The sequence below is a fragment of the Rhododendron vialii genome, chromosome 8a (assembly GCF_030253575.1).
Source record: "Rhododendron vialii isolate Sample 1 chromosome 8a, ASM3025357v1".
NCBI classification, from domain to species: Eukaryota; Viridiplantae; Streptophyta; class Magnoliopsida; order Ericales; family Ericaceae; genus Rhododendron; species Rhododendron vialii.
In genome coordinates, this window is record NC_080564.1 from 254,783 (window position 1) to 467,547 (window position 212,765).

Genomic DNA, 212,765 nt, shown 5'->3' on the forward strand with positions numbered 1-212,765 from the left:
CTTTGCTTGCTTTTTTCATCTTCTTCATTCCTTTGTCTTGTGGGGTCTTTTACCTTTTTTTTCAAGTGTCCTTATTTTTTGCTCTGATTTTTAGGTTTACAGCTGACTCATTCAATGACGGAAGTGTATTAATGAAAATCACCATGATAGCAGACATTTTTCATTTTCTTATACTACCAAACTGCTAGTTGTCAATTGGTCCATAGAATAAAGACCTACATGGCAGTGCAAGTAATAAGTGTCATGAATTATGTTCAAAATGGTACAACAAAATTTGTTTGAACTTATGTGAAAATATAGGATGTCATCAGTGGATAAAACCAGGGTAGTAGAAAGACTTTTGCTGGATTGGCTAGAAGAATCTAAACTTGAAGACTAACTCAGCCTAGAACATAGCTTGGAGAACCTCTCTTGGCACTATTGTGTGGAACATTTGGAAATAAAGAAATAGGATTTTGTTTTGCATCGTAATGACATAATTACACAAGTATCTAAAGGTTTTCCATTCCTCCAAAATTTTGTGGCGTAATTACCATCTAGTTGTGAAGCGTATTTGGCCTCCCGCAAGGGAAAAAAAAGCTGAATGCTTGTGAAAGTGTAGCAAGATATCCCGGGTGAATGAGGCTTGTGGGTTTATGGATACTATGGCAAAGAGAAAATGGAACTGTTGATTCAAGCTGAAATTTCGGAACCTATAAGCCCACTGTTATCGTGGAGAAGAATTTCCTGGAAGTTCCAAAAATTTTGCTTTTGATTCTCATTTAGTTGTCGGTTGATCCAAGATGGTGCTGCTTAGAAGTTTTCTCCCAATTTCCCAAAGCGCTAGTGGAGGATGCTAGAGTTCAAGTCCTTATGACCAGGTGCGGGTGCTCTATATGTCAATAGTCAATACAATTGTCCTTTCTTTTGGTTTCTGGGAGATTGTGCTTTCATTTCTTCCGATGTACCGGATACATAAAATGAGACGAGGAAATCAAGAATTTCAGGGATCTCTAAATGCATTTTCATAAAATTCAATCATTACTGATCGTTTAATATCCTAATGTTTTCTTTTTGGTTCCCGTAACTACATGGTGACAAAATATGTGGATGAATTTGGAAAATTACAACTTTTGGCTTAATTTTTTCTTTTCTTCTTTCTAATATGATGTTCAGAATTGCAGTAGGACCATCGGTTTGCTCTGATTAGTTGCAATGAGCTTCCTCTGTTCCTCATAGCTAGTTATATGACAAAGAAAGTTCCTCAGAAAGCATTTTTTTTTTGTTTTGCTGAATGTCCTATGACCCACTACATGTGATAATACAAAACATGCAGGAATTTATATTACAAGCAAGCAGGCTATCTACAATTTATAACAATGTAATTCATGAATACATACGCATACATTTATGTAAATGTTGAGTATATATACATTTGACAATCATGTAATTATGACTTATACATAGCACATTTAAAAAATATGTATATGCAAAATGGAGCATGAAACGTATTTTGGTAAATGTGAAATGAAGCTTACAATGAACTCCGCCAAGATGCGTGGCTGGTTGAGAGGTTTAAGAAGAAACATGAGCAGGCGACAAGTGAGGACGATGAGCACTAATTGGAAGATGAAGATAGGCAATGAAAATGCCATTGGATCCTCATTCACAAATATTCCATTTGTTGTTATCATGGTCCCCGAATAACATACTGTTTCATTTCCAAGCAGGCCCGGAGCTGTCATGACTGGCAGCATTTGGTGTGTGCACATTGTTATGTGTTCTGAAATTCAACCACCACCGCTGCCTCCTCAAAAACAATTTGGTCACCGATTCACCTTATTTGGCGCTGCACCTAGCACATGGATGTTTCTTTTCTCATTTGGCAAAAATCAATTGAAACTGGAAGAAAATAAACAAAGAAGGGAGGAGAAAAAGGAGGAGGAAGAAGACCAGATGGTCAAACTATTTTTCTATTTTTTGACCGTTGGGATCGAAAAATGAAAGTACAGCTCAGTTTTGCTATTTGTGGCCGCATCCAGCCCTATTTTGGCTCCAACTGATCTTTGTCAAAGACATACTAAAAAAGTACAACCTTGTCTTTGAATTTTGTCAACCAATCCCCCTTTGGCTGTTAGAATATATGGCATCTCATTTTGTGGTCTCAAGTTTCCTGAGAAAATCGAGGTATTCTTCTGGAAATGCATTGTTTGCAATATTCCGGTGAGAGCCAAAGTATCTAGTTGAATCAAGGGCTTAGAAATATCTGCAGCATAATTCAACGCAATCCTCAGGGAGGATTCCAACTTGTTACCAAAGAAGCTACTTGGAACATGGATTAATAGAACTTAATTATGGCCTAAAGGTCAGTCTAAGATGCAACAGACAACATGGATCAATAGATTATGGCCTAAAGTGGGCAAAAGACAACATGGATCAATAGATTATGGCCTACAAAAAGGTCGGTCCAAGATGGAAAATTTGAATCAACTCACAAATTTGTTTCATCTGCCTCAACACGTTAGCGATTGTATACTTGATGCCATATTGACAGCAAGTCTCTTGTTTAGATCTTTCGTAGGTCTCACTAATATAAACTGACGAAATGAATCCATTTATTCAAAGCAGGATGGAAGCTGGGCATATTGCAAAAAAGATTAAACACATGTTGGGCGATGGAAACAAAACAAGAAGATAAGCCCTTTTATTGGCCTTTCTATATTTTGGTGTAACTACTTCTTGAGTTGTCAACTATAAATTTGACAAATTTCCATCATCCAACATAACAAAATGCAAATGAACTGAATATTAGCGCGACACATGAGCGATTTGGAAAAGAGTACCTCGAGGGGTCGAACTAGAGACTTGTGTTAATCCTTTAGGTCCTCATAGCCAATTGGCTTATTTTTTTTGTTCTTATTCAAATTTTTTTCCTTGCATTTGTTAGTTTTTCGTCAATTTTTTTTTTTTGTAAATTATTGCTTCGTCATGACAAGAAATCTAAAAAGTAAAAAATTATGATTGAAATCTTTTTTTTTTGAATAGAGACAAAAATAAGCCAATTTTTTCATCTTCATTCAAAAAAATTTAGGTTTGGACCATAATTTTTTATTTTTCCGATTCCTCTCATCGAGTCAAACCAATAATCTACAAAAATGCAAAACTAACAAATGTGAATTTTTTTTGAACAAAGACAACAAAAAAAAAAATGCCAATTGACTTATTTTTGCGAAAAGACCCCAGATTTAGGCTTTAATAACTTTGTTTATTTCACAAATCATGGTCCAAGGTACTAATAATAAGCCTAACTCATACGCCAACAAGAATCCTACTCCCCCATTCAATCTGCCAAGACAAATTCAAGGACTCAATTTACTCAAAGTCGATATCACCATTTTTTCTCAAGAGACTTTGAGATAGACATGACATGACATGCACTTTGTAGAAAACGGGGAAAGTGAACCCATTTTTCCTCGATTTCTAGTCCTCCCATTAAGGACGGCATTGAATTCAAAGTGGTCCTTTAGAAAATCAATTGTAGAAAAACTTTACAATGACCAAGTCTTCCCAAACTACAATGTAGTATAAGTATATTCACCAAAACACCCACTCTCTCCTGAAAGAAAACCCACAACCATCACTCTTGTAGCTTATCCTTCCCTCGAAAAGACCATGCTTGATCTTCAAAAAACACTCCCCACGAAAAACCACCTTCGTTCTTTAACTCCGGTGTATCGATCAAATGGCAATTCTGTTAGCACATGGACAGATTTTGATTTCTGGGGTGATCAAAGGAGTCACGACGTTTACGATAACTACAACTCTGACGACTATGGTGCCTGCTCACCGCGGTTTTGCACGTCTCCTCTACTGCCTCGGAATCACCACTACAGTTATCCTCTGTCCCCCAAGTCGCGATTGCAAGCAATTGTGGATGGTAGAAAGGAACTCATGGAAATTATTCAAGACATGCCAGAGTCTTCATACGAACTCTCCTTCAAAGATATTGTCGATGAGCAACAAGAAGCAGAGCAAAAGGACATTGCGATTGATGAGAGGAGTCTGAAATACAAACCTGATATCAATATGAAGCAAAAGAAGAAGAAGATCATGTCGCGTAGCGAAAGCATGGATAGTGGAGTTTTCCTTCTGAAGATGCCCTTCCCAACTTCTCTTGGTATGAAGGGGAAATCAACTGCGGGTAACCATCGCTCCAAAGTTTCTCTGAAACCACCTTTGGAGGGATCGGACAACACAGGCAACAAAGAATGGTGGAGGGTGAAGTTTCTATCTACAGGGGAGGGTAAGAAAAGAGGAAAAAGTAGAATCAGTACTGGAAGTATTAGTAGTAGCAGCAGCGGTGGCAGCAGCAGGAGCAGGTACATTTTCTTTAGTTATTACTGTTGTAAGAACTAGTGTTAATTAAGGTTGTGTCTGGATGATAGATTTGTGGAGTGATTTACTTACGCTGTGTTTGGATCAAGGATTTGGGTAAAGAAAAAGATGAGGAAATGAAAAAGTTAGGAATCCAACCGGTGCAAGCTAGACTTTTAGATCCTTTACTAACTTTTCAATATATACTTGCCCAAACCCTTGATCTGATAGGAAAGGAAAGGAAATGGCAGGGAATCATGGAAATAAAGTAGCTTATTGATCACTTCATTACTGTTTATCCATTTCCTTTGCCCTATCCTTTTCCGTCTAAATTCATCAACAAATCAATTATCCAAATGCAGCCTAAGATGATTCCATGTCTTCCAAAGTATTTGACAGAAAGAAATCTTCAGAATGGAGTCATCGATCCTAAACTGTGGTCTTGTCTTCCAACCCTCTGAACTGCACACCACACCATGTCACCACCTGATTCTTCAGTACCCTCTCAAGAAAGAAGCTTCCCTCTCCCCAGCCATTTTTTCATAAAAGGCAACGACTCAGTTTTGTATAACGTATTCATGGAAATATAGGCTAGGCAACAAAAATAACAGAAGGGATCTTGTACTCACCGGCGCTTATGTCGTTGTCATGTCATGCAGGGAAGATGATAGTGATTTCACACCAGTTTGCTGGTCCTTCCGCAAGAAATGCAGGTCCAGACAACAAAGAGGTGCCGCCTGCGAATGAGCTCACCATGCACATTCCTAGGGAACTGTCAACAAAATAGTTGTTGGAAGTAAAATCTGAGCAAGATGAACTCTTGTATCTCAATTCAGCAACATATATAATATTACTGATGCATTTTGTAAGTTACCTAGTGGTCTTATGCCACATATGCAATTCAATTCTTTGTCAGTAGGAGAATTAGAGCACGCTGACAGTGAAATCAAGTGCTGCTTCCATTTATTGATCAAAGGGAAATCTAATTACATGAAAAGAATAAAACAAGAAATAGAAAAAAGAGAGCGAGAGAAAGAGAGGGTGAAACGTGAGAAGTGTTTACACGTGCAATTCAGTTTTTGGCAGTGTTAATTAGTTGTTTGGTTTAGTGTGTATCATTGGTACTCAACCCATCTGACAATAATGTGAACTGTAGAGTTCTTGGCGGTTGGCATTCCCAACTCCCGGAAGCATCCTAATTTGAATTGTCATTCCATTTTCAAGTAGACCTGCCAGTATGCTCTGAGCTTTTCTCTGTTCAAATGTTGTGCTGCATAAGTACACAACCTTAGGCTGGAGGAACTGCCTGTGAAAAGCTTTGAGGATGGTCCAAATGTCAAGGTGCACCAACTCAATCAGAATATGGTCGGGAAGAACACACGATACAAGGACTTGAAACCAGGACCTCTTGGATCTAGAGCTTTGATGCTATGTTGGATTACCAGCTGATGAAAACAACGTTAGAAGTTAGAACCTTAACGTTGCCAACTTCCCAAAGCCAAAACCCACCAGAAAAAACAAGTTGTAAAACACATCAGGCCAGGTCTATTAAGTAGTCCTTCATTAGCAAGGGGAGCCTTAAAAAGGCTGCAATAATCAGTATCTTCAACCACCACATAATGATTATCATTATAAAAAAAAACTAGCACATAATTTCTTTGAAGGAAGAAGCAAAAAGTGGCAGAATTTTCACGAGCTGCGCAAATAGTTATCATTCACACATGCAGAATCACATAGTGAGTCCGTCACCTTTGACATTTCATCAACCAGCACATGAAATCTTATTGCAGCAAAGAAACTAACGGCCTGTTTGGATGCCGGAGTTGGAGGCCGGATTTGGAGCCGCCCGGATATGATCTCCTGGTCCCACTCAAATCCGGTGTTTGGGAGTGAAAATGGGAAGGGGGATTTAAATCTCTCCCGGATTCTTCTCCACCTCTTCCCAGATTTGGTAACGACAGGGTGCCCCCTGTCGTTGGTGAAGCGGGGGCGATATAGACTGTTTTGCCCTTGCCTTTTATCTTGTATCACGACTCCATCTGTTCAAACCAGACCGGAGAGAGAGAGAGAGAGAGAGAGAGAGGAGAAGACAAAGAAGATTACCGCTCGTCGCCGGAGCTGCTGATCTTCGGTCGAAATCTGTGGGTCACTGGGTTGTGGTCGTGGTTTTAGATCTGGAATTGGGAATGAATATTGGGTTTTAATCCTATACAATCGTTATCTTTCTTTTTCTTATCAATGGGCTTTGATCCATTGGCTGGGATGCCACCCCTTTGATACACCATACACATAGTAGTTTTCTTTTTCTTCAAATCACATGCTTACAATCAGTTTTATATTTTTTTTCCCGAAAAAATTTAAAAAATCATAAATGAGGTTTAAACATTTTTAAGATTTAATAAATTTATTTTTGTCCCCCAATTAATAATAAATATGTATTTATTTTAATTATAATAAAATTAACATTTTTGTCCATTAAATAACTAAAGGGGGCAATTGAGTCATTCTACACTTTATCCCATCATATCCACCCTCCAAATCCCCCTTTTCAAAAAATCATCCAAACACCTCATTATAAATCCACACTTCTTAAGAGGTGGGTCCACCCTTCTTAACATATCACCCATCATTACATATCCACCTTCAAATCCCCTTCATTACAAATTCACCCAAAACAAATCCTCCATCCAAACGGGCCGTAAAAAGAGTGAAGTGGGGAAGGCTTTGTGTGCCTTCCGTAAGAGCAACTAGTGATGGAGCAATTAAGAAGGCAGATAGATACATATAACGCCAAATAAATGCAAGAATAAAGGGTCAATAACAAAAGAACAATGATGACCTACACAATTGCACACCAACAATGCTACAATCACATACAAACTCTAACATATACACTCACAAAGGAAGTGGGTCCCATACACACTGCTCCAGTGTGTGTGGGGTCCACCTTCTTTGTAAGTGTGTGTAAGTGTTTTTGTGTGGTTGTAAAATTATTGATTGCATACACCCACAAACTACACCATGTGTTGCCTTAGGCCTTAGGCCCTAGGTGTTTGTCTGTGAGTGGGAGTGCGTGCGTCAAAATTGTGTTATTTAGACTTACTTACGATCGAGCAAGGAAGCAGAGAAAGAGGGAAGATGAAATATGGAAGGGAATTGTGAGAGAAATTCACAGGCCAGATTAAACGCTTTTGATGCATTGCTGGTTGAGAATGGAATAAAAAAAGGGAGGAAAAAACAGAGTCTATTTTTAGTTATGGAACGTGCTAAATACCAATCATCACATGCTATTAAACTAAATCATTAACAATTATTATAATGCCCACGAAAATGGTAGAAATTAACCTATCAAATACTTTAGTCGGTTTAATTTATTCCATTATTGATGTAGTCACCTAATTCATATTTTACTTTTACCGCTACATTTTTCAAGTTCATTCGATTCATTTCGTACACGGAAAATTCTAATTGCAAGGAAGATTTGTAGGGAATCATACAAGAAAAAACACGTTTGGACTCATTTCGGATTCCACAAAAATCTAAAAAAATATTCATAAATTTTTAAATATTATTTTATGAGGCCCTGTAAAAATAAGCTCCAACTGACATCGGTAAGTATTACTTTTGGATTTATAGGAGCGAACTACGAATCTAAAAGTAATATTTACCGATGTCCATTGGAGCTGATTTTTTTACGAGGTTCCATAAAATAATATTAAAAAATTTATGAATATTTTTGTGAAATCCGAAATGGATTTAAACGCATTTTTTCTTGCGTAATCTCCTACAAATCTTCCTCACAAATAGCAGGGGCTGGACAATATAATTTTTTAAAGTATGCAAAAGAAGATGTATACTATAATAGTACATTACTTATTTGGTGTGGTCCCACAATGTCCTACTTCATTAATGCCACCAAGTTTTTAAAATTTTATTTTATATTTACACGGTTGGAATTTACTAACAATTAACCGAATTTACGTTTTTATAAAATCTACGCATGACCATGAAAATTGTATTCCCGGGTTTATTGTATGTATAGAGATATAGATATTGTTTGCGTTTAGGAAATCTGGACAATTATTCATTTAATCCGGCCAACAAGAAAACTAATTGAGGACCTTTGAAATTCGACAATATTTTTTCATACTAGAGATTATAGATGGATAATTTTCAAGTGATATTTCATAAGCACTTGACTGTTAAATATTAATTAGGCACCTTTAAAATTCTCTTATTATATGACATCCCTATTCTCTCACCTTGAGTAATTAGATTCGACATTTCTTGTGCACCAAATAGTGCTTTGTGTTCCTAAAAAACTAATGGACACATTAGATCTGAGCTCCTTAAAAAAATTGACTGAATTGAAATCCCTTGCATGATAAAAGTACGGTTAGCAGTTTAAAAGATGTAAGATTCAAATACACTATTTTTCAATTAGTTTTCGTTCTAAGAATATTTTATCTAATTAATAGGAGTATTACTTCTGTGTGAATCTATCTATATAGTAGTTGTATAATATATTTTTGGTTGTTGGTATGTAACGCCCCCAATTTTGGGTACGTTAAATGAGGCATTTATTATATAATAAAGAGAGTCTGGCTCATTATTACATCATAAATACATCATAAGGAAATGGTACATTTATTCAACAAGAAAGGAAACTAGGGTTCCTAACACTACTCTGCTTGCTCTTCCATCCTAGCAAGCTCCTCTGCTCCAAAAGCTTCCACGGTGTACATCTTATCCTGTTCATCTAAGGAGTCTGACACATTATACCCGCGTCGCCACCGATATAATATGTCAGGGTCACCAAAAGGTAACACCGTGAGCTACAACGCTCAATAGAACAAACTCATACCCGCTAACCCATAACTTACAAACAACAGGTTATACAATCATCGATTTCCACATGATACATGTATATACAGCTAACAATGACACATCCACATTCGTTAATCATCTATCGTTGGTGTCCAAGATTTCTGTGTTTCTCCTACGCAACTCATCGTAGACCGTGTCAACATTTCAACCTTTCAAAATCATTTGTATTGGCTCCGTACCGCGGATAACCAAGCTACACACCCAACCTTTCAAAATCATTTGCATTGGCTCCGTACCGCGGATAACCAAGCTACACACCCAACCTCGGTTCCGCCGTTCCGGTCTCCCGAGTATCCTCACAATGGTTCCGCCGCACCGGGTTCCCATTGGCACACAATCGCATTGGCTCCGTAACGCGGATAACCAAGCCACACACCCAACCTCGGTTCCGCCGTTCCGGTCTCCCGAGTATCCTCACAATGGTTCCGCCGCACCGGGTTCCCATTGGCACACAAAACACACACCACACAATGGGCTACCATGTCCGGCCACATTGCGGTTTCCAAAACATTTCACCTTTTCAAAACACGTCTTTTTGTTAACCACACCCTAGGTGTCACGTTTCTAACTTTCTCGATTTCCGTGTCACGTTTTCATGCATAGACTCCGCGGTAGGACTTTTCACAAAAATAAGCATAACTCATTCATTGAAACTATACTAGCAAGATTATTTAACTCAATATTACTAAGCATGCTCGAAAAGATCAAAATATGAATACTTCAAATCAAGCGTTAAACTTTTATCTTTCGAAAATCGTTCTATTTTACTTTTTGAGAAATTCAATACAACATATGTTTATTTAAGACAAAGTCATTTATCCAACATGCTCGTACTTCCATTAGCGAGATAATCATGATAGATAACCTTATCTACTTGAAACCAAACAATAGATAACCTTATCTACTTAAGGAAAACGATAAAGATATTGATACTTTGAATCAAGAACATTCTACTTTCTAACGTACGATTCTATACGTAGAGTTTAGGGAACAAGGGGTTATACTTATACTTAGGGAAGTGAGTAGAGAAAATCTACATGATCGTAATGTCATTTCAAGATTTTGTAAAACGAGCTTGCTAATTATTCCTAATACTTTAACTTGCCTTATCATAAACAAAAATAACTAAAGTTATACTAGGGAAAATGAGTAGAGATTTATCTACCTTGATCCGAAACTTAGTCGGGGCCGAATAAGCTAGTTGGAAGTTTTCTGCGGGCGGTGAAACTCGCAAATCTGGACCGAACTTTGGATGGCAGTAACTTGGTCAATATTTGGCCGAATACGATCGTTCTTGGGTTGAAATTGAAGCTCTCGAAGTGCTCTACAACTTTCGTGAAGGAAGTTGATCCTAGAAACTACTTTAGGCAGGAGAAAAATGGTGAGAAAGGAGAAGACAGTATGCTGTCTGGAAATAGGAATCCGAGATTTTTACTGAACTTCGGATGCCAATATCTTTGTCATTTCTTCACCGATTGGGATGGTTCTTGGGTCTAACTTGAAGGTTTCGAAGTGCTCTACAACTTTCTCGAAGGGAGTTGGTTCTAAAAACTACTTTAAGCAGGAGAAAAATGGAGATTCGTGGAGGGCAGTAAGCTGCCTGGAAAAACAGAAATGGTTTCTAGAGAGAAGTGGGAGCAAGAAGTGAAGGTGTGAGTTGAATGGAAGGCATGGGGTGCTATTTATAGCCAACACTTGAGCTCCTCCTTCCTCCTCTATGGCCGGCCCCCCTCTCTCTCCTTCCTCCCATGGATTTGCTCCATTGTCATGTCCAATCAAGCTTGAAAGCATGCCAAGTCTTCCATGACTTGTCACTTCCATTTGTAGGCCAAATCTTAGGTCATCATGAAGGGTTTTGGACTTGTCAAGTCTATGGGGAGGTTGCTTGCAAGAAAGAATGAAATCATTGGCTAACTTTGTACTTTGAAAGACTAGAAATGGGTTGGCATGTAGTCAAAAAAAATAGGCTTAAGGCTATAAATGTTGCTTGTGTAAGTAATCAATACTCATGCACACACTCCACCCCACTCTCTCCATCCGGCCTCTCTCTCTCTCTCTCTCTCTCTCACTTGTATCTATATACATCCAAGAAAATCTAGGAAAGTGAGTCTAGGATTTTAAGACTAGAACATAGGTGTGCATGCATGACAAAGCTAGCCTTGCTTCCCTTTGAAGCAAAATGATGAGATTCCTTAGCCCATGATTTTGGATTGTCAAATCAAGGCTTCATTGGCAACTTAATTGCTATTAACCAATGGTCAAAAATTCTCCTAGCATTTATTAACCATTGGTTAAAGAAGGTAAGTATGGGCTTGAATGACTAGTCAAATCTAGGTTCTCATTATGGCAAGTCTAAGGTTGCTTCTTTTGGAAGCAAAATGATGGGATTCTTGTATGACTTGTCTTGTCATGCATTTAGGCAAGTCAAAGGTCTAATAACCAAGGGACAAAAATTTCCTTAACAATTATGGACCAAGGGGTAAATGGATATTGGTAATAATTTGATATGACTAGTCATGGAAATCTATTGTCCAAGGGATAATATTTTCCCTAACAATTATGGACCAAAGGTTAAAGTTTTCCCTTGCCTTTATTATCCAATAGGTAGGGTGAGTAATGATGCTAGGTAAAGTGAAATGACTAAACATAGGAATAAAATGATTACTCCTATAGTCTAATGGTTCAATTAGGGTTCGGGGGTTCAAAAGGCTCAAAGACGGTCAAAAAGGTCCATCTAGGATTAGGAAATTGTAACTAGGTGGATTGGTAGTTCGGGTTCTTAAACTAATCGGTTAGAAACTAACCTTACTTGCCAAGTAAGATTTCCAGCCAAGAAATATAATTTAAAGATTTTATCTAACTCGTTAGGAAAATATACAAGTGCTTTTATAAGTATACTTGTTTTTAAAAAATGACTAGATTGCTCGGCGTGAAAGATATAATTTTATAAGTCTCAAATCTAATTATGACGGATTATTAAAATTAAAAAGAAATTTTTAGTAGCAAATCCAAGTAGTTAAAATAAAATTTAAATATTTAACGAAATTTTTATTTACCAAAAATCCGGGTCGTTACATGGTATGTCGGCACAGATCTCCGCACACGAGGATGAGGATATGATTTTGTATTGTGTTTTTTTATGTTTCCTAGAGTCCTAAGGAATTTTTTTTTTTTTGGGGGTAAATAAAAAAAAGGTCCTAAAGGATATTTATGCTTTTCTTGGAACAGCTGCATTTCTTTCTTTCATCCTTTTTACACGGAGCTGAGCTGAGCTGCACTTCCACCGACGTTTTTAGAAAAGCAAAAAACAATTGAACTTTACTTTGGCTACTAGAAGTGGTATACTCTTGTTTCTTTGTTTGATAGACCTAATCTAATGCCACAGCCACTAATTAGGAGCCAGGCTGCTCGGCGGTCGGCCCCGGTGGGTAGTTGAGCAAATTAGCCATCACTATTATTAGATGATCCATCAGCATCGTTCCAATCCTAATTCTAATCTTAATCCTAATTGATACGAGTATTGCACAAACTCTAAAATACATTCTCTCACACTAAGACCCTGTTTGATAGCCCGCTTGGACCATGGGATGGGATAACGAAAGTGGTTTGGACCAGGAATAATGTGTTTGGTTTGATTTTGTTGGATTGGATTAGGTATCGTATGCTAATCCCCCAATTGATGGGATTAGCCAACCCAAGGGGGTGTTATTACCAATCCTATCCCCATGGGATTGGTGATGACAAAACTTAAAATTTCACTTCAATTTCAATCTCAATTCTAATCCTAGCCAAAACAAACATGTTATTTACAATTCCACTTCATTCTCAATCCGAATCCGAATCCTAATCCCATGCAAAACAAACATGAATAAATAATTCATCCTCTCATTAATAATTCCACCTCATTCTTAATTTCAATCATAATTCCATCTCATTACGAATCCTTCCAAAATGAACGAAATCTGGAATCAAACACGCATGAGAGAACACAAGTAAAAGTTACAAAACAGAACTCCCTGGCTTTCCTTTTTCCCTCAACAAAGGAGTGAAAGAAAAACCAGATGACAAATGAGGTGATCCCCCTCCTCCTCCTCCTCCTCCTCACCTCTTGAAGATCCTCTATCAGATCTGTGCTCTGTCTAATACTCCACTACTAACCAAGGTACCTCTCAGCTCCCTCTCTTTATCTCCCTCTAGATCTCTGTCTTCTTATTTCCAATCATTCACGCTCAGCTATTGCTAAAAATCGATGCTTTTCTACTACACTGCTATTTATCTCCTTTACTTGGCGCGCACATGTAGTTTACTTCTGTTGCCATAATTTTGATGCGGATCTAAGGCTCTATCATGTCTTCATTCACTTCCTATTGCAAAAGCCTCCAACTCGTTACAAAATCCTTTCCCAAGCTAACACCACTGGCTAGCTCTCTTTTTATGTTTATTGTTTTGTGTCTTCTACTCGTTTCTTCTACTCCTCGGGGAGATGAGATATCCTCCTGTTTTGCGTTGATTGTTGAGTTTATGATTCTGGTTTGTGCATTGCCTAGTTTTGTTTTGTGTGATGGATGTCGGCGGGGCAGGTTTCAACAACCTAGTTCGACTTCGCCAAGGTATATATGAGCTACTATTACTGTTTTGAGATTCAAAACTCTGTGTATACCTCCTATATCTAAAGCTCACTTTCTTTGTGTTTTGGTATTGCATTGGAACCGTATTTGGCAAGATTAGTCTTCTCAAGTGAAAAAGAAAGTGAATTCCAGTGAGAGATAATCGAAGGTCAAGCGATGAATGCCCAAAACTGAACTCCCATGTTTTCTGATTTTTCCATTTTTTTTTTAAGAGCAAATGTATCTTTAAATAAACTTTCTTTCCTTCTGCTGATTAAAAAAAAAAAAAAAAAAAACTTTCTTTCCTTCTCTTTTTTTCACATGTTTTTCATTTTTTGAATCTATACATAAGAATGATCGTCTCCTCTCATGATGAGGTGAAGAGTATTCGATAACTTACATCTGCCCTCCCTCATATGACTGCAGTTGTGACAATGTATAATTGTTCTCTGTGTATGAGTTTTTAATGCGCCTTATCTAGTTGTTCGGGATCGACACGGTATGAAGATACGTGACTGCTGATATTTCTCTTGTGCAGGTATAAACTGGTTAAGGAATAAGTGGTGTTGAGGAACATGGCATTCGGTAAATACTCTAGAGGGGATGGAAGAAAATCTTCATCAAGTTACTGTTCAACAGTGACTCTAGTTGTTTTTGTGGCCCTTTGCTTATTTGGTGTGTGGATGATGACATCAACATCAGTGGTTCCTGTTGAAAATGTAGAAGCGACTTCTCATGAAAGCAGAAATGACATGAAGGAACATGTGAGTGAAAGCTATGAGCACAGTCCGATCAATGAAAATAACGAGAGCAATCCTAAGCAGTTTGAGGATAGCCCTGGTGATTTACCCGAGGATGCAACAAAAGGGGACATCAACGTGAGTTCGGCTCAGGAGGAAGACAATAATTCCCAAGTAAAAGCAACTGAGACTACCATGGAGGGAAATCAAGAAGAGAAACCTGAGACTAAGCCTGTAAATGAGAATGTAGAGGAGACTGAGTCAGACGATGCACCCAAAACTGAGACACAAAATGGAGAAGGGGATTCCAATATGGAGAACAGCGATTCTGAAGCTGGGGAGACTAAGACAGAGAATAATGATGACAAGTCTGGTAGTGAAGGGGATTCTGAAGAGGGGAGTGAGAAGAAATCTGATGAGAATTCACGTGAGAGTCAAAATGGTGAAGAAGTGGATGGTCAGATAGAAGAGAAGGTGGAGCAAAATGAAGATAAGGAATCAGTTCAAAGCTCTGGCAGTAAAAAGGAGGATGGTCAGGCCAAAGGTCTGGCTTCAAGTGAGGTGTTTCCTTCTGGAGCTCAGTCAGAGCTTTTAAATGAGACTACAACTCAAAGTGGAGCATGGTCAACTCAAGCAACAGAATCGAAGAACGAAAAGGAAGCACAAAATCAACAAGCTGGGTATAATTGGAAACTTTGCAATGTCACTGCTGGGCCAGATTACATCCCTTGCCTCGATAATTGGAAAGCAATTAGGAGCCTTCATAGTACTAAGCATTATGAACATAGAGAGAGGCACTGTCCAGAGGATCCCCCCACCTGCCTTGTTCCTGTTCCTGAAGGATACCAACGTTCGATTGTGTGGCCTACAAGCAGAGAAAAGGTATACTGATTTGACTCCAAATGCATGTTTGATTGTTTGCTCACCCTTGTTTGCCTTCATAGACTGGTTTGTAATGTTTGTTCTTGCAGATATGGTACCACAATGTTCCCCATACCAAACTTGCAGAAGTTAAAGGGCATCAAAATTGGGTCAAAGTTAGTGGCGATTACCTTACTTTTCCTGGTGGTGGGACCCAATTTAAGAATGGGGCTCTTCATTACGTTGATGTTATACAGCAGGTTAATACTTCTTACTGTTTATCTCATTGCCTCAATTTCATTATTTGATATTGGGTGGAACAAAAGAACTTGACCTTGACAAGAAGAAGTGAAGAACAATGTGGTTTTTGGTCTTGGTGTGTTCCCTAAGCGTTTGCAGTCTCTACTGTGCTTGTATTTCGTAGTTGCTTTCTCCTCTGTTCTTTTTTTGGTTCTTTAGTGAGGAAAGGCGGTATTCTACGTTAGGAAGCTGAAATCAATGTGCAGAATGTTACACTTTACCAACTGACTCTGGCCCCTGATTGTTTACTGCTGGTCTAAGATAATAATTGAAACTCCTGTACAAAAATGTGATTATGGATGATTGGGTCATCAAACTACGTATATTTATCACAATTATGTTTTTGCTATGTGGCTTTCTAGCTGTACTGTTTTGTTTATTTCCATTGTTCAGTGATCTCCATTGCTCTTGGCAGCACTAGGAATTGGAATACTTCGCATAAAGAAAATTTGGTGAACCCAATTATGGGAAACTGGGAAATTCTAGGATGGAAATGTTCAGACGCTACATAAGTGAAGAAACCTTGTCCTTAAACATCTAAGTTTAGCCCTATAACTGGCAGGTGAATCTGGACAAGTAGAGAGGATAGAAGAACGAGTTTCAAGTGAAAAACAAACCGGATTGTAGGAAAGAGAAGCTTAATTATTGTGGACTTATTTCGACCATCTCTATTGCTCTTTTGGAGATTTTATACATTTTTGCCTAGTTTTTGGATGTAGTATTCTTGAAGCCTTAAAGAAGTTGGGAGCATTCGTAGTTAGAATATCATTCTCACTTCTTTCATGGTTCTAGTGATGGTTTTTAGTGCTTTCATTGCAACTCTTATGGTCCTGCTTACTAAATCAAACATATTTTGATTAAGTGTTGATTCATGGTCTGTTTCTACAGGCTTTGCCAGATATTGCCTGGGGAAAACGAACCCGTTTGGTGTTGGATGTTGGATGTGGCGTTGCTAGCTTTGGAGGCTTCTTATTTGATAGAGATGTGCTCACCATGTCACTTGCCCCAAAAGATGAACATGAAGCCCAGGTCCAATTTGCACTTGAAAGGGGAATCCCTGCTATATCGGCTGTGATGGGCACACAGAGACTACTGTTCCCAGGAAGAGTGTTTGATGTTGTCCATTGTGCACGGTGTAGAGTCCCCTGGCATATTGAAGGTATGTCATTCATTTACACTTCTCATGGCTTTGTTTTGAGAATGATGCTCAAACAATCTGAAGCTTATCCAAGCTTCAGCCCTACCCATCATTTTGCATCTGAAAGAGTAATTGTTTCACTCTCTTTTTGTTCTAGAGTCCATAGGACTTGTGGATTGGATGACACTTTTCATGTGCAGTGAAAGTACGGTGTTGGCCTATGCAATCAATGTCGTTTGAATAAACATGATGTATTATTTTTTGTGTAAAAAATTAGTTTGCTACAAATGCAGGCGGTAAACTTCTATTGGAGCTAAACCGTGTGCTGCGACCTGGTGGTTTCTTCATCTGGTCTGCTACTCCTGTTTACCGGAAACTTTCTGAAGATGTTGAGATATGGGAAGGTAGTTGATTCTCCACCTATTCTTGTACTCCTGAAGTGAGTGAGTAATTTATTGTGACATATTGTACATTTTGTGGGAATTATTTTCAGCCATGAAGCAACTAACAAAGTCAATATGCTGGGAGATTGTCTCAATAACTAAGGATAGAGTGAATCAAGTGGGAATAGCTATATTTCAGAAGCCATCTTCAAATGAATGCTACGAGAAAAGATCTCAAAATGAGCCTCCTGTCTGCCAAGTGTCTGATGGTCCAAATGCTGCCTGGTACATTTTTTGCTTCTGTAAATATGTGATTTACTTATCCAGTTTCTTAGCGATATGGGTTTCCAAGAAAACCTTCTATTGGTGGAAGATAAAATTGTGCAATTAAAATATATTCATGTTTTACTTATTTCCTTGTATTTATGTTTCTTATGGTTTAGAGTCGTTCGATACCTTTCATTGAACAGAAAATACGTTTTTAAGCGGAACGTGCAAGAACTTTTGGAGAAATCAAAGCAGATTTCTGGGTTTTCATACGCCAATTGCTCTGAGTTTCTGACTGCCCTTAATTAATCTCTGTGATGTACAGGTACGTGCCATTGCAAGCATGTTTGCACAAGGTCCCTGTTGATGCATCAGAAAGGGGGTCTCAATGGCCAGAACAATGGCCATTAAGATTGGAAAAACCACCTTACTGGTTGTTGAGTTCCCAGGTTGGAGTTTATGGCAAGGCAGCTCCAGAGGATTTCTCAGCCGACCATGAGCACTGGAAGCGAGTGGTGAATAAGTCATATCTTAATGGGTTGGGGATAAGCTGGTCCACTGTAAGGAATGTCATGGACATGAAAGCTATCTATGGAGGGTAAGTAAATTTATTTGATTCCAAGTGATCATAGAGACTGTATTGTCTGTATGTAACAATTGAAACACAATTTTCCTCCATTGTTGGCTGCCTGGTCTATATTTTTCACGAACACCTTTGAACTACATCTTCGTATTTGTAGATAGTACTTTGCATCAACAGATTATTAGGTGATTATAATGATTTTTTTTTCTCTTTTTTTCTTTTTGTTTTTTGTGTGTGCGGACATCTTCGTATTTGTAGATAGTACTTTGCATCAACAGATTATTAGGTGATTCTAATGATTTTTTTTCTCTCTTTTTTTTTGTTGTTGTGTGGTTCGGGAGCTAGACCTCGGTATTCTAGAATTCCAGTTTTATGGGGTGAAATGCAACTGATGTTCTGAAATATTTCTGGTTGTGGTTTTCGGAGTGATTTTTGGGGATATCTCTATTGGCAGTATTGAGATACCATAACCTGCATTATGAATTGGTTTTACTTCTACTTCCACTACAGAATGCCTTTATTTATTTTTCCTTCTCCATTCTCTCTTGATCTGATTAAATGACTCTGGTTGCAGATTTGCAGCTGCCCTGAAGGAGTTGAATGTGTGGGTCATGAATGTGGTTCCGATAGACTCTCCTGATACACTACCCATAATTTATGAACGAGGTTTATTTGGAATCTATCACGATTGGTGTGAATCATTTAGCACCTATCCTAGATCTTATGATCTCCTCCATGCAGATCATCTCTTCTCCAAGATTAAAAAGAGGTGGGTTTTGTCAACTCCATAGTTGATTACTCGGGTTATGAATCCCCAGTCATTTGTTTGGATACTAACGACTCAGTTTTTTGGTTCCACAGGTGCAATATAGTGGCTGTGGTTGCAGAGGCCGACCGTATTCTAAGACCGGAAGGAAAGCTTATAGTTCGTGACAACGTTGAAACCATCAACCAGCTGGAGAGCTTACTAAAGGCCATGCACTGGGAGATCCACTTAACGTACTCAAAGGACAACGAAGGATTACTGTGCGTTCAAAAGACAATGTGGCGCCCCACGGAGAGAGAGACTGTCACTTATGCCATTGCTTAAGCGTGTTCTCCTATTGTGCTTGTATTCTTGGAGCCTTGATGCCACGGCGAATATGTATTTTTCTTATTTTGGTTGCTAATTTAATTGTAGTAACTTGTAATTCGTTACCTTTTTTTTTTGGGGCCAAGTGTATTATTTTTCATTTGTGCTGTTCTATGTCTCGTTTGTTTGCGGATCAAAAAAAAAAAAAAAGTCTCGTTTGTTTTTCAGCTTTAGGTTTTTTTGGTTTCTTCGTTTGATGGAGATGCTAGGGGTACATCAATTAATCACACTTCAACCACACATCTCTCACATACATGTGGGTTTCTAAAATTTATTGTAAAATTTTCACACATGCATGTGAGAGGTGTAGTTGAGGTGTAACACATTGATGTGTTCCTAGCATTTTATCTTTAGTGCAGAATCAAAAGTATGATTACCAAGTACCTGGGACGGAAAGACTACATGTACCCCGACTCTCTCTCTCTCTCTCTCTCCCATCCACATGACGCTCACACACATGCGTTGCACACATACATTCTACATGTACCCTTTCTTTCCTTTTTTATTTTGCCGGAATTTTTGTTAAGCTCATTTGGAAACTCATAACACATGGAATAAAAGGAAAAGAAACTTAACACGATCCTCTTGATTGGCCATATGTATAATGCTCCTTTCGCTTTATTAAGTTGGTCTTGTGAATATGGCTAAAGATGTGGGGGGACGGAAAGTAGTGATCATATATCATGTTAACAAGCGAAGGTGCCTGCATATATATAAAGGAATTTTCAAGTGAGGGATCCTTCATTTTGTTAAAATGAGGGACTTTCATTTTCGGATCAAAATTTGAAAATCCGAACCATTCAATGTGTGCAGAACGTAATTTTAAGGGTCCTTGCGAGAAATCAGCAAAAAAAATGACCGGGAAGGGCGTCATCCGAGCAGTTTTTTTTGAACCGTTCAATGAAAACTGCGGTTCAATGAAAACTGCTCGGATGAAGCCCTTCACGGTCATTTTTTTTGCAGATTTCTCACGGAGACCCTTAAAATCACGTTTTGATCACTTTGAGCGGCTCGGATCATCGAAATTCAATCGGGAAGGGGAGTCCCGCATTTTAATAAAATGAGGGATCTCTCACCGGAACCTAACTCATATATATATATATATATGCTACATGCAGGATTTTAGTAAGCATTTAGCAAGGATATTCACAGAAACTAGTGTCGATTATCTTGCAACGTCTTTTAGAAGAGCGTCCCTTTTTCTGTTGGCATAGTTGATGGCAACTTAGCAAGTTGTTTCATTGCAAAAGGGAGGATTGTCAAAGTAAATTTGCAACTCGCATGCCTGCCCCATCCTCATCTCACTGCCTGCACACACGCACCAACAACAGTGTTTTAAATTCCTGATGGTATAAGGATATGTTGGTTCAGTATCAATAAAACGAATGTGCTAAAGGAATTGTATGAAATGAATGAGAATAGAGTGACTCATATGTTAAGCATGAACAGATACTAAGGAGTTCTAGAAAGAAGGCTAGATGTCGGAGCGGAATGAGTGGAGCGAAGTGCAACAAGTGGAGCAGAGCAGAGTGATGGCATCAGGCGTTCTGTAATTGGGGGGTGCGGGGGGCTACACCTCCGCAATATGGTACAGTATTGTACAAGGGTATTTTTGGGATACAGGCCAAATCCGATTAGGGTTAAAATAGAGTAGTTATAAATACTCTATGTTGTAAACCCTAATTCATACTGTGATAATAAAAAACAGCAGCCGCTCTCGCTCCCGTGGACGTACCCGGTTTTTGGGGAACCACGTATATCTTCGTGCTTTTTTTGTGCATGTACTGTGCCCAAGCCCAAAACAACGGCCCAACCTAGCCCACCTATAGGGATCGTGTCGTGCCTGAGCCAGGCCGTGCCATGTCACTCTTAAATGTGCCGTGCTTTTGTCGTACCAACCGGCTTGATCTGTTTGACACTTCTAGTCATGACCGCTCCCAAAACTAAAAAATTCATCCCTAAGCACAAAAAACACTCTAGATGTGCTCTGTATGACATGAGGGGTACCAGATTTATCTTCTCCGTACTCTGTATGCCCTAGCTACCTTTATTCCTCTTCTTTGGGGTCAATAATGCCTTTCCAGAATATGAAGAATACAAGACATAATAACAAACATCATCCACATGGACAGTTCGCAGAAACCAACAACATTCTCAACCCATGAGTCATGGCACTGATCTACACTAACATCATTGTCCTCAATTCCATGAAGATTAATTGCCCACTTTGTAGGTTCACGTCATTCATGACTTCAGCATCAGTATGACACCATCTCAGCTTCTGAAATCGACAAGCACCTAGCTCACCGTGCAACACAATAGGAGTCCTTTGGCAAGACCACTAATTCCTTGGCCTAAAACCAAAAAGTGGTATATGGCCTGCTTCTTCTTTTGGCAAAGACGTAATCATAGGAATAATAGATGAGGCTATTTGGCCAGAGAGTGAAAGTTTATAGGACAAAGGAACGTCACCAGTGCCAAAGAGATGGAAGGGAAATGTGAGAACGGCACAACTTTTGTTTCTTCTTCCTGCAATAGGAAGCTCATTGGAGCCAAGTCCTTTAACAAAGGACTCCTTGTTTTTGGTAAACAAATTTTTCAGGGGTAAAACTTTGAATCAGCTCGAGACTCTTGAGGTCATGGAATCCACATCTCATCCATGGCAACAGGTAACCAAGGACATGTTAGATACTTTGGCTATGCTAGAGGCACAGCTAGAGGGGTGGCACCAAGTGCTCACATCGCCATGTACAAGGTCACCGGAAAACAGGCATAGTTGGATATGACATTACACATAGCGATTTGCGTGTTCGAATGGACCAAGTAATTGCAACCGGGGTGGAGTGGACATCATGTCATTGTCTCTGGGCTCTCCACAAACATGTTATTTCAACGACACCATATCTATCGCATCGCTTTCAGCAATAGAGAAAGGGAGTGTTGTCATCTATGTTGCTGGAAGTGATGTATATCGAACTACGATACACAATGGAGCACCTTGGATCACAACGGTGGGTGTTGGCCTAAGAAATGGGCTAACCATGGAAGGAACATCCTACTTTCCAAAAATTGTTTAGATTACTAACACACCTTTATATTATAATTTATAGGGGTGGTAATCTAAACAAGCAACATGCTCAACTGTGGATCCAGAAGAGGTTGGCGGAAAGGTAGTCCAATGTGATAATAGCATTTCACAGATGAAAGAAATTCAGAAAGCCAGCGGACTTACAGGAGTCTTCTTAGCAGACCCGAAGCCATAGATCCAGCGTTATACACTTTTCCTAGCATGATGCTGCAAAATAATTCTTGGACTTCATTAAGAGAATAATTCTTGGCCATTTCATTCACTAGGCTCCAAATCTTACTCACATGATTACCCAACCACATCATGCACCACTTGCACCTTCATTGTCTCCCAACCAAGGATGGAGCCGGGGGAAAGTGGCGGAGCTAGGATTTTAACACCCGAGGAGCCGGCTTGGTAGACATATTTTTTATCGAAACATATACTTATTATATCATAAGATTTTTGCTTTCCAATTCATCAAATTTTTACATTGAAATGATTTTTTAGGCTACATCAACTATCACGTGCTTATTTTTTATATATGAAAGAAATTAAGAAATGAGAATGTAAAATTACCGGTTTTTTTATCAAATCAAACCAAAATTATTAAGATTATTAGTAGTTATACACAAATAATTATGAATAATATTCAAAATCAAGTATATACAAAGTAAAAATTTTAAAACTCGAATTCTCGGAGAGCCGGGCCCCAACATAGCTCCTCCTAGCCACCACAATAATTTTAAAAAAAATGACTGTGGTTGTCGCAGTGGTTAATCAATTTGCCAAGGTGAGGCTTACCATCCCAAAGGTCACAGGGTCAATTGCCCTTGGCAGCGATTTGTCCTTGGGGCCATCTCATCTTAAGCAAACGCGTGGAAAAGATTGTGGGAGGGGTTAGAGAGATTAGTCCAGTTCATTGAGACACTCTTCATTACCAAAAAAAGAAGAAGTGCCAAGTTGCATGCTATGGGACCGCATATCTCATGTGGAATTAAGTCCATCCATCCCTCCATCAGTTGATCGATCATGACCAGTACTGTTGCTGTGATGATCAGCTCCACCACCACCATAACAAAACTCCGCATGCATGCAGACTCTACACTCATCATCCATCAATTAAACACATTTTAAAAGTAAAACTACACACACACACACACAAAAATGAGTCTACTACCATAAAACTGCAACTGATTTGGTTGTATTTATCCATATCATAACTTTTATCATATTGGATCCAGTAGCCCCAAAGGAGTTTCTCGTGACAAAGAAAACGGATACTCCTGCCACGTTAAGGGATTTAACTTAATCTGAATCTCTAAAACCCATTGGCAAATTTTGATTGCCATAATCTTTCGGCGGATTTAAACCAGCACCATGTCACATTCACAGTATATGCAGCCATTACGAAGAACGTTGTGTACTTACCTTTTTGTGTTTTCAAGAACACTGCATTCCAAAGCACTTGTCATATGATCCAAGGTTTCACCCACTCAAAATTAACCTCAAGTATTGTTCGTATAACTATTACACCTTCCCTGATCTCCTAACATAAACAAAACATACAATCTTCAGTTCTCGTAGGCTACGAGACAAAATAGCTACTTTCCATCTTCAACTTCATTTAAACCACTCTTTACATCTTAAGACGCTGGTAAACTCCTTACAACATTCATACAATCAACTTCACAGCTCTATTGTTTTTTCACCCATTAAATAGCTCAACAGAAAATCAAAGGTTGGAGCGCTTCAAGTAAACTAATACACCAATTCCCGTCAAAGTAACCGTGCCAGCGAAAATCCCAGAGCGGATAGTCAGCCACCCAGTATTCTCAGCACTGGTAGTACATGATTCTGGTACTGTCCTTTGTTGACTTGAATCAGAAAGATCCGAATGCAATCTCAAAAGCTGCAAAAAAATCAAAACAAAAGGTGTCCTAAGAAAACGGAGATATTCTGCCACCACTAGTGAGATGATTACGCGCGAGGTGTGCAATCGAGGCCCAATACAAAAGTCACTGATCCGTTTTGATCAGGAAAAGCTACTAAATCCATTTTCTACTAATGGTGGGTCCATTTTATTGAATTTTGGATAAAAGTTGTCATTGAGCTAATATGAAAAGAAATATGTTTGATATCCCCAGCTTAATTCACTCATAATGAAATCACAAAGGTATATGGAAAGAAACTAATCTCATAACAGTGCCGAAAGAAAGAGAGTCTAAACACGAGAAGACAACTAATAATAAAAAAGAGATTAAACAAGCCGCCTTTGTTGTAAATAAATAGAGAACCTTGTATGGAGAAAAATAGCACAGAACATATCCACGTGCAAGGAAATTATCTAATCAATCCTCTTTATAAAGGGAATTAAAAAAGCTTATACATCAATGAGCAAAGCAACACTAAATTCAGCAAACAATAAAAATACAGAGCACTGAACTTTTAGTGGACCATAATGGCAAATGCACAAGCACAAACATATAGAGGAGCATAAATGGAAGTACTGAAACAGTTGTGGTGATTTATAGTCCTTCACGTAGTTTCATATTAGCAAGCATATTAGCAGTTAGTAAAAAGGAGGGACTAACCCTTCGAAACAACTAGTGTTAGATATATACAGCTTTGATGTTTAGCTATTTGAGTTTAAAAGCACGAATTCAATACAAAATAATGTTTTAAGCTGATTAGTGTTGGTTTTGGCATGCTCACTGAGCTGGATTTTTGGTGATTACATATCTATATCTACATAAAATAAAGTTTTTAAGTAGTTTCTATGGATATGCATGGTGATTCAAAAGTTAGTTCTGAAGCAGCTCCAGCATCGTCATCTTCTGGGAAGAGCCTCTTTATTACCTTGATTTCGGCTAATGAAGATTTTCCTGTCTTTGGTAATGGATCTTCATTGGCTTTATCTTCAGTTACAGCAAGTTTAATGCCACTGATGTTGTATGCAAGAGCTTTGACACCACGTGATGGATATTCTCGTGGTTTCAGCTGGATGCGATATTCATTTTCCAAGGCCAACTTTGGGAAGACAGCAATGACATTTTGGTCTTTCTGCTAAAAAGAACATTCATCTCATAAGTAGTAAGTAAGCAAACTTACAGAATTATAATTTACCTCTGCAGCAAATTGCATGAGTTTTTTTCCATCAACTAAGAAATATTCTTCAGCATAGTTCTCAAACATTGTTGCAGTCATTGAACCAGAAGCATCGGTCAATAGAACTTCAAATTTCACACTGCAATTATTTTGGGCAATGTTAAAATTGGGGCATATTAGCAAAATACTTTCCAATGAGAAATTCTTCTAACCTTGGTTTTGCCATAACTTTTTTGCTGTTGCAATTGAAACAATCAAATATAGCTTCATCTCTTGCACTGATGGATTTTTGACAACTGGGGCAGGCCATATGCCAGAAGTTTTGGTTCAATGATACAATTGATATCTTGCCTTGGATCCAATACCTTTGCTTCTCAACCTGTGGCATTATCCAAATTAGTTTAGAATACATTATAGAGAGCTATATATGCATATTTTTTGCCATGCATACGTGTGTGTATATAGTGTGTGTGTCTATATATATATAACTTGTTTACTCACCATTAATTTCTGGTGTCTTTGGAACATCTGTGATGCATATAATATCCTTAATTATCGTTTGGATTTGGTACTATTCGAAGGATTGGTTTAGTCAAGAATTCATCACAAAGCTGCTCAATAGTTTCTTTTTTTTTTGCAGTTCACCTATATCTCAAGCTTTATTAGACTACACATCACTATTTGGACCATTCATATTATATATGGCGAAGAGATACCAAGCTTTCAGTGTATGCGCAGCCATTGTGTTTGGATCTGACAAAAAAACTTCCTTGTCGACTTGACAATGAATGACCTGCAAGAAATAATTTGGTTTAATGTTCTTTTTTCATAGTTATTTTGTATTGTAACAAAATATAGTAATTCCAAGTCAAACCATTGTATGTAGTAACTTTGACACGAATTCCAATCAGTATTGGATATGGGCTGGTATTTTGTAACAACTGTGCTCCTTCTCTTGTTATGAAATCCTCCCAAAAGGTCAAGATAATTGGCTTCAACCTATGGTGCAGAATGAGCTTTCATAGCACTTAATGTGTTCAATGATTTTGAAATAAATTATCTAAAACTTTGAGTACCCTTACTCTTGATTAATGAGAATAATCTCTTGTGCTTTTGGATTTCCAGGTTTACTAAGAACCTTGGGAGTTTGGACTCGTGCAACAGCTGCTAAGAAATCTGTTGAAGAGAAATAAATAGCTAATGTAATGATGAGTAAGTGTATGTTATCAATAAGCTTATTCTTAATATGAAGTAAGAATTATCAATAGTTGTTTGTCCAGCAGAATGCTGTTCAAACTGTTCAAATGGTACGAAGTCAAGATTGAGAAGATTTTCATGAGATCGAGATTCATCAAACAGTTTGAATCAATGTGCTGACATTGATTGTCCATTGCCACTCAAAGTTATCGTACTTCGGCGAAACATATTTGACACCTGCATTAGAAATTAGATATGTGTTGTAAATTTGCTGCGTGTCTTTCAATTTCTCAATATCATCTTCAATAATTGTTGCTTGGACTCTGCTTCCCTGAATAATTGGTATCAATTGTATGAAAATTATGAGGTCTATGTCAATTAGTTTATTGCAGATTTGTGAACAAAACAATTCATACTACATGCAATGTTTGAACGTTCATTGAAAATGAAGAGATGAATTCTTCTTCTTTTTTCTTACCTCTGCATCAGCTAAGATCAACTTTTGAAACTTGACTGGGCTATGTTGACTTGGGCTCCATTTTTCAAGGACCTTGACTTCAGCTGTCCAATTTCTTGTGCTACTACTGATATTCTTAAATGGAGTGCACTGCATAGCCATCCTGGAAAATATAATTGTTTTAGGTAAAAATTACGCAAGTTGTTACATTAGAAGCTAATTATAAAAATTAGCAATCTTACAAGAATGCACATTACAGTTAATGACACTTTGCAAGTGTTAGCAATTCTTGATACGCAACATTTCTTGTCCGATTATCGGGAATACCATGATTTCCCTTTCCTATTTCAATCAAGATTTTCGCAGCAGCAGCAACTTTTGCTAGTGACAAAGCAACATACAATTGACCATGAGAGAACACAAATTAATTTGTAAAGTTTTGGATTTATCTCATTGTCATTGCAAAGCACAACTTTATTGGGAATTGTTTCGCATGAACTGAACTGGATATTTCTTATTATCAGATGGCTATAATGGTATTTTGTGCAAAAACACTACTTCTTCTTTCCTATCACCCACTGCGATTTCTACAAAAATGACATGGTTTTGAGAATCTCGACATATTAAACGTGTGCCATCAATGGCGTAGCTAGGAATTAACAATAGTGGGGGCACCTTTTAAACACATTTCAACCAAAAAAAATTCTTAATAAGCAATGCCAAAATAATAAAAAAACGTTTGTGCTAAAAACAGCTAACATGTGTTACTAGGAAAAGGTAAAAGCTAACATAATTACTAAGACAAGGTAGTAATTACATAGATTACCAATTATTTTCAGATGTACCAAATCAGCCTTGGCTGAGTTCCTAAATGGGTCTTAAGCAAACATGTCGCAACAGTCGAAGTCGTGGCCAGAAATTCAGACTCCATCAGTGACCATTATTTGTCTTTTGACAAAAAAGGCAGTACTCATTACCATATATTTTTTACATAACGCAAAAGTAGAGATGTATATTATTTGCTCACAAAAGTAGTAGAAGAAGTCATACATGACTTACGCGTACAGGAAAAATCCTAAAGTTTTGAAGTGTAGTTCTTCTATTTTCTAAAATCGTAGTGCTCAAGTCCCATTCAAGCTCCTCATCATCACTGTACGTGGAAGTAAATTGAAATCAACTTTTGATTCTGTTGACATATATATATATATATATTGAGCATGAACAAAAAACTTCTTTGCAATTTACCAAAAGAAAATTAAAAAAAAAATGTTTCCAGCGATAGTGTATTGTGTGGCTGGAAAAGACTATACAAAGAGGGGTATTGAGGTGATTTTCTTATGTTAGTTAAAGGAGTTGATTGTGCGTTATAATCCAGACCCAAGGGTTTGGCCAAGGGAGAATGGGAAAAGTAGTATGTGATTGCGTTCCATGAGATCGCATGTTAGAATTCTACGGAGGCCAAACATTCCAATTGAGGGCCCGATTGTTAACTTCAGAACTTCCGAATTTAGTTGATGAGCGAACACGCTAGGCCTGGACATCCGTTATCAACAAAAAATAGTATATATATACATGAGTTACGTGCCACAACGCACAAGGAGTAAAGTGGACTTTTCGAGAGTAAGTATAATCTCTACACGGCACACGTATTACACAAATGGTACATGTTTCATCATCAAATTAATAGCGATGTTAGAAAACACCAAGTGGTTCGCTAGGTGGTCTACGTCGACTTCGGATTTGCTCACTTCAAAGGTCTCAAGTTCAAAATCTAGTAGATGGTATCAATTCATTTAGGATCACTCCATCGAGATCATTTGCTCAGGCTTTAAGTGGGCCCCGCTAGTAGATGGTGGGTTTATAGTTTCAGGATTAGCCGATGTGAGCATAGACTCGTCGGACACCTAATTATAAAAAAAGAAAGAGAAGCGATGTTAGAATGCAATAAATGAACGGACCTCTGCGCATTGCAAGCCAAATAAAACACGGTAACGGAACGAGCAGAAGAAAACGGTGTTAAGTAGCCTTAACGAATGTCATTGTCACCACCATTGACGCTTTTGACTGTGGAGAGTTTGTTCTCTTCGATCTTTCTTCTCTTCTGTAGAGGAAAGGTGAAGATGCCGGACTGTTGTTTGGTTCATATATCGATGGAGAAAATGAATGGACAATTACGATAGCAGCCACTTGTGAACACTACAGTGACTACATTACCAATCTAGCATTGAAGTACACCATTTAGGCGACTTTTGATCAGACTTTTAAAAAAATCCAAAATAGAAATAGCCTTCTGTTCTCATTTTTTTTTAATGGAGATAGAAGATCAGGAAAAAAAAAAAATTACTAAAGTAGAATAAGGCTATGAAAGTGATTATGTGAAATTTGGGACATAATCGACAGATATCATATCTAACGACTTTATTTATTTATTTATAAATGATGCATTTAATAACCAGCCAACCAAAAACCACCGCAATAACCCCACTTCACAGAAAAAATTGTACAAGGAAAACCTATTAACAGACTACAAAAAGAATCAAACCACTTTTAAGAGGTGGTAATACCCAGAATTCGAGGAGAGGGATTTCAAAGATGACAAAATCTTTGGTACTATGAATTAGAGAGATGTTTTCAGGAGCTAACCCGAAGTCTCATGTTGTCTTCTATGCGAGCAAAAATCATGTTTGAATTCATTGGACTTCGCCCAAACACCCTAGAGTTTCTCTCAAACCAAATGTAATACACCTCTACAGCTAAAGACAGTTTGAAGAGGAGTGCTTGAAAGAAATTACCTTTACAGTAACCCACAGCCTAGATAAGTTCGTCATCCCAGTTCCCTAGCCTACTGTGAACTTCAAATCAATTTACTGTTGTGTGATGTGTAACGTAGTAAATGTAATGGTCTTTTCAGAAGGGGTGAAAGTCTTGTGAATAGTGTAAGATAATTATATGTTCAAGTATGGGTAGTAAATGCTATGCATGAATTGTAAAGTCTTAGGTGATGTGTACTTTAGTTTGAATTAGGCAGTAGGAAAATTTACGGCAATAAATGGCATGTACCAATTATGTATAGGTACTGTGGCAAAACAGTAATGACCAATTATGTATAGGTACTGTTTGATGATGTAATCAGCCTCCTTACTCCCCGCCTATAAAAGGAGGACTTACCCCAGTGTAATATCCAAGCCAGAGTTCAGTGTTCTTTAATAATATATCATGTGTCTTGTGTTTTCTTTTGATCCTAACCTACTTTGTGTTTGTACCCACTTCGTGTCTGCAAAATTTGCACCAAACAAGTGAAGACCAAGACACCATGGGTCTCCTATTTCTCAAGGCTTCCCAGGTGTATTTAGATGAATAACTTCCAGTAGGGGAGAAGGTACAAGTAAAATAAGTCCGAGTAACAATGGAGAAAATGAACAGAGGAACAGAGACTTGCAATTAGAGCATGATTTAGTAAATATTGGAAATTAATACTACTAAAAGTTTCCACTTTTTCTCAGGCAACCGTGCCTGAATCTGCACTCATGGAAGTTGGAACTGATGTATAACAAGTGATAATCAGAGAGAAGAAACAGAGGATTTTAATTTAGTTCTGCAAGGATGGATGCATGCACAAAAGTAATCGCAAAAACCCTTTGCCTTGGGTTCCCTTTTCCTTCTACATATTAAGTCGCATCCCATCGGACCATGTTTAGTGCATATTTCGTGAGGAAGCAAGTCCATGGCGTTACTCTTCACCTCACTGCTATCAGCACGACCAGAAATAACGATTTGTATTACAAGAACAAGAAGCACCATTCCTAAGTTTAAAGGAGGGGAGATCAGGTTCTTTATCATGTTTGATTAATACTGTATCTGGTAAGTAACAGTTTGCTAGCTTTACCAGTATTTATAGGTGAACTGCATTCAAGGTTACATAGTTCGATTTATTGCTTGTATTTATAATACCATTGACTAGTTGATGCATGTCACAGAAAAAATCTCACGAAAGATACTTGTATTCGAATCAGATTATAGCGAGTTTAGAGTTCTATCTTCACCCTGAAGCCCCCAAGAAAAACGTTATGCCAATAGTTGAAGGGAAGTGATTTCTGCGCCCTACCAGGAAAAAAAAAAAAAAAAAATCTCTGTTTTCATTTCACTGCCAAAGCCTTACTTGATATTAGTGATTTGTTCATAGTTATTGGTATCAGAACTTTATCCGAGTTGATCTATTAGCCCCAACCCCAAAAGAGTTCATCGTGGCAAACAAATTATCCGAGTAGCATAATACAGGGTTTAATTTAATCTGGATCTCCAGACCTTTTCACAAATTTTGATTGCCATAATCTTAGGAAGATTTAAACCAGCACCATTCCACAATCACAGTATAGGCCACCCATTACAAAGAACTTTGTGTTCAACTTCTTTTTCTATTTTTCCTTTGAATCAAGAACTCTGCTTTCTAAACACTTGCCAGATGATCAAAGGTTTCACCCATTCAAAATTGACCACAAGAGCATCGCTTGTATATATGTATTACCCCTACCACTGGACTCAAAAAAAAAAAAGTTCTCCAGCTTGCATAAGTCGGTTTTCTTTCCCTTCCCTCTCCTGACATAAAAAAGTTCAGTTCTTGTTTTTTTTTTTTTTTTTGGTACGTCGGAAATTAGTTCTTGTTGGCTACGTGAGAAAACGCTGCTTTCCATCTTCAACTTTTTTTTAAAAACCATTCAAACATCTTCAGATGCTGGTAAATGCCTTACAGCCTTAATACAATCAAAACTCCATATCACTATTTTTTTTCACCCTTTAAATAGATCAGCGGAAAATCAAAGGTTGGAGCGCTTCAAGTAAACTAATACGCCAATGCCTGTCAAAGCAACTGCACCAGCAAAAATCCCAGAGCGGAGAGTCAACCATCCAGTTTTCTCAGTGCTAGTAGAACATGATTCTGGTCCTGTCTTTTGTTGACTTGAATCAGAAAAATCCAAATGCAATCTCAAAAGCTGCAAAAAAAGGGTCCAAGTCCTAAGAACATTGGAGATACTCTAGAATGATACAAAAAGTATTAAGTATTCAACTGCTATTAATCTACAAGAACTGCCAAGACTATTCAGAACGTAGTGTGAGTGATTAATTTGCACAGTGTGTATTTGCACAGTTGCGTGTAACCCAACATTTTCACAGCTATAATTATTCATTTGAATTTGTTAAGATCTAATCACAACCAAATAGATGTTTGAAATTTTCCTTCTCACACTTCAAACAAAATATTGACCGGAAAGGCTAAATGGCTTTGGAGCACACTACCTTTAGCCCCACTGATCTGGCATGACTAACAGCACCAACAAGATCACCATCAGTTGCAAGGAGAACCTTATCACCTTCATCGTCTTCATACTACAACAGGACCACAAAACAGATCAGAAAATCTTAAACTCCAAAATGAGTCGCATTCAAAGAATTTCAGAACTCACCAACAGCTGAGGGTGTTCTTGATCACTAACAGCACCTACCCTTTGCATAACAGTATCAACAAGCTCACCTAAGTTCTCAGTGCCTGATAAAGTTAAAGACAGCATCAAAATGTAAGCTTATATCAAACTATATGACGGTAATGCCTTTTCAGGGATAACAAAAACACTAAACTGTATGAATTCAAAGTCATCTTGCTTGAGAGAGGAATGAGAGATACGCAAGAATTTATAACAATCTTTTGAATACAACAATTAAGCCCACCCCTACACTCTTAACCCAACCATTAAGCAACTACCTTTTTGATCAGCAAACCATTAAGCAACTTGACCACCAACTTACCACGTCAAGTACATTAAAACATTTCAAATGACAGAACACGACGCATCATCTCCCACTGTTTGATGCTCCCCAACATGGTAGAAACATCAGAACACCCAAATTATACAACACCAACCCATCCCAATCGTGCTGCCGTAAAAACATAGCTCCTCATACAGCGTGCCAATGACCAGAGTCCCGAGACTCCCGACACCCAAAATACACATTCCATCACAAGTATCCTGCATCACTAGACACACATTACCACCAACTCACACCAACCTCATTATCACTTGTCAACATTCACAATTTTTGTTTGCTGTTGCCCAACACCACTACCAAAAACTAAAAGGCAGAGAAAAGTGAAAGCACATGTCCTGGCAATCCTGAACTAGCTTCCCTTTACTACTATTTAGTGGCGACAGGACCTTGCTTAAAATGACACTCACCAAAATTTAATCGGTGTACACGACCCTTGCGGTCCTCAAATTTGAAGGCAAACGAATTCCCAAGACCAAGAGATGGATATGAAGACTTCCCATGTTCTGTCCCATCTGATGCGTTCAATGCAGACATAGACATCTCACTGCACAAGACATGCAATTGTTTACAAATTAGAAGTCATTAGAATATTATAATTATAGTACTCATACCAAAAAATGCTACCTCTGGTTGTCATAATCATCAGGCGGCTCTAGGGCAAGTGCTGAATCCCAGAACTTTTGCATCATTGTGTTTGCCACATCATTAGCAGCTCCAGAGCTACTCTCAACCTTGAAAAAGATATATCATGCACTCAGTTCCTTAGTGATTGCTAATCTCCATAAAAGTAACCAAAAGTTCAGCAATGATATGATTTCGCATGCATAGACTCGTCATGACTCATGATCAAGTCCCATCCCATAAATAAACATCTGCTTTTATACAGCTCCACTTTTGGAGGCACTAAACCTATGGTATACATCTAGCATTTTCACACACACAAACATATCGAGATGCATTGAAAAACATAAATCAAAAGTCTAGGTACACAACATCATCCACAACCCCTCACATACATGTGGGGCCCACACGCACACACTTGTGCGTGTGGGCCCCACATGTATGTGAGGGGTTGTGGATGGTGTTGTGTTTGGATTGATGTGTATGTAGCATTATTGAAACATGAACAACATGACACCCACTTTGAGAATTATCTTGAATGTACATGACTGATAGAGGTCAACAAGTCATTTCATATGGAAGCATAAATGAATACGCTGCCAACAGTAGCATGTTTAAGAGATCCCCATTCCTCTAGCCATCATTGCCTACTCAACCCCCTTCCGAGGTGAAACACACTCCTCTCCTACCTCCTCCAAACACCATGATAATTTCTCATGGCAATTTTGGAACAAATTTGTTTCGTAATTAGCTGTTAAAGTTCTATAGCCAAAGAACTGTGCTTTTGAATCGAAGCACGACTAATTAAAATTCTATACCCAAAAAACTGTGCTTTTGAATTGAAGCACAAGATTTACATGCTTCTATCCAAGAGAAAATTCTTGCTCCAGGATGGCAGATGGGCTAACCATCTTACAGACATTGTATTGGTTCAACCTGCCCCTAGTTCAGGAGTTTGCCTCTTGGTAAGGAAAGCAGAAAACATTGAGAAGAAAACCATGATCTAACAGTTACAAGAATAGCTTTAACTATCAACTTGAAAACAACTAAAAAGAACAGAAAATGACCATACCATGGAGATCGCTGCGTGAGTTATCTGAAGAACGTCCACACAAGCAGCAATATATCCATCTGTCTAACAAATAATGTTGAGAAACTGACTAGGAAACTAATTACGCTGATTTAAGAACTTAAAACTCACCCTTGTCTACGACAGGAAGATGTAAGAACTTTCCATCGCGCATGATATGCAGAGCTTCAAGGATTGTAGTCTCAAGTGTTGCACATTCGGGGTTTGGTGTCATTACCTTGAGGAAAGAATAGATCAAAAAATTGAAAATGAGACAAAAGTTATAGGTAGTTTGCAACTAATTTACAACAACGAGATGGAACATTGCTCAAAGTAACCCGTATAGAAAACATAAATTAGAAGTAGATTAGTAATCAGATGTCCAAATATATATGTAACAATGAGTAGAGATCTACCTGCTACACTTCCCTCAAAATATTTACAAAATTATGAACTACTCTATGATTTTCCTGAAAATTTTATCTGAGCGAAACAATTGGTAAGAAAAACTACTGCATATCTGTAATGAGAACAAATTCAATAAGATATCACAATACAAACCTTTTCCACCAGAGTCAATTCAGGAGAGAGATTTTGAGCCACTACTCTCATAAAGATATCCTTCGAACTGCAGAGCATATACAACAAACAACTATAAGCTAAACCCATGAGACGAATGAAACAAAGATTTTAAAATGGCAACATAACCAAACTAACCCAAAATACTGGATATGCAAGATCCTAAAAGAAAAATCAAATGAAGTAAAGGACAATCTTGATGAGGAAGGAATAGTACGTTAATATCCCAAGAATCTCAGTCCCTGTGGCAATGATCACAGAGTTAACCCGCAACTCTCGCATCTTTTTGGCAGCAACATGGACAGGATCTGATGGTAACACTATAGCAACCCTAAAAAGAACAGAAAGTATCAAGATTTGTTAACACATAACAAACACTCAAACATGCAGATAGAAATCATATCCAAAAATAAAGAGATGCCAATAGTAAAGTTAGAAGAATACTTGGCATTTTCGGCAACAATAGTTGACAAAGATGGCTTGAACATCCGATCTCTAAGTGTTTCAATGAAAGCAGATGGAGCTGAAATCCAAATAGGCATATCAAACAAAAAGAAACCAGAAAATGCATAACTCAACTAAACGTGATGGATATGCACGGCAGACGAAATAGATGTACTCAATTCACTCATTATTATCATCCTTGGAGAGACACCAAGAAGAGCCACATATGGACAACAAAGATGACACTCTTGCATCTAGAAGCATCCCACGAGTACTTCCTAGAGCCCAGGCAAACTAACAAACTATTCTTTCATTTCCTAGTTTTCCAGCAATGTCCCACAACCACGGCTATTTCCACGTTCGTCGTAGACAGCGTAGGATAAAACCATACGACAAGATAAAACTTACTACTTGAGTTAGCTAATGCATACTCAGTATTTGCCTGATTAGGACTTCTCTTCTCTTGATCAAAAAATGTCTTCAAACAACAACTACGTTTCACATTCAAAATTATTCAGGTAAGTCTTAGTGGCCAGGGTCAAGCTCCTGGCAAAAACCAATAGGACCCTAATCTGAAGTTCATCTTACTACTTCCGAGAGCTTAAAGAATCTAAAATATATACTTGCATCATCCAAGATGAGATACAGCAGATCATAAGTCAGTACAATGTTCCTTCACCACACCTCCCTTTTTAGGAATCAAAGCCACAAAAGATGCATTCGAGCTTCTTTCAAACTCCCAATGCTCCCAAAAATACTGAAACATTCCCATCACTTCCCCCATCACCGTCCCCCAACAATGTTGAAAAAAGGCCATTGACATACCATCTTGACCAGGTGCCTTATCCCTATTCATAGACTTCAAAGCAGCCACCACTTCCAACTCATCAAACGGCCTCTCCAAACAAGAGGCCTCCTCCACCGAGATTGTGTCAAACTCCAACTCATCAACACGGGGACGACTTACTCCCTCCTCCCTAAAGAGACCTTCATAGAAATTAGCAATACCACATCTAATCTCCTCATCCTTGTCCAGGTGGCTATCTCCTATGATAATCTTACCAATAAAATTGTTAAGAAGGTGGTGGGGAAGGTTGTGTCGGAATCTCAAAATGCTTTTGTCCACGGTAGGCAAATTCTTGGTGCGGTTTTAGTTGCAAACGAATGTGTGGATTCGAGACTGAAAGCTGGCATTCCGGGGTTAGTGTGTAAGTTGGATATCGAGAAGGCATATGATCATGTTAATTGAGATTTTTTGCTTTATATTATGGAAAGGATGGGTTTTGGAGGACTGTGAAGGAAATGGATAAAAGCTTGCATATCTTCAGTTAGATTTTGGTGAATGGGACTCCAGCAGGTTTTTTTCAGACCTCCAGAGGTTTGCGTTAGGGTGACCCTCTCTCCTCACTCCTGTTTATTTTAGTTATGGAGGTTCTTAGTTGGCTGATACAAAAAGTAGTGCAAGGTGGATTTTTGCAAGGTTTTGAGGTGAGAAGAACATACGGTTTGGGGATGATAGTTTCTCACATTCTATATGCCGATGACACTCTTTTGTTTTACAACGCGGAGCCAACACATGTGGGTTACCTTCGTTGTGTTCTTTTGTGCTTTGAGGCGGTTTCTGGCCTTAAAGTGAATTTGGAGAAGTCGAAAATGATTCTGGTTGGGGTAGTCGATGATATTGGTGCACTTGTTCAGATTTTGGGTTGTAGGGTGGTGTCATTGCCGGCGATGTATTTGGGCATGCCATTGGGCTCCTCCTTCAAATCAAAGGCAGTGCGGGATTCAGTTGTGGAACGTTTTCAAAAGAGGTTAGCGGGATGGAAGCGTCAATATATTTCAAAAGGAGGTAGACTGACACTTATCAATAGTACGCTTTCCAACCTGCCTACTTATTTTATGTCTTTGTTATTCCGGTTTCAGTTGTTAATCGTTTGGAGAAGATTCAAAGGGATTTTCTATGGGGAGGAGTGGGGGAAGAGTTTAAGTATCATCTTGTTGGTTGGGATATGGTGTGTACTCCTATTTGTGAAGGAGGATTGGGAGTGAAAAGGTTAAAATTGTTCAATGAAGCTCTGTTGGGAAAATGGCTTTGGAGGTTTGCTTGTGAAAGAGAAAGATGGTGGCAAAAAGTGGTTGTTGCGAAGTATGGATGCGAATGGGGAGGATGGTCTTCCCGTTGCAGTTGGCGAAGGAAGGAGGGTGAAATTTTGGGACCATGTGTGGTGTGGGGAAGTGAGCTTGAGGGTGGCCTTTCCGTGTATTTATCACTTGGCTTGCGAAAGGGATGCAACAGTCTCAGATTATCTTCTTCACAACGATGGGGCTACGGTTTGGGATATTTGTTTGCATAGAAATGTTAAAGAAGGGGAGGAGGAAGCTTTGATGGCTTTATTTTCTAGATTGTATAGTTTACAAGAAATAGGAAGAGAGGATGAGATGTGTTGGAAACTTACCAAATCAGGTCTTTTTGAGGTGAAATCTTATTATCAAGCATTACGGGGGAGTGGTAACTCTACCCTTCCATGGCAAGCGATTTGAAAAACAAAAGCTCCGTTGAAAGTGGCTTTTTTTGTTTGGTGCGCGGCTCAAGGAAAAATTCTTACAATCGATAATCTGATTCGTAAACGGAGAATAATTGTTATCTAGTGCTGTATGTGTAAAAGGGATGCAGAATCGGTGAATCACCTCCTCATCCATTGTTCGCTAGCATGGGAACTTTGGTCTATAGTGTTATCTTGGTTTGGGTTACAATGGGTTATGTCGAGAAATGTTATGGAGCTTTTAATTGCTTGGAGGGGTGGTAGAGTAGGCAAGCAGAGAAAGCGTGTATGAGCTACGATTCCTCTTTGTTTGATGTGGACTATTTGGCATGAGAGGAATTCGAGATGTTACGAAGGGGAAGAGAAGCCTTTGTTTAAAATTAAAAGTTTTGTGGTTAGTAGTTTGTATAGTTGGGACAAGGGAGATTGTAATCCCTCCCTTGATCATTTTCTAAAGTGGTTTGAGTTGTTCTTTCGATTGGAGGTGCATGGGGCCCTTTTTTTTTGTCTTGGTGGCCTTTTTTTTATACGGGTGGCATTCCCTTAAAGCCTTCTTTAATATAAATATTTCCTTATAAAAATAAAAAAATAAAAACAATGTTCCTTTACATAAATATTTTCCCCAGTGGGGATCTATTAAGCCATGCCCCCCATTTGCATAACTAAGTTAAAAGAAACACAAATATCAAATACCACAACCTCAATCAAAGCAAGACCTAGTAATTAGGAACCACACGGGCTTAATTGGACGGGGTCTTTACCTAGCAACTAAAAAACACAAGAATAGCTAAATCCAGCTGAGAAAATGAGTTAGACGCTGCAGGGAACATACAAGCCCACCCCTAGACTACTCAGATTTTAGTAGCACTTGTTACTAGCAACCTCTATAACATTACATAGAGTGGCGATGCCACATTCAAAGTTGTGGGGTCGCTTGACCCCATGGAGGAAAAATAATCTCCTACTATTGTGTACAATTTTGGCTTGGATGAAAAATGAACCCACCAAAATATAGCATTGACCCCATCATGAGGTGAAAAACATCCAATAATTTATCCCATTACTAAATTTGAGTCATCCATTGATAAAGCGTACCTGGTCTAGCCACTAATTCAATCGGCTTTCCTGGTTCGATTGATGCAGAGTACCTATAAATAAGGATTTTCTAGCGTTCTTTTTCTTTCGGTTCAAAAAATATGGGCACATTCTTGAAAAGAAGACAGTCACAATGCGAAATTCATCATTTTAGTAGTCGTGTTAAATAATTGTGCTTGGAAAATTCATATCAATTGAACGACTACCACTCTTCAACTAAAAGGAAACATCTTAACTTTTAATTTTAATTTGTAAATGATCCCGTACTTGTAAATTCTTGGAGTCGCCACTGATTACATACAGTCCAAATGGAGTACTCATGAGTCTTGTTGCAGTCTACAGATACATCTATTTAAAAAGCACACTAAGAAGCACCGATACGGATACGGAACATAAAAACCATAAGATAGGAACATGCTGAGACAGTAATTTTCTAAAATTGAGATGTAACATGGCATCAAAATGTATGTGACAATGTTAGGTTACCTGAAAAATTGCTCCCCCACTGGCGCTCCACCCCTTCGACTGCAGCTGCAATGGCACTACCCTGCTCTGCTGCCTTTTCCATCCGGGAAATAGCATCATAAAGGCATTTTGTAATATCCAACAGGGCAATAACTTCACCGTTCTCTACAACAGGGAGATGCCTAAATTTTCCTGTCAACCAAACAATGATGAACTTGAATCATTAAATGAGTATCTCCTAAAAAGACGGGCAAGTTAGTATATATGTGTGAATCATAGTGGGACATAAAGGGATTAAATTTGAAGTGACTAAGATTAACAACACAAAAGCTGACGTTTTCCATAGGAGCAAAACCAAAAACCCCTCAAAGATGGAAAAACGAACTTCTAGAAACAAGGAATACTGGGGAAAACTACAGGAAAATAGAGAAGAATACGATCCAAAATTCAGACAGTGAATGTTGTGTGTGTGTGTGTGTGTTTGTGTGTATGTGTGAGAGCGAGAGAGAGAGAGAGAGAGTCTTTAAGTTGTCGAGCAACACTGATCCCCTCCCATCCAAGCACAGCTTTCAAGATTTCATTAAAAAAAAAACCCTTGGTTGTTTGTAGTAGTTACGGTAAGAACGGGAATGGGCCTCTCCAAATACAAGTACTTTTATGTAGGCCGCAACATCAAATAATTTTACCAACCTTTTATGCTAAATAATCAAATAAAGACATACACTTGATTAGAGTGAACTATGTATTCGGCATCGAATTTCCCTTTTGTGGTTAAAATAGTGAAACACATTTTTGTGGTGATTAATAGTTATGTAACTAGAAGAATACTATTCTTTCATCCACCCCCTCAGCAGGATTCATGTGTCTACTGCTGTGAAAATGGATTTCTACACCAAGTCTATGATAATTCGTCTGACTAGTAATCCAAGATGAAAGAACAAGACACGAGCAAATAATACTAACCCTGGACCATCTTCTGAAGAGCCTCAATTGCCAGTGAGTCCGAGGTGACAAAAATGGGATTCCTTGTCATGACCTTTGAAATTACAGTCTGCTCCGGCCTCAAATCCTCTGCTATAACTCTGGTGGCGATGTCCTACACGAATGCACACGTAATTCAAGCTCAATTAAAAAAACACAGCCAATAACACAAACCTCGAACCAAATAGTAAACGACACTAAATGAATCATTTTTTTTTTGGTTTCGTGAAAACCTTGTCCGTGACAATCCCAGATAGCAAAGCGTTGGAATCAGTCAAGAGAACGGCATCAACTCTGCGGGCGGCCATCCTCCGACAAGCGTCGGAGACAGTGGTCCCCTCCGGAATAGTAAGGGCCTTTGATAGCCTCAGTTTCTTGACCGTCCTTTCACCACCAACAGACCTGAAAGCAATATAGAAGAATCCAAAATTGTCATTTTTCGTTAATATGTATAGTGGTGTGTGTATGTAACGGTAGTATTGTAAAATAAAAACATGAGTAGGTTAAGAAAAAAGAGAGACTCACGAATGGTTGTTGGGGGAGGAGGGTTTGGGATGGGATAGACCGTTGGTGGTTCCATTCTCGGATTGAGAGGTGGATTTCTTGAGAGTGGATGATGGGTTACGCTTTTGAACCAAACTGTTCCGCCTAGGAGCTGGAGGGACTTGTCCGCTCATATTCTTGAGCAATTAATAATAATATTGCGTAACTTAGGGTTCCTTCGAAGGTGGAGTCGAACTCTGTGGAGGGGAAAGTAATCCCTACAACTTTGGTTTTTAGAGGGAGAGAAAAAAAGAGAGAAAGGATAGGGGGACCGTTGGATGGCGCGCCTTTCGGTTTGCCCTAACCCTTCTTCTTCCTCTTCCTCTTCCTCTTCCTCTTCCTCTGGGATTATTGTATTTGTTGTTCTGACATCTGACCGCGGAGCTGTTGGGAGAGACAGATTTTTAAAATTTGGTCCGATTTTGGGATAATAAAACTGATTAACTACCAGTACCCACGACCACGAGTCTGTTGTTAAGTTTGCGCCTCAAAACTTTTTAGGGAGGGTGGCGTCTGGATTGGATTGGACTGGGCTTTATTTATGGAGTAGTCATTTGTGGGCTAGGTAGCTAGGGGCTATGGGCCTAAGGCCTGTTTTTTTGAGAAATTTCCTATCTTTATGCTTTGCTTTTGATGATGGTTCTTTGAACAAGTCTTACATTTGATTTAAACTTCAAGGCTGCCATGTTGTTTCTTCTTTCTTGAGACCAAATTCATATTTAAGTCATTCACACTTACTATTCCTTTTTTTAATGGACAAATTCTATTCCTTTGAATATCAGCACCAAATTTTTGTGAATTATTGGTTTGTTTCAACAAGAGAAATTGAAAAAGTAAATTATTGTTACCGGAATCCCTTCTTTTTTTTTTTGGAAAAAACCAAAAAAGCTGTTTTTTTTTTGTTTTGTTTTTTGAAAAAAAATTGGGTTTATGTCATAAATTTTTATGTTTTTAATTATTAATAAACTACAAAATTTTGGTGCAAAATTAACCAATGCAATTTTTAAAAAAACAAGTGATTCTCTCAAAGATTCTCTTTATTGCCTATCAAAAAAAAAAAGATTCTCTTTATCTGTGTGGTCATTTGACAGGGGCATTCCGCATAGCATAAATCATGTGCAAGACAGAGAAAACCGACAAACTAGAGCAAAAAAGCTGATCACTTCACTTTGAGATGGTGTGCCCACAACCACAATAATACTGTACTGTTCTCCCTCTAGGACTAGAGCCTCGAGGAGGAGTGATATCTACTCTTCACTCTCTCTCTCTTCTATCTATCTATCTAGAGAAGTCAGAAGAGATAGTAGGAGAATTGGTTGGCTTGCCAGTTGCTTGCTGGAGTACCACAATTCACTCGTCATTCTCATTTCATTCAGTAAAAAGAAAGTTGTCTGTGGTGGTGGTGAAATCTCGTTAGGACCACTGGGGCGGGGAGGGAATAAACGCAACGCGGTCCCCGGTTTCAAACCTTTTTTCTTTTTAAGTTACCAATTTCCCCTGTAGAAGATATAGGAAAAACACTCATTTATTTATTGGAGTAGTAATTTATTTATCAATATCTACAATAGTAGGGAGTATTCGGGAATTCGTCTTACTAAACAATTATTATAGAGTTCTCTATTCCTCTGCTGACATTCCGCCTGCAGAGTATAACCCTTTACTCACTTTTCTATCCGCCTGCACATCACATGAATGAATTACCATAATAATCTGTCACTACATGAGTACATGGTACTCTATCTCTCTCTCTCTCTCTGGGTATATTTTGCTTCAATCTACTATATCTTTTGCTGTTTTCTTTCGTGGGTTTCTTTTTCCCGGAGGTATCTTTCACTGGGTATTCGCCATTTCTGGGTCTAGAGAAATGTTGCAGTTGTATATTACTATCAACTATGTTGTTGTTGTTGTTGTTGTCTACACCTCTGTTTATTTCAGTCGTTACAGGATTTGAAAGGTACCTAACCCAAACTTTTGCTTAAATGTTCGGTTGCAAGTAACTTCCATTTGATACAGAAAATTCATATGAGTCTCAATTTGGGGTTTGACCTTTTGGGCTTTTGGTTTCTTCTTTTCTCCTTTTTGGAAAAAAGGTTGTACTTATTCTTGTTGGAGGTTGGATGGATGGTAGGGGAGTGAATTCTAAGCAAAGCTTGACAATCAACAGAAACTCCCAACCCCTCTTTCTCTTTGTTCCCTTCACACACAAACTTGACCATTTCAGTTCTGAATTACTATAGGATTTGAGTTTTATGCACTTTCTTGGGTTTCAAATTGTTCAAGATTTGTCCGTAGTCACGTCGTCAGCCTAAAAAGTTACAGTTCCAGTTAGCATTCTTTATTTGTTTTTCTTTCCACTTGTGTGTTTCTGGTTAGTGACAATTTGGGTTATGAGATTTCTATTATTCCAATTCATTTCTGTTTTGTAAAGCTATCATTGTTGTAGTAAATTCAAAGTAGAATTATTGGGTGAAGTGCCTGTGATGGACCGGCGGAGTTGGCTGTGGAGGAGGAAGTCTTCAGAGAAGAGTCCTGGCGAAACTGAAAGCTCAGGATCATCTCATTCTGAAAGATTCTATGATGATCAGGTTTGTTGTTTGCACATAGCCCTACTTCATTGTTCAATCTTTCATCATTGCCTTCTAATCATGGTGAATTTACAGAACAAAGTAGTGTTGATTACGCCTACTTGATTATCAGCACCTTTTGGTACCAAATTCTCTTATTTATTACTCCAGGATTACCCTTTTTTTCTTTTTTCTTTCTACATATTCAAGCATCCAGTTTACATCACGAAAACTAAGTAAACCTACATTAATCCAAGCGTCCTTTGCCTTTGATTTTCATGCCTTGAGGATTGATAATCACTTCTCCTTTTACAATGTGCCTTAGTTAGTTTGCTGAGATCATATAAACCAACATTAATCCAAGTGTCCTTTGCCTTTGATTTTCATGCCTTGAGGATTGATAATCACCTCTCCTTTTACAATGTGGCTTAGTTAGTTTGCTGAGATCATATTAATGAATAATGATCCTATATGCAACTACAAGGACTTCATAGAAAACCATGGAGCATATGTAACCAAAAGAAGGTACAGTTGCGTATACCGAGCTTAACATATATCTATAGCTGGCTTCCTAGTTGTGGTTGTTGCCCTATTAGCCTACATCTATACCCGTGGTTTTCAACCTCAATTGTCAAAAGCACAATTTTTCTTGTTGACAAGCACTATGTCCGACAGTTTGCTTGTACGCAAGCCATAGGCACAAATCCTACGTTCTTAGTTTCATGCTGGCCAAGTGAATGAAAGTAATCCATTTAATAAGCATAAATTTTCTGGTATGATGCGGATCTATGTTGCTCTGGTCAAATTGAGCAAGCATTTTAGGACATATAAGTCACATTTTGATTTCCCAGTTGGGTTTCAGTATGCTAGAGTAATTCTTCTTAGGGAAATTAAAATTTAATTGATGGTTGTATGCATTTCTTTTGAGTTCTGCAAGCATTTTAGAATTTTCCTTGTTGTCTTAGTTATTGAGCGTTTTATTACTGCAGGCATGTTCAAACCATCATAGTCAATCACCGGAATCAAGCCATCATACTCAATCACCAGAAGTCACATCTAGAGCTGCACCCAACGAGGAAGAACATAATGGTGTGAAGGCTCTAACTGAAAAGCTATCAGCAGCAAATGAGGAAGAACACAACGATAGCACAGCCAATGAGGAAGAACGCAATGATAGTGTGAAGACTCTAGCTGAAAAGCTATCAGCAGCCAACGAGGAAGAACATAATGATAGCGTGAAGAATCTAACTGAAAAGCTATCAGCAGCTCTTCTCAACATCAGGGCCAAGGAAGACTTGGTAAAGCAGAACGCAAAAGTGGCAGAGGAAGCTGTCTCAGGTATCAATTGTTTTATCTGTCCAGTTTTTTGCAATATATTTCCTGATCCATGTATTGGGGGAAAATGGTTGTCACGCTACTACAAGACACAAATTTTGATGTTAGTTTAAATCTGGATGACAGATGACTAAATACGTTCCATTTTTCCCTATGTGGTCCTGATACTCCTTATTTGCTTTCTTAGTTGCAATATATCTTAACTTCAGCCTCTTCTTTTGTGCTGCTTATATTTGGCAGAGCTGCCACATTACCAACCTTTTTGTTCAGTTGTACATTATTGGTAGAAGTGAAAATTTCCTGAATACGGCTTCAAATAGAACTGTTCAAGCATGTGAACTTCAACAATCCAAAAACATTTCCCTGTTCCCAAGTTGATCTCTCTATCGAATACAATGCTTTGAGTGATCTACTTGCAGGCTTGGAATCTTAAGCATAGAATGTAAACCTAATCGAAACTTGAGCAAATTCCATATTTTCTCGGTACTTTATCCACTTCAATGTTTGAAGACAAAAATCGGATCTTCCTGATTGGTATTTGAAATGGCAGGATGGGAAAAGGCAGAAAGTGAAGCATTAGCTTTGAAGCAGCAACTCGAAGCCGCAACTCAGAAGAATACTGCCCTTGAAGATCGAGTGGGCCATCTTGATGGAGCTCTCAAGGAGTGTCTTAGAGAGCTTCGGCAAGCTAGAGGAGATCAAGAGCACAAGATTCATGAAGCAGTTGCTAAGAAAACACATGAATGGGAATATACAAAATCCAACCTCAAGATCCAGCTAGTTGAGCTCCAGTCCCAAGTTCAAGCCTCTAAAGGTGAACTAGAAATCATGATTATTGAAAGAGATTTGAGCACCAAAGCGGCTGAAATAGCTAGCAAACAACATCTGGAGAGCATAAAGAAGGTGGCCAAGCTTGAATCTGAGATCCGAAGGCTAAAAGCTGTGGCCCGCAAGGCACCAGTTCTCAGTGATCACAAGTCTGTTTCTGCCTCATCGGTTTGTGTTGAATCCTTTACAGATAGCCTATCAGAAAGTGGTTTAGAGCCGAACGAGTTTGACTCATTGGCATCTGCTTTAATTGTGGAGCTTGATCAATTTAAGAATGATAATGCCATTGGACAAAACCTTATGGTCTCTTCGGTTGAGATTAATCTCATGGATGATTTCCTTGAAATGGAAAGGCTTGCAGCGCTACCTGAGATAGAAAATGGAAGCTGTCCCCATGAAGGGGAAAGCCCTTCAAAAACTGAATTTGAAGCAATGATAATTAGGATAGCTGAAATGGAGGAGAAGTTAGAGAAAATGGAAACGGAAAAAGTGGAACTAGAGTTGGCTTTAACCGAATGCCAAGATCAACTTAAAGCATCAAGGGATCAGTTAGTGCAAGCAGAGGTGAAGTTGGTGGAGCTTCAAACTTGTTTAGTTATGGCAAATGAAACGAGGAGTGCAGTTGACATGAAACTCGAGTCTGCCATTGCAAAGAGAGAATCGGCAGAGTTACAATTATTAGAGGTCAAGGGAGAGATACAAACTTTGCTTTCAAAAGTCAGTTGCTTGGAAGTAGAAGTCCGAAAAGAGAAGGTTTTGTCGGAAGAAGCAGCGGTCAAGTGTCGGAAATTGGAAGATGAGATTTTGGGAATGAAGCGCGAAGTTGATATCCGGAATGCTGCAATGTTTAATGGAGATTGGAAAATAAAGCAGGTCAGTTTTCTAGCTTCTTTTTTCCTGTAGATATAACCCTCTCAATGCTGCGATACTGGTTTTTCTCAAAAACTGGTATATTGTACGTCAGTAACTGAATCCAACTATTTCTTCTTCAATGCAGTGACAATAGAGAAAAAAGACCGCACCCCAAAAACACATCAATAAACGACCCTCAAACAACCCAAAACAGCTCTCCCCACAAAAATCATGAAAAGAAAGAGCCTAAAGTCATAATAAAGTGCTTAAACTCATTAGCAGTCATGGTCCTCCCGCTGTTTGAAAAGCAGCTTCTAATTTGATTTCACGATACTTCTGCTCGAATTCTTCCCTACATTGTTCGCTGAAAATAACAGAAGGGCCGACAGATTTCTTCTTCCTACATGCCCCTTCCAAGTCCTTGTTGCTTTTTTTTTCGTCACAGTCAACTGAATGTCGAATACTGAATATGTGTTAAGTTCCTTGTTCTTCCTCAAGATTCCAGTAATCCCCACATTCAACGCCTCCAATTGATTAATCAAAAGCTCAAGCTGGTCAGGACTCACATTTCCACCCCCTCATCGGACCATACAAGGAGAGTCTTGCATCTGCCCAAAGAATTATAAATTTCCTTAAGAAGCAATGTTGTATTGTCATCCACACCCAAAGAAACATTCAACAAATCACCTCTATAGCTCTAAATATCACAGCATTATATTATCTGATTCCAACTTACAAACCATTATAAAGCAATGGCATTGTATATCTGAAGGCTTGGTTTTTTCACGTGATAATGATGACAATAATGATGATTCCTGCTTGATTGCCTTTTCTTCCTTTTCTTCTTTCCGTAACTGAATTCCTTTGCACATTTTAATTGCATATGACAGGAGGAGGAGCTAGCAGCAGCAGCTGCTAAATTTGCAGAGTGCCAGAAAACAATTTCTTTCATTGGGAGACAGTTGAAATCCCTCGCAACAATGGACGACTTCCTAACTTACGCAGAGAAACCACAGAAAGAAGGAATCACAACTCCATGAGGATGGTCCAGTTGAATTTGCCAAACGCAAAATTCGGAATCTCCAAGAAAACCAACTACTTGCTCAGCTCCGTTAGAAAATTGTGTAGGAGATGTTATCAGGGAGCTGAAATGTGTTTGCGAAGCTATTCCTGTGGGGAGTAACAGCCGGATACAGAGTGAAAATGATGAGAAAGGGTATAGAAAAGTGAAGAATGGTTTTGAGCTCAGGATTGTGTATAGCAGGAGTATTGTGGTCTTTGCTAGTCATAGCAGATTGAATGTATTTACTTGGATTCTGTTAAAGAAGATAACTGTGTTGATAAAGAAAGATAACGATTTTGATGTCTATTTCCATATCAGTGCACTGTCCAGAACATAAAAGTGCTTGACTGTGTCTACAAACTTTTGTATTCTTGTACTTTGATGTGGTATAAAGGTGTGGAAGCAAATGAATTCAGTTGGATTTTAAGATGGCAGACTGATTGAATCTGATATAAATACAAGTTCATTCATGATCTTTTATTCGTAAAGAATTCTTAAAATTAGCATCAACCCAAGTTAAAAATCAGAAAAGCATATAATCTTACAGTCATCGGTTTTTGGGACTTATAATTGGAGGCCTAAACATGGCAATATCGAAAGAGCTAAGCCGCATCCAATGCTATGCCACTGGTTCAAGACTCAAGACAGGCACCTAAAAGAAACAGAAAGGAAAACTAGGGGTAAAACTGCCCCCAAGTCAGAACCTTTGCATTTGGTGCAACATTTAACTTCGATGCCAAAGATGGGAGCCCAAAATATACAAGCACTGGGTACAGTTTCAAGCACAAGTCAGTTGATTCTCCAAAGATGAGTCAACTAATTTAAGCAGATAGCTGTCTGAAATTCCTTTCCATTCTACGGAACTTATTCAGTCATTGTTTGCATCAAATATAGGAAAGGAGAATGATAAATGGTCACCCAATAGCTAACAATAAAGCTGCCACCCAGTTCCACAAATTGATTGTTGGAACATGGTAATATCTGATGTTTCTGTACTCAAGGGATACATGTGTGTATAGAGTCAATTCTCTGAACAATGCCGTTGAAAAACAGCAACTTAAACATAAAACTGCTTCTTTGTTTTTCACAGAGAGAGAAAGCCATTGTATCAATGCACGCAATTCTCATGCACTCAATCCTGATTGAATAGATCATAGAAAACCTGTGGTTTTTTGTAATCTGAGATGCACAGGGCCTGAAACAAAGGTTATCAATGAATTAGTGATGAAGCATCATGTCAGTCATATAGATGGGAAGGAATAGTTTGAAGTTCTCTGTAACCTATAGTTACTGTTTGGTTCACCAGAAGGGTTCAACGAAGAATGGAATGATCATTCCTCGGCCTCCCAGTACAGTTGTTTTTCACCTAAACGAATGGTAATTCCATTTACAATGCACACTCTTCCAAGTTTTTAGAGAAGCAAGCATTGGAAGAATTCCAAGCGAATGACCAGCCTTCATTTCAATGATTCAAATACTACCATAATGTTATTTTCCTACTCAGCGTGCACGATAAACCTACCAAACATTTAACACTGTTGCATGAAGGTCAATCCAACATAATGTCGCAATTACTTATCTTTGAACCTGAAAGGCACAACCTTAGATACTCTACTCCAACATACCTGCATTGCAAAGGCTATGTGGATAAGCGTAGCTTCCGACCATGGCCTCCCAATAAACTGAAGGCCAATAGGCAAGCCAAGTTTGTCATATCCAACCTATCAAAGAACATTTATGTTAACTAACATGGTGGATTCATAGCAATGTGTTATTAGTGTTCTTCCCCTCCATTTGACGTCATCACAGATGACAAATGGAGATCATTGTCAACATAGAGAAGAAGGAAAACAGCTACTAAGTTCTTACTGGTACAGTCACCGCGGGCAATCCCAGGAAATTTCCTGATATCTGATATCGAACGAGTGCAGCTGAGCAAAAAAATAACGTAAGGGGGTTGGAAATGATTTAACAGGGAAATCAAGAGTGAGAGATAGAAGAAATTCCTTGTGGCACTTGTACCTCCATTTATGTAGTCAAGTTCACCAGTTTTCAGAGCATCGTCATACAGTGTGTAAGCCGTTACGCTGCCAAAATTTGCAAAAGTGTCACGATAAGATGTTAATGATTTGGATGTGACAGGAAAACTGAAGTATGAAGTAGGTCTTTCTTTGTGTTTCATGTCTTCCAATTAGCTTCAAATCTATAATATGCTCAAGGCCATCCTCTACTAGAGAAAGAGACCCCCACTAGGCTAGTTGAATCATTTTAATAAGTAAGGAAGAAATACTACATTTTCTATTATTACTTTTTGAACTACAACAGAATGCAATCAAAGCAGAAGCGAGGGAGTACCCTGTTGTTGGTGTAACAATGACATCTGCTTTAGCAAATATGTTCTTATGAAATTGCATCTGGCGGTTCCTGAAGACACATAAAAAGAGGGAAATCAGAACCAATATAAAGTTGGTAGACTTGCTTTCGTACTCCACAGAGAAAAGTCCCTGTCTTATATAGGATAAGTCGAAAGGCTGTCCAAATCTTTATTCGTGAAAGGACAAAGCTCCATCTTTCCGTTTCTAAGAAAAAAGATTGCATGGGAGGTTCTGTTTTGACGCAGGAAGCATTACTCATTTCTTCCATTTCCTGTTCTTCTATAACTTCACCACCCGGACCTACCCCCAACCTAGAGTAGCTAGATGGAGAAGTCAAATCAATCCTTGTTCATATTTCCTATATAGACTTCTCTGGTACATGAAATGAGCCACAAGGCATTGATGCCAAGAAATATTCATATAAACAATAACCATAAAAAGTAGAAGAATATCAAGTAAACATAATTATGCTGGCATTTCCAATGCTATCCGAAAATTGGCTTCGTACAAAGAGAGAAGATGTTCAGCTACTTGTGAAGCGACTACAAATAACGGTATCATCTTAACACTATTGTAAGACATTGAACCTTTATCATTAATGACATATAATTTAAATCCTTTTGTAATTTGTAAAATTATGGTATTCTTTTTCAGGCTCCAAGATTTTTACGTAGAAAATTGTGTTAAACAGAATATAATATTCTCTTGTGTTGGAGTAGGTACAATTATGTTACTGATATTTTCGTCATAGAATACCAGCAATAATTGATATGCATGTAGAAGGTACACTTATTTTTTATGGGATGTATATTATATACACCTTATAATCTCATAGAGTTGATCATATCTCAACATCGAATACTAGGTGCATTTATACTCCGAGGGAAAGAACAGAAGTTGAAGCAAAACCATTGTCCAAAATAGTTTCTTGTAGTTCTTTCCAATAATCATCATGGTCCCGAGATTATGTGAGAAGTTTATTAAGAAATAAACATAGGTTACCAATGTACAGATCTACTATACTTGCTACAAATGTACGTTAGAACTAGAGAATTTTATGATTCTGCAACACAACATATGATATTAATCACCTTACATATATCCACAAAATTAATGAAAGAGTAACATCAGTCATACCCAAAGATCTCAAAAAGAATTTCAAAATCAGTATTACTGAATCAACCTATTACTTATATATTAAACAGAATGTTCCTAGTTCTGCATGACAAAGTAAATTGACATGTACAGTACCTAATTTTTTGGGCATTTAGATACTCCCTGCTGTTGAAAGCCCCATAAACAGAAAGTGCTACTCTTGCATCCCCTCCTAATTCTGCCATATCCCTGTTTCAATTAGAGTTGATATGGTCAACCTCTAGAATTGTAACTCTCATAAACAGGAGGTAAAACAATGTTGTGGTAAGGAATTACATACAGCTTTTCTAGATGACAAGCAATTGCATTGCTACACTCGGATCCAATTGTTAAATAATGTGCCAGGCGCATCACCTCTATTTCCGGTACAGTCACCTCTACAATCTGGTGGATAAGAAGTTATAAGTAGCCAAGAAAGCAGTATCATGGTGTGAGGAAGAAACTACTGGCTGAGCCAAATGATGAATGACAAGATGCAGGAGAGTTTTTTTTGTTTCTACTTTCCTTACAAGAAAATAGTGCATTTATATTTACTTGGTGAATGAAAAATATTGCTGATAATTGTTATCGATTGATCTCATTTAGTCTAGACTAGAGGGAACTGTAAATGCACAATTGCACACAACTGACAAATGGAATAAGACAGATCAACATAATTAAGCATGACAATCCTCTTAACAATGAATCAAAAGAAGGAATATATGTTGACAATACCTCCCATCCATAATGCTTATAAAGTTGGTCCATAGCACGGGAACAACAGACTTTAATGTCTTCGGTGCAATCGTTAAACCACTAATTGATTCAAAGATGAAACAAAGTCATCAGTTTGTGCCATAACAACTTAAACAGAAGAAGACATTGTGTTTCATTTTAATGTCATTTGAGAAGTAGTTACTAACCTCTACAGATTTAGCCAGTTTGATGTTTGACACAGTGTTTGGTGACTTCAACAGCGGGAAATGTAATTTTGGCTGATAAGTTTTCCAGCAACATGATGTATGAGGTTAGTAGATTTTCAACAAAAAGGGTCAAATAGAAATGCAGGAAAAAAATGGCAGAAGGCATTCAGTATGAAGCCATAGTGACAGGTATCCTTTAAACAATGAAGGGGACATAAATAAACAGGAGTGAAAAGGTAAAGAGCCTTGTGTACATTTATTAATAGAAAGAAAAATGAATACTTTCAGCAGCAGCTTAGCCTTAATGTATCTACCGATCTACATGAAACATATATGAATTAAGCCTATAGTAAGTCATTGTTTGAAACGTAAACAAAATAAAAAGAACTAAATGTTTAACTAACATTCTGTGAAAGTAAAAGAACGAAACCAAAAGCAAGGAAAGAAGATTGTCAATTCCAAACATTTGGATGTGAGGAAATAGAAATAATAAAAAGGATTAAAAGAGAGAGCTCAGTATATGCATGAGTATGACTGACTAGTTTACGAATGCAGATTGCAAATACCAATGGGGAAAAAATCCTGATTCCTATTGCCAACAACAAGTGAATAGTGAAAACAAAAAGTTCCATGTACAATGCAAAGTTATGATATACCGATACTGTGGTGGGTTGATGAGTTCTGCTTTGGTCACTGATAGCTGCATAACTGGAAGTATGAACAAGTTCAGATATCTCACAAAACTTGCCAAAAATTGCCAAGGTAAATAATTTTGAGTCAAAGTAAAAAATAGCATCCAAATAAAGAACACTAACACTATAAAAGCATCTTCAACTGTGCCTGCTAGTATTCCGACCATACCAACTGTCCAGTTCAGAGGAAGAACGCTGAAAGAATTACAAATGCTGATTTTAGAGTTTTTTTCCCAAAAAACTATGCCATAAATACAGAATGCAGGAGATTTTGGAATGAATAACCGGACATCAAACAGTAAACTTACCCAGAGTGTGGTACACGTCCAAAAGTTGGCTTCAAACCAACAACACCACAAAGAGCAGCAGGCATTCGCACAGACCCTAAAAAGGGACACAGATTGAATGATTGTCATTTCCTTAAAAGCCATAGTACATAAGAGGAAACTCAGTTCTTCTGGGTACCCGGGTCAAAATGTTAATAAATCACATCAAAAGATTATCAAATGGATAAAACTACGTGCAGCTGATGTCACATAGTTGGATGATGAACACTAGTGCAAATTGGGTTGACAAGTACAGGCAACTGCAAATCACATTGGCCTAGCAATTGAGCTGAAAGGATTGTAGTTAATCAACTAGAATCCTTTACCCAGATAGCTAATATCCTTATCTATGAAGGTCATAGAACGCCCCAAAAAAAAAAAAAAAACAAACAAACAAACAATGTCCTGCTAGGAACGCACTTGCAAAATGCAAAACAATCCTATGAAAATCTGGAATTCTTTTAGTAACACTTAGCAGTGAAATTTAAGGAACAAGACTACACAATAATTAGTCAAGGGACGTACAACCTAAAACCTAAGAAAGATATCATGGTGAAGGAATAGATAGTGACCAATATAACATAGTAAAGATATCAGAATCATTGAACCCACTTACAATTGATGGTTCATGTACAAGATAAGAACTGATTACCTCCTCCATCAACACCAAGTGCAGCAGGGCACAATCCTGAAGACACCACAGCAGCAGATCCACTAGAGGAACCCCCAGCAACCTTAGTGCGATCATATGGATTTCTTGTTGCCCTACAATATCCAGTCAATGACATAGAGCAGAAAATGTGTAAATTTTGATGAACAATGTGTCGGTAGTCCACGGCAAAGTGTTTCTGTATATAATTCAAATCACAAAGATTTGTTTACACAGTTTCCCTCGGGATCAGTCAGCATTGAGTTGGAAAAGAGCAACCATTTAATTACCCGTAGTGAGGATTTATACCACTGGTTCCAGCCCCAAGCTCATGCATATTGGTCTTCCCAACAAGTAAGGCACCACATAATCTCAGGCGCTTAACACAGCATGCATCATCCGTACACTGTCTTACTTTGTGCAACCACTTTGTGCCTCCTAGAATTATTATTTAGTCATTTGACTACTCACCAACTGGAATTCTAGAGCAGATGCAATGGAGTGGACAATAATCTGCCCTTGCAAAGATATGAAAACCTAAGTTACCTGTTGTTGGATAGGGCAAGCAATCTATTTCGTCTTTGATAGCAATTGGAACACCATCTAAAACTGATAATGCTTGTCCTGAGCAACACAATAACAAAGATTGAGAAAAAAAACATGATGAAAAAATTATAGCCATTAATTTATTGCAGCTATATATCTCAAGGGACAATAAACACAAAATAAACTCAAAGTAGCATTATTATCCTGAAAAGGAAGCACAAAAGAACACCCATGATAAATTTACGGAAAGTAAATAACAATGATCCATGTATATACGTAAAACCCCATATTTCATGATAAACAATAACAAGTCTCCACATTAGTATGATAGTTTGTAATATGTTTTCCTTCTTTGACTTTAACTATTGTGTTTTATTTTTCTCTTTGCCCTAGCAAAGTCACTTAGGACTCTACAAACCAAAGAAGTGACAGAGGCCTACAAGTGGAGCTAATTATCAGATTATCGATCTAGGAACGTGAATTTTTCATGTTAAGATACCTTAGCTTTAGTTAGTGTTATGTCCCTGGACGGTGAATGGGGAAGTTTAAGTAATCTTTCATATTGTAATATTCTTCCTACCCTAAAGAAAGCTAAGAGAAATGGATTGCGCGCTTCTAAAGTTTGGAAAGGATCTTAATAGGTTACGCTCTCGAAAGCGAAGACGAGAATGGAGAACAATTCCTTTGAGACTACCAAAGTATTCGCGTCAATTCACCAAATACTTGCTTCATGAGCAAGGAAGATTGAACACAAACACAAACAATATCAACCACAACAACAATGATGATAACATTCCAAGAGGCATTTGGCTCAACTCCTCTCCCAAGGTACTAATCTAACTATTCTAATATTAATACTAACTTTTGCCAATCAATAAAAATGATGATAACAATAACAATCATGTAAGTTGCAAAATATTCATCTGCTAATACTGATGGCCTGGAGCAAATTTCATGTTTATTTTACTACATATCAACAAACGAAGTATGACATTTCACGAAGTACCTTGTTCATAGCGAAGAGTTGATTCAGTCGCTTGCTTTAAGATATCTTCAATATTATAATCAATAAAAAATGACATCTGAAATTCAGGTTTGGATGATTCACGAACAGCAGCTACAAATTGATCAGCAACCTGTACGAGTACTGAATAAGCCTATTGACAATATAGACTGTAGAGTCATCCGATAAATAAGCAAGCAAATTTCAGGTGGGTTAAAAGCTATCGAAGTCCAAATTCATGAAAGTCACAACAATCTTCTGGATTCAACTTCAGAAGTCATTTGGATGAGAGTCATATAAATGCACTTGGAAAATACATACCAATCGAGGAGTTATCCTTCCTGATGTGTAGGCTTTTGAGTAATCCATTATTGTCCACCGATAGAAACTGAACTTTCGATTTTTCACCATGTATTCTGAAAACTGAAGGCATTCCGTCGCCTTTTGAACTTGTTCTGGTGGAGAGAGATCAGACTCTATGCATTTTATTTGTTGTTCTTCAAGGCCTGGAATGGCAAACACAAAATATACATATAAGAAAAGTCAAACGTCATGAACAGTAAAATTGCTTGAAACATTTTAAAATGCATTTAAACACCAAACTCAAATGCTATGACCAGCATTCAAAATTAAGAGCTGTATAGGTACTATGCACCAAGAAGAATGGACACGGATATATTATCCTTGTTCAGAAATGGCATTTTCAAGTAAAAAATAGGGACACAGCATGGCTGGCATGAGTCAATAGGCAAATTACTATTAGGTGTACTCATTAAATAATATCTAGATAGTACCACAAAATCTACTTCAGCTTCAGAAATACAATCTAAAGGAGAAGGGATTACAGGCATCATACACAGTATTTTCATCACAAGTTGTTCTTCTCCCAATTTGTAATGTGTCCCCTGCATGTCTAACCTATGGGCCCTCCTCCAAGTGCCCAAAGCACAAAGTGAAATAGAAGGTAGAGATAATATAAGACGTATATAGGTAAGTCTATGACACATGTCAGGTAGCACCTAACAAGTGCCGATGTCCTACAGGTTTCGATGCCACCCACCTTCTTGGAAGTGCTAGAGCTTCTAAGACTACACAGGCCAACGGAATAAACCAATTCTGCAACATGATCCGAAGATAAACAGAAGTACTCCCTCTAAACTATTTCATGTATATCCGTCAAAAGTTCAATCATTGCTTCCATATTAGCTTTCATTAAATATATGATTAAATAAAATCACCAGAATAACACGGGGTATTTAGATAAATAATTGTTCAATTAAACTTTCTTCGCATTTCGTGCATAGTCCACTAAGAAATATAAGCTGGAATAGAACGTGAGTCAACAAGTAATCAGCAGAAATAATGAAGCATAATGGAAGTTAAAAAGCCTGACCTTCGTCAGGGTGTAAAGGAACAAATACAGGTGACTCTTCCAAATCTGCAAATGAAACAAGCTGCAAAAGTTGGAGGTGTTAGTAGCGATTTGGAGAAAATACTGAACAAACAATAACGTGTTCGGCTAGAAGGCTGAACCATTCATTTCTTCCGCAAAAAACTGAAAAAAGCGTATTTGGACCTAGAAATGGATTACTCCTTTCTCCATGCTCACAATACACCTCACAACTTTACACAAGAACTATGATGTAAGAACGAGGCACAAAGAATGATAGTTATAATGTTCTAACAAAACAAAAGATTGTAAGAAGTTGAAGGTAATGACTTCGATCGATGAAATATCAAGCTGTCTGTCATGAAAAAAAAAATTGAATACTAACATTGAAACCATTAAACAAATATCTACCACAGATTCATTAACAGTTATCATCTTTCTTGAAGAATTTAGTCGAAACGCAGGACTATACTTGTGCCGTACTAGTTTCATTTGGAGGCTACAAGGTTTTACATGGATGTACACGTAGATGATCTGAAAAGATGATATAATGCAATAGATAAATATTGTCTCGTATACAGATTGTCATACTTAATGGCTTTATCAGGAGAAGTTTGTCAGAATGAAACTTCTGTGCTTGCCATAGTTTCTGACTGAGATTTGCTTCCAAATCATGGCTTAGTGATGTTAAAAGTGACAAAATTTCAAACTCCATGCTTGAACAGGAACAAACATTTCTTTTGGAGTTTGCATAACAGGTTGCTTGAGCGTAACAGCTTAACTCTCTGTATCAACCGCAGAATTGTGCTCACATATCGCGTATAACTGTGGTAACTGGACAAAGGAGAAAGAAGATCCCCCTTTCGAAAGTGTAGACATGCTTAGAAAAAAGTTGAGATACAAGATTCACACCATCAAGGTACATTGGCTTTTCGTATTCGCTATTGGGAGTGGATATTACTTTGGTGTTATAGTTCAGCAAAATCTATCTTCCAATTTAACGCACAGAGCTCTTGCTACAACAATACAAGACACATACAGTGAAAGTTTCGCAAGACTATTTCGCTTGATATGTTACCTTGCCCTCTTTATTATAGAGCAGTCCCACTTTTCCTTGATCTTACTCATGGAAAAAGATGAGCATTAAAGAAACACGTCCCTTTAACAAAATTAACAATGATAATAATTCAATTTCTGCATCTACTTGAATTAATGGTGGCAGTTTCTATATGAGTTACATACTTAAGTGACAAAACAGAGAACGCTGTTGGCAGACATTGTCCAGTATAAAAACAAAACAAACAAACAAAGGAATTCACTAGAATAAGTAACCATATCCCGAGAAGATCAATCAGATGAAACCAACAGAAGATATGAAGTCTCAAAACTCACAAGTCATACAATTTACTGAGAAACGCATAGAGCATTACCCTGTGGATTAGGTTGTCCTTCTTCAATATGTACAACAAAATAGGTCCAAAGATGCGTGATTCCAAAAACCAGGCAAAAATTGTAACCAGAAAACCAGCCATACGAGGAGCTATTGACAAAACAAGAATTCATTAGCGGGTGCATACCAATCATCTAAAGATAATTCTCGAGATAATTAAAACCCAAATTCAACCAGAAATCTATACAGAAAACTATTAAGGGAGACAAGAAGATCAAAGGAAGACACAAGGTTTGTTTTCCTGGGCATCAATGCTAAATGGCTTCCCTACTAGAATATAATCGAATTGGTTTCAAATCAACCAATTTGATTTCTAAAAGTGTTTTAAAGGCTTTTGCTTTTAACAATAACAGAGTAAGATATAACTGCCAAAAAACGAAAAAATAAAATGCGATGTGGTAAACAATGAACCAAAAGATTAATTTGCAAACATCAGATTTACTAGCAAACTACTTGGACAGGGCACGTAATTAACGCAATGACCACCAAATTCGATAGAAATAGTAAAATCTACTCATAAGAAACGAATTGGGATAGAATTCGAAATCGATAGCACCGTGACCCCAACTAAAAATGGTAAAACAGCAGTAACAGTCAGGGGGCCACCAAAAGCAATTGAATTGAAGGATTCATACTCCCTTTCAAAAATAAAAATAAAAATATGATGCCAAATCTATCAACTGCATGCAAATGAGATGCCAAGAGGCCTTTGACCCCAACGGCACCAGGATTGCTGGTAAGCGCTAGGAGAAACTCATTCTCCAAGGTGGTAGTTTAACTATTCTAACAATACCGACTTTCGCCGATCTCAGAAAATAAGTGCATGCAAAAGAGATCAATTGAATGCAATTGATGAAGGATAATTGCGGTGAATCAATCACGTTCCGAAATCAATTGAATTGAATAGAATGCAGTGCAGCTGAAAAAAAAAAAGATTGAACCTTTAACTTTGGGACTGATATAGACGTCGTGGCTGTGAGGGCCGAGGTCGACATAGGATACGGGCTTGTAGACCACTCCCTTGTCTTTGAAAATCCCCATTTGTTTATGAGTGGTGACAAGTAGAGAGCGATATATGGGTGCACAACTGTATGTGTATATGTGTATATGTAGGGAGGGAGTCTACAGAGAGGGAGTGAAACAAGGCATGCGGGCGATGGACCAGTCGGTTGATGCATGTCTATGTCTATATATATAATGGTAGAGAGAGAGAGAGAGAGAGAGAGAGAGAGAGAGAGTTAGGAAAAAGAGGGAGGCGGAGAGGGCGAGGAGATGTTGAAGAAATTACTGTAATTGAAAGAAGCTAAAAAATCTCTAACTGTTTTATATAAATGAGGCTGGTGAGAAAACTAGGGAGAGAGAGAGAGAGAGAGAAAGATCAGAGAGAGAGAGAGAGAGAGAGAGAGAGATAAGATGATAGTAGTATATCGGAGAAGTTAGGCGACGTGCGTGTTTTCCCGGGAACTACTATTAATCTTTTTAGGAGCAGTAGTAGTAGTCGTCGTCGCTTTCTGAGTGAGTGAGTGCGCAACGGTTTGAAAACTGCCCTGCCCTAGTGCCCTGGCCCAGAAGTGTGTATATATATATATATATATATATATATATATAGTAGTAGTAGTAGTACTCCGTAATAAAATCAATCAACCGCCACCGACGAAACCAACAACAAATGGATTCTGAATGCAATGCATCATGCATGCTAATTAATACTCCTATTAAGGTAGTACTACAGTACTAACACTACTAAAATCAACCAACCATCAACGTACGTAGTACTACAACGGAAAATAGAAATTCCTGATCACAACAAATATATATGGAGTACTATTTTAACCACCCGGCCCCGACCCCGATCCCGTCCCCGTCCCCGTCCCCGTCCCCGTCCGCGTCCTCATCCTCGATCTGCAAAAATATGCACGTGTACAAGAGGACAAAATATATATAAATAAATACATAATACGTACGTACTACTGATCCTAATTAAAATTGACAGCGGATTCTAGCTTAATTCCTTTTGATTAATTAATTTTTCCCTCTTTTTGGTTTTGTCTTTTCTTTCTTAACAAACACAACATGCATGAGAAATTACTACTAATTGGTTCATGTGGAAAGTTAATTGTTTGTCAGTTTTGTCATTTGCTTTGAAATACTACCTACGTATACTACACTACTGTAATTCACTTCTTTCGATGTGATCGATGCTTCTTCTTCGTACTTAGTATTCTAAACCCCATTAGCATAATTGTGAGAGCCTTTAGTAATGGAATGGAGAAGTAATTAAAAACTACTCCGGCCATGTCACCAATATTAATTGCTGCTTAACTTCTGCCCAGGGGCATGCATTAATTCGATCTCCACCCATTTTGCCTTTCGGTAATAATAAAGAGATCATGTGAGTAATAAGTAGACGGTAAAAGCTTATTAAAATCTGTGCTAAGAGGAGAGAGGGGACCGTTCCGCTATCTTTTTAAACATTTTTTTTGAAAAATAAGGTAATTTCAAGCTCAAATATAATGAAAATGAAAAATTATTTTTCGATTTTTTTTGCACCGTTTAAAAGATCTCAATGAAATCTATCAAATAATATCCATATTGGTAGAAAAATTATTTGAGTAAACACATGAATTTTGAGCTTGAAATTACCTTCATTTTCAAAGTACTTTTTTTAAGGAAACTGGGACGAAGCCTCATTCTGGGAACCCCAAGTGAACAAAGCCGAATGAAAATTCTTGTAATTATGAAAAATCTTGTTTTTCGCGGTTCATTTGCTAGGATGAAGATTCTAAGTAGTTAGGAAGTAGTAGCTGGGTCATTACGTCCAATAATGAGAAATTGAGAACTATCTCTAGTAGTGGAAGAATGCATCATCAATGTTTTATTGAAATGGTAGAGTTGGGTGCATGGTGGTCCTATTGCAATCTTCTTCTTTTATAGAGAGAAATATTCATCTATTGAAATTACATTTTAATTAAGGGTAGATTTAAAATTATTGGCAACTACTCTCGCATTAAATGCAAGTGCTTGGCTACCTCTCCTTATGTATTTTTTTTAAGTTCTCATTTTGCAGACCGGACATACATTTTGTATCATAAGAGATTTTTCAAAATAATAAGATCTTGTCATACATACACACACACACACACACACACACACCCTCAGTCCAAAACAATGACCTAAAAATAAAAAATAAAAAATTCGAGAATTTTTTTAAATAAATTCATAAATTAAAAAAATAGATTGATATCTACTAAATTATATATACAGATTATTTAAAAACAAGAAATTAGTTCATTGACTTGTTAGAACATCTCCAACCTAATTTTTCATTTTGAAAAGACTTAAAATAATTTTTGTTTTCAAAAAGTGCATTTGGAGCATATTACTGTTCACACACTCGAATACAATTTTTATTCCTTTAAATATTACCCAAGTATATTGATCACTATTAAGCTCATTATAAATGCATTCTTAATGTATTTCTCCTGATACTGATAATTAGTTCATTTGGAGCATATTAATGTATTTCTTAATGTATCACTAGTAACCATGTGATTAGAAAAGAAACAAAAAAGAAAACCTAATTATTGCTTCCTTACTAAATCTCTCTCTCCTTTTTTTTTCCGGTAATATTTGCTTTCCCCCTCTGTCTCTATCTTTATCAAGTTGGAGAGAGGGAAAGCAAATGTTATGAAGAAAAAAAGAGGAGAGAGAGATTTGGTAAGGAAAACAATAATTAAGTTTTCTTTTTTTGTTCCTTTTCTAATCACATGTCTACTATTTAATGAAGAGTAATCCGGTTGATATAAATGTAGTTCTCATTTGTATGCCTAGATATTTTATAAAAAAAAAAAAAAAACTGCTCTATTTTATAATATAAATTGTATTATATTAGATTGTTTCAGGTACATTTGTGTTTAAATTTGTGCACACAAAACCTGCAGGAAAAAAAAAATGAGAAGGTAAATCATGTTTTTGTTAATTGTTCATTCGATTTTCTTAGAAATTATTTTGTTCGTCCTCAAACAGCCATTTTATTCAAGTCTTCCAAAAAGAATTCAAGTCCTTCATCTTTTCTTTGTTTGCAAAACAAGAAACACGTGAATAAAAGTTGATATCCCACTTCACGTCCAATTAATGTGGATCGGATCCTTAATTCTTTGGACGTAATACATCATCAATGTTTCATTTATTTATTTTTTTAAACAATCGATAGAAGATATCATTTTAGGTGTAGTGTAATGCATGATACTGATCATCTTGCAATCTTCTTTTTTTTATTCAGATCTATTCAAATTACACTTTGATTAAGGGTAGGTTTTGAATTATTGGCAATTACTCTCGCATTAAATGCAAGTGCATGCTTGCCTACCTCTCCTTTTTTCTGTTTTTTGAATTGGCTACTTCTTTAAAGTAGTAGTAACATAGTACTATATATTTGAATATGGATCATCTGTTTACGTACATATAACACACAGTGGCGGCGCCACAGCATGACCATAATGATCCCCAAACAATTTTTTTTTTGGTTACAATACATATAGATTTTTGGGATAGCCCATGCTTTGAATTAGTTTGAACACTCAATTCATACATCAATGAACACCCAATTTACAAAATTTTGAACACCCAATACACCATATATACATCAGTGACCACTGATTAGTGGTAAAAGTACGGCTCTTTATTTGAGACTGTTTATATATTTTTTACTCATATTTCTTAATATATATATATATATATATATATATATATATATATATATATATAAACAGTCTACAAAAATTAAGTTCTTCAAATGTCAATCCGTTTGAACCAGTGTGAAGATCTTATTTTTCTAATTATTTTTTTCTAAATGGTTATAATTAATTTTTTGGCATATGAGATCGAGCCGTAGAATCAAATGAAGAACAAATACTTAAAATCTTGGAGCCGCCACCACTGCACACACACTACCGCTTGGATAATTCATTAGATGGCAAAGCTTAACTAATTAAGGGGCAATACAATTACAAAATCTCACGCAAATTAAGAACCATGTGCTAGCTAGTTTCAACATCAGAGTACTGTTAGTGATATATAAAGTCAAACATGTTTGGTTGTACTTCAACAATTGTCATTATGTTTTTGTCACGTTTTCTGAAAGTCGACCAAAATTGTTGAACCCTCAGGAATGATAAGTTTGGCAAAAACCCTTGTACAAGTATCCTCGATCAGGCTCACTGAGTAGATCAGAGAATTACATGGGGGTACCTAATTAACCTTTTTCTTTGGTAGGTATAACAAAATAAAAGTTCAATTGTACAAACATGATTGAGTTTGTCAAAACCATAGATCTTCAGCTTTTCTCTTGGATTTTCCCTTGATTTTCTTCTTAATTAAGATATTCAAAATTATTACGTCCAAAAGAATGCCAATCGTATCATGATCGATCAGAAGTTTTAGAACTTAAGATGGCACCGTTGTAACCACTTCTGGCTATGGGGGTTAAGTATTGCATGTGTCTATCCCAACAACTACAAGTCTCTTGGGCTTGGCGCCCCACTGGGAGGGGAAGGGCTTTGTCTAGAGTTAGGTAGGGTTCGACTCCTCTCTAGGGCGGTACCAAAATTTACCTGGCAAGTTGGAGCAACGGTTTGTTCCGGATCACCCGGAGTTTCTATCCTATGAATGGGTCTAGTTAATTAGTGGCCCTACTGTAGGGTGGTTCCTTCATAAAAAAGAAAAACTACAATTCTTGCATGCACATTGTGCTCATTGTGTTGCATAACATGAGATGTACTGTATAGCAGATGGCTTTAAAGGTTAAATATTAAAGGGGTACAACTGGCAGTGTCTTCGGAGTCATATTTATTGATGCATTCAAGTCTAGTATGAAGGGGGACCGGACTGATTTTAGTGCTCTTGGAGCACCACCACGTGACATTCTACGGACTTTTTTACTAAACATTTGTGTGAGAGTTACACTTGGTAGTGGAGCCCACATAAATGTGTAATAACAAAGAAGGCCTTAGAGACATCACATGTACTCGAGAAGCTAACAAGTAATAATTTTCCGAGGAGGAGACATGAAGTAGCACCTACCTAAGAAATTGTTACTGTGTAGGAGTATTAAACAAAACGCAGATGAGTTCCAACAAAAGAATTTCAGGCATCAAAATCATTGTGCATGGCAGACAATTGGGGGTGGGGGCCGGGGATCGAATTAATGTTGGGCCTTATTTTATATATATATATATATATATGTGCAGTCAAATTGACTCATTTCTTTTGCTGCGCCAAGAAATTGATTCATTCCTGTGTGCAATTTGTTGCTGTACTTCTTAATTTCTTGGGTTTGTTCCCTCGGTGGTCCATACTCTTACCCTACATGTTAGGTGGATTCTTAAATTGGCAATTGTTGTTCTACTGGGTTAATTATAATTCAATGTTGGCTCTTTTAATTGGATGAATTAATTTGAACTGATGAAAATCCCTGGTTCAGTATTAGATCAGATAGAATACAATACTAGTAGTACAGTATTGCATCTTTTCGGTGTCATTTTGGTACAATCTCAACTCCATATCATAAGATTAAACTCATCTCATTTTTACATACAATCAATTGGCTTTGATGATGTGAGAGATTTGACAAAGCGAAAGTTAATTGGTACCAAATTTGATGCCAAAGATTACTGTGTTATTTTTTGACAATACCAAATTGCAACCGGACTTTCTTTTCCTTTTTTTGGTCAACATTGTAGATGCTTTTATAGATAGAAAAAAATAATACATCAAGAAGAATGATTATCTCGCCGCAAAAAACTTATTAATCAATCAAGAGGTCTAACTTTCCAAGTCTTTGAACTAGATCCTCACACACAAGTAGCCAATTTATTCGCTACCACATTCACCGATCGTTGAACAAACTGGACCAACATACCTCAAATTGTCTTGCCAATCGCCGGACATCCTCAATAATTACATCCAACACTGCTGGGCCACTGCACTTCACTTAAATTTAGCCAAAAGTCGGCCAAACTATAAATCTGACAACCTAAAAATGGCGACTTGCTACCCCTGAATACACTCTGCCATGCACAGTTTTTCGGCATTACATACGTGGCATCCTTTGGTACCTTTTTCTTTTTGAGTTTATAATTTACTATTTTAGCAGGAGGCAAAAACAAACAGCAATACAGTATCAAAACAAACTTCCACATTGGAACCGTTTGATCGTCAGTTCTGTGATGTTTTTTTTTTTGGAAATTGATTTTAGCACTACAGTTTTAGCTATTGGCACTTCATTTTGTATCTTGATCATATGAAAAAACAAAACTAAAAGCGGAGTGTCATTGGTTAAAAATAAAGTGCTGAAATCACATTCCTTTTTGTTTTTCTTTTTTCGAGGGAGATCGTGATTTCTGTGATAGGCTTTTCATAACAACTCCGATTATTTGCTGAGCAAAAAAAAACCAAAAGTCCAACTATTGATAGTACAATTGTACAGGCCCCATCTTACGTACAATCATCAAATGATCAATGCATGAGACATTCATTGCATAAGAAGAGACGTGCAGATTATCAATACATTCAACTACTCGTTTTGTTGTCATGGCCGGCTTCTGTGGATTGTAATGTATGAGTGTAACAATTACTTACATGAGTGCAATCTGTTTGAAACTTTGCTGAGAATTTTTGGCTTCATACTAAAGGACATGATGACTACTCCAATGAGCTAGATTAATACTCCGAGTGTACGTATGGGCCTAAGAATTACTCCTACCTAATAATGTAAATGTAAGATAAGATAAGGGGTTACAGCTATCCAAAAATTAATCTTGCTGCAGAATTATATATCATCCTTTATTCTATAGGTTATGTGACAATTGAATGTCACAAACATTATCTGTGTGGCAACTTGTTTTCGTAAACGACAAAAGAATATATATCACAGAGTTATCGATCATCTTTCATTCTATGGGTGATACAACAATTGAATATCACATACATTTTCTCTACTTTCGTGGAGAAAACTTTTGGTGATTTTTCTAGCTAGATTGCAACTTTGTTTTTATTTTTTTATTTTTATAGTCTTCTAGATTACAACTTTCACGATTCCATCCATACCTTTGAGTTGGTTGGGGTTGGGTCACAATCTCAAACGCAAGTTTCAATCCATTTTTTGGAAGGGAAAATGCCTTTGTATTCATTGACGAAAATGATATAATATATAGGTTTGAGGTGGAGCAGATGGGGTGGACCTGAGATAGAAATTACTACAAATTAAAAGCTACTACTGCATCACTACTGGAGCTGGTCATCAGCCTCTATCAATTTTGGGCCTGGCCAACAGCCTCAATTACTGCTACTGGACCGGGTACACTAGAGCCACCTCAGGGAAGTAATGTGTAAATCAATCTGACATGATCATGGGACTCCACGTTACATTGGAAAAGTTCAGCTTAGACCCCGTTTGTTCACACGTACTGTTGCAAACTAATGGCAGGTCCACTATCATCAGTTTGAACTTCAGAAAAAATGAACTTGGCAATGGTTAAAAAGGGTTAAGAGCGCGCCAAACTTGATCTAGAGCTAACATGTTTAATGTCAACATCACATACGGTTTCATATCGACTAGGTAGAAAAAGCTCCTAGACTGTACCAGTGCATTCACATCTCGTACCACTGAAAATGCATTTCAAATCCATAAGCTAAATTACCAGCCAAAAAAGGAAAGCTTTTGAGATTTCCTTCCCGCAGTCTGCTGAGATTTTGGCCGCTAATATTGGCATGTGATGTTCAAATTTATCTTCGCTCTTGTTGAATTTCACCTATTGTTTTCCTCTTCCGTTGAGGAGAAACTCTGGCTTATTTACAGATATCTTGATTCCTGCACTGCAGTACAATATACATACAAGTCGTTGACCCCTGTTAAGCGCAGCACACAATACTCGTTGAAGAACACAGTCTCTAAACTTTTCAAGTAAACTAAAAAGTGTGAACACTGTTCGCTCAACAAGATCAGGATGCTCCATCATCTTCAGGAAACAAATGAGTTGTCATAAAGAGAGCATATCCATCATCATCCTTCATCTGATCCGCTAGTTTATCAAGTAACTCATATATTTCTTCCGTCTCATCACAGGACTTGTCTTTAGCAACAAAATGATGTGTCATATTCCTCACCTCAATCCAGCTATAAGCTGCTTCTTTTGTCAAACCCTTCGTCTCCATCAGTAACCTCACTTCTTGAGCATCATCCCATTTTCCAGCAGCAGCGTATATGTTAGATAGCATAACATGTCGCCCACTATTCCGAGGTTCCAACTTGCACAAAGCTTTGCCTGCCCTACTTGCAAGATCCAAATTGCCGTGGACCCTACAAGCACCTAAAAGTGCACCTAATGACCCAATGTGATTGAAACCATTGGGAGCTCTCTTAATCAACTCCATTGCTTCATTGAGCATGTTTTTCCTTCCAAGCAAATCGGTCAACATAGCATAGTGATCTGACCTTGGGATTACAGAATAATCCTTTTCCATTGATTCCAAAATTTGGAGTCCCTCATACACCAGACCTTTGTGACTACAACCAGATAACACCCCAAGAAAAGTGACATGATTAGGCTTTATGCCTGCTTCTAACATCTTCTTGAATACAGCAAGTGATTCATCCCCATTCCCATTTTGAGCCAATCCAGTAATTAGTGAGTTCCAAGAAACAATGTCCTTTTCAGGCATCCCTTCAAATAATATCCTAGCAGATTTCATGTCTCCACACTTACAGTACATGTCAATTAAAGCATTGAACAGAAAAACATTAAACTTGTCATTGGCACCATTACTCCTAATAATATGCGCGTGAAGTTGTTTCCCTCTGTGTAGAAATGCAAGATCAGCACAAGCACCAAGAACGCTAACAAATGTGAAAGAATTAGGCTGGACGCTCTCTTCTTGCATTTGCACAAAAAGATCTAGAACCTCATCACCTCGCCCATTTTGTGCAAACGCTGTAATCAAAGCAGTCCAAGAAACCGTGTTTTTGGTTGGCATTTGATTAAAAACCCAAGAAGCATCTTCCAATCTAGATGCCCTGGAATAAGCAACAACCATGGAAGTCCACGACACAACATCCTTTTCTACCATCTGATTGAAAATAAAAAATGAGCTGTCTGGATTGCCACATTCCCCATAAGCATAAATGATAGCATTGCAAAGTGCAACATTGAACTTGAGACCAATCACCTCTGCCACTCCATGAACTTGGCGCAACAGCTCTAATGCACCCAAGCAAGCACAACTGCCCACTACGCTAATGGCCGTGACATTGTCCATAAGAAAATCATTACATTGTTTTTGCATTCCTCTAAACGCATTTATGGATTCTTTATAAAACCCATGACGACTTAGACCAGAAATCAAGGAATTATAGGTGACAGCGTTCGGTTCAGGCATTACATCAAACAGGGAGTGAGCGGCTTCGAAACGACCCCTCTGAGAGTAAGCCGAGATGATGGTATTCCATGAGTGTGTGTTCTTGATTGGAAGATCATCAAAAGCCCTCTGGGCACAATGTATGGAGTTGCATTTGGAATACATGTATATGAGACGGTTGGTTAGGAAGACGTTAAGGGTGAGGGCGGTTTTGATAAGGTGTGAGTGCAGGAGCTTCCCAAGCTTGAGGTTTTGGGATTTGATGCAGTATGAAACGAGGGACGTGTAGTGATGAGTAGGATCAACAGGTGAGATGATTTCACTGCAAGACATGATAGACAATTATGTGCTTGGACTATGACGATTTTTGGAGAGAGTTGTATATATGTTACCCAATAATTCCAAAAGTCCCGAACAGTTTCCCAGAAAAATGTGGCGAAATTAATTATTGAGATTCACTTTAATGCACAGGACTCATACACACGAGAGAATTTGAATCATTGACTTTCTTTTTGGGAAACTTTTCGATAAACTCAATATTGCTAGTATGTTATCCCATTGACTCATACATCCGTACATCCAAGTGAATTTAAATCATTGTTTTTTTTTTCAGAGAATTTTTCGAGAAACTCAATATTATTGGTATGTTACCTCATCGCTAGTCCGAATGGCCAATAAGTTTGGTACTTTTGACTGGTTAAACAAATAGCAATAGAAATTGGATAGTGATTTCCTAGCCTTTTACATAATCTCAGCTTCTTCTTTTTTTTGATGTGTATTTATAATATTGTCATTCCAAGTGTGATATAGTATACAAATGAAAGGTTTTTTTTTATAAATTCATAGAAAATAAGGGCGTTTGTTTATAAAAATAATGAATGTGTAAATCAATTAGCTAGAGATTGTTGTGATTGGGTTTCCTATCCTTTTTTTTTAAAATCTCTTTGAAAGCAAGTTTACTTTATTAAAATCCTTTTTTAGTTTGTTATGTCGATAAAAAGTAAAAAAATAACAATGTTACTTCACCAATTTGATGTCATTTTGGCACAATCAAACCAGACCATTGGATATACCCATATCACTGTTCGATATCAGTCGAATGGCTTGGCTATATGGGAGAAATGGCATGGTGCCAAATTTGGCATTAAGAAATGGCAATAGGTGAACTTGAATTTTGCCAAAAAAATTATTAAATCATGACCTTCTTTTTTTCAAAAGTGAAAAGATTGTATTGATAAACTCCAGCGGCACTTACAAAACAGAGATCATTACATATAATTTGGACAAAGCCAAACTAATTGTCTAACCAAAAAAAAGAGTAAAATCACGAGATAATCGGTATCTTTCATCCTAACTCAGGCATGACCCGACACTTTTAAATTGCCTAACATCTAATTAGGAGTTTCAAATGAGAAAAAGTGCAAAGTTAAGAATAAAGAAACCAAATACCCAAACAATCAGATGCACTCAAAACCAAGGATGTACGCACCAATGAACTCCCAAAAACTACAAATCTGTCAAGCCGTCACGAGTTGCTCCGCTAAAGACATCATGTAAGGATAGAACGTTGAAGCACAGATATTGTTGTGAAGCAACCTCGATTAAAAGAACCTGATCTGTAGACAAAATTCGTCCAAAGATAAAACTAACGACTCTCATAAAACAAAAGACAAAACTCTCAAAGATCAGACGACAAGTCGTTGATCTGGAGAGACGGAAGAAAAAAAGAAAAACACAAAGAAAGTGAGTCGGAATAGTGTCATGGCCTTCCCCTCCTGCCGCCGCACACGGGTATGGAACCCACAGGGGAGAAGGGAAGTTGAGGTGGCTAGAGTTGAGGGAGAGGGAGAGGGAGAGGGAGATAGGGTCGAAATAATTGGAGAGAACACTCTCTCCAATCCCAGCTTGAAAAAAACTTTTTCAATCACATTTCAATGATCGAAATCGTTCATAATTTTTAATTCACTACGAACATCAAGCATGCCGAAAATCAGTTTGACCAATTATTGTTTGATATGATTACGAAACAGATTTATATCGCAAAAAATTTAGAAATGGGTTTTGTTCCCATTTCACACCTTAAATGGGAAGGGACGGACTTGCTCAAGCACATGACCAAACATAAACAATTGTGGCTATGGGTTAAAATCTCCATACAAGCTTGTGAATGGGGTTTTACACTCTTCCTCTATCTGCTCACCAACTCCCTGAGGCAATGAAAATCTCTTACAATTGTCATTATATAATTCCTACTGCACAGAAATTTGGAAACTAAAGTTCTTTTAACTTTTTATTTTTTTTTTTGAAAAGGAAAGTTCTTCTTATAACTTGGCTTGTTGTTAAGTTCAGGAAGAAGATGTTACACATTGCTTTTGGAGAAATACTAGCTTGGATTACTGTGACCTACTACAGTTCAGCAAAGAAACAAAATTGGACATGCACATTCATAGGTCTCTTTCTGACGTCCTTGGAAAAATGATTTCAGTAGTAAAGTTAAGGACACCCTTTATTTTTGGCTCCACTCGGCACTCAATGTCGTCCAACGCTCACCTCTCAGCCTTGTACTATGTCGATTTTAGCACATACGTAGGGACCATGTCCTCTTCACCGTAGCTGATTTTAGGCTGTAGACCCTAGTCACCCTACCCTTGATCTTTGATCAGGAAGCTAGCTTGGGAATTCCTCCCTTGCTTCTTGTAAAGTTTCCTCCCTAGCTAATAATGAAATTCTGTGTTGGAATATCTTGACTGATTATCCTACTAGTATTTCTCTCCATTATCCAAACCAAAATGAAATCTGTACTAACTGAATTGAATGCAGGTCTGAGCCTCTCAGGTCTCACGTGGAGACCCATAACTTTTACACGCTACTATCAGAACTGTATTTAAAGGAATTGTTCCCTTGTCACTTCAATCATCCTTATCCACGAACCAAACATAAAAGCTATATCAGTTAAAAAAAAAAAAGGAAAAAAAAAAAACACATAAAAGCTATCGAAAGAGTCTCTTCATCATCCTCCTAATCATCAGTCTGTATAGGAGGAGTATTTCTTTTTGCTCTTCCTTCCATCTATCAAACTGCTTGCATCTTTAGGATATGGCTCTCAACACTGCAAGGTCAAGAAGCTTAATACATCATCATCTTCTGAAATCAAAATTGGCTTCTTTGGGTGCTGTGATCAACCAAAATTGTTGGGTTCCACACTTCACTGATCACCATCCTCCTCTGTCTCCTTCACGTCCAATTCATCACTATCTCAGAAACCCAGATGCAATTCCCACCAACGACGCAAACCCTTTCCTATCTTACCGTTTCAAGTTTACTCAAGCAGGCAAACGGTCCTTGGATTTAATCGGCAATTCAACTGATGACACCGGGGTATTTCTTACTCCTACCCAAACATCAATTTGGGGTCAATTGTCATTTTCACAGTAGTTGAATTGTATGATTCTAGTTTTATGATCTCTATTCAATTGTGATAGTGACTAATTATCGCGTTGCAAGACGAAGAATTGAGGTTCAGTTTATTTTGTAGCATAAGCAAATTTGTAGGAAGAGTTAACATCTCATATAATTAGCTTGGATCAAAATTTTCTGCCAAAGTCTACGACTTTGAGTTTACTAGGTAGCTCATTTAGCATTTAGTTGTTTTGGCAAAGGTTTGAAAGAAGAATATGAAAACAAACACTTATGGGAAAGGAAAATTTATTATTACCTTCGGTTTGTGTTTGAGGATTAGACCGTTGTGATAACATGAGACCAACAATGCTACACACACAACAATCCAAACACAACCTCTCACATACTACTATGTGTGGGTCCCACATGTATGTGAGTGGTTGTGTTTGAATTGTTGTGTGAGTATCATTTTTGGTTTTGAAAAGACTTCAGAGTTATTTTACGCAGTGCTACAATCATCCTGAATATAATTCACGATGAAAAGACTGATTGATGTCCTTAACTCGTAACAAATCGGAACTTATCTGTGAAGCTTTCAAGTTCCAAGCACTTTGACAGAGTGTGTGGTTTGGATTTCATTTGTCTCAATTGCGATTATTTGTAATGGCATGTGATTTCCTTACGATCCAGTATCCACATTAACGGGAAAAACTGGTGTATAGCAGGCCAAGGACTACTTTAATTTCCAACAGTCGATCATCCTATGAAGACCTTTTAAGCAACCTAGAATTTACGCTACCAATCAACCAAGTTGCGGGGCTCTTCATTCGCTATTAGATTAGATCCAAATCAGGCACGTTTCATTGGAAATTGATTCCGAGTTCAAATGAGGCATGTTTCTTCTAGATCATCATAGCCTCCTCCTCTTTTTTTTTGTTGGGATTCATCTTCCTTTGATCGCGAGACTCCATAGTTACGTCAAGTTTTCGGTTTACTTTATGCAATTTTATGTAACTGTTCGTCTATATCTCTGAAATCTCTCTATGTATCAGGTCCTGAATTTTCCCGGAGGAGAGGTTAAATTCACCCCCGAAATGAAGTTCATACCACAATCCTCTACAGAACGGATACGTTGCTATAGAGTTCTTGATGACAATGGTCAGCCAATTACCAATCGCAATTTTGTTCAGGTAGTTTTTCATTTTGGCCCTATCATCAAAAAGATGACATGTATCAGCTACAAACCTGGCACAGAATTACCCTAATGGGCTATGCATGTCATCAGATCAGTGAGGAAGTTGCTGTAAAAATGTACTCTGACATGGCCACTCTTCAAGTCATGGACACAATATTCTATGAAGCACAAAGGCAAGGAAGGATTTCTTTTTATCTTACCACAATTGGAGAGGAGGCCATCAACATTGCGTCTGCGGCGGCACTCCATTTTGATGACCTCATCTTCCCTCAGGTTAATAAGCGCGCACTCTTTCTCCATGTATTTGTGCAACTTACCTTTTCGATACAGTTTGACTTTGTCCATACATTTACGTACTCCTTTGTGTATCCAAAGCTTCAACTAATTCATCCTTTTCTACTTTTAGTGTGAGTTAACTAACTTATTTGCTTTTGCCTGAATTTGAGATTATGGTCAGAACAGTAATCAATTAAATATCTGATATGTGAGCATAAATGAGGTCATTCAATCAATATTATGAGAACAGATTTGAATGTATCTGCCTATAATCCTTATCTGATCCATGGACAAGCATCAAAGTCCATCTGCAGTTGGTACATATCATGTGATTTTGTACGGTGGAAAAATTTGACATGCTGAAGGTGGAAATGACTTTTTAAGTAGGTGAATTTGATATGCTATGCAGTACAGAGAACCAGGAGTGTTATTATGGCGGGGATTCACTCTTCAGGAATTCGCAAATCAATGTTTTGGAAACAAAGCTGATTATGGAAAGGGCAGGCAGATGCCTATCCACTATGGCTCCAGCAAACACAATTACATCACTGTTTCATCAACGGTTGCGTAAGATACAGAATGCTCTATATATGGAAATCGACACAAAGCCTATTATTGAAACTTCTTTTAGATGTATGGAGAATCCCGGTCACTATAGTTGGTTACTGGATTGCAGTACACAACTTCCCCATGCTGTTGGAGCTGCGTATGCTTTGAAGATGGATGGACGAGATGCATGCACAGTCACCTATTTTGGGGATGGTGGCACCAGTGAGGTAAATATGTAATTACGTAAGAAAGCCCATTTCCCGTTTTGTAGGATTTACAATATTGGTCATTTATCACTAACACTTGGACTTTTCCTTTGGTTATCTGTAATAAGTCTTAGAATAATTTTTAGTGGTTTTGTTTGTTCTCTTTCCATGAGTTTGTCTAAAGAGACTTCATTCGATTTGCCATCATCTTGGTTTCGACTCTCTAGTTTGAATGCGATGACAGTACGAGTCGGCAGCTGCCCCCCTACTAAGGTCGAAGGTACTGCTCCGTGAGTGGATAGTTTTAGAATTAGAGTATAGTCATGGCTTTCAAAATTCTAGTCAGTCTGGTGAGAGACTACACACAGTGAAGAAAACCTCCTTTTGAAAGCGTTTCATTCTAAGGAACAGTTCTGCCATTAGATGAATTGATTTTGTGGCTGTTATATGTCCAATTACCATCCAACCTACATGAATTTGTCATATTATGACCGACTTTCTAACACAACTTCTGTTAGGGAGATTTTCATGCGGCTTTAAATTTTGCGGCGGTTATGGAGGCCCCAGTTATTTTCATCTGTCGGAACAACGGGTGGGCCATCAGCACCCCTGTCTCAGACCAATTTCGAAGTATTTTCCCTCTCCACATTTTCTCCAGTGTAACTTTCCCTTTTTCCAGATTCTGATTTTCAAGATAAAAAATGTTCTGGTTTTTTAATCATTGCTAGGTGATGGTATTGCTGTTAGAGGGCAGGCATATGGTGTTGGTAGCATTCGTGTAGATGGTAATGATGCTCTTGCCATGTTTAGTGCAGTTGAAGCAGCACGTAGAATAGCCATCGATGAGCAGAGACCTATCTTGATTGAGGTAACATAATGATCCAGCTTTGATCACTACCTCTTACCGTCATTGATTGTCAAGTTAAAAGCCAAACAAATTAGAGAAGATTTTGTTGGAGTTTTTTGAAGTTAGCTGCATTACAATTGATAATGTTTTGATTCGTTTCTCAATGGATAGGCCCTAACATATAGAGCAGGACATCACTCCACTTCGGATGATTCGACCAAATATCGACCAGCTGAAGAGATCGAATGGTGGAGAATAGAGCAAGACCCTGTGTCCAGATTTAGAAAGTGGATTGAAAGTAATGGATGGTGGAGTGATGAGGCCGAGTCCAAGCACCGAACCACTATTAGGAAGCAGGTAACACTTCCTCAACTTAAAAGAAAACTCAATAGATGATTGGTGAATGCTTATGTTGGTGTCTCTAGCAATTATGAGTAAAATGCTGCCGAATATACAAAGAATTCATATGGTTTCATAGAATGCTACCCGAAAATCGTTGGTTGGTTTTTCCCTGAAACATGTGATTGAGTCAGTAGCTGGATAATGCTTTAGGAAAACATTTGGGCGATACAATAAGTATTTACTAGATTCTCTAATTTGCTGCTCTTCTGCTACAGCTACTAGATGCAATTCAAGTTGCAGAGACATCAGAGAAACCACCTATTACAGAGCTTTTTGCAGATGTCTATGATGTTCCTCCATCCAACCTTTTTGAGCAAGAGAGATCACTTAGAGAGACGATGAATAGACACCCGCAAGACTTCCCATCTGACTTCCCATTTTAGCTTCGTTTCCATTTCATTTGTCAATTCGGTCACGTGTGGATTTTTCTTTCTGTGGAAGCCCTATGCCATTAAAATTGCTATTTGCATCATGGCAAGGGAAAATTATGGAGAATTTAAAATTATCACCAGGACTACTTCAAGTTAAAGCGGTTTCTGTTATTCGCTTCATGAAATTGGTGATTCTGTTTGATTTTTTGTGAAGTCGCTTCTATAATTTAGATTTCCAGATAAACATGTTTTTTCTCCATCAGCAGCATGTATACATATATGCTGGCAAGCAACATTTTCAAATGCAAAACCAATCAAATGTCAGGTAATCACAGCAGGTTTCTCATAGTGGTGGTTAAGTGGGCATCTATTTCAAACTATCTTTGCCATGACTGTGTACAATATTACATATGCAGGAAAGGTTTATGGAATACACATGCGGAGAGAGAGAGAGAGCACTGCCACAGGAAGAAGGCTCCGGTTTTGTGTTGTGTTTCCCACATCGTCTAAGCACCGAAAGGAAGAGAGAGAAGATGACTAATAAAAGAAGCAGACGAAAGAAATAGGACTCATACCTTTCTCGGTCTTTTGGCTAAGATCGAGTGTAGTATTTGTTTTTATCAGTTTAATAGTTGATAAGTGACTCATCGGTTCACGTGATATTAAATTAATTTTTTGAGGGGGAGAGGTCCATTACAGTAGTTTGCTATTGGGGTCTTTTGAGCGTTGTTTAGGCATTGCACTATTATCTTGGCATGGTGCACCCCACCAAAAACTAGTTTCTAATATTGAGTAAATGGACCTGAATCAATGTCTTGTTTCCAAAATAGACGAAGACTGAGATCTATGTCTATTACATTGTGAAGCAAAAGCTTTTTCGAAGCCGCCAGATACTTTGAAAAACAATTACCACAGCCAGTTATCAAAAGTCTGGGCCGCTTATTTATCTTATCACGACTTGACGTCCTGAACACAGTTTATGAAAGGCAAGGATAATCGAACACTATCGATGGATTACATAGACAAGACTAAAAAGCTTCCCAGAGAGAGTATAAATAAATTATAGCAAGAGGAAATATCCAAAACATTCCAAAAAATACATTTCCGTCTCGATTTGTTTGTCTAAACTCAGGTTTTCAACTTATTGAAGAAACTAAATCTAATCTATTGATTTGAAAATTTACACAATTTGATCTATTGATTTTGAAATTGAGCAGTCAATTTGGAACACGTATAAGTCAAAAAGGGGACAAGCAAATTGGGATGGAGGGAGTAATAGTGAAAAAAATGAGAGGCGTTTTAATGGATATACAAGAGACAAATTAACAACGAGATTCGTGCACTTTGATGATTCCGGAAAAAATGGAATATGGTAGAGAGAGAGAGAGAGAGAGAATTAATTGCAAGCCTCCATGGCTGGAAGTTCTTATTATTCAATTTCACTTAGAATTTTGAATTCTTACAGCTGCATCATCGAAAGTCCACCCATGCAAAAACAGAAACAAAAATGGAAAACAGAACACACAAGATTTGAATAGAGAGGCCATGGTTAAAGTCACAAGGATGAAGCTTTCTCATCAAGAGATTCTCTAACTGCCTTCAAAAGCATAGGCATCAGCTTTGGATTGGTAACAATTATGCCCGTGTCCAGATCAAGATACCTCCCCTTGGAGAAATCCAAAGGATTTCCTCCAGCATCAGTGACAACACCCCCAGCTTCTGCAAAATTCAAAGAGAGTCGTGAAAGCAAGAAATGTAGTGCAGAGCAATCTCAAAACACCGAAGATAGTAGACATAGAGCAAGGGACCAACAGAAAAAAAAAAAAAGGGCACTAAAGTGACTAAAGAATCCTATTTCTAGGAGTAATACAAGCACAGAAAGAGTTCTTTCAAGTTGTGAAAAAGGTTCGAATTTTTTAACGCACAAAATACATCTTTTTAAAGGCCTAGGTTTGTGGGCTAGATATTTATTTAGGGACAGAGGGAGAAGAAAATTGTGTCCAGAACCCAAATCATTATGAATATAACGACACAAAATCCTTATCCACGTTGTCCATTCTGCTCGTAGAGAAGATTGATATCTCAATCTAGTAGTTGAATAAGCATCATCCGCAGAAAACAAAAAATGCTAAAAAGCTTAGAGAGCAATTTTTGCATAAATTCTCTGGTACAGTGGCATATTATCACCACTTTAATTATAGAAACATCTACCAGTATTTTTATTGGCGCAATGCAAACCGTAGCCATACAGCTCATTTACTTCATTACTAAGTAGTTAACATAACCTTCCCCATTACCAATGTCATTGCTTTTATGCCAAGTGATCTATGCAATAACTTAACAACTTGCTCACGGAGATTGGAGAATGCCACGAGTGGAAGAATTACTGGGAATGTCTAGCTTGAAAAGGAATAGCCCTTGATGTGAAGAAAGAAGCGTCGGCACGCTTACTAACATAACAATGAGGAATAGCTTGCCATCCAATGGCTAGTGCAACAGCTCTATACAAACTATATACACAAATACCCCTTAGAATTCCAATCCAGAACTAATTACATAAGATATCATAAAGAGCATTTAGGATGCGAATGCGAAAATTCTGAAAAACATTAATGGAACATCTCATTTCCATTTAAAATCAAACACCAATAAGGGATAAGAAGAAAAATAAGTTCTTCTATCACCATCACCGCTCAACTGTCCCTCTGATTCTAATTGGTCCCAGGTTGTATCATTAAGGCAGCAATTAGAACATACTTCAAAGCATTTTGAAAGGAAATCAACTTTAACTAACATGAACAGTTGCGGTAGAAAGAATTAGAACCAAGGATGAGGTCAAAATTCAGGAATATTATGACCTATGAGAGACATTTTCTTTGCAGTACCTGTCACAACAATAGCTCCAGCTGCATGGTCCCATATTTTTTCACGGTATCCTTTATGAGGGAAACGTAGGTATATTGCTCCATCTCCTCTGGACAGAGCGCCATACTTTGCCTGGCTATCTATTCTCACAGGTGGCGCTTTGACACCCAGTTTCTGTTTAAGACTAAATATTAAAGCTTGCTAAAAGAAACACAGAGAGAGAGAGAGAGAGAGAGAGAGAGAGAGAGAGAGAGAGAGCAGTACATTTGCTATAGAGCTAGATAAGTCATGCAGAGAATGTGCGGCTTCAAATGATTCAAAGAATGACGCTTCTTCAGGGTTCTCAGTAGAACTTACATGTACCTGGAGGAGCAATAAACAATATTGAGAATAACCCTTATAATCTGAGGTCAATTAGGAAGAAAATGTATGGGATCATTGACCTTTATGGGTGCGGAGCCATCAAGAGACTGCACTTCAGTTCCAACCCCAACTTGAGAAAAGAAAAGACAACCAACTTTGTCATGAGAAGAAGGATCATCATGGCTACCAATGGGCAGTAAAGGAAGATTTGGACAAGCCAGGACACCCAACACAACTTTCCCCTCATCTAGCAATGCTAATGCTACTGCATATTGGTCTCCTCTCAGAAACCTGAAACAGTTCAGGAGATCAGATTATCACACACACACACACAGAGTGTTTGATTGCAGAAAAGCTAAAGAATCCAATTAACCAATAAATCCAAACATTCAATATCTCTGTACCCAAATGTCGACAAAAGCTAAGACCGCTAAACCCTATAAATCAATGCGAAAATGGAAGCTTAATACTCTCGAAAGTAAGCCTACTATTCATAAACCAACTAATGAAAAGGAGTCAATCTAGAAGCTAACACCTAATTCCACCCCGTAACCTGACAAAAGTAGTAGCATCAAAATAACTAAGCAGGTATTCCAAGCTCACCCTTTAGTACCATCTATAGGATCCAAAACCCAATGCCGACCATGAGGCCCCCCTTCAGATTTGCCACTATCAATGGCAGCAAGAACATCTTCTGCAGATAAAGATGAGGCACTATACGTGCCAACACTGGCAAGAGTGTCATTCACCAGTTTTGTAATGCGTTGCAACGTTTCCTTGGCTTCTTCCTTTCGAAGATCTCCCGAGTCCTAAGGACATGAAAATGATTAAATGTTTCACCAGTTCACAATGAAAACGATGAAACAAGCAGTATCCTTCTCAAGAGAATGCCAAAAAATCATCAATAATAAAAGTAAAATAGAACACGTACCTCCTCGGCCACTAGTGAGAACGACTCAGAAGGAAGTTCCCTCTCCAGCACGAAGCTAACCACAGCTTGAGAGCCTGAAAGTCCCACAAAAATAATATCACAGAGAGGTAACTGGTTGTAGCTGTCGTTGTCTTTCTTCTTTTTATAAATTCAATAGCACAGAGAAAGAGGTCGAACTACTTATATCTGCAAAACATGATGCTTAATAGTATCTTCTACCACAGTCATGATAACAAGGGGAAGAAATTTCACAGACATCAATTCCAACAATGAAGCACATTGCATGCAGACCCTGAGCCCCCAGATAGGTAACTGTGACAAATGAATACATATGGTACAGTACCTATCTAAATTTCACATGAGAGAGAGAGAGAGAATTAAGTATCATAAGAAAAGGGAAATGAAGCAAAGATGAAGGAAAAGCTTTCTTTGAAAAAGTTCAGTTTATGTATGGTACAATCAGATACTGTTCCACACAGATGTCAACACGTTCCAAAGGCAAAACTACGAGGAGAATCTATTGTAGAGTGGATAAACAACCATGATTGGAGATGGATTTGGAAGGTCCTCTGTAACGTCAGAATAGCCCTTTTATTTGGCTTGCTGCACAAGAAAGGCTTCCCACAAAGGATAATTTGGTTGTGTAAGGTTACCTTCTTGGATGACTGCCCCCATTGTTTCCACACGATTGAAAATGTTTTGCATGTTTTAAGGCATTGTCCTCTTGCTTCTAACATTTGGGTCTCTCTCTCCCCACCCCCTAATTTCTTAGCCCCTCATAATCCCATTTTCTTCATGGTTTAAAACCAATTGCTTTTCCAAAGCCAGTCACTCATCTGGTACCTTATTAAGTTACTCTCATTCACTTGTTCGAGCATCTGGAAGAATCGGAATGGACACCATTTTCACCAATCCCTACCTTCTACCTCCTCGGCTCAACCAACCACTAAACTGTTCTCCTACCAAGATATCCTAACAAGGGCTAGGGAATGGCATTTCCTCTGCTCCAAATCCAGTCCTAGCAGAGCCTCTACCATTTCAGTGGGCTGGACTAAACCTGTTCCAGACAGGTCCAAACTAAACACAAATGGTGCTCTTTCAAGCAATGGATTTGGCGAGGCAGGAGGTATCATCAGGGATGGCGATGGTCATTGGGTCTCTGGGTTCAGGCGTAGCATTGGTATTTCATCAACCATTGCTACTGAACTCTGGGTCATCAAGGATGGACTCACTCTTGCACTGTATAACAATATTCAGGACCTGGATATTGAGCCCAAAGCGATGTTAGCAGTGCAACTCTTACAGGATATGAATATTGATAGTCACCCTCTATTCCAGATTATCTCTAGTTGCAGGGCTCTTCTGGAGAGATTCTGATCAACCTCGATCAACCATGTGTAACGGAAGCGAATGGATGTGCGGATTTGCTTGCAAAGTCGGCCCTTGGCTTAGCAATAGGACTTTCTATATTTCCTTCTTGTCCTTCTGTTTTATGTACTAAGTTTCATGAAGACTTTGTAGGGGTTCTTAACCCCAGACTCATTATTTCGTAGTTTACTGCAGCCTTGTTTTACCACAAAAAATGAACTTCTGATAGTTTCCTAGACCACACAATCCGAAAAGAGTGTGTACTACAAAACAATGCTATTTTTTACCTGACAAGGATGTGTTTCTACGTCATTAACATTGTACTTCAGCTGAACAGTACTGTTTATCATCTAGTAGTAATTTAACTATAGGGCATGGTAAAGGATTATCACTAAACCACTGACATTTTTTTGTGCATGACCGAGGAATTCATCTGTGAGAAAAGAGATAGATGTTATGACATGCTCATGCAAAAAGATGCAGTACATATAACCCAATGGCCAGGGTATCTCAGAGCCTTTTTGCGGCAACTGAGGTAGCAAAAACTTCAAAACAAGACTTCCACCGGGGAAAAGAAAGTTCTTTGCAGCAAAATGCTTCCTAGAGCTAATTAGACAGCCTGATTACTTCTCTAGATAACGATAGATAAATGGAGGATCCCAACGAAGAATGCAGCTAAAATAAATGCATATAAGCGTATGGTAACAAACCATAATCTGCTACAGTGACAGGACTTTTATCTGATTTTGATTGTACATCTGACTGCAAGATTGCTTTTTGCACCTTCTGGAGAAATCAAGGGAACCATACATTAAATAAGCTTCATGTGAAAAGTGTTACTCCTATTATGAACCACACAAAAAGATGCATCTTCTGACAGCAAGAGAAATGTATGTGTTTTTAGGTTATTATAAAATCAAGGCAACCATACAATGATACAATAAATAAGCTTCATGTGAAAAGTGTTATTACAAAATCAATGGCTAATTTACAAATATCAGTACCGAGTCTAATGTAACTTTCTAGAATCAAATATATCCCTGAAAACTTCACTACAATGTAAATTCAATGAGCATCTAAATTGCTGCTAATCAACAATACACAATAAAAAACAAGACAAAACCCAAGGTCTAAATCAAAGAAAACATGAACTAGGTAAACCCCGCTAGGGATTGGGTTCGGTTCGAATTATGATAGACAGCCTTGAATTAGCAAAACCTCACTGCCACGGGGAGAGAGAGAGAGAGGTGCCTGGCAGAGTCGAGCAGCGAGAGAAGCAGCTTTCTTGGCAGCATCGAGTTCCCTGTGGTACGACATTGAACCTACTGGAGCTGCTGTTGCAAGGGTTCGGAGGAGAGAGAAAGCGGGTTTTGGTGTCTTGAGGTTGGAAGAACAGGTATATAGGACTCTTGTTATTCCTATGCCACTATTCATCTCTCTTTTTTTTCTCCAACCAATTTCGCTATTCGTTTCGAGGACTGCTACTCCCATTTGACACCGTGCATCAAAAATACACCTAGTAGAGGGAACAAAGGAAGGATTTTGTTACGCTCCAACATGAAAGTTTAGCCCCACCCCGTCCCGAAACCCGATTGGATATATATGGTGTTTCTGTCTCTACTGGGTATCGGATTTACCCGTTTCACTCTTTTTTTTTCAATTGAAAAAATATATAGTAGACTCCAAAATAAATGAGCCCAAATAATAAAAGTTTACAAAATAATTATTACTATAACTTAACCAAAATCTACTATCTAAAGGCAAAAGGGAAAAAATAATTAAAATTTTATGTGGTATTTAAGTTATAAGGGTAAAAATACAAGAATGAAAATAGATTTTTATGTATAAAATAATTTCCGGTCGGAGTCGGGCAAGTACCGAGACACGGGATAATTTCCTTTTTTAATCAAACATTTACTCTTTCTCTTTTGTCTTGAAAATAAATTAGTAGGGGTTAAAAGCTTAGAGCATGTGCACCAGCCTAGGTAAATGAGCATTTTAGCCATTTTACAAAGCCAAAATCAAGACAATCAAGTGCACTAGCCTCAACAAACCATTAGATAATACATTTGCGAATAGTTCCTCTCCACGATCTCCCTAGCCACTATTCACTACGGATCCTTTTACTTTATCAATTTTTTTTGTGGAATTTGATTTTTTTTCTTAGCAAAAGAAATTTTATTAATCTTTGAAAGAGATACAAAAATTAAAAGGACAAGGACAAACGCAAGCAACCCGAGACCCAAAGAAAAATGTTGGCAAGAAGAATTTCTTGGAATTGTGTTGGTGAAGAAGAAAAGTTAAAAGTTAAAGAAAAACCATATTTAAAATATTTCATCAAAGAATAGCTAGATAAAATTGAAAGTATTGTTGCAGTACCAAAAGAAATGTGTGTAGCTTAAATGAGAAATATGCACTGTCACTGGTATTTTTGGCTAATGACGAATATACATGCTTTTAACAATAACAGGGGAATGGGAATTGAGAGGATAGGGTTTAAATCGGCGCTTATCCACGCATGTATAAGAGCATCAATGTAACGATCCTGAATTTTGGTCTATAAAAATTTCGTTAAAAATTTGAATTTTATTTAATTTACTTATTTTCTTTTGAGTGGCTATATGTTTTCTTGTTAATATTCGTCGTAGTTAGATTTTGGTCTCGACTAGAAACCCTACGTGACCAATTTAGTTAGTTTCCAACCGACTGCTTGGAGGAACCAAGCAACCGACTTATCTAGTTACTAGTTGGACCTTTTGAACCCTTTGGACTTTTTGAACCTTTGCCATTACCCATTGGTCCATAATGGTTAGGGTAATCTTTATCCATTGGACAATAGGCCCCCCATTTAAATATTTTGGTAAAGTACTAGATATAATATTTTAATGGTTTATAAAAACATGTACAAAGTACATTTATTCTTTGTTTATTGGGGATTCTCCCACCCCTCCATTATCCATTGGTTAATAACCACAAGGGTAATTTTTGTCCATTGGATAATAAACTTTTTATTATAAAAGTACATGTAGTCTTTTCAAAATTTTATTTTAAATAAAAGGTACTTGTACTCTTTGTCCAATGGTTATTAACCGCAAGGGAAACTATTATCCATTGGGTAATAACCGTTAGGGAAGTTAGTGACCATTGGATAATAGAGACTTTTGACCAAATAAAGTACCGATGTGACTAGGGAACCTTCCAATAAAGTTGATGTGACTAGTCAAACTTTTCAAACCCTAGAAATTACTTATTTATTTCTTTTTATTATTTTGGTTTTATTCTTTGTCCATTGGACAATAAAAGTTAGGGGAACTATTATCCATTGGATAATAGAAACCCAATTCTTTATATTAAAGGGGTTTTGAGCAAAGTACTTGAATAGACTTTTATAATTACTTTAAAAGTACTTTTTGAATATTTTACTATAAAAAGTACCCTAGTAACTATTGTCCCTTGGACAAAGATTGTTAGGGTAATCTTTACCCATTGGTCAAAAGCCTTTTCTTTATTTTATTTGGTAAGTACATATATATATATCACATGTGTATTTTCAAAAAGGACATGTAGTCTTTTCCAAAAACTTAAATTATGATTTAAAGTACTCGTACCTTATTATCCATTGGACGATAACCGTTAGGGTATTTATTATCCATTGGGTAATAGAGTTCTTCTTTCACCAAGTACATGGGCTTATTAAACTAGTCTTTTTTCTTAAAACCCATGTGATGAAATACCCATATTTTATTATGTAGCCTTTAAAGCCTAAGATTTTCTTAAGTACCTTTTTATTATTTTGTATTGGGATTTTGTACCCAATTGGATTTATTTATTGGGGACTTGATCTTTCTAGATTACAAAGTACTCTAGTTTATTTTATTTAAAGGGGCATGTGCCTAAATTGGATTTCTTTATTGGGTATTTGATTTTGTGAATCTTGTACCTTTCTTATTCTTTCTTATGTGTGTGTGTGTGTGTGTGTATATATATATATATATATATATATATATATATATATGTATGTGTACTAGAGAGAGAGAGAGAGAGAGAGAGAGAGACCCGAGAGAGAGAGAGAGAGAGAGAGGGAGAAAGAAGGAGATGGGATTGTACTACCTTGATCTTCCATATCCTTTCAAATCCTTGGGTAATATTCTTCCTAACCAAACATAACTCCCATTTGAACTTCTAGGATTTGTTCAAGACAAATCTTGTACCTTTGTCTCCAAATCTTCCAACGAAATCTCCCACAATCCCATCCAATGACAATCTTAGCCATGCAAGCCTAGGGTTAGACTTTGATCTTTCAAAGATTGCTTGCCATGTGTCAAAATTTGAGGTAGAAAGAAAGGGGGGGGGGGCCGGCCATGAGAGGGAGGGAGAGCCCAAGAGTTTGCCTATAAATAGCAAGCCATCCCATGCCATTGAACTCACACCTTCACCTAGCAACTTCTCTCTCTAGAAAAATTATGTTCTTTCTTTAGTTCTTACTTTGTTCTTGAGTAGTTCTTGAGCTCTTCAAGAAACTCATCCTAGGCCGCCACTAAACCGCCACTCGACCACCCTCTCGATCCAAAAGTAGTAGTAGTATTAGTCAAGTAGAAGTTTCGAGAGAAACCATTCTCTTTCGAAGCTACCGGAGACCACCGTAGGAAGTTACTCCGTCCGACCACCGACGTACTTTCCGTAGCCGACTACCGCCAAGAAGTAAGGTAGAGTCCCTCGTCCACTAACTCAACGTATAACGTAGAACTGTATGTTGGAAAGTATAATGTAGAACCCCTTGACCCTAACTCTACGTATAGAACCGTATGATATAAAGTAGGTTATCTTTATTTACGTACTTATCGTTTGATTAGAAGTATTCGTATTTTGATCTTTAAGATAGTTATGAGTATGCGTATATGATTGCTTGTATTACTTGTGGTATGTGATAAAGCATAAGTGATTTCACTCCAAAGACGTCCGTACATGTGGCGTTGTGCTTTGAATAAAGCATAAGTGATACACTCCAAAGGCGTCCGTATATGTGGCGTTATGCTATAAGTAGTGATTGAGCGTGTTAAAGTAATATAGAATTGGATGATCTTGTTAGAAAGATTCATGTTCTACCGCGGAGTCTTTGAATGTAAATGAGACGCGAGAACCAAGAAAGTAGAAACATGACACCTAGGGTGTGGTTAATTAAAAGAAATGTTTTCCGAGGAAGGAAATATTTTTGAAACAACATAATGACCGGTTTTGGGTGGCATTATGTGAATTGTGTGCGTGTGTAAAAGAAACATTTGAAAAGGTTGAAATGTTTTGGAAACCACGATGTGGCCGGACGTGGTAACCCATCGTGTGGATTGTGAAAACCGCAACGTGGCCGGATTTGGTAGCCCGTTGTGTGTATGAAAACTCGTAATGTGGCCAGACTTGGTAGCCCATTGCGTGGATTGTGAAAACCGCAATGTCGCCGGACGTGGTAGCCCATTGTGTGGTGTGTGTTGAAAAACCCAATGAGAACCCGGAGCGGCGGAATCATTGTGGGGATACTCGGGAACCCGGAGCGGCGGAACCGATGTTTTTAGATTTCGAAAACCCCAATTGGGAACCCGGAGCGGCGGAACCATTGTGGTATTACTCGGGAACCCGGAACGGCGGAACCGAGGGTTTTGAAATGTGTGCATTCCCATGGGAACCCGGAGCGGCGGAACCATGGTGAGGTATGCTTGGTTATCCGCGGTACGGAGCCAATGCAAATATTTTTGTGTGCCAATGGGAACCCGGCGCGGCGGAACCATTGTGAGGATACTTGGGAACCCGGCGCGGCGGAACCAAGGTTGGGTGTGTAGCTTGGTTATCCGCGGTACGGAGCCAATGCAAATGATTTTAAAGGGGTGGGTGTGTAGCTTGGTTATCCGCGGTACGGAGCCAATACAAATGTTTTGTGTTAAACAAATGTCTTTTGAAAGATTGTTTTATAAATGAAAATGTTGACACGGTCTACGACGAGTCGCGTAGGAGAAACTCTGAAACTTTTGGACACCAACGTTAGTTGATTAACGAATGTGGGTGTGTCATTGATTAAACTATGTATATACTTATCATGTGGAAATTGATGTTGTATTATAGTTTTGTTTATAAGTTATGGGTTAGCGGGTATGGGATTACTCTGCTGAGCTTTGTAGCTCACGGTGTTGCCTTTTGGTGACCCTGACATATTATATCGGTGGCGACGCTGGTATAATGTGTCAGACTTTGTAGATGATCAGGATAAGCAGACCACCGTGGAGGCTTTGGAGCTGAGGAGCTGGCAAGAACTGAGGAGCCGAGGAGCTGGCTAGGATGGAGAAGAAGGAGGAGCTGTAGTTAGGAACCTTAGGACCCCCCTTCATTGTGTAAATATTGAACTCTTGTAAGAGTATTTTTTGTAATAAGAGCCAGACTCCATTTGATGTTATCAATAAAATGTCCTTTTAACGTACCCAAAATTCAGGGCGTTATAGATTTTTATCAATAAATGGTCTTCTTAACGTATCCAAAATTCGGGGCGTTACAACCAACACCAGCACAGGCAAAATACAAAATTAGCTACTTTGATTAGGAAAAAGTCTAAAATGGAGCTGCACCAGATTCTCTAAGAGGGGAGGTAAAAAACATTCATGAACAGTTCGTCGGTAAAAGTCCCGTGGCACTGTTCATCAGCTTTCCAATTTTCTATTCTTTTTCCTCCCTTTCTCTCTCTCTCTCTCTCCCAATTTGCAATTTGGGTTTTGGTGAAAGGAGGGGAAAAAATATATTTTTTAATTGGTGTTAGGCAAAATAAATAATATTGGTGTAGTTATGAAAAAAAAAGTTGATAGGTAAAATAGAATTGTGAACTGTTCACGAGGTAGTATAGCTACCGACTGATAAACTTGCTCTAAGCCGTCACCAGTCACCACTAGTACACTTGCATACTTGCATATGAGCACGGCTACTTATGTATTAGGGCATCTCTAGTGGGAGCTTTTGTAAGAGTGCGTTAGCGTAAGAAATTATCAGCTTTTTTATTTACAGTTAACTAAAGATGTGTAGAATACCTTCTAGTGGGTTTGGTTAAGGAATACTTGGGAATCAGTTTAGTCGTTGCTAGAAGCAATACTAGCTGTAACGACACCTCTAGTGAAGAAGAGAGAAGAGAGAAGAGAGAAGAGACACAAGAAATGGGTGGGAGGGAGAAAAGAGCCTGCTGTGTGAGGCAGAGTGAGGAGAGAGGAGAGAGAAACAACCGGTTTGGGGGAGAGAGAGAGGAGAGAGAAAGAGTTTTTTGTACTCCATTTTATATTATATTACTATACATCTTAACTACATCACTACAACACACATTCGCTTTTTAAATTTACACACTCTTAGGGCTTGTTCGTTTTTGGAATTTTGGATTTGAATTTTAGATTTTGGATTTGAATTTGAAACGATTAGAGTAGGCAAATATGAGTAATGATTGAAGAAAGATAAAAATAAAAATAAAAGTAATAATTGAAAATAATGATAATGAGTAAATTTTAGAATAGGACAATAAGTTAAAATCCAAGACTCAAAGACTCAACCGAACAAGCCCTTAACAAATAATAAATGGGATCCACTTTATACACACTTTATGTCATATAACACATAATTTTTAACCAAAATCTTGTTTTATTGGTTTACAGATGATACAGCATATGCAATCTTCGTGACCGATTGCTACTATATTTACGAATGCAGTCATGGTACCCATTGTAGAGTTCTATGTACAGTACCCCTATTAGCTAGTTTGCAGGCGGATAAGATTTTTGGGGATGAGTAAGAACTAAGAAGCATTGATAAAAGGTAAATAAGGTTATAGTAACTAGCTAGGGGGAAATTAGTTAAGAAAGCGGGACTAACTAATACTAAAGGATTTGTTTTGTATTTAAAATGGATGAACAAGAGTGTGTGGATAAAAAAATTAAAAAAAAATGTGAGAATTTACTCGGTTGCTCCTTGTAATGAGAATAAAAAAGGGTTGGGAGAGGTTTAAGGGGCATGAAAGAAAGTGCACCTACCTGAACCGGATAAGCTCATCTGCTAAGAACCTGCAAGGGTATTAGGCTATCTGTCGGGTAAGCAATCTGGGTGTAAATCAAACTCCAGATAATAATGGGCCCACGTTAGCTTGTATCCCCAAGGCCTTTATCTCCCTCCCTTGCGTGTGTGGAAAATGTGTGAAGGATCAAATACCATATCAAACGGATAGAAGAAAAAAAAGTTGAATCTTAATATACAATTAGATGGCTTATCACTTACAAGACAATATAGACTTGGGTCATTTAGTATGTATTAGACCCAAGTAATCTGGGCTATGTGGATGCTCCCAACGAATGAGGCCAACCCATTCTCAACCGCGACCGCCAGCTCTATCTCTTTGCTAGTGCTTACAAAAACGAAAAGCACAATTGTTAAGTCCCGACTCACGTTGCTCTCTAACTACAATTTTTTTAAAAACAAGCATCCGATTTTCTTGAATGAGTTTTGTGCATAAGAATTCTACTTGTATATACTAGTGGAGTACTAGTTTATATGATTTGTACTTTATGTTGCTTTGTGTAGTTGGTGCCCTGTGAAGCTAGTTATTTGCCGGCCAGTAATCTAAACCAACCAGTACTAGCTAGCTTGATGTAGGAAAAGAATGGAGAATTTTTGTATTTTATTTTTATTATTTTAGAATAAGATTTTGACTAGAAATATTTTTGTTTAGGTTAGAATTATTAACTTTTCGTATTCAGTTTGATTTTAATTTATACCTTTATTAGAATTCTTGGTCTACAAGAATTATGATTTTATTTTAATTAATTAGAAAATATATTTTCTTTAATGCCGCTTGTTTTGACATGATTTGAGATATGTTTTACAGTAGAATTTCTAGAGTTAGGGTCTTATAAAAAAGGTTGTAACCTATTCAATTATTCAACTTTTAAAGCTTTTCATCAATAAAATTATGAGTTTATCTGTTTCTTCTCGTGGACTCAAGAACTCGTTCATGGACTCGAACATTTATCTCGTTTAAATTAGTACGCAACTTAGCGCTTGTGAATTCCACTTCGTCATAGCCTTATCATTTCATTTTCTATCAAGGTAGAATAATTGACCCGTATCTATTTAAGTCACTGTTACTAGTTAGTGGATGTTAGAAATATTCAAATGCCAGACAAGATAGCATTCAACGCCCAAAACTTCTTTTATACCAACCTAAAGTTTTGGAGTATTCTTTGTTGCCTTTGCTCTTGTCTCTTTGTTGTTTGCCATCTCTCTCTCTCTCTCTCTCTCTCTCTCTCTCTCTCTCTTGCGAATTGTTGGCGACATTCAGAATGTGTTTTCTTGGCTTGTAATTTTTTCCTTAATTTGATCCTCGTCTTCTTGCCTACTTATTTTGACAAGGATGTATAATGGGTTTTGAAGACTACGAAAATGATAAGGGAGAAAATTGTTTGTCCTTTCCTTCCCCCCACATGCAGTTGGCAATGGATTGCCACTCCAGTACGTACGGTCATGTATGGAAGTAGGCCGGACCCAATTGGAAAACGAGATAATCCACCGGAGCAATGGATGCCTAAAACAACCCCAAAAGAATTTGCTTATTCAAACAAAAAAAAAAAAACCCAAAAGAATTTTTTCTTTTTCATCTCAGACAACCTTTCTTTAAATTATCCAGTTAGATAGTAAAAATCTAAGGAGAAGAAAGGAAAGCAAGGGAAAATTATTTTCCTTTACTTGGTTTGAGAGGAAACAGGGAAGAAAATAACAAAATAAAGAATCTAGCGCAGTAAATTTCTCCTTCTTTTCACTGCCTTCGTTTTCCCAAAGTTCCAACAAGCCGTAAAATGGGTATTTAGACATGAATTCTTAGTTCCTATATATGCATGTAGATTACAATTGTATTTGGTTATCAGCTAAGATCAATCTTCGGATAGTATTTTAGGTATATAATCTATATAATAAAACACAAGGATGTGGGCCTCCACACAAGACAAGTTGATCCAATGGTTGAAATTGATTTGATCCAATGATCGATGTGTGCTCTCCAACTCTCTTAAGAAAGTATCCACACTCTTACAAATATATTACAAAAATGCCATCAAGTTGAGACGCTATCAAGATTCAAAGGGTAATTCCAATTTCAATTGGGATGGGTAGTGCCGTAGGCACGGGCAAGCATTAGTTTAGCATATCATAGGAATGATATTTCTAGAAGTTGACTAAGGTGTTGGCAATTTGATATGATGCTTTGGCTAGTCAAAAATCACAATCTTAAAAGCAAGTTACATTCAGTCATGAGTCTTTTGGTTATGATATTTCTACAATTGATGCGTGCACTTGTTATGGATAACTTAATACTCCATGCATGCATTCAAACTTCAAAGTTCAAACTCAATTGGTTCTGTTCAAGAAAAAATTAATTGGCTGATAATTAGAACCAAATTCAACAAGAATCTAGCCAAATTTGGGAAAGGTGCGATGAATATAGAAAAGGGAAATTCTATATCCAGATTTAATGAAAGCAGAGCAGTAATACACTACAAATCTGTATGGTTTGACTGGGATTTAGGGGTTTGCTCCCTCCTAAAGTTTCACATTCGATTCTCCTCGCCAACAACTCTTGGAACCACCTCGGCTGGGGGAGAAGCTGTAGAGATTAGTTTACGTGTGCTCAAGCTGATCCAGAGCACTATGTATTGCCAAAAAAAATTGTACAGTTTGAATAATGGTAGATTCACGGATGCAATAATTAAGTAAGGTGTTCCCAGACCAAACAGTGCAAGTATTTGATTACGACACAAGAGAACCACAGCTTTTATTTGATAAATTGATATTTGAGATAATTTTGAATGGCAATATTTCCAAAAAGAAGTGTCTTTTAGCACATGACAATCAAAATGTATTTGATAAATTGATATTTGAGATACTTTTGAATGGCAATATTCCAAAAAGAAGTGTCTTTTAGCACATGACAATCGAAATGTATTTTAACCATTACATGATTAGCCTAGCTAGTACTATTTGTATTTGTTTAACAAACAAACAAACAAACAGTGCAGTAATAATTCTTCTGTTCACATTGATTCCGAAACCAAACAATTTATATCAAGTAGCTGGTTTCTCAAGTTTAGTGCTATACTCATGAGCCCTGTGACCATCGCACTCTCCCTGGTGAGTATCATTCATTACCTCTCTCTCTCTCTCTCTCTCTCTCTCTCTCTCTCTCTCTCATATTATTATTCAACTTTAGTTGGGTGGATTCAAACTTCAAAGACAATAACTATTATTTTTCTTTAGGTGGGTCAGTTTTGACTAGCTAGATTGGTAGTATATATGTGGGGGAAGAAGGTGGGGGTCCATTTTTCATAATTAGTCTATATTATTAGCTCCAATCTCTAACTCTTTCCTAGGATAAGGACTATTTTGGCCCATCTCTATTCTCTACTAGTCTTTGTATGTTGATGTTCTCTTCTGATTCCTCCTTCTTAGATTGCACTTTTCCATCTCTCTCTCTCTCTCTCTCTCTCTCTCTCTCTCTCTCATGTGCTCTGTGTCAGTGATGAACTGCAACTTCACAATCTTACTTCCTCATTATCTGGTCATTTCTTCACTTTAATCAGCACTGGATTCTGAACTCAAGCCACTCCGCCCTTTTTTCGCTCTTGTCATTCTTTAGCTTTTTTAGTCCTCTTCTTGTTGGCTTTTTCATTTTGAATTCTCGTGATACCCATTATCATACTGTTATTAAATTGTACGTGATCAATTAATTTGTTGACAGTTTATGTCCCTGATTCAAGCTCTTGTTTTCCTCCCATGAAAGAAGCTGAAATGGGAATTCCCCACTTGTTTAGGTGCCCAATTAGCCTAGACTTGCTCACAGATCCAGTAACTCTATCTACAGGCCAAACCTATGACAGGTCCAGCATTGAAAAATGGCTTAATTTAGGCAACCAAACATGCCCTGTCACAATGCAGAAGCTCCAGGATTCATCCTTGGTTCCAAACCACACTCTTCGCCACCTCATTGACCAGTGGCTTCAAACGGGTCACCAAACCAATAACAATCACAATCGGATCATCGACCCCGACCCGTCTATCGTTGCACTGAAACACAACCTCGAGTCCCATGTGTCCACCTTGGAAATCAAGATTCAAACACTTGAAACGATCCAAGTTTTATCAGATGAGTTGCCGTCACGGAAATCTTGTTTGATTCAACTAGGGTTCTTCCCGTTACTGTTGGAGTTACTATTCGGAGAAGCACAAGGAGAATTCTCCCAAGAAAATCTCGAGTTTCTGGAAAAAGCACTTGTTTGTGCTCTAAAGTTGATTCCACATTGCAACTTGAGGCCTCTGAACATATTGAAAGAGGAGTCCAAATTGGAGCACTTTCTAGTGCTATTCAACCAAGGCACTATCACTGTCAAGAAAAGTTTGTGTCAAATTGTGGAGGCAATCTCATCATCTTTGGAGACCGAAGAGCTTTGTGCCGTGTTTGGAAAAAATCAAACACTTTTGAAAGGGATGGTTTTCCTTCTTGATCAAAACAATTTAGGTACTTCAGAATTTGGAATCAAAGCAGTATCTGCATTGTGTTCATTGGAATCCAATCGCGGGAATCTAGTGAGAGAAGGCGTGGCGGAAAGGCTTATAACGTATATAATGACAGTGGAAAGGCATGAAAGGAATGTGGCACCAACGGCAATGACAGTGGTTGAGCTGCTTTTGGGCCTGGAGAGCGGGAAAAAGGCAGTGATTGATCACCCAAACGGTGTTAATGCTCTAGTGAAGATGGTATTTAGAGTTTCAGATCACGAGGGAAGTGAGAGTGCAGTTAACGCGCTTATGATCCTGTGTTCTGATTCAGTTCAGGTAAGGGAAGGGGTGGTTTGTGCCGGGGTTTTGACGCAGTTGTTGTTGCTTCTCCAGAGCCAGTCTAGTGGTAGGATCAAAACAAAAGCAAGGAGGTTGCTCAAGTTGCTAAGATCAATGTCGCATGAGGATTCAACTCATTATGTGTAGGCTACAAATATAGGAATTAACCGTTCATGCCTGGGTTGGTGCTCTTTTTCTTGTGAAGATTTTTTTTTTTTTTTATCCTGTCATGTTCTACGAGCACATTCTCGCAAATCTCTAACTTATAGAGATTTGTGCATTGGGTACAACGTTTTTACTATGTAGTATGTACGTTATTGTAGAGGAAGAAATATCAGCACACTAATGTTTTATTAGTCTTCAAAGGCAAATTGAATTAGCATATACTACTTCGTACGTATGCTATTGTAGACAGAATTAGTGAAGAAGCCACTATTGCTATTTTTCGCTCAGCTTTCCTTTCAAAGAAACAAAAGTAGGAGGGGCAATCAATGCGTGGCAATTCTTCTTGAGCGTAATCACAAAAAGCCCCTACCTATTGGGGAGCCGGATAAGAAGGGCTTAGCTAGATCGAGCAAAGTGGGGAGTCTGCGCAAAGGGGATCTATAGGCATTCTTTAAGACGGACTTGAGCCACTAAAGGCGTAAAAGGACAAGAAGCCGGTGAGTTAAAATAAACAGGCATGAATGGCTCAATACATCACCTAAGAAAATCGAACCCATGTCGTTCAAGTCACCGGACCAGTTGGGAGCAAGCAACTTACGACTACATCAGGGCCATCTTTCTTAGCTTGATTCAAAGGCAATTGACTGAAACTCGTGAGATCTTTTCCTTCTTTTTCTTAAAGCTATGTGATTTTCCTTTTTCGCTTGTGCTTTTGGTCCAACAGCCTTAATTTTATATACAATGGGGAAGCTTTTAGTACAAGTTTCCACAGAATTAATTGCCAAAATCTAAAAGTCAATATTAACGGCTTAATTAAATGGCTATTGTAGCAGATTTTCACCTTCCACTGGCCTTCAACTATAAACCACAAGATAGAGAAGAGATTTATTTTCCCCACACCTCGTACATCAATCGAGGTAGGAGAACCTTTGTGTAACCATATAAGCTAGCTTTAACCCAGATTATAAAAAGTGGCTTTTTTAGCATGCTATTGTGCCAAAATGCCTCTTTTATCTTTTCTTTTTTCGCGATTTAACTCTCACTACTCTAGTAATTACTTGTCATTTTTATCCAAATACAATTTCTTTCCGAAAGCCGAATACCATTTTTTTATCCTCTCTCTCTCTTAGTCAACCATTGAAAATGAGGTGACACGCAAAAACCGATTTGCCCAGACTTTTAGTACACCATGGGAGAGACATTTTGTAGGAGTAATGATATACTAGCTTTGGCTTTGGCAGTAGACTTTGCACCAACCCATGAGATAGATATGATTATATATCTTAGAACTATTGCCAGGGTTACAATTTCATGTTGTAATACAAACCCTGATTCTATTTGTCTTCTTTATTCTTAAGAGAAACGCCCCACCGGCCCCCAAAAATATATATTCAGGCATGCCGAAATAAGGTTATGTTTGGAGCCCACCAGAATCAAATTCACATTCCCTCTGGATTCTGCTATCCCTAGCCTGAACAGAAAGGATCATCGTAGTTTATAAACAAATTTGGTTATTTGCCTTAAAAAACACAAAGGTTCATAAAGGTTAAAGGAAAACATGGCCATGGCATTGACAAAGGTCCATGTTTTCGGCGGGGTCGCGTGAGCCAAGGCATCAAGCATAACCACCCTTTTTTGGCAGATCAACTAAAGAGACAAGGAAAAATCCAAACCCACGCATGAATTCTGCAAACAGCCGTCCAGACTTTATTACAAATGGTCAAAAAAGAGGACCCATTTTCCCCTCATTTTAAGGCATTCCAAACAGCTCCTGCAGTCCTTATGTGGACTCGAAAAGATACCCAGTAGGTGAATAAGCCTTGCAACATTTCCCTTTATAGTGCTGTTTTTTTTCATTAAAAAAAAAAAACATCTCTGTTTGTAGTCAACAATTTAAGACATCTCTTTAAGTGTGGACAGAAGTAGGTTTAAAGAAATTTTGGCAAGCAATAATCTAAAACTTAAAAAAAAAAGTTGTTCATAGAGCTAAATCCAAAATACACTATAAAAAATTCAGGATCTCCCAACGGTTTTTTTCGCAATGGTTGAAAAAACCGTCGGTATAGATGGTGTATAGTAACGGTTTACAAAACGTTACTAGAAACAGGACTATAGCAACGGTTTTCATGTGACCGTAAGTAGATTACAACACTATAGCAACGGTTTTCATTAACCGTTACTAAAAACTGGACTATAGCAACGGTTTCCAATAACCGTTACTATAAACTAGACTATAGCATCGGTTTTCATTAACCGTTAGTAGAAACTGGATTTAAAAAAAAAGGATTAAAAAAATCCGGTTAGTATAGTATAAATATTAAAAGGTGTATGATTTTTCACAAGTTATGGACTAGCACAGTTGGTTCGCGCACGCGAGCGCACACACGAGGTCGCCACGTCAGCGCCATATAGGCTGCCACGCAGGTGCTACGTCAGCGCCACGCGGGCGACAAGTGGCTGCCACGTCATTGCCACGTGGAGGCTTACGTCACACAATGGTTGGTTTTTAAAAAAATGAAAATTTCCTTTAGCAACGGTTATAAGCGTTGCTAATGAAACTGTTGGTAAAAAAAAATCTGTACCAACGCTTGTCAAAATCGTTGCTATACCTCTACAACAACGGATAAATTGCAACGGTTTGGCCGACGGTTCTCCAACCGTTGGTATAGCCTAAACGGGTCTCTACCAACGGTTTTTGGATTTTTTGGCAACGCTTTCGACCGTTACTATAGAACGATTTTCTTGTAGTGATACAATTACAACCAATTTTTTTTAATCAGAAAAAAAAAAAAAAATCTACACACCGAAAGTTACAACCACATTTGATACAAGAATCTACACACCGAAAGTAAATTGTTTTCTGGTGACATAATCGGTACTTGAATTCCTGACATCATGGAATTAAAAAGAAAACTGAATTTCAACTGGACCTATAAAGGCAGTACTTTTGATGGCAAAAGTTTTGTTATGAGATCAATGAGGAATTTATAATGAAAGACTAAAAGTTTCAACAAGAAAGAGAGTAACTGATTTGAATCTATGCGAACCTAAAAGGATTCTCAATAAACCAGACAACTAGAAGAGGCATATGCAAACTACTTTTCACAAGCTTATATGGTTTAAGTTTAACCACAGACTAGGTTCAAAACCTCCTACTGACAATTCCAACCCTGTGGGAAAGGAGTAATAGTTTTCTAGTTTTTTCACAATTTATTGTGCATACCGATGCTCTGGACTATCAATGAAGGAAACATAGTAATGTGCACATAAATTAATTTGAGTCTCTAGGCCTGCCCTCTCTGACGCCATTTGGCTTTGATTTGGGGGCATAGTTTTACAACAAAACGTCATTGTAGCTCATCGGTTCTTGGAGGTTTTTGGGGGCCATTGATTTAGTGGTATTCTGAGAGTAGCCACTTTGTGCATATATTGCTAAAAGTTAGGTCTGTCTCCAATCATCCCCCGCCTATACCCCCAATGATTGGGGACTAGATGGATTATGTTATATTGTTGTTGTAATGGAAGGAGGAATATTCATGCAGGAGAATAAACACATGAAATAGATTTTTACCAATTTCATCAGAAACAAAATATTTTTACCAGTGAAATAACTTTAGCAGAATGATTGCGTATTTTTCTCAACAAGAAAGAAAACAAAGAAAACAAGATGTTAAAAGTATCCGCAAACTCTGTCTTGTTATATACCATTGAATTGTAATGTATCAATGTGTAAATGTACTTGCTTTTCCAGAACAAGTGCACCCAATTTCCATGCATAGCCCAAAAAAGTTGATAGTGTAAACAAGTTATAACTTAATTTACAAAAGCCCTAGGAAAATGTGATGAAATGTTGCAAAGAACTAATCAAACTTGGAGGCCAATGCTTTGTTTCTCTCACATATGCTATGTCTGTATAGTGAGGATCAAGAAGAGTCGCGATTGTGAACTGGTTTTCTGCAAGGAGAGGAGCATGCTTATCCACATATAAGGCTGCAGCTAGGGCTGCATGCACTTCTGTAGGAAAGCCCAACAAAAGGATCGTGTAGTTAGAAAAAGTTAAGAAAAAAACTAATGAATCTGACAATATCTTCTTATTTATTCCTTTCTGTTGTTTATGAAACAGAAAAAAAAAAATTGCCAGATCTAAGAGATACCTGGATATCCCTTCAACGATATTGAAACGTCTTCCATTTCTGCAATTGATTCCTCTCTGTCACCAACCTCATACAAGGCTAATGCTCTACCTACTCGGGCATAATCTGAGAGAGCAAAATCTTTGTAGTTTTCAATAACCTGTAATCAGGAAAAAGTTGCCCATTGGATGTCCAGCTACCAAAGTATATAATGTAGGAAAATTAGTGCGGAAAACAATAATCGATTTTACTAATTTCTGGAACAATCGAACAGAAAATTACATGAAACGGAATTACAGGATATGAAACATAAATATAAACTGTAAGCAAGGTATAGAGATACTGCAAACCGAGACCCGTTTTATTCAACGGTGCCCTTGAGACAAATTCGCTGCCTCACCGGTGCCGGAGGTTGTGTCGGTGTTTGTCTCCCAAAGTTACTCGGTTCCCACTCAGCCGCCGGAGCACCGTCGTAAACTGTCCATCAAACCAACTTGTGTCTATACTCTTTCTCTAGAAGAAGGATTTCAAGAAGGAGGAGAAACTCTTGGATTTCTAGGTGTCTTGGAACTGCTACAGTCATTAATCCAGCAATTGATTGGGCATTCTACCCCGTATTAATTAGCTGCACACAACTGATTCTATAATTGGACCATCCAAACGCGAATGGTACAAACCCAATAAAGCACAATCAATTCCAAACCAATCTAGACTAGACCATATACCTCAGACCTCAAACTATAGGTCGCGGGCCCACGAATCCTGAGCTCCGGCCACGATCTAATTTAGGTGTTTGGTGACAACGCGCACGTACGCCATTTGGCTTTTCCAATTCCCATGATGAGACAACGAATACTGTTGTTGGGCCCACCTCATGCGATGTGAGTCCCACCAAATTCTCTATGGTAAAATTCCATTTTCCAACATATAAATCTGTGTCGTACGATATTCTATGTATGTAAAAATGATAATATCTCATTTCAAAAAGGAAAAATGATAACATCTACGATACTCTGCTCAAAACAACAAATACATATCTCAAGCTGAAACTGCTACTACCACAAAATGGTTCATTTCTGCTCATAGCATAAGTATGTCATGTATCATGGTTGACTCAGAGACACAAATACTTTTACTACTGGAGAAAGTATCGAAGGAGCCAATAAAATTGTAATGAGGGATCTCAAATCTTTGCTAACCTTTTGCCATAAAAAGTACATTTTTTTGTGGCACAAGTGTTCATGAGATAATTTCCAACTCCCAGTAGAAAGTTACTCTCAAAAGGGCGAATTACAGCAATTAAGGATGTAATATGAATTGTGTACTATGTTAAGGCTGCTTGTGACTTAATCAACAACCTCTGCCAATTTTAAACTTAGTTCATTGAAATGCACGTTGCCAAGCAGATTAAGGACAGAGGAGCTTTCGTCTGTTGTTTTTGGTTGGGGATTGAAGTCACTAAGGATGACATAGATGAATAAGTCCACAAGCCTACTTTTCAAAAGGGAATTACACAGGTATTAAGACCACAAACTCCTCTGTTTAGATTAATTGTATAATCTTTACATCTTCCCACACCTATCCGGGCAAACAAATGTTCTGATTACTTTTTATCGATTTAATAAACTATAAACCACTTCTCAATACTAAAATTCTTGAGCCTGAACTATGCCTACTAAGAACGTGGAATAACACATGAAACTAAGATATCAGAATGGATGCTCTAAATGCATGATGAGACTAACACATCATCAAGAACCTGAAGACTTCTTGCCACACGTGATTTGGAATCTGAAATCTAATGATTCCATGGTGGGTTCATGTTCTAGTTTGTGACAAATTAAATTGGTCAAGTGTAAGGGGTTTTTTGAAATGAGGGAAGTTCATGGGGGTGTATTAAATATACTTTCTTCCCTTCAGTTGATGGAGGGAAAGGTTTCAGTGAGGACTTTCCTGTAACCAAGGAATTTGATAACTTCAATTTTGAGTCTACACCAAATGAGGGGTTCCCTTGAAAGTAATAAATATAGAGAATGATAGATAGCTGAAACACATACAAGGAGACCAACTACTCAATTCACCGCCTTCAACCTTACAATCAGCAACCGAAAATATGAAACTAGGCTTTACAATATCAAATACATGAGCCAATGGTTCCTCTCTTGAAGCTACGTAACCATTCAGTGTTATTATTAACACAATGAATGCCTCAAATTGAACTCATCTATGGAAGGAAAAGTGAATGTGTCACATGCATATTTTTATCTACATCTATATCAGTTATATATTTAGGTAATGATTAGTGCCTTTTGGTAGGAGTCGTGTAGTGGAATTAGGGGTACAGACCGGCCAGGTGCCCAGCCCATTTCAGCCCCCATTGATAAAGCTTTGGGGTACAGACCGGCCACTTTAAGATGTTCCCCGAGGTGTAACTCTCTTTCCTTTCATCTAATTTCACTTTTTGTTCCAAGTAATGTTCGAATTAGAATGGCAGCAAATGATAAGTAATAGTGACGTTTTGAATCTTGAATAAACATACAAACAAGTTAGCAAGAAAACCAAACAGAGCCCAAGTGGGAGGGTGGTACCTGGGTGAAGTAATCAAGAGCTTGATTGAAGTCACCCTGAGCCTGCAAATCCCGCCCTCTCTCCAGCAACTCCACCGCCTCCGCCACTCTCCGGGACACCACCTCGCTCGCGTCCCTCTCAGCCGGGCTGAGAAAGTCGAAGCTTGCTAAAGCAGAGGAATTCAACGGAATCGACGATGATAAGGAAATGGGGACAGAGAAAAGCAACAAGTGCCGTCTTTGTATCGATAGTGAAGCTCTGGAGACAACAACGGGGTGTAATTTTATTGGGTTTTTTCTGGAGGGGTTGGGATTTTGGCCTTCCGGATTAGGGTTCGGTCGTGATGGGGAAAGAAGATGGCAAATGGGTGCTGCGTATACACCCATGTTGCTCCTCTTGTTGTTTGATGAGTCTCTTCTCTCTCTCTCTCTCTCTTCTTTTCTCTCTCTGTTATGGCGGCAAGTGGCAAACGGAGTAACGTTTACGGAGTACTAAATTGCAACTGACGTGGTGGCAAAACGAAAACCTCAAGAAAATTCTTGACCCTTTTTGGCAATTCGATGCCCGACCCATTACCCAACGGACATGTTGCAGGCTGGCTTCGGTCGAAACTCAAGCCCCGCTGAACAGGCTTATCCTCATTGGACTGTTGGGTGGGTTTGGACTTTGGAGGCTATATATGTATATACAACCAAAGTGACCTTTTCTTATTGTACTATCTTACTTACAGTAGTATTTTATATTTTGTGTGTTATTTTTTTTAAGATTCCTAATTTCCGATGCAGTAAAATTCTATAAGACGATTGAACTCTATCTCTCTATTGATACATAACACATTTTTGGTTGAATTTATAGTTTGGGTGTTACTTTTAAGATTCCTATGCCATAAAATTCCATAAGACGATTAAAACTCTATCTATTGAATCAATGAATTTCACTAACTTTTTGCGAAATTAGTAAAAAGGTCGTTGGCCGAAAAAGATCGCCAGAGGTGGTCACCAGCCAGAAGTGGTTGCTGGGAAGAGGTGATGAAAAGATAGTAAGTGTGAAATTGTATTTAGTAAAGGATAAAAGAGTAATATTCATCATGGGGTTATCCTTAGAGATAAATAAAATTTGAGTTCATCATTAATGAGAATTAATATCCAATTTTTTACTTTTTTATCCTTAAAGGTAATTTGATGTAAAGGTTTTCTGGACGTAGATTCGAACCATTAGAGAAACACGTGTTCCAACATAGTTTTCAAATAAACAGGGATGTAACTATAATTGTATAGGGTCCGTAAGTCTTGTTAAGACTTGCGGACTGTGAAGAACTCATTTTCCATTTTGCTTATGCAAACTCCCATTCCCGGTGCTGCATAAAATGACAACTTTCAGATCCATCTACCATGTTCTCTCTCCTTGTTTTCCTCGTCAACAATCATGGGTCTAAGCCAACTTGCACGCACTTCTACTAAACTACTTAACTATCACGTTCTCGAAATCACGTTCTCTTCTAGTCCCAAATCTGCAACTGTTTATGCAAAGAAAGAGAGACTTTCATCGATCATGTTATCTTCTTGTCGCAAAACCGACCAAGTCAAAGTTGGTCGACCCTGTTTGAGCTCGAAGTTTCTCTCTAATCCTAAATTTTTCTCTAAATGAACTTCAAAGAAGTTAACTTTTCAAAACCGTCATCCGCCATGCTGCCTCCCCCTGAACTCACCCCAACTTGCGAACACCCGCCCTGCTGGCTGTTGGCTTGCAATTCAGCTTGGTTTTTGGTCAGAATTTTAACAAGAGAAGAAGAAATCTGTGTTACGACTAGTTATTATTTCGTTCTCTCCCCTAGCAGTTTTCTTTACTTGTTAAACTATGTTATCAGTCTTGACCATAAATTGAACCCAAAAAATTTGTCATAAGCTTGTCTCTTAAATGGTTGCAGCATTCAGAGGAACTCCTAGGTTTACATTTGGAAACATTCGAATACAACCCAAATTTTAATACTTTTGACTGCACTTTCATTTACATCAATCAAGAAGCAAGCGATTGCTACAATATCAAGAAACTCAATATCAATTTCATACAAAGGGCGTATGTATAAATCACGCCCCTCTCGTGTAATCCCTTGCATTCCTATGTGGAATAAGCAACTAGCCACTCTCTCCTTCCTATCTTTTTTCATTCGCACAACCAAATTCTTTTGAGCAAAGTTTATGCATCTTTCCACCTCGCACTGTTAGCCTCGATAAGTCCAATCAAATTTGTCTTACTCTTGGGGATCCACCGGGGGGCGTTTGGGTTTTGAACTGGGGATTTTCGCGCCAAGGGTCAAGAATGTACGTTGTGTTGTGTCTCAAGGGATGAACCGAGTAATCATGCAAATTGTAATTGCTTTGCCCTGCCAAAGCATAAGAAGGGTGCGGAGGAGAGAGAAAACAGCTCCTGTATGCTGGTTCAAATTGTCGCAATGGGCTTGAAGATGGAGACACCGGCAACGATGTGATCATTCTTGCACTATTATCCCTGTGAGCGAAGAATAGAGTACAACTTCAAGCTTTGAAAGGGTACAAGAACCTTATGCAAAGAAGGGCTCAGGCTATATTTACCTTGGGCTCATCAAAGCAGCTCTTGAGGTTGAGGCCACTGGTCTTGTTAAATGGTCTCCGTCCAAAAAATTTAAGTTCCACCTATTGGAACGGAGCTCTAAAGTTGTTGGCTGCAAAAGTTATTTTTTAAGACCCAACAAAAGAAACCGTGTCAGTAAACAAAGTAAAAGCAATTGAAATTCAGGTTTTTAAGAACTAAATGGCTAACAAAAGCATCAAAGACCCAGGCATATCTTAGCATTCAAGAACAAACGTTCTTTCCAGCATTTCTCAACCATAATTTAATCGGCTAAAAACTGCTGATACTGTGTTAAGGTCTATAAAAAGCAAAACTGAGGTAGACATTCCTAGAATCCCCGGTCAGAGTTATGTTCCAATACTCAACTATGAAACCAAAAATCCAGCGAATAATACTCCTACATGTTCAAGGTACCACATACAATACAAGTGACGTATATTCTTTTGTAATCATTACCAAACATCAATTCCCTATTCGAGTGAACATGCTCATAAATATTGCGAGGTCCTAACCATCAAATCAACAGATCCCCATCTAGATTGTGCAGTAAAACTTATACAGATGGGTTCAACTTCTTGTTTATTTCACGACTATAACAATCAATGATACCACAAGATAAAAGACTTTGAGTGACGTTTTTTATTAGGTGCCATTACCTGTGTTCATAACTTAAGAGAGAGAGCACTCAAATCAACAGGAAAAAGAAGAAACTTTACATAGCTGTCTTTATTTGTAAACACCCTTCAACTTGGTTGATAAAGTCTTTGGATTGAGCTTGATGGCTTGTCAGCCATTGCTATCTTCATAGCTTCCAAAACAGAGTTTGTCAAATCTGCTTAATGGCACACATGCATTCCTCCGGCTGAAATTTAGAGAAGCAAGCTCGAAAGAACGTCGTCAAAGGACACGTCACGTGTCATTGGTCCACAACCACGATCAAATAGCAATAGAAAACAATTCCTATTACCACAAGAGAAGTTTAACATTTGATGCCAACAACAACAAAAAAAATAAGAAGAGAGCTTGCTCATTTTAATTCATTACAAAACGACCTACTAGAACCAAAAGACATAAACACAAAGTAATGGCTTTTAACATATCCATTATAACCTACATCATCAATAAACAAGAAAATAGTGAAGTAATTTGACTGAAAAACTAAACCGTCCATTGCTTAACCAACAAAACCTGCATTCTTTAGTGAAGGGGAGAGAGAGTTGAAGGAAGAATATGTCAGCCCCTTTGCTGTTTTGCCTTTTCTACCTTCGTTTTTCTGCCTCTTAGTTTCCCTTTCTCAGGAGGTGGAAGCCTTGAAAGCGAGTAGGTCCAAAATTCCTTCAACACTCGTAAATGAACATCAAAGTCATAATTCCCCAATATGAAATAGTATATTCCAACAACTCTCCCACGCGAATTAAACACCGATGCACCCCTACTCCCATGAAAGTTGTTTATTTGGATAACTTCCAAACCATCGCCGTACTCTCTGAAATCACTATCAATCCTAATCCTATTCCGCCTGATACCTCCAACAATCGTACAAGTTGGAGTTTTAAATATCGGTCGTATCGCCTTCTTCAAATGGAAAAGTTACCTCTCCAATTAGCAGACTATAGCACAAGTGCCTAGAGTGAGCAATGGAAAGTACTTCCATCCTGGCTTGAATATCCTCTTCCGATCCAAACTTGGCGAAATTAAACCTACGGCCGGGATCATCTTTCGGATTCAAGACCGCTAGGTCTAACTCTTCGCTTGTTCTGATCTGCGCTCATATGGTACAGCCGAAGGAGGGATATATATTTTCATGGTACTTGAACCGAAACCACCGAAGGATGATCCATTTTTTGGTGCTAAATTGGTGCACAGAAACAAAGAGTTAGACCTAGTGGTCTTGAAGCCGAAAGATGATCCCGGCCGTAGCTTTGATTTCGCCAACTTTGGATCTGAAGAGAATGTTCAAACCGGGATGGAATTACTTTCCATTGCTCACCCTAGGCACTTGTGCTATAGTCTGCTAATCGGAGAGGTCACTTTTCCATGTGAAGAAGGCGATATAAATTGTAATATACAACCGACATATACAACCCCAACTTGTAGGATTGTTGGAGGTATTAGGAGGAATAGGATTGATACTGATTTCAGAGAGTACGGAGAGAGTTTGGAAGTTATCCAAATAAACAACTTTCATGGAAGTAGGGGTGCATCTGGTGCACCCGTGTTTGATTCGCGTGGGAGAGTTGTTGGAATATACTCTTTCATATTGGAAAATTACGACTTTGCTATTCATTTACATCGAAGGAATTTCGGACCTACTCGCTTTCAACGCTTCCATCTCCAGAGAAAGAGAAACTAAGAGGCAGCAAGGCAGAAAAGTGAAGGTAGAAAAAGCAAAGGGCAAAACAGCAAAGGCGCTAACATATGCTTACTTTAACACTCTCTCCCCTTCACTAAAGAATGCAGATTGTGCTAGTTAAGTAATGGATGGTTTGTTTTTTCAGTCATATTACTTCACTATTTTCTTATTTATTGACGAATGATGATGTAAGTTATGATGGAACTTCAAGATGTTAAAAGCCACTACTTTGTGTTTATGTCTTATGGTTCTAGTAGGTCGTTTTGTAATGAATTAAAATGGGCAAGCTCTCTGCATATTTTTTAGTTGTTGGCATCATATGTAAAACTACTTTTGTGGGAATACGAATTGGTTTCTCTTGCCATCTTATTGTGATTGTGGACCAATGACACATGTTTCTAGCTTGCTTTTCAAAATTTTCAGCTAGAGGAATGCATGTGTGCCATCAAGCAGATTTTGACATAGACTCAGTTTTGGAAGATATGAAGATAGCAACGGCAGACATGCCATCAAGCTCAATCCAAAAGCTATTTATCAACCAAGTTGTAGTAGAGTTGAAGGGAGTTTACAAATAAAGACAGCTAGGTAAACTCTCTCTCTCTCTTTATGAACACAGTTAATGGCACTGGACCTGATAAAAAACGTCACTCAAAGCTTTTCCATCAACTACATCATATAAAGTGCACATATAGAACTACTACACGGAAAGTATGCAGCAGAAAAACAAAAGTTCTTGTAGGAATTACCGGTGTGCGGCTTCCATCAGACAGGTAAGGAGAGACTTCCTTGGTTAAGTTGCTGGTGCTGTGTCTTGGGGTACCTTGTTCTCGAACAAAAGGGTGATCTAACAGCTGTAAGGCTGTAGGGCGTCCAGACGGGTCCCGTCGTAAGCATAGTCTTAAGAAACTTTTGGCATCATTTGAAAGGTGATCAGGGATTTCAGGAATATCTTTGCTGTTTCCAATTTTAAAAATTGCAGCCACCTGTGGATACAATAACCAAAACTTTACTCCCACTAGCACTTGCGTAACCCAGGCCCCGATAAGGAATTCTACATTAGAAGCATAATAACGCACCCCTTCAAATTGGCTCCAAGGTGGTTTTGCCGACGCCATTTCGAGAATTGTGCACCCTAAGCTCCAAATATCTACTGGAAGGCTGTAGCCGTTTGTATTCATCACGACCTGCAATACGGTATAAGCATGAGTCTGCCGTATCAACAGCTGTAAAGCTTAAATGGACTAAGGAAAATTGACCGAAAAAATTTCTCGTGATGTGACTGCAAGAGAGAGAGAGAGAGAGAGAGAGAGAGAGAGAGAGAGAGAGAGACCTCAGGTGCCATCCAGTAAGGACTTCCTTTGAAGGAAAGCATTGAAGAACATGCCGTGATCTGCTCAAACATCTCAAAATTAGTTCGAGGTCCACTGATCCATAGAGAAAGAAAATCAATTCAATAGTTGTTGGATTCCATTGAAACCAAATTAAGAGGATTCTGGAAGTGGTCAGGTTTTTGAAGCCTTCTGCTGACAGGTTCATCGTCAGACCGACTGGGCTGACCCGTTCTGGTTGATAAATATAGGTGCAAGGCGGGTTTGATTTTATGATCAATGTTTCTCTTTTTGAAATTCTTTTCCCTGTTTCGTTGTCGGTGTTAATTATAACAGATGAGAAGACTGAAGAAAACACTGTTTTAGCACTGTTTCACTGTTCCATGAGTCCAAATATTGCAAGATTGACAAATCTATTAAGATATATCATTTTACACTGTACTATAAAAAAACATTTAAGAACCAAAAGATGGTGTAACCTTGTAAAATGAGCATACAAAGACAAATAAACTATACCAAAACTCCGAAATAAGGGTCCACAGAAACAAAACTAGGAAGCAAGTGTTAATTTCTTGGAGGGTTCCAACCTAAAACCAATTGGCAATAGGTGGAGTAGCCTCTAGAATTTATTAACCAGGCTTGGGTGGCTTAGACGAGCGATGTGGAACAAGTCTAACAGCAAGCACCTTTCCTTTTCATACTGAAATGATCTACTATTTCACTCGCTCACTATGAAGCACACAATCCAAAGAGGCACTGCATTCCAAATTTCAGGGTCACCTCTACTCGGATGTCCTTCATGCCAACAATGGAAAAGAACTTTACCGAGGTCCCATGGAATGCTAAAAATCACAAGAACAAGCCAAATCTGCGAAGCCACCAGCTATTTAGAGAATACACTACCTGATAACCCTACACTTCAAGCATTCAAAACCATTTTTGAGAACAGCCTTGTTTATTAGCTGTCTGAGCAAAAAAGGTCACCTCAGAAGGTACCTTAGCACCACTCCTCTTCAAAAGGGTAACTACAATAACCTCGCAAATTGAGTACCTATAAAGAGATACCACTGAAAAGGATCCCATTCAAGGCAGTGAAGGCACCACACTGTATCAAGATATAATCTGCTTCCGGCCACAAGGAACAGCTGAGTGCCAATAGAACTACTAGAGAGCCAATCTCCCATCCTGAATCGATCTCCTAAATGGATTCCTAAACCTTCCTACATTGAGTTGTTCCTTAAAATATCCACAGTTCCGAAACAAGTCTTAAGTACTTCTCCGCTTTCCGTTTTTTAGAACAGTTGAAGCAGTCATGAGATACAAAATGAAACACAACCGAAATGTTTCAAAAATTATTCCTAGGTCATATCCACTGGCTAAAGTCACCTGCTGCAGTTATACACCTACAAGCATTCTAAATTCCAAAATTTAAGAATCAAAGACTAGCCCCCCAACTCCCCCACCCAACAAAAAAGAAGAAGAATCACCAAAGAGTCTGCTTAAAACGAAATCCAAACCAGCCAAATGGTTTTCACCATTTTAGTAAATTGGCTGGTCTATTCTGGCTCAGACAATTTGCAAAATCATATGGAGTTGGTTTGTCTATTCTTAAAATGACATGAATATGCTCTTATGTTTTTGGTTGTGAGGAAGATGGACAGGAAGGGGAATAATGGTCCACAACTAATTTGGATGGGTTATAGGGTAAACTTCCAACTTCTAACCCCCACTACATTCCCTCGGCAATGACACGTGAAATTACTAAAATGTACCTGTCCTCTTTTGTCTAACTTGCAAATATGACATTACTAACAATATATTGGCAAATAAAATAGATCTTCACATATTTTAATAGAGCATGATAGTAGTTGACTTCCTGTTGAAGGGAACTCAAGATGAGACATACGTGTTTGGCCATGCCAAAGTCTGCAAGTTTGATTTCACCGTTAGGGTCTACTAGTATGTTCGCGCCTTTGATATCCCTGCGCATTAAAAAAAAAAACTAAATCAATAAACACATCTTTCCTAGAGGAAGCTGAAAATACATCTGAAGGATATAAAGTGCATGCACCAACTACCTGTGCACTGTATTTCGTCCATGTAAGTAGGCAAGCCCTGACAAAATCTGCCTTGTGTAATTTTGAATAACAGGCTCCTTAAAGGGTCCATATTCTTGAAGTAGTTTGTGGATGGAGCCACCAGAAACATATTCCAAGTATACTGACAGTGTTTCTTCACCCTGACAAATGGAAAACCAGACTTATTCCCGTAGACAAGGTCTCACACTCACTGCCATTATGGCCAGGACAGGAATATCTATAGTAACAAGAAAATAAATGCATTGAGTTTAAGGTTTTCTAAACAACAGAGTCCAAGCAGGAAGATCATACTAATTCGCTTCCGTAGTACTGTACAATGTTTGGATGCGAAAGCTGACTAAGCAAAGTGATCTCCTGTTGACAAGAGGAAACATTATACAGATGCAAATGATAAGTGGCATCAAAAAAGGATTCGAAATGCCAAATTCCAAAACCAACAGCACAAGGGAGATTTAAGAGTAAACAAAAAAAACAGATAGGAGGTTAGCACCATGCACAATAATTGGGCAAAGAGATCTGGAAAAGAAACCTGGTTCAATTGCTTCAGACATTCTTTTGATGTCTTATCATCTGTGATGACCCTGACTTCTTTTATTGCACACATGTGTCCACCCTCACTGTTAAAAATTGCAAATCCACCATCACACACTCATAAAGATATGCCACATGTAAAACTTGTAGCTTGCGATACATGATCACTTGCAGTTTAAAGTGCTCTCTAATCCATGCATCCATATAATATGGCATCTGTACAGTGAATACCTACTTTTGTCTTGACCAGAGAGCAGCCTTTAAGGTGCAAGAGGTAAAACAGGAAGCCAAAAAAGGCAACTTGAACCTCTTCTAAAAAAAATGGGAAGGCAAAAGTCACATGCATCCAATCATAATACCAGCACCCAAACGATAAGATTAATACTTCTTGTCTGCAGTAGCCATCTTTATACACTCCCTAAGTTGGCATTACCTCATTTTTCTTACTTTCCCATGCCATATAAAAGCGTGAAAGTAACAATTGGTATAACTCTTGTCTTGTGCTTCTAAGTTCTAACTCCTAATTAGATACAAAAATTGAGCAGAAATAAAACCAAGCTATAGTAAACCATAAGTCCCAAGCACTATTCTGATTTATTTTCCTTTCAATTCAGAATAGATACAGATTAAGCATTCCCATTACCTGTTAAAGCCGAGATAAACATGTCCAAAAGTCCCTCTTCCCAGAAGCCTTCCTTTTCTCCATCTTGAGAAATTAGATTGTGTGCTCTCAATAACCATACAAGTTCTTGTGGTGGGCAAAGTTGAAGAGCTAGAAGGTGAACCCGGCGGAAGAGGCAGCCGATGACATTCAGCCTTCCCATCTTCCTGTTTTCCAGTTGGAGACTCCAAATTTGAACCAGAAAATCGTGGATGAAGAGGTGACGTTGTGGTGGTGGTCCCTCTTGACCCTGGACCTGGGCTTCTTGCTACTGGCATGAGCTTGGTCTCACCATGTCCTCTGGTATTGACATATCACACTTACCACCATAAGGCATTTGGAAGCACAAGCAGATAGGCTAAAAATAAAACTCTATCTAGATGGATCAGGGTTTTCCAAAATTTCTCAATGTTTAAGGATGATAGTAATACGCTTGGAAAAGAAACAAGAGACATCAGTTCTAGAAAATGAGGAAGAACCGCTGAGATGTTTCATCATTTACAATGTGGTGACTAACTAATGCGCCAAAAAAGGAGTGCATTTATCCAAATGGGAGAAGTTTCCAAATGAACAAAGGTAAAACCTACGTAGGCTTACACTGGAGATATAGCCCCGGATTGTTCAAAGTGCAGAACATGAATCCATGTAACAAGCCCAAAGTATATTGATTAAGGTTCGAGGAGCTGTGTTCCACCAATTATATGAATGAAACCAAACATCGAACTAAGCTACACATTCCCCTCTTAATTAGCGGTAAAGTCTATCTCGCATGAATATATAAAAATGCTCCCAATCGGCTTTAAGAGCCAAAGTATGAGGAATGATGCATATTCCTAACAAAAAACTTTCCCTCAACCCCCGTGAATAGATCATCAGGAAGAAAGATTCCCTATGCAAACATCATTACTCAATCCGATCGTAAATGAAAAATATGCTCCTAGCTAACAAATCAAGTGAAAAAGCAAGAAACTATAAACAAGCAATTCAGTAAGAGGGACAAGTAAAACTAACTCTGTGAACCCTTTTAATCTATTTTTGTTTAGGTGCACAAATTCAGGATGCTGACAAGAGATGCATATAAGAAATCCATAAGCAAAGGCAATCAACTATTTGACAGAACAGTTTCACACACACACACACACACACACACACACACACACACAGAGTCCCAAAAGGTCCTTTTTGTGATACTTTGTACCAATCCCAGAAAATTCCGTGTTTGATCAATCAATTAGCTAACTTTTTTTTCGTGAGTAAAACAATCAATTAGGTAAACGAGAGAGAATCAGAGAAGAAATCAAACAAAAGAGCAGACCCTGAAATCATACCCTCCCAAATTCCCCACAAACCCCCCACAAAAGAGAACAAAGATCAAATCCAAAACAAGAGTACGAATTACACCAACCTGAAAAAATTGCTAATTTGGGCCTGATCAGTCTGAGCATTATGATCATCAGAAGATCCGGATGAGCAACTAGATACTGAAACCGACCCGGATCCCAATCCTACTACCCCTACGCCTACGCCATGATGATCAATAATCCCCAAAGACTGCGTCGAATAAATCGAAGGCCGCGGCAACGGATGAGCCCTATCCGAATCGAAACCCGAAAACCCTAAAGACCCACTACTACCACCACCACCACCACCAGTGACAAAATCCTTGCTGTTTCGGGGCGAATTGCGCGTTCCCAATAAGTCATCGCAGCTCCTGGCCTTGTCTTTGACTTTCTTGTTATCATTCTTAATCGATGATTTACTCAAATCGGGCTTGTTCCCAATTGGGTCATGCACTTGTGGTTGTAGCTGCTGCTGCTTCTGCTGCTGTTGTTCTTTGTTCTTGCTAGATTTTTTACCCCACCAAGCAGGCATTTCAGTCGACGACTCAGTGAGTAATTGAGTTCAGATTGGGGGAGGAGAGACCCGAAAGGAGGAAATTTGGCAAGGTGTCTCGGGATTTGATTTTATATGGGAGGGAGGTGTGAGCGGAAGGGTGAGGTCGATGAAGCAAAGTTGAAGAAGAAAACCAAGAGAGGGAGTCTGCGTGTTTTCTAGAGAGAGAGGGTGGGGGCCAATGTATAGTGGAGAAACAGCTCAGATAGGTGGGGGACGGGAAGCGGTAGTTGGGTTAAACCAGGATACTGACGTGGCTATTTTCATTGGATATACTACTAGTATTATTGTTACACACACAGGGAGGGAGAGCGAGAGGGAGAGGGAGAGGGAGAGAGAGAGATTAGAGTGTGCGTTCCTCTGTCCTCGTCTGCGACCCCACTGTAGGTTAATGTATGTTTGGAGGGAAGAAAGAGAGAGAGAATCAAGACTGGTGATTGTGTTACGCGTTTGGAGGGGAGACGAATTGTATTTGTGAAACGGCCCGAGGTTTTTTGTGTTTGAGCTTGGTTTGTCCAATATCAGTTCAGGTAGCTCGAGTTGAGGTGTTCAAACTCGTTTTATGAACATTCGTTTTATTTACTATGCAAGCATATGTCTGTGCAAACGAGCAGATCTCTTATAATAGAGCTGAGTTATGATTAACTCGAGTTTGACTTATTTACTAAATGAGGTTAAAATTTAAATTTGAGCTCAACTCAACTAACGAGCATAGCCAAGCCTTGAACTGCTTAGGAATAGCTTAGATTCGTTTTGTCACCCTAGTTGTGCCTCTATCTATTGGGGAGTTTTATTTTATAATTACGAATTGAGGAGTATAAATATCTTGATTATGACCAAAATCAGTAAAAGCATTACTAAAATGATACTCCTATGTTAAAAAAAAATTTGATTGAATACAGTAGTCTACGTATGGAACAAGAATTTAAAAATATATATCTAAATGCATTTTGATAAAACGAATTTCAAAACTACTCCACTATCCAAGCACTCATAATTTTAAAACACATGTATCTTGTTAACTACACGTAACTCCTGTAAATAATGAAAAGATCACATGCATCAAATGATACTAGTTATATTTGTGTAGGAAATATTGCTCTTCAAAAATTGCAATGCCCATAAAGGCTTGTAGTCAGGCAACTAGATAAAGTATAATTGCAACTATGACTTGGATGATATAAGAGAAATAACAATAGTCACCTTCAATTTGCAACGGCTTTTGAACAAGGCGACGGTGGAGGAGTTACGATAAAAATGTAGCGATGACAAAAGTGTGGGGCAGAGACAGAAATGGCGACAAAACTAGTACTTCAACATGACGCAAATCTAACTTCTTCAAAACCTAGTCGTGAGTCGACTTCGATGTGACGTTGTTCCACTTTTATTGCTGATATTTTGTGACCTGCTTTTATTTATTTTTGTTGATTTTTTTTTTTTTTTAGGTTTTCATTGTAGTGTTTCTTTCTTTGATCCATACAATAGCATTTGCTTGTTCCTCGGGGAAAAAAAGAAAGAAAGAATAGTAGTAGATCGATATGTAGATGGATGGATAGATACATACGGAGTATATTGTAGGGAGAGAGCTAGGAAGGAAGGAAGGGAGTGGGAGACAGCTTCTACTGGTAGAAGCGCGTACATGTTGGGTTGGTACTTGCTAACGGTTGGTACTACTAATTTTTGTTTACTCTATACGAGAGATACTCGATATATAATCTATAAAAATTAATTGAAGCTCCGATCATATGGGATCCAGATTTTTGGTTTCCCCTGCTGTGCTCACTAGCCGCGTAATCGACTCACACTCCACTTCCACTATATATATACACACACTACTATATTGCTTGCTTCTAGCACATGCTCCTAATTATACTCCCAATTGTGTTTCTTAACTTTACTTTCCTAATTATAGGATGAGAATAAATTCTTTACACCGGCGGTGTAAAGAATTTATTCTCTTATAGGATTAGGAAGCATGCAGACTTTTGTATTATCTATTGTTTAGATAGACCAAGTTATACTTATCAATTCTTTTTGAACCTAAAAACTTAAGATGAAGCAAACACTTAAGTCTTAGACCAAAACCACTTGGCCAACTCTTTGGAGTTTGCACATATCAAGTTACGGATGACATAATTAATGTCAAAAAGAAAGTTAAGATGATCACCAAATAACTTTTCATGAGCACAGGTAAATTTTTAGCTTACATGCAACTAATTATTGATCAACTTTTTTTGTTTGATTAATTTCCAGATATAAGTAGTGATAACTTATAAGTAGGTAGGAATGCAAAAAAATAGGAAAGCGATCACACAACTATTATTTTGTGCATGTATTTTCTTCGTAAGAAAACTAAGCCGCCATTTCAATCCACCAAACAAGTTTATTAATTAGCCGCGCGATCGACTACTAAATTTTAAGCAACAAACAAATTAAACAAATAAACAAACAAACTACTGAATATATACCACAATACATCGTCATATAATATAGAGTAATTAAACTGCACAAACAGATGCACGCACGTACTTATTGAATGGTGATTTGCATTCAACTTTGTTTCCCTCTATATATATATATATAAATATATATATATATATATATATATATATATATATATATATATATATATATATATATATATATATATATATATATATATATATATAACTTCCCAAAGTCCTGTTTTGATCACATTTTATATAGATTTTGACCTTTTACTAGAATTTTTCTTTTCTTGCCCATAAGGACCATATATAACTGAATGTTTTTTATAAGCTTTAAAATTCCCTCTCTCAATAGCTGGAAGCCCATCAAGAAAGGTCAAGATAACTTTAATTTCATTAATTTTGACTCTTTTTATAGCCTTTGAAACAGTACTGTCACAACTTTACGTGTATGTTAAAAAATTCCAAACAGTTACTTTTTATTAATTGGTGTTTAACAAGATGAGTACTTTCTCTTGCTAATTAATTTGATACACTCTCTTAAATTAATTGTTGTATATCAAGAAAAAAGGTCAGGATGATTTTTATCCGGTAATAACCCCATCCCCAGATGATATAGATGCCATGTCTATATATATATATATATATAGACACACACACACACACACACACACACACACTCTACTAGATGGTCATTTGCTATTTTGATCGACGTCATGGGTCGCATAGAAAAACTCACAATAATTATTAGATATTTAGGGTCAGTTAATCAATAATTGGATAAATAGTTTATGGCACACTAAATGAGACAGGGATCATGTTTTTATGAAATTATGATCAGCATTAGTATTTCACGCTAGCACGTACACAATAATTTGTATTTCACGCTAGCACGTACACAATAATTTGTTAATTTCCACCTGATGTGGCCAAATATATATATATATATATATATATATATATATATATATATATATATATATATATATATATATAGAGAGAGAGAGAGAGAGAGAGAGAGAGAGAGAGAGAGAGAGAGAGAGAGAGAGAGAGAGAGAGAGAGATTTGGTTTAATTTATATATTTCACTTGGGACTGGTTGTTGTACCGATGCATGCGAATGTATCAAATAAAGTGATAAACATATAGGTTGTGCAGTTTGATGCAATTTGTTCACAATAAATAGTAGGATCTTTGTCTTTGTTTATAAAAATTAACATTAATGCACTTATTTATTTGTTCCTAATCTCTTAGGCGCGCACTTTAATTTTACCAACAACGAATTAACTTTTCTTTGTAAAAAGTTTATAGAGGTCACTTTTTCCCCATCTTTTCCACCCAAAATCTGATCCCATGGAAAGAGGTCATGTCTTGGCCTCACTGAACAAATTAACTTTTCTTTAAATTTGTTGACAACTTTTTTTTTTAGGTTCATACATAGTTGTAGTACATTAGTATTTGTTAGAGTACGTGGGACGACAGGAGAGTTCAACCTAGCTAGCTATATATATATATATGTGTGTAAATCTAAATACTTAGTATTAAACTTTGGAAGCACGTACCTAAATTTGGGCTACATATATATACATTGGACTAAATTTTACTATATATATAGTTTCAGATTCTTTGTTCAATTTATTTTGCATCGTTATCATTCATAACTAACACCATATAGATTAATATACAATTAATCGACATGAGATGTACATGGAAACATTTTCGTGCTAAGTATTCTTGTTTATTTTTTAATCTTTGTTGTTACAATCACATTTTTCAACTTCTAAAATGAAAACAACCCAATGAACCATCACAAATCCTATTTGTTGAAAAAGAGAAGGAGAGAGGAAATAAACTTTGACAGGCAAGTTTTTGTATCCACTTGACAAAAGGTAGATAACTTTTTTTTTCCAAGTGATGACAAATACGTATCCTGTTTTGTAGGAATTAATGAAAGAAGTTAGGGCAGACGTTAAATCTACTCAATCGCCGCCCTAATTTTTAACAATGTTAAGACATATTGAGGCTGCGTTCTTTGGCCTTAACTTAAATTTAACTCTCTTTTTTTAATTTAATCCATTCTTCTAACTAAACTTATTTCCTATCTTTAAACTTAACTTATATTGTAATTGTGTGTATGTTAGGCAATTAAGTTTAAATTTAGAAAAATGGATGAACTTAAACTTATTTTCATTTAAGTTTCAAAAGGGGAGAAAAATAAGTTAATTTTAAATTAAGGCTAAAATAATGCAACTTGAAAAGGATCAAAATCAATTATATACAACAGGTTCCTGACCTAATCCCATTAAATAATCAAATTAAAATATTCTGATATTGAGATACACTTCCAATTTATTTGTGGTTTTTGTATGTCACTTCTCCAATCAAAACACACACACACACACACACTCTCTCTCTCTCTCTCTCTCTCTCTCTCTCTCTCTCTCTCTCTCTCTCTCTCTCTCTCTCTCTCTCTCTCTCTCTCTCTCTCAACGTTATTTAAATCAAGTCACATATACACACCTTCTATGTTTTAATCACTCTCCCATATTTACCGTTCTTGTCATTCATACTCTATTGTCAACGAAGTGACTAGTAGGTAAAACTCCAACATTTTTGTCAATAAAAAAAACCAAAAATTAATAACACGTGACAAAAACCTAATTTCAATTTCCTAAGTAGATTAATTAGTAGGGAATAACAACACGTAAATAAGGTTTCATAAATGCATCCAGTACAAATTAATGTGTGCATCATAAATCCTCATAAGCAGAGACCCATTTTTGCATATGCTGCAAACCTTTAAACCTATAAATACATGGAAAATGCTAAAATACATGTACCTCTATTTGAGTGTGTGCAGTGCCGTATGCACTCTCCTAATAAATGTCAAATCAGTCCCGGTCCATCCTTCCTAGCCTCCATAACTTAGTCCCAACAGTGAGAGGGGATATGATTTATGGAGGGGGAGTTTTTTTTATGCCAAACCAAGCCAAAAACACCTCCTTTAGACTAGGATGCGATTCTTTAGTAATTGGTGGGCTGGTTTGGACTCAGGTCTAAAAGGAAGGTAAAGGAGCGTAGTGAAAGTGAGGGGGCCAGTGTTTTGACCCGTGACCCCCAAACTTGAACAAGTCGTTCAAGCCAGCTGGCGTCAAAACCAATTCTCTACTCATAGGATTTGACTAATTCAACAAATTATTTTTATATTTTCGTTGCCCAAACTCAGACAATAAATTTTCAAATAAACCTTTTGTAGGATTAAAAAGGTCGAGCGCAATTCATCAGGCTCATTGTCTTACTAAGAGAGCTCTAATATCATTCACGTACGACCCGGGGGTTAGGAGATCAACAATTTTTGCAAGGAGCTAGTGCGCGCATAGTTTCTATTTTAAGTGTAGCTTTATTCTATGTTGTTTTTTCCAGCTGTAATTATCTATTGAATTTCTTGCTCTTAAACCCAAATTAAAAAAAAAATACAATTTTTTGGGTTTGAGTTAGTTTGATTTATTCAACATGCAAAATACTGTTTTTACCAAAATAGTAGAATACCGTGATCTTCTTTCTATCTGTGGTGCTAGTACTATATCATCTTTTGTTTTTCTACTACTAATAATCCGAGGATAACCGAGCTAAAGATATCTAATTTTTGAGTGCAAAATTTCAGTGATAACTTTACGTACCTTATCCAAGTTCAACCTCAAAAAATCAAACAATCTCAAATATATATGATAAATCTTGTTGGTCTGAAAAAACTTACAATTAATCTTGACTCTTTTACTCACAATTCGATATTCGAATTTGATAAGTGATCTTATTTTTTTACTTCAATTTCTTGGCTTATTTTTCAAATTTGTTGTTCTTTCATAAAGGGAAACTAACATATAAAATAATTAAAAAAAATTAGATGAACTTAAATGAATCAGAGTTTAAGGTATATAGTTACTCTAGTGAAATAGACAATCTTTTTAGGCCAAAATTTTACGAAAACAGATTTCCTAAAACTCTGATAATATTATCTGCAACATGCTTAAAAGTTTAGATTAGCTAAACAAAAAGTAGGGGACATAAAGGAGGGAAGAAAATTCGTTGTAATGGCTCCATTGGATTTGGTTGTGATTTAAAACTTGGTGCAATGCACATCTAATTTTATAGCAAGGGCGGAAGTATGTGAGTGGTGACGTGGGCTGTAGCCCTGGTGAAAATAAAAACAAACACAAATTTACATGTAGAATTTTGGCTAAAGAAATTTTAGCCCACCTACGGAAAAAGTATTTTCAGCTATGAAGTATGTGAAAATTGATCTTCTTAATAGAGGACGATTTTCTTGCGGATTATATGATTATCTTCATTGAAAGAGAATTTGTTGAAGATATCGACTCAAATTAGATGATAAATAATTTCTACTCCCTAAAACAATACATGGCACAACTTCAGTAGGGTACAACTTCAATAGTGTTCTTTTTTTTTCGTTCTTTTCTAAAACAACGCAAGACACAATTTTCAATAGGGTACAACTTCAAATAGTGTATGCTTTTGTACTTTTTTTTTGTTTAGTTTTGTACATATACGTATTTATGTACAAATTTGTTGAACATTAATTATAAAATTCTTTTTGGTTCATGTGTGTGTATAGCCCAGGGCAAATTAGATTCTTAGTTCCGAGTAACTATTAACAAAAATGTTACTTGCACAACCGTTGTGTTGGTTGTGTGTGTAATTCTGATCGTCCAGATGTATTTGGACGGTCTAGATTTTAAAAAAACTCTTCCATGGATAAGTTTAACTTTTATGAGGAAGAATTTGAGCGAATCCTGACCATTCATTACAGCCATGGAAGGCTAGAGATTGGTTGTGTGTCGTGTTTTACACAACCGTTATGTGTGTAGCACTTTTGATTAATTAATTATTATCACACGCGCGTCCACTAAACATGCGCCAATAATATGATAATCTTTCTCAAGATCAAACTTCCATACATATATGTAAGCTGAATGGAAATCTTGAACTACCATATAAGAACTCAAGGTTTTTTTTTTTTTTTTTAAAGCGTTAGGAAATACAAACATATATATAATTACATGAAACTGAAAACAATTCCACAATCAACATAAGTCCAATTCAACTACTAGCTCCAACTGGGGGAGAAATAATCCCAAACAAATTCACAGTCACTATGAGAACTCAAGGGTGGTGGTAAAAAACTAAAACTTAAGAGTTTGTTTCCTTCTAAGATATTAGGCCATCCACAGTGGTATAATCAAAAATAGATAATCAAAAGTTGACACATCAGCTTTTGATTATTCATTTAAGAGATTGTTAAGCTTAACAATGTTGAGGTCCACAATGGTTACTTCTAGTCCATAACCAAAATAATGGGTCCACTACAATTTCACACTCTCTATCCCCCTCTGTTTTCCGCCATTCACTTCCCTCAATTTATGTTAATTTTTTGGGAGCAAAAATATATCGATTCCCTCCCTTAATTTTGGGAAAAAAATCGGTGACTTTCTTCCCTCCTATTATGAATTTTTTGGGGGGAGAAAATAGTAACGGGAAAGAAGAGTGAAATACCTTAATCCGGGGATGATGAGTTGAATTGTAGATGATCTAGAGATATGAGCTTCACTTTTGGAGGAAGAAAAAGAGAAACAGTTTGTAAGTGAAGTAAAGAACCAGTTAACTTATGTGGTGTTGAATCCACAAATTTTGATTATTGGAAAATGTTGTTAATTTTGGTTATTCAAAGCCCAAAATTTGATTATATCTAAGGATGCTGTTAAGTTTGATTATACCATTGTGAGCCATCTTTTACACAAACATTGTTAACTTTAAAAACAATTGGCTTTTGATTATACCACTATGGATGACCTTAGGTTTCAAACCTTTTAAGTACTATGAAATCCTTTTGGATCAATTATACAGAGTCTTGCTTTGTCTTTAATTGAACTCCCCACTAGTAAACACCCGGGGGGTGAGATTTGGCCTCTAGAATTACTCGAGATGCGTGAAAGCTGCCTTAGACACGTGTTATTAATTAAAAAAAAAGAACAAACCATCTGAGTTCTTATGCCAAAATGTCATACATAAAGATATTACGTAATTAATTGTATATACACGATTGGTATGAGTAGGTGGTTTGGATGATAATTTTAGGTTGGGTATGATAGGTGGGCCAATTTTGGCAACTAATCAATGATTGACAAGGGCTGCAATCTAGTTAGTTTATGATCGATCAGTTTATTATCTCAAATTATCTATATAGGTGGACCCATTATCATGTGTTATGAATAACTCTATAATAATATAACGCCATATTAGGCAATGAATTGAGAATTAGAATTGTCGGTATTTGGCATCTATTGGTATCAATGTAGTAGTAGAAGGTTAATTAGAACTGAAACCCACTGGCTTGTGGTTTCTGTGTTTCTTCACCGGAATGAATTCTCACTTTGATTGGGCAAGTAAATATTTATTTAGAATGTCCTTTTGACATACTCCATTAATTTTATGCGTTTCTTCGATGATAGAGTGGGAACTAATTAAGAAAGCTGACTTTTTCATTTCTTTGTCTGGTTATCTTTAAATTGTTTTGGCAATGGCAGACAATCCATATAATTTTATTTAGAGATGTCAAACCAAGTCCAAAACGATAACTGGTTTGGCCAGATATCAACGCCAATGACCACATACAACCGCACACGCGCGCACACACACACAATTGTTTCCTCTAAAACTCACATGCTGCAATATGGATGTGCGACCGTGAATGTCCATTTATACTTGCATGTTGATGTGCCAATCTCTTTGTGGGCTTTGAGTTTTATTTGACTTAATTAGACACACAGTTTATTTGGAACCTATGGGAAACAAAGGCAAATAAAAGAAAATTATTTTTCTCTTGTTTGGTTTGAGTGGAAATGGAGAGAAAAATAGTCAAACGAAGAATCAAGCACAATAAATTTTCCTGTACACTTTTCTCAAAGTTTTCTTTTTCTTTCCTTTCTTTTCACTCACATTCCAAATGGGTTAGAATTTCTTATTGCAGGACCATGCATCTTAGGTTGATTGCAATTCGCCTCCTAATTGTAGTTTGAGTCGGACTAAGTTCCAGAACACCTTCTTAAAAAATAAGTACTTATTTCACATTTTCAAACTCAAAAATAACGTAAATGAAAAATAATTTTTCAATTTTTTTTGCACCGTATTAAAGATCTCAATGAGATCTATCAAACAAGATCCATAGTGATAGAAAAATTATTTGCGTAAGCACATGATTTTTGAGCTTTAAATTACCTTCTTAAAAAATAAGTACTTATTTATCGTTCCGGAACGGGGCCTAATACTTCCAATTTATGCCTAACATATTGGGATAAGAGAAGAATCTATTACTCAACCTAACAACTAACTACAGAAGGGTAGAAGATGCCTCCTAGTTCAGTTGGCAGAGCAGATAATGACACCTCACTTGGTTGAGTTTAAACCGCACCCCCACTTCCCTTTCCCCTAGGAGATATAGTACATAGTAGAATTTTCTTGGATTGAAAGCAGGAGGAGGAGGAAGACTTCAAAAGGGTAGACTTTAAACGTCAGCTTCGGAAGTAAATGTAAATTCCAAAACTACAATACCGTGATGTAATTTACAAAACTTAGGGAATGTGAATGTGATTTACTCGAAGAGGGGGAAATGTTCACACTAGAGGTGATACCGGTCCGGTTTCGACCGGTTTGAGTGTATTTTTTGGTCGAAATCGGTTATTCGACCGGCTCAACCGGTTTCGGTCCGGTTTATCCGATTTTCATTCATGTGCCATATTTTTAGCCCAACACATCAAAAAATTCACAATTCAATCCATAAAATATCAACCAAAAATCTATAATTCAACCTTTTTTTTTTGGCCCAACAAAAAAGGACCAATTTTGAGCCAAATACATAAAAAAAAAACCCATAAAAACATAATTAAGCCCATAAAAATAGTTTTTATATAATAAATATATTTATTAGACCAATATACACCACAAAATATCAACCAAAAACCCATAATTCAACCCTTCTCCTGTGTTTTTATATATATATATATATATATATATATATATTATACATATATATATATAACCGGTCCGGTTTTAACAGATTTTTAAAACACATAAATCGGATCGAAATTATTTTTTCTGTTTATAAAATTTTATAAACCGAAACCAGATCGAAATTATTCAATCGGTTTAAAATTTTCGGTCCGGTCCGGTTTTTCCGGTTTCGAGTAACGGCCCTAGTTCACACAGCAAAAATAGAGAGAGAGAGAAAGAGATAGAGAGATTGGGGGCCCGTCGGCGAGACAGTGATGGAGTCGAAGGTTGTCACCGGCAGAGAAAGGAAGACGAGCAGGAAACAGGTAAAAAGACAGAGAAACGAAACTTTTAGCTCTCATCTATCTGAATGTCTCATATTCAAATGCAAGTTTCTACTGCCAATTTTCGTGTGTAAGCAATTTGATAGAAGAAAGCTCGTGTTTTTCTTAGTGATATTTTTTTTTTGGGTTTCAGATACTGGAGAAGAAGAAAGCAATAGATGAGATTGTGAAAGCAGCTTCTTCTCCCGACAAAGATCATCTTGCTTCCTTCCCACCTTTTCGCCATTACCAAAGAAATGGTACACTTACTAATACATAGTACACCATTGGAAAACCCTATTTGCGTTTAATTACTGTGTATTTGTGACTGATAGAGGAAATTTTAGCTCGCATTAGCTAAAAGAACGAAATCAGAGGCTTCTTTAGGTTATCGAGAAAAAGAAAGGAAGTCATGACCTCAAGTTTTATTTTTTCCCCTCAGTTACAGCATTAGCATAGCAGAAATATCAACTCAACTAGTTAAAAAAAAAAATTACTCCCAGCTATTTTATGTTATATAAGTAATTTGGTTATACTTTCACTTTGCTTAATTCCTTTTTCTGTTGGGTTAGTGACCGTGTTAGAGGACTACGAAATAGAAAATTTTAACTTGTCAATTTAGAAGTTAAAATGGCTTGTTTGTTTTTCACGTCATTCTTTGGGTGTTCAATCACTTCTTTTCACGACATTGTTTTGGTCATGGACGAGGATACACACATGTTCTCTACTTCTTCTTAATGCTCCTTGTTCCATTCTGTCCATTTGTCGCTCCGCGTATGGGACAGACAGAGTTGTATATTATGTTCCCTGTCAGTCCATTTCCTTACAACTTATTTCAGTGCATAAACAAGGGTCTATGGATTCTAGGCTTGTCTGTCTACTTGGAATCGGGGTACGGTGATAAGCTTTCCTCTCCAGTAAAGCAGTACATTCAGAATCTCCTTAAGGTAGCATAACTCGACAATAAGATGTGTTCATTCTTTTAGGTTTCCAAGTAAACAAACGCTGATATTTGTTTGATTTTTCAGGCCAATATGGAAGGACCATATGGGTCTGAGTGGCCTACAGAAGAGAAGGTGAAGCGCAGGGAAATGGTTGCTCCAGAAGCACGTTATATATTTGTGCACGAGGATTTAAATGCAAATGGAAATCAGGCAACTGGGGTAGAAACTGAAAGGGCCTCTACTGATGTCATCCATGGTAGGGGAACCATTGTTGGATTTGTACATTATCGGTTTACTGTAGAGGAAGAGATACCTGTTCTTTACGTGTATGAGTTACAGCTTGAGCCTCATGTTCAGAGGAAGGGACTCGGAAAATTCTTAATGCAACTGATTGAGCTTATTGCTCACAAGGTGCTGATATTTTGTCTATGCTCCCTTTTTTGATGATTACTAGTGGATATGAACTCTATAAAATACAAAAAGAAGGGCTTTCCAAAGGTATACATTAACATGTTATTTTGCTTATACAGTCTTAGTTGGTATTTTTAACTATCTTTTTGCACTCAGTACTCACTTAGTTGGTTTAATACAATTACTGTCAACCTATGTATCTGGTTTTGTATGTTTTGTTCATTTGCTTAATTTGGTTTACTTAGTGACTTAAAATGATTCATGCATGCTGTTTCTCAAATAATTTGTTATTTTTCATCTTTCACAGAACCAAATGGGTGCTGTGGTGCTAACTGTTCAGAAAGGAAATTTGTTCGCACTGAATTTTTATACGAGTAAGCTTAGGTAAATTCAATGCAACTCTATCCTTTACCCACAACCAAAAACCATCGCCTCTGCATCTTGTATAACTTTAGGGTTCTACCTATTACCTGTGTCCTGACTTATTATCAATCGTAAGTGTTCCAAACGCCAACTGCAAACAATTTGATATCTCATCGTTGCCGTTTAATGATCACTGTTTGGTATAAAAATGGGCATGGCAATCAGATAGTGAAGCAAGTTTTTAGACAGCAAGTCTTTAAGGTCTTCCACGATGAATTGCATCTGTGCTCAGAAGCATTTGAAGGGAAAGAGTGCTGTGGGTTGTGGACATTGACTGAGCAGTGAACAGTCGGAGCCAACTTTAGATCGTGCAGCAATGGGAAACACTAATGGCCGTCATCCTTTTTAGACTTGGCGGATGCCAAACCATCATTTTTACCTTCTCTTCATTTCTAGACCTACTATCACATTCACGACTCACTATGAGATTTTCGTTTTAGTGATATCTCCATCTACCACCAAAAGCGAGGTGCAGGGGTCAGGCAACGCTTCGGACATGAGTGTTTGTCTACTTACAAAAATTATTTTTTGTTAATTTAACAAAAAAGAAGAAGTTGGTAGTGTCAATGGATAAGTTATTTTATGTTATTTTTACATGCAAATCATTACGTTGCTTTAATAATGTTTGGTTGTTACGTCTGAGCAGGTACATGATATCAACTATTTCACCATCAAGAGTTGATCCATTAGTATGAATCTGTGCCAGTACATTTGCTTCATTTTTTGTCAATCTAAATTCGCCATTTGCGATGTGATATGTTCTTATGATTACGCTTGCAGATAGGACTTGAGAAGAGTTATGAGATTCTTTGCAAAGCATTTGATCATGAAGCAAAAGCAACATTGCAGGTATTTTTCATCTCCATCTGTGTTTGTGAATGTGATTATCTGCATGACTTTCTATTGTCCTTTCAATTTTATTGTTATGACTATTACTTTTTAAATCTTGGTAGATAAGCTTTGATATTAAAGTACTCACAACAGAGCAGGTAAAGGTAATAGACTTTAAAATCCTACCAAGTATTAAATAGACCTAATGTAACACTAAAAGAAACACATGGACATGGAGAAATCTTTAGAACTTTTTATTACCACCTTGGAAGAGTTGAGTTGCCCCATATTTAACTACCACCTGCAACTGAATTTGAAATGTCTCAGTGACTTGGTAAATAACTTCCTGTACATAGTACATTTTGGCTTGATAGGAAAACTGATTTTGGCAACATAACTTTGCTACATTCCATCTGAACATGAAAACTGATTTGGCCAACTTTTACGCGCTTGTGCACCCACCCACCCACATAGAGAGAGTTCTCCTTTGTTTTTAAAATGGCAGGGGTTAAGAAAAATGTTGGTTTCTCTTAAAATAGAAAACGGGAGAGGAGGAACATTATGGCAAATTACGAAATTGGGGAGGGGAAAGGGCTGGGTGGTAGCATGGGTGTAAGGCAAAATTGAAAATGTTGACTGATGTTCAAAACAGAAAAAACAAAAGAAAATATGGAGACAGGAGATCCTTAAGGTTTGTTGGTAGTGGTGATGATGCAACTCAGCCTAGGAGATTAGTGAGTATTCGAATGAAATTCTGGAAGCTTTGATTTATTTATAGGAGGACAGCACAAGGCTGTAAGCAGCAATTGTCAAGCGTCATGTTGTTTATTTCGCTTCCTTAACATAGGAGTCTGTTTTGCTTTTCTGCATTTATCAATTGATGTATTGCACTTGGGTGTCATATTTGGTATAGTGTTGTCTCGGGTGGTGGCTACTTGGTAGGTCCTTTTATGCATAATATATTCATATTAGCCTGTTGGGTAAACCACCTATTTGTGTTTGCCTTCATTTGAGTTAATTAGTTTGAGTCACTTGTGAAAACAACTTTGCATCTCTATTTTGGTCCTCTAACAGAAGTCTCTTTCTTTTGGTCATTATTATCTCAAGTCATTTATTGAAGAATGTCAGTGTATAGATTCTCTGCTTTCCTGAAATTTTGAAATCTTATGCATCTGTGTTTCTATTTGTAACTATTTATCTGCATTTAGAGCACAATATTGAATTGTATTTTTCCCTATATTCTTCATTGTCGGACAGTTATGAATTAATTTTTTACCTATTGACCTTGCAAACTCTTCAGGCAGGTACCTGGTGATAATCCTTGATACAGTGTCATTTACAACAGGAGGACAATTGCACTTGCAGCCATAAGGGTGTTCAGGGTTACCTCCAGGATAAAACTGAAGGCGATGGTTTTTTCTTTGGAAAGAAATCTTCCGAGGCTTTCAATGATAAAATATTTTTTGCCCAATTGATGTGTATATGCCTTTATGATTCGTTGACAATATCTCGAATTGGGTATTATATGTAAAATTTAGCGATATCTTAGATTAGGAGAGTTGGATGACGTAATAAACATTTGTTAAGCTTTTCAGACTATTCGGTAATCTAACATGAGCTCTTCGATAGTTCGATGCCCTGGAGTAATTCTTGGTTCATGTCTCTCTGTCTATGTTTGTTATCGTTTTTTATTTTTTTCTCCGCTTAGACGGATGTTTGCATTTAGGGGGTTCGGTCTATTTTGTTCCGGTTCAAGCTTTTTGAATGATTGAAATGTAACAAGATTACATATGATTATGAACCAAGCGAATGGACCCATAAGAAATGAGATCGACTTCGAAGTAATTACATTTCAATCAAAGTAGTAAAAGGTTGAAGAAGGTGATTTATGAGAATTTACTCTTCTTTTCAGAAAACATAACTAAATAGCAGATTAAGGGCCTGTTTGATGGCAGGTTTCGTTTCGAGGAGATTAGTAATGAGATGAGATTAGGAAAGGAATTGGTAAGGAGAAGAGATTGGTAATGATAAATGATTGGTAATTTGTTTGTTTGTTTGTTTTGCACAGGATTAAACGATGGGATTACTACCTAAGATATTTGTTTTATACAGAGTATGAGATGGGATTAGATTGAAATGTCTATTTCTATTTTTACCCAACCATTTTTTCCCAGTTTATATACGGAAAACTCATTCAATTACTCAGGGCCCGATTGGATGCAGGAAAAGAACTGGGGGTATTAGTTAATAAAAGGATAAGATAGTAGGAGGTATTAGTTAATAAAGGATGACCCACATTGATGTGATGTTTATAGACGACTTGGTTTGGATGAGGTATTACAAAGGGAGAATAAAATAGTACTTGATTTGGATAGAGTATAAATTCGGGGTATAAGGAAGGGTGTATGATATAAAAAGTTGTCAAATGACCCTTTTGCCCTTGTATAGTTCCTAAATTAATAATGTATTATGTTATATATATATAATTGCAAATTTAATTATTCTTTCACAATTTAAGCCGTAATATTTATTTTTAATAAAAAATTAACGAATTTAGTATTATTATTAAACAATTTTTTTTATAAAATTTGTTTTTTTTAATAAGTATGAAAAAATTAAAATTCATTTTTTAAAGTGTTTTTATGCTGATAATTTTGTATTTTTTTAAGTGTGGATGGGTGAGGTTGTGAGAAACACATGGCACACATGCACATGATAATTTTTTCTTGTTCCTGTCGCCATAATAAGAGAGAGAGAGAGAGAGAGAGAGAGAGAGAGAGAAACGGCAGCAGTAGCAGAAAGACGAAGACGATCTGCTGTGCGTTCATCGTCACAACCTGGCCTGGTTCATCTTCCCTCTCTCCGATTTGCTGCTGTTGTTGTTGTTGTTCTTCTTCTTCTTTGTGTTTTCCTGCTATAAATCGAAAAACCCTAGCAAATAGGGTGTGGGGAAGGGGATAAGGAGGGGTGAAATTGTCCAATTTCAAGGGGATTGAGGGTATAACTTAATAACACCACAAACCCCAGCCATAACTAATACCCGCAAGCCCCCTTCGCCGGTATTGCCAATGGGGCGACAAAATAATACCGGCGGCCATTTGGCTTGACAAGGGCATAACTAATCCCAATTGCCAATCCGGCATCCAATCGGGCCAATACTACAAAAAAAAGAGAAACCATTATACTCGGTGACCTTCGGTGACTTTCGGTCCAAAACAGAACACATTTCAGTGTCAACTATTCATTTCCTCAGCTGAAAACCCATTTTAGTCCGAAACAAAAAAAAAACACACATACCCCGATCTCTCTCTACACACCCCTCTCTCTCTCCGCAGACTCCAATATCGGCGATCAAAACCCACGCCGATCTGAGTTATGCAGTGGGGCTTGTTCGGATTCGCCGAACAAATTCGCAGTGGGGCTTGTTCTGATTCGCGGATCTAAGTTATGCAGTGGGCTTGCCCATCTCCTCTCCAGACAAATTCGCCGGAGCTTGTTCTGATTTTCCGGTGAGCTGCGTTTTCCCTCTCTGGTGAAATGATGAAATGGTGTACATGCAGTGGGGGTAATTGTGTAAATGGCTAAAAAGGGGAGTTCTTCCCCAGCCAAACCCATGGGACAGGATTATTAATCACCCGCCCCCCAATGGGATGGTTAATCCGGTGAAATGGAGGGATTCACAATCCCCTCGGATTGCTAATCGAGCCTATCAAAATTAAAACAAACAAAGTTTTTGAGTTCCCTTTCACCTTCGTAATCCTATCCCACCCCTGAATCCGGCTATCAAACACGCCCTAGAGGATCAGCGGGATTCATAGCCAAACCCTCCCCCTACCCCTACAGGGTATACAACCCATATCAAACGTGGCCTTGACAAAACGGACTTGTCACGTATTTTTGTCATAGCTAATGTCACGGGGCTATTTTTCGCCTAGAAATCTGCCCGTGATGGCACCAAGTTTGCCAACAACTTGGTCTCAGCCAACTAGTGTTTACACACACACCCAATATGTTTGAACGTCTAGGAACACACTCAAGAGTTACGGGAACCGTCCCAACCTTTATTAAGCACCAACTCACAAAGGATTACACTCAAGAACCTAGACAGAACAACCCCTCTGCCTTAGGCTACGAAAATGCTTGCCTAAATAGGCTTACAATCATAAAAACGTGGCCACTAAGTACATGAGATCATGGGGCCAACCCATGATCTTGCAGTTGACACCCCCCAACTGCCCTAGGGCTGTGCTGGCACTGCCAGAATCTGCCAGCACACTGAACTGTGAAACTGCCTGGAGATAACTGCCGGTAACTGCCCGTTTCTGCCTTGGACACCTGTCCCATGCTGCCAGCAACACATGCAGCCCATTTCTGCCTTGGACACCTGTCCCACGTTCCCAGCAACATGCACAGAAATGCTGTTAACCGTCAATAACCGTTTTGCCCGAGCCAACTCAAGCCTGCCTCTGTTTTGCCCGAGCAAACTCAAGGCTGCCTGGCCAATTTCGTGATCCAACCCCAGCTCCCAATACTTAGCCGTTTTCCTCGATTGCCTTGTCCCACAAGCCTGCTTCCCGTTTAGCATCCCTGCCTCGATATCATCGGGCCATCATGTGCATCACGACTGCCACTTGCCTTAGGGACCAGTGTCGACACCAACCGACACCGTCGGGTCACCTTGTAAAGACATGCCTGCCTCATGCCTTCGTTTCCACCGGTTGGCTAGGGTGCAAGGTGCCACCGCTAGCCAAGCTTAGCAAGCCTTGGAAATCAAGGTGCTAACAAACCACCCCCACCAGAGGAAGCCGACGTCCTCGTCGGTAAGGCCCGTAAGTACTCCAGCACTTGCTTCTCAGACTGCCACAAAGTCCCATCCGTTTCCCATGTAGCCTCCGAGTCTTGCCTATTTTCACACTTCGCCAAACAGGAGGTTCTCCCATTTGCCTCGCTCTGCCCTTTCGCCTTATCATCCAGAATCCCATACATCTGAACTGCGAGAGAAGCCCGTTGAGCTTGTTTTCTTCCAGCAACCACCAAGTCTGGAAAATTCTGCACTTGAATTGCCGATAGCCATCCACCCGTTCCTTCCCTTGCCCGCTTTCCCTTCTCTGCCTTGGAACACCGCGGTACGAAGCAGGGCCGTTTCTCATCAGCAATCAAAATCCCACCAAGATGTGGCATCACAGCCACTTTTGCAGCCACAAAGAACTCATTACCCAGTATAAGTTCGAAGTCATCAAGCGGATACACCATCAAATCCACTTGCCCGTTCCAGTCCCCAATCCTCAAAGCGACATTGCCCGTCATTCCATGCCCCACCTGTGCATTGGAATTTACTGTCTTGATCCGACTGAAACTTTCAACGACTTTTAAACCAAGCGACTGCACCACCCGTTCTGAAACAAAGTTGTGTGTGGCCCCCGTGTCCACCATGGCCAACACTTCCATTCCACAAAGCAACACTTTGACATACATCAAACCCGATCTTTGCGAGGTTACTGCCTTGTCTGCATGAATCACGTTGAGCAATTGCATAGGGTTGACCCGGACATGCACTTCCGAGTCTGAATCACCATCTTTCCCTTCATCCACGCAAATAGCATTCAGCTTTTCACACTTTGGGCAATCCTTTGCCCGATGAGGCCCATCGCAAATGAAACAACCCTTGCTGAAATTCCCTTTGCCTTGCCGTTTGTCCTCTGCAACCGATTCAGATTTCTGACCCTTGTCTTTCTGACTCTTATCCCATTTCTTTGAACCAGATTTTGACGTGCTGGATTCAAAAGAATTGGATTCGCCCGTCAGTTTGAAATCTGCCAACCCGTCGGCAGCAGCAACAGCCGATGGCAAGTCCTTAATTCCCAACCTTCGTAGTTCCAACTGTGCCCAATTCTGCAAACCCGACATAAAATTGAAAACCTTGTCCTCCTCCGACATGTTCTTGATATCCAGCATCAAAGAACTGAATTCCTTCACATAATCTCGCACTGAACCCGTGTGCTTCAATTGTTTCAGCGACTCCCTTGCAAGCCACGAAGAATTGCAAGGCAAGAATTGATCCTTCAATTCCTTCTTCAGTGTATCCCACTGCTCGATCTTTGGACGCCCGCTGTCCTCACATCGAGTTCTCCACCAGAGTTTCGCATCGCCCATGAGAAACATCGTGGTGATTGTCACACGATCTGCCTCTGGAACACGGGCAGCAGAGAAGTACTGCTCCATATCCCACAGAAAGTTCTCCAACTCCTTGGCATTTCGGGCACCACCGAAAGCCTTCGGTTCAGGGACCTTTACACGAGTCTCGAATCCGTCTGAGCGACCCAAGAAGGCCCTCTTCACAACCAGCAATTCTGACTCCAAGTTAGAAACCCGCTCCTTCATGACATCTGAGAGTTTGTTCAAGTCCGCCAGCATCTCTGTAAACTTGGCTTCCGTCTGACCGACGTGTGTTTCGTGAGCCTTTTTCTGTGACTCGACCGAAGCCAACACGACGTCCAGGCGTTCAACCAAGGTAACGCCCTCATCAGAATCGTCATCACCAACGAGCTTTTCCAACTGTGTAACTCTGACCCGTACTGCCTCGAGTGCAGCATTTGCAGCCATAACTCCAACCCGAAGTTCTGCAACTTTTGCTCGCAACCTGGCTCTGACACCAACTGTCACGGGGCTATTTTTCGCCTAGAAATCTGCCCGTGATGGCACCAAGTTTGCCAACAACTTGGTCTCAGCCAACTAGTGTTTACACACACACCCAATATGTTTGAACGTCTAGGAACACACTCAAGAGTTACGGGAACCGTCCCAACCTTTATTAAGCACCAACTCACAAAGGATTACACTCAAGAACCTAGACAGAACAACCCCTCTGCCTTAGGCTACGAAAATGCTTGCCTAAATAGGCTTACAATCATAAAAACGTGGCCACTAAGTACATGAGATCATGGGGCCAACCCATGATCTTGCAGTTGACACCCCCAACTGCCCTAGGGCTGTGCTGGCACTGCCAGAATCTGCCAGCACACTGAACTGTGAAACTGCCTGGAGATAACTGCCGGTAACTGCCCGTTTCTGCCTTGGACACCTGTCCCATGCTGCCAGCAACACATGCAGCCCATTTCTGCCTTGGACACCTGTCCCACGTTCCCAGCAACATGCACAGAAATGCTGTTAACCGTCAATAACCGTTTTGCCCGAGCCAACTCAAGCCTGCCTCTGTTTTGCCCGAGCAAACTCAAGGCTGCCTGGCCAATTTCGTGATCCAACCCCAGCTCCCAATACTTAGCCGTTTTCCTCGATTGCCTTGTCCCACAAGCCTGCTTCCCGTTTAGCATCCCTGCCTCGATATCATCGGGCCATCATGTGCATCACGACTGCCACTTGCCTTAGGGACCAGTGTCGACACCAACCGACACCGTCGGGTCACCTTGTAAAGACATGCCTGCCTCATGCCTTCGTTTCCACCGGTTGGCTAGGGTGCAAGGTGCCACCGCTAGCCAAGCTTAGCAAGCCTTGGAAATCAAGGTGCTAACAGCTAAACACTTTGGGGACTGAAAAATTATTCAGTGTTTCTAGGGCACCTTTTCTTCTACTATACATTGAAGTAGCGAAAAAGGCCTAGGGCACCGCGTGATAATCTGTCGCGTGGGGACAAGACATGGGTGCGGGGACAAGACATGGGACACCTTGGGTGAATATGACTTTTAGAGGCGTTTTCGGTTGTAACTGTAATACGAAAGAATTGGGGGTAGAATTTGTGAAACTAGAAGTATTTCCACTTGATAATCTCTCCCACTCCCTCCCTCTGACGTACTCTGTCCGATTCGAAAATACCCACCGATTTTGGAGCAAATATTTGCCAGAGAACTGACAGATGTTGATTCCCTTCTGCTGATCTTCAATTTTTAGTCAATAGAATCAAGCAAGTTTTATATCCATTGATTAAAGGGTTAGGGTTTGGTTTTATATCCATCCACCAATTCAAGAAATGCGTTGGCTTCCAAAGCATTCTTGATTTTTGTGTTTCTTTCACAATATATGAGTCTTTGGTCGTACTATCTTTTTTTTGGGGTAAGTTGGTCTTGTTTGTGATGAACGTACAGAAGTTAGAGAACTAGAAAACCAGGTTTGGATGTGGGGTTACGTGGAACCCAAAGTCATTTTTCCAGAAAAGTTGAAGTTGAGCTATGTCTGGAATATGATCTATCCTCTGTTTTCATGCTAGACGAAGAGATCTGTAACAGTTTTTTGAACTTCAATTGTTGGTCTCTATTTGGTCTGATACCGAGAATGTGAAGAAAAACTTATAATGCCGCTAATGATTAAAAAAGAAGAAACTAAGAAGTCCTTTCCGTTAGTTGTATGGGTGGTGCCAAAGTTGAACTTTTCCTTCCATATCTCAGTCCCTTAACTAACCTGCATGCTGGCACATAACTAAATCAGCTTCTACCCAACTCAATCAAAAACTATCCAAATTCCTAACTGAGCTGCGGAATGCTAACTAACTACATGCTATCTACCACAAGTTACACAGTTCTTTACGACATGCATCCACGCCATTGCTTGATGGTTTTGACATACTCGTTAATTCTTTCTTTCTATCTCTGAGTTTGTGGATCTAATAATGCATAATATGGTGTAGGAGCATGCTAGATGGCGTGGCTCATAATTATTGTTTCAGTTTTTGTGATGTGGATTTCTACATTGTGCAAGATTCTCCACACAGCTCACTCATCTTCTAAGGCTGCATTTTTAAGTAATGGTGGGGATCCTTATAAATGTTATCATACTTATTGTACATTTAGGCATCCGTTGGTTTACACCGGTTTTCCACCAATTTCAGGTGGATCTTTTCACCAGAGAAACGTCTTGCTGGTTATTGCCCATCCTGATGATGAGTCCATGTATGCTTTAAGTTATGAATGCCTATCTAATGAAGCATTGTCTGTGTTTTATATTGAGATGAGCAACTTCTTTATAGGCATTTAAAATTGATTTTGTGTTTTTAAGGTTTATTCATTCTTTTCTCTTGGAAAATTATCGTTGTAAACTGGCAATTTTGAGACAATTGTCAGCACTTGTTGAGATTCCACTTGTGAATTTCTTGTCAACAAGTGTTAGTGTTTGTCATATCCAAACGCTTAAGCTTCTAGTATAGTCATCTAACACCCTTAGGAGCAATCCCGTTTGCACGTGGAGATGCAAGCATCTAAACAAGCAAAGAAGAAGAACAATCTGAGAAGAAGAGAAATAGAAAGCAATAGGAAACAAATGCAGATGAAGAGATTTGGACCCAAGACTTCCTACAAACCAAAGCTAAGCTTTGATTCACCATCTCAAGTCACCAGTTGTACAAAAAGTTTAAAATGTAGTTGTCCTTGGAATAACTCAAATATGCTGATAGATCTCAAAAACAAATGAAAGGCTGTTACTTATGGCTGGTCCCGTCAATGTGGCTTCTAGGAGAGAGAGACTAGGTGCAGACCAGATTCCTAGAATTATTTGCACAATGTGGCTCCCACAATTTCGTGCCTATTTTTGTATACTTGACAGCCAGTCTTTTCACTGTTGGATCTGGAAGTGGCCTCTCACGTGCGTTTTTGTGAACATCATAAATGAAATTCAACTCTAAGATCTGGATGACTGTTTTATTTTTTTTGGTTCAAATTTTATGTTTTGACCTCTTTATTTTTTGTACTTTTTGGTCTGTGAGGGTGTATTGTATGAAAGTCATATATCGCAATTCTGCAGGTTTTTTACTCCTACAATAAACTACCTCACTTCCAGGGGGCATAGTGTACACATAATTTGCATGTCAACGGGTAATACAATGTTCCTTGCCCTTTAATCAATTTTAGTCGCATATCTTTCAACTTCACATAAGCGTTCTTATTTATGAAGTAAGCGTGATGTTGCTGGAAAACTTGTATGCGAATCCATAGTTCTGTTTAAGAACTTTCATGTTTTTATTTTTGTTTTACTAGATCAATTTAGTTTGTATTTCCTACAAAAGTTGAGGTAAAGCGTATTACATCTGTCTTCTTCAATGAAATATCTCATTGATAATCTTAATTAGTTGGATTTCATGCGTTTCTAGGCAATGCAGATGGAATGGGAAACATTAGGAAAGAAGAGCTATATCAGGCTTCTGCAGTGCTTAAGGTGGTGTTCGTTTTATCTCTGGCTTTCTTTATCTGCTGGTGTGATGCTGAACTCTGGATTCATTTGTATTCATCAAAGTGTTCGCTTAGTTGTGCGAGGATTCTATTACTTTTGAATATAGTTCAGTTCCTTGAGATACGGAGTTGTTTGGTGCAGACCTTCTAAAAGATGATGGTGTTGCCTCTCGATATTCTGACATTTAATCTGTTATATAGATTCCAGTCCAACGAGTGAAAATCCTGGACCATCCAGATTTTCAGGTTCTTGCTTCAAAGTCTTCTGAAAAGTTGTACCATCTTTGGTATTTTCAAATACAATGTTGACGCCAAATACTGGAAGTAACTTTGTTCTTTTTAGGATGGTTTTGGCAAAGTATGGAACTGTGAATTATTGGCAAGTATAATTGATGAGGAAATTCGTAGTCACACCATTGATTTGGTAAGATTTTGTTGTAGTATGCACCTAAATTTACTGCATCATAATTCCTTTATAAGTTTTCCATTGTTGGATTTATCCTCTGCTGGCTTAGCTATGTGTGACAAGGGAGTTCCGAAAGTTTTGTTTTTTATGTTGCAACAAAGTGCTCTATGCTTATCATATTGTGGTTGATAAATAACTTGTCTTTGTGGTGTTTCCAGATAATTACTTTTGATAACTATGGTGTTTCGGGTCACTGTAATCATCGTGACGTGAATCTTGGGACACGGTAAGTAGACTTTGTTTTGTTCCACTTATGCCTTGTTTGGATCAAGTTTTGAAAAAAAATTCCCAACTCAAAAAACACTCATTACCTCTGCTTCCGATCATTAGTCTCATTTCTCTCTCTACTCATTATCCCTATCTCCAATCATTATTCTCATTTATCTCTCTATCTCTCTTCACTCATTATCTTTATCTCCAATTATTACTCTAATTTCTCTTTTCTCTCATTACCCCAAAAATCAAACTCAAAAATTTTCAAAATCTCATCCAAACACAGCATTAGTTTTTTATGAGTTGCAGTCGATCAATTTTTAAGCTTTCTGTATTCAAAGAAATTTATTTCATGCACTCCCTGCACTTGACAAGGGTTCTTTGACACATAAGACACCCTGAGAATAAAAGCACATGAATTACAAGGAAGGAAGATGGAACATGTCCTATGTCTACTGTTAGTGGTGGTGATGACTGTAGGCGGTTCTCTTTTCTGGCTTTTTTCCTCAGCAACTTGTGTAGGTTTTAGATGCTTCTTGTTTAGAAGCACGTCTAGGATTACAGAAAGAAAACATTTTCTTTGGGGTTTGGCATACGTTAGGGGGACGTTTCTTGTCCTCGTTTACTCTCTACCTCCTTCCTTGATTCCTCTACCTCGTTTGGTGCTCATGATGCTAATATAACAAAATATTGGCCATGCAAGGGAAGACTTTTCACCCATCTTTTCTGAAGTACAATTTATAGTATCCTATGCTTCTATCTTCTCTGCTTCGTCCCATTTGCTAAAGTTTGTCCGTTCTGTGGTCTTACATGAGCAAAGAGGTAGATTTCATGGGCATAGGTTTACGAGCCCAAGCAGTATATAAATGACAAAAAATGTTGCACTCATCCTTGGGGCTTCTGCAAGGACCATCGCATGTCTCTAATTTCATAAGACTACGACAAGTGAACACACCAATTCAAAGTCTTTTAGCTTTGTTATGACGGTCCTACTGGGATTTCAGTTTGAATGGTTGCAAATGTGAGAAAGTTATAGAATTTATAGGTTAACTTTTATCCTTTCTATTCCTCTCTGTATCCTTGTACCTTAAGCAGCAAACTCTTGCATGAAACTGCAGAAAGAGATATTGAAGCTTGGGAACTAGTACGTCTTCTTTTCCTTCTTTGATATTGATCTGTTAAGTTTGATTTTGTTCTGGTTTCTTACAATCTTGTGTATTCTGTTCTCATTATCATCAGATCAGTAACAATATATTACGGAAGTATAGTGGACCTGTTGATATCTGTTTGTCCCTTGTTTATGCCACAATGTATCAAAATGGAGAGTTGCATTGTCTGCTGAATGAACGTCCAAATAGAAGCTATAATGCAATGGCCCAACACAGGAGCCAGTGGATTTGGTACGTGTGCTTTCTTATCTGTTCCAAAATCCAAGGGAAGAAGGAAAGATAGCCCAACCTTCTGTTTTGTTATATGGGATTGGCTGATTAGCTTTGGCAAGCATCTGTACAAACTTCCAGTAATTAAGCTTTTGTGCTTGGTAGACTTTCATTGCAAACATTATTCGCCATGTTCTAAAGCTGTGATTTTTTGAATTAGCTCTTAACTAAGTGTCACAGGGCATTTTTCCACATTATGGTAGTCTTAATGAGCCCTCTGAGGCCTTTTGACCCGATCAACGGTGTATCCCCTTGGACCGTGGGTTGGAAGATGCTTTTTTGTTGCATCGAGGATCATGTTTGATTTGTCAAGAGGCTTGGGACTATTAGTGCAAAGCGATTGCTAATTCCCCAAAATGGTGGGATTAGCAGTACCACCTACTGCATGGTATTGCCAATCCAATCCCCTTGGACTGCCCACCTCAACTTTTCCAAAACGGTCTAATTTTATCCTACCCTTGTGTTATATCCTATCCCCATTAAACTAATCCCGCAAAATGTCATACGTTATATAGTAATCTTCTGGTAATGGTGTTACGGACGTGGTTGAATCCCTCAAACCCATACATGATGCACAGTTATCAGACATGGCCTAAGGGCAGGTTAACAAAGCTTAAAGTGGTTTTATTTTCCATGCATCAACCAGTTTTATATAAAACCATTCCAAGGTTGCTGGTTAACAAAATCCAGTGTATAATTTGTTTGAACGTTTTCTTGTCTATTCTGCAGGTTTCGCAAGCTTTTTGTGGTGTTTTCGAGTTATACTTACGTGAACACTCTGAAGAAGATCAACTAGTATACACTGCATGTGTTCATTCTTTGTTAGCATGTTTCGAGCTTTCTCCAGTAGCTCAATGTGAAAACAGATGGCTTCTTGTTTAATTGCCATCAGAAGTTCCATTCATATTTGACGATGTACCCTTTTCCTCTTTATCAGTGCAATAGAAAATATGGAAGATGGAAATTGAAAATCATAAGCTAGTGTGTGCCTTGTGTTTTCTAATTACAGTAGTACTTTGCTAGTTGTATATCCATATGAAAAATTCACACTTTTTTATGGGAAGTGATTTTCGTACTCTTTTTTTTTTTTTTTAAAAGGCACTCTATTTTTGTCCGTTAGTGAAACTTTTGTGTGTAATTTTTCATTAAAGGACAAAAAGTATAGTGCATATATCAAAAAAGGAAATCTGAAAATCATTTCCCTTTTTTATAGTAGACTAGAAGACATGGAGCTTTTCCAAATGGAGCCTTGGGCAATGGCATGTCCGTGACTAATATATTGTACACGATTTTAAACGGAAGGAATCACTTATTTACACACTGGAAAAAATGCCACCATCGTGACTTAATATTTGGCAAATGTGGTAACGACGGCAATTTCAAATACTGTAGGTTATTGCAAACAGAACTCTTGTAGATATATTTCCTCTTATTTTCTTCATTGCCAAAGGTGCTTGGAAGACTCGGAGTATTATAAAGGGTACTGCTATAGGTACAGAAAAATTGGGACCGAAATGCCGTTCAAAAATTCTAAAAAAAAAAACCGAGGGGCCCAACGCGGGAATCAATGTCATCCGAGGTGTGTAGGGTGCTTGATCGGAGCACCCCTTTTCGTGTATATACACATATATACACATATATACACGAAAAGGGGTGCTCCGATCAAGCACCCTACACACCTCGGATGACATTGATTCCCGCGTTGGGCCCCTCGGTTTTTTTTTTTAGAATTTTTGAACGGCTCGGATCGGCCGTCCGGTGGCCGGAGACGGCCCACCGGCGGCCGTCGGTAGGATTTCGGTCCCAATTTTTCTGTACCGGTATCTTTACTGTATTATAAAAATCCCGCCACCATTCTGTTTAAACAGCCATTTGACTCCCTCCATGATGACCCTGTCACTCGTAAGATTTGTACGGTCCTCCTTTTTTTTTATTTTTTGGTAAAAAGACTCCGAATAATCTCAAACGGACACACACGAGAGAGAGAGAGAGAGAGAGAGAGAGAGAGAGAGAGAGGGGCCATGAAGGTACCGTACAAAACCACAAAGATAGAGGGAGGGAGGGACCAAAAATAGAAAAACAGAAGAAGAAAAACGGACCTCTAATCATCACTGCAATATAGGAGGAGTAGGAGGGAGTAAGAAGTCTCCTCAAATGGCGTCCCTCCACCACTTCTCTCTCTCTCTCCCAGGCCATTCTTCTTAAAACTACTGACACCTGTCCCCTTCCTCTCTCCTGTTTTATTCCCCAACCCCACTGACCCCAATCTCCCCGTCTCCCTCTCTCTCCCGGACCCCTCTTCTCTCTCTCTCTCTCTCTCTCTCTAAATTTGATATTCTTTCTCCTCACGCCTCTCGTCGGCCTCCGGTAAGTCACTAACCTCCTCATTTCGCATCACACTAAATACTACATTCACCTCTCTCTCTCTCTCTCTCTCTCTCTCTCTCTATTTTTATGACCACCCTGCATCGATCTCTCTTGTAATTATTGCATGCAGGCGAAGGCTCGTAAAACACACATTCCATCTCCCCATCGTACATTGAGCGTAGAATCATCATAATATAATGTAAGCTCTCTACATTAATTCTTACACGCCTAGCTTGTCGGATTCTTAACCTAATTTATACGTACCCAACATATATAACGTCTGTGTATAATAATGTACTATTACTATATGTACGCATATATATGATGTATGTATAGACGTTTGACGAATGCATGTATCCAATTAACATTAATTCTTGTGAACAGATCGGCAACTGCAAGAGGAACAAGCTATCTAGCTAGCTAGAAATGGCTGGCCAAGAGAGAGAGCTGCAGGGGCAGCTGACGAGGCGGCCGTCACGTAGCGCCGCCACCACCACCTTCTCCATGGAGGTGTTCGACAACGAGGTGGTGCCGGCGTCTCTCGGTTCCATCGCCACCGTCCTCCGCGTCGCCACCGAGATCCAGAACGAACGTCCTCGTGTCGCTTATCTATGTGAGTAATTATTATGCCTCTTCTGAGTTCTGATCAAATCAAGTTAATGAACTGATCATGTGGAGAATCGTAACTTAAAATTACCTAATCTGTCGTAAGCTTCAATTGATACTAACTACTCCTACGTCGTGCAATGATTATTACGGACGGTTTGTTGAGAATTATCGATGTCTGTTTTAATTTGAGTGTTTTCTGAAAGTGTTTTTGGTTGTTTCTGTGTGATTGGGGTGATGTAAATAATTAATTAGGTCGATTCTACGCCTTCGAGAAAGCGCACAGATTGGATCCCAGCTCGAGCGGTCGTGGTGTTCGGCAGTTTAAGACGGCTCTGCTTCAACGTCTAGAGCGGGTATTGGCCATTTCTCTGCTCTGCTCTGCTACCTCTTCGTTTGTCTTTAATCCATCCACTTCCACTTTGTTGTCGTATTCACACATATTCCCTATACACACAGTTACATGTCAGATAATTTCTGAATCTCGTTCAGTCTTCTTTCACAAAATCTACTCCACCAACTCTGCAAGAGAGAGAGAGAGAGAGTGAGTTACAGAGAGAAAATGCCAATTGTTTATGAGCGCGGGGCTTTAATTTGATTCAGAGGGAGAGAGAAACGGTTGATGAGCCGTGATCAGATACGGTCACCTCATGAGTCATGACAGTGGTTCATTGAAGCTAATCTGACGTGGCTGACTAAGCTGAGGGTAGAGTAGTCAAAAAAACATGTTTCCCGTTAACTTCCGTTATGACGTCAAGGCTGACCGCCTAAGTTAGGGGTCTCATTTTTTTTTTCTAATCAACAGCAATTGCATATTTCATTCAAGCCCGAACGCAAGTAACATCACAATAATCACAATAATGGGAGTGAGTTAAAACTATCAAAATTTAAGACACGAGAACTGCTGAAAGTCCTACAAGCTACGCGCTCTACGATGTGTACTGACAAAATAGACAAACACGAGTTGCCGGCACAGGGTCCATCTGCGTATTGGTGATAGAATATTAAAACGCTGATGTAATTTTCAGTAATTCCGACAGAACTGCTCACAGATCTGTGAGCCCTGGCTGCCACGAGCAAAGGTGGCCACTCCGGGGCAATTAATAAACTTAACCTACCAGAAATGCTACACTTACAATATCAATATGGCGACGTGATCAGGGGACCAACTCATTTTTTTATTTTTTGGCCCGGTAAAGTGAATGGGTCCCTGACCACATCACCGTGTTGTAAAAAAATATTGTAAGTGTAAGGGTGCATAATTTATTAGCGTTAGCATATCATTTTTATACAATTAGATTAGAGGAGCTCCCGTATTTTTCACCTTCCTTTTTCCGCGCTAGAGCAGTGAGCGACTGAGCGTCGGTAAATCAGGCTCCCGTATTTTCCGAGTGAGTACCCTCCGATAATCTTCAGATGGGGGTTCCTATATTAGGCTATTTTCATTTTAGGATTAGGAAAATCAAGCTCCGTTGGGCGTTTGGATTGCATATTTCTGGGTTGCTGAGTTCGATTTCATTGTTTCATGGGAATGATTGAGGCATCTTAAACAGGTATAAGGCATGAATTTCCACGAATTGTAGATATAACCATATGGATATATCTACACAAATTTACTTGCAATGGATTCTTTGGTCATTGCCAATTTGAAAGGAATTTTAGGAAAGAAAGTTGGTAATCGTGATTCAGGACAATGCCTCGAGTCTGGCCTCTCGGGTTAAGAAGACAGATGCACGGGAAATCGAGAGCTTCTACCGGCAATACTATGAGCATTACGTCAGAGCTCTGGACAAGGGAGAGCAAGCAGATAGGTACTGGACTTAATCCCATTGACACATTAATACAAATTCTTGTCTCAGCACAAGGGAATTTATTTACTGCTGCCAATTGCTTTACTGTTTTCGTTAGAGCCCAACTCGGCAAAGCTTACCAGACAGCTGGAGTTCTTTTTGAAGTCCTTTGTGCTGTTAACAAGACTGAAAAAGTTGAGGAAGTTGCTCCAGAGGTAAGTTCTGCCCCATTGCATTTCTTGAATTGTCTAATGACTTATAAATCCATTTCATGATTTAATGTTTCTTTGTTTGATTGTATTGGATAGACACTTTGATGGTGCAAGGAGCTTATTAATTGTATTTTTCTTTCTTCGTGGGAACAGATTATTGAAGCAGCCAAGGATGTCCAGGCAAAGAAGGAAATCTACGCCCCTTATAACATTCTTCCGCTGGATTCTGCTGGGGCATCACAGTCCATCATGCAGCTTGAAGAGGTATACTTGATATACACACAATTGTATATGACAAATACATGGATATACACTTTGTGTTATACATAACTTTGTCTGTGCTTGTTTTACCAGGTAAAGGCTGCTGTGGCTGCACTAAAGAATACACGTGGTTTAAACTGGCCATCTTCATTTGAGCAGAACAGGCAAAAAGCAGGGGAGTTGGATCTTCTTGATTGGCTTAGGGCCATGTTTGGGTTTCAGGAAAGCATCGTTAATCTAGACAATGAGATGTCAATTGTGAAGAGTCGTAGTGTTATTTTTGACAATTAACAAATGTCTCAGGTTTATTTTTGTGTGTACAGAGAGACAATGTCAGGAACCAGAGGGAGCATCTGATTCTGCTTCTTGCCAATGTTCATATAAGGCTTAATCCCAAGCCTGAGCCTCTAAACAAGGTATGTACGGATTTGTCAAATATCAAAATCATTTATAAATTGGTTAATTATTGCCTTTCAGTATAGTGTGATCAATGAACGAACAACTATTTTAAATATTGTTGCATTTAGATTTTCATGATGATGCATCGGAAGTTCAGAGGTAAGCATGAAGATTACTTGATGTATATCACTATAAGTTCTTCTTTTTTTTCTTTTTCTATAGCTACTCCTATCCTATATGCCTTTTTTCTTATGGGAGCTTTCTATTTCTTTTTTCTCCCTGACATGTTTGAGATTTACGCTGCAAGAATGTGTTAAACATAATGACTTGTCATACGTGTCCTTCTCAATTCTTGGTCGCTAATTAAGTACATGCATCTCTCTTATCCAGCTTGATGATCGAGCTGTTGATGCAGTTATGAGCAAGCTCTTTAAGAACTACAAAACATGGTGCAAGTTCTTGGGAAGAAAACACAGTTTAAGGTGAGATATTGTACCCACATCTACTTGTCTTAGGTGGAATTGTTCCATATACTCCTGCTTTCATTGTTTGAATATGAGCTCCTTATGGAAGTATTTTTAATTTTGTTCATGTAGACTCCCTCAAGGGCAACAAGAAGTGCAACAGAGGAAGATACTTTACATGGGACTCAATCTTCTTATCTGGGGTGAAGCAGCTAATGTTCGATTTATGCCGGAATGCCTATGCTACATCTTTCACAATGTGAGTAGTTCATTCATCTGTGAATATTCCATTTGATTTCTATACTGCAATGATTTATCATATCATACCAATATCTTGGCATGTGTTCAGATGGCATATGAGCTTCATGGTTTGCTAGCTGGAAATGTTAGTATTGTTACTGGAGAAAACATTAAGCCTTCATACGGAGGAGATGACGAGTCTTTCCTGCGGAAAGTTGTATCACCCCTTTACCGAGTAATAGATAGGGTATCTCTAATGCACCCTATTGTTAGGCTTTTGCCTTTTTCTTCTATTCGATACTAAATGTGTGGTTATGATATTCTAGGAAGCCAATAAGAGTAAAGGTGGAAAAGCTGCTCATGCAAATTGGTGTAACTATGATGACCTGAACGAGTATTTCTGGTTTGTAATGAGTTAGATAGAGCAAATTCGAAGTTCATTAACAAAGATTCTGACAGGTGCTTTGGCTTCTTATACTTATCAATACCATTCTACTCCACTTTTTTCAGGTCCACGGACTGCTTCTCACTGGGTTGGCCTATGCGTGATGATGGTGAATTTTTCAAATCAACACATGGCATGAATCAGGTACTTCTATATTCTAAGAAGATCTTACGGCTTTAATTTAATTGAATTTCTGCTCATTAGCTGGCTATGTCAGGGAAGAGAAGCAACTCCTGGAAAGAATAGAAGCACGGGCAAATCATATTTTGTTGAGACGCGATCATTCTGGCACAACTTCAGAAGTTTTGATCGTATGTGGACATTCTACATTCTGGCTTTGCAGGTATTTTCTTGCAACAGAACTGTAAATGGGTGGACAATGTCTTTTACTCCTAACTTCAGCTTATTGTGTCAGAAACTAATATTTTGAATTGTTGTACTGCAGGCAATGGTTACTGTTGCATGGAAAGATATTTCTCTACTAGATATTTTTCAAAAGGATGCCTTATATAGTCTTTCCAGTATTTTTATAACGGCAGCATTTCTTCGCTTCCTTCAAAGTATGATATTCTTTCTTGCTAGCTGCTTTAGTTTTTTGAAGCATAATCAATGAATGTTATTGAAATATTGTCAACATCATGTTCCATGAAAATGACTACGTTGGTAACAAAGTACTATTTCTATAGGCGAACCTTTTCTTTTCAATTTGGTAAGTACTAATCAAGGAACCCCTAAAGTAGCACAGAAAATCTCCTTAACACATCCTTCATTGCTTTTTGTGCCTTGTATTGTACCTGACTACCTGAGTTTTATGGCTTCTGTTTGAACCATGCTGCATATGGTTGCTATGCAATGACATCTTAATCATTAGACAGATATGAAAATTCTTGCTTGGCTGCCCTTCATTTTTTATTTTTGCTCTATCCTTGGAATCAGACATGGTTCTTACTGAAATCTCATTATGGTATTAACATGGATATTAGGTATGTTGGACCTGATTTTGAACTTTCCGGGCTATCATAGATGGAAGTTCACTGATGTGATGAGAAACATCCTCAAGATACTTGTTAGTCTAGCCTGGAGTGTCATTCTTCCCCTATGTTATGTGCATACGTTCCAAGTGGCCCCTGACAAAATTAAAGATCTGCTTTCGTTCCTAAATAAAGTGAAGGGCATTCCTCCATTGTACATCATTGTGGTAGCAATATATTTGCTTCCAAATTTACTAGCAGCAGCATTGTTTATTTTTCCCATGCTCCGACGATGGATCGAGAACTCAGACTGGCATATTATAAGGTTTCTTCTGTGGTGGTCTCAGGTGCCATTCCTTCCTCCTTCTTCACCTTGGATTTCTTTTGAATACACGATCTTGTGTACAAATGTGGACAGATATGAGAAGTTGCTAAGGTTAAATTTATAAACCAGGAAATGGAAGTGATTTCACTTTTGTCAGTCTTGCAATCAGTTCTTTCTTCTCCATTAAACACGTTATCTAGAAAACAACACATCTTATAGTAAAGTTTGGTCATTCTAAACATTTGACTTCTCTGTTTAAATTGTTGGAAAATCAATCTGAAAATAAGAATGATACATTCCATGAATGGTGTCGCTGGGGCCTTAAATGTGGTGTCATTGAATTAATTTTTCTTAAGCACACTAGGAGGATGGCCTAGGTATGGGGATTGGATGCCATATAGAACTCACATTTTTAGTGATTCCTTGTAGGTTCATTTGATATACTTTGCATTAACATCCTCGAATGTATAAGAAATACTCGTAACCAAATTCCTAGTGTTTGAGGTTTCAAGCTCTGAGGATCCTTTAAGTCTTTTAGGCATTGTGGCCCTTTCTGTGTGTGTTCATTCATGTGTAAATACTATATCGTTTGGCTTTCTTATTAACAAGCTATAAACAATTTCATCTCTTGAATGAGTTTGTTATTTTGCAGCCCAGAATTTATGTTGGAAGGGGAATGCATGAAAGTCAATTCGCACTTATAAAGTGGGTTTGGAAAAGATGACATAAATATCCTGTTCTGATTGTCCAATCTTACAACTATACTTTGTCTATTTGCTTGAAAGAATATTTGTTTACCAATTTCAGGTATACTCTTTTCTGGATGCTACTTCTCTGTTCCAAATTAGCGTTTAGCTATTTCATCCAGGTGCTTGCCACATCTTTAACGCTAATTATCTTTGAAATTTGGTTATGCAGAGTAGTTCTTAACCATTTCGCCTTTGTTTCCTAGATAAAACCTCTGATAAAACCAACAAAAGAGATAATGGGTATTCATCGTGTTCAGTATACATGGCATGAATTTTTTCCAGATGGTATTCATCTACTCTTGATGGTTGCTTTTTGTGCTTTAAGTGTCAAATACATTTATGCTAAAATTCTCGAGTCAAAAAATGCAGCTCAAGGCAATTACGGAGCGGTCATCTCACTTTGGGGACCTATCATCTTGGTGTGTCTTAGAATGATTTTATTCTTATTATTTCCCATTAATTACAAGTTTGGAAGCCTTTTTTATGGTCGTTAGCTCGGATACTGTGTGAAAACTCAAATATTCCAAGTTTCATGCAGATGTATTTCATGGATACTCAAATATGGTACGCTATTTTCTCGACTCTATGTGGTGGTATTCTTGGGGCATTTGATCGCTTAGGAGAGGTGATTCCTTTAAACACATAAATTTGATGGTTACAAATTAACTGTCATTAGATGGTCATGACTATGATACTTCATCATTCAAGTTGCTTTGTGCTATTTATTGATACCATTTCATCTGTGGTCATGCACTACATTACTTCATTGAAAGATAATCTTCTGACATGATTGAATGTTCTTATCAACAACGGTTTTTGGGCTGAAAATTCAAATCATAGGAATGGGTTTGCTAAACCCAAGTTTCCGTGAGTTGTTTTGGAGCTATACTATGTTGATAGGTTCCAACTCATTGTTTCTGCTCGTGCTTTAGACTTGAAAGATAATTTTTATACTCCAGAACAGTATACGGATAGTTTGGTAGCTCAAGTGCAGAGCCTTTTGCTAATGACCATTCTGTGTTCTTGAAAAACATTACGGTGCCTTAACTTCTAAACTTTCTATTTTCCTTTCCTTCATGTTTTACTCTATTTTGATTTTTTTTTATTCATGTTGAGAGAAAAAACTATTCATGTTGTTGTTGTTAAGAGAAAAAACTATTCTTAAAAGAACTTGAGATTCCTTGTCAGCACTATCAGGGTGAAATAACTAGAGGCGTGCCACCCAAATCATCACTAGTTAATCTTTACATTTAGTCTAATAGTCTAGATATTTTGCGAGGTGAAATTCATATTGACTTCTCTTCTTACAGGTACGAACGCTGGGCATGCTTAGATCACGGTTCCACTCTTTACCGGGGGCATTCACTACGTATCTGGTGCCTTCTGATAAGACAAAGAAACGGGGTTTTTCTCTCTCGAAACGGTTTTCTGAGGTTTCATCTTGTTGTTCAATGATGACAAATAAACCTGCATATTAGGATGCAGTAATTTCACTTTGATAGTTTATTCTATGGTTTTCCATTGATGTCTAGGTTACAGCAAGCAGAAGAAGTGAAGCTGCAAAATTCGCTCAGTTATGGAATGAAGTAATAGTGAGTTTTCGTGAAGAGGATCTAATAAGTGACAGGAAAGGCTCCTGAACTGATTTATTGTGTTCTTCAGGCTTCTATATATTCCATTCTTCATGTAGTTAAATTGAAACTCAGTTTTCCTTTGTTCCAGAGAGATGGATCTGTTGCTAGTTCCTTACTCATCTGATCCTAGCCTTAAATTAATTCAGTGGCCTCCTTTTCTGCTTGCTAGCAAGGTCAACCAATGCCCTACAATTCTTATATCTACTAGTTGCTTCTCCTGTTGACTATTTGTGTTTGCAGATTCCGATTGCGTTGGATATGGCGGCCCAATTTCGATCAAAAGATTCCGACCTCTGGAGGCGTATATGTGCAGATGAATACATGAAATGCGCTGTTATTGAATGCTATGAATCGTTCAAACTTGTCCTGAATGCTTTGGTTGTTGGAGAAACTGAGAAAAGGTTTTCTTTTCACACTTTGTTCCTTAAGCAATTTGGTGGCATGAAATAGTCATCTAGTTTTTTGTCACTACACGATTGCTATCTTCCATTTATTTAAGTTCTTTAGACTTGTCTATTTGTTTGTCTATTTTGTGCTGATATTTTAAACTCTTCTATATTAGAATAACATGACGTTGAAGACCCACATGAGATAGTTCACTATTTGATCTTACAAAAGTCTTTGTTTCTTTTTCTCTTTATCTTCTTTCTAGACTGGGCAATTAGTTCGATCTGTTAGAGAAGCTAACACTATGCGGAAAGTGCTGTCTTTGATTCTTACTTGTTGCTATTACCATTACAATCTAAGTCTAGTTTTTACTTTACTGAGCAGGATAATTGGCATCATTATCAAAGAAGTGGAAAATAACATTGCAAAGAGTACGTTTCTTACAAATTTTAGAATGGGTCCTTTACCAACTCTTTGCAAGAAATTTGTGCAGCTTGTGGAAATTTTGGTGAGTGTTTTAGAAGGAATTAAGCTATCTCCTGTAGGTTTGTTGTACAGCTATTTCCTCCTTTTAACATTTAGAAACTTAAAAGTTCTTGCGTGTTGCAGAAAGACTCGGATCCATCCAAACGAAATATTGTGGTGTTGCTGCTGCAAGACATGTTAGAAGTAGTTACCCGTGACATGATGGTGAATGAGATACGGTTGGTGACTTGTTTACCATTCTAGTAGTTCTTTGTTTTCAAAAGAAAATGCTCCATCCATCCCTTATTGTTTACCCTCTGATCCATTTCAGGATGTCTCAAAATACCAGTTTGAAAAGAAAGGAAAAAATATTCAGATTTTCAAAACTAACTCATAGTGGCGAAAAAAGGATATTTTGGAATTAATGCTTTCAAATTTGAATTCTGCAATTGCATGTTCACTTAAAAAGTTGGAGCTCCCAAAACCGACTAACGAAATGGGACAGAGGGAGTAATATGATATCTTAGGTGAAATGCTCCTAATATCGAATGCTAACCATATACTGACTGTTTTCTGAATATTTATTATCTCAGTGAAGTGGTGGAACTTGGCAATAGCAGCAAGGACTCTGGAAGGCAACTTTTTGCTAGTAGTGACTCAAAACCTGCTATTGTCTTCCCTCCTGCAGTTACAGCACAATGGGAAGAGCAGGTACATATGTGTGCATAAACCTATTTTTTCGAATCCACACAGACTCACTCGTTCTAAGAACCTTAAATTTTTAATAAAACTAATGTGTTGTTCTCCTTGGAATGGTTGTAGATAAGACGTCTCTATTTGCTCTTGACTGTAAAAGAATCTGCCATTGATGTGCCAACAAACCTTGAAGCACGCCGGAGGATAGCATTCTTTGCAAATTCTTTGTTTATGGATATGCCACGTGCTCCCCGAGTTCGTAAAATGCTCTCATTCAGGTTGAGCTCATATCTAAAGTGTTATATATACACTAACTAAAAACTTCAAAAAGGTGTAAAAATATGATTTGTTTTCTTGCTTTTCTGATCCATCTGCTGAACGTGTTTCCGACCATAGACATGCTGGGAGCTTAATTATACTGGTATGCCGGCATCAGCAAGATTTACACATGCTTGATTAACTTGTCGAGATTTATATATGCTTCATTAATTAATCTATTATGCCAGCTGCGACAACAAAGTGGAAGCATTAACACTTATTTAACCATTGAACTTCGTAAAATGAGTCGTGAGACCTTATATGACACTTATTCTGGAAGGAACCAAGAATTTCTTGGGTGTGCATTTGTGAATCTGTTAAGCTGTTGTGATTATTCAACCATGTTATGACATAGTAATAATTACTTTGCAATGGCAGCGTCATGACACCATACTACAAAGAGGAAACCGTCTATTCAAAAAGTGACCTCGAGTTGGAGAATGAAGATGGCATATCAATCATATACTACCTGCAAAAAATCTTTCCAGGTGGCTATAAAGGACATATATTAACACTTCTATTCACTAGGTATCATTGTTTTATATAGTTTCGTTTTTATTTATATTGCTGATTTGGCAATCATGTTTGACCTTTTAGATGAATGGACTAACTTTCTGGAGCGGATCACTTGTAAGAATGAAAGTGAGGTGTGGGAAAATGAGGAGAACATCTTGCAATTGCGCCATTGGGTCTCCTTAAGAGGACAGACTCTATGCAGAACAGGTATCTTGTGCAATATTTTCTCCTTCAAATTTGTTTATCTTCCCCTTCAGTTGTAATAGATAAATAATGGTGCAGTCAGAGGGATGATGTACTACCGGAGGGCTTTAAAGCTTCAGGCTTTTCTTGACATGGCTTCCGAAAGTGGTAAGAGCAAGATATCTTTTGGTTTGCGTATATTACTTTCAGCATTTAATTGTGGCAGAACCAACTTCATTCTTTTACATCTCAAGCCATTTGATAATTAATTTACATTATGAGTGCTCAAAGAAATTTGAATTGTTGTATTTTGGGGCCTTCAGGGAACTTAACCTTTCAGAGTCCATATGCTGGCTTCTTCTGACACTTTATATTTAATCACGTAGAAATACTTGAAGGCTACAAAGCTGTCACAGTTGCATCGGAGGAAGATAAGAAGAGTCAGAGGTCCTTATATGCTCAATTGGAGGCTGTAGCAGACATGAAATTTACTTATGTTGCAACCTGTCAGAACTATGGAAATCAGAAGCGGAGCGGAGATCGTCACGCAACAGATATTTTGAATTTGATGGTTAAGTACGTTTCCCTCCAATTCAGTGGAACTTTTCTGCAAATTTATTTCTTCTAAGTGCTTGGTTCCTTGGTTCATTTATCTGAGAACCTAAATCCTACTGTTTCCTATTTAGCAATCCATCCCTCCGTGTAGCATATATCGACGAAGTTGAGGAGAGGGATAATGGAAAGGTACAGAAGGTATACTATTCTGTATTGGTGAAAGCTCTTGATAATCTTGATCAGGTAATCATACTCTTCGAACATTGAGCAGAATACCCTTTTTAATTTATCGTGCCTAAACCGCTGTTTGGCTGCCTGTTGTCTCCCCAAAGGAAATCTACCGTATAAAATTGCCAGGTTCAGCAATGGTAGGTGAAGGAAAGCCTGAAAATCAGAACCATGCTATTATTTTTACTCGAGGGGAAGCACTTCAGACAATTGACATGAACCAGGTCCTTAGAAGTTCTTGTCACCGTAAAAAAAGAAAAATATTGATCTCAGTTGACTTTGATTTCTTGTGCAATTAGCGTCACTCACTGTTCCATTTTTTGTGTAGGACAATTATTTGGAAGAAGCCTTCAAAATGCGTAACCTACTAGAAGAGTTCAATGAGGATCATGGGGTACGCCCCCCTACAATTTTGGGTGTTCGTGAACATATCTTCACCGGAAGGTTGGATAATCATATTACTTTTCTGGGAGCTATGATGTTGGAATTGACCTTTAACTAGGAAATTTTTAAGATATCTGATCCGTTAAATTATTGCTGCTGCAGTGTTTCTTCTTTGGCTTGGTTTATGTCAAATCAAGAAACGAGCTTTGTCACCTTAGGTCAAAGAGTTCTTGCAAGACCTTTGAAGTATGTTTCCTCAATGTTTTCCTTCCTTTTTCAATAATTACTGTGGAGAAATACTTGGAAATATCTTTTCTTTCCCTTGAATGAGATCAGACTCTACCGATAAAAGAAAGATGATGCAGTTGACTTATCCAATTTTTTTGGATTTTTCCCAACCATTCAGAGTCCTTATGTGTGTGTGTGTCTCCAATGTCCTTTTCTGACCAGACTGAACCTCAGCACAAAAGCTTCTTGTTAACCCATAGCTCACGAAGTGACCTTTTTTTTGGCATTTTTTCTGATGACTTTTTTTGTTATGTTGCTCAAGTTGCGCCTTATAATATGAAATTCATCTTGTTCTTGTATGTTTGCTGGATAGGGTGAGGTTCCACTATGGGCATCCGGATGTATTTGACAGGATTTTCCACATTACTCGTGGTGGCATTAGCAAAGCCTCTCGGGGAATCAACCTAAGCGAGGATATCTTTGCTGGTAGTTTTACGAATCTTCTACCTCCCAACGCATATTTGATATAGAGATTTTTAGTCATCGATAACTAGCTTTGTTCTGTAGGTTTTAATTCAACACTGAGACGTGGCAATATAACGCATCATGAGTATATCCAAGTTGGAAAGGGAAGAGATGTTGGCCTCAACCAAATCTCGCTTTTTGAAGCTAAAGTCGCCTGTGGTAATGGAGAGCAAACACTCAGCCGGGATATCTACAGATTAGGCCATCGTTTTGACTTCTTCCGCATGATGTCATGCTATTTTACGACTACTGGGTTTTATATCAGCTCAATGGTAAACCCATTTACATGCTTAAAGCCTTAATACAATAAACAGTGCATAACCAACCTAATTCGAAGTTATAGTAATTTTGGAAGAGTGTTAACATCGCTGCCCTTCATGTGCTATTAACCTGCTTTACCGCCTGAGCTACAGGCTGTGGTTGTTGTGCCGGTCAACCACAATTTTGGATTCATCGCACTTGTTTTAATAAGTCACTTAAAGTGAGAATAGATTGATTTAGAGATTCACTTGGCATTGAAAGTTACCTAGAGAGGGGCCAATCCGTGGGTGGGGTGTATTATTCTTATATTTTGATGTATTCATATTCCAGTCCTCTAACATCAATTTCCTTACCAATCTCTCATGTACGCAATTAAAATAAATAGTTTCTCACCTGAAGAAAATATCCGTTGATCTTCTTGTGCAATTTAAGTTCTCTTTTTTTGACTTGAAAGGGTTAACATTATGCTAATGCTATTTGGAAAGTCAATGGCCATATTCCATTCGCCAGAATGGTACACACTTGGTTGGCCCTGACTAGCCCAGATGTCTTCCAAGGTTTAAGGCTTGATCCTGCTGTTACTCAAGCAATTTATGTCTATTTGATGCTACGACGCCTTCTTGATGAGGCTTCCCTCTTGAGTACTTCCTTAGCCTTCATCATTCTCTTTATGATGCCAAACCTTGTCGTATATGCGCCTTGAGTCTTTCATTTTATTCGATAGTAGAGAAATACATAAATAGTTCATTAAATTGCTAATCCATTGTGGCCTAACTCCTAAAGCATTTAGTATTTGGTTTAGTTCCATATATAGTTTCTTTTGTCTTTCGTTTAATCTTTTTTTTTTTCCCATTTTATCCACTCATGCAAGTTTTTCTAGTTACTGTGCAGATGGTTGTTTTAACGGTTTATGCATTCTTATATGGAAGACTCTACCTTTCATTGAGTGGATTGGAGAAGTCAATCATGAAATTTGCAAGGTCCAAAGGAAGTGATCCTCTGAAGGCAGCTATGGCTTCACAATCTGTTGTTCAAATAGGTCTTTTGATGGCCTTGCCCATGGTTATGGAGATGGGTCTTGAGAGAGGGTTCAGAACCGCAGTAGGTGACATGATCATCATGCAGCTTCAACTAGCTGCTGTTTTCTTCACTTTCTCTCTTGGGACAAAGGTCCATTACTTCGGGCGCACCATTTTGCATGGTGGGGCCAAGTACAGAGCCACTGGGCGTGGTTTTGTGGTTCGACATGAGAAGTTTGCCGAGAACTACAGGATGTACTCAAGGAGCCATTTTGTAAAAGCACTGGAAATCGCGGTACTGCTTATAGTTTATCGTATCTATGGCTCGGCAGATGCGGACCCCGTTACTTACATTATGCTCAGTGCCTCAATGTGGTTTCTAGTGGTTTCTTGGCTGTTTGCTCCTTTCCTTTTCAATCCATCAGGATTCGAGTGGCCAAAGATAGTGGAAGACTGGGATGATTGGACTAAGTGGATAAGTAGCCATGGGGGTATTGGTGTTCCGGCAACAAAGAGCTGGGAGTCCTGGTGGGATGAGGAACAGGAACACTTGAAGTACACTGGGATTTTTGGACGGGTTTTAGAAATCATTCTTTCCTTCCGATTCCTTCTCTTTCAATATGGAATTGTGTATCATCTGAATATGGCCAATGGTGACACAAGTATCATGGTAAGAATATAAGGTCTCCTTGACAGAGACGTCCTGTTTGGTTGTAATTTCTAGCTTTGCAGAACATTTCCTGAAATATTGTTTAGAACAATAAGCACTCATCTTTTCCGTATATTATTCTTCTTTGAGCAAACCAAAATTTTTGAGTATATACAAGCTTCATTTGGACATACAAAATTGTGTTCTAATTTTTTTGAAAACAAGTTCTGGAAATGTCGTGCTTTTCGGTTAACCTTTTGGTTCCAACACATTGAGTTTTTATAGAACTCTAAAATCTTATTTCAGTTAACAAGGTCCATAAAGTATAATAACATATGTCCAACATAATTGCAGGTGTATGCTCTGTCTTGGCTGGTCATTGTTGCCGTGATGGTTGTCTTGAAGGTTGGTGCTCTTATCCAAAGAATTGAATTCGTTCGATTTCTCTTACTTTTTTCTTGTACTTATAGCACATTATCCATCAAACCATCCATCTTCCAACATGCAGATTGTGTCCATGGGTAGGAAGAAGTTCAGTGCAGATTTCCAGCTGATGTTCAGGCTTCTGAAGCTCTTCCTGTTTATCGGATCCGTGGTCACTCTTGTCATTCTTTTCACATTCCTCAATCTTACTGTGGGTGACATCTTTGCCAGCCTATTGGCCTTCATGCCAACCGGATGGGCTTTTCTTCAGGTACATCTCTCTCGTGTTGTGTTGTTTTTTTCTATGTATATCTTTTCCTTCAATTCATTTTCTATAGTCATTCACAGTGTTGCATGCCCCCCTAATGTATAATGTCTTTTGATATTGTGTTTGCATGCAGATAGCACAAGCGTGTCGGCCAGTGGTGAAGGGTTTGGGAATGTGGGGGTCAGTGAAAGCTCTAGCAAGAGGGTACGAGTACATGATGGGAGTTGTGATCCTTGTCCCGGTGGCTGTCCTTGCCTGGTTCCCTTTTGTCTCTGAATTCCAAACCAGGCTTCTTTTCAACCAAGCTTTCAGCCGAGGCCTTCAGATTCAACGTATTCTTGCCGGTGGGAAGAAGCAAAAGCAGAAGTGAAAATACTACTATTCCACTTCCATGGGCAGTTGAGAGAGAGAGAGAGAGAGAGAATGGCAGGGTTCCCTTCCTTGCTTGTAGAAAATGATTCACATGGTTCAGATGGGGTGATCATGGTTCTGATGGGGTGATCGTTTGGGATGTGAAACACAGTTTTTTCTCTCGCACCTACACCTTATAATTAGGGTTTGGGAAAATGTGGACCCTTGAAACAATACATATATTTGAGAAAACTGTGAGTTGTTTTATGGTGTAGCTGATTTGCTTGTCTTTCTCTGGTCGGAATGTCTCCATGCTAATATATGCTTGAATTGGACAATTTCTTACTCCTGTTTTTTATTTCTCAGTATTTCATACCCTTGTATTGGTGTAAATTGGTGCATACAGGAGGACCTACTACCCAAGTCACACAATTCGCGTGCGGGTACGCAAGTGTCATAGCGTTCTTGAAACCCATTCTAAACTACTAAAATCTGCCGGAACGAGGATTAAGAGCGCGAGCGCAGTGCAAGAATTGTGACTAAGCCTACTACGATGTGGGCTATGTGCCATTTTTTATTTCATTTTTCATTTGGGTAATTAGTAGAGTAGTTTTTTCGTCATACTAGCCTGCCAGGAAGGAAGATTTGAAAGCCAAAGACCATGACCGGCCTTGTTAATTATCCATGCATATACTCAGTGCTCCTCTCAAGGGGAGTGTAATTCATTTGTTTTTTCTACGCATTCTTCTACCAAATAATGGCATTTTTTTCCCTTGCGAGATCTCTCGTTTTTGCAAAGCTTAGCTAAATCGACAGCTAATTCGACCCCTTGTCCATCAAATTTACGAAAAAGAAAATTTACAAAATGATCAAACAATTAAGGGCAATTTTGGTGCGTTTCCCATTTTATAACTGTTTGATTACACAATAAACCAAGGGAAAATTTATAGTTACACTGCCAGAATGTAATTTAAATCGGTGTGTCATTTCCTTTACCCTTCATCCAAGAAAAAACACTTAACCCATGACTTCTCTCTCCAGTCTCAGAGACCACAGATGTACATATCTCAGAGACCCCATTCGTTGATCAACAGCTAGCTTCTCCTCCCCACGATCCCACAGCAACCCCCACTAGAGCAGAGCCACTACTCTCTTCTCCACCACCGTCTACCATGCCCTCCCACCGACACGACCCACGAAAGCCAGCGTCTCTCTTCCTCTCACCTCCGAGAACCAGCCCCAAAATACCCCTCTCAATCAGCTTCCACCCTCACCAGTTGGCCGAGGGGTATCTACCAATGCAATGGAACCAACTTTAAAACATTAAATCCAAATAAAATGACCAATAAGAGAGGTGAAAGTCGGAGAATAGAATTAAACTCTGCTGTAACGGGTAATACTCTTGAAAAGCCCATACAATTTGTTCTCGGTTTTTTGTAGCACCAGCTCAGATGGGCACAACAAAGATATTTCAACTTTTACAACTACAATGCCATTTATCACATTTTAAGCTCCTAACATTCGCCAAAGTCGATCTTCATTATTACTGATTTCCATATGTTTCAGTCATCTAACCCAATAACAATGCAAACATTACATAATACGACAGAAAAAATGACCTGACTAGAGCACCCGAAATCGCCTGGACTCAATGGCACAAGACTCGGAGCCCCTAAGGAATGATCGCCGCCACCATATCTGAAATGCTTTACTCAAATTAGGGCATTCAGTCCCATTCTTCGAGAAACACCGGAACCATTCCATGAACAAAGCGTATTGCTGCTTCAGAGGAAGCGTAAGGAGTGCTTGCCCCATGGCCTCTTCCAATGCCCTCATATCCAACCCCTTTCTGCACCTCCGTAACCAACCAAAGTCTAAAAGCATTGGACCAAACCATGCCTCAAGCAACCCTAATCTTACTTCCGTCCGGCAATGCAGTTTTCTGGTCCCAAGTGCAATGAATAACATAGCGGAAACCCTGCTGAGCTCATACCTAACCATAGCAGATGCATTCTCATGCATTTGGAGCAAATCCCGTTGTTCTGCCCATATATTCACAAACTCCTCAGCCATTTGCCGATCAAGCAAGATTTCTAGGAGCCAATTGATATTATCAACCTGTTTTGAGATACGTTCAACCAAAGGCTTATCTGAATCCTTTTCCCCCAATTTTGAATTGCTATTAGAGCCAGTGGCCTCCTCAAAAAGGCTAACCAACGAATCCACACAAGACTGACAGACATTATACAAATCCTCCTTGTTGATGTCTGGATAGTTCTTCTCGTAGACTGAGCTTTTGCTAAGGAGTCCCTTGACTAAGGACTTGAGCTCGTTTCTTGCATTGGCGTTAGTACAAGTGGTGATGGACCAAACCAACTGTCTAGCTAAAGTTTGTTGGCTGTGTACAGAGTCCAATGAATGGAGTCTGGCCAAGATGTCTCCACTTGTTGCTTCATCGAAATTATACCTATTAAAAAGGCTCCTCAATTTGTCCTCTTCTTCCTCACTCCAAGGCACTGCCTCGAGGTACCTTAAACAGGACAAGACACCCCTGGTGAACATGATGCCTGCTGATACCTAACAACACCAAGAAAAAGAGCTTGTTATTAATCATGATAAGACCATGTAACTAGAAATTTAATAGCTCCATGTCAGTTTAAATAGCTAAACACACACGTATAGTACCACTTGCAACTATCATGCATAAAACTATCTTAAAATTAACACAAAAGTGCTTTAAATCAACTCACACTTCACATAAGAAGGAGATACAATGTATCACATGATAGGTATTTGTTTCCTTACTTTCAAGGAGTATTTACTTGCCTCTCTTGGGCTGCTCTCTAGGCATAGATACACCGAACGAAAAATTCCTCTGTATCATTGATACAATTAACAAATGATAGATGAGAAAAGGAGTTGTTTAGACCTACATTAGATATAGAGCAGTAGAGGTGTAGGGTGCAGGTGCTTACATCTTGGCCCTTATTTTCCTTCTCTTATCCAGTACTACATCGTATCCGTAACAACAGTAAATGTATTCCCATTCCTTACCTCAAGTTTCATATATCCCATGAGAGTATATATCTTTATATCATCCATGACAAACATGCTGGCTCTTTAAATAAAAACTAAACTACCATCAACCCCCCAACCCTCAAAGATAAGATTTATGAATACATGCTTTTGATAGATGGATATATAAGTGCATATCAATACCAAAACTTTAACTCAAATACGAAAGGTTCCATGTGGGTCTAGACTTAATGCTGACCAACTTCCACTGCAACCAAACCAAGCAAGAAATAATGATGTCGTTTGCATTCTCTTTACATTTCCCCTCAAGCCCCCAATAAGTTGGCCAACCAAATAAAACATAAATTTCCGAACTCATCATACGCTTATGTAAACTACAAAACTTTGTTCAGAATTAGAACAAACGAAAAAAGTCTGCCCAAAAAAGTACTGTCATTAATTTGTCAAGGTAGACCAATGGTTCCACCACCAAAGTGGCTACAAGTACTCTTAACATGCAAAGAATCATATCGCCAAGTCTCACAGCAACTATGAGAATTACCCCTCTTATGTTTCATTTTCCAATCACCATGTCCTTGCAGGATTGGGTGAATCATTCACACACACTAATAAATATACACATATACAATCCCTTTATAAATACACAAGTTTTTAAAGCTGAAGTATTTCAATAATGGAGTAGAAAACAACAAGGAACCAAAATGCAAATCCAGATTTCAATGACGAAAGTATGGATGAAACCAAAGGAATCACCTCAAGTATGTCAATGGACCGATAGGCCCCAATCTTCAAAAGCCTCTTACTGATATCTTGTTCAAACATGAGCTCAATTGTCTCACGAAACACATTCAACTTCTCCACCTCAGGAACCTCAATCCTACACAGGCTCGAACCACCCAAATCGTTCCTACTCTTCCGGTAATTCGCAATCAACCCCTCGAAAACCTCGCTATTGGCACTCAACACCTCCGAGTTCAGCTCCAGCACCAATGTACCCCCACTCTTCCCTTTCAAATTCAACCTCACATCAAAAACCCCCAAATTGCCTTCCTCCCCCGCACCCCTCTCCGGCCCCGGCCGCGAATTCTGCAGTCCTTCGGATCGGGACTGCGAATTGGCATCGGGGATCGGCGAGGGCAGTGAAACTGAAACCCTAGGTTCTTGAAGCGTGGGATCCGAGTCGATGGGGGAGACCCGACCGGGTGACAAGATCCGGCCCACCAGGCCGAATCTAGTGGTCTGCTGAGGAGAGTTGGCGAAGGACTTGAAGAGGGTTTCGGGTTTACGAGGGGGTTTGGGGTGGGAGAAAGCGGGGTTTTCGGGGCTGTGGGGAGGGACGGCGAAGGAGCAGCACCATGAGCGGCGGCGGGGCGGTGGGTCACGGCGGCGCTGGGGATTGTGATTGGTGGAAATTGAATCATCCATTGTTCACGGCGGCGGTGGGGTTCGTGATTTGTTGGGATTGGTGAGGGGGGTTTTGGATTCTTTTTCTTGTTTTCAGGTATGGTTGTTTGGGAAACGAATAAAGGTGAAGAGAATTACGCTATCATCATGTTACTACCACTCCTACATTTTAGTAGTACTACTCCATTTTAGAGAGAGAGAGAGAGAGAGAGAGAGAGAGAGAGAGAAACAGGAGGAGGAGACTGAAGAGATTCCTCCTGTTCCACTGGTGGAACAGCTATAAATAAACGTTGCTCCAATCCTTTTTTTTGATCCGCACGTTGCTCCAATCCTTGGAAAGGCTTTTAACTTGCTTGCTTCTACTGGGGGGAGTGAGCTGGACAAAAGGTAAAGAAAGAAAAAGGGGAAACGGTAGTTGAAAGAACCAAGAAGGGGAAGGAAGGAAGGAAACCAAAAACAACAAGAAACAGAGAAGAAATTGCGCTCTACGCTTCCTCTCTCTCTCTCTCTCTTTTACTACTCCGTAGTTCTCTGCTCCTAATCTCACGTAGTAGAAAAATTAGACACAACTAAAAATGAGTGAATCGCACCCTACGGTTGTGTACGATGGAGGAGGCCCTTAGAGCAATGTCGTAGGTGTATTGTATCAAATTACTGTATTTCTCTTTACCACATCACATAATGTGTGTTTTTAAGCGCGAAAAAACGAACATTTAATAAACATCTTTTAATAATATCTAGATTTAAATTCAAGAATTCAGAAACGTAAATGTCAAGGGATAATTGAGAGCAAAAATGAATTATCTTAGTAAAAAATATTTGACATAAGTTCTGCAAGGAGGATTCAATTCCAAAGAAAAGATAAACAGAGAATCAATGATAGAGAGAGGAACCATTCACTCTCCCATTTGGAGTGTTGTGGCCTTTTAAAATGGAGGGTAGGATCAATGTATAATAAATACTGAGTTTTTTTTTTTTTTGAGAAGGTATCAAAATGAAATGTTACAAAGGTTTTGAAAATTGTACTGTACTGGCCGGTACGTATCAGTATTGTCAAATCTAATACCCTACATTTTTAATTTTGCTCCGGCTCAAATACGAATGATAAAAAAGGAAATGCAAAAATTACTAGTCATTTAGATATATCAATTTATTCGTTACCAACATAGTATTTGTTTTCCTTTAAAATTGAAAGTACTACTACTTTTTCCCCAAGTTTGTTCACAATCACCTCTGTGCACAGTTAAATAATACTCCGTACTACTTTAGTAACTACTTGGTACATTAAGGGACGTGGATCTTCTTCAATTTTGTCATTTTTTTTCTTGTTGTATGTGTACTCATTTTTTTTCCTCATTATTTCACGTGATGTAACCATTTTCCCTTTTATATAATATTTGTTTTGGTACACTCTCGCTTTCAACCAAATATGTTAATCCTATCTAACTGTATCAATTTCAAATTCTTGTGTTATAAAACTATGGCAACGTTACATCAACAAAGTCTATCACGTAACGCCTCACCGGCTAAGTTATATATTGAGTTTGACTCTTCCAAAGACAAGTAGTAGAGTATTAACACGCCAAAGGCCAAAGCTAAATGCATGAGTCCAAGTGAGGTCTTTATACTCCCAAAAAAAAAGAACTTTGGATTGAAATGGAATTTGCCTACGTGTTCATATTACTATATTCATCCTGAATTTCATGTATAATAGTAGTAATGTGTTTTTGAATTCGGGCTTTAACTTTACGATTTATAACCTCACTACCTGCGTCATTGCATATGCAATCCTATGTATTCAAACAACACTACTCGTTGGAAATACTAAAACGAACAAATGATCCACTCTACCGAGATTCAATCGTGGGATCGGTTCTCGTTGTAAGGTTTTATTCCTTGCCCAAAGAATAGATTACATTATTTTGAGACTTATACTTCAATTATAATTGGAATCCCTGCAAATGGACGGTAGAACTAAGTCCCCAAAATTAGTCAAGATGCATTTACGCCGACCCATACACCTACGTAAATTAAAAATAGGTTTCATTCCCTGTCCCAAGAATAGATTATGTGATCTTGAGAATCATATACTAGCTACATGATATCCTTGCACGTACTTCAAAAAACTAATCAACAATATAAGAAGGGTAATTGATTTTGGCGTTCAACAAATCCTCAGCTTTACCCTTATTTTGTCCTTTCCTAGACAAGTACAGTGCCAGTTCTTGACCCAAAAAAATGTACCCGACCGGTTGCAACAATCTTTCACCTCTGTACTTGTTAGTTTTCAAACTCAACAAGTGTGCACATCCCCAGCACATACACATGCAAAAATCCCAAACAAAAGATTTTTAGATGGTCAGAAACCAAGACAGAATCCAATCAAGCAGAATCCAGAGCAACCCAGCAAGTAAATCAACTTGCAACGAGTTCGCCAAATTAACATCATCTCATTTTACACAACTCAAACAGAATAAATGACAAAGAAATCATGAGAAACAACAATAGAAGATCTGTCCCTCAAGGGGTAAATAAAGACTTCGTTACAGTTATGTACAGACCAGTGGCAGATCTATGGTACTTGGGTCGAACGTAGAACAGCAAATCCATCACAGATGCTGGTTCCAATCATCAACATAGTCATCAGAATTGTTTGCAGATGATGGCTGGAATTGCACAGCATGTTCGTTCACTCTTCCATTAGATTCTTCTGGCAGCAAAGGTGACTGGTACAAGGCAGAATCAAGTTGAACAGAACCTACAGAATCAACTGGGCAGTAATTTTGCTGGAAACAGGCTGCCCATTGAGCATCAGTGAGAGAGCGTTGAGATCCCATATCATCAGCAGTAAAGCATAATGGGTCCTCGAGGTCATTCAGCTCAAAAAACAAATCATTGCCTGCAAGCATGGGGATAAGACCAAGTCCAGTTGTCTGAAGGCCGGACAAACTGGAACCTCCTCCACACAGCTCTGCACAGCTGGTATTTAGGTCCTCTAAGCCACTGAATATATCATTTCCATCCGAACAAGCTAGGCCTTCGTTCCGTTTCACATGTCCGAAAGTCTCCACCTATAAGCAGCAACAATTAAAATTCTCATGTTAACAGGTGCCAAATTTTGAATATCAGTGTTGAAAGCAACCAAAAACTAAATAGAACGTACTACAAAAATCTGGCATACACAAGAAGGCAATAGGCCAATAGCAACTACTAGCCCTTTGTTGATCATATGATTTAAAACATTGTCACAGGATTGCACACTGCTGGTGTATTAACTCAAAATAAGTAGGAAAACAAAGATACCCTGTTGACTTGCCAAATTAGAATGCTTAAATCGGTCAGATTATAAGTGCGAGATACTTGAAAACCCAAAAATCCAAAAGAAACAATGAATAAATTGCAGAGCAAGAATGACATGAGCGGAGGAAATGGCTCATTAAGACAGTAGCAAGTTACATACCTCGTTATTGACATTCTCACAAAGAAGCCCAGGGCTATCTGGTATGAACATGCCCAGCATGGAAATAATGTTTTCAGAATTATCTGATATGGGTGGAGGCACTTCATCAGCACAAATCATAGCTTTTGACGGATCTGGGTCAGATAAAGGCCCACTAGATGTGCTTCCAGGAATAAAAGCGGAATCAGATAAAGGCCCGCTAGATGTGCTGCCAGGAAAAATTACGGAACTACATAAAGGCCCACTAGAGGTGCTTCCAGGATGAAAAACAGAGTTGTTGAAAGGCAGTTCTGGTGGGGGTTGGGCAACAGAGGATTCACCACAGATTTCACCATCATCATCATAATCATCCTCATTAAATGGAGCCCCGTACTGCGCACCATTTTTGGGGCCTGGGCCACTCTTCTTGAAGACTTTACAAAGCACATATGCATCCTACAGCACAATAAGCTTAATGTCAATTAAAATTACAGTCGCAAACAACCTTCAACCAGCTCTGTATATCTAAATAAAAGGAAGAAAGATTGTTCAAAAAGACCAGAAAACCAATTCAATTCATGATGACAAATTTATTTGTTTGCATGACTAGGGGGTTTTGTGCGGTCCAGATACTACCCGTCCTTTACCATTAGTCAATTTGGAGAATTACCCGTCCTCTACCATTTGTGCTGGTTCAGATTTACACTCTGTATATCTCAATTTTTTTTAAATCAATTCAACATGCAAGTCGAACCTCTTGGTAAATGGGTATTGAGAGGCACTAGCCATCCTTAAACCATAGGCCCATATGGTTGCATGACTAATGGGTTTTGTGCTGGTCCAGATACTACCCGTCAGTCAATTTGGAGAATTACATTCTTCTTACAGATGATTCTTTCAATGAATTCCACATGTAACTCAAACCTCTTGGTAAATGGGTATTGAGAGGCAGTAACCATCCTTAACCCATAGTGTCCCTTAGTCAAGTAAAGCACCATCAGGCTATATTACGAAGACCCTTCCAATAGGACAAAGCAAGCATGTAACTTACTACAGGAGTGGCACCCATGGTATTACCCAGTTACGTGCACACTTATGAACTGCCTAGTGGGCAAATGTCAGAAATCAATTCAGGTCTTTTTTTGGAAAGTCAATAAATGCCTCATTGCTCATTACTAAATTTCATATTCAAAGAATAACAAAACCATTGTCATAGAAAGCACAGCAATGATTGTTTTTTAGCCTGCATCCACGTAAAAGAGGCAAAACCTATTGGCTTGCACAGAAGTAAGAAACAAGAAGAATGTCAGTGTCATCTTCCAAACCTTTGGAACCAGCAACATAGGAAAGCAATAGGTCCAAGGACCACTGACAACTCAAAAGCAACTGGTGTACGATAGGATCAGATGGAGCTAATGACGCAAACAATTTTTTCTTAAGGTCAATAGAACGCATTCTTGCCATCACGAATTCAAGCAAGTAAGGACAATAAAAGTTGCCAAAAAGAAATCAGTACAGAGACTGTGACTTGATTAGTTCAACTGGGGGAAAAGCAAATATATGAGAAGCACGTATACGAAAGCACATATTCCTAAACACAAAATTACATCTTTGTCAACACTTGATACAAAGCCCTCTTAGTTACGCTATTTCCAGCAATTGCAAATGCAGATAAAACAGAAGTCGTCACACGACCACCAAACGATAGAACCAAACGAATATGAAAAACATACTGATGCGAAGATTCCTTATATGCAGATAACTTCAACAAACAAAAACATGTAGATAATTTTTCATACCCATGGAGTATAGCACATTATCTTCAACACCATGCTGAGCAGTAATTTCCTAACGACACTATTATTATCAATCAAACGCAACAAAGGAAAAGGAATTACCTTCAACCTCCTCCCCTTCCTGAATTAAAACCCCAGCCCCCAATTCCCGGCACTCAATAAGATAGAGAACAATAAGAATGATATACGCACATGATTTTAACTTTGCAAGATTACCATGGGCCCCATAACAGACAAAAACATGGAATCTACGAAATTCATCAGGTGTATTAGGACATGTGAGTTTGGATGGGAAATGAACATATGAAGGAATTAAACAACATCAGACAATACAGCATACCTAATCTGGAAAAAAAGACTTCAAGCCCAAACGAGTCAAATACGAACAAAAGAAATTACCTGAACAACCCCACCATCTGCCAACTTCTCATCCATCATCCTGTACTCGTGCATGACCCAATCTGTTCTGTCTCCTTTTGGGGGATGGCCTGTGTGGAAAACGAGAGTTTTTACCATCCCGACAATTCGACCATCGTAAGAAACCTGTCTATCCTTCCCAGTAGATTTCCAATACCCGCACTCAGTAGCACGATTCATTCTAGCTCCATTTGCATATTTTGTCTCTTTCGGGCAAAAGAAGAACCATTCAAGATCCTTACTTCCCAAACGAGATTTATCTGACAAACAAAACAAAAACAAAAACAAATATATCACCCTAAACAAATGGCTAGAAACAGAGACAGGCGATGAAAGAGTACAAAAAGAAAAGGAAACGATATACAAAATTTCCACCTAAGAGCTTTCACCAGGGAGAAATATAACAAAAGGGTACCAAGTAACCAAAGAGATACATTTCTTAAATAGGAGGTTTTAATAGAGTATCGGTTCGGTTTCAATTTTAGGAAAAAATTGAACTTTGGTTCAGTTTCAGTTTTTTAGGGAAATAACCAGATGCCGACTAAATCTCCGTGCTGCGGTTGTGCGTCGTGATTGGCATTCAGTCTTATTGTGCTCTTTCATCTTGTGAAGAAACCACCTCATACATTTTCACCAGCTCTGTAGGTCTTTGAAGACCTCATCGATGCCTCCAAAACAGACCAAACTGAACAGATGAGATACTATACCAAAGCAACCGGTTTTGCCCACCAATCTGTTCGGTAGGTGTTCACGAATTCCTTAAAACCGACTGCTTTGGTTAAGTGTAAAACCGGCCAAAGACCAACCGAAACGAAGCGGTTTCATCCCTAAGTACCACAGATCAGTTCCTTTTAAACACGGTCAATTAAACAAGCAAAGCAAGAGATAGATACATACGTGCAAAAACATGCAAAAAATGATACCTGGAAGATCCCATGGAGAGTACTTGTATATGTTGAGCTCTGAAATGACTTCAAATGTGACTTTTTTTCCTGTTACCTTCCTTTTGAGATGGAACATAACCAGCTCAACATCGGTAGGATGGAAACGAAATCCCGGAGGAAGGGATGTTCTCGTCATCATCAACAAACCTTCCAACAATCTAGTAACTTCAGAATCCGAGTACAATAAAAACCTGTCGCGTGAACTCACAACCAACCAGCGCGTCTGAGCAGTAGTTAACAGTAGTATCTTCCCTGTCTAAAAAGTATGACGAACAGTAGAAAATTTCCTATGTATAACCTGGAATGACTTCCCTAAACCTTACCAATTTCTGTCAAGTCCAGTGACGAAACAGAATCTTCTGAAGGCACCACAACCTACCCCGGCTCATGAAGCAGAAAGCACACTGAAGAGAACAGCGAGGTATCTTGCTGGGATCACAAGACATTTGGTGTGCAACACAAACCCTAGCGTTTTAAACAATATCAGCATCGTATAACAATATCTTAGATCCATCAAACAAACAAAAAAACATATGGTGGCTAGACGCAGAAAAGAAAATTATCAATCAGAGAACCCCCCCGCCCAAAACACCCTATATCAACGAAACCCAATACAATACACTACACGTGTACAAGCATCTCGAGTATTACAGCGAAAAACATACGATTGACCAATCAAATCAGAAAAAAAGAAGCTAAGACAAACACCAGCAGTAGAGCATAAGAAAACCCTAAACCACCCAACACGCATCACCGACGCGAATCGGATAGGAGAAGGAAGAAATCCAACCGATGAATCCTTTCAAAGAAACATCGGGCAAAGGAAAATAAAGACGTAGAAATCTTACTCGTGGGGGAGATGAGCCGAGGGAGGGTAGAGAGAGGGAGAGGAGCCGCCGCTAGAGAGAGAGAGAGAGATAAGATAGAAGGAGGGTGGGAGAGGAGGGGGGGTGGGGGGGATCAAAGAGGTGAGGAAGAAGGGCTTTAAATAGCGCGAGAGTGTTTAGAAACCGGAGAGGAGTGAAAGACTTCATGAGTATTATGCAATTACTAGGAAATAGTCTTTGTTTTATTTATTATATATTTATTATATATTACGTAATAGTTAGTGGAGGTGAGGTTCCAAAGTACTACTTGTATATGATTCGTATCTATGTAAAATTCATGCTTCATTGGTTGGGACCTACGTACATATGATAGATATCTTTGATCTCACCCCAATATGGGTATGTCCTTTATTATTCATAGTTTGGTTGAGTTTATATCTTAATTAGCCACCATTTCATACATACACTTCCACAGAGAAAGTTGGAGGATCAAATTTTGTCGAAAACAACCATTGATTATTGCCTCTCCCAAATGAGGAATATTCGTTTAGTTTATTTGTTTTTTTTAATGTATTTTTCAATTGGGCTTAGTATGATTATGAGTTTATATCTGATCTCATGTAATTTTAATACATATATTCTCTTTGCTACTTGTTATTAAAAATATAGTTTGGCTGCAAAAGACTTGTTTCAAAATTCTTATGGATATTGGGATAAATCATCACAATTGTGATTATGCGAAGAAATGGTGATTGTATTTAGGATTGATCTCGCAGCCCTCTGATACTAAATTTTCTTCTATTCTACTCCCGCCCGCATTTATCAATCTGTATCCGCGGTTGGTACCATATTTTTTTATGGGACATGCATTCCTGTAGTTGCCAAAAAAAATTCAAGTACGTTAATAGCTAACACATTTATTGTGTTATTTGTTCACAAAATATGAATGCATGTGTTACGTACTAATGATTAAACTTCTTTGTTTCGTGGGAAAGGTAAGCCAAAGCCAAACCGTATAAGATTTGGGACCTGATAATCTTTTCTCAGCTTCAAACCTTCAATGTACGTTAGAATGAAAAAGAAACAAACAAAAAAATAAACCAAAGCAAACAATACACAAGATTGCCACCCTGATCGATCTACAACATGTAGGGGAGCTAAGAATTCAATCTCTGATGCATACTCTTTCACTTTTACTGGTAGCTCCACTTTTTGCTCCTTACAACCCCCTTCATCAGGTATTCCTTCGCTTCTATAACTTCCTTCAACTCCACAATATCCCTGTTTATTAACTCCACCCTCTCCCCTCCCCTTCTCCAAACAACTCTCAACCTCCAAAAACCAATTTGAGTGGCCGTTTCTTGCATTGATAAAAAAACAAAAAAACAAAAAAGAGAAGAAGAAAAGTGGTTGTTTCTCCCTCACGAGGGTCCCGCGCAATAGCCATATATAATTTGCTTTTCCCAGCCTCAAAATTTTTCTATCTGAACCTAGCAAATTTCTGTTTGCAATAATTCAATTGTAAATGGAATGACTGAAGCGTGAGACAACTGAGAGTGGGAGATTTTTTTTTGACTATGAAGAAATGTTCATGATTTTAAATCGAATCCAAATTAAGAAGCTTGTGACTAGTATTTATTTAAGACAAAAGATGGAGAGTTTTTCCCTTTACATGTCTATCAATATTTTCTTTACTAAAGTATCATTGAATGGGCCTCATTGAATGGGCTTACTAGCTGTCAGTGCCTGTCATGACATCTATTCTATTTCTCTCCAAAAGTAAATGGGCCTCTCAGAATGGGCCTATTGCTGTTGCTTAGGGATGCATGCATTCAACAACAAGAACTCACCCAAAAGAAGAACCAATTAAGATTGAAACAAAATTATGATCAATTCTCTCTCTCTCTCTCTCTCTCTCTCTCTCTCAGCAATGTGCAATTTCCACTCCAAAACGTGCCAAAAACAATAGTGATACGTCACCATATGTTGAGTAATAGTTTTATCTACTTTTGCAAGCCATTCATATCTTTCATCTAATGAACATTTCTCTTGGTACTAACCCCCCAATGGTAAGTCTGATGGTCGAGACTTAAGAATTTGCTCTGTATTAAGCTTTCAGATCGATTAGAAACTTCCAAGTGTGAAGGTGTTACCCCAATTCTTGCAGGGTCGGTTCATAACGATTTTAAATAAGAAATAGCTAGTGGACAATGTGATTAATCCTCTAGAGATAAGTTAAGGTGCTCGTAAGCTGGCTTAAACACCCTTAAGCATCAATAAACTGCATTTTTCTTCGTACTTAGTTGCTACTTTAGCCAAAATGAAACTATTTTTTGTTTCGTTGGAATCACCATATCATAATCATTGGAGGGGAAAAAAATATCTGAGTACATCTTCCCCACCAAATTGATCAAAACAGTACATTAACCTTATTTGGTTGTCAATTTTAAGATAAAAGAGTTGTATAAGTTTGTGTAATTTTTTCGTCTTTAGTCAATGTTTTAAACATTTTAATAATTTTTTACTTTTTGAATAGAGGCACATTGTATACATCTAAAAAACAAATAAGTAATTTGATAAAAAGAACTACTAAAGATGGAAAAACACGAATGACAAAGTATTAAAAAAATTTGAGATAAGTGAGATGAGAAAAGAGCAAAAAAGTATTTATTTTTCCTTCTTTTTTTGAACGGCAAATACATTATTTCCTTTGATCAACAAAGTAATGAATTGTTCCCAAAGGACCAATTGTAAGGGATGTGAAATCAACTAAAGATTTTCGAAATAACAGGTTATACTAATCTCTTATGAGAAAGTCTTTAATACACACTCCTTTAAGGTGTGTACCATCTTAAACCTTCATCAATGAAAATAAATTATACTTATCTCTTTTTTATATTTGGAATAAAACAAAACGGATTTTGAAAAATAATGATTCAAATTCACGCATAATGGTGGAGGTCATGACCTTGGACGAAGCAAGGGGAAAGCCATGGGGAATGATCCCTCAATTTTGCAAAATAATCTCTACACTCTCTCTCTCTCTCTCTCTCTCTCTCTCTCTCTCTCTCTCTCTCTCTCTCTCTCTCTCTCTCTCTCTCTCTCTCTCTCTCTCTCTCTCTCTCTCTCTCTCTCTCTCTCTCTCTCTCTCTCTCATATATATGATCAACATTCCTCAAACTCTCATAAACTGGCATCCTAATAAGTAGATATATATTTTATTGATCTCTAATTTATGTGACGACATGATCAATTCTAAAGATTTTAATATGATTCAAATGTGATCCTACTTTATTCCATATATAATGACCTGGTTTGAATAGAACAACCCAAATATGTATTAGTAGAGTTGTGGCCCGATGTTCGCGGATGGAAAACAACCCAATTACAAGACTCATCGCTTCCCAAACCAATTAGGGTCTTTTCATGCGATGGTATTCATTTGGAGCTCCGAATCATTTGTTATACTACCATTTTAAAACCTAATTTCACTTTTTATAGAAGTCCTTTTTTGCTTGTTTTTTTTTATCAGTATGTTTACGTTTGTTACATTCCGGTGTTCAGATTTTAGCCTAACTCAAATATATATGTTTTTACCCTCGGTAATTTTCTCTATTCCTTTGATTTAGACTTGAAGCCTTATATTATTTATTTCGTAGTTCTTTTAGTTTGTCTCGATTATAAATTAAATCCTTACTATAATAAATAAAAAAATAGAGAGGTTCTTTCCTCTATATTATATGAGGTCTGATACAGTACATGAAAGAAAAATATAAACTGTCTATGAAAATACACTGGACGGTCCAGATTCATGTTAAAGTGAATCTGAACCATCCAGTATTTTTTCATGGACAGTTTCATATTTTTCTTTCATGTTGCCTATCTTTTCTGCTATTATATTTTTGTTCTCGTGTTAGTCCATCCTCAACAAACTTTCTGGACTTTAATTAGGACCATTCAACATAGGTAAGTGAGATCAACTCTATTTCCAATTCGGGCATGAGTGCCCGGAAATTGTCATTGAACTATGCTTGTTTCTAATCCGAGTTGGATTTCCCAACAATAACAAGGAAAGGTTTTTGAGGAGCAAAAAACAAAACAAGGAAAAGTTTTTTTTTTTTTTTTCCAGATTGAGGAAGAACCTTAGCTTCAGCTTTCAGATCGAATATCTAATTGTGGCCTTGTGGGCTACTACGTACAATTGAAAAAGGATGCATGCGCTCCAAATACGTACATAGATTCTCAATCGTGACTTTGTATAATATGCGGATGTATACTGATCCCGATACCTAAGTCATAAAGAGGCCGGGTCTGCATTGCTATAATACACATGGATGGACTTACCATAGCTGCACAAAGTTTCAAAAAAAAAAAAAATTACTACTCGAGAACAGTAAAATGCTCAATTTCTTCTCAAAATATCTTACAGACTGGTATATTGTGCATGCATATTTACTTTATATGAAGTGGATATTTCGATTCTCCCATATGTCATTTCTTGGATATCTCATTTGACATCCTTCATAAGAAAATTAATCCATATATACCTTATATATATGGACATGTCTCTAGGGGTAAATTCATAAATCGCGAGATTTCTTCAAGCTTTTATCGAAGTAGAACAAGAGGCTTAATTTGTTTTAATCATGCATACATAGATCAGTGTAACATCTTCCCATAATTCATTTCTATAAGTTCAACGCAGGCAAGAAAATCAATACAGATATTGTGGCATGAGACATCATGACTTGATTATGTTACTGCTTTACAATAAACGATGCGTAAAATCTGATAATTAAGAGTTATGTAATTGGGATTTTTTTGGAAGAATAGAGTAATTAATTCGTTTCCTTAAAAAATTAAAGAAGTGAACAAATTAAACTATGTGCAGGGCCAGCTTTGAGCTGAGACGAGCAAGGTGACGGACTTAAATCCCCAAATTTTGGATCAAAATTAGAACCCCAAATAGGTATATATGATCTAGCACTTATATACCAAATAAGCTAGCTAGCCTAGTTGTAAAGCTTAATTAGTTCCTTTATCTAAGAGGTACATGGTTCAAGTCTAAGGGGTCTCTTTTTTTCTTCCCTATATGAATTTTTTTTTTTCCCTCATAAGTTTGTCTTAGGTCTCGAGAATCTTAAAGCCAGCCCTGACTACGTGCACACACTTGTGGATTAAATAAATATAACCAAAAAGAGATAATTAAGAGCGCCTATGGCAATTGTAGAGATGCATGTTTAGGGTTTGTTTTGAGTCCTCAAGATCTGTTACTTAACCTAGCTTCTGTTGTACTGCAACAAAAAAATCATATTGGTAGCAGTCTCTCTTCATTACTACTGTAACCCTTCTTTTCTTTTCTTTTTCTCATCATGAACACCACACATAATGAAGACAAAAAACAGCATGTGCCTTACATACACAAGCAACACAGAGAGAGAGAGAGAGAGAGAGAGACGAAAGAGGGGGTATAATCATATTCAAATGGCTCCTCACGTCACTGTTTTAATCCCGGAAGGGTGTCGGCCAAACAAACTTTCCGGTCAGGCCTCGTAATCCCTTTATCCTTCATTATTATATATTATTCTGCTTCTGCTTCTGCTTCTGCTTCTGCACAGGGATATATATATATAGTAGTATTTATATATAAGCATGTACGTAACTCCAGCTAACCGTTATGATTGTTCCGATGCCCTTTAGTCAACATAATCCTAACAAACCTTTGCTAGCTAGCTTCACATGACTGATGACTCCCTCCCACCTTAATTTAACCAACCCTGGCCTTAATACAATTTGTCTCTAAATTAATTAATTTCTTCCCCGGCTCCAAACTGCTTATATACACAGCAATATATCAAGTTTTTATTAATTCCAGTTAAAAACACAATAATCACTACCCAGTTCCTCATTAATTATTTATTCTCTAATTACCTCATGTAGGATCAACACCACCACTGCCGCCTCCAAAGACGTACCCGCCAAGTCCTGGCGGTCCCATGGAGCACGAGGCAGTGGCGAAACTAAGCGCTTTGTTTTGCGGCCAATCTCCATTCGCAACGCGTCCAAGTGGGTGGTGATTCGATTGGAGCTGGCGAATTTGTCGCTTCAAGAACTTAACGTAGCGAGTAGCTTCATCCAGCATGGAAGCCGTGTCCATCTTGGTTCCTCCAGGGACGAGTCTCTGGAGAATCCTTATCTTCTCGCTTATCCTCTCTCTTCGGTGTCGCGCAGCCACGCTCTGAGGATCATCACTGATCCTCACGTTTCGCCTTTTCGGCCTCCGGATTGTGGCCGGATCGATGTCCACCGGTTGCATCGCGGCGATCTTGTACATCATCTCCTTCATAGCTCCCAGTTCTTCCTCTGGCTCTTCCTGATCTTCTTGTTCTTCTAGTACTTCTACTTCTGCATCCATGATCTGGTGATGGTTTTCCAGTACTGTTTGGTTGCTGAAGACATGAGAATTAGTGGGTGGTAATTGGGTTGGTGTTGCAGAGGATATTTGATGATGGGTTTGGGGGGGAGGGTAATTTGGCCAGATTAATGTTTCAAGAGGGAGAGGATCATGGAGGATATGGCCTTGATCCATGGCCATGCCAAGCTCCCAAATGGTGTTTGTGAACTTAGGGTTGCTATTGATATCCATGACATACACACATAAGTCTGCCTTTTGGGTTTCTGTTCAAAACGGAATTGTGAAACCCTATTTAATGTATTCTGCAAGTGGTACTAAGTTAAAGTCAAATTAATAACTCAGAATAAAGGGCTAAGTTTGCAGAAAAGATAAAAGGGGCTTGGAATTAACTAGCTAGCTAGGGTGATGAAAGCATGTCACATAAAGACAGTATAGGGGTGGCCGGTTTGGAAGACGATTAATTAATTTTTTGTGAAGTGGGAATGAACCACATAGTACTTGGAAAGAGAGAGATCGAGCAAATTGGAAGTTTTTGTAAGAAATAGGCGCAAAAAAATTTGTACAGAAAATTAATAGGTGGTCAGAATTTAAGCTAGTGTACGTACATGGATGGTTGATTGGTAAAGGTTTTGAGACATAGTATTTCGATAAAAAAAAAATCGGGAAATTGTTTTTCTTCGTGTACACGTAATAATATTCGTCTGACAAACGAGCCATAACTGAACTCTAAGTGTATTTGTTTGTGTACCTTATCCGTCCGAAAAAATATATTTATTTATGAACCATATCTATCTGACAAACAAGCCCGAAGTATATAAGGTGGCCAATGCCCAAGGGTTATTATTCTTATCTAATTACTTTTCGGGCAAAAGTACCCCTTGGCAAAAAGTTAAATTTACTGAAGAATTGCAAGCTTTGCGAAATCCCTAGGGCCCCGTTCAGTTGTCAAGAAAGGACGGAAAAATTAATTTTTTCATAACTTTTGTAGTGTTTAGTTGTCAGGAAAGTAGTGGGAAACATATTCTTAAGTTTTTGCTCGGCAACATATTCTTAAGTTTTCCGGCAAGATTTACTTTTTTGCAAAAGTAATCCGGCCAAAAGCATAAGATTTTCCGTCACGGGAAAGTTTTCTCCATTGTGGGGCCAAAATAATTGACGGGTAAGAAAAAAGGTAAATGACACCAATACAAAAAAAATACGAATTAGATTCTTAGAAAGGTACTTTGAGATTTACGGGGAGCACTCACAGGAAAATAGATTTTTTTTTTCTTTACTTCACTTTACTTGACTTTTCCTGAGAATAACTTTCCTGTACAACATTCCGGACAACTGGACGGAGCCTAGAGTTCTCTGATTTCTTTCCTTTATGTACTGCTGAATACTACAAGCACTGAAATTGTAGGGCTACTCATATGCCAATATGTTCAGTTCTCTCATCTCCTTCTCTGGTTTGATTTGGTTTGGTTTTGGTTTCTAATCTTCTTTCAAGTTTTGCATATTGATATGGATCTGTTCATTCATTAAGTATTAGTTAAGTGATATTAGGTCAACTAAAGGTTTCAAAGTAGCTTCTAAAGCTACTATCCAAGAAATTAATTTTTCGCAATCCTCCTTTCACTGAAAACGTACATCCATTTTCCTGTTGTGATTAGATGAATTAAGTTGATAAACGAGTCTTTATGATCCACTAAAATATTCTTAAGAGACTACTACTTTTGCAACAAAGCAAGAGATCAGTCGTCACATATTGTTACGGCAATTAGGAAATCGTGAAAATCGATCGATCTGCAGATGAATCACAATGAACCAATAATATCTAGCTTAATTTTATCACAAGCTAAATAAAGCCCTAACTTGAGAGCTCCCACACAAATCCACTTTTAATTTCCATCTAAAAAAATACAAGTACATGATCATAAAATCTATACCCAACCATAGTAATTAAACGGGCCAAATCACAGTATTAGCATGCATGAAACGAGTTGAATTCGAGACACAATTACACAAATTTTGAGACATATCATTCTCCGATCCTCACATACATCAACTTTTGGGGCTAAAGGGTTTTTTTTTTTTTTTTTTCCCAAAAACAAAGTGGTTAATATTAATACGATTTAGCCCAGCTTATTTCGGGAAACTCACCCTTAAAAGTTACTCCCAAAACGTTTTCAGATAATTTGAAATAGGATCTGTTGATAATACTAAGTTTAATTGCTTTATTAATTGAAGTAGTACTACACTACTACTAGTAGATAATTAATGGGGTGCTATATATATATATATATATATATATATATATATATATATATATATATATATATATATAATTAATTGAAGGGACATGATTATGGTACATGCCTGAGATATCTACATCATTGACGATTGATTTTTCCTTAAGAAGAAATTTTAATCTTGGAAATTGTGTGTTCAATTCAAGGCAATAGGAGTACCCGTGATATATACTCCATGGAAGCCAAATGAATGCATGTTTGAAAAAAAAGGATAAGCTGATATCATCATCCAGTACCTTATCAAAAAAAGGCCCTACATATACCACATTTATGCGCATTAACACATGCGCGACTTCAATTTTGTTCCAATCATCACTCTTAAAAATTGAATGGACATTACCCACCTTATTTTTGCTCTTATTTCGATGATCAAACAGTTCATCTCTTAGAATATGATATTTTAACACTGCGAACAACGCAATCAGATATCGGGACCTGTTTACTTAAATCACACAATTTTCCTTTCATTGAAAAACGTACCGAAACTATGCGTGTGTAAAAATTTGAGTGATGCATTTCCAGAGAGAGAGAGAGAGAGAGCTAGTTACGTCAAGCTACTTGTTAATCTAGATGCATGAGAGTATTAAAGTTTTTTGATTAAGTTTCTAATTACAATCGCCACGTCGATATTTCATATGATGTTTCAAATATCTGTCGATGGTATCAATGAATCGAGAATATATAGCGACCAAAATTTTTGGTATATAACGTTAATTAAAAGGCGGGTTTGAATTCCTTTTTTTTTTTTTGCTGGATAGTTGTGCGTTTGAAAGACGAACTTCCCAATTTGTTTTTGCTGATAACATAGAATAATGAATACTTAAATAGAAAGAGATTTATAATTAATCCAAGGTGAAAGGAAATATGTGGTATATATATTTATATATATGTTTTTCTTGCTCTTTAGATTGCGATGGTCTACAAAGTGATCAAGGCTACTTAAAACAATACTAGGAACACAATTTTAAAATACATGCAATTCGAACGTTCGTAATTGTAACCAGAGCTGTTTAATGCATTTGAATTCACATAAATTGAACGGCTTTGATACAATTATTTCTAGAATTGGGCTCCTCATAGGCAAGGTAATTTTCTTCTAAGTTCTAACCAAGCTTTAGTTTGGAGCAATTAATTAATAAGGTAGAAAGGGTTTATTCGAGTAGAAACCGGCCAACAAAAGAAAAGGGTGTCACCACATGATTTGATGTGTACCCGTATCTATTGTGATGCCGTCATGCCCAAGTTCTTTTAATATTTGTAATACATTGTCTAAAGATTAATAAACTTTGCAATGAATTGATTTTCACACTTCTTTTTTTACAATTCATACTCCATTTTTTTTGTCTTTATCCCCTTGAATTACTATCTTGCCCTTTATTTAATATACTTTTTCATACATTCAAGAACAATATAGTAAATTCATATAGATAAAAAAAGAAAGAAAAAAAAAAGATGAATGCTAAAAAGAGAGGTGTGAAAATCATTTTCCTTTCGCAAACAAACAAAAGAAAAGGAAAACAGTACTGGTATACTTTCCTTAATCTTTGTACTAGTTGAGAACAGCCTCTGCCCTGCTGTTATATGGAGTAGTATATAACTGGTCAAATATTATTATTGTGTGTGTGTTTGTGCGCACGCGCGCGTGTGTGAGAGAGAGAGAGAGAGATTGTGTGCGCGCGTGTGTGAGAGAGAGAGAGAGAGATTGTGTGTGTGCGTGTGTGTGTGTGTGTGTGTGAGAGAGAGAGAGAGAGAGAGAGAGAGAGAGAGAGAGAGAGAGAGAGAGAGAGAGAGAGAGATATGTTAATCAAAGCAATCATGAAACATGCAGTTTCAGCTAGCATTCTTCGATTAGGATCAAAAGGCCAAACAAAGTCTCTGAGGTGGGGGGGAGTTCTTTTTTCAAGTGCTATTTATACACCTTGTGATCAGTGTAACAAGTCTTTGTTGCGCGTACATGTACGCACGTACATACGCATGCTCAAAAGCAATCATTTTTAGGGTTTCCAATTACGTACTCCCCAACAATAATATAATAACTGTTCTGATCTTCACAGAGATCAAAAATGGAAAAACACAAGGGTAAATATGAGGAAAAATATTTTGGACACCAATACCAATGACCGGGCACAAATCCAAACATAGATATGTTTGGAGCCGTCCTATATTTGTGGATCTTACATGTATCTTGTGGAGTCCATAAATAACATCTGACGACTTCAAATACATCCGTGTACCTAATATTGCTCAAATATGAGAGGTCAAAAGTGGCATAGACTTGTATGCTATAATTATTGTACACGGAAAAAAAAATTCTACAATATTTAATATCATAATGATGTAACGGTAACATTTTTTTACAGATAAGATATTGAGGGCATTTCCGTATGAGTGAAAAATATTTTATTTATAACTTAATTTAATATTCGTAATTTCCTCGTGTGGAGACCATATAGGTTAACTTATAGTATAAGTCGCACTAAAATAAGTTTGTTTGAATGTATCCCATACATTTCCTCATTTCTTGTTCGGAATGAGCATTCCCTTGAGAGGAGAAACACCAGTACTAATACGTTTTAAATCTGGGAAAGCGGAAAAGCTTGCTTCGCTCTTTTTTTCTCTCAAAAAACATATCTCTATTTTTTTTTTGGACTATATCGTCATTCATGTTTTTGAATGTATATATAGTTTACCTCTATTCAAAAAGAAAAAAAGTTCGTTAAAAAGTTTAAAAAATTAACAAAATACGAAAATATATGCAAGCATATAGGAGTAGTACAATTTTATTTTATTTTTTTTAAATCTCAAAGATTCAAACCTATAGTGATCGGTTAACTGGTTAGCTGAATATAAATTAATAAGTAGCTAGCTAGATGCAAGCAAATTAAATAAAATGGTCCCCCGTGTGCATAAAAGGGTAGAGTTATGCCCTCATGGTAAGAGAGAAACTTTATCAAGAAATGTTATAAAAGGAAAAAGAATATAAATGAACGGTTGGATCAGATCAGGTCAGATCTGGACTCTCATTGATTCCCACCATAAAGGAGATGTGTTGAAATTCAACACCATGGCTCTGCTGAGTGCTGGCTCCTCAGAGTTTGAACTGTATATATAGCGACCGACTAGCTTAGAGATATATATATAGATTGACAAATTTCTTCAACTTTCCTTTTTCAGAAAATTAGGGTGAAAAGCCAATGTCTGTCTTGTTGGATCATAAAATGGTCCTCTGGTTATGAAAGTATCCCTCATTGGTTAGACCTTGGGAAGCAATGCTGAAACATGCAGAAAAAAACTACTATAATAAGAACAAATTAAAGCAAACGTATTTCTCCAGTTCGATCGTTTTGAAGCTGATCCCATTAAGCCATTGTATTTGAATCGGAAGTCGATCTAGGCCTGCTTATGTGCACTTCGATTTATTTCTCTGAAGTTAATGGGATAATAGCCCAGTTTTTTTTTTTGGCTAACTATGAGAGTCAAAATTGCAAGTTGCATGATCAGACATTTCCAAGGGACATAACAAAATCAAAACCAAACTACTACATATATATGAAGAGCCACCTGATTAAATAAAATACTCTCCAAGAGACAAAGCAAATTTTTTATTTTTTTTGAAAGGCAAAAATTTTTATAATCTTTAAAATTGTTACAAAGATTAAAGGAAAATGGATGGTGGCATAGCAAACTTACTAAACCAATTTGATGTAAACTCTCTCTCCAAAGTAAGTTGAAGAGAAAGAAAGCACCTCTACAAATTGAGACGTCATCAAACTTAATGCTTATTATTGGTGAATTGATTTCTTGGGCAAATTAAGTTTAGAGTAAAAAGTACTTAAACTTTGTTTAGGAATATGATGCCGTTTAAATCCTTGTTCCTTTTAGTCTCTAGCTATATCTTTCTCAAAGATTAATAAAATTTTCTTTGCCGTTCAAAAAAAAAAATTTGAGTAAAAAAGTGATTAAAATTAAACCTTGAAGAGTTCCTTGGAATGCATAACATTTCAATTTATCACATGCATGACTCACCAAAATACGTATTCGATGTAAAATTTTACTTATTCCCTTCGAGATGCGCTTCGTTTCTTAGTTGCTTTTATATATGCTCCTACATGCACAAGTAACTCACTAATTGGACCTATATGAACCATCGATTAAGATTATTTGTTTTGAACTCTTTTTGTATTCCTATCATTTTCTAATGTTTTTTTATCTTCTTACCAAAACAATAATAGATGATATTATTAATCTCAATCACAATACATCAAGTAGAAGATTCATCAACCAAACAATCATGACTGTAAGGACTCAGCCCAATGGCTATACCCAAACCAGACAAACCTTTCCCAGCAAAATACAAACACTTCACCATAAGTTTCGATTGATATTCAATCGAAAAAGAAAAAGAAAAAGATAGGAAAAAATCCCATAACATCACAAATTATCCTAATCCGTCGCCAGAAGAACCACTGCGCAAGACCACAACAACAAGTCACGGATCTCCAACGACGAGTTATTGAAAGCGAAAACATCATCACTGTACAGGAAGAAAAACATAACTATCAAGGGTAAAGCCCTCTCCTCCCGCCGCCACACATAAGGGTAGTGAAAACCCTAAGACAAAGGAGGGGAACGAGAAGAGAGAGAGAGAGAGAGAGAGAGAGAGAGAGAGAGAGAGAGAGAGAGAGGTGTTTCGCCAACTATATTCTTGTCATTTTCATCTTGAAAATTAGCGCAATAGTGATGCCACGTCATTATTAGTGTATTTGTGTTTGCCTGTAATATTCATTTCACTCCCTTGTGGTTTACTATATAACAACGAAAATATACGGAATAAACGTAACTACATGATCCAACTCATTCCGTTAACTATCACTTTTTTTTTTTTTTTTGAGAAACGAGAATTCCAATTCATTGCAAAAGTGTGAATCCAATTGTAACTGTATACACAGTATACAATGAGAGCACCCTAAACAGGGAGGGGGAAGGATCACAGTCCTCATGCACGCGATGGTCTACTAGGGAACCTTTCCGTTTGGTTTAGTTTTGATGGCGGTTTTTGGAGTAACAAGTGAAGAATCGTGTGCAAAAAGGAAGGGTTGGATCTAGAGACCCCAAACCGAAACACAGAGTCTAATTAGAGTTGGATATTGGATTTTTTGTTTTCTCCTTGGGAAGATGCACTGGGAGACAACTTCAATTCGTTGTACTGAAGTCCTTATGTAACTCATATGCAAATTCAATGAAAGCTAGAGCAGACAGATTGCTTTTACAATTAATACCCACATTTAATAGGATGTACAAAATGCTTCCTCTTGTTGATGTGTTGTGAAAAAGAAGCCAAATTGTCCTCTCACCCCAAAATGTGAAAAATATCAGTACGCATTGCATGCACGCCTAGCTATGTTTATAGACTAAGGCCCCGTTTCGGTACTCAAAAAAAGCCCTTATTTTTTAAGAAGGCAATTTCAAGTTCAAAAATAAGGGGCTTATTGAAATCTAAAAATATGCACTATAGATCTTGTTTGAAAGATCTCATTGAGATCTTTAATACGATGCAAAAAAAATTTAAAAATTATTTTTTATTTACATTATTTTTGAGTTTGAAAATGTGAAATAAGTTACTTATTTTTTAAGAAGGTTTCTGGAACGGAGCCTAATTAATATAATAAATCAAGACCAAACTGCAAACAAGATAGTACATGTACTTGTGAAACTGTACGTGCATGGGAGGAAGCAAAATTGAGAGCCGATCAGATCGAGCACTTGACCAAGCAATTTCCGCAATGGGCCGATCGACTAGTCGCTGAGGCACTGACTGACCGCACCCATTCGGAGAAGGTGCAAGAAAATAATTACTACTCCTTAAGATGTCAAAATCAACCATTCGGGGAAAAGATGGAAGTATAGAATTAATAACAGTAAATTGTTAACCAAAGTAATTAGGCTGAGTTTTTCTACGGGACTAAAGGAGCTTATTTTGCTTCGTGATGGAAAATAAACCCGTTTAGCCCATTTATTCCATAGGGAATCTCGGCCTTGCACTCCACGAAAGCCTATAAAATGCAACCCCATTCTGGTGAGGTAATGAAAAAACTACACACAACAAACACATACGTTTGAACTTATTGACAGCCCAATGGATATTACAACCTTCTCGGGCCGTTTGGTTTGGCGGTTTTGGGTATCCTCCACGTAGAGTTTTTGACGTTGTAGGTGTAGGTTTTGTTTGTATGTTTTTTTTTTGAACTCAAATTGTCTAGACAAATTTACGAACATCTCGACTAATTTTCGGAAGAACCAATCTCACTGCCTACTATCGGGAGCCCATGTAAAGTTGAGTTTGTTTATTATATGGTTGTGAATACATCTTTGTGGATTTCTTGCGTATGTATAGAATAATAATATAGGAGTAGCTGACACATTTCGATCTCCTATTCAATGTAATTCTCATGATATATATTCATAAAATAATCATACTGATCAGACAAAACCAAGAATTAAAAATAGAAGAACATTAAAGCATATGAAATTTTACTACTCCATGTTGAAATAGAATGTACTGGTAGTACATAAATAAAGGGGTCTGGTGGTTAGTACTCCTATCAATTGAGCTTAATTGGTCTCTAGCTAAAAGGCCTGATCCCAAGGCCCAATTCCTCTGAGCCCAAGGCCTGCCTGATCCCACACTAATAAATAAACCCATAAAGGCCTTCAGGCCTCACAAACGAGCCAATACCTGGGAGTAGGCTCGACCCGCTTGTAATTCGGGTTCGACCCGTACAACTCCTGAATCCCCTCAACGTCATCGTTCCCCAGCTCCACCTTCCTCGTCCCCGCCTCCACCGACGGATACATAACCGCCGCCGCATCCGACGAGTGCGCCAGCCCCAACACATGCCCAATCTCATGCATCACCACCGTTTCCATATCATAGCTGGTCGCGTTCAGATTCCCTCCGTCCATCGCCCACTCCTCGTCCCCGTCCAAGTGGAACCTCCCGTCAGGCGGAGCGAACGCGTGGCCCAACACCCCCCCGGCGCCGTCGAACGGCGTTCCGTCGCCGTGATCTCCTCTGAATATCCCGATCTTGATGTCGGCGCCGCTGTACGACGTCGTCTGGTTGAACGTCAACGGTATGACGGCCGACCACCGGTCGAAGGAGCGTGAGAACAAGGACTTGACGGAATGGGTTAGGTTGTTTTCTGGAAGAAACGCGTAGGTGAGATCGGTCCACCGCCTTGCGCCGCTGAAGAAGCTGTATCTAGCGACGGTGTGGATGTTTGCGTGAGGTAGAGACCGAGGCGGCGGAGTTCCTCCTTTTCCGGCGTTCATGGAGGTTGAGCCGTTGATTACGTCCGCGACGCCGCATCGAGGCCGCTCCAGCTGTTTAAGCGTCGGATCGTCGAGGGTTCCGGTGGTTTCTAGGTTGAAGTTGAGCTGGTAGGTCTTGATTGCCGACTCGAGATCCTCGTCGAAATCGTCTGAGGGATTCTTGGGGTTGTTGGTGATGTAGCCGAAGTGTTGGAAGTAGTGTTTGAGTTTAGACACGCCGTCCACGTGTTGGCCGGCGTGACAGCCACTAAGCTTCGGGAAAGTTTCCCAGACGCCGTCAGCGGCGGTGTTTGAAGTGAAGAAAAATGATGCGAAAATTGAAATTATGAACGGAGAACAGTTCATATTTGGTTTGGACTTGTCTCTTTTATGGAATTTCCAGTTAAAAATGTAGAGTAGGACTCTCAATTGGGAGAGGGATTACGGAGAATGTGAATGATATTTGGTGATTTGCTTGGGGTTCGGAGGTGTCCAAGGACCAAGACGAAGTGTGGTTTGAGGTCTTCGTCAACCATCGAAAAGTCTGGGGCGTTTACTTGTATTTCCTCAATCTTATTACTACTAATAGAATTTCAAATTTTCGTTTTTTCAGTTTAAGCATGTGATTGTCTTTAGAATGTTTATTAGAAAGACATGATTTTAAAAGATGACCCACAATATAACAGGGCATATGAGAAGCTAGTAATGGAGAAATTAATTGAAGAATAAGGAGAGAGAAGCGTTTTGAGGGGAGTTTTTACGATAATAAATAGAGAAAGAGAGAGAGATATGAGAGAAATAAGTGAGGAGAAAACTTATTGATAACCAGGATGAGAGGGTGGGGTGGTTCTTTCCTTCTGTTATGTCCCACATGTTAAAAGGTGGTTTGAGTTTTAAGGTGAGCAAACCACCACATCCACATGCAAGCCTTATTTGTGGTGGTTTTGGATTGAACGGATTAGGATGGATCCAAACCATAGTTTGCTATCACATTTGTGATGGGTGGATGTAAGTATAGTATGAGGAGGAGGTCCTCTCTCAACACCCCATCTAAGAAAGATAGTCCGGATTTGTGAGGTTTGAGGGTCAAGAGAAAGAGAAACTTCTTTCTCCTAAGAGCTTTCTCTTGGATTAATGACTGGACTTATTATCTTTATTATCTCTTCTATTAAGGGCTTGAATCTTATATCTCATCTTTTATATTTACATGGATCCAGATTAGTAACTTTTCTTGTGAATCCGATTATGTATTTACTCAGTATATATTTGATAGTAAAAAAATCATGATGTTCTAGATTCTGAAATTTAGTTTACACTGGGAACTTAAGTGAACAAAGCCGACTCCTTACCACTGAGGGCTGATCAGTGAAAACAGATAAGAACAAATAAGAAAACAGCTGATCAGTGAAAACAGAGGCATGGAATGGTCAACAAATTAACACCAAGAAGTCAGCAACAACTGGGAAAGATAATCACTGGAAAAGATGGCTTTTTTAATGGTTGTTGGATGGGCCATGGACTTTTCTTCTTGGGCATAGATTTGCTAAATTCTGGTTGGTTTGTCTCTTTCATCCTTGAGTAATTTTTTGTTTGTGTTGTGGACGAAGTCCAGCATGGTCTGGGGCTAATCAAATGGATTTGGTATTATTATACTTCAATGCAAGTATTGGCTGGGTCAAGTAGGCTAGACTTTTCATACAGTTTTTCAAGTTCTTTAATAAGCCCAACTGGGACCTGCCATCACTTTTTATATTTCCTTCCTAACGAATTACACCCCAATTTTCTAAGTATTTGAATGCAATGTAAATTATCCAAATACTAACTAAATTTCCCCTTCCTTCAAACAAGAAATATTCGATAGAATTATTCTATTTCACCATATAGACTTTCAGATTAACATTGTACATGAAGAAAACAATCACTGTATGTTTTCTTTTCAGTTCATTTTGAAGTGAAAGCATGTATGTTACCAAAAACGCGTAACAAGCAAAACGAAATAGAGATTGTATATGCAAGAAAGGAAAATCAGAAGTAAAATGGCATTAATTACATGCATTGAATTTGGTGTTAGTCTATGGGTGCATACTCTCACACCATGCAGACGAAACACTTCAACGATAACGCTTATTTGGCCTTTCGAATATGCCGGACCAAAATGTTGAAGCACAAATCTCGTAAAGAAGTGGAACTTGAGGAAACATGAAAATCATAACAGGAATGCCAGAAAACAGGACAATGGGAATGCAAATCCACAATAATCGATCGTGAAGGACGATATAAATGGCAGTTGCGAAGGTGAGCACCATCGTCACTATTGAGAAGAAAAGTGTGGCGATTCCCAGAACCAGTTTACATGGCAAGGAGAATAGGAATTCACCTATATTGTATCGCGATTTGAGAATTCCGAGGAACATTAGAACTGAACTTGCAGAAGACAACAAGGACACAGCATCTGCTACTATGAATATCATGAAGAAACCACGATTCAAATACAGGGGATCACCCGTTTCATTATCATAACCGCCTGGCACTGTGAATGCTGATGTGAACATAATGGTAGCGATAAGAGCTGCCACCACTGTACAAGATGTTGCGGTCTCCTTCATCCATTTCTCCCCTTGTTTTCTCATTTTATGGTGCTGCGAATTAAACAAATCACGTGCTGTCATACCTTCATTATTGGGTAGTTCTCGATACATTGGTTGAACAACTTTCTCCACTTCCTGTAATTTTTTGCCACAACAGTTTTACCCCGAGAAGGGAAAGGGAGAGAAGAGGCAAGCTACATGAACCAGACAAATGGCCTAGAGATGACAGCTGAAGAAATTAGATGTGGCAAATGTGAGTGGATACCTCAAACCATTGGAGCTCCCTCTGCATCTGTAAAGCTGCCCCAGAAATTTGATCCAGATGAGAAGAAGGTGATAGCATCGCCGCATGATGTAAGATGGTGTTTCCATTTTTATCCAAGCTAGTTGCTATTAGGTTCTTCCTTGGCCCCATTTCATGCAACAAGCAGAAAACCTTTTCTTCCCGGTGCAGAACTGCAAATAGAAATAAGTTGCGATCTTCCTCATCCAGAATCCAAACTATATCAGGATATGCTGTGAGGATCTCTTTGACTAACTCGGAGTTCCTGTGCTTTACAGCTTCGAATACCGCTGGAAATAATTTTGTTCCATATATCTCTGAGTGATTCAATGATGATATATCATTGGAAATGCAGCCCAACAACTCATGGACTTGAACATGTTTTACCTTTGTATCATGTATATGCTTGATGCAGGGGGCTGAATTGAAACAAAGTTACAAAATCGTTAATTTCAAATGAAGATTGAAGTGAATACACTCTCTATTGTTCGTACCGAAGAATTTTAGGAGATCCCATGCTCGTCCATACAGATGATTGAGTGCTGAAAATGCAAACCCATTAGAATCTTGGGTGGTTTGTTAAAGGTACGTGAATTTCCAAATACGTTATAATCCTTGTGCTATAATAATAATATAAATATACCTTGCATGATGATGTTTTCTTGGTGACTTGGTATTCCGGGATGAGCCTCAATGTCCCGGTGAATTTTGGAGACGCAATGGGAATGGACGGGCATGCCTTTCAAGAAAGGACGTGATCATTAGTGCTTTCACAGACAAAATCAAGGAAGAAAATCTAAGAGAAATACAAAAATGAAGCCCAAGTATTTCTTTAGAGTGAATAAAATACCCACATGAGTAGACCCATTGTTTCCAGAACACCAAATGAGTTCCACTTGCGAATGCTGATTGTCTAGTAGCCAATGTATTTAGTGTTTCGCCTGCTGTGGCCAATCCTGGGAACAGCTGGACCAGATCCAAAGCAACATCTGTGGAAACACATGTATGCATGCGTATATGTTAATCAAAACCCTGTTGATTAGGAACTTCACCACTATATCAGTGAGAATGAGAAGGTCATTTTTCTTTTTTACCGTATATCTGGGCAATGATGCACGTAGTAAGAAGCTTGCCACCTTGGTCGCTTCTTTCAGGATCGAGATCTTTCTCTTGAGTCACCCGGTAAAGGTAATGTACCATGTCAACATGGCCAAATTGAGCAGCTACGACAACTGGAATATTACCATTGTAGTTCTTCATCCCTAGGAGATCATGATTCTTTCTCACCAAAGGCTTCGCTACCTTTGTGATTCCCCCTCCTGCGGCAAGAGAAAGTGCCGTTTCTCTGGTTCTATTTGGAAGTGCCAAGTCTTTTGCACTTATCATATGTACTAACTCCTCCACAATCTTCACATGTCCGCCTAGTACTGCAATGTGGAGCGCGGTGTCCCCGGTTAACGAAATTTGGGTAGTCAATGCATCAGGGTGTTGCTCAAGATAGTCCTTGACATACTCCCAATCCCCCTTGTGAACCAACTTGTACAGAGTCATCAGAATCCTTTCTCTCCCCGGGCCTGCAAAGGTTTCTCTGTTTATTCATCTTCCGTTTGTAATTGTATATCCGCTTTTTTCTATAGTGAGCTTACATGGATTCTTTCTCTCTGTATAATTGTGTCGGACACTTACACTCGTCGTAGGTATAGAAATCATGTCACTATGTTCAGCCAGACATTCATCTAGTAGGCATATTTTGTATTTCAAATTCATCATGAACTATGCATTTAACTTGTACATCATGCATCGTAACCCCCATATATCTACCTAGAAAATAAGAAAAATAACAACATTAAAATATTGTGGCATGTCCCTTTGTCTTTGCTATTGGTATTTTATGAATCTGACCCTTGTATAGTTGTATACATACTCATATCTGACATCCATAACAGAGTTCACATAACATAAATACTCGTAAGATGTTTCACTAATCACCATAATTTTGCTATACACATCTTACACACATTCCCCACGAGTATTGGCCACCAATTTTCCTCTCTATATTGTTGGAGATTTTTCAAAATAAAAGAAGGTTGCAGGAAGTTATTTGTGAAAAAGGTGCGACACCTTTTCACATAGGTATGACTTTATGTGAATAGTTATAACACCTATTAACTTAGGGTGTGATTGTTAGGAAGGGATGTGATACAAGGGGTGCCTCCAAGAGGCATGACCCTTCCTAATTAATTATTTTCATGAAAGGGTGCCTACTAAAAGGCATGATCCTTTCTCTTGATTAATTGTCTTCAAGAGACATACCATTTCTAATGTGTGTTAACTAAAGACACAATATTTCACATAAGGGTGCCTATATGTCTATAAATTGGCCATTGGTTAAGTCATTTTATACACCAAAAAATATCTAGAAACTCTCCCTCTCTCTGACTTGTTGTTTTCTGTGCTGTTATTCTGTTATTCTACAGAAACGGAATTAACAGTCCTTGGTTTAGTTGATTCTCCTAGGCTCGGTATTCTGTTTATCCTTCGTTTGTGCGGACGCAAGCAGAAGATCATTGATCGGGCTTCGTTTTATCCTCAGAACAGATTTGCTGTAACCCGGTGCACACCAATTGGTGGAGGCAAATACTGTTTTCGGAAAGTGACGTTGTAACGTGACTCGAAGCGATTTCCATCAGATTGTTCAAGTTCCAGAAGACTTCAGATACCCATGTGGCCAAAACCTATGCCACCTATATCTTTGCATTGTGATAGTCAGTCGACTATATCACGGGCTTATAGCCAAGTGTATAATGGAAAGTCCAGGCATATAGGACGTCGACGTAGCTATGTGAGAAACTTGATTACAGATAGGGTGATAACCATTGATTATGTAAAATCAAGTTAAAACTTGGCTGATCCTTTAACAAAAGGTCTTGCAAAGGATTTGGTGTGGAGAACATCACAGGGGATGGGACTCAAGCCCATTGAAATCTAATCACTCTTGGTGGAAACTCGACTCAACGTTTGAATAACTTCAAGTCTTGGGTTCAATGATCAAAGTACACCATAAGTTGTGGTTGCAAGCATTTTCCGATTTTATCCATCCCATGGTAAAATGCTTGGTACCTGTAATGTAAACATGGAGGTTAAGCTACTTAGCTTTTAATAGGCTTCTAACGGTTTGTTAGGTTTCAAGTGTTGTAGTTACAGGGGCACTTTCAAAGTCTACCTATATGAGTGTGAATGTGGTGCCGCCTTCTATGGGTTCAAGGGTTAGGACTCTAGAGCGCTCATGAAATTCAGGATAAAGACCCATGGCCAAACCACGTGTCAGCAAATTTGAATACCTGAGTCATGCAAGATGTGTGCGTGAGACATGTCCGGTTGGTCATTTAAGGATCGCTAGTTCAAAGACAAGTCTACTATGCTTTCCAACTAACTTTGATGTGTTTTCACTAGGTGAATGGTTCAAGTCGTGAGACACCTTCGTTGATGCACAAGTCTTTTCAAAGGAACCAAGAAAACTTTTTCTTTATTTCGAAAATAGTGGGGGATTGTTGGAGATTTTTCAAAATAAAAAAAAGTTGCAGGAGGTTATTTGTGAAAAGGTGTGACACCTTTTCACATGGGGTATGACTTTATGTGAATAGTTATAACACCTATTAACTTAGGGTGTGATTATTAGAATGGGGTGTGATCGTTAGGAAATGATGTGATACATGGGGGTGCCTCCAAAAGTCATGACCCTTCTTAATTAATTATTTTCATGAAAGGATGCCTACTATAAGGTATGATCATTTCTCTTGATTAATTGTCTTCAAGAGACATACCCTTTCTAATGTGTGTTTACTAAAGACACATAAGGGTGCCTATAAGTCTGTAAACGGGCCATTGGTTTAGTCATTTTATACACCAAAAAATATCCAGAAACTCTCCCTCTCTCTGACTTGTTGTTTTCTGTTCTATTATTCCGTTATTCTGCAGAAACAGAATTAACAGTCCTTGGTTCAGTTGATTCTCTTAGGCTCGGTATTCTGTCTGTCCTTCATTTGTGCGGACGCAAGCAGAAGATCATTGATCGGGCTTCGTTTTATCCTCAAAATAGATTCGTTGTAATCCAGTGCACACCAATTGGTGGGGGCAAATATTGTTTTCAGAAAGCGACGTAACGTGACTCGAAGCGATTTCCATTAAATTGTTCAAGTTCCAGAAGGTTCCAGTTTTTGCACCATTTCTCTCTCTCATGCGCGCGCGCACACAGAGCACAGCACAAAAACACGTTTGACGGCTCTAAGAATGTTGTCTCAGAATGACTAGTAAGAAGTACTGTGTATTCGAAATTCGAAACTGAATCTCCTCACCTTCTTCGTTGCCTGGACTTGTTTCTGGTTGCTCAACTGGTGTCTCCATCTCCAAACTATTAGGAGTACTAATCATGCTAGGACTTCCTTCTAATTCCAGATTCGGTGGCTCTTGGGCGTTGTCTGAATCATCAGAAGTACTAGTGGTATCCGTGCTTTGGCTTTCTATTGATTCTTCTTTCATTGATTGGCGGGCATTGTCCAAACCACCTGGAGTAGTAGTATTATGTTTCTTTGCCATCCTAATGAGAAGAAAGTCATGGAAGAAAGTCATGGAAACACAAACCTAATTAAGAGAGGACATATATATATATATAGATGAAAAGAAAACTGCCACTTACAGGGAGCTGTTCTGGACCTTGTTCTTGTAAGTTTCGCTCTGCTGGTTAGTTGTCTGTTAGATTCTAATGCAGACTGAAGTCAAGTTTGTACATAAATATATTTAAAAAATGAATGCATATGCATTGTACACGCAAAGTGATTTATAAAAAGAGAATATCAGAACAAAGACGGTAAACAAACTTTGAGAGGAGGTTTTATTGGAATGGAAACTGAATGGGGAAAAGTAGTATTCAGGAGAGGAATCTGATTATGTTACTCCATCACGATTCATATGACTTTCTACTTTTGCTTTTGTTTTCCTTCCCGAGGTTACCATGTTTTGTTCCACACGTATTAATGACTAAAGCCTACAGGGTGCTCTACATGTTATAGTTTTATTATACACATAGATCCGGACACAAATGTGTTCGTAACCATGCAATATGTGTGCATCTATGTATGTCACGTTGGGTCTAGGCATTGCAGGGGAGGGGGGGAGGGACGGGTTTTGCCGTACCCAGACCCCAACTCGAAAAAGACCCCAACTTGAAACATACCACATTGCCCCGAATCCAACTGGATAAATTCTAGGGTGCTCTCGTCCCCACCCTATAGAGTGACGCGTTTACCAGCCCTGTCCCATAAGAAATGAGAAGAAAAAATTTAACCGAAAAACATAATGGAAGAAAATAATAGTGTTATATATGTGGCGTATGACGGTGAAGATAGAAGGCTAAAAATATTATTTTTTTAGTATGATGATAATAATATCATAAGTATAATGATAATTATATTAGGGTTAAACGTAATTGTATATAAAAATACTTGGGGGCAGATAATGAGTCGGTGTAATATCGATCCAAACCCTACCCGATCTTGATTGGGTTTTTGTAATTTTCTCCAAACCTGTCTGGTACCCAAAAATTTGATGAAAACCCACACCGATCAGGTCAGGGGCGGGACAAATTGCCATCCGTAGCGGGTCCACATGCATTGGACATACCCGAACACACCTCTTTAGTGTTTCCCACCCCCCTTTCTCTTGAAGTTGCTTTACCTGCTTTGCATTGTCCTCTCCCAGATAATGAGTCTTTGCTTCCATTTTCAAGTGAATTTATATTGAAGCATTGACATATTCCTATAAGTTTTCCAGGTCTTTGATAGAGATGAAGTTGATAACATTTTTACCCCTTCTTCGCATCTTCAGCAGAGGCCCACTGGGATTTCAAGGTTTATAGAATAGATTTGTATGGCCTTTCCAGTGGCCACCAAAAGCCCAAAAAAAACACTCGTTGCACGCATGACGTAATTGGTTGGAAGTGAAAATTGAAAATGGTAAATCAATAATTGGTTGTAATTTCTCCAATTTTAATTGGAAACGATGGTAGAAGCTGAATATAAAAATATATAAGAAATAACCATCAGTCAAAGAAGAGTTTGAGGTTCGAATCTACGGAGAGACATTAATTCCCGATGTTTTTTTTTCCTTGGATAATTCAATTGTTTGGGTTAGCTAACCCGCAACTAGACTAATCTTGAAGGACTAATTCCACCGTCCACTAGCAGGGTCTAACTAAAGTCGGAGCGAATCCCTCTTTGGTTTGTAAACTCACCGTCAAACATGATGTTGTCAAAAAAAAAAAAAAGAGAACGGAGACATGTGTTAATGGTCAAGAAATTAAACTAAGACAATCAATAAAAACTAAGAAAGTTGATAACTGAAAATGAAAGTCTTAAAAGGTAGTTGGGTTGGCCATGGACTTTTCTTCTTGGGGTATAGATTTGCTACACTCTGGTTGGTGTGTCTGTCTCTTTTTCATTCGGTCATCCTTATTTAATTTTCCTTTGTGTCATTAAATGGATTGGTATTATTATGCTCCAATGAATGCATTGGCTGAGTCAAGTGGGCTAGACTTTTTTTTAATAGAATTTTCAGGTTCCAATCCATTTTTATTTTTGCTTCGTGACAAATGACATCTCAATTTTCTAAGTATTTGAATACATGGTAATTAATCCAAACACTACCTAATTTCCCCCTCCCTTCAAACAAGAAACATTTAATTAAAATACGGTACGTCACCCCGTATAGTATTTCAGAATCCACATTAATTGTGCATGAAGAAACCGATCACTGTTTGTTTTCTGTTTAACTAACCAGCAAACTGAATAAACATTAATTGTATGTTCAAGAGAGGAAAAATCAGTAGTAAAATGGCATTAGTTATATATATCGAATTCGGTGCAAACTCTATTAGTACATACTCTCTTTTACTCTATCCATGGTAAAACTTCCAGCGCCAACGCTTATTTGGCCTTTGGAAAATACCAGGTCCAAATGTTGAAACGAAAATCTCGTAAATGAGTGGAACTTGAGGAAATGTGAATATCATAACTGGTATGCCACAAAACAGGACAACGGGAATGCAAATCCACGATAATCGGTCGTGAAGGATGATAAAAATGGTAGCTGCAAAGGTGAGCATCATCGTCACTATTGAGAAGAAAAGCGTGGTGATTCCCAGAAGCAGTTTACATGGCAAGGAGAATAGGAATTCACTTTCACTGTACCGCGCTTTGAGAATACCGAGGAACACTAGGAGTGAACTGGCAGAAGAGAGCAAGGACAGAGCATCCGCAATTATGAATGTCATGAAGTAATCATGATCCAAATTCAGGGGATCACCCGTTTCGTTATCAAAACCGCCAGGCACTGTGAATGCTGATGTGAACATAATGGTAGCGATAAGAGCTGCCACCACCGTACAAGATGTCGCGGTCTCCCTCATCCATTTCTCCCCTTGTAAGCTCATTTTATCGTGCTGTGAAGTAAACAAAGCGCGAGCTGTCATACCTTTATCATTGAGCAGTTCTCGATACATTGGTTGAACAAGTTTCTCTACTTCCTGCAATTTCGTTCCCATGACCTTCTTACCCCAAACTAGAAGAGTAGGGAAAGGGAGAGAGGATAGAGGAGGCAAGCTAAATGACCGAGAGATGACAGCGGAAGAAATTCTAGATGTGGCAAATGTGAGTAGATAGATACCTTAAACCATTGGAGCTCCCTCTGCATCTGCAAAGCTGCACCAGAAATGTGATCAAGATGGGAAGAAGGTGATAGCATCGCCGCATGATGTAAGATGGTGTTCCCGTTTCTATCCATGCTAGTGGCTATTAAGTTCCTTCTTGGCCCCATTTCATGCAACAAGCAGAAAACCTTTTCTTCCCGGTGCAGAACTGCAAATAGAAATAAGTTGCGATCTTCCTCATCCAGAATCCAAACTAAATCGGGATATACTTTCAGGCTCCGTTGGACAATCTCGGAGTTCCTGTGCTTAACAGCGTCAAATACCGCTCCAAATAATTTTGATCTTTTTATCTCTGGATGAGTCAATGTTGATATATCATTGGAAATGCTGCCTAACAGCTCATCGACTTGACCATGTTTTACCTTAATATCATGAATATGCTTGATGCAGGGGGCTGGAATTGAAACAAAGTTACTAACCCAATCATTAATTTCAAACGAAGATTGAAGTGGATGCGCTCGTTATTGTTCATACCGAGGAATTTTAGGAGATCCCATACTTGTCCGTACAGATGATTGAGTGCTGAAAATGTTAAACCATTAGAGCATCTTGGGTGGTGTTTAAAGGTACGTGAATTACCAAATACCAAACAATGATTATCTGGACATACCTTGTATAATGATGTTTTGTCTGCTACCAGGTATTCCTTGGTTAGCTTCAATGTCCCAGTGAATATTAGAGACCTGAGGCCGAGGGACAGGAATACCTTTCAAAGAAAGAACTTGATCAATTGTTCTGTCACAGACTAAATCAAGGAAGGAAATCTAAAAGAAATAAAATGAAAGAATGTTAGGATACATGACTCTGGGTACATGAAAATATCCATGAAAGGAATTGAAGTGCTGTGAATCTGGACCCTTCATTTCCTTTCATGGATATTTTCATGTACCTAGAGTCATGTATTGTATCACTCCTCTAAAATGAATCCCAAGGATTTCTTTATCTCTGTGTCTGTAATTTGAAGTCGGCTTCATTTTTGTTCCTATGGGTCAAATATTTTTCCTGTTTTCTTCTTTCCACATGCATGTTTACTGCTGTTCTTTCACTATTACTGGGAGTAAATGGCTGATGCACTGGCACTAGCCATGAGAAATGAGCTGCTCAAGGAATGATCTGAATAGGTTCCTATCTTGTTTCTTTTTGTATCTAATTTAGAGGTCAATTAGTTGCATCAGTATCACCACAGATGAATGTCTGGAATATTTGATTCTTATGTTTCATTCTTAATTAACACCGGCCATGTCTTTTGCAACCGTTATTTTTCTTGTTATTGTGGCACATTTCTGGTTTTGGCTTTTCAGGTGTTGCAGTTCTTGTATTGTGACTTGAAGTGCTTGATTGTATGGTCTTGTGAAGCGGTTTCCAGTTCCCTTGGGTATGTTCTGCCTTTTGTTATATAATACAAGTATGATGGTATCTTTTTGGCTAGATCATTTAATTTTCACTAGCAACATAAATCAATAACTCAATTTCCTAATCTAAAAGTGATAAGAAAAAATATTCTAATCTAAAAGACTCAAGAATGAATCCATATTAAGAGGGAATAAGTTTTTTTATTTATATAATAATCGATTTTATTGACAAGCTTATTTAAATGACACTAGTAGATTGAACCAGTAAACAAGTACACAGAACGAAAGTTTAGCGCGTAGAGTGGATCGAAATACCCACATGAGTAGATCCATTGTTTCCAGAACACCAATTGTGTTCCACTTGCGAATGCTGATTGTCTAGTAGCCAATTTATGTAGTGTTTCGCCTTCAATAGCCAATCCTGGGAACTGCTGGACCAGATCCAAAGCTACATCTGTGAAAACACATGTATGAATGCAGATATGTTAAGCAAAACCCCGTCGATTAGGGACTTCACCACAGTATCAGTGAGAATGAGAAAGTCAATTTTAATTTTTACCGTATATTTGGGCAACGATGCACGTAGTAAGAAGCTTGTCACCTTGGTCGCTTCTTTCCGGATCCAGATCTTGCTCTTGAGTTGCCCAGTAAAGGTAATGTACCATGTCGACATTGCAAAATTGAGCAGCCACGACAACTGGGATATTACCATTGTAGTTCTTCATCCCTAGGAGAGCATGATTCTTTCTCACCAAAGGCTTAGCTACTTTTGTGATTCCCCCTGCTGCAGCAAGAGAAAGTGCCGTTTCACCTGTTTTATTTTGAATTTCCATGTCTTTTGCACTCATCATATGGACTAACTCCTCCACAATATTCACATGCCCACCTAGTACTGCAAGATGGAGCACAGTTTCCCCGTTTGATGAAATTTCTTTAGTCAATCCGTCAGGGTGTATCTCAAGATAGTACTTGACACGCTTCCAATCCCCCTTGTGAACCAACTTGTATAGAGTCATCAGAATCCTTTCTATTGCAGCACCTGCAAAAGTTTCCTGTTTATTCATCTTCCGCTTGTAATCGTCGTGTGTGTGTATATATATCTGTCTTTTCCATATACTCAGCTTACATGGATTCTTTTACGTACTATATAAAGTGTGTCGGATACTTGACACTCGGTGGAGGGTATAGAATTCATGTTCGACATGTTTAGCTAGACATGCATTCACCTATTAAGTATATTTGGAGATTCAAAATTTATCATGAACTATGCATGTAACTCATACATCATGCATGCAAACACCATCTACCTAGAAAATTAAAAAGAAACCATAAATGTCAAATATTGAGGCTTGCCGGCCCCTATGTCTTTGACATTGACATAGGATGAATCCGACCCTTATATGCGTACTCACATCTGACATCCATAACCGAGAAAATGTAACATAGAACTCATAAGAGGTTCTCAAAACATAATAATGCTATACACTAATACACATCTTACACAAAGTCAACACATGCGAGTTGGGAGCCCAGGCACTGCTGCTGTAATGTGGACCTTTCACACGCATACACACACACACACACACACACACCTCTTTTATGGTGCTAAGAATGATGGGTCAGAAATGACTAGTAAGAAGTGTGTGTTCGAAACCGATTCTCCTCACCTACTTCGTCGCCTGGACTTATTTCTGGTTCCTCAACTGGTGACGCCATTTCTGTATTGTTGGAAGTATCAATCATGCTAGGACTCTCTTGTAACTCCACATTTTGTGGCTCTTGGGTGTTGTCTGAATCGTCAGAAGGAGCAGTCTCCGTGCTTCTGCTTTTTGTTGAGTCTTCCATTGATTGTCGGGTATCGTCCAAACCACCCGGAGAAGTATTATGTTTCTTTGCCTTCCTAATGAGAAGAAAGTCATGAAAACACAAACCAAAAGAGAGGACATATATATAATATAGGTGAATAGATTACTGCCACTTACAGGGAACTTTTCTAGACCTTACTCTTGTAAATTTTTGCACTGCTGGTATAGTGGTACGGCCAGTTAGTTGCCTCTTAGATTTTAATGCAGACTGAACTCGTATGCATATATACACTGTTGCAACTCCACACATAAAAAAGAAAGAAAGGAAAGAATGCACATTGTACACGCAAAGTGAGAAAAGTATTAAATGAGAAACTCATATTCCTTTTAGTGTTACTGTAAATGGTGTAGTCCTAAAGATAAGATATTACTATGAAATCCTCTGGGTTAGAACATAAGAACGAAGACCGTACACAAAGTTGGAGGGGTTTCACTGGGAACTGAATGGGAAAAGGGCAAAAGCAGCAGTATTAATTAAGGAGAGGTTCATATGATTTTGTACTTTTTCTTCCTTTTTGCTTTTGCTTAATTTCCTTCCTGAGCTTACCATATTTTATTCCACACGTCTTCATGACTAAAGCCTACAGCCTCGTTTAACTCTTTTAGTTTTGGACACATGTGTTCTGACAACCCCTCAATCTTACGTATATGGTGTGGGTCTCGCGCGCATCAAATGGTTCTCAACGAATCTATGTCCGTGGCACTACTCTCTCTTTTTTTTCCCATTTCTTGAAGTTGTTTTATGCTGCTTTGATTCCATTGTCCATGGTTTACCCTGTTTGTTGGAATCGGAATGCAATTTTTTTTGTTTTTTTTCAAGTGAATTTATATTGAAGTGTTGACATAGTCCTATAAGTTTTCTGTCCATTGTCAAGTGGACTTATATTGAAATGTTTGACATAGTCCATTTTCAAGTGAATTTATACTGAAGTGTTGACATAGTCCTATTAGTTTTCTTCCATTGTCAATTGAACTTATATCGAAGTGTTTGACATTGTCCTATAAATTTTGTGTCCATTTTCCAGTGAATTTATATTGAAGTGTTGTCATGGTCCTGTAACTTTTCTAAGTTGTTTAACAGAGATGAAGCTGAAAACACAGCTTAACGATGATTAAGAAAACCACAATTCATGCCTTCTTCAGGAAAAAAAAAAAAGAGAAAAAGATTCTGGTAAATTGGTGATTGCATAAAGTTTGGCCCCATAAAACATAAACGATTCAAGATCTTAGTCGCGTAACCCTTCAAAATGGTATGCGCTCGTGCTCTCAATCCTCGCACTTATGAATTTTATTTGTGGGAAAATGACGGCCCAGGACTTGTTTTGATAATTAATATCCGTCAAGGACAAGCTAAGAACATTTATTAATACTGAAAATGTCATTGACCGGTATTAATTATCAAAGCACGCCCTTAGCCGTCATTTTCCCGTTTTATTATTATAATCCCATTTTCATACCTTTCTCTGAGGCCCAGTGGGCCTTTCATCTAGAATTGATTTGTAGTATGACCTTTTCCGATGCCCACCAAAAGCCCATATAAAAATGATTCATCGCTTACGTATAGTCCAGACACGCTATTTGGTCACCTCTTCCCTATATAGTACTACGACAAATCTACAATACTTAAATTTCCAGGCAGCAAGTGGCCAATAGATAAATACAAAACACCAAAAAAAACATACTAGAGGACTATATACAACCACTCCCTTTTGTGCAACCCTTTGACTTCCTTGTTTTTCCTGGAAAGAAAGAACCTTTCCATTTCCATTTCCATTTCCATTTCCATTTCCTCCCTAGCCTCTGCGGCCTGCCCAAAACTAGATAACAAGCCATGCAGCCGCAGGAGTCCTCCACCGACGGCAGCCCATCTCCGACGAGGAGACAACTTCAGGGCCCACGGCCGCCCCAACTTAGAGTCAGGAAAGACTCCCACATGATCAAGAAACCCCCAATCGCCCCCCAGCCGTCCCACCCCCAAGCGCCGCCGCGACCTCCGCAGCACACGGCCGCGGGACCGTCCCAGAGTCGGCAGCCGGTGATTATCTACGCCGTGTCTCCCAAAGTCATACACACCACCGTCACGGACTTCATGTCCTTGGTCCAACGCCTCACCGGATCTTCCTCCGGCGACCACGCCTCCTCCTCCTCCTCCGCCAATCGTGGTGATGTGTCGCCGGCGGCGAGGTTGGCTTCGATAGAGCGGACGAGTCCGAGGGAGAGAGAAAGGGATAGAGAAAGAGAAGTAGCGAGTGATATTATGGGTATGGTTGAAGGAATCGAGGTGGGTCAGGGTCATAATCCGGGGATTCTATCGCCGGCGCCGGCGACTCTGCCGCCTATATCGCCGGGATACTTCTTCTCGCCGAGATCGGACCCACATGGGTTTTCAATTTTGCAAGATCTAAGCAGTCCTTTCAATCCTTTCAATCAAGGGAACAACATGTTTATGACGAGTCCTTCAACCTTGTTTTCAGCTCCGATGGCTTCACCTTCGCCGTCGTCGTTCGACCTATTCAACCAACAATTCTTTGACTTTTAGCTGAGGGACGGTAAGAAAAATTTCGTGTACAAGTTGTAGTGCATTTTTTCTAGAGAGAGAGAGAGAGAGGATAGAGAAGGTTCAAGAAAGAAACCGGTGTAAAAGGTAGTTGTTGTAATTTTGTACTACAACCAATGGTTAAAGAAGTAAATTCTCAATTATGGTAAATAGTATAGATTTTAGGTGGTTGGAATAGGGGCTTGTTAATTAATGTGCTTTTATGGTTTTTAGTTGGCCATGTGATAATGTGATTGGAGTTCTATTATTTTGTTTTTTTTCATCTTCTTAATTATCCATTCGATCAAATTCAAAAGAAAATTCAATCAAGTTGTCAACGATTTTTGGGGGGTTTTCACTTTTCGCATTTATTGCTCTTCTATTGTGGTTTACCCATTTCACCTATAATGTCAATGTGGAAAAAGAAATCCAAACTCAAATTCCATACAAATCCAAAGTACAGAGATTAAATTAAGAGAAATTTAAGCTTCACATTCTCTTTTTATTTAAATGCCTTTTTTCTTATTTTTAATTCGCATAATAAGTTCTAATATTATCCTTTTTCCTTTTGCGTAGAAATGTATGAAGGATATGTTTGTAATTCACCTAGATATGATAAAGAGCAAAAATGATTGCATTTTGGTGAAAAAGTATATGGAAAAGTCAAATTTCCTTCAATTGAAATATGTACATAACAATGTTTGTGATGGTCATTTGAATTTGAATACCATACTCTGAGCAAACCACTCCAAAATTTCTTAATCATAAGACGTGATAGTCTTGAGAGTGTACGCAAAAAAAAAATCGCGGTACACATTAGGGTAAATTTCAATGACACCCTTGAGGTTTTTTTAATGACAAATATTCTTTCACGTTTGAAAAATGACAATAAACCTTTATGGTTTCAGTTTTTGTTTCATTCAACACCCTATCAACGACCAAACACGTGATGGAATCAACCAAAAGTGACTTACATTCACAAATCTACTATACCATTTTTGATAATAAATAATAATAGGTGAAATTACATTGACACCCCCTTATCTAGCTGGTTTGGACACAGACACCCCCTAACCTTTAAAAACGCCCATACACACCCCCTCATCCCTCATCTACTGAAAAGGAAAAAAAACCTCACTGCCGTTAACGGAATGAACAAAATATCAAATATAACCTTGGTGAAATTACACGAACACCCCCTCATCTATCTGGTTTGGACACGGACACCCCCTAACCTTTAAAAACGCTCATACACACCCCCTCATCTACTGAAAAGGAAAAAAACCTCAATGCCGTTAATGGAATGAATGAAATGTCAAATATACCCTTTGTTATGAAATGGAGCAACAAGCATACGCCACACTTCACTCGATCTTTCCACCCTACTCGATCATGGTGCCTCTGTCTCTCTCCCTCTCCCTCTTCAACTTGCATTGTAAATCATGGCTAACCCTAGATCGTGAAGAAAACCTAAGTTTCGAAGAACATCGGATCGTGTAAACTGTAGAAAACCTGTAGATTGTGGCAAACCCTACTTTGGAAGGTATGTTTTATATGTAAAAAATCCTAGATTTTCTTATTAAATGGCACAAATGTAGATGCATATGTCCATATTATATGATATATGAATACATTAGGATTTTTATTTGGGAATAGTAGGGTTTTTTGAAAGGTGTTGTACAGTGGTGACTTCGATAACCTTTAAAAATTGGGGCTTTTGTTGTTTTGCATTTGCTTGTCATCCATTTTGTATTTGAAGTCCTCAAGGGGGCTTTTCTTCACAACGGCAATAGGAATCAACCCAGTTTTGGGTTTAGTTGGAGTTGTAGCTCTAACTGCAACTATTAGATCTACTGTTGGTGTGGCTATGGTGGCTACTATAGCTATTGTTGCCACTTGCCACCTTCCATGGCTGTCGTAGGAAAGAGAGAGAGAGAGAGAGAGAGAGAGAGAGAGAATCTCTGATATAGAGTGAGAGAGGGAATCTCTGATATAAAGTGAGAATGAGGAATGAGGTATGAAAGGCAACTGGGTAATGTTGCCGTTAAAGGGCATTTTTGTCTAAAATTTGGCAAAAGTATTGACATATGCCTTGCAACAAACGGTACTCAAACGGAAGGGTGCTCATTGGGTAATGGTAGAAGATGAGGGGGTGTGTATGGGCGTTTTTAAAAGTTAGAAGGTGCCTGTGTCTAAACCGAATAGATGAGGGGGTGTTCGTGTAATTTCACCATAATAATATTGAACAGTCAACTCTCGCTTATTCTGAGTCGAAATGACTTTATTTTACACATTGAAATAGTTATTTTGATAAAAATGGATTATGTTTATTAGTAGACCTTTAATTTTTAAATCATTAAAAGAACCATTTTGGTTAAAACTAATAAATTTATTACTTTTGGATTAAAAAAAATTGAGAATGGAGTATTTGTTTTATTATCAAAAAGTGTGAGTGTGTCAATGTAAGTCACTTTTGGCTGATTCTATCAAGTGTATGCTCGAATAGTTGGTATTTGGGATGTCGGTGAAATAAATATTGAAATCACAGGAAATTTATTGTAATTTCTCATACGTGAAGGGTAGTTGTCATTAAGAAAAACCTCAGGGTGTGTCATTGAAATTTACCCTATATATTTTATGATTCAAGGACAAGAAGATTTTGCTTCCCCTTATCTTTATAAATTTATAGAAAAATATATATCGGTCTTCTCGATATGTCACCAAACCATGCACAAAATATTACTCTTCTCCTTCAAAAGCCAAAAAAAAAGAAAGAAGAGAGGTGTAGTTAAGAACGGTATTTGAAATGAAAATGACAGATATAAAACAGGTAAAAAAACACACACAGTAGAAGTTGTTTTTTTATCCCTCTGTTATGGTTGGGTTAAGGAAAAGGGAATAGGAAATAGAAATAAATCAAATATATGTCGAGAAGTCTCTTTCTTTTGTTTCGGAATCTATAAAAGATGAATACTTGCACGTAATTCTGTTCTGTTCTTTTTTTTTTTTTTTACTATATCTTATTTTGGCTTGACAAAGTCATTATTAAAAAATTACCCAGCTTTAAAACTGTCAAAAGAAAAACTTAAGATATCATTTTTCTCTGGATTTGACAAAGTCAAGATCCAAAAATAACATACCTTTAAAGCTGTCAAAAGGAAAACTTTATGATTATCATATCTGAGATTTGATTAATAAATTTAAACATCCACACTATTACGGTGCTTTAAGGCTTTATTAAGCTAAGTAATAGTAATTTAATACTACAAGGTCTGCTTCAAAACTCAGACATTTCAACTACTTAAGAAAGTTCAAAAATGGTTCACCAATAACAAATAAACTTCTATATAGAAAGAGGAATGCCTCCTGGGAGAGAGCGTCAGACCTCATACAAAAGAGAGAACACTTCCACATAGGGAGAAAGAGTCAAACGCTTGAATGCAACGACTGTGGCCAACCGAATTAGCCCCGTTGAGCTCGGTAGACTCACTACACGTATTGTAAAGACACAGATAAAATCTGATATGTTTCGTTTCCTCGGAGAGGAAAAGAAGAAGATGAAATCAAACTTTTAAGGGCTGCAGCTACATGTATTGGTTTCGCTGTAAAAAAATGGTGGTTCCGTATCAAAGATGGGCTACAGTACACATAGATACTCTGGAGTCATCCGTACCTCTTACAAACATTATAAAATTATGAACGCTTTTCCATAAATGGCCAAAATTTCACAAGAATATTTTCAGTGACAACATCAATATACCTATTGTCGAATGGACATGGATGCTCAAGATTTCTCTTTCACCACCTCCCTCAGAAGATTGAGACGCTTATGCTAAAACTCAAATTCTCCCAATTTAGTACGGAATAGTCCTCAAAATTTTGCATACTGTAACCAAGAAGGCAGCGAGCCCATAATCAATAGCAGTTGAGACTAAGAACCATTCTGCTCAAGTCCTTGCTGGGGCTGAATTCCATGTCCCTCCAATCAGCGTGCCAACCCTCTCTCCCAGGATCGCTTTGGAGATATTACGCGGTTTATTCAGATTGAAGACAACGACTACATCACCAAAAATGAATTACCTTGATTAGTGCCTCTTCAACTAGAGAAAAGGAAAGGAACAAATAATGTTATGCCAGAGTTTAGCATAACATCATCTACAAAGTGTTTTAACGGGTATTTGATCTCAATATAACTATGAGTGATAGGCTCATAACTCACACATCTTAGTTATGCTTCCAAAAACGGTACCAAGTTAATAGCAGCAAAGAGAAATATAACTTTAATCTGGCTGGAAGAAGAGAGAAATAATGATACTCAATAAAATTGAAAAGTCTAGCTATACCAGGAATGTTGTTTTCTTGGCACAAAGTAATGGCGGTCATGTCCATCACCGAAAGATCCCTCGACAACACATCTTGATAAGTTAGACAATCAAGAAGGGAAACATTTGGGTTATGCCTGGGATTGTCATCATATACCCCATCAACATTCGTAGCTTTCAGCATCACCTCTGCATTAACTGCATACAGAATGAATCCAACACTAGCTCAGAATACCATCAGCAAAGTAATCAAAGCACACAGAACTATTTACGAATAAGTTTCAGAAAGCCTACCATTTAAATGCTTCGAGTTAATCTTAGAGCCATTTCAAGTTATATGCCCTAAAGGCTGGCATACTATTATATCGAGGTTTTGAATTCTGCAAGACTTACTCTCAGCACAACGAAGAGCTGCAGCAGTGTCTGCTGAAGAAAGGTTTCCAGTTCCAGCTGCGAAAATCACAACCCTTCCTTTCTCTAAATGCCTAACAGCCCTTCTACGTATGTATGGTTCAGCAACTTCAGACATGCGAAATGCTGTCTGGACTCTAGTGGGGATACCAATGCTCTCCATCATAGCTTGTAGAAACATGGCATTCATAACAGTTGCCAACATTCTGAATGAGCAAATCTAAATAAAAAAGTGAGCAAAACAAAATTAAATAGAAATGTTATGGCAAGACATGGATATTATGCGTTTTCAATCGAGAAACCAACCCCTTCCGCCCTCCAATCTCCTTCCCCTTCTTTTCAAAGGAAGTATCACTCAGCATCAAAATCAGCAATTGCATACATGACCAAACGTGGAGACACAGAAAAAATGCTCGCTCTAGAACGTACGGATCAAGAAGCACTACAAGTCTATAATTCTAACACTTGCAAACTAGAAGATTCTCAACTCCTCACAAATTCAATCGGATTTAATCCCCAACTCCAGGATTGCACTATTTACTCAAAATGTTGTTATTTATAGTTTTGCGCTCAAAGCTTTCTAAGAGTCAGCTTGGTTTAGTAGGTGAGAAAGTAAAAGAAAGGATAAGGGTCCCGTGTAGTAAAAAAATAAGAAGAAAGGATGTGTTTTCTCACACTCAAGTTTGGAAGAGTCTGAAAGGGAAACATAAGAAATAAGGAAATGGGTGACATATCATTTTCTTTGTACCTATTTTAATGATCTCTAGACATTTTCCCAAAATGCAACCAATCAGCTTTGTTTCATAGTCTCTCTTAGCATCACCGCACTTCCTTTTTTGAGAGAGAGAGAGAGAAGGGAGAAAACATTAATTCTGCAAGAACCAGCTCAGTACTAGATGACTTGGAAAACATTAATGCGTCCTTCACAAGCTTAGAAGTTAGAACCACTCTGGACAGCAAAATTATTTGCAAGAAACAAAAAGCACTAATGCATACCCAATATAATCAGCTGATGAGTGGTTGAGGCCACTACTGCCTGCCCAAGAGGAGCCTCGGAAGATATTTCCCCCACCAACAACAATTGCGACCTGAAAAATAAGCCAATAATAGTTCAGGCACTGTGCTTTGACCTAACAAGAAGTTTCTGATTCTTGTGTCTAATTTCACTTTATTCCTTTATGATGACAGTTACAGATGCGAAATTTCTAAGTTAAGCAACGAGCCGAAAATTGGACAATATCATAATTATGTTAGGATCACGAACCAAAATTTTTCTTATGTTCCTTTCCGCAAAATTACTAAAAAGTTTTTAAGTCCATCCAGACAATTCTAATATCATCCAAATTCCAATAGGAAACAATTCTTTTGAGATTAAACATGCATTTTTTTAAAGATATACAAAATTAATACATGAATTACTTGCGCCGACAAAGCTAAAAAATAGGCTTAATTTATTTTCTCTAGAATTTATAAGCAGCTAAAGTGATATATTTAGATGCCAGTATCAAATTTACCTCAATGCCTAGCAGAGTTACAGCTGCAACCTCCCTTGCAATGGCCATTGTAACCTATATTCAACAACGCATATGATGTAACTAATGACCTTTAAAAGAAAAAGAAGATCTCGCAGTATATGTTTCATATGCAACCTTTGGATCAATGTTCTGTGTTTGATCTCCTGCAAGGGCTTCTCCACTTACTTTAAGCAACACCCTACGCCATTTAAATGATGGTTTGGGTATGCCAACTTCATCAAGTCTCGCATTAAAAGGAGGCATAGAATGTCGATGAGGTTGCCTGCTGAAAAAGATGATGTTAACACTGTGGTATGCGATATTGGGATGATGACATGCCAGAAGCAACATGTCTAAAAGCAAATTATATTTATACTGCACGATTCTAAGTAATACCCAAACTTGCTCAGGCGGTGTAAGAAGCAAATATATCAAGGTAATGACCAGGTAATCTTGAGTAAAAAAAAGAACTTAGTAAATAACATCCGTGTGGCCAATGATAAACCAAAATTTCCAAGACAAAATAAATTGTGTAGCCACCTAGTTAGCCTGGAAGGAAAAATTGCATGATGACATCCTCCCCTTTCAACACCTCAAGTGGAAGACGAGTCAACGGCTTTTTCCCTACATGACCTTGGACTCAGAGTATTGAACTGAGATGATTCCAGGTGTACATTCTCTTATACCTACAGTCGAAGAGTACTCCAAGCATACATAAGCATTCAGGAGTGATAATTCAACACTGACTTTATGATTGCTAAAAGTATATGTTACATTGTCAAATGAAAGATAACTGAACTAAAAGGGATAATCTCTCAGCTTAGGATCAAGATATAACACTCTTCGCTAGTCTACCGGTCCCATGAGAAGAGATGACCAGATTTCATATATACGGGTGAGTGCATCTGTCACGCCCCAAATCCGGGAGCATGTCCGGCCGTGCACCATGAAGCAATCATGGGACACGAAGCCTAATTAAAAATATTTTTAACAACTTGAAACAAATAAAGAAAAACAGGATATTTTATTACAATAAAATGCGCAACTCCAAACTAATGTTTTTCTTAAGCAAATGACACAATATCTCATATTTTTCAATCTCCAAATTCGACAATGAACTGCCAATTAATAAAAGTGCGGAAGCTTTTTGACAATAGAAAAGAAATAAAAAAGCAGACGTCCTAGAGGTCCAAACAGAAGGTCCCGACAAAGCCACAGAGTCCACTATAACACTCCATGAACTAACCTGAAAAAAATTATGGAATAAATCCGTTAGCTGATGGGCTCAGTGAGTAGTTAAGCATGCTAAGGGTGATAATACAAAGTGGCATACTTTTGAACAAACGATAATGAGGGTTTCAAGAAGTGGTTTCAAATTAATAAGGGAGACAGATAGTTCAACAAATACTAACAGCAAACCAAATACTGAACAAAATGATCAACAGCTCAACAAAGAGTATCCACCAGTTGAATAATAGATTAATGAATAATATGAACAATCATCGAATCACCAAAATAATTATACCAAACAATGAGTCCAATAATATCCAAAAGATGAACAACGATAAACGGGAGTCTAAACCAAAGTGGGAACCATAATCACCGATTACCAAGTACCAAATGCCAAATATTTTCTCAGGGCTTCGCCCATTGGATCCAACACCGTACTTAGAGTCACCACAGGATGGCGCCTGGGACCTTTTCCCTAAGCTAATCCGGAATAGGGTCACAGGGTATTTCACAAGTCTTTTCCCTATCCGTTGAGCACTAGAGTCACAGGGTATTTCACAAGTCTTTTCCCTAGTGGCCAAAGTCACCACGATATCCCACGCGTCTTTTCCTTGGACTTAAATAAATATAAACATAGTCCATGGTCCCAAACACAAATAGAACAACGGCGAGCCGGAGGCACCTGCACCAGGATTATTCTCCGTGTCGTTGCAGAGTCACAATAATATTATGGAGTCAACGAATCGAAGACAGTAAAAGTAAGGGCAATCGATCAATCACAAATATTCTCAATTAACCTTGTATGCCAAAGGGTACGTCAATTGTCAATAATTATGAGAGCAATGAATAAGATTAATTATCATCGGATCACAAGAAATAACGAAATGTCAAGAATAGATTGGCTCAAGAGGATTCCAAGAAAGGGATCACATGCTTAACCACCCACCTCGATTGGAATGATAGGTCACAAAATGCGATGTTCACGTTCTCTGCTAATCTGAATTAAAAGAATACCAATACCAATAATTAATTTGATGAACCTTATACCAATAACTAGTTTGACTAACACCGAAATTGTATCCCCGTCCCCGTCACAAATTAACCTACCTCCTGCTTCTATGAACCCAATCCAAATAATACATATTTTAATGAGTATACATAGACACACATGTACATCTATACTAAAGATCAAGTAATAAGAAAATCCATGTACCAAAGGAGAAGTGCTCTGACCCCAGTCTACTGCCGCAGCTCTCTCTCGCTTTCGGTATCTATGGGAATGAGAAAAGAAATAATAACCCTACTTCTCAAATATTTCCTCACTTCAATAAATTGCCCACATTCAAATTTAAAACTTATCTAGTCTAATTACACAATAGACCCAACATTATTCTTTCATATTAACTAATCACTTGCGGGGAACCATTCCCAGTTTAACCAAACTTAGGATAGTGATACGTGTAACTGATGCCAAAAATAAGCAGCCCAACATTTTTTTTTAAGCAAGATGTTTGAAAAAGGAAAATGAAAGATTTAATTATTTGCGTCAAAAATATTATTATTTTTATTTTTAACTGAAAATGTGGGATGTCACAGCATCTGATCCCAGGTTTTAGTATAAACTATAAACAAACACTGCTTGCTCTGGCCAAAATTTTGCAACCAAATGAAGCCACTATCAAGTTTAGAAACTAGAGCTCATAATCATGACAACCACAACACCAATTGTCAGCATTTCGGAAATAGGTTTTGATATAACACTACATAGAGGTTTGGGAATCTGACTATAATGGTCAGATTCCTCTTCTTTCTTTCCCCATATACAAACCTGATGGACTCCTCATCCTTGTCCTTCCTCTTAGAATCCTTTCAATCGTGGAAGTCCAAAAGCCTTCTACTTCCAAAGATTATAAAACAAATACTAGTAGCACAATCATGAGTCATCCAACTGGTTAGATATAGAAGGACAGGTTCATTGCTTCACACCCCGTATGATTACCTGAATCAAACAATAACAATGGCCTGGCCATGGAAAGCCAAATACAAAATACACGGGCATGTAAATAAACTTCCCATCATCAAACACACAAATTTCGCGAATAACAATCCATAGTATTAAAGCCACATCAAAAATAAATGACAATGAGAGGACAGGCCACCCAGGCTCGAATACTAATTTTGGAGGTTATAATTAATCTACGTCGCAGAAGCTCTAACACAGACTCAGATACCATAACTGCTAATCCGATAACTGTTATCTTATCGCTCTAGAGACAAAATTTAACAAGCAGCACACACCCAAGTCGCATTATTTCTTTCAAATTTGAACAACTAACAATTATCACACTCTTACATGCACAGGTGATAATTGGTACCTGCCATTTACGGGTTCAGATGTAGGACCCATCTCCGGCGAAGAACAGTTAAGCACCGTGCGTCCACATAGCCTCGGATAGCCACCCATGGAGAAATTATTTTGGTGGGATTTGAAAATACAAAGAGTAATTGAAGATGGGGGAGAAGAGATTGTGGGAAAGAGGAAAAGGAGCTGCCAAAAGAGGTGGAGAATAAGAGTAATTGAAGATGGGGGAGAAGAGATTGTGGGAAAGAGGAAAAGGAGCTGCCAAAAGAGGCCAAAGCTCTGTCTTCCTGGCTTTACCAATTCAGTTGGCCAAAGCTCTACATAGTACAGTACTATAATTATCAAAACAAAAAATGAAAGCTCTATATAGTATTGTTGCTCTGCTTTCCTCTCTCTCTTGTTTGTGTTTCCACTGGGACTACGTAAGTTTTGCTTTCTTGAATTTTTGTTTTGTTTTGTTTTGTTTGTGGGCTTTCCAGATAACGTCATTTTCAATTTCATGACCCGAAGAAATATATATTCAATGTCATGACTCGAAGAAATATATATTCAATGTCATTTTCTCGTGGTGAGGCTCTTAAGTTTGCGTCAGTTAGGTTAGTTTCCACATCGAGAGTTTTGGTTTGTGTGTGTGTATTTAAAGGGTTCACTCTACCTCTCCCTAGTTAGCAAATTAACTAGGTGAGTTGATAGGTGAAAATACCTTATTACCCTCTTTGAAAAAAAAAGTCATTTTCTCATATTTCCGTTTGAGTAGTTAAGAGGTCAGTTTTTTTTTTTAGGAAAAAATATTAAAAAATAATAATCTTGATGAAAGTCGAATCTCGTTTAAATAATAGTAACGATTAGCACTTTCGAAAATTTTTACTTCAAAGAAATAAAGGTAACTAACGATTTTTGTTTGTGCTTGTTTTCACGGAGATATGTTTCATTATTTCATAGTGAATAAGATAGACTTAATAAGTAATTAGTTATTGACAAGTTAAAATTTTATAAATTTAACTAGAAAAAATGATAAATGTAATCATTTTAGATCAATAAAAAGATTATTAAAATACAACTGGAGATGAAAAATTGATGACGATTCTATAAACAATAAATACAATAAAAATATATTTATTTATTTTTGTTTTAGGCTCGTTCATTGACAAAATCGCCTTTTTCCATTTTTAATTTAGGGTTGCAACAAACCGAGCTACTAGTGAGCAACTCGTGGCTCAACTCATTTAGTAATCGAGCCGAGATCGAGTCTTAGACTCGTCTATTAAACGAGCTAAGCAGTGGCGGAACTATGATTAAAAAATCCGGGAGCCGAGTTATAACGAAATAATTTCAACCACCGTATATTTTTTTATTCATTACCCAACAAATATGCGTATGTATATACAAATATGCGTATGTATGTGTGTGTGTGTATATATATATATATATATATATATATATGCGCTACCAACATTTTTGCATTACATAGTCAAATAGAAAAAAAAAAAAACATATTTTTCAAGATTGATCATCCATCAAAATAGAACAAAAACAGTTTTACAATCTACAATCTATCAAAGTGGTAGTCGACGTTCTTTCAAATTTTGAAAATCGTCTAAGATTGATTTGGAACTAAATTTTACCGCAATTTTCCCTTTTGATGTATAATTGAAGAGTCAAAGAGAAAATGATCGTCCATTTTGTTCCAAAGTCTGGTCTTGATAATTCTCATTGGCGAAAATTTGCTAGTATATATTGAAACCTTTGAAATTGTTAAGACTTATTTTATGGCAACAGAGATTAGGTTAGAGTTCACCCTACTAATTTTCTTTAAAAAAAAAAGAGTGGGGTTGGCCCTGGCCCAACGGGCCCTCTGGTACCTCCACCATTGGATCTAAGCTCAACACTTAAAAACTCGATTTGTTTAAAGAGGCTCGTTAGGTAAATTAGTCAATCTCGGCTCATTTACAAGCAAGTTAGAGCTTGAATTTTAAGTTTATTTAGCAAACGAGCCAAGCAAGCTCGAATACCATAAAGTTTGGCTCATTTTCGACCCTAATTTTTATTGAACTTTTGGAAACTTTTGCTCATGACGATTGAATAAATCAAATTTGTCCAGGAAAATGTGAAAATAATTATAAGAATAAATAACAAAAGGACAGCGTACAAGATAACGCGAGGATTAAAAAAAGTTGTACTTGTACGGACCCCGGAGTAGTGTTGAACTTCACACACCC

At 38.1% G+C, this 212,765-nt stretch overlaps 23 protein-coding genes, 2 long non-coding RNA genes, 2 other non-coding genes and 1 pseudogene across 54 annotated transcripts; 12 read left to right on the forward strand and 16 right to left on the reverse strand.

Moving 5' to 3' along the window:
• Positions 1-1,995, reverse strand: part of LOC131336211 (cation/H(+) antiporter 15-like) — a 5,601-nt pseudogene extending 3,606 nt beyond the window's left edge.
• A 1,354-nt stretch (positions 1,996-3,349) lies between these two features.
• Positions 3,350-5,299, forward strand: LOC131298464 (uncharacterized). The gene is made up of 2 exons (XM_058323942.1): positions 3,350-4,358; positions 5,013-5,299. Exons 1-2 carry the CDS (start codon positions 3,652-3,654, stop codon positions 5,098-5,100), a joined length of 795 nt encoding a protein of 264 aa, XP_058179925.1. The 5' UTR covers positions 3,350-3,651; the 3' UTR covers positions 5,101-5,299.
• Positions 5,300-13,139: 7,840 nt separating this feature from the next.
• LOC131298466 (probable methyltransferase PMT26) lies at positions 13,140-19,351 on the forward strand. 2 transcript variants are annotated; one of them, XM_058323943.1, is made up of 10 exons: positions 13,254-13,402; positions 13,788-13,850; positions 14,386-15,469; positions 15,559-15,708; positions 16,637-16,907; positions 17,180-17,290; positions 17,380-17,554; positions 17,862-18,134; positions 18,694-18,888; positions 18,981-19,351. In XM_058323943.1, exons 3-10 carry the CDS (start codon positions 14,423-14,425, stop codon positions 19,207-19,209), a joined length of 2,451 nt encoding a protein of 816 aa, XP_058179926.1. In that variant the 5' UTR covers positions 13,254-13,402; positions 13,788-13,850; positions 14,386-14,422; the 3' UTR covers positions 19,210-19,351. The 2 variants fall into 2 exon arrangements, with proteins under 2 accessions (XP_058179927.1, XP_058179926.1); XM_058323944.1 differs by lacking the exon at positions 13,788-13,850 and having other exon boundaries at positions 13,140-13,402.
• A 5,607-nt stretch (positions 19,352-24,958) lies between these two features.
• On the reverse strand, positions 24,959-25,849 carry LOC131298468 (uncharacterized). Of its 2 annotated transcripts, none has more exons than XM_058323946.1 (3): positions 25,639-25,849; positions 25,445-25,565; positions 24,959-25,384 (listed from the first exon to the last, which is right to left on the reverse strand). In XM_058323946.1, the coding sequence occupies exons 1-3, from the start codon at positions 25,836-25,838 to the stop codon at positions 25,085-25,087; spliced, it is 621 nt and encodes a 206-aa protein (XP_058179929.1). In that variant the 5' UTR covers positions 25,839-25,849; the 3' UTR covers positions 24,959-25,084. The 2 variants fall into 2 exon arrangements, with proteins under 2 accessions (XP_058179929.1, XP_058179931.1); XM_058323948.1 differs by having other exon boundaries at positions 24,959-25,381; positions 25,639-25,843.
• A 5,901-nt stretch (positions 25,850-31,750) lies between these two features.
• Positions 31,751-41,641, reverse strand: LOC131298467 (CBS domain-containing protein CBSCBSPB3-like). Its single transcript, XM_058323945.1, has 14 exons — positions 41,226-41,641; positions 40,934-41,102; positions 40,683-40,815; positions 39,741-39,911; positions 35,617-35,695; positions 35,390-35,503; positions 35,155-35,221; positions 34,726-34,831; positions 34,597-34,655; positions 33,528-33,634; positions 33,311-33,447; positions 32,543-32,625; positions 32,376-32,465; positions 31,751-32,071 (listed from the first exon to the last, which is right to left on the reverse strand). Exons 1-14 carry the CDS (start codon positions 41,375-41,377, stop codon positions 31,895-31,897), a joined length of 1,644 nt encoding a protein of 547 aa, XP_058179928.1. The 5' UTR covers positions 41,378-41,641; the 3' UTR covers positions 31,751-31,894.
• A 1,141-nt stretch (positions 41,642-42,782) lies between these two features.
• LOC131335598 (filament-like plant protein) lies at positions 42,783-48,317 on the forward strand. 8 transcript variants are annotated; one of them, XM_058371034.1, is made up of 5 exons: positions 42,783-42,974; positions 43,672-43,828; positions 44,797-45,145; positions 45,693-46,843; positions 47,713-48,317. In XM_058371034.1, exons 1-5 carry the CDS (start codon positions 42,964-42,966, stop codon positions 47,860-47,862), a joined length of 1,818 nt encoding a protein of 605 aa, XP_058227017.1. In that variant the 5' UTR covers positions 42,783-42,963; the 3' UTR covers positions 47,863-48,317. The 8 variants fall into 8 exon arrangements, with proteins under 8 accessions (XP_058227017.1, XP_058227018.1, XP_058227022.1 ...); XM_058371035.1 differs by having other exon boundaries at positions 43,687-43,828; XM_058371039.1 differs by having other exon boundaries at positions 42,785-42,974; positions 43,716-43,828.
• Positions 46,701-47,804, reverse strand: LOC131335601 (uncharacterized). The gene is made up of 2 exons (XR_009202560.1): positions 47,610-47,804; positions 46,701-47,553 (listed from the first exon to the last, which is right to left on the reverse strand). It is a non-coding gene; the product is annotated as an uncharacterized LOC131335601 (long non-coding RNA).
• A 402-nt stretch (positions 48,318-48,719) lies between the features above and the next one.
• LOC131335599 (fatty acid amide hydrolase-like) lies at positions 48,720-59,720 on the reverse strand. Of its 2 annotated transcripts, XM_058371040.1 has the most exons (20): positions 59,315-59,717; positions 58,354-58,463; positions 56,927-56,987; positions 55,855-56,039; positions 55,537-55,666; positions 54,531-54,608; positions 54,275-54,422; positions 53,988-54,100; positions 53,318-53,393; positions 53,133-53,204; positions 52,974-53,025; positions 52,318-52,389; positions 52,130-52,210; positions 51,696-51,799; positions 51,512-51,604; positions 50,241-50,309; positions 49,908-49,972; positions 49,755-49,816; positions 49,511-49,606; positions 48,720-49,080 (listed from the first exon to the last, which is right to left on the reverse strand). In XM_058371040.1, the coding sequence occupies exons 1-20, from the start codon at positions 59,412-59,414 to the stop codon at positions 49,018-49,020; spliced, it is 1,830 nt and encodes a 609-aa protein (XP_058227023.1). In that variant the 5' UTR covers positions 59,415-59,717; the 3' UTR covers positions 48,720-49,017. The 2 variants fall into 2 exon arrangements, with proteins under 2 accessions (XP_058227023.1, XP_058227024.1); XM_058371041.1 differs by lacking the exons at positions 52,130-52,210; positions 52,318-52,389 and having other exon boundaries at positions 59,315-59,720.
• Positions 59,721-66,950: 7,230 nt separating this feature from the next.
• Positions 66,951-69,245, reverse strand: LOC131336451 (pentatricopeptide repeat-containing protein At2g13600-like). Its single transcript, XM_058372305.1, has one exon. The coding sequence runs from the start codon at positions 69,117-69,119 to the stop codon at positions 67,374-67,376; it is 1,746 nt and encodes a 581-aa protein (XP_058228288.1). The 5' UTR covers positions 69,120-69,245; the 3' UTR covers positions 66,951-67,373.
• A 2,432-nt stretch (positions 69,246-71,677) lies between these two features.
• On the forward strand, positions 71,678-76,216 carry LOC131336452 (2-oxoisovalerate dehydrogenase subunit alpha 2, mitochondrial-like). Of its 2 annotated transcripts, none has more exons than XM_058372306.1 (9): positions 71,678-72,164; positions 73,238-73,375; positions 73,471-73,653; positions 74,066-74,223; positions 74,333-74,432; positions 74,930-75,041; positions 75,140-75,279; positions 75,430-75,615; positions 75,876-76,216. In XM_058372306.1, exons 1-9 carry the CDS (start codon positions 71,883-71,885, stop codon positions 76,041-76,043), a joined length of 1,467 nt encoding a protein of 488 aa, XP_058228289.1. In that variant the 5' UTR covers positions 71,678-71,882; the 3' UTR covers positions 76,044-76,216. The 2 variants fall into 2 exon arrangements, with proteins under 2 accessions (XP_058228289.1, XP_058228290.1); XM_058372307.1 differs by lacking the exon at positions 71,678-72,164 and adding an exon at positions 73,057-73,076.
• Positions 76,217-76,602: 386 nt separating this feature from the next.
• LOC131299346 (U2 spliceosomal RNA) lies at positions 76,603-76,800 on the forward strand. Its single transcript, XR_009190732.1, has one exon. It is a non-coding gene; the product is annotated as a U2 spliceosomal RNA (small nuclear RNA).
• A 322-nt stretch (positions 76,801-77,122) lies between these two features.
• On the forward strand, positions 77,123-79,149 carry LOC131336138 (uncharacterized). Its single transcript, XR_009202749.1, has 3 exons — positions 77,123-77,137; positions 77,311-77,771; positions 79,135-79,149. It is a non-coding gene; the product is annotated as an uncharacterized LOC131336138 (long non-coding RNA).
• Positions 77,428-83,076, reverse strand: LOC131336137 (SAL1 phosphatase-like). 2 transcript variants are annotated; one of them, XM_058371849.1, is made up of 8 exons: positions 82,810-83,072; positions 82,269-82,344; positions 80,191-80,264; positions 79,863-80,068; positions 79,340-79,550; positions 79,161-79,259; positions 78,917-79,070; positions 77,428-77,750 (listed from the first exon to the last, which is right to left on the reverse strand). In XM_058371849.1, exons 1-8 carry the CDS (start codon positions 83,047-83,049, stop codon positions 77,587-77,589), a joined length of 1,224 nt encoding a protein of 407 aa, XP_058227832.1. In that variant the 5' UTR covers positions 83,050-83,072; the 3' UTR covers positions 77,428-77,586. The 2 variants fall into 2 exon arrangements, with proteins under 2 accessions (XP_058227832.1, XP_058227833.1); XM_058371850.1 differs by lacking the exon at positions 78,917-79,070 and having other exon boundaries at positions 82,810-83,076.
• Positions 83,077-92,948: 9,872 nt separating this feature from the next.
• Positions 92,949-94,820, forward strand: LOC131336208 (U-box domain-containing protein 26-like). The gene has a single exon (XM_058371957.1). It carries the CDS (start codon positions 93,388-93,390, stop codon positions 94,594-94,596), a length of 1,209 nt encoding a protein of 402 aa, XP_058227940.1. The 5' UTR covers positions 92,949-93,387; the 3' UTR covers positions 94,597-94,820.
• Positions 94,821-97,853: 3,033 nt separating this feature from the next.
• Positions 97,854-97,961, forward strand: LOC131299371 (small nucleolar RNA snoR100). The gene has a single exon (XR_009190757.1). It is a non-coding gene; the product is annotated as a small nucleolar RNA snoR100 (small nucleolar RNA).
• Positions 97,962-98,291: 330 nt separating this feature from the next.
• LOC131335059 (uncharacterized) lies at positions 98,292-101,864 on the reverse strand. 2 transcript variants are annotated; one of them, XM_058370231.1, is made up of 3 exons: positions 101,336-101,864; positions 98,769-98,907; positions 98,292-98,628 (listed from the first exon to the last, which is right to left on the reverse strand). In XM_058370231.1, exons 1-3 carry the CDS (start codon positions 101,699-101,701, stop codon positions 98,444-98,446), a joined length of 690 nt encoding a protein of 229 aa, XP_058226214.1. In that variant the 5' UTR covers positions 101,702-101,864; the 3' UTR covers positions 98,292-98,443. The 2 variants fall into 2 exon arrangements, with proteins under 2 accessions (XP_058226214.1, XP_058226215.1); XM_058370232.1 differs by having other exon boundaries at positions 98,292-98,625; positions 101,336-101,838.
• A 1,380-nt stretch (positions 101,865-103,244) lies between these two features.
• LOC131335057 (mitogen-activated protein kinase kinase kinase 3) lies at positions 103,245-113,120 on the reverse strand. Of its 2 annotated transcripts, XM_058370229.1 has the most exons (11): positions 112,303-113,120; positions 110,880-111,197; positions 110,235-110,322; positions 109,997-110,059; positions 109,685-109,845; positions 109,513-109,588; positions 107,609-107,668; positions 107,355-107,462; positions 107,025-107,261; positions 103,907-104,016; positions 103,245-103,823 (listed from the first exon to the last, which is right to left on the reverse strand). In XM_058370229.1, the coding sequence occupies exons 1-11, from the start codon at positions 112,767-112,769 to the stop codon at positions 103,556-103,558; spliced, it is 1,956 nt and encodes a 651-aa protein (XP_058226212.1). In that variant the 5' UTR covers positions 112,770-113,120; the 3' UTR covers positions 103,245-103,555. The 2 variants fall into 2 exon arrangements, with proteins under 2 accessions (XP_058226212.1, XP_058226213.1); XM_058370230.1 differs by lacking the exon at positions 109,997-110,059 and having other exon boundaries at positions 112,303-112,978.
• A 10,376-nt stretch (positions 113,121-123,496) lies between these two features.
• On the forward strand, positions 123,497-127,860 carry LOC131336035 (uncharacterized). 4 transcript variants are annotated; one of them, XM_058371650.1, is made up of 8 exons: positions 123,497-123,626; positions 123,778-123,883; positions 124,491-124,570; positions 124,652-124,978; positions 125,286-125,362; positions 126,045-126,090; positions 126,182-126,250; positions 127,533-127,860. In XM_058371650.1, exons 1-8 carry the CDS (start codon positions 123,576-123,578, stop codon positions 127,545-127,547), a joined length of 771 nt encoding a protein of 256 aa, XP_058227633.1. In that variant the 5' UTR covers positions 123,497-123,575; the 3' UTR covers positions 127,548-127,860. The 4 variants fall into 4 exon arrangements, 3 of the variants coding, with proteins under 3 accessions (XP_058227633.1, XP_058227634.1, XP_058227635.1); XM_058371651.1 differs by having other exon boundaries at positions 126,048-126,090; XR_009202732.1 differs by lacking the exon at positions 126,045-126,090 and having other exon boundaries at positions 123,507-123,626; positions 127,533-127,601.
• Positions 127,861-128,963: 1,103 nt separating this feature from the next.
• On the forward strand, positions 128,964-139,496 carry LOC131336033 (uncharacterized). Of its 10 annotated transcripts, none has more exons than XM_058371639.1 (12): positions 129,010-129,650; positions 129,687-129,741; positions 134,871-134,990; positions 135,072-135,132; positions 135,980-136,050; positions 136,326-136,390; positions 136,606-136,650; positions 136,748-136,828; positions 137,029-137,096; positions 138,179-138,227; positions 138,323-138,483; positions 139,252-139,496. In XM_058371639.1, exons 3-12 carry the CDS (start codon positions 134,882-134,884, stop codon positions 139,316-139,318), a joined length of 777 nt encoding a protein of 258 aa, XP_058227622.1. In that variant the 5' UTR covers positions 129,010-129,650; positions 129,687-129,741; positions 134,871-134,881; the 3' UTR covers positions 139,319-139,496. The 10 variants fall into 10 exon arrangements, with proteins under 10 accessions (XP_058227623.1, XP_058227626.1, XP_058227622.1 ...); XM_058371644.1 differs by having other exon boundaries at positions 134,871-134,984; XM_058371641.1 differs by having other exon boundaries at positions 129,010-129,615.
• A 1,084-nt stretch (positions 139,497-140,580) lies between these two features.
• On the forward strand, positions 140,581-156,715 carry LOC131335595 (callose synthase 5). The gene is made up of 44 exons (XM_058371028.1): positions 140,581-140,889; positions 141,020-141,088; positions 141,274-141,502; positions 141,751-141,851; positions 143,185-143,306; positions 143,404-143,500; positions 143,651-143,761; positions 143,852-143,989; positions 144,082-144,174; positions 144,548-144,639; positions 144,754-144,880; positions 144,971-145,108; positions 145,188-145,264; positions 145,372-145,450; positions 145,524-145,649; positions 145,752-145,866; positions 146,290-146,624; positions 147,255-147,307; positions 147,410-147,470; positions 147,555-147,636; positions 147,721-147,770; positions 147,890-147,976; positions 148,662-148,784; positions 148,884-148,983; positions 149,076-149,158; positions 149,226-149,386; positions 149,757-149,880; positions 149,982-150,076; positions 150,431-150,548; positions 150,660-150,811; positions 151,230-151,339; positions 151,449-151,574; positions 151,650-151,718; positions 151,937-152,126; positions 152,237-152,348; positions 152,438-152,557; positions 152,662-152,777; positions 152,880-152,963; positions 153,319-153,431; positions 153,513-153,742; positions 154,623-155,420; positions 155,754-155,804; positions 155,908-156,093; positions 156,224-156,715. The coding sequence occupies exons 3-44, from the start codon at positions 141,316-141,318 to the stop codon at positions 156,458-156,460; spliced, it is 5,769 nt and encodes a 1,922-aa protein (XP_058227011.1). The 5' UTR covers positions 140,581-140,889; positions 141,020-141,088; positions 141,274-141,315; the 3' UTR covers positions 156,461-156,715.
• Positions 156,716-157,792: 1,077 nt separating this feature from the next.
• LOC131335593 (BTB/POZ domain-containing protein At2g13690) lies at positions 157,793-161,334 on the reverse strand. Its single transcript, XM_058371027.1, has 2 exons — positions 160,231-161,334; positions 157,793-159,018 (listed from the first exon to the last, which is right to left on the reverse strand). Exons 1-2 carry the CDS (start codon positions 160,900-160,902, stop codon positions 158,065-158,067), a joined length of 1,626 nt encoding a protein of 541 aa, XP_058227010.1. The 5' UTR covers positions 160,903-161,334; the 3' UTR covers positions 157,793-158,064.
• A 1,895-nt stretch (positions 161,335-163,229) lies between these two features.
• LOC131336205 (NAC domain-containing protein 82-like) lies at positions 163,230-168,392 on the reverse strand. Of its 2 annotated transcripts, XM_058371954.1 has the most exons (6): positions 168,326-168,392; positions 167,801-167,942; positions 167,457-167,668; positions 166,516-166,793; positions 164,342-164,776; positions 163,230-163,952 (listed from the first exon to the last, which is right to left on the reverse strand). In XM_058371954.1, exons 3-6 carry the CDS (start codon positions 167,614-167,616, stop codon positions 163,491-163,493), a joined length of 1,335 nt encoding a protein of 444 aa, XP_058227937.1. In that variant the 5' UTR covers positions 167,617-167,668; positions 167,801-167,942; positions 168,326-168,392; the 3' UTR covers positions 163,230-163,490. The 2 variants fall into 2 exon arrangements, with proteins under 2 accessions (XP_058227937.1, XP_058227936.1); XM_058371953.1 differs by having other exon boundaries at positions 167,457-167,942.
• Positions 168,393-173,742: 5,350 nt separating this feature from the next.
• LOC131336206 (transcription factor HEC3) lies at positions 173,743-175,033 on the reverse strand. The gene has a single exon (XM_058371955.1). It carries the CDS (start codon positions 174,948-174,950, stop codon positions 174,237-174,239), a length of 714 nt encoding a protein of 237 aa, XP_058227938.1. The 5' UTR covers positions 174,951-175,033; the 3' UTR covers positions 173,743-174,236.
• Positions 175,034-183,514: 8,481 nt separating this feature from the next.
• Positions 183,515-186,562, reverse strand: LOC131336530 (metalloendoproteinase 5-MMP-like). Its single transcript, XM_058372408.1, has 2 exons — positions 186,432-186,562; positions 183,515-184,877 (listed from the first exon to the last, which is right to left on the reverse strand). The coding sequence occupies exon 2, from the start codon at positions 184,685-184,687 to the stop codon at positions 183,722-183,724; it is 966 nt and encodes a 321-aa protein (XP_058228391.1). The 5' UTR covers positions 184,688-184,877; positions 186,432-186,562; the 3' UTR covers positions 183,515-183,721.
• LOC131336528 (protein ACCELERATED CELL DEATH 6-like) lies at positions 186,359-191,798 on the reverse strand. Its single transcript, XM_058372405.1, has 7 exons — positions 191,548-191,798; positions 188,287-188,766; positions 188,047-188,181; positions 187,836-187,931; positions 187,687-187,734; positions 187,175-187,611; positions 186,359-187,044 (listed from the first exon to the last, which is right to left on the reverse strand). The coding sequence occupies exons 1-7, from the start codon at positions 191,786-191,788 to the stop codon at positions 186,433-186,435; spliced, it is 2,049 nt and encodes a 682-aa protein (XP_058228388.1). The 5' UTR covers positions 191,789-191,798; the 3' UTR covers positions 186,359-186,432.
• Positions 191,799-192,540: 742 nt separating this feature from the next.
• On the reverse strand, positions 192,541-198,374 carry LOC131336529 (uncharacterized). Its single transcript, XM_058372407.1, has 7 exons — positions 197,974-198,374; positions 196,866-197,345; positions 196,626-196,760; positions 195,565-195,660; positions 195,429-195,476; positions 194,912-195,348; positions 192,541-194,771 (listed from the first exon to the last, which is right to left on the reverse strand). The coding sequence occupies exons 1-7, from the start codon at positions 198,149-198,151 to the stop codon at positions 194,142-194,144; spliced, it is 2,004 nt and encodes a 667-aa protein (XP_058228390.1). The 5' UTR covers positions 198,152-198,374; the 3' UTR covers positions 192,541-194,141.
• Positions 198,375-199,753: 1,379 nt separating this feature from the next.
• Positions 199,754-200,990, forward strand: LOC131336058 (protein MKS1). The gene has a single exon (XM_058371685.1). It carries the CDS (start codon positions 200,003-200,005, stop codon positions 200,708-200,710), a length of 708 nt encoding a protein of 235 aa, XP_058227668.1. The 5' UTR covers positions 199,754-200,002; the 3' UTR covers positions 200,711-200,990.
• A 3,310-nt stretch (positions 200,991-204,300) lies between these two features.
• LOC131298112 (uridylate kinase PUMPKIN, chloroplastic-like) lies at positions 204,301-210,876 on the reverse strand. The gene is made up of 7 exons (XM_058323418.1): positions 210,560-210,876; positions 207,090-207,237; positions 206,955-207,008; positions 206,437-206,528; positions 205,423-205,646; positions 205,051-205,227; positions 204,301-204,764 (listed from the first exon to the last, which is right to left on the reverse strand). The coding sequence occupies exons 1-7, from the start codon at positions 210,646-210,648 to the stop codon at positions 204,655-204,657; spliced, it is 894 nt and encodes a 297-aa protein (XP_058179401.1). The 5' UTR covers positions 210,649-210,876; the 3' UTR covers positions 204,301-204,654.
• Between the last annotated feature and the right edge of the window lie 1,889 nt (positions 210,877-212,765).

Coding starts and splice junctions, on each gene's coding strand:
- LOC131298464 (XM_058323942.1), top strand. CDS start 3,652: ATGCTTGATCTTCAAAAAACACTCCCCACGAAAAACCACCTTCGTTCT. Junction 4,359..5,012: donor GGTGGCAGCAGCAGGAGCAG/GTACATTTTCTT, acceptor CATGTCATGCAG/GGAAGATGATAGTGATTTCA.
- LOC131298466 (XM_058323944.1), top strand. CDS start 14,423: ATGGCATTCGGTAAATACTCTAGAGGGGATGGAAGAAAATCTTCATCA. Junction 15,470..15,558: donor GGCCTACAAGCAGAGAAAAG/GTATACTGATTT, acceptor TTGTTCTTGCAG/ATATGGTACCACAATGTTCC. Junction 18,135..18,693: donor ATGAAAGCTATCTATGGAGG/GTAAGTAAATTT, acceptor CTCTGGTTGCAG/ATTTGCAGCTGCCCTGAAGG.
- LOC131298468 (XM_058323946.1), bottom strand. CDS start 25,838: ATGTATTCTAAACTAATTTGGATAATGCCACAGGTTGAGAAGCAAAGG. Junction 25,566..25,638: donor AAAGTTATGGCAAAACCAAG/GTTAGAAGAATT, acceptor AAATAATTGCAG/TGTGAAATTTGAAGTTCTAT. Junction 25,385..25,444: donor TCATGCAATTTGCTGCAGAG/GTAAATTATAAT, acceptor TGTTCTTTTTAG/CAGAAAGACCAAAATGTCAT.
- LOC131298467 (XM_058323945.1), bottom strand. CDS start 41,377: ATGAGCGGACAAGTCCCTCCAGCTCCTAGGCGGAACAGTTTGGTTCAA. Junction 40,816..40,933: donor CTGGGATTGTCACGGACAAG/GTTTTCACGAAA, acceptor GCATTCGTGTAG/GACATCGCCACCAGAGTTAT. Junction 33,635..34,596: donor CTCACGCAGCGATCTCCATG/GTATGGTCATTT, acceptor ATCTTTTTCAAG/GTTGAGAGTAGCTCTGGAGC.
- LOC131335598 (XM_058371032.1), top strand. CDS start 43,136: ATGTTGTTGTTGTTGTTGTTGTCTACACCTCTGTTTATTTCAGTCGTT. Junction 43,198..43,671: donor GTCGTTACAGGATTTGAAAG/GTACCTAACCCA, acceptor TGTTTTGTAAAG/CTATCATTGTTGTAGTAAAT. Junction 45,146..45,692: donor GGCAGAGGAAGCTGTCTCAG/GTATCAATTGTT, acceptor TTGAAATGGCAG/GATGGGAAAAGGCAGAAAGT.
- LOC131335599 (XM_058371040.1), bottom strand. CDS start 59,414: ATGGGGATTTTCAAAGACAAGGGAGTGGTCTACAAGCCCGTATCCTAT. Junction 51,605..51,695: donor GCTTGTCATCTAGAAAAGCT/GTATGTAATTCC, acceptor TAATTGAAACAG/GGATATGGCAGAATTAGGAG. Junction 49,081..49,510: donor ACATAGCCTTTGCAATGCAG/GTATGTTGGAGT, acceptor CCTTTGTTTCAG/GCCCTGTGCATCTCAGATTA.
- LOC131336451 (XM_058372305.1), bottom strand. CDS start 69,119: ATGTCTTGCAGTGAAATCATCTCACCTGTTGATCCTACTCATCACTAC.
- LOC131336452 (XM_058372306.1), top strand. CDS start 71,883: ATGGCTCTCAACACTGCAAGGTCAAGAAGCTTAATACATCATCATCTT. Junction 74,433..74,929: donor GGGATGGTGGCACCAGTGAG/GTAAATATGTAA, acceptor AACTTCTGTTAG/GGAGATTTTCATGCGGCTTT. Junction 75,042..75,139: donor TGTCTCAGACCAATTTCGAA/GTATTTTCCCTC, acceptor AATCATTGCTAG/GTGATGGTATTGCTGTTAGA.
- LOC131336137 (XM_058371849.1), bottom strand. CDS start 83,049: ATGGGAGTAGCAGTCCTCGAAACGAATAGCGAAATTGGTTGGAGAAAA. Junction 80,265..82,268: donor TGTCACTGTAGCAGATTATG/GTTTGTTACCAT, acceptor TGGGACTTTCAG/GCTCTCAAGCTGTGGTTAGC. Junction 79,260..79,339: donor ATGGCTCCGCACCCATAAAG/GTCAATGATCCC, acceptor TTGCTCCTCCAG/GTACATGTAAGTTCTACTGA.
- LOC131336208 (XM_058371957.1), top strand. CDS start 93,388: ATGAAAGAAGCTGAAATGGGAATTCCCCACTTGTTTAGGTGCCCAATT.
- LOC131335059 (XM_058370231.1), bottom strand. CDS start 101,701: ATGGGTGTATACGCAGCACCCATTTGCCATCTTCTTTCCCCATCACGA. Junction 98,908..101,335: donor CTCTTGATTACTTCACCCAG/GTACCACCCTCC, acceptor TCCTGATTACAG/GTTATTGAAAACTACAAAGA. Junction 98,629..98,768: donor ATCGTTGAAGGGATATCCAG/GTATCTCTTAGA, acceptor GCTTTCCTACAG/AAGTGCATGCAGCCCTAGCT.
- LOC131335057 (XM_058370229.1), bottom strand. CDS start 112,769: ATGCCTGCTTGGTGGGGTAAAAAATCTAGCAAGAACAAAGAACAACAG. Junction 110,323..110,879: donor GTTTATCTCGGCTTTAACAG/GTAATGGGAATG, acceptor AATTTTTAACAG/TGAGGGTGGACACATGTGTG. Junction 104,017..107,024: donor CTGATGGAAGCCGCACACCG/GTAATTCCTACA, acceptor TAACTTTTGCAG/CCAACAACTTTAGAGCTCCG.
- LOC131336035 (XM_058371650.1), top strand. CDS start 123,576: ATGGAGTCGAAGGTTGTCACCGGCAGAGAAAGGAAGACGAGCAGGAAA. Junction 123,884..124,490: donor TCGCCATTACCAAAGAAATG/GTACACTTACTA, acceptor TATGGATTCTAG/GCTTGTCTGTCTACTTGGAA. Junction 124,979..125,285: donor TTGAGCTTATTGCTCACAAG/GTGCTGATATTT, acceptor CATCTTTCACAG/AACCAAATGGGTGCTGTGGT.
- LOC131336033 (XM_058371640.1), top strand. CDS start 134,882: ATGGCGTGGCTCATAATTATTGTTTCAGTTTTTGTGATGTGGATTTCT. Junction 136,051..136,325: donor CATAATTTGCATGTCAACGG/GTAATACAATGT, acceptor ATGCGTTTCTAG/GCAATGCAGATGGAATGGGA. Junction 136,391..136,605: donor AGGCTTCTGCAGTGCTTAAG/GTGGTGTTCGTT, acceptor TCTGTTATATAG/ATTCCAGTCCAACGAGTGAA.
- LOC131335595 (XM_058371028.1), top strand. CDS start 141,316: ATGGCTGGCCAAGAGAGAGAGCTGCAGGGGCAGCTGACGAGGCGGCCG. Junction 147,771..147,889: donor TTTGGGGACCTATCATCTTG/GTGTGTCTTAGA, acceptor AGTTTCATGCAG/ATGTATTTCATGGATACTCA. Junction 152,778..152,879: donor GAACATATCTTCACCGGAAG/GTTGGATAATCA, acceptor TTGCTGCTGCAG/TGTTTCTTCTTTGGCTTGGT.
- LOC131335593 (XM_058371027.1), bottom strand. CDS start 160,902: ATGGATGATTCAATTTCCACCAATCACAATCCCCAGCGCCGCCGTGAC. Junction 159,019..160,230: donor GGTCCATTGACATACTTGAG/GTGATTCCTTTG, acceptor TGGTGTTGTTAG/GTATCAGCAGGCATCATGTT.
- LOC131336205 (XM_058371954.1), bottom strand. CDS start 167,616: ATGATGACGAGAACATCCCTTCCTCCGGGATTTCGTTTCCATCCTACC. Junction 166,794..167,456: donor CTCTCCATGGGATCTTCCAG/GTATCATTTTTT, acceptor TTTGTTTGTCAG/ATAAATCTCGTTTGGGAAGT. Junction 164,777..166,515: donor CAGATGGTGGGGTTGTTCAG/GTAATTTCTTTT, acceptor ATTGTGCTGTAG/GATGCATATGTGCTTTGTAA.
- LOC131336206 (XM_058371955.1), bottom strand. CDS start 174,950: ATGGATATCAATAGCAACCCTAAGTTCACAAACACCATTTGGGAGCTT.
- LOC131336530 (XM_058372408.1), bottom strand. CDS start 184,687: ATGAACTGTTCTCCGTTCATAATTTCAATTTTCGCATCATTTTTCTTC.
- LOC131336528 (XM_058372405.1), bottom strand. CDS start 191,788: ATGGCAAAGAAACATAATACTACTACTCCAGGTGGTTTGGACAATGCC. Junction 188,182..188,286: donor CATCATTGCCCAGATATACG/GTAAAAAAGAAA, acceptor GTGTTTCCACAG/ATGTTGCTTTGGATCTGGTC. Junction 187,045..187,174: donor GGGAGCTCCAATGGTTTGAG/GTATCCACTCAC, acceptor AAAAAATTACAG/GAAGTGGAGAAAGTTGTTCA.
- LOC131336529 (XM_058372407.1), bottom strand. CDS start 198,151: ATGGAAGACTCAACAAAAAGCAGAAGCACGGAGACTGCTCCTTCTGAC. Junction 196,761..196,865: donor CATCGTTGCCCAAATATACG/GTAAAAATTAAA, acceptor GTGTTTTCACAG/ATGTAGCTTTGGATCTGGTC. Junction 195,349..195,428: donor GGATCTCCTAAAATTCCTCG/GTATGAACAATA, acceptor TTTCAATTCCAG/CCCCCTGCATCAAGCATATT.
- LOC131336058 (XM_058371685.1), top strand. CDS start 200,003: ATGCAGCCGCAGGAGTCCTCCACCGACGGCAGCCCATCTCCGACGAGG.
- LOC131298112 (XM_058323418.1), bottom strand. CDS start 210,648: ATGGGTGGCTATCCGAGGCTATGTGGACGCACGGTGCTTAACTGTTCT. Junction 207,009..207,089: donor CACAGAACATTGATCCAAAG/GTTGCATATGAA, acceptor TGTTGAATATAG/GTTACAATGGCCATTGCAAG. Junction 204,765..205,050: donor CCAAGAAAACAACATTCCTG/GTATAGCTAGAC, acceptor TTGGTGATGTAG/TCGTTGTCTTCAATCTGAAT.